The sequence below is a fragment of the Carettochelys insculpta genome, chromosome 1, assembly GCF_033958435.1.
Source record: "Carettochelys insculpta isolate YL-2023 chromosome 1, ASM3395843v1, whole genome shotgun sequence".
Lineage (NCBI taxonomy): Eukaryota > Metazoa > Chordata > Testudines > Carettochelyidae > Carettochelys > Carettochelys insculpta.
Genome location: NC_134137.1, coordinates 56,959,398 through 57,247,755, shown reverse-complemented (window position 1 = coordinate 57,247,755; position 288,358 = coordinate 56,959,398). Strand labels below are relative to the sequence as shown.

The window sequence follows — 288,358 nt, the reverse complement described above, 5'->3', positions numbered from 1 at the left end:
TCCCGCTGTCATTTCAATGGTACATGTTATTTTTCATTTCCTCTCTTAAATTAAAACTCTCTTGTAGTGTTACTTGCAGAGAATGACAGCTGCATTCCATCCAAGTGTTAGGAAAGCTTTAGAGACAAAAAGAGAAGTACATTGGGATCCGTTGGGACAAAAGACATTATATAAAAAAGCAGAGTATTAGTTATTGTTAAAAATGTAATGTGAAGCTTTTATTTTTGTTGCCTGCGGACATCCTGCCCTGCTATTCAAATGGCTCATTATTTCTTGTTCCTGGATAGGGCGTCCTCATTTAAAAGTAATTTAAATAGAAGGCTCTTTATTCTTTTGGACTTGGGTTAAGCCAAAGGCCAGTTCTAACATATGGGTCAGTTCACTTGTATTTTGGACTCAGAAGGGGCTCCTGAGACAAGAAATTAATTTTGGTATAAATATTGTAATCAGGTTCCAGGTACATTTATTTTTATACAGCCATTTCAAAGAAGAGGGCTGTAGTTCCTCCAAAGGAGAGAAATGGAAGTGGGCAAATAGAAAAGATGTTGGCAGAAGTGCAGGAGAATAACAGTGATCTATTTGACTTCCAGTGAACAACTAGTATGTGGGATAGAGACATAATACACAGGTTAACTGCAAGGAGCCAGCAGTCTCTGAGGAACAGCCATGTTAGTCCGTAGCTTCACCGAAAAAAAATCACTCAGGGTCGATCTTCTGGGGTTTCGTTTCATGCGTGAGCTAACGCTGTGCTCCGGGTTCAAAGTCAACCCCAGAACTCACCACGAAAGGCAAGTATTAAGGAAGGTCAATGACAGGACCACTCACATTGCCCTTTCTCTGTGTATACAGATGTCGAAGTTTACTGCAAATAAGTCAATTTTAGTTACGCAATTGTCATAGCTAAAACTGCATATTGGCAGTCGACTTCTATGTCTAGTGTAGATATAGCCAAAGACTAACAAGCTCGTTACCTAATAAATAAAATTAGTCTCAGAGGAGTAGCCATGTTAGTCACACACACACACACACACACACACACAAAAACTCCGCAAACAAGCAATATTGTAACATCTTAAAGAATTTGATCCAGAGTATGATAAAGCTCATGAAAGCTCATTACCTAATAAATAAAATTGTTAGTCTTTGAGGTGCTAGAGAACTGCTTGTTGGTCTTTTGGTTCGTTGCTTTTTGTGAAGCAAGGAGTCATTAAGACATGTCAGGGAATAAAAGCAGTAGTCAACATTCTGGCCCGTCTGAGATAAACAATAATACTCCCAGTGATTTCAATTGAACTAGTATTTCACCACGTATATTATCAAATTTTTGCATGATGCTCTTTTCCAAGGCAGCTGCATCACAACATTCAAAACCCCAATCCTTTATATTTAGGTGTACGGTATTTATGTTGAGTACTTCTGTCTCTACAGCACGTATTAATGAAGCCATTGGGGATGCAAGGAGTAGCAAGTGTTTTGACAGTTCATAAATTTCAGAGACCATTGGATTAGCATAACTAGATGAGCTTGGAGGAGGACCATCACTTGAAGGAAGAAGGAATTCCTGGAATGAGTCTTTCAAAATCTTTTAATCCTAGAATAGTCCCACCTTATGTGGAGCAGTGCGTCTCCTAGAACCCAACAGCATGAGCTGTTACCCAGGATTTTCAGAACCCAAAGCAGCTGTAATTAACTGTTTCTCTCCATGCAGTGAGAGGAATATATCAACGGGGACACAGCTCCTCCACCTGCTAAACAATTAATACAAACAAGAGTGCTTTTACCTAAAACTACTTTATTAGGTCTCAGACTGACACACATATATATGCTGTAGCCAAAAATTCAGAACATCCCAAATGCTTAATATTATCCAAAATCCCAGATGGTTTCAAGTAACCCATAATCAGGCTTCCAGGAGCCCTCCTTCTGTCCAGCTGCAGAGAAGTTTAGGTGTCAGCTCCTGGCCCAAAGAAAAGCTTCGTCAGGCTGCTCCAAAGTGTATTGTTCTGCCTAATCTTTTATAGCTAACTTAAACAAAGCACATAACTCACAGTGACTCTTAGCGGGTCACCGCAGTAATCTCTCCTAGGTCACCCATTCTCCTAATTTCAGAAAACTGCTCATTGTCTTTTATTATCAATGGATTCCTAGTATGTGACAAGGGCCCTTAAAACTAAGATTGACTGTCCAAACATTCCATTCCTTCTCATGGTACATTTACTCTAAGACCCATGATTCCATCCTGACTAGCTGCGAATATGAAACTGTATTGCCTTGCCTCTCAGAATCTAAGATTCTTTCTAGCTGTATGGTATTTGGTTTTCGGCCAGCTGGACACTAACAAATGGCTAACTGTAGTAATGGCAAATTCTGGGTTACACACAGCAATGTCAAGTTCTGGGCTTACACAGCAAGCACCATTGTCCTTTATCCCAGCCTTCTGCCTTCTAAGGTCTCATAATGCTCTCTGTTGCATAAATCTGTCAGGGGTTAATTGAACAGATTTTAGCCTATAGTTGACCCATGGTTTGCCTGTCTGCTTCAGGAGTTTTACATATTCTAGCCTGACCCGGGTCTCATTCATAATAAAGGAAGAGAAGACAGAGGCAGGTCTTCTTATCAAACCCATCCCTGTCCCACTGGGCAGCTAACGAAAAGGGGAACAGCTGGGACTCAGAATGCATCTGAGCCAAAGATACTGTGAAGGAAACGTCACCATTGCAGGTATGGCCAAACTGGGGCTTCTGCAGACCACACAGTGTAGCAAGATCTGAAAAGCAAAAAGGTAAGTTATTGATACACACCTGGAAAATTGTGACAATAACTCTCCTCATCTTCTTCCACATCATGGGCTTTCCACCTACAAGGAGACCAGGGTGCTGTACAGAACTGCCTGTGCTGGTAGCAAGGAGTAAACCTAGGATAAGAATGGGCTGAGCGAGTGTCACCTCAGGGAAAAGGTAGGAACCTAATCCAGAAGCAGGGAACTGATGGAATTCAGCAGATGTACCTAAACTCCTTGTCTCAGGAATCCTGAGATTACATTCCGAGGATCTGTTCTGTAGTCCAGCTCTTTCTTATGCAAGGTCATCTTATCTTACTCAATCTCAGCTTCTTGTGCTATGCAGGACTGCTCCTCCAAAGCTGAAACGCAAGCAGGCAGACCCTGCAAGGCTAGCCTAACTGTGCCCACATTGGACTGCACTCTAGCTTTATCTTTGAATGTAGCTTGAAGCAACAAGTGTGCGATCCCGGTTCTCCTACATCCTGGTCATGCAGTAGAAACTCCAGGGGAATTCAGCATGGGAACCACTACATGAATATCTCTGCTACACACGTAAACCACATTTAGGTTTTAGTGCACAAATATCGTTCTGTTGTTTTACTAAATCCTAGACCCATGGCCAACTTTACATTCAGCCACCATTTCCTCATACTGCCCTATCTAATTGCCTCTTCTACAACATAAAGGAGTCATCTCCATGGATGAAGGAGAACTTCATTTTTCTCATACAGCTCTGGACTATGCTTAGATTGTCAGCAAAGTGAAAACTGGTGAAAGTTTCTGTAATGTTTATAAATCCTTTAAAAGGCAGTGAGGAACATCAAATTTTACACAGGTTACCTGCATTTGGCCTCTGTTAATAATAGCTAGATTCAAATCAACATGACCTTTAGTTAACAAGACCTCAATATCAATTCTCACGGCTATTCTGTCCTCTAATTGATTTGATTAGAGATGCTATTGAATGGGAATGTATTATTTTGAAGAATATTCCTTCTGAACAGTAGTAGCTCAGACAGATCTCTTGATGCATTAGCAATGAGTGAATTTATAAAACAACTTGTTCCCCTCATAACTTGCTGAAGTAAATTACAAATTACAAATGTTTGTAAAAATTACTAAATATCATGGGAAATAGCTAATGAGGTACACACACTAAAATAAACAAACACAAAGCCACATTGATCTATGATATGCTAGTAAACACATCAGTTTACTGTATTATAATAATAATCCTCTGCTGGTGAACAAGACAAGATTTCAAGTAAAATCTCATCTCACTCACAAACAGGAAGAAGTTGGTCCAACAAATAATATTACCTTACCCACCTTGTGTCTGTAATGCATCAATGTAAAACCATAACAGGGATTAAGTTCTAATACAAATGGTTCAGTTCTTCCTTTTGGTAATTTATCAGAACCATTCAGTAACAGGAAATTTCCAAGTTTTCTATCTCTTTGGCCCATGCTGGAGGAGGCCAACTAGAAAGAGGAAATCTGGGCCTTTGCCCTGACAATTCACTAAAGTGATTAAATAATTTACAAGTGGACTAGTGTATTTCTGGGGTTCTTTTTTTAACTCATGTCATTGCTACAGGAAAGAAGTCAGAGGTGTTTGGATGCCTTTGCTGTTTTTTCCATACTGTATATGATTTGACATTTAAATCAAGAGAAGAAAGTGGGGATGGGTAGGCCACACTCTAAGAAAACCATCATCCAACAGAGTCCATCAAGGGCTCAAATGGAACCTGCAAGGAAAATAAAAAGATGATGACCTTGGACAACATGGATAAGATCTACTGAGATTGAAGGAGAACAATGTGAATACTCCTGGAGTCAGCTAGAAGTTTTGTCCTAAGACAGTGGGTGCGTCTACGCTAGGAACTAATTTCGAAGTTAATTTTGAAGTTAGGCACTACATCAAAGTAGCCATCAGAGAGTCTACACACATTTTCCCTTACTTTGAAGTAGGGAGCCCAACTTTGAAGCCCTTACTCAATTCCCAGGAATGGAGTAGTGCCTGACTTTGAGGTTTAACTTTGAAGTAGGATGTATGTAGATGCTCCACTTCAAAGCTGATTACTTCAAAGTTGTATTTCAAAGTAAGCAACTTCAAAGTTATCTTTGTAGAGTAGACACAGCCAAAGGGAAGTGAAGAAGACTTGCAGATGATCTATACTCCCCTTGGAGTACAAGGGTTTAAGTCAAGTAAATCAAGCGGCTATGAGTACTTGGTGTGGCTCATAGCTTGGCTCTCCTGACCTTCCAGCCTGGTTAGCTTGCTGAGGCAATTTGTCTGCAGTGACTTGATCCCTCTGGGTGCGTCTACACTAGCCAGCTACTTTGAAGTAGCCGGCACAAGTCGAAATAGCATGCATCGCGTCTACATGCACAGTGGGCTATTTTGACATTGAAATCAACGTTAGGCAGTGAGACATCGAAATCGCTATTCCCATCCGAAGATGGGAATAACGCCCTACTTCAACGTTCAACGTTGAAGTAGGGTGTGTGTAGACGATCCACGTCCTGCTTCTTCGAAATAGCGGGGTCCTCCATGGCGGCCATCAGCTGAGGGGTTGAGAGACACTCTGTCCAGCCCCTGTGGGGCTCTATGGTCACCACATGAAAGGCTTAGCCCAGGGCTTCTGGCTGCCGCTGCCGCTGCTGCTGCTGCTGCAGCTGGGGGTCCATGCTGCATTCACAGGATCTGCAACCAGCTGTCGACTCTGAGGATCTCATGCTGTGCAGGCTGAGTTTGTCTGGGAGGGGCCTTTTAAGGGACCGACTTGGGGCTTTGCTGGCCCCTTATTTCGATGGGGAGCGCCTGTGTGTGTGGACACTCTGCATTTCCTTCCGGGGCGGCTCCTTTCCACGTTCTCCGTCGCTACTTCAACGTTGAACGTCGACGGCACCAGCCCTGGAGGACGTGTAGACGATACATGCTGAAATAGCCTATTTCGATGTTCTTACATCAAAATAGGCTACTTCGACAAGGTGTGCTAGTGTAGACATAGCCTCTGAGTCAGAAAAGAAAGCCCATCTCATTCAGGATACCAAAATCCAAAGAAGGCTTCTATCCCAGCTTCAGGCTAAGCACCGCCCTCCCTTCCTTTCTCCTTCAAACTCAGAACGTAGTCTCACCAGACACTCTTGGGCTCCTCTCCTGAAATCAGCTCTCAGCCATCCCAGCCTCTGGCCTATCTCTCCTCTCAGACCCTCCTGGGCTCCTTTCATTTCTTCCTGTACTCTCTGCAGCACTGACTCTTCCGACTTTTTACCTGTAGTCACACTTCTCCCACTTTCTAGACTTTAATCTCATCTACACACACACACACTGCTTAACTCTTTGGACCACATAATCCACTAGGGGAGCATTTTCACCATTTAGGGAAGCAAATTCAGTGTGTCACCAGGGAGGGTGCACCTGTCTCCCCTTAACGGTCCAATTACACTGGGACACTCTGATTATTTCTTGCGAGTTTAAATTTATACTCTGAATTGCTTTAATTTGTAATGAGTATTTGTATAATTACCATGTCACTGTACGACAGTATACTTTATTATAATTATCGTCTGTGTTCTCTTTGTATCTTATACTGTACCAGCTGCATTTAGAGTACAAAGATTATGGAATAATACGTTTAAGATCACTAAAGTCCTTGGGTGACCAGATGCCCCAATTTTATTAGAAATTATGTCTTACTTTGGAACCTATTATTCCCTATACCCATCCTGACTGTCCACACTTATTATCTGATCAGCCTAGATTCCAGAACTAGGAACTCTGCTCTGTCCACCTCCTCACACTAAGGGTGAATCATTGCTCATAATGTTGTTCTGATTTGCCTGCCACCATGTATCACACATATTTTCTTGTCTTTCCATAGCAACTTTATATGTTACTGAGAGGAAGCATCTGCTTGTGTTTGCATCTACAAGTATATTTTGTAATCCAAGTAAGAAATTTAATAAAAATAATGTGAAATACTGGAAAATACTTAGAAAGTGCATAGGTGAGGTTTCCTTTCTATGGGCAAATGGTTGCCTGTTACAAAATATTTACGTAAAACCTTTATTTTTTTCTCGTATTATTTTGACGGCTTCTTTTCTTATGGTCTGAATAGCAAGCTGGTGTAGTTTCCAATAACACATTCTTTCACTTAGTCACGGTATCAGTGAGGGACATACCATTCTTTGTACCTCTATAAATGCCAAGTTTCACTTGGAAAAGGGGGGAAAAGTAAGGTGTGCTTCTTAACCATTTTCATTCAGCTTTTTGCAGCTCTAGCCCAGTCACATTAGTTTAGACATAGCAAAGGGTCCATATAATGTCAATGGCATTATATAGAGTCACCTCCTAGGACAACATCAGCAAACACTGTGTCACCACTTCCATTACATATATAGATATATATATGGAGATATAGATATCTCATAGAATTGGAAGGGACCTTAAGAGGTCATTGAGTCCTGCCCCCTGCCCTCTTGGCAGGACCAAGCACCATCCCTGACAGATTTTTTTTTATTTATTTGCCCCAGGCCTCTAAATGGTCTTCCCAGGGATAGAACTCACAACCCTGGGTTTACAAGGCCAATGCGGTTTATATGTCTGCCAAAAAAACTTACTCCAAAGTAACAGTTGGCAAATAAAGCAGGTTGAACCTCTCTAGTCCAGCACTCTCTTCCCACAAACTCTGTAATCCCACATGATTTTAGTTAGCTAGACGACCACTTACCATGGGTGTGGCCAAGTTTCACGTGGTCCCAGGAAGTTTGTTTACAACCACCATTCCTGGCTCTCAGTGTTCTGTGCTGTTATGTAGCTGTAATTTACCCCTTAATGCCTTCAAAAAGCCAAGTAAGCAGTGGAAGTGTTGGTAATGTGCCAGAAAATATTGACCTCCTGTTGTCCAGCAAATTCTCTCATCCAGCACTGGTCAGGTCCCAAGGGTGCTGGACAAGAGAGGTTCAACCTGTCACAGTTTGAGTTTCTTAAAACCAGTAAGTATGAATGAATTAATGCAAATGTCAAATTTTGCCACCCCGTATTGCAGAGGGTAGTACCTTCATATGCAGTCTTACTGATGTCCCTGGAGTAAGTTTCTACTCCTTGGCTGTGTCTACACGTGCCTATGTGCCCACGTGCCTACACGTGTCTACACGTGCCCCAAACTTCATTAGCATGCGGGCGGCAGCCGCGCTTCGAAATTGACGCTCCTTGCCGCCGCGCGGCGCGTCCAGACGGGGCTCCTTTTCGAAAGGACGCCGCCGACTTCGAAGTCCCGGGACTTCGAAGTCGGCGGCGTCCTTTCGAAAAGGAGCCCCGTCTGGACGTGCCGCGCGGCGGCAAGGAGCGTCAATTTCGAAGCGCGGCTGCCGCCCGCATGCTAATGAAGCGCTGAATATGCATTTCAGAGCTTCATTAGTAAACTTCGAAATGGCCATTTGCATGGCCATTTCGAAGTTTGGGGCACGTGTAGACACAGCCCTTGTGAGAAAATATGACTGAGTCTGTCCCTAAATTACTTGAATGTAGTGATGGAGAAGCTGTTATTTGTCAGTGATTGTAGGTCCAGCAAAAGCAATGAAGTTGGGCAAGTGCATAATACTGTGTGGACAAATATCATTTCATGCATAGGATAAAATGTGAGAAGAGCCAAGAAGTTGAGGGTTTCAGGCTGCAAAATGCAAGTAAACTGATTCTCCGAAAATTGCAGAATAATTGTTACCATCACTTATGCTTGTCTGGCTCCTAAAGTTCTGAATGTATCTGTCATGTCATCTCCTAGATATTTATGCATCTTTCTTGAATGCTCATAGTTTGCTTTCTGAAAGGAAAGATACTAACCTATAATTCCGCTTCAATAATATTACAACACAAGTGTTTGCTAGCAAGCTCATAGTTAAGTTTGCTAGCATTCTGCCTACATCCCATGCCATTTTACTCTTTCAGTATAGTCTAAGAGCAGGGGCTAAATTCAGCCTGAATGAATCTTAGTGGAGAGGCCCATGTGTATCATGAGGCTGTCTTTGATGCTACATGAATTTCCTTTTACTTAGCACATTGTGTCACGTCCTCAAGGAAAACTTTATCGATGGGATAAACCCCACCGAGAGCATCACAGGGTTAAGGAACATGACTCTGCAAGTTGTTTCACAGCAGGAAAAAACCACTTATTCAAAAGAATAATCCCCAGAAAAGAAGTTCAATTCCTGGTGTACAGATTGATAAAGGAAGCTGACTGACCAAAGAACAACTTACTTACCAAAACTAGAAAGATATTTTCCTGTGAGAATGGACTGAATGGGACTGGCACTAGAATGGGACTGTAGAGTTTTGTGTTCAATTCCCAGTTCAGCAACAGATTTACTTCATAACCATATGCAAAACATTTACTCTACCACCCATTTCCCAGAGGTCAAATGGGGATGTTATGGGTTTAAATTCCGTTAATACCTGAACATTACACAGTCGCTATAATCATGCTAATCTCATGAGCTTTACTGACACATACAGCTTTGGGCAGGTATGCCTAATAAACCAATACATCAAAAAACAAGCTTACCCTTGTGTCCTGAAACAAATCCCCTGAGTCAGCTACTCATTTACTTCTCACATCTCCAGAGACGACAACTGAGTGGAGGAGTCAACAGGGAAATCTTGTTCTCCTTGAAGTCAATGGCAAAATGTCCACCATTTTCATCAGGGCCAGGATTTCACTCAAGCTGACCATTCATAAGTCTACTTTTCAAACCTATTGCTCCAAATGGGATGCACTATCTGTGGACATCCCACTAAAAGCTCATGAGTTACTTACTGGTAAGTTATGATCACAGACAGGAAGAATTTTGTATAAAAAATGCAATTTAAAAATACCACAAGGCCTTATAAGAACAATTTGATATTGGTAATAAACTTTGTTTTGACACTAATTTACATGGCTACAAAATCTGTCATTAGAGTCAGAAAAACTGGAGTGTTCCATGGACAATGGTGAAAGGGAATCAAAAATTTGAAACTTCAGCCAAAACCCAAAGTATGTTGATTCTGCAATGGTGTGTGCCTCACAGGGATTATAGTTTGGGGGCCTCATACCCCTGTCCTCTCTAAGGGCTGGACTCACTATTCAGACTATCTCATGATGTGTCCTGATAGAAAGGGGAGTCAGTACATCATGGCAGTTGCATAGCCATGGTGCATGATGGGAACTGAAGTCAAACAAACATTTAAGAATCAAAATATTTCTGGTTTTTATTTCAGCTGAAATATTACATTATCAACATTTTCTATTGAAAGCAGATACCTTGTGTGAAAAATTAAGTTGAACTAAAAACAGAATTTTCCATGGAAAAACAGTTAAAGATGGAAATTTTTTACCAGTCTGCCCTGTCAGCCCAAAACACTTCACAAGCTACATAAGGTCAGACAGGAAACTACCTCTGGAGATACAGGCCAGCCCTCAGACCACCAGCGTGAGCTTAGTGGCTGCACGATGCAAATAAACTGATTCTCTGAAAATTGCAGAATACATTGCTTATACTCATCTGGCTCCTAAAGTTCTGAATCTATCTGTCATATCTCCTAGATATTTATGCATCTTTCTTGAACGCTCTTATTTTGCTTTCTGAAAGGAAAGATACTAACCTATAATTCCGTGTCACTAATATTGTGACACAAGTGTTTGCTAGCAAACTCAAAGTTTGGCAAAGAATACTAGAGCAAAACTTTTCCCTTCCATGCTCACAAAGCAGTGAGGACCTAGGGTTTGGTTTTTTTTGTTTGTTTTTTTAAGATGTCTTCAAAAGTCCTGCACTTGTAAACGTGGTTCTCAGTTTATGTACTTTGGAAAGTTGAATTGCTATGGCAATCCTGCCAGCATTTGAACTTCCCATACCAGGGTACTTAAGCATTTCAAGTCTGATGGCTATCTGACAAAAGCAACCTCACCATTTGATAAGGAGAAGTCTAATTTACATGCTTCCTGTATGATTTGCACTTGGCAAATAGCTAGCAGTATGAGTTTTCTCCAAACCACCAGACATTGTAATCACAGACTAGTCATCTTTAAAACAGAGAGTGCCTGCTTCAGTATGAAAAAAGAAGGCTATGTCTACAGAACATGATGAAGTAGATTACAAGGCAGTTAGCTCAGTTTTACAGTGTCACTCTCTTCACGGTAAACACCGTTAGGTTGATTTTTGAGAGCATTAGGTCAATATTGTTACACCCACAAAATGAGTCAATGTAGCACCAAGTTTGAATTTAAACATTTGAATTAAGGCTAGTGTGGAAATGCCATGTCTTTAAATCAACTTTATTGGTCTCCAGAGGTGTCCTGTACATATCCCACAATGCCCCACAGTTATCCACTCTGGCTGCTTCCATCTCCAACAGAAAACCTGCAAATTTGAATTCAGCTCCAGGAAGCTCATGGCGGATAGGCTATGAGGGTCATGCTTATATGAGAGGCTGAGAAACTCCTTTCTTTATTATCAGCTTGGAGAACTACCCATGAAAAAATAGCCCCAACATGGATTAGTGGCTTCTTCCCTGCATAGGATATATCAGAAGAAGCCAAGATATTTTTTTCAGAGCTGGCACCTACCTCTGCCCCACAGCACCACGTGGCAGCTAGGCTAGGGATATTGTGCCTGTATGAGAGGCCAAGAAACTTCTTTTCTGGGGTTGACATTCGTACAGGGGTAATCCCCCCTACCCCCACAGGAGTCATTCAGTAGGGGTCTATCCCTGCCCAACCATATCAGGTGGCTAGCCCCTGACCCAATAAAAGCATGTGCCTGCAGCACTGTGCAGACTATACCATGTCCTGGCTTGTGTATGGTGACGGTTTCAAAGGTGGCAAAGATTTTTCGCAGGCTGCCTGTTGCCAGGGGGAGGTCTTCCCCATGCGGCAAGGAGTCAAGGGCCTGGCTGTCACCAGGGGGAAATTTTCCCCCACAGAAAAGATTTCAGGGCCTGTTGATGGGTAACAGATTACAGCTTATGATATAAGGCACCCCTGTGACGCCCCATATAGAATGTGGGGGCCTGGTCCCCACTGTCACAGGCAATCAGGTCTGCCCCTCTCCCCCTGCCAGAACAACACACTGACGGGATTGTATCAACTGGCCCTTCAAGCAATTCCCCCGCCCACCCCACAACACTCCTTACAGAATGTGGAGGAGCAGTGGGCATCACAAGCTGTGTTCCTGTAATATTTTCAGGAGCAGGGGTGCTTGCAAGGTGGGAAAAGTGGCTGGAGGGCCAGTTGAGATGGCACAGACACCTGGGTGATCCCAGAGCACAGAGTCATTCTGGCATGTGGAAATTCAGTGAGCTCCATGCTGGACACATCTGTGAAGCGAAGTGGGAAGCCAAATATCCTGCACCACTAATTGTCTTCTTTCCCAGCCTGAGGGACTTGGTTTGCACTTTTCTCAATTTTACTACTCTATTCTTTCCTCAAGCAGTAATCTGTTCCTGTAAATTTTCAGGGAAGATGTTTCTGGTTTCAAGGTGCGAGGAAGTGCCTGGAGGGCCGGTTGAGATGGCACAGTCACCTGGGTCATCCCAGGGCAGTATGACAGTCCCCTGCCTGGTGCACTGCACCTTCTGAAGCCAACCTATGTGGTTTTCCTTTTCCTGGGATTCTCTATTCTTCCTTCTTTCATTCTGAAAAAATGGCCATTTGCTTTCCATGGGAGTTGAATGAGGGCAATGCAATGTGGGAAGACGACATCACACGCCCACAACCACTTGCAGGGCCTTTTTTTCCCCATACTGCACCAGCAAAGCTACAGGGGTGTGGGAACTGTGGGATAGGCTCCCACAGTGCACTGCTGCAACAGTGGATGTTTGGTGATTTAGGCTACGTCTACACGTGCACCCTACATCGAAGTAGCTTATTTCGATGTTGCGACATCGAAATAGTCTATTTCGATGAATAACGTCTACACGTCCTCCAGGGCCGGCAACGTCGATGTTCAACTTCGACGTTGCGCAGCCCGACATCGAAATAGGCGCAGCGAGGGAACGTCTACACGTCAAAGTAGCACACATCGAAATAGGGATGCCAGGAACAGCTGCAGACAGGGTCAACGGGCGGACTAGCGCTTCCGGGGCAACAGCTAGCCGCTCCCTTAAAGGGCCCCTCCCACATACACTCAGCCTGCACAGCACGCGGTCTGACGAGCCATATAGGCACACAGACCCCGAGCGCCGCAGTCATGGACCCCCAGCAGCAGCAGCAGCAACAGCAGCAGCAGCAGCAGCTAGAGGTCCACCCAGCCCTCCCGGCAGGAACAGGGCTTGCCCTGGCTCTTGTCATGTTGGGGGCAGCTGAGCACCTTCTTGCCCCAGGGGAGGACATGCCCCCAGGGCAGCAGGGCTCAGCCCCTCCCCCTGCAGCACCCCGCTCCACCCCCCGCCTCACACGCAGGCGGCTGTGGAGCTACCCCATCAGCACCGACTGGTGGGAGCGGCTGGTGCTTGGGGAGTGGGACGACGACCACTGGGTCCGCCACTTCAGGATGACCCGACAGACATTCCTGGAGCTGTGCCAGTGGCTCAGCCCCGCACTCAGGCACCGGGACACTGCCATGCGGCGTGCCCTCCCTGTGGAGAAACGGGTCGGCATCATTGTCTGGAAGCTGGCCACTCCGGACAGCTACCGATCCATGGGGCAGCAGTTTGGCGTCGGAAAGGCCACCATCCCGGCTGTCTTCATGGAGGTAAGAGAACCCACAGGGGGAGGCCAGGGCAGGGCAGGGGGGCCAGAGCAGAGCAGGGGGGCCAGGGCAGGGCAGGGCAGGGTAGGGGAGCCAGGGCAGGGCAGGGCAGGGCAGAGCAGGGCAGGGGGGCCAGGGCAGGGCAGGGCAGGGGAGGGGAGCCAGGGCAGGGCAGGGCAGGGCAGAGCAGGGCAGGGGGGCCAGGGCAGGGCAGGGCAGGGGAGGGGAGCCAGGGCAGGGCAGGGCAGGGCAGAGCAGGGCAGGGGGGCCAGGGCAGGGGAGCCAGGGCAGGGGGGCCAGGGCAGGGCAGGCCAGGGGGGCCAGGGCAGAGCAGGGCAGGGGGGCCAGGGCAGGGCAGGGCAGGGCCATGCACACCCGCTCACCCCTCATTGGGGCTGTCCCATGTGCTTTCTCTGCAGGTCGTGCGTGCCATCAACTCCATGCTCCTGCACAGGCTTGTGAGGCTGGGGGACCCACGTGCCACTGTCGCCGCCTTTGCCACCCTGGGCTTCCCCAACTGCTTCGGGGCTCTGGATGGGACTCACATCCCCATCCGCGCCCCGGACCACAGCGGAGGCCGATACCTCAACCGGAAGGGGTACCATTCAGTCGTCCTGCAGGCCTTGGTGGACAGCCGGGGACGGTTCCAGGACATTTACGTGGGCTGGCCTGGCAGCACCCACGACGCCCGGGTGTTCCGCAACTCGGGCCTGTGCCGCCGGCTGGAGGCGGGGACCTACATCCCCCAGGGGGAGATCCCTCTGGGGGACACCACCATGCCCTTCTGCATCATCGCGGATGTGGCCTACCCCCTCCGGCCGTGGCTCATGCGCCCCTACACGGGCCACCTCTCCGCCAGCCAGGAGCGCTTCAACGAGCGCCTGAACCGTGCGCGCCAGGTGGTGGAGCGCTCATTTGGCCGCCTCAAGGGATGATGGCGATGTCTCCTCACCCGCCTGGATGCCAGCCCCAACAACATCCCCCAGATTGTGGGTGCCTGCTGCGCCCTGCACAACCTCGTGGAGAGCAAGGGGGAGAGATTTCTTCAGGGCTGGGCCGCCGAGGCCGGCAGGGCACACGTGCAGCCACCTGCTGCCCCCAGTCGGCAGGTGGACCCAGAGGGGACCCGGGTCCGGGAGGCCCTGCGGGCCCACTTCGACGACCAGGTGGCGGGGTGAACTCTGCCCAGGCCCCCTACTGCCCGCCCCTTCCTCCCCCACACTCCTGCCCCAACGCCCACACCATGGAGCACCCCACCGTCCCCCCGCACTTGTCCAGGAGAAATGACAGCACGAACTTGTGGGTGAACGTAAATGTTTTTTTTGTCCTCACGAATTTTTTTTTTTTTTAAATAAAAAAATATATATATGTGAAACAGAAACCAAAAAGGAGGGACAAACATTCAACAAAATCAAGATGGGCACAAATAAAACTATGTACAACAATAAAAATGAAAGCACTGTGCGCCATCAAAAGAAAAACAAAAAGCAGGGAGAAGAACGGGGAGAACTATGTACAGGGGGGGACGGGGCAAACAGGGAAAACACCCACACCACCCACCCAGTCCCCAATGTCTGTCCAACAAGGGGGGGGCCACGTCCCGGGCCCCTCGCCCCTACAGCCCAGCAGTGGGCGTGCCCGGCCAGGAGCTCTGCCAGGCCTGCAGTCTGGTGCGCGGCTGGGTGGGAGCGGGCTCCACCGGAAGGTAATGGCGCCGGCGAGTCTCGGGTGGCTCCAGGGGTCCCTCGGCGCGGTGGCCCTCGCGGGGAGGTGGTGGGGCGACGGCGGACGGCCCGGCGATGGCTGGAGCAGCCGGTGGTGGGGCTGCAGGAGCGGGCATGGCGGGCGGTGGCGTGGCTGGCGCGGCATGGGGGGCCAGGGAATCAATCAGCCGATTGATGGTATCCGGAAAGGCCCCCCATGCCTCTCTGTGCCAGGCCAGCGCCTGCTCCTGCAGCCGGAGGTGCTGCTCCGAGACCTCCAGCTGCTGGCGGAGGATGGCCAGCAGCTGGGGGTCTGTGGCCGCCGCCGGTAGCAGGCGCGGGGTCCGCCGTCTGGCCCTCCGCGGGGCCGGTGGTTCCTCGGCCGAGGGGCTGCCCTGGAGCGAGGGTCCCGGAGGGGTCTCCGGGACGACCGATGCCTCGCCGGCGCTCTCTTCCGGTCCTTCGGATGGTGCAGGTGCAGGTGCAGGACACAGGAGAGGAGGGGGGAAAGAAGAATGGAGACAGGCGTTAGTGTGGGCCCCGAGCCGTGGCCTTTGTCCCCCCCGCCCTGTGCTGCAGGTTCCCCATCCCCGTCCCCGGGAGATGCTGCTGTGATGGATGGGGTTCAGGGGTCCCCCTGCCCTGCACCCCGTCCCCTGGTGGGAGCGACTCTCACTTCACCCCACAGGGTCTGAGAGCAGGAGAGCTTTCGTAGGCCACAGATGGCCAGTTTCTGGCAGGAGTGACAGCACCAGCTGTCGGAAGAGACAGTCCTTCCAACCCGTCGTGGGGAGAAGACCCCAAGGGGGGCCCCTCTGGGATGCAGCTTTCCCCCTCCTCTGGCTGGCTGCCTACCAGCTCTCCCTTCCCCTAGCCTCTACCTGTGGCCCCCGCCCTCGCCCCCCAATTCCAAGCCAGCTCGGCTCCTCTCTCCTGTTTGTTCAGGGCAGAGGTGTCACCTGCCAGCTGTAGCGCCAGGATCCTCCTTTGGCCCTGGGAGCTCCTCGGCTCGGGTGGCTCATATGTAGCCTGAGTCTCCCTTTGGCACTCCCCCCACTCCATCGCATGCTGCTGCTGCGGGGTGTCCCACCCCCTCCGCCCGGGGGCCCCTCGAGGTTCCGCTCCCCCCTGGCCCAGGGATGGGGCATGGCACTGTCATGCAGGGTGGTGGGGGGCAGGGGCTGATGGCTGCAGTGCTGTGAGGGCCATGGCCCTGGTGTCCTTGGGGCCATGGCCATGTGAGCGTGTGGGGGGCCCTGGACACATCTCTGTTCCCCCCGCCCCTCAAGCCCTGGGGTGTCCACCAGAGAGGGGTAACTACCTGTGGGTCCGCTCCCACGGTCCGGAGATCCCCGGGGGTCAGAGGCCCTGCTGCTGCTCCGGGATGGCAGGAGGAGTATCTGCAGGCTGGAATCGGTGGAGGAGCCCCCCTCCTCCTCCTCCTCCTCCTCCTGCCGCGATGTCCTGGGGATGGCCTCCGGGGGGGGGCCCCGGGGTGCGGGGCTTACCTCCGGGGCGGAGCCCGGCTGCAGGGCCTGCTGGGGCTCGTCAGCCGAGGTGTCAAGGGTGGCCGGAGGGGAGGAGGTGTGCCGGGAGCCCAGGATGTCCCTGAGCTCCCTGTAAAAGGGGCAAGTGACGGGGGCGGCCCCAGATCGGCTGGCCGCATCCCGGCCCCGGGCGTAACCCTGCTGCAGCTCCTTCACCTTACTCCGGACATGGTCCGGAGTGCGGGCAGGGTGACCCCGGGCAGCCAGGCCATCGGCCAGCCGAGCGAACGCATCCGCGTTCCGCCTCTTGCTCCCCATTACCTGGAGCACCTCCTCCTCGCTCCAGAGCCCCAGCAGGTCCCGCATCTCGGCCTCCGTCCAAGAGGGGCCCCGCTGCCACTTCCCAGACTGCGTGGCCCTCTGGCTGCCCTGGCTGCTGTGGTTCCTCTTGGGGGGGGTCCCCTGGGGGCACTGGGGGGGCTGCTGGGCAGCCATGGCTGCTGTCAGGGGCTGAGGGCTGTGCAGGCTCGCCGCCGCGTGTGCAGGCAGGAGCCTGCACGTTGCCTCAGCCTCCTGCAGTCAGGGCGGGGGAGGGGACCTTTAAGGGGCCGCTCCACGCGGCCACCAGTGAGCTGCGGGGCTGGAGAGAGCGTCTCTCAACCCCCCCAGCTGATGGCCGCCATGGAGGACCCGGCAATTTCGACGTTGCGGGACGCGGATCGTCTACACGGTCCCTACTTCGACGTTGAACGTCGAAGTAGGGCGCTATTCCTATCTCCTCATGAGGTTAGCAACTTCGACGTCTCGCCGCCTAACGTCGAAGTTAACTTCGAAATAGCGCCCGACGCGTGTAGACGTGACGGGCGCTATTTCGAAGTTAGTGCCACTACTTCGAAGTAGCGTGCACGTGTAGACGCAGCTTTAGTGTGGTAACAATAAGTCAACTTTGTAGGGACTTTGTGGGTTGGTGCAGATAGTCAAATTCAAACTTATAAAACCCAGCATTATAAAATGGATTTTAATAAAATTGAATTTACATCATAGTGTAGACATCGCCTGAAGAGATATTCATAAAGGCTACGTCTACACTAGCACACTACGTCAAAGTAGCCTATTTTGACATAAGAACATCAAAATAGGCTACTTCGACGCGTATCATCTACACATCCTCCAGGGCTGGTGCCGTCGACGTTCAATGTCGAAGTAGCGACGGAGGACGTCAAAAGCAGCCACCCTGGAAGTAAATGCGGAACATCCACACACACACGAGCGCTCCCCATTGAAATAAGGGGCCAGCAAATCCCCAAGCCGCTCCCTTAAAGGGCCGCTCCCAGACACACTCGGCCTGCACAGCATGAGATGAACAGAGCCGACAACCGGTTGCAGACCCTGTGAGCACAGCATGGACCCCCAGCTGCAGCAGCAGCAGCCAGAAGCCCTGGGCTAAGGGCTGCTGCGCATGGTGACCATAGAGCCCCACAGGGGCTGGACAGAGAGTCTCTCAACCCCTCAGCTGATGGCTGCCATGGAGGACCCCACTATGTCGAAGTAGCGGGACGCAGATCATCTACACACTCCCTACTTCAACGTTCAACGTTCAACATCGAAGTAGGGCGCTATTCCCATCTTTAGATCGGAATAGCGATTTGGATGTCTAGCCGCCTAACGTTGATTTCAAAGTCAAAATAGCACACGGCGTGTGTAGACGCGAAGCGTGCTATTTTGACGTTGTGCCAGCTATTTCGAAGTAGCTGGCTAGTGTAGACGTACCCATATAGTGTTAAGTAGAGAGTATTTTATTTTCCACTGAAAATGTTGGCGAAAATGAAAACTACTTATTTATATATGTAGAATTTGGAGGATTATTTTCCCTTGACACTGAAACTAAAATTATCTTAAGTCAAAATGCAATTTTTATTGCATTTTATTACAGTTGTACCACTAAGCATGTCTTTCACCAGTGCTGCAATTTTGGCTATTTTCCAGATCTCCAGATCCAATCCACCTTGCATCTCACATCTCACTTTCTACCAGAGACCTATATTGCCCCTTCTTGTTTGCTTTTTTAGCTACCTTCCACTCTTTTTAGATATGTATATCTGGAACAGCTTTGAATTTGGCAGCAGCAGGAGCACAGATGCTGAGGTAATTTTTACTGACAAGCTGTGGTGCCAAGTAAGTTGAGGTGCCAAGAGAGTTCATTGGACGTTTGTGCAATGTGGTGGATCCTGAAACTGAACCTGAGGCACCTAGCTTCTTTTGTGCATTCAGGCCACAGAAAGCCAAACATGGGCATGTCTATAATACAGATTTATTCCAGCGTTATTATTTTTAAATAAGGTGTTCCACAATAATGCACCCACAGTACAGGGAAGTGCTGGAATAAGTAAAACTTATTCCAAAATAGTGCATCCGCACACAATAGAGCCTTTTTCAGATTAGAGCCCCAACTACTTCGGGGGAGCACAAAGGCAGGCACCTCCCATGGCTGCTTGGTCAGGGAAGCTCTCCGAATAACCATCCCACAAGTCACTCCACCATGTCTCCCTACTCCTAGGACATCAAGAGGTCATAGTGGGCAGGTGCAGCCTTGTGCTCTGGTTGCTGTCATGGCTGCCACAGCACTCACAGCATGGAGCCAGAGTGGCTGTAAACCCACTGGCTTTGAAGCTCACAGACTTCGTGCTGCATCTCATGGCCGCCTGCGTGTTGCTTCAGAAGGACGACTACACAGACCAGCGGTACCCCCTCACCCAGGTCCTGGCACTCCTGCTGCTGAACAGTACCCTCAATCCCCTGCATACCATGGAGCACCACTTCATGTCATGGTGTGACACCAGCTCTGACTGGTGGGACCATGTCGTTCTGAAGGGATGGGACAATCAGCATTGGCTGAGGAACCGCTGTATGACAAAGGTACCCTTCCAGGAGCTCTGTGAGTGGCTTGCCCTTGCCTTCAGCTGACAGGACACCTGCATGAGACCCAGCATCCTGGTGCAAAATTGCACCGCCATCACCCTATGGAAGCTCACCATGCCAGACAACTACTACTTGGTCAGAAACCAGTTCAGAGTGAGAAAATCCACTGTCAGGGTGGTGCTTCTGCAGGTCACCCATGCCATCAACCAGGGGCTGCTGCTCAGAGTCATCAGTCTGGGAAACACGGATGCCATCATGAGTGGCTTTGCAACCATGGGCTTCCCCAAATATAGAGGGACCTAAACAGCATGCACCCCTGATCTTGGCTCCTTCCCCCGGGCTACAGACTATGTCAACTGCAAGAACTACTTCTGCATGGTACTACAGGCCCTCATGGACCACAAGGGCCACTTCACAAACATTAGTGTGTGATGGCCAGGAAAAGCTCATGACACATGCAACTTTTAGAACTCTTGCCTCTTCTGGAAGCTATATGCTGACAGCACCTTCCCCAACTGCACCATCAGAGTTGGGGAGGTGGTCATTCCCATCCTCCTTCTGGGCAACATGACTTAGCCCTTGATCCCCTGGCTCATGAAGCCCTATATGAGCAGCCTGAACCACCCAAAAGGAGGACTTCAATTCCAGGCTGAGAAGGTATCACATGTTGGTGGAATGCATGTTCCGCCATCTCAAGGGGAGGTTCTGCTCTCTTCTGCCCTGCCTGGTCCTCTGCAAGTGCAACTTCCCCTTTGTAATGGTGGACTGATGCGTGCTCCCCAACTTGGGTGAAAGCAAAGAGGAAGTTTTCCTGCCAGCTTGTGGGGCTGAGGCAGAACAGGCTCTATAAGCAGCCAAACACCAGTGCCATATGTAGAGCACATCAAGGTGCTGTGTTCATAAGGGAGGCCTTGAAGGACAGTTTTTTTTACAAGGCCCACTTCTGGGACTCTCCCCCATACTTTCCCACATGTGCCTTTCCTCCCCCACCCCTCCCTTCTCATGCCCTCCTTCCCATCATCTCCCCTCATCTGCAGAACAAATAAAAACTTTCTGTAACAAAATGGAGTGTTTATTAGAGCAACATACAACAGGAGAGGGAAGGGGACAGGAACCTGGAATGCAGGAAGGGGAAAGAGGCTCAGGGATGAAACTATGAGTGCTGCCTGCCTCCGTGCACTGGAAAGGCTGTGGCTGCCCTGGGGGTCCTGCTGCCCTATGTTCTGGGGCCCCAGTGGCCTCTGTGGAGACTGGGACAGGAAGTCTTGGTGGGGAGGGCAGGGACATAGCAGGTGGTCCCAGGTGGCCCTGTGTGCTCCAGATCTGCTCAGCGCTCCATCTGCTCCTTCTCCACGAGGTTCCGCACACAAGATATCTGCTCCTGGAGCAGGTCATCCTGGGAGTTCTTCCTCCTGTGGGTGCCATGTAGGCAGGTGGGAGGTGGGGGACACACCTTGCTCGCAGCTGGGCCAGCTGTGAAGAGAAGTGATAAGGGCTGTCATCACAAGAGACTCTGTGTATGATGCCCAGCCCAATTCCTGAGATGACACCAAATATCTTGCTTCAGATGCCTGTGATGTGCTTCAAGAATGGCCATATGTTGCTCAGACAATAGGCACTGTCCAGCAGGGCACAGACATCCCAGGGGAGCATTATGACACCTATGGTCCAGGGACAAGCAGGCATGGGAATGTGTCAGCCAGGCCATGGGCCTCCAGGCAGGAGAGGGGAACAAGCATCTCACCATCTGCCTGAGTCCCATACACCTCAGGTCTGGCACTCACAGTATTTCCCACAGGGAAGACCCCAGACAACTTAGTGGTGGCTTTCTGTGGGCAGGTGTCCTACCATGGAGACCAGAATAAGGCAGGCCTCTGCAGGAACCTTGTGAGAGGGACAGTGAGGCCCCCGTGTGGGAGCATCCTGGAGCTGATTACTCGAGACTGGCAGACTATGTGCAGACAGGTGACTGGGCTGTTCTGTGACCCCTGGCCCCCCAAGCCATGTGGGCCATGAGAGGAGTATGCCCCTCCCCCAGCCACCGCCTGCTGCCTTGGTGATAGGGAAAAGTTTCCAACTCACCCGAAGTGCCCTCACTGGGATCCTGGGAGACACGCTGGGCGTGAGGCACTGGCTCCAGGCATGGATGAGTAGCTGGCCTCCTCCTGCTCCTGCTTTTCTTCCTCCACACTGTCACTCTTGGGCACCTTGAAGAGCGATGTCAGGCATGTCCGGGCCAGACACTTGGAGGCACTCAGCCCTACTCCCCACAACCCCAGGATGGCATCCAGCTGCTCATAGTAGCAGCACTTGTGCGGTGCTGCTCCAGAGCCACTAGACTCCTCCCAGGCCTTGTGGGTAGCCTTGTGGTCGCCCTGATGCAGCTGCTTGATTTTGAGCTGGCACTGCTTCAGGGTCCAGGTGTGCCCCTGCTTTGCCCGATTGGCAGCGATCCACCCACAAGTAGCGGCATTTCTCCACCTGGTGTGGAGATCCTGGAGAGTGCTCTCCCCTCCCCAGAGCCCTATGAGGTTCAGGATCTCTGCACTGATCCAGGACAGTGCTCACCTGCACCCCAGGGTACTAAGTGTCATGGGAGCAGCTCTACTGATGCTAGCAACTGTCAGGGGCCCGCATGGCACTCTGGCCTGGCTCATAGCTCTCCCTGACCACACGGCATTGCACCTCAGGGCTTCCGGGCAGGCCACATGCAGCCAGCCCTTCTGCCTGTGGCCAGCTCCTTTAAGGCTCTGCAGAAGGCGCAAGTAGTAAAGTTGGCCACAGGTAGGGTAGATGATATAGTAGATTGGTGCAGAGCTCGTCTAAGCTACTCTGCACTGCACAGGGAAGGGTAGAAGGAAATAGTAAGGGAGGCATTGGACACCAACAGGCGCTGAGCCCATGGCTGTTGAGCAGGAGTATGTGCCTTGAGTGAACAGGTCTGCAACTGTACCAGGCCTCTGGAGGCCAATTACTTCAATAAAATAGCCCATGCCCATGCACAGTAGTGCTATTTCAAAACAACTATTATTATTTCAATTGTTTTTTGAATACTTATTTTGAAATAGGTGCTTACTCCTCTTAAAACCAGGACTATATTATTTCAAAATAACCCAGATTATTTCAAAATAATCCCACTAGGGCCAACAGAAAAAGGGCACCTAACTTTCTCACAAACAAAGCTGACTTTAGTTTGGTTTGAGTTTGACGGAAAATTCAGGTTGGCTTTTACTTTATTTGAACTGATTCCATCATATCTGCTTCCAACTACACTGATTCCCAACGGTCTGTTAGGTTTTACATTCTGGTTCCTCTGGTTAATCAGAGGAAGTTTGGTAGTATATCACTTTTTCTTTCAGTTAAAGGATCTTGTAAACAGATTAAGTCATCATTTGGCTCTAGACCCAGCAGTTAAAGGGAATTCATGCACAGAAATGACAGAGAATCAGGCAGCAGAGCACAAGCCTTTTCATTGCTAGCTGCCCATCTTCCAACAGTGCCCCATGCTGGAGGAAACTCAGCTGACTCTGCTTCCATCAAGTCACAACATAATGGAAATGAGTGTAACAGGTGAAAGTGACTTAATAAAGTTAAGCCAGTGTGGGCAGAAGACACAGCACGCACCATCTGAGTGAGAGGTTGAGGCAAAGTTTGGTCAGATTCAGGTCTAGAATAAACTTAGTTCATGCTTTGTACTGGTTAATAACTCATGCATCTCCTGGGAATGATGTCATAATATGTATTTTCACAAGGTTTCCCTGAGAGTCATTTGGGAATGGTCCTGCTTTGAGCAGGAGGTTGGACTTGATGACCTCCTGAGGTCTCTTCTAACCCTATGATTCTGTGATTCCCAATGGATCATTAGTCCTTGAGCAGTAGTCTCATCCACCCTCAATGGACTGAACAAGTAGTTCAGTCACCAAATCCGAGACCTGCTGGAAGCCATGCCATCCTCCCAGATGTCCTGTACCTTCCCAGTCTCCTCTAGTTTCAGTTTGCCCTCAACCCTGCCAGCTATTGTGGTGAGCAGGCCTACCAATTTACCCAATTATGAGCTCAACTGAAAAGTGAGTGGAAGTTCATAAAATGTCACAATAATCTGTAATGACAAATTATGATAGGAAAAGGTGCAAAAAACTTAAAAGACTGATTTTGTCCAAAGAAAAAGCCCTATTGATATAATCCAAGGATTGTTAAGAGCTTGTCTCGTGAAGAAGAATCGTAGGAGAACAGAAATTAATCAAAACCAGTATGTCAGAAATTAGACCTATAGTTGAACAAAATAATGGGGATGGACTATTCCATCCATCATTTGTTTTTGGGGGTGCTTAAAATAAGACTTTGAGAGGAAAATTGGCAGCACATAAGCAAAGGTGGAGAAGCAAGCTTCACCCTCATCACTGCAACCTCTGCCATCTCTTGGGACCTTGTTACCAGAAGATTTGTATTCAATTCAATTCAATTCAAAAGATGTTCATCTAAACCTAATGCCTTTGATTTAAAACCTTCTACTTTACGATAATCTAAACCAGTAAACAAGGCTGTGGCCTTCCCTAAAGGAATTGCCAGGGAAGCAAACTAGCATTGCTGAAGCTTGAACAGACACAAATACAGCCTTCCAATCAAGGAGAGACAAGCAAGTAGCAAATCTTTGAAAACAAAAATAATATTTATTTAGACATGAATAGTTACAATAAAAGAATAAAGACAGGAAGAAATAGGAAGAAACACAATAAAGGTTACAGTTGCAAAGAGGAAATGGAGAGTCAAACAAAAGAAAGAGACACTATACCATATAGCAGGTTCTCAGACTGGGAGCTCAGACTCCTCAGGGTCTTGTGAAGTTATTACAGGGGGTTCATGAGCTGCCAGACTATGCCCCTAAATCTTAATTTGCCTCCACCATTGATAACAGTGTTAAATATAAAAAGTGATTTTAATTTAAAAGGCTGGAGGTCACACTCAGGGGCTTGATAAAATGCCTGTTTTCCAGTAGCGAGGCTGCAATTAAAGTGAATTTCAGAAAGAAGCTTCATTTTCCATCTGAAACCCCTTCACCTTCTGGCTGTGGCTCACTCTCTCATGTAGTAGCACTTAGACTACCTACAGAGAGAAAGAATGAGTCTCTTCTATAGCTTTAGCTTAGAGCCATCTGGCTTTTCGCTCAAGAGGTAGAGGCTTGTGCACTTAGCTACAATGCCCCACACCCAGAAGGTGTGTGAGTTACATATCTTTTGCTAATTTACCATTGTGGGCATTTCTTGTTGTGCCTTCTAAGAACTGGAGAGAGCCCTATATAGACAGAAATGTCTTCCCACGGGTTTGAATATCCACAGATAGACATTGGGATCCACAGATATGTAGGGCTCTATTCCCAAGAGCCACTACAGCCAAGAGAGAGAAGCAGGGCTCCTATGGGCCCAGGAGCCAGTGTCCCACACTAACAGTTCCTCCCGGCAGTCCAGCTGCACCACTCTCCCTCCAATCCCCAACATACCATCTGCTCCCTGGAGTCATACAGCTAGTGGTGGGGCTGGCGGTGGTGCAACCACACTGCTAGGAGGAGCTGTCAGTACAGGGCACTGTCTCACAGCCTCTGGTCCCCGCTCTGACACTCCGAGTGCAGAAGGTGAGGGTCCGTAAGAGACCTTAAAAATACTTTGCCTCTATAGGCTTCAGCTTAAAAGCTTCCCAAGGCACAGATTCCCTGGCCCTGGGACGTAGCTGCCGCCACCTAAGTGAGAAAACCTCTCTTTAAAACCTAGGAAAACGCACTTGGGATATCTCCCTGTGGGCTAACCCCAAGATTTTACCCCTCCCTTCGGGGAGAACTTGGAAACAAAGAGGTACAAATTAAGATGTAATCTGATAGCTGACCTTTCAGTCTTAGGCCTGGATATTCACAGACCTTTCTCTAGGGACACACGAATCAAATCATTGCCTTAAAAACAAAACAAAAGATAAAGTATACCAAGAAAGAGATAAAGCTTGCTTGGTATTACAAGGCAAATTTGAAAAAAAAAAAAAAAAAAAAAAAAAAAAAAAGGTAAAGCACACAGAATTTACTTCCCTGGGATTCAATTTAGAAATCAACGTGTACAGGGGGGAACACCACAGCCAGCCCTAGAAGTCCCACACCAAACCCAAAATAAGAAATAACCTGATTGCATCTAACACTTCCTTTTTGTTTACATATCTGTATGCCCAGCAGTCCTTGTGGCCTGGATACTTACTGGATTCATTAAGACTGCTCAGGATTAAACTTTTCTATCTTTCTGCTCTAGCCAGACAAAAAAAAGACCCCCTCAGTAGGTTCAATTAAAACAATCCGTCTCTCTTCCCACTGGCCTACCTGGCTACTTGCCAACAGAAAACCCACCTCCTCTGGGTTTAAACCTTTAAAGGCATTCATTCATGTTGCTTATATAAAAGTCTAACAGGATATTTATGTGTTTGCCACATCACTGCAAAAGCTGAGATCGTAGTATATCAAACTGTGATTAAAACTGTTTAATTTTAACATCATCTGGAAATTGTCCAACATTTTTGTTTTTTAATCCTATATTATCCATCTAAATTAATACAACAACCCCGTCTCAAGAGAGGTTCTTCAATATGGCAGGGTTTCAAAAATCAATCTCCTTGTTAGTCGTCTGCCTCCTTCCTGCCTGGAGGGCCCTAACCCTAGAGAGAGGATTCCTGGAGCTGGGGTTGAGTGAGAGTGACAAAGGTGGCACTTCCACAGGACAGCTGGAATAACTTGTACAGTAGAGAAACTGACAGCCATTGAACCAAACTCTAAATTATGCATATAAAAGGAGCCACTTCAATCTGGGGGCGGGAGTGTTGTGTGACCAGCCTTTGTTGCAGCACCTATGTACGCCCCCCCCGCAGCTGCTAACCAGCAGGCTGGGATCTATCCAGCTTCATGCTACAGAGGGAGATGGGGCAATTAACCCTTGAATAAACAGCATGATATTCTCACAGAAAGCGTTGACAAATACATTCGTGCTATGGCTTTATCTGCTTCAAATTATATTAAACTGATGAAAAGATAAAGCTACAGTCAGCTCCCTAGCCTTCCTTTCAGTCTGTCTGCAAGAGCCAGCTGTCCACCAGAATTTCCATAAGTGATTTCTTTACTGATTCTGCTCACAATGCTATTTCTCTCTGAGGTCTCTATTAACTAGTGGTTCATAGAAGTACTCCTGGCTTGGCCTAGTCTGAATAATTTGACTTTTACCACAAAATATGTTAGCAAAGTGGTGGAAAAATAAAGTCATAAACAGCTTCGATTCTAGCAAATATATATGTCCTAGGAGAACAATAGAAGGAGCTAAGATATTTCACATGTAATTGTTTCCACTGACCTGGCCACAGGAATTCTATAGCTGCCAACAGCAAGCAATCTGCTTTCCTAACTTCATCTTTCAGGGCCCTAGCCTCTCTTCCTCGATCATCTCCTCATCCTTCATGAACATTCTGAATGCTCCTCTGGTTTCTATTTGTGTGGATTTTTTTTCAAAGTGCCATGAAGTATTAAGACACCTATCATTGAGGGAGCCTATTAAATTAGACGTTGGGGGAATCCTATATTAAAGCACCTATGACTAATAAAAAGGAACTGAACATAGAATGAAAAATTAATGGTACTTCAGGTACAAGAGATCCTGATTGGATCACATTGATGTACAGACTAAAGTTTAGACCAGTAAAATTATACACAAACACAAAACCAATGCTTCAAAAGGGCTCATTTCAAAAAGTTAAAGTAATGATGAGCCAAATCAGCTGGGTGAAAGAGTTTAATCAGAAAACTGTGAACGGTAACTAGAAATTGTTTAAGAACACTTCACTAAAAATCCAAAAAGTCACAAATGGGGAAGAAGGACATATTGACTAAACTGACTTGAGGGTGGATACACATATGAAAAAGGGAAAGTTGCAAGGCAACCCCGAGTGGCGGGTGACTTGGGTGACTGTCCAGTGTGTCATAGTTGGGTGGTGCCAAGAGGGTACTACAATAATACCTTCCTCTGCCCCTGACAGGCTCAGCTGTTCAGCCCTGTTCAGCTCACAGCCACTGTCTTCCCCAGACCCTGCGTTACCTGCTCCTCCATTCAACCCACAGCTCTGCAAACAGCACCACCTCCAGGCCTTATCTGTCCCCATTTCCTGCTCCGCCTTCACCTCTGCTCTGCCCTGCTCTATCTCTGGCTGTGTTCCACACCTCATCCCAACCCCATTCCACCCCCAGCCCAACCCAGGCACCATTTTCAAGAAGGCTGGCCAGGCAAAGTTGATAATCGCTATAAATCACCAGGTAGAAGCTGAGGAAAAGCCCTCAGGGGAGCAACAGGGCATAAGGAGAAATTTATAGTCAGCAGCGCTACAAAGCTCCTTAGTGTCCTTAAGTATGTTAGGAACAAAAAGAATCCTAACAATGGTATTGTTCCATTACTAGATAAAAATGATGTATGTATCAGTAATGCAGAAAAAAAAATGTTCAGTAAATATTTCTGTTCTGTATTTGTGAAAAAAAGTAGATGAGATGATCATATTATGCACAGCTCACTTTCTTGTTCTGCTAGCATTTCAGAAGAATGTTCGTCAGAATCTATTAAAGATAGATAACTTTAAGTCTTCAGGTCCAGATAATTTGCATCCCAGAAATTTTAAATTGTTGACTGTGGATCTTGCTAGACCTGTACTGGTGATTTCAGAATATGTCTTAGAAAACCAGGGATGTTTCAGAAGACCAGAAGAAGAAACTGTTGTGCTAAAATAATTAAAGAGTATGATTTGGGTAATTATAGACCTATCCGAATTAATCCAAGGCAGATTAATGGAGCAGCTGACATGGAACTCAATTAAATAGGGAAATCAAAAGAATATACTATGGCCCCTTTCAATCTCGAGAGACAGTGGTTAGCAGCAGTGGTGAGGATCTATGGACAGCATTTGAGTCTGCAGCTTCTGTCATGGCTTATCTGTCCAATATTGGATTTGCGCAGTTGATTGCAATAACCGCATGTCAGTCTATTTCCGAATTCTTGAGTCTAAGAGTTTTTCCTTCAAATACAAAGTTCTTTTGCATGGCTTGCACATAGACTATTGAAGGATGATGTGCCCTGTTGTAGCAATTGCCACCAGGTCTTTCAATCTGATGATGAAGAGTCACAGGATTTTGGATCAATGTTTAAATTAAATGTGGAAATTAAAAGAGGATAATATATTTTATGCTAATTAACATTGGTTTAAGGAAAACAGATCATGTCAAAATAACTTTATATGCTCATGAGATTACAAATTTGTTTGATAAAAGGAATAATGTTGACATATTTAGACACTTGGTAAGGCATTGATGTCATGTCACGTGCCATTTTTAATTAAGAAAACAAGACAATATACAATTAACATGGTGCACATTAAATGAAGTAAAAGCTGGATAACTTGATAGGTCTCAATGCAATTGCAAACAAGGCACCACCAGCAAGTGGGAGTGTTTCTAGCTGAGTCCTGCAGGGAGCAGTTCCTGGCCCTATGCTATTCAAGATTTTTTGTTTTAATCTATGACCTAGAAGAAACATAAAATTATGACTGGAAAAGTTTGAAGTTGGCACAAAAATTAGAGGATTGAAAAATTGTGAAGAAAAGAGGTCACCATTATAGACTGAGCTGGATTGGTCAGTAAGCTGGGCTCAGGTTAACAGTATTTATTTTAATATAATTAAACATTAATATATTCACAAAGGAATAAAAACTACAAACCACACTTACATGATGGGTGCCTGTATCCTGGGAAGCAATGACTCTGAAAAATAAACTTAGGAATCATGGTCTATAACCAGCTGAACATGAGCTTCCCGTTTGTGATGCTGAAGCCAAAAGAGTCACCTTAGCTGTCAATGCATAATTTAGTTGCAAAAATGTTTTCAAAGTCTTCCTGTTCTTGTTTACTGAGTCTTACATACAGCTCAGGAGGCTGGTACTGGATTCATTTTGAATTTCTCAGCATTAAATCTGAAACCCCTAAGTTAGTCATGTAAGGAGTTGGGGAAGTGGACTAATGTTTTCATGTGAAATTTTGGCAACAAGATGCTGTGATGGGATCCCCAGGGTACAACCTGGAACAGGGATACCACAATGTCCTCTTCAGTCTGGACTATGCTTTGCAAATTTCAAGTAGCAAACCCCTTTAAGAGCTGATATCACTCAACACAACAGCATGAGGAGCTCCATACCCAGCTAGATTTCACAAATGGTCACTGAGCCACTCAAGAATCACACAGAGAAAGGCACCAGCCAGTTCCCCCTCTCCCCTGCCCAGTTCCGCAGCCTTGTACCTCAGAGCTGCACTGTCTCGCCCTTGTCCAAAGTTTGAACAGTGTAAATTTATTATCCAGTCTGCCCCTTTCCTCAATATGGAAAGGACACACACTAGTCTTTGTAAAGCAAGCTGAGGTTTCCCAAGTACTTCAACCAAAACACACAGTTTTAAGTAAAATATAAAAAAGAGATTTATTAACTACAGAAAAACAGATCTTAAGTGATTACAAGTGATAGGAATAAAAAGTCAGCGATATTTACCAAATTAAATAAAAGGTGAGCACACAGTTTAACTCTTAAACCTTATTGCACAAGGCTGTATTTAGATCAAGTAGTTTCCTCACCCCTCTGGATGTTATGGTTCTTAATATTCAGTCTTCTCTCTCGAGCTTGGGGCCAGTTTTCTCAGTTGAAGACTTTGTCTTCTCAGATTTCTTTTTGCTTTCAGTGTAGGTGGAGAAGGAAAAAGGCCAAAACATGAAGCCATTACCTCCTACTTTATATTGTTAGTCTATGTCCCTGGAAGACAAGCGCAGGCATGCCTGATGGGCCTTGCTGAATTATGGGTTTGAGCAATCCTACTGGTGTGGTCTTGTGCAACTGAGTTACAGTGTTGAGCATTCCCCCATGTGTGGTTGTTTGAACAACTGCTATTGAATTGTAAACCCCTTGAGTAGATCTTCCCTGCTGTTCAGTGTTTGTTTAAGACCCTCCTGGGAGTCAATCACTTCCTTTGTTGTCACTAACAAACTTATAGCATATTTTGAGAAAGATACAGAAAAATCTCAACTTCATACATGCTAGTGATGTACATATTTGCATTGAACAATAAGTCTCAGCAGAAGTCTTGCATATGACACCTTACATGGCATGCCTTTTGTCAAGCCTCATTCCCACCCTTGGCACATTGACTATAAGTAATAGGGAACAGCTACTCAAATAAAAAACTGCTAGACCCTGTATCTGCAGTTCCTAGAGACAAAGAAGTTTTTCTAATTTCAGCTTTCCCTGAAATCAGTCCGTAGCTGCCACCACCAAGTGTACAAAATCCTCTTTTCAGGAAAGAAATCAATTGGACTCTCTTCCCTGGGGCAACCCCATCCCTAAACCCCAACCTGCTTTTCCCAAGGAGTTGAAAAGAAATAACAAAAGCACACCACAAACACACACACACAAAATAATTAAATAAATAAATAAATAAAGGGAGCTGTGAGCTCTCTGGTAACATGCTTGCAGACAGGCACATAGTTTTAAGGCCCTGTAGGACGCAAAGAATCAACTATTACTTGCTAACAAAGGGAAAAAATACTTTTTTTATTAAAAAAGACTATCTTTGCAAGCATTGTAAATGGCTTAATATTTAAAAAAGCATGAATTAAAGCAAAGCACCAGGGATTTTCCCTGAGTCAGATTCTCAGCTACAAGAGAGCACAAGGCAGAAATAATCAGCTCTGACATAACTTGCAGAGCATCTACACACAGCATGTCAACAAAACTTGACACTTCTACTGACAGCGTTCTTACTCTTTGCCATGAGGAATAATACCTATGTCAACAGTTTCCTTTAACAAAAAAAGCCACGTATGGGCTCCAGGGGTCCCTCTACTGACAGACAGGGCTTCCAGTTCAGCAGGCACCCCCATTTGCTGAGCTTCCAGTTGGCTGTTCTGTTGAGAGAGCAGCAGGGAAGTGTGGTCTCTCTCCGTTAACAGAATGGATTGCTCTTTCAATCCACTTTTGTGTGGGCATCGTCTGTCGACAGTTTTGCCAGAAGATCTCTTCTGACAGTAACTTCTCTTGACAGATCATTGGAGTGTAGAAGTAGCCCACTGAAACAGGAAAATTAATATAAGTCAACAGGAGAGCATCTACTGTTGATGCAGTGTGGTGCACTAAGTTGACCTAAGCTGCACCAACTCCAGTTACGTCATTGAATAGCTGGAGTAGTATAACACAGGTCATCTTACTGCAATAGTGTAGACAAGGTTTTACGTTGAAACTCCAATGGACTCTGAAGTGCCCACGTGAAGCAAAAGCGGCCCATATCCTGGAGAGAGATGTTTGCAGCCTTTTCTCTTCTTTAGACCCATTTAACAGGCTATTATATGATTTCAACATGGGATCCTCAGAGGAGATGAGGCAGCCTGGGCCAGAGGTTTGAACAGTGAACACTGGCCCACTAGAAATATTGCCCATAATACTTGTTAGGGTGGGGGATAATTGTACTCATGTGTGCATTCTCCTTACCAATTCATGAGAATTGGTGGAGAAGGAGGGCAAACTAATCACTCCTGTATGAGAGAGAGGTAAAGGTAATAATCTATCTAGCTCCATTCTTTAAGCAACAACAAAAAAATTAGTCCTTATTCTCATCTCCGAGGGTTATGACAGCAGAAACCAGTGGATGCAGTAATCCCAGTGAAGCTTACAATAATGGTCTCTGTCAATGACCATCAGGCATTCCTTACAATCTATGACTGAGAAATGGTAGCAGCAAAAGAGTCCCCTGAACATTGCACCATATTCTTGACAATTTCCTGCAACATTCTGGGCAGAGATTCCCAACCTATGGGTCAGGACCCAAACCCATTAGGTTTGTTAAGGGTCACCAGGTGGGCAGTTCCAAGCTGCATGTGGCTGTTAAAGAAGCCATTTGCAGTGTTTAAACACTGCTGCCTCAGGCAGATATCTATCCATAGAGATAGCAATTGCCTTATGCCTAGGTGCTGAAAGCTTAACACTATAGTTAATTGGTTTTAATGACTGCTACCTGCTGGAAGCAGAGGGGCTGGAGGAGCCGCCCAGCCTCGCAGCCCCAGTGAAGAGGCTGTGGGAGGAGGGGGAGTGTATAAGACTGGGTCTGTTTAGGGCTGTGGGACCTGGAGGGACCTAAGGCTGGGGGTAGTTTGGGGCTGCTGCGGGGTGTAAGTCTGGGAGCAGTTTGGGGATGATGGGGAGGGTGTAAGCCCAGAGGTGGTTTAGGGCTGTGCGGGGGGGTTGAAGATTGGGGGAAGTCCAGAGCTGCGGGGGGTGGGGGTTTAAGGCTGGGGGTGGTTTAGGGCTGTTGAGGAGTGTAAGCCATAGAGTGATAATGAAACAAAAAAGTATGGGGGTCAGAAGAGGGAACCATTAAATATCTAGATCAGGTATTGCTTAACTGTAACAAATTATACTCCTTATAGTCTCTGAGAAGAAACGAAAAGTGGCCTGTTTTGGCAATCTGTCTTGTTGGGGCACCCACAATGTAGACAGGGAACTATGCACCTGGAGTCTCTAGTCTTATATATGCCTCCATGCAAGAGAGGTGATGTCCTAGGAGCTAGAAGCCTAAGGGACCATGAGACCTTCTGGACCATGAGAGGGGAAATACAGCTGCAGCTGCCCTAAACTGCTAAACAGCTACTACTGCTACTAAATGAGTAGCATTTTATGTTCAAATGGTAGAGACTTTTACTTTGGAAAGAAAGATCCCATATTTAGTCTCCACTTGTGAACATTATTGTTGAGGATATTACTTATCTTTATGAAGAGCTCTATGACCCAAATTTAGGATGGACATAAAAAGTGCCACTCGCTGCAGCCATCTAAAGCTTTCCCATGGGCCTCTGAGAAATGCCCTTCCCTTAAAATAGTGACTCAGATTCCTAGGTATGCTTCCTTTGGTTAGTGATAGAATTGGTCATTGTTCTCTTTGTGGAAAAAATGTTTTGTTATTGAAGAACAAAACATCTATGGTGAGGTCTTTCCCTAAATTAGCTCTTTTCCCCTCAGCTGTGAAAATAAATGAATTCTTAAAAATCCAAGCCAAGCAGCAATCTTTTGAATATCGTCCCACAGAAGTAAAATTTGGCCCAGGTTTTGAGTGCACAGTTTGCTGAATTCTGTGGTTCAAATTCCCACGCCCACCTTCTCATCAAGAAGTAACCTGAGAAACTTCATCATGAGTGACAACTCTTTTTAACTGATCTTCCACTGATGCAGGAGAACCAAGCAGACAAACTGTTACAACCTGCCAAAGTCTGCAAAAGAAAGTGCTGAATACTGTATCCATGCTTTCAAAAGAAGTTTAATTCTCCTCATCAAGTAAATGGAGGACAAGATGGCAACCAGAGAAAGGGAGGAACAGGAAAGAAACATCCCTCAATTTATCTCTGACGTTTTGCAGTCAACATGTACTACAGACATGATGTCTAACACACAGCACACAATTATTCTCTGGTGTATTCTGCCATAATAATCAAGGAGCTGATAGAGGAGATATCTGAGCCTTTATCGATCCTCTTTGGAAAATCATGGGAGACAGGAGAGATTCCAGAAGACTGGAAAAGGACAAATATAGTGTCCATCTATAAAAAGGGGAATAAGAATAACCCAGGAAACTACAGGCCCGTCAGCTTAATTTCTGTGCCAGGAAAGATAATGGAGCAGGTAATTAAAGAAATCATCTGCAAGCACGTGGAAGGTGGTTAGGTGATAGGGAACAGCCAGCATGGATTTGTAAAGGACAAATCATGTCAAACTAATCTGATAACTTTATTTGATAGGATAAAGAGCCTTGTGGATAGGGGAGAAGTGGTAGATGTGGTATACCTTGGACTTCAGTAAAGCATTTGATATGGTCTCACATGATATTCTTGTAAAAAAAACTAGGCAAATACAATTTAGATGAGGCTAGTATAAGGTGAGTACATAACTGGCTGGATAACCGTACTCAGAGAGTACTTCCTAATGGTTCTCAATCCTGCTGGAAAAGGAAAACAAGTGGGGTTCAGCAGGGGTCTGTGTTAGGACAGGTTCCGTGCAATATCTTCATCAACAATTTAGATATTGGCATAGAAAGTACGCTTATTAAGTTTGCAGATGATACCCAGCTGGGAGGGCTTGCAACTGCTTTGGAGGATAGGGTCGTAATTCAAAGAAATCTGGATGAATTGGAGAAATGGTCTGAAGTAAACAGGATGAAGTTTAATATAGACAAATGCAAAGTGCTCCACTTGGGAAGGAACAATCAGTTTCACACATACAGAATGGGGAGAGACTGTCTAGGAATGACTACAGCAGAAAGGGATCTAGGGGTTGTAGTGGACCACAAGCTAAATATGAGTTAACAGTGTGATGCTGTTGCAAACAAAACAGACATGATTCTGGGATGCATTAACAGGTGTGTTGTGAACAAGACACAAGAAGTCATTCTTCTGCTCTACTCTGTGCTGGTTAGACCTCAGTTGGAGTATTGTGACCAGTTCTGGGCACCACAGTTCAAGAAAGATGTGGAGAAATTAGAGATGGTCCAGAAAAAAGTGACAAGAATGATTAAAAGGTCATTCTAGAGAATGTGACCTATGAAGAAAGGCTGAAAGAATTGGGCTTGTTTTGTTTGGAAAAGAGAAGATTGAGGGGAGACATGATAGCGGTTTTCAGGTATCTAAAAGGGTGTCATAAGGAGGAGAGAGAAAACTTATTCTTTGTGGCCTCTGAGGATAGAACAAGAGGCAATGGACTTAAACTGCAGCAAGGGAGGTTTAGGTTGGATATTAGGAGGAAGTTCCTAACTGTCAGGGTGGTCAAACAGTGGAATAAATTGCCAAGGGAGGTTGTGCAATCTCCATTGCTAGAGATATTTAAGAACAGGTTAGACAGATGTCTATCAGGGATGGTTTAGACAGTACTTGGTCTTGCCATTGGGGCAGGGGGCTGGACTCAATGGCCTCTCGAGGTCCCTTCCAGTCCTAGTATTCTATGATGCTATGATAACTCTGAACCTGAGAAAGGGACAATTTCAAAGTCCTGTTGATGCAGGTATTTTAAGAGCACTAGTTTGAGCCCCACTAGTGCAAGTGTTGGTCCAGGCTGGGAGGGCTGCTCCCAGAGGCTTAGAAATGCTTGGTAGACTTACTCTATGTCAATACAATAACCTGACAGAAGAAAGCTCAAGAAAAATTCCCCAGCAGGTAGGGAATTTAAACCAATATATTTGGAGGATTTTGTTCTGGTTTTGCAATTACTTGAAATCTCTTGATAATTGAAGGGAAGCCTTTTCAATGAAAGAGACTGACAGACATTCAGTGAACTAATAACTGGGGAATGTGATGAACAGGGCTTTGGACTTGCCAGGCAAAGGAAGTGTACTCCCCTTGAAATGCCGCACGTTCAGACACAGCCGGGAACAGTGAAAACAGCTTTCCATTTGTTTTAATTAATTGCGCTGAACATAATGATGGTTTTGTTAACAGTATAAATGACATCAAACAAGCTGTAAGAAAGAAATCACTTCCATGCATCACAGAATTCCTAAGGAATAGTACAGAAGAACAGAAAGCCAAATTCTCACTGCTTTCTTCAGTTATATTAACTCTTTCATCATGTAAAAAACAGAACAAAGACTCCGTCATTTTCCCTTATGAATTCCTATGTAACATCCTCTGTGAGCAAGTCTTAATTCTGAACTACCTCTGCACCCAAATCCTAAATACAAATAGCCCTAAACATTGGGTCTGAGTCTACTTAGTGCAAAGACTCCCATTGGCTTTGGCGGGAGTCTATTCAGACCCTTTATGACTGATTCCTGTTCTTCTATGGGGCTCACCCAAACCTCACCATTAAGATTCTTCTCTTCAGCGAGTAAAAAACAATAACAAGTACATAGGAAGGGGAAATGAACAATGAATGTTCCTAGGGCCAGATTTACATCACTGACTGACACTGATTGGTACCTTAACCTTGCCACTGATGTCAGTGGAGTCAGGATTTCATCTATAAAGTTAAAGCATTACTTGCATTTTTTTATTCATTTTTTTCTTTTATTTTGTTTTTTGCCTGTTGCTCTAACACTTTTCCAGAGGTTATTTAACTGGATCGGTCTGGTGCTTTCCTGACACTTTTGTAACTGCTGTAATATGTTATAAGCGATTTCACTGAATCATCACCTTCAATAAAGGTCCCTTTGTACACAGAAAAGTGCACATAGCAAACGGAAAGAATGGCTCAGGGAAGGCTTCTATACATACTTTATGGAAATGGCCTAAGTGATAAAAGCTTTTCTTGGCATTATGCTGCCACAAAACCACCATTTAACTTCATTATACAAAGATGATGTGACTCCAAAATATTACCTCCCCTATTATCTCGTCCAATTTATTATACACTAAATACTCTTGGGTATTTTTCCTTTACAAGAAATTCAACAATAGTTTTCATTTGCATTTATAATTTAGGCTTCAATTCCATTTTCTTGATTTTAGCAGAGTGGACGGAATTAAGCACAATTAGTGTTGCAAGAGGGATCAGTGTTGTTCTCTCCAAGTTGAGTGGTTGGGGAGCACTCCAGGAGAGATCCAGGTGCCAAACCAGCTAATTAGCAGAACACTCACAGCCACCCACAATGGGCAGCATGTGTTTCTATTGGTGGCGCACACAACAAAATGTATTGTCCCCATGGACAGAAAAAATGAGAGAGAACACTGGCAAGGACCAGTGTTTCCTGTAAACTGAGCACTTGGGCGCCCACCCAGGAGAGATTCAGGAGCTGCCCAGCTGGTTGTCAGAGTGCCCACAGCCACCCACAGCTGGCAGCATGTGTTTCTATTGGTGGTGTACATCCACACATGCCTTGGGGCACATAACCACATTGATTCTGTACAGGGAGGGAAAAAAATAGAGAAAATAATGGTAGGGACCCCAAAAATGTGGATGCTACAATGACAAAGAGAAGTCCTGTGCCACCTTACAGAGTAACAGATTTATTGAAGCATAAGCTTTTGTGGGCAAAGACCTGCTTCATCTGATGCGTGGAGACAAGTCGTTCTTTGCCCACAAAAGCTCATGCTCCAATAAATCTGTTAGTCTACAACTTCTTGTTGGTTTTGTGGACACAGACTAACCCGGCCACCCCTCTGAAGCTGCAGCGGTTAATTAATTAGTTTATTAGTTTCTAATTTGAAAGTCAGACTTCTAGAAATACACACACAAATTTGATCTAGTATCCTTACCCTCTACGGACAGATACATTGGTACATTTCAACTGGTGCCACTTTCGTAATGCCGAACGAGGGAAGTGTATCAATAAATCTAGCCCTTTGCATTTATCCGAATTACATCAGTTTGTTTTCCACCCCGTCTCTCAACTCTTAACTTTTCCAGAAACAAATCTGGGCATCTCCAGAATTTAATTAAACACCATTCAAAATTGCAGGTGTTTTTTAACCTTTGGCTACGTCTATACTAGCACACTATGTCGAAGTAGCCTATTTCGAAGTAAGAACATTGAAATAGGCTACTTCAATGTGTATCGTCTACACGTCCTCCAGGGCTGGTGCTGTTGACATTCAACATCAAAGTAGCAACAGGGAACTTTGAAAGGAGCCGCCCCAGAAGGAAATGCGGAGCATCCACACACACAAGCACTCTCCATCAAAATAAGGGGCCAGCAAAGACTGCAGACAGAGTCACAGGCTGGACTAGCCCTTCTGGGGCAAGAGCAAGCCGCTCCCTTAAAGGGCCCCTCCCAGACACACACGGCCTGCACAGCATGAGGTCCACAGAGCCAACAACCAGTTGCAGACCCTGTGCACACAGCATGGACCCCCAGCTGCAGAAGCAGCAGTAGCAGCAGCCAGAAGCCCTGGGCTAAGGGCTGCTGCACGCGACAACCATAGAGCCCTGCAGGGGCTGGCCAGAGAGTCTCTCAACACCTCAGCTGATGGCCGCCATGGAGGACCCCGCTATTTCAATGAAGCGGGACGCCGATTGTCTACACATGCCCTACTTCGAAGTTGAACATCGAAGTAGGGCGCTATTCCCATCTTGGGATAGGAATAGCGATTTCGATGTCTCACTGCCTAATGTCGATTTCAACGTCAAAATAGCGCACAGCACGTGTAGACGCAACAAGTGCTATTTTGACACTGTGCCGGCTACTTCGAAGTAGCTGGCTAGTGTAGACGCACCCTTTATGTGGCATAGTAGTAGTTCAGCCTCCTTTTTCTATCTGCAGTGTCATCATTTTTAGAGTATGTTACATAGTAACGTAAAAAATGTATTTCTGTTGACTTTATTAGTCTAATTCTTAAGATCATATTGTGTAATTGATTTTTTTAAACTTTATTTTTATCATTATGTAAAATGTGACCACACAGTACAACAAAACACAGAGATAAATGCACAAGAGGGAAATAGTATATAAATATTAAAATTCATTGTTTGTTATTTGAAAAACCTAGAGTGGGGAGACCAAAAAAAAGCCCTAAACTCATAAAAGGTTATGCAGAGCATCACTAAATAGACAAGAAAGTGAGAACATAACCTATAACATCAGACCCTAAATATATATACAACCACAAAAGCATACAGGAGTTTCATATGCGACCAGACATCCTGATTTTTTTTCCAAGCATTTTTATTCGACAAAGTAATTTTTTTCCATTAATGCTGTAGTAGAGAGCTCACTAAGCCAGACTGTGCATGAGGGGTGAACTGTAGATTTTTGTTTTCTCAAAATAACTCTTTCGGCCACTAAAATAGCTCTGTGATTCATTTCTTAATGTTAACTGGTAATACCAACTCACCCAGCAACCCTAAAATGCACAAGAGGAATACAGTGATACTGCAGCACTCTTGTCAACTGAAGTCACTGTCGGAAGAGATTTCCCCACGAAACTTCTGCTGACAGAATAAAAATGCAGGAAAGTAGCACTTCAAAGACTAATCATTTTGTTAGTCTTTAAAGTGCTACTTTACTGCTTTTTTGTTTTGATAGTATATACACTAGCACAGCTTTCTCTCTGCTGACAGAGTACAGCCACACACAAAAGCCATTTGGAAGTGTGCTCGGTTCTGTCAAAGTGGCTGGACTACCCAGCTGATCTCTCAACACAGGCACTTGGAAGCACAGCAGACAGGGCTGCCCATTGTTGTGGATGCCCTGTCTGTCAAAAGAAAGCCCCCCAGATCATCCACACAGCTTTGTTGTCAACAGAACCTGTCAACGGCAGAGTTATGCCTCATCACTGAGAGGCAAAATGTTGCCGGCAAAAGTGCTGAGTTTTGTCAAACTGTTGATAAAACGTAGTTTGTTTGTGGACGTTCCACCTGTTTTATGGACAAAACCAGAGTTTTATTGGCAAAACTTGCAAGTGTAACCGTAGCCAAGGAGAAGGCAAGAAACCAACATGTAAAGCTTTTTGGAGCACTTGATATGGTATCATAGAACAATAGAGCTGGAAGAGACCTAAAAAAGCCATAAAGTTCAGCCCCCTGCCCTAGACAGAACCAAATCCATCAGGTGTATTCCAAAAACACATGCATTTTTAACAAGTAGAGAGAGTAGGCAAAAGGGAGATATCTGGCAGCACATTAACAGACTTAAAACCCGTCTATGAGGGCAAATTCAGATCCCCACTATCTTGAAACCCATCCACTCTTTCCCTCCCTGTAGCTCAGATATTACCTTGTAAATTCCACTGGACATTCTAAGACCTGTAGATTTCTACATACAGGAATTTGTATCTGTGTGGGTGTATATGTGTGTGCATATGCATATAAATAGTGCATACAGTCTATATCACATGCTAGTGTGAAATTGATTTGGTAAATCAAACGTAAATAGAAAAAAATCTGAAAAATATTAATATTTAAAAGTCTTGCTTTCATAGAATGTCAAATGCCCCACACAAGCTGAGTCATTAGTATTTTGATTGTATCTGTTATAGTTTGTTTTACATGTTAGGAACATTGACTAACTCAATTGACTTATGGTTATCATAAGACAATCCATCAGAGACTGAGCTAGTGAAGTGATTCTGCCTAGCAGTACAAGTTGTAGTGAACAGTGCAGATAACAGGTCAATAAGTATAAAGTGCTTTATTCCCCAGCATAGAGTTAAACTGTTACTCTGTGTATTGCAGTGGTATATCGTTGTCATTATTGCTCAGTTTCAAAGGGCAGGTCTATACTAGACCTGAAAATTGATTTCATATATGAAATTCTAGCTACAGCAATTGCGTAGCTAGAATCAACATATCAGAAATCAACTTATTTGATTGTCTAGGAATGAGTACAGCAGAAAGGGATCTAGGGGTTATAGTGGACCACAAGCTAAATATGAGTCAACAGTGTGACGTTGTTGCAAAAAAAAGCAGACATGATTCTGGGATGCATTAACAGGTGTGTTGTGAACAAGATACAAGAAGTCATTCTTCTGCTGTACTCTGTGCTGGTTAGGCCTCAGCTGGAGTATTGTATCCAGTTCTGGGCACCACAGTTCAAGAAAGATGTGGAGAAATTAGAGACGGTCCAGAAAAGAGTGACAAGAATGATTAAAAGGTCATTCTAGAGAATGTGACCTATGAAGAAAGGCTGAAAGAATTGGGCTTGTTTTGTTTGGAAAAGAGAAGATTGAGGGGAGACATGATAGCGGTTTTCAAGTATCTAAAAGGGTGTCATAAGGAGGAGAAAGAGAACTTGGTCTTTTTGGCCTCTGAGGATAGAACAAGAGGCAATGGACTTAAACTGCAGCAAGGGAGGTTTAAGTTGGACATTAGGAAAAAGTACCTAACTGTAAGGGTGGTCAAACAGTGGAATAAATTGCCAAGGAAGGTTGTGGAATCTCCATTGCTGGAGATATTTAAGAACAGGTTAGATAGATGTCTATCATGGATTCAGGGATGATTTAGACAGTACTTGGTCCTGCGATTGTGGCAGGGGGCTGGACTCAATGGCCTCTCGAGGTCCCTTCCAGTCCTAGTATTCTATGATTCTATGATTCTTCAATAAAAAAGGTCAATGAAAGCATTTCTCCTGTTGACCTTCCTTTCTCCTCTTGATAGCAAGGAGTACAGGGGTCAACTGCTAACCCAGAGAGATCAATTTCAAATGTCTTTGTCAGACATGTGAAATCAAACTCCAAACTCTGGTGTCTCCCTGCCTGTGTCGATCTTCGTGGAAGTTAAGAAACCCCAAAAAAGAGATTAACAGAAGCAGTAAGCCCAACTGGTTAATTTCTCAGAGCCTGAAGATTATATAAGTAAATTATATTAGTAAATGTTACCCTCTCTACACCGGAAAAGAAAATTATTTTTAAACTTGTGGAGGTTAATTTTTGGTCAGATCTGATCTCAGTCTTTGAAGTGTCTCCCAAGCTTTGGAGGGGATATTGCAAAATCTTGTGAAGTCTGAAAAAATCGGCAATGAAGATGGATAGGTACTTGATGCTATGGCAGCTGAATAGGGTCTTACTTTCTATAGTGTTCTTTGTTGTAGCTGGATTTACTTCTTTACCATAGTATGCTCTGATATGGTTCTCAATGTGGATACGTCTTTGGTGGTCTTAGGAAAAACTTTCCTCGGACACTCACAAGCCTTAAGGGCTACATGTTTATCCCTCTAGGCTGGGTCTCAAGAGTTTTCTTCCCCTCCTACAGTTGATTAAGACTGACTTTAGAAGTCACAGTTATATAAAATCCTTTGAACATAAAGTTCTTTTATTTACTTGGTTATATATAAAACTCAGCTGGATCTAAGCCATATAATTTTATACATTATTAAAGACACCCAATAAGAGATTATTTATATTCTAAACAGACTGGAATTTTTCCTTGATAGGAGTCAATCAATCAGCAGTGATATGGCAAGACATGTTTAGGCACAGCAAGCAGGCAAAGATCTGACTGAATTAATTTTATCAGATCTTGGATTAAGTTGGAGCTAGATAAAATACAAATCAGACTGACATATCACTGACAGAAGTATAATATTTCAGGGAGGCGCTGATTACTAGAACCTTTAGACATGTTTTAGGGCAGAATATTAGTACACAATTTTGAGTGCATATATGGTCCAACTGTGAGATGTTAAATTAATTTAAAGGTCCATAGATAAAAAATAAATGAGAGGAGGGAAATAGTTGGAAGGAGTCAATGTGAACCAGAAGGCCTTTTATATGTTAGCAGACAAGATGCACTAAAAGAGGCAGTAAGGTAGGCTCATCAGTACGTGAGGAAGAAGAATCTAATGACTCAAAATCACTGAGATACTGAAGTCATTTTTAAAGATGTGTTTTTAAGCAAATAAAAAGAGGAAAGGAATCTGGAAAATGGGTAAATAAATTGATTGTCCAAAGGTAGGGGGACGCATGAAAAAGTTGAAGATATACAAAACAGTCACGGTGAGTAGCTTGCATCTCATTGTGTTAAGAGCAACTGGCTAAAGGCAATGTACCAGATATCTGACAACTTGGAAAACAATTAAAACAAGAGAAGTACTGGGATATTGAAGAGCAAATAATCCTTAATACTGATCTTTAAAGAAGAAATGAAGAGTGAGCCTGGTAAACAGGTTGATTTAATTTAAATCCACAGAGTGATAATGAAGCAAAAAGTACAGGGGTCAGGAGATGGAACCGTTAAATATCTGGATTAGGTGTTGCCAATATTTTCACTGTGTGGACCATCCCTTGGTAAAGAGATTGGGTCTTGCAGCACCTGCCCCTCCTCTTGTGATTTCATAAATTCTCTGAGGTAGCTATTGCTTGCTTTGGGAGAAATCAGGTTAATGCTTTTATGCCTAAGTGTTTTAATATGTGTTTTACCCTTTTTTGGAAAAAGCTAATCACAGCTATTTTATATCCCACCTTCTAGTCGCTCTCTCTCTTCCTCTACCTCCCTGCAAAAAAATTCCTTACAGTTTGGTTCCCTCTTACCCCTCCCTTTGCATGTGCTTCTTTCCTCCCTGTGTCTGTTATCAGTTGTATGGTTCCATTCTCCCCTGCATATCCTGCCTAGCCACTTGTTCCTCTTGGCCTTCTTCACATTCTTCTCATGCTGGTGAGTCTTATTTCTCTCCCCCTTCTCGTCCTGCAACACCACCAAATAGATGCACCTCTTTTTCTCTAGCTCTTTAGATCTTAGACACTTCAGATGCAGCTGGAATCAATTCAGAAAGCTAAGACCATGTAGCCTGCCAGATCGCCACAGACTAGTGGTGATTTCAGGCCACAATTTGAGAACTACCAGAATGACAGGTTCATCATAGAATCATAGAATCCGAGGGCTGGGAGGGACCTCAGGAGGTCATCAAGTCCAGCCCCCTGCTTCAAACAGGATCAACCCCAATTAAACCATCCCAGCCAGGACTTTGTCAAGCCTGAACTGAAAAACCTCTAGGGATAGAGATTCCACCATCTCTCTAGGCAATGCATTCCAGTGCTCCGCCACCCTCCTGGTGAAATAGTTTTTCCTAATATCCAACCTACTTCTCTCCTTCTGTAACTTCAGACCATTGCTCCTTGTTCTCCCATCCGTCACTACTGAAAACAGTTTCTGTCCATCCTCTTTAGATCTTCCTTTCAGGAAGTTAAAGATTGCTATTAAATCACCCCTCAGTCTTCTCTTCTGTAAACTAAATAAGACCAAATCCCTCAGCCTTTCCTCAGGTCATGTGTTCCATCCCTGTAATCATTTTTGTTGCCCTCTGCTGAGCTTGCTCCAGCACATCCACATCCTTTCTATACTGGGGTCCCAAAACTGGATGCAATACTCCAGTGCCAAATAGAGGGGAACAACAACTTCTCTAGATCTGCTCAAAATGCAACTACTAATGCACCCCAATATGCTGTTAGCCTTCTTGGCTACAAGGGCACACTGTTTACTCATATCCAGCCTTTCATCCACCATAATCCCTACGTTCCTTTCAGCTCTATTGCCGCTTATGGAGGTCGTCTCCAGCCTATAAAAATGACTTGTACTCTTTTGTCCCAAGTGCAGGATTCTACGCTTCTCCTTGTTGAACCACATCAGATTTCTTTTGGCCCCATCGTCCTATTTATCCTGGATCCTATCTCTACCCATCAACATATCTACCTCTCCCCACAGCTTGGTATCATCTGCAAACTTGCTGAGGGTGCAATCCAGTCCCTTATCCGGGTCATTAATAAAGATGTTGATTAACACCAGCCCCAGAACTGAGCCTTGTGGCACTCCGCTTGAAACCGATCGCCGTCCAGATATTGAGCCATGACCACTAGCCATTGGGCCCAACCATCAAGCCAGCTTTCTATCTATTTGTCCAATCCATACTTTCTTAATATATGGACAAGAATGTTGTGGGAGAGTATCAAAAGCTTTGCTGAAGTCAAGGTATATCACATCCACTGACTTCTCCATGTCCACAGAGCCGGTTACCTCGTCATAAAAGCTAATCAGAATTGCTCAGGAACGACTTCATGACTTGCCCTTGGTAAATCCACGTTGACTACTTGTGATCATTTTCTCCTCTTCCAAGTGCTTGAGGATCCCCTCCACTATTTTCCCAGGGACTGAGTAAGGCTGACCAGTCTATAATTCCCTGGATTGTCCTTCTTTCCTTTTTTAAAGATGGGCACTACTTTTGCCTTTTTCCAGTCATCTGAGATCCTTCCTGATCTGCATGAATCTCCAAAGATAATGGCCAAAAGCTCAGCAATGACACCTGTCAATTCCCTCAGTACCCTTGGGTGCATTAAATCCAGACCCTTGGATTTATGTACATCTAGTTTTTTCTGAGTAGTTCTGAACTCGTTCCTTCCCCACCAAGGGCTGCCCTCCACTTTCCCATACTGCACTGTCTAGCACCATAGTGTGGGAGCTGTCCTTGTCCACAAAGACTGAGGCAAAAAAAGCACTGAGTACTTCAGCTTTTCTTACATCATCTTTCACTAGGTTACCTCTCTCATCCAGTAATCGCCCCATACCTTCCCTGATAATCCTTTTATTGTTAACATGTCTATATTGGAACGCTTCTTGTTACCCTTCACACCCCTTGCCAGTTGCAGTTCCAATTGTGTTTTCACTTTCCTGACTACTCCCCAGCATTCTCCAGCCATATATTTATACTCCTCCTTAGTCAACATTTCCACTTCTTATATGCAACCTTTTTGAGTTTAAGCTGACCCAGGATGTCCCTGTTAAGCCAAGCTAGTTGCCTACCATATTTGCATTTCTTACCATGCCATGGGATGGTTTGTTCCTCTGCCTGCAGTAAGACTTCATTAAAATACTGCCAGTTCTCCTGAGCATTTGGGAAAAGGCAAAGACTGACAGTATGGAGGAAATGGTCGCCCATCAGCAACTCCACTGGATAGGTCGTTTTGGATGGATGCCAGATCACCACCTCCCAAAACAGGCCCTGTCCTGAAAGAAGGGTATAGCAATGCAGGAGTACAATGGAAGCATTATAAGGACTTGCTGAAAGATAACTTAAAGTGCAATATTGACATTGACACTTGATAGGCGCTCACCCAGGATTGCTCAAAAGAAGAGAAGTACCATGTGTTGGTCCCCTGCTTTTTCAACTTGCCTTCCAAAAAGCTAAAGAGGGCAAGAGGCACACAAGGAAGGAGATACTGCCTTCCAGTCATGGTCAACAGACTCCTGGTGTACAGTAGACACCCAAGTTACATGAGGGTTGCATTCCTGGACAACCTCATATACCTCAAATTTCACGCAGGTCAGAAGGAGCCAGGTACCAGGTGGCTGTCAGTTTCCTGGTTCCCACAGTGTTGGGGAGCCAGCAAGAAGCCATGGCGGCACAGCTGTCTGTCCCCTGGGTCCCCCAGGTGGGGAAGCTGGGGAGAAGCAATGCTGCCATAGCTGTATGCCCACCTGGCTTCCCCCAGCTGGGGGAGCCAGGCTGGCAGACAGCCATGGCAGAGCAGCTTCTCCCTGGCTTCCCATAGCTGGAGCAGCTGGTGGCTGGAGCAGGGAGCTGACAGAGGAGCTGCGCTCCCACCAGTCCCCAGCCCCTGGCAACCCCAGGATTTCAACTCACGTTAATGCAAGTCAAGTGCAAGATGAAATCGATTACAGATACAGTAAAGTTTCAAACAACATGTAACTCTGTTCTTTCCATAAGCCCCAAGGAGGTGGATCGGTGGACCCACAGGGCACCTAAAGAGGTATTGAAACTTGTAGCCTGACATACGCCATGGCTAGTCTACAGGGAAATGTGAGGAAAATATGCAAATGGTGCACTGCAATTTGTGTATGTTTTTCCACTTTTCTGTCAGGAGGTGCTTTTTCAAAATTTGGCTCATCTACACAAAAACCAAATTTCAGAAGAACTTCCTCTGTCAGGCCATCCCTTCTTCCTCGTAGAGCAAGGTTTACAGGGATGGTGAACGCATCCGTTTTTCTGGGATTGTTCTCTAACAAGGCAGAGATATTTTCTGAGGTATCTCTGGTATCCTGGAAAAATGGCTGTAATCTAACCCTTAGTAAGGGGCTTGAGCATATGTCTAACTTTGAAGTCACTGAGAAAAGTCACATGCTTACGTACCTTCTTGAATTGGAACTATATTTGTTATGTGCAAAGGTAGCAAATATGGCAAGTCAAATAATTTAATAAAACACACTTCAATTTTTCCCATCGAGACAATGTTGTTAGCGGTGTTTTGGTTGGACATGTTCTATCCCATGCAAAAAACCTTTACGTTTCCAATTTAAATTTGTCAATGTGGCCGTTAAAGGAAAAAATGGATTTGTGCTCTTTGCTGCCTATTTAATATATATGTAGAAGACCTGAAAGATTTTTGTGGAAAATATACTTTTTTAACATTTTGCTCTCCCCCTTCTTCCAATTAGAAAAACCCAATGCCTATTTTAAAAAACATTGTCTCTTAACGGTGGCCTTTATATGTCGCCATTCAGAGATAAATTCTGGCCTGTCCTCTCAGATTACATGAGGGACTAGCAGGTTTTTACCACCAACAGAGCACTAACACAGGATCCTGGTGAAGGATCATGGTTTCTCAATGTTAGGAAAAGTTACCTGATTAATCCAGCAACACACTGGGTAGGTCTTCACTGCAGAGTAAGCCAGGGCAAGTACTTAGGAGTTGCCCCAAACTCCATCCTGTGCACACACACAAAATTCCCACCCAAGTTAAGTGGTTCATTCAACCCATACAACGGATGAGGGTTGCAGGTAAGAACTGGCTTCCAATTTTACAGATCTTTAATGTTGATGAGACAGGTCTCTTTTGGAAGAAAAAGCTCCACTGTAGCTACACACATAAGGAGGCAAAAACTATGCCTGGTTTTAAGGCTTTCAAAGACCATCTAACAGTCTCATTAGGAGGGAATGTTTTTAGGTATACATTGAAACCAATCTTGATTTAACATGCTGAAAACCCTACAGCCTGCACGAACATCAACAAGGCTACTTTACCAGTCCATTATCGCGCTAATTAGAAAGCATGGATGACGCTTGCACTTTTTGAAGATTAGTTCATGAACTGCTTCATCCCTGAAGGTGAGGCATATTTTCTGGAGAAAGGAATTCCTTTCAAAATGTTGCTTATTTGAGAAATGCTCTAGGTCAATCTAAACACCTAAATGACTTACATCCCAATCTTAAAGTGGTGTTCCGACCTCCCAACACCACATCTGTTCTCCAACCCATGAACCAGAGGGCCATGGCTGTTTTCAAAGCACATTATCAATAGCTGCCACAGAATGCAAAAATGCCAAAACATTACGTCTGTGTCTACACTAGAAGCATCTGTTGACAGAAGTTACTGTCACCAGAGAAATATCAAGGAAACCACTGTCAACAGATAGCTGCTACACACAACTGCTCTGTCAACAGAGAACTGCCAGGATGCACTGCCCTCTGGTGACAGAAAGTGGGATGGCAGTTCTGCAAACGGCTGCCTGGAAACCAGGAGCCCTCTCTGCAGGCAGAAAGGTCTACACTGTACTTCAAGAACTATTGTGGCTCCTTATAGACTAACATATTTTGGAGCATAAGCTTTCAGATGAAGCGGGTCTTTGCCCACGAAAGCTTATGCTCCAAAATATCTGTTAGTCTATAAGGTGCCACAAGACTTCTTGTTGTTCTCGAAGCTACAGACTAACTCAACTACCTCTCTGGTACTCTACAGTGTACTTGTTTAGAAAGAACTCTGCTGACAGAAAGTTATACCTCAAATTTATGGACCCTGCCAGTTCCAAATCCCAGCCAACGACCACGAATCAGTCCAATTTAGATGCTGGGTTATTAAAGAAGCTCTCTGAAACTTGGCTGATAATACTACACAATTTGGCTGATAAAAGTGCAAAGCGCTGCACATGATCTCACAAACCAAGTCAACAAACTCGCAAGCGCTGACTGGCATCAGAAATTATCATTATCTTGTCTTGCTTGGCTGAAGAGAAATACATCATAGATCATATTCTTTTGGTTATATCAGCGATCAGTCAGAATTAAGAGTTTCTTGCAGGTATTTTTTTCTCTGCTGGGTGTTTTGTTGTGTTTTCCGCTTCCTTAACCACAAAGGGTCAGATTTCGGCAGGAGCTCAGCTTTCTGTGGTGTGATGAATACTTCTGAAAATCTGTCCCTTATTTATGTGCCCCAGTTCTAGTCTCCTGGCCCTAATTATGGGCAACAAGATGAGCAGGTCAGAAAAATGCCAACAAAGCATTTTGTTGGAATTTGCTGATTTATCAAAATGGAGTCATTCCACAAAGACTGTGCAATTGCAACACAGGTCCAATGGAACCCAGACAGTTTTTGGAACGTGCCAACCCACCTGACCCACTGTTTAGCAGGGCACCTACAGAACTGCCTTGGAATCAGAGACCCCAGAGCTTCCAGGTTCCATGGCATCAAGACAGCCATCCATCCAGGCTTCCTGAGAGTCAAGTACCTGGGAGTCTATTATTTTGGGACCTCTTGTCCCCCTCACCCCACCCCACCCTCTGCCCTGACAGAATGCCCCAGAGCCATGGCTCTACCTTTCAAGGAAAAATTACACATTTTTGTTTTCGTTCTTAATCAGACTGAACCCAATTTTTGAAATACTAAAACACAGAAAAAAGAGAGAGTGCAGAGCTCTCTTTTATATTCAAATTTGACACATTAACACGTGGCTTGCACCAAGACGCCAATTACCTGGGTCATTATAGCCGTGTCTACACGTGCACGCTACTTCGAAGTAGCGGCACTAACTTCGAAATAGCGCCCGTCATGGCTACACGTGTTGGGCGCTATTTCGATGTTAACATCGACGTTAGGCGGCGAGATGTCGAAGCCGCTAACCCCATGAGGGGATGGGAATAGCGCCCTACTTTGAAGTTGAACATCGAAGTAGGGCACATGTAGCCGATCCGCGTCCCGCAACATCGAAATAGCGGGGTCCGCCATGGCAGCCATCAGCTGAGGGGTTGAGAGACGCTCTCTCTCCAGCCCCTGCGGGGCTCTATGGTCACTGTGTGCAGCAGCCCTTAGCCCAGGGCTTCTGGCTGCTGCTGCTGCAGCTGGGGATCCATGCTGCATGCACAGGGTCTGCAACCAGTTGTCGGCTCTGTGGATCTTGTGCTGTTTAGTGCAAGTGTGTCTGGGAGGGGCCCTTTAAGGGAGCGGCTTGCTGTTGGGTCCGCCCTGTAACCCTGTCTGCAGCTGTGCCTGGCACCCTTATTTCGATGTGTGCTACTCTGGCGTGTAGACGTTCCCTCGCAGCGCCTATTTCGATGTGGTGCTGCGCAACGTCGATGTTGAACGTCGACGTTGCCAGCCCTGGAGGATGTATAGACGTTATTCATCGAAATAGCCTATTTTGATGTCGCTACATCAAAATAAGCTACTTCGATGTAGGCTTCACGTGTAGACGTAGCCTATATGAACTATTTTACATACTTTGTTTTGTCTGACTCTTGACTTCCCCCCTCACTGCCCCTCTGCTCTTCTGATTTGTCCACCTTAATTACAATTTTTCTGATTGTCAACCTTGATAACTATTTTTGCTTCTCTGTGCCTTAAATATTGAGTCTGTTCTGGTATGGCTATGGTCTGAAGAAGTGGGTCTGTCCCAGGAAAGCTCACCACCTAATAAATTATTTTATTAGTCTTTAAAGTGCTACTGGACTGCTTTTTTGTTTTGATAGAAAATACTTATGAAACAGAATGACATGCTGTGCCACTCTAGAACTAAGCACTTGGAAACCAGGTGTGGAGCATTTGGGAAAGCTCACCTGCACTGCAGTGGAAATGAAAGGTATTTGAACTTCCAGTTTCAAATGCAGACAGCAGATTTCTGAATGTGCTTGTTCATTTCTGCCATTGCGGAGCTGATGAATATCCAAAGCTGGAAAGAGAGGAAATGTGAATGCCAGGTAGTCTTTTTAAAACTTATCATTCTTTTCCTAGTTGTGTCTTTCTACTGTTTCCGTTAAAACTTCTATTGCAGCTAAAAGGTGTTTCTTTTCTGGGAGTGTTTCTGTACCTTTGTTACTGCAGATTTTATTCCAGTGCTACTGTTTCCAATGGCATTAAACTGATTTTCAGAGTCACCTAAATGGAAAGTCGGCATCCACTTCCCTTAGTCTGAGGTCTGTGTTTGGCCCCAATCACAGCTATCTCTGAACTCCTCACAGCACTTAGAGCATTCATCCTCACAACACCCCCTGAGGTAAGGCAGAGCTATTATCCCCTTCCGACAGGAGGGGAACTGAGGCACAGTGAAACTAAATAGATCTTACCTAAGGTCAGGCAGGAAGTCAATAGCAGACCAGAAAAAGAACCCACATCTCCAGCTAGACCTTAACCACTGCATCAGCCTTCCTCACTTTTCTACAAACTAGTGTTCTAAATCTTCTTTACACTCAGCACAGATTCCTGCAGCCATACTGCTCCAATAATGAGTATGAGGATGGTATTGTAGTACTAAGCTGCTGCTAAGTATTTAATTCCTTCTGGCTTTTTTCTTCCTTTCCTTCATGTTAGCCTCTTTTCTCTTCCCTTCTGTTTTGTCTTTCCATTCCTCAGAACGAGTTCAACTCACTCACCATCAGTTGTGATGCTGTGTGCCTAGCTCTGGTTTTGCACATACAAAGGAACCTAGCTAATGCATTTACTTAACAGTAGAGGTTTAGCATTCTGCTTCTCACTCTAATAGCTTGTACGTGGACGAATCTCCAGCAAACAGTGCTAGATGGTCATCCCATCCAGATTTCCCATTTTAACTTGTTTGCTGCACCTGGCCACAGTTTGAACATCTTTCGGAGGGATACATGTCAGAGATGCCATGTACCATACAACAGAGGTTCCAAATGTGTTCCTTCTGTTTTTCCGTAGTCTCCTCTACTCTTTGTCAGGGCATTTACTTTGCTCAATTTGATTATATCCATTTGTGGCTTGGCAACCATACTATCCTACTTCCATTCTGTTTTCCATTCAATATTATTTTATTGTCCTAACTTTTTGCCAAAGTGTTAAAAAGGACAGCCCCCTCAGATATCTGTCTGAGGTAACCTCCTTGCACTCTGACTGATTCAGATCATTTTCTTTCATCTCACCAGCCTTTGCAGATGTCTGTTCATTGATATATAGTCTTTCCTAGCTGGCGGGCTGCAAAGTTTTTTCAATTGAGCTCTTTTCACTTTTCCATCTGCTGCAATGCTTCAGCTGAGTGCTATAATTTCAAAATGAGCTTCCTTTTTTAAGCAATGATGGCATCTTTTGCCACTTTAGTGTACATACATTTCTTCTCAAGCCACAACTCCCTTGGCAACGTTCTTCCTCTTACTTAGCAGCAACATATCAAGAGGTGTAAGTATCCACTTTTTGTTTTTCTAGCTATGTCTGGCATATAGATCTATATCTGCTGTGATCAATTTAGTTGTTTCAGACCAAACTTCAATTTTTTTAAAAGGAACTGGTCATTCGAATGAACACCAATATCAGCAGCTAAGAAAGTATTCTGCAGTGAAGCATTCTGGTTTCTTTTTTTACTGTATAACAAGAGGTGTTTTCAATACTGATGAAAAGGTGTTTAATTTATGTAGCAATATCAGCAAGTCATGAGGGCTCCTATAACATTGTATGGGCAATGATCAATGCACTTCACCCACAAACTTATCTAGGGCAGTATATAATCCTCACATAGCAATACAGCCACTTTTGGGATAAAGCACAGCAGCCATTTATACAAAACCAGCAAAACTCCAAAACATTTTAGGGACTAATGAGGACGAAGAATCATAGATAGATGAAGCAAGGGTGAAATTCAGCTTCAGCAGGCGGAATGCAATTAACCTGTATTGGAATTTAACTAGAACCTAATCACAAATTTATTATCACAATCACACATAAAGTGCCATGAGATATTTAATGAACATTCGCAATCAGAATCTGTTTTGCATATTTGCCTCTTTTTCTCTGATGGGGGTAGGTTAATTTCCTACTTGGATGGAACTACATCACACAACTTCCCAGAGCATATTCCTTGAAAGTTCTCACATCCAAGACCTGGCCAGACCCAACCCTAAAGTAAGGAGATTACAGCCCAAGATAGACTGAAAGGGATGAACATATGGAAGTTTCATATACATACACTTGAAAAATTCTTTTTTTAAAAGAATAGGTGTAAGGAAATCTTATTTGGCATCACTAAAATGCATTGGAAAGTTAATAAAGAAAGGTTTAATTTAACACTTGATACAAAAGCTCTATTTGAATAAAATATTGAGTATGATTGACACATGGCTGACACATTGCTGCTTCTAAGCAAGCAGAAACTCCCTCCAGAAATCTTTAGGTTGTCCCCCCCGTATACTGTAACTGGATAGAAAGCAGCCTCATTTAAAATAAAGAGGTTAATAAGTCCTGAGATACTCTTGAATAATCTGCTGAGAACAGAATTCTGTTGAACCTGAATAAATCATTCTGAAGCTCTTTTGAAATGACTTTTGTGTTTTATAATTTCAGTCTTCCTTTTTATCCCCTGTCCCTCATCAGTCATCTTAGCTTCGCACACTCTTACTCACAGTGAAACTTGATGACGAGATGGAAATATCATTCCCTGAAGTCAAACCCTGCCAGCTTCACTCCTGACTTCAGCCGGGTGTCTTTAAAGAATATTATGTTGGCGAGTCCAGTCTTTCTCTCATTCATATGGGACCGACCATGCCAGGTCCTCAGGGCACAAGACAACATTCTAAAGAGCATATTAGAACAGTATAAATGCCATAAAAATGCAACCTCTGAGTGCAGTTACTAAAAGCAAACTCATCATCTTTATTGTGTTTGAATGGGCAAAGGGTGACTCTTGGCTTACATTGAACTGCTGTCTCCTTTGCTGCTATAGAGAATGTTTTCCAATATTGTTTCATTTAGTTAATCATGTTTTCCAACCCAGGGTATATTTAAGGCACTCAATCCAGAACCAGTGGATTTCAAGTAATTAGTCAAACCAACCCGGAGGAATTCTCCTTTACAGTACTTCAGATGAAAGGTAGAGTTGGCACACACACTTCCCTGTAAAGTTAATGGCCACTTAAACAGTGACTGAAGTACAAATGTTTTGCAAAATGTTCTCATTCTTTTTTGGTTCTTTCCTTCATTTTCCCTCATTCAGTCCTTTAGGGCTACGTCTACACTAGCACACTACGCTGAAGCAGCCTATTCTGAAGTAAGAACATCGAAATAGGCTACTTCGATGCATATCGTCTACACGTCTTCCAGGGCTAGTGCCGTCGACGTTCAACGTCGAAGCAGCGACAGGGAACGTCGAAAGGAGCCGCCCTGGAAGGAAATGTGGAGCGTCCACACACACATGCACTCTCCGTCGAAATAAGGGGCCAACAAAGACTGCGGACAGGGTCACAGGCTGGACTAGCTCTTCTGGGGCAAGAGCAACCGCTCCCTTAAAGGGCCCCTCCCAGAAACACTCAGCCTGTACAGCACGAGGTCCACAGAGCCAACAACCAGTTGTAGACCCCGTACACACAGCATGGACCCCCAGCTGAAGCAGCAGCCAGAAGCCCTGAGCTAAGGGCTGCTGCACTCAGCAACCATAGAGCCCTGCAGGGGCTGGACAAAGTGTCTCTCAACCCCTCAGCTGATGGCCACCATGGAGGACCCCTCTATTTCGATGTAGTGGAACATGGATCATCTACACACACCCTACTTCGATGTTGAACGTCGAAGTAGGGTGCCATTCCCATCTTCAGATAGGAATAACGATTTCGACATCTCGCTGCCTAACGTTGATTTCAATGTTGAAATAGTGCACGGTGTGTGTAGATGTGATGCATACCATTCCAACCTTGTGCCAGATACTTCGAAGTAGCTGGCTAGTGTAGACGCACCCTAGGAATCTCTGTGGAGCTAGTCCACAGAAACTAAGCCACTCCGCAGTGGACAGGGAAAGATGGACGGAAATAGTGAGAGAGGCATCAGACACCAACAGGCACTGAGCCCATGGTTGTTGATGATGTTGAGGCCCAGTGTTCCAACTAACTTTTTCCATCCATTGGTGGAATAAGTTTTGTTATGTGCACCAAGGCTTGTGTGGATGTGCACTGCCAACAGAAACACATGCTGTCCACTCTGGGTGGGTGTGGGCATTCCGTTAATCAGCTGGGCGACACCTGAATCTCTCCTGGGTGGCTGCTCAAGTGCTCAGCTGACATGGAACACTGCTTGCCACTCTAGAATAAGACAGTGGTTCATCTTGTCCGGGAGCTTTTCTCTGACAGTTACCCATACTGGCTCACAGGAAATATTCCTTTATATCAAAGGTAACGAACAAGCGAAGGAACATTAATGAGATCAGCAACTTGTAAGAAATGTAGTCAGATGAATTAGATCAGATACCTGGTAGTGCTATAAATTAAGGGACTAGAGGGATGAGAATAGAAGCTTGTTAAAGATCCCCAGGACAGAAGAGAATGGAGAATGTTATTCTCTGATGAGAGAGAAAAGGACTACCTGGTTAACAAATCTATCACCAGGAGGATTTTAACTTCTCCGTTCTGAATGCGGGACACATTTGAGATACCTAGTATGCTGGAAACAAAAGGAGAATGTTAAAGTAAATCATTGTTCAGTTATCACTGCTTATCAGAAATACATGTATATACACAACTAGCGCATTTGCCTGATGTTGCCTGAGTTCTTAACTCAATTAAGTTTGAGTACTTCCCTCTTACTCCCTGGCATTGATGAAGAGAAATAGCCAGCAAAGTCCCCATATGAATCTGGGTAGGGGCAGCTTCAACACCCCCTGCCATCCCTAAGGGATGCTTGGGGGTGGGGGAAGCTTGGGGCTGAGTCATTCCTGGACTAGCAGGGAGGGATATGCCCCCAGCCAGCCTTTCACCGGCCTGGTGATTCTGTCTCTTTTCTGTATGGTTTCATGAGAAGCAATCCCACTCCAAGCACATCCCCTTTTCCTGGCACAACCAAACCATGACCTTGCTTTACAGAGGAAGCAGTAAACCAAAATTGGTGATCCTAGCTCAGATACAACAGACAGACAAACTCTCTAAAATATATAAATAGATGTACCAGATGTAGCCAATTCTAAGAGAATTAGGAGAAAGAGTGGAAACGCAAACCCAAATTCGAAAACAACTTGCATGAAAAGAAAAGAGAATTAATGAGATGCTGTAATACTTTGCACTAAAATATACAGTAAAACCTTTCATTTTATGATCTAAAGTACCTTGTGGGCCTTGTTAGTAGGAGATGGGAAGTCTTGGGATAGTCAGAGGTCTAGATTCACCAGAGCTAGTCTTGTTCCATGGACTTTATGAAAGGATTCATTCCAAGAGAAGGCTAACAGTGCCATCTGTTGCTCTCAAATGCATTATTCCTTTATGCATGGCTCAATATCTGGATGGCAGTAGGTTTCAAGCGGTGTGCCACAAGGCTTGGTTCTGGGGCTGGTGTTGTTCAACATCTTTATCAATGACCTGGGTGAGGGACTGGATTGCACGTCAACAAGTTTGCGGATGACACAAAACTAGGGGGAGAGGTAGATACGTTGGAGGGTTGAGAGAGAATCCAGAGTGACCTGGATAAATTGGAGGACTGGGCCAAAATAAATGTGATGCAGTTCAATAAGGAGAAGTGTAGAGTCCTGCAGCTGGGGTGGAAGAATACCAAGCATTGTTACAGGCTGGGAACCAACTGGCTCAGCAGCAGCGCAATGGAAAGGGAATTAGGGGTTATGGTGGATGAAAGGCTGTATATGAGTAAACAGTGTGCCCTTCTAGCCAAGAAGGCTAACAGTATACTAGGGTGCATTTGGAAGAGCATTTCGAGCAGATCTAGAGAAGTAGTTATTCCCCTCTATTTGGCACTGGGGAGGCCACATCTAGAATATTGTGTCCAGTTTTTGGGGCCCCCAGTTTAAAAAGGATGTGGATTTGCTGGAACAGGTTCAGCGGAGGGCAACAAAAATGATTAAGGGGCTGAAGCACAAGACCTATGAGGATAGGCTGAGGGATATGGGCTTGTTTAGTTTACAGAAGAGAAGATTTAAGGGTGATTTAATAGCAGCCTTCAACTTCCTGAAGGGGAGCTCTAAAGAGAAGGGTGAGAAACTGTTCTCACTGGTGTCAGATGGCAGAACAAGGAGTAATGGTCTGAAGTTGAAAAGGGAGAAGTGTAAGTTAGATATTAGGAAAAAACTACTTCACCAGACAGGTGGTGAAGCATTGGTATGCGTTGCCTAGAGAGGTGGTGGATTCTCCATCCCTCAAGGTTTTTAAATCCCAGCTTGACAACATCCTGGCTGGGATGACTTAGTGGAGGTTGATCCTGCCTGAAGCAGGGGCTGGACTAGATGACCTCCTGAGGTCCCTTCCAGCCCTATGATTCTGTGATTCTTAGATTGGGGTGTAAAGTTGGGCAGTTAGCCAATATGCTGGTTCTTATGGATTATTTTCCTCAACTGGAGACATTGATGATGGAATCTGGTATTTCTTTCACACAGTCCTGGTTAATTACAAAGACTGTACAAAGTCCTGTTTCTTTGTACACAGTGGGAAACAAAGAGCAAAAGCTAATTTTTGTTCACAATTCCTAGCCCCTACCAGCTAGCAATTAGCCCAAAGCACTTCCACTCTCTTTCTCTCAAGGTCATGATGCAAATGTCATTAGCTGTCTACATCTACCCTTCTTTGTGTGTAACTGTGGTGTTTCTGCTGCTTCTCTCACATACACACACAGTTCTGTCAAACAATACCCAGTTTATATTATCAAATCATCTGGGACAGGAAGTTCTAAAGTCACTGGAAGTATGAATCTAGTAAAACCACCAAAACCAGTAGAATTATTCCAGATTTGCATTAGTGGAACTAAGATCAGAATCTTGCCCAGATGTTTATAACCTAGCTCAGAGTTGCACAAAGTGGAGGGTGGGCACTCTCAGGGAGGTGTGAAATTTGACATGTGGGGGATAAGCACAATCAGAGGATGGGTCTCAGGATCCTCCATCCCATTAAAATGTTGAAATATGTTACTGTTTTTATGTATGTGTATTCACATTTATAAACCGACTAATAACATTTTTACATTCTACAGACTTATTTCCTTATAGGTAATGAAAGGTTGTTGGTTTTTTTTTTCCATCGGTAACTGAAAGGTCCATTGGTTTGAGTTACATAAACAGTTTGGGGGGGGCTACTAATTTCAGGGATGAAAAGTGGGGCCCAATGTAAAAGTTTGCTCACACCAGCCTAGCTGATTGTGGAGCTTTTGTGTCTCGCCATCGAGAAACCCTAACTCTATTTCTAGCTCTGCAATCTGCATTGACATGGAGCAAAACACAGGAAAATAATAAGGAAAAGATTGTGGAAGACATTTTCTAATGTGGAGTAGTCAAGCAGGGATTGTTAAAAGTTCTGTGCTTACTAAGACCAGAGGAACAGAGCATGACAGAACTAAATAACCCATTAAACTGGATGATAACCCAAAGCCACACACAAACATGGTTCATAGATTGTAAGTGTGTAGGACTAGATGAGACCTCAGCTGATTATGTAATCAAGCCCCCTGCACTCAAGGCAGAACTAAGGAATAATTAGACTGTTCCTAACAAGTGTTAGTCTGACCTGCTCTGAACACTTCCAATGGCAGAGATCACACAACCTTCCTTGGCAGTTTGTTTCAGTGCTTAACAACCTTGACAGTTAGGAAGTTATTAAGCATCCTTTGCTGAAATTTAAGACCAATTTCCCAATTTAATTTAATCTTCTTCTATCCTCAGAAGCTAAGGGAAAAAAATGTTCACCTTCCTCCTTGTAAAACCCTTGTATGTATTTAAAAACAGTTATCATATGCCCCTTCAGTCATCTTTTCTCCTGACCCAAAAAAAACCCACCTTTTTTTCAATCTTCCCTCACATGTCACATCTTCTAGACATTCAATCATTTTTGTTGCTCTTCTCTGGACTTTCTCCAATTTAGCCACATATTTCCTGAAATGTTGAACCCAAAACTGGATACAATAACTCCAGCTGAGACCTTATCAGTGCAAAATAGAGCCAAAAAATTACTACTCATGTCTTGCCTACAACACCCCAGATACATCCAGAATGATCCTCACTTCTTTTTTCCACACTGTTAACTCATATTTAGCTAGTGAGTCACTATAACTCCAGATTCTTTCTGCAGAACTCATTCCTAGGCAGCCACTTTCCATTTTGTATGTGTGTAACTAATTGTTCCTTCCTAGTGGAGTACTTTGCATGTATCTTATTGAATTTCATCCTACTTACTTCAAACTATTTCTGCAGCTTGTCAAGAACATATTACATTTTAATCCAGTCCTCCAAAGAACTTGCAACTCATCCAACATTGGTAGCAGCTGCAAACTTCAGAAGTGCAGTAGGCATCCTTCAGTCTGCATAGACTATGGATCGCGCCCTTTAAAGTTTCAACTGAGGACTTCATTTACAGCGTCTATTGTGACTATGAAGACCCACACAAGAGTGACAGTCCTTGCTGCATCTCTTGCAGATGTAGTGGGTGTCTGGCAAGTCCTTATTGTGCTTTCTGTGCGCTCACTTCTCCTCCGCTAGCTGTCTGATCTTCATCTCACCCTTCTGAAGGACCTTGTGTAACCTCTGCCTCCATCTGCTGCGGTCATCTGCTAGTTCTTCCCAGTTGTCCAACTCAATGTCTACCTCTCTGAGGTCTCTCTTGCAGACATCTTTGTAGCGCAACTGGGGGCATCCAGGAGGTCTTTTGCCAGAGGCTAGCTCACCATACAGGATGTCTTTTGGAATCCTTCCATCATTCATCCTGTGGACGTGGCCAAGCCAGAGGAGTCGACGCTGCCTGAGGAGGGTGTGTATGGTTGGGATTCCAGCTTACTCGAGGACGGCGGTATTGGTCACTCTGTCCTTCCATGATATTCCAAGGATGCGCCTGAGGCAGCGCAAGTGGAAGACGTTCAGCCTCTTTTCCTGGCGGGCATACAGGGTCCAAGTCTCGCTGCCATAAAGGAGGGTGCTGAGGATGCAGGCTCTGTAGACTTGCATTTTGGTGTGAGTGTACAGCTTGTTGTTATTCCACACTCTCTTGCTGAGTCTGGACAGAGTTGTGGCCGCTTTTCCGATCCCCCTATTTAGCTCAGTGTCCAATGACAGGGTGTCAGTGATGGTGGACCCGAGGTAAACGAACTCGTGGACGACCTCTAATGTATAATTGTCAATGCTGATTGATGGGAATTCAGCAACATCCTGACCAAGTACGTTTGTCTTCTTTAGGCTGATGGTAAGCCCAAAGTCCTTGCACGCTTTGGAGAACTGATCCAGAAGTTTTTGAAGCTGGTCTTCTGTGTGAGACACTACAGCAACATCGTCTGCGAACAGCATGTCTCCGATGAGGAATTCTCGCACCTTAGACTTAGCTTTCAGCCTTGCAAGGTTAAACAGTTTCCCATCAGATCTTGTGTGCAGTAAGATGCCCTCTGTTGAAGATCCAAAGGCATGCTTCAGGAGGAGTGCAAAGAAGATCCCAAACAATGTCGGAGCAAGCACGCATCCTTGCTTGACGCCGCTCCTGATTCTGAAAGCATCCGATAATGCGCCGTCATATTGGATGGTTCCTCTCATGTCTTCGTGGAATGACTGGATCATCTTGAGTAACCATGGAGGACAGCCTATCTTGTGGAGCAGTTTGAACAGACCATCCCTGCTGACCAAGTCAAAGGCCTTGGTCAGGTCGATGAAGGCTATGTACAGTGGCTTTCTCTGCTCCCTGCGCTTCTCCTGCAGCTGCCTTAGAGAGAAGACCATGTCAACGGTAGACCTCTCTGCGCGGAATCCGCACTGCAATTCAGGGTACACCCTCTCAGCAATCTTCTGGAGTCTGCCAAGGATGATGCGAGTGAACAGTTTACCAGTGACGCTTAGGAGGGAGATTCCACAGTAGTTGTTGCAGTCGCTTCTGTCTCCTTTGTTCTTATACAACGTTACAATGTTAGCGTTGCGCATATCCTGTGGAACCTCACCCTCTTTCCAGCACAGGCACAGTAGCTCATGTAGGGGTTCCAGAAGTGTGTCCGCGGCACACTTGATTACCTCTGGTGGTATACCATCCTGACCAGGGGCCTTTCCTGCTGCAATGCTGTCGATGGCTCTCTTCAGTTCATCCACAGTCGGTTCTTGATCCAGTTCGTCCATTACTGGTAGGAGCTCGACGGCATCGAGGGCTGCGTCAACCACAACGTTCTTGCGTGAGTACAGCTCGGAGTAGTGCTCAACCCAGCGCTCCATCTGTTTGGCTTTGTCAGCAATGACTTCACCAGATTTGGATTTCAGAGGTGCCATCTTGTTCTGGGTGGGTCCTAATGCCTTCCTCATACCCTCGTACATTCCTCTGAGATTACCAAAGTTGGCACAGGTCTGGATGCTGCTGCATAGCTGGAGCCAGTGGTTGTTGGCACAGCGCCTGGCTGTCTGCTGTACTGTTCTTCTGGCTGCTCTAAGTGCTTGCTGGGTACTCTGGCTCGGTGAGCGTTTGTACTCCAGGAGTGCAGCGTGCTTCTTTTCAATGACTGGAATCACCTCATCGGAGTTAGCTTCAAACCAGTCGTTCGTGTTTCTAGCTCTTCTTCCAAACACCGACAAGGACGTGTTGTAAACTGTATCCCTCATATGTTGCTATTTGGATGTCACATCGGTGCCCCCAGGGCCTCTGCGCAGATTTTCCTGGAGGGTCTCTCTGAACTTTTCAGCTTTCTCCGAGTTTGCCGTCTTTCTGGCGTCAATGCGGGGCCTTCCAGCAGGTTTAGAGCAGTACAGCTTCTTGGGTCTCAGCTTGAGCTTGGAGCAAACTTGCGAGTGATCTAAATTATTGATGAAGATATTGACCAGAACAATTCCAGGACTGACCTTACCAGACCCCACTTGATACGCTCTTTCAGCATGATTGTGAACCACTGTTAACTACTCTCTGAGAATGGTTTCTCCAACCAGTTATGCACCCACTTTATCATAGCTACATGTAGGTCGTATTTCCCTAACTTGCTTATGAGAAGGCCATGGAGGACAGTATCAAACGCCCTACTAAAATAAAGATATACCACATCTGCTGCTGCCCTCCTATCCACAAGATTTGTAACTCTTTCAGAGAAAGCTAAGGAAGTAGTCTGATGTAATCTGATCTTGATAAATCCATGCTGACTCTTACTTATCACCTTATTATCTCCTACTCGTTTGCACATGTATTGCTTGATTACTTGCCCCATTATCTTTCCGAATACTGAAGTTAAGCTGGCAGATCTGTAATTTGCTGGATTGTCCTTATTCCCCTTTCCTTATAGTGTAATACTATATTTACCCTTTTCTAGTCCTTTGAAATCTCTCCTATCTTCCATGAGTGTTTTGAACATAATCACTGGAGGTTTACTCATATCATCAGTCAGCTCCTTGAATATTCTAGGTTATATTTAATCAGTCTCTGATGACTTGAAGACATCTAACTCGTCTAATTTATGTTTAACTTGCTCTTTCCCTACTTTAGCTTCAGGTCCTACCTCATTATTACTGACATTCACAATGTTAGACCTCCAATAGCTACTGAACTTTTTGGTGAAAAGTGAAATAAAAAAAACATTTAGTACTTCAGTCATGTCCACATCTTCTGTTGTCTTTCCCTCTCATTGGGTATTGGGCCTACCCTGTCCTTGGTCTTCCTTGTACTTTTAATGTTTTTGTAGAACGTCTTCTTGTTACCTGTTATATTTCTAGCTAGTTTAATCTACCTTGGCCCTTCTAATTTTGTCTCTACATGCTCTTGTACTTTTATATTCATCCTTCATATTTTGGCCTACTTTCCATTTTCGTAGAACTTTTTTTTTTTTGAGTTTCAGATCACTGAAGATCTCCCAGTTAAGCCGGGGGTTCTCTTACCATACATCCTATTTTTCCTATGCAGTAGGATAGTTACCTTCTAATAATGTCTCTGAAAAACTGCCAAGTTTTGATCTGTTTTTTCTTTTAGACTTGCTTCCCGAAAGAATAAGCTTGCATTTGTGCTATGAATAAGAAATCTTTGTTCCCTCCAGATGTCAGGCTAAAATAATTAAACAGTATTTAGGCAAGATAAATGTCTTCAAGTCAGCACAGACAGATGAAATACATCCTGGAATAGTCAAGGAGCCGACTGAGAAAATGTCTGAGTGCTTAGCGATTGTCTTCAAAACTCATGGAGAACTGGAGACATTCCAGAAGACTGGAAGAGGGCAAATACAGTGCCAAGACTGCCTGTACTATAGGGCATGGTAGTAAGGAATTAGCTCCATTGCCTCTCCATCAGTCACTTCTAAAAGTCTGGGTGGAGGAGAAGTGAGGCCTTGGCCCTCTCTACCCATGTCTCCTTCACGCTGTAGGCTGATTTCTGTGGTGCAGGGGATAGCTCACTCAGGAGCCTAGAGACTATGACAGTACTGGCATCAGGTAGGGTTTCAGGTGGGAAAGACTTCTTGTGCCCTCCCCCAGCTGGCATGCCCACATTTGGGTCAGACACAATCTACCCTTTAAGGGTTCAATGGCATATTTCAGTTAAATGTGAACGCATTCCACAATGACAATTTTATGAGGGCCAAATTGCATCTAGCAAAGCTTGATCATGCAGAGAAGTAGGAGTTGTGCAGATTCCCTGTCTTTTGTGTGACTCACATGGCAGCCCTAGGTGTTTGGAAAAGGATGTGGGCATGCACTGGAAGCCGCTCCCCCTGAGCCCCTTTCCTCCAGTGAGACCAACTGGGCAAACAGAAGAAAGGCAGACATAAACATGACTCCTCCCACTGCACTTGCCAGCCAGCAGAGTTGGCTAGATGCATGGAGAAAAAGTACGACACACTATACGGGAATCTCATACGTTGATCCCCCTACTCCCCACAATGCAATAAGAAATCCCTGGGAAAGACTGGTGTTGCTGTGTTTCAAAGTCTCCAGTGCTCCCCTAGGCTCCTGACTAGCAGCACTATGCATGTGGCATAGCAGTCTGTCCCCTTCATTGTAGTAGAGCCCAGAGATCAAACTACCCTCAGCACTGGGCATGCCCTTTTAAGATTTTGGAGGACAGATGTACACAAGACCCACAGAACTAGAAAGCATTGATAGAGAAGACACAGTCCCAGTTTGGGAGACCATCCTGTTCCTTTTTCTTTAAGAAACAGCGTCCATGAGTGTTGAAGAGTGAATAAGGAAATAGTTCCATCTCTCTCAGCCAATTGGACTGGGCTTGTATGTGCTGTCTCCTTCCTCATACCAGGAAGCCATGGTGAGGAGAAAGTCCGCTCGCTGAGTTCTGCTTGACTGGGGACAATGGAGGAAAAGGCCATCTGAAAAAGAAGCTGGAGAAGGTTCTGAAATTAGAATGTTGGCAGCCCTTTTTCCTGGGTAATGGGCAGCTTGGAGCTGCACTGTATCACGACTCATAGTTCATTCCCTCCTTCTGTCTTGCTCCAGCAGGGAAGTAACCTGTCACTGTCCTTAGCCAGCAACAGAATACACCCCTGTGTACACCAGCTCAATGCTACTTGGCAACACGTTGTAGGAACAGGGTAAAGGCTCTGCCAGTCCCCCACCCAAGCCTATCTATATCATGCCTGCTTGCATGTCTGAGTCCTGGAGTGAGCTGTGGTTGCCAACGGGAGTAGCCCACACAGGAAAGTTGGAAGGGTGTGATGGAGTGTCTAGCTCTCATACTGCAATAGTCTCCAATGGGTTAATGGACAGAGGCACGACTTCCCCATCTGCAATTAATTATTTGATCAGCAACACTTCAGATAAAAATCTGTGGCTTAGGCAAAGACAGGCAGCTGTCATGGACTTTGTGCTGGCCACAAAGGGAGAGGCTGTATTTCCAATAAGATTGCCACACACCCCGCCTCCCCCACACCCACACACCAGTGCAAAGCACTGACATAAGCCACAGTTTGAAAGTAGCGTGGAGACAAATGAGGTAGGAAATATGATCCAGGGAATCAACAATGAATCTGATGGCACAGACCAGAACTGCTTAATACAGGGTCCCTGGGTAGAACCCAGAGGAAAGAGCCTGGGGTCCCCTATGTGACATTACTGGATTTTAAAATAAACATGCAAACATGCATTATTGCAACCATCATTCTAGGTCTGCATCAAATTCTGTGCCAACAGGACTAAGTGAGATGTCCATAGAAAGCTGGTTTTTCACTGAATCTGGTTATACTGATCATATGTTTGTGTCTTTTTTATATGTGGAGTTATAAATATTGGCTCTGTGCTTGTATTTGAAATTTTAGTTTCTGGAAGACCACAATAAGAGGCATGGCAACCAATTGTGAAAGGGCTCCTAGTCAGGTGAGGCCATACTTGACAGTGAAATGGCCTTATCTGATTCCAATCAGCTTCTGAGGAATTTGGCTATGAACATGCAACCCAGGAGACATGCAATGGACAGGTGACCTCTTCACGTGATGGGCCCCATCTCAGATGTGCTTCCAGACAGGGAGAACAATGGAATTCCTTCCACACAGACAATGTTATAAAGAGGACCCTGATATTCCTCCATCTTTGTCTTCAATCAGCTCATCACTTCAGGAGCAACTCTGCTATGAACTGAAGGATAGCTGACCCATCCTAACAAAAGATGTGCTCCAGAGACATTTAAAATAGCCTATTTTACCACTGCTGCAAGCCTGCATCAAGAACTTTGTGACTGATGTATGTAATTTGATTGCTTTAACAATTTTGCTCTCGCTGTATTCTTTCATTCTTTTTATCAATAAAATCTTAGATTTTAGATTCTAAAGGATTGTTACGGTGTGCTATTCTGGGTAAGATCTGAAATATATATTAACCTGAAACAGTAGCAGGTCCTTTGGGAGTGGAAGAATGTGTTTGGATTGGGTGAGATTGGTTTTACTTTACATAACCTCTCCGCTATATAAGGAAGGGTACTGGGTGTGGCACAGGGGAAGCTGGAGTGTCTGAGGGAATTGCTTGTGTGACCTCTTGCTGGCCAGTGTGGGGACAGAAGTGCCTTTGTGACTGGTTTGGTGCTTTATAGTGGGGGACCCCACGTCTCGGGCTGTACGTAGCCCTTTTTCAAGCAATTTGTCCTGATGTGGCTCTCTCAGTTGTTCCCGGAAAAACCTCCAATATTACATGCTGCCTTACCTCCAAGAAAGGGGATGTAAAGCTCTCACGATACAAAGAGGGTGGGCTGAAAACCTGGTATAAGGTTATCAGACCTTTTTTAAGATCGCTTCAAGCCCTGGAAGAGGTGGAGCTACACAACCTGGCTGGAGGAATGGGCTATAAGATGGGGCAAACCACTGCAGGCTTGGATTGGCTTTTGATGGGGGATGCAAGAGCTGGACAGGCTGCTACACCAGGCCTGACCATGAGCAGGCGCACTGGTCAGTGAGTGGCTCCTCTATAGGGATCTACCCTCTTTTTTTCCCTTTGCTGATGCATTGCACAAGTGATACACTTCCCTATCCTTACAAGGGAAAAGGACTAGGACTCTCCTTTAAAGGCCTAGTTCCCACCGTTACAGCAGCAGACTGCTACCACAACCGTAGGGCAGCAACAGAGGGGAAAATACCAGATCAAAGGTTCAGAAACAAACACTTTACTATAGATCCTGAGGTGTCAGAATATCGCCCCAGTGAAATGCTACAAATGTTAGGACTGAAAAAAAAGTTAGATAGTGGAAAGAGGACACACAACCAATTCAGAAAGAATGCATTGTAATATTGACTGAACCAGCATCCTGTAATACACAGATTGCAAAGTAAGAAAATTTTTAAAAGATTTTAAATCTGCTTATAACACCAAGTCCTCAAATTACTCCTTCCCCAGTTTTTGTTTCCACTGTTTATAATGTCTCATTTCTCTTTTCTTGTAAAAATTCTAGTCCTTGATAATTTTGACATACTAAAAAGTTGCTATAAACATTTTAAATAATTATTTATAAAATCTTCCAGCATTCATCGGTAAACAATAACATAAAATGACTGTTAGCTGAAACTGGTGTACAGCATATCTCAACTAAAAACTAATAAATGTTTATCTACATAAAAGACTTTTCATTCAACAGTATTTTCCAAAGATCTCTTTATTTACTCAGATGTGATTCAACAAACTCATACTCAAGTTACTTGTTTATGAAGCATATTCCTGTACGATATCTTATGCCAACAGTTAAAAACTTGCTACATGACTGCAATGAACTCAGAGACAGAACCTTTGCTCCTGCGTCTGGCTGCCCAGTGGTATGATCTACTGGTTCCATGTCATAATGAAGCACTGCCAGCTCAATGCAGCAACTTTTCCCCATGCCACCTCAGGCTGCAGGGCCAGCTGATCCTGTCTGGAATTATGGCTCCATATCACAAAATCAATGTAAATGAAAGCAGCCCTGTGGTTGCTGTAACTTGCACCCACTGGCTGATGTATTCCCTGATTGGCCCAAAAATCGCGGATATGGAAAAGCTGTCTGTCTCCCTTACCAACACCTGATGCATTGAATTGAATCATGTCCATTATTTGGACATTGATCTATTTTTACATAGTCAAGCTACAGAATATAAACTAATATGGCAGAAAGGGCATAAAATAAATGAGTTGAATTGAATAGTTTAGGAAAACTCAGTAACTCTAGTAAGGAATAGACTCTTATACTTCTGTTTAGCTAGGCATTTATGCTGTTCCTAACACAGTGATATTTGTGCACTTCCGTAACATAGGGGCATCTTAGCACTTCCTGCCGAGACATAAACCAAACCTTCACCATCATCATCAACAGCAACAACCATGAGCTCAGTGCTCATTGGTATCCATTGCCTCTCTTGCTATTTCCTTTCATCTTTCCTTGTCCGGGGTGGAGTGGCTTAGTTTCTGTGGACTAGCTCCACACCTATCAACTATATCATCTACCCATTCTCTGTGGGATCTGCCTCTCCTATTTGAACCGTCCATTATGCCAAATACCAGGGTGTTGATTTTTTGTTTGTCATTCATTCTGCAGATATGTCCAAATAGCTGTAACTTCCGCTGTATACCCTGCTGCAGTAGGTTCCCTTTTGGCTGCATCTTCCTATATAATTCCTCATTGGTGACCTTCTGTATCCATCCTATTCTCAGGATCTTTCTATAACAACTCTTCTTGAACACCAATATCCTTCCCTTTGAATCTTTCATTATTACCCATGTCTCACATCCATAAAACCTGCTGCTGAATACACACATTTTCAAGGCACTCAGCTTTGTTCCTAAGCTAATCACTTTGCTTTTCCAGATCTTATCCATCACCTTCAAACTTGCTCTTTTCTCTCTATTCTAGTCGCTAATTCCTTCTTACAGTATAGATCATATGTGATGTTGCTTCCCAGATACGTGAACTTATCTACATTCTCTAGTTCAATCTTGGCTACACTGATCCTCCTTCCTCTTTCCTTATCTCCAAATACCATTGTTTTTGTTTTATCAATGTTCGTAATCAGTCCGTACTGCTTCCCTTCCTCATTTAGCACCTGCACCATTCTCGCTAGCTTCTCTTCATCTTCTTCAATTATAACTATATCATCTGCAAACCTCAAGTTGTTGATGCTCATCCTATGCACAGATATTCCTTCTACCTCTTCTTTGATCTTGTCCATCACTCTCTCCAGGTGCATGATGAAGATACTCAGTAATATTGGATCCCCTTGTCTCATCCTCTACTCATTCTAAACAAACTTCCCATCTCTCCACACGTTCTCACTGCTGCCTCCGCCTTGTCATTGATATCCTTTAACAGCCATATCAGTCTGCTATCCATTCCATATGACTCCGACACCAGCCAAGTCACTTTCTGATCTATACTGTTAAATGCCTTCTGAAAATTGATGAAGCAATTGTAGATATTCTTTTGTCAAGCTTTCTGTGCACTCAATCTTAGTGCCAATATATGGTGTATGGTACTTCTACCTTTCCTGACTTCTGCTTGCTCATCCACTAGGTGTTGATCTATCTGCAATCTCAGCCTCTCCATCAGTATCATCGTTAGCACCTTGCCTAGATGACTTTTTAAAGCAACTGTTCTGCACTCCAATGCACTTCCTTTCTTGTGTATTGTCACTAGCACAGATCTTGTCTATTCCTTAGGTGCCCTGGGTGACACTCATCTGACCAACCTCCTCCTTTATCTAGGCTTGGGACTAGCATGGAACCCCTATAGGCTTCATGGTGGAGTTAACCAAACATCAACCAAATACTGGGGGGGGGAAAATCCCTTAATTTGGGTCCCATCGTTAAACAGGTAGTCTCAGACTCAACTGATCAAGTTGGCAAGAGCAAATGGCACAAATGCCCACTTTTGCCCCTCTGCCCCTCTCCCCCAAAAAGAGACATCTGGGACAGAGTTTCAAAAAGGGACTGTCCTGGCCAAAACAGGGCATATGGTTGTCCTAATCATGAGGTACTATCTGGTGATGATCCAAGCCCCACTGAAGTCAATGGGAGTCTTTCATCCAGGACATCAAGTCTATATTTTTCTGGGCAAATTCTGGTCTAATTTAAAACCTTGCATTCCTGATCAACAAAAGATTTCACTAACCACACAAATAATAATTTTAATAAAAATGTTGCTAAAATCTCATGGAAATGTCAGACTTGAGGATTTTTAAAGATCATTTTCTAACAGCAAGAATATTCATTTTTTTTCTACTAGCTCTGTAAGTGAAAGCATTCAGCAAGAGAACAAGCCTGCATTATCAGGAGATACAAAACAGGAACTTATAGGTCTGTATTCATGTCTAACTTCTATTTAAATACAGTACGGAACCACTAATATAGCAGTGTGGAATACAGTGGCTGTGGCTACACTTGCATTCCTCTTTCGAAACAGGAATGCAAATGAGGGAAATTGAACATGCAAATGAGGCACAAATTTGCATATATGACACCTCATTTGCATATTCTTGTTTCAAAACAGTTTCAAAAGGGCCGTTTCTACACAGGCCACTTCCTTCAAAAGTGGCATGCTAATACAGGGAGCAAAAGATGTTCATGAGGCACAGATGCAAATTCCCCATGCCTCATCAGCATAACACCACGTGATTTGGAGTCTGGAAGACCTTTCTTCTAGACTCCAAAATGCCGCGTAGAAGCGCGACCCCCCTGGGGGCGGCTTCCAGAAGGAAGTCCTTCTTCTGGAGACCCCTTCTTCCCAAAAATTTTTGGGAAGAAGGGGCCCCCAGAAGAAGGACTTCCTTCCAGAAGCTCCTCCAGGGTCACACTTCTACACGTGTAGAACAGTCTTCCAGACTCCAAATCACATGACATTATGCTAATGAGGCACGGAGAACTTGCATCCATGCCTCATTAGCATATTTTGGCCTGTGTATTACCATGCCACTTTCAAAGAAAGTGGCCTGTGTAGAAATGGCCAGCCGGTATGGCAATTTCTGTTCACCCTTAGATACAAGTAATAATTATGCCACAACATGTAACTTAACATTAAAATTTAATTTTGCCCTTAAAGAGAGATGTGTTAATAATTTTTATGAGAGGCAACACCAAGATTTTCATAAGTGGTCAAGGGGCGCACATTTCTATGGAGCATGGGTGGGGTCTAGGATGGAGGGTTGGTGCAGAAGGGAGGCTGGGGCACAGGATAGGGTGTGTGGTTTGAGAGGGAGTTTGGGTGAAGGAGGGGGTTGTGACCTGGGCCAGGGTACAGGTACAGGAGAGGATTCTGGCCTAGGGGCAGGGATGTAGGAGCCAGTGCAGGGTCTGAGAGGGAGTTATAACCCGTGGTGGGTAGCAGGAGGCATTGTATGCTTCCCCCACCACAGAAACTGGCCAATGAGAACTGAGAAATTGTGTTGCACTGGCCCCACATCCAACAAAATCTCGCAGCTCCCATTGGCAAGTTTCCAGCCAGTAGGAGCTAAGATATTTTGCTGGGGGCAGGAGCAGCAGTGAAACCCGCTAGTGGGAGCTGAGAGATTTAGTCTTGGGCCAGATTAAAAGGCTTGGTGGACTGGATCTGGCCTGCTGGCCATATCTTGCCCACCCTTGCCTTAGGAGAATAAAGATTATCCAGAATCAGAAATAATGAGAGAGAAAAACAAAACAATCCAGTGAGGGAATAAAATGGGATTGTTTGGAATTGGTAGCAAGAAGTCCTCTCCAGCTACAGAAGGGGCAACTGTGTTGACTCTGGCCAGCAGGCTGCACTACCCTGACAGTAGATGCTGTGATATTGACTTTCTCCTTAATCTCTGAGTATAGAAGAAGCAATGGTCTTAAACGGCTGAAAAAGCAGTTTACGTTGGACATTAGGAAACACGTCACAAAGGTCAGCGTGGTTAAGCATCGGAGTAAATTTCCTAGGAGGTACTGCAGTGTCTCCATCACTGGAGATTTGTAAGAGCAGGTTAGACTTGTCAGGAATGGTCTAGATAATGCTTAGTCCCGACATGAATGCAGGGGACTGGATTAAATGATCTCTTGAGCTCCCTTCCAGTCCTACAATACTTCAACTCTATAAATAGTATTTACCTGCATCCTAACATTGCTAGGGGATAAAGCCTGTGTTGAAATATGCTGTAGCTCAAGCAGGAATTTTTCTGAGGAAGTTACATGGCCTGCTCTATGAAGGATGTCAGACAGGAATGATCACAGTACTCCCTTCTGGCATCGTATGCTATGAATCTGTTATTACTGTAAGGTGCTCAGATATGTTAGTGTTACAGGTTATGGCCCCGATCCTGCAATGGACTTCACGGAGGCATAGCAACTTGTAGTCAGTTGCAGGGTCAGGGTTTCTTATCAACACAAATACTTCCACACTCACCATTATAACAAGCAGGACAAAGGCTTTGCCAGGATAACATTTCAATAATAGCAGAAGAGCTGGTGTTCACCCCTCAGTTTTCACTGGTTTCCATCACTACATTTGTTTTTGGTTGTGCTACGTGTTTCATTTGTTCTTGCACTAAATGAGTATTCTGTTCCACCTCTGGGGTCCGAGATAACGGCCTAAGAAACATTTGTTACCAATACAAAGAACACACTGAACTGTTCCATTTTTTTGACTGACGTCCATTAAACGATAAGTACAATTTCATTAGCATAATAGAAAACATTGTTCTGGTTTAGACAGAACAATGCCCCTAGATGCCTTGTTCTATCACCATCATTAATAATTTCATGGTCGTCTCAGAAGTGTTTAGCAATGGTCTGTCTTAGACTGTAATTAAAGTCCAAGTCCTTTCCAGCTATGGGTGAGGTAGGCCGTTATTCAGGAAACTGTATAAGGGTCTGTGCTGGGGACATACCAGCCTCACACTGGGATGTCAAGAGTTAACCCTGTTCACTTAGCTGAGAAGGCCACAATCCCTCAGCTCTGTTCAGCATGCTCCGGCTGCAGGCCAGTTATAAAGGTCTGTGGAGCAGTTCAGTCTGGGCTGACTGCTGGTGGGGAAGGAAGTGTGGCAGCAGCTTCTGAGGACGAAGTTCTGGTACACCAGGACTCTGATACCAGCCAGAAAGAGACCAACACTGCTGAGAGCCGAGACATGGAGAACACAGCACTAGAGAGCTGAGTAAGAGAAGTACTTTTAATGTGTTTTATAGAGGAGGTCAGTGTGTTTCAGTGGGACCCCCACTGAGCAGGTAATGGGCAACTCTGCCACTGGGTTGGGACCCGGGGGGAGAGGGCAAGGCTGGGTCTCCCTACCCTACTGCCACTGCTGCCCAAGGTGCTGAACCTGCACCCCAGGTTATTGATTCTGGCTGCTAGGCTGCACTGTCCAGTGCGCAGGGGGAGTTGGCATTGACTCTGGCCACTAGACCTCACTGTCCTGCACAATGGCATGAGTCCAGCTGCCCATACAGGTTTGCCCACGTAGCCAGGATTGGGGGCAAGGACCCTTCAGTGCCTCCTGCCTTCCACTAAACAGGGCCTTACAGCATGTGGCCCATGTCTGTATCATGTGCACCACTCGATGCACCAAGCCCAGGACAGGGACTTATAGCCTGCTATTGTGGCCTCACTGCCGAAGCTGCCTGGCAAATTGACTTCAATTCATGATGCCCCTCCCACTGGCATCTGCCCCATCCATTAAGGGCATTCAACAGTGAGGTGAGACTGTATGCAAAAGTTACTGACTCTTTCAGTATTAACCTTCGAGTTCCAAAGTTGATGTGCGGACAAGGACAGATATTACAGATACATGGAATATATTTGAGATGACTGAATCAAACTTTTCACATCTTTTATGGATCTGCACAGGAGAAGTCTGATAGTTTTGCTCCACGTGGGAGTAACAGGAGTTTCCTTGATCTGCTGACGATGTTCCTACTAATGCAGCCCAATAAAGTCATATTTTTGACTCATATTCTGCTATTCGTCTACTCTAATTCCCTGGTCCTTTTCTGCAAAACTGCCACTTAATCAGTTGCTCCCCATCCTGCAGCAGTGTATGGGAATCTTCTGTCCTAAGAGAAGGACTCTGCATTTGTCCTTGTTGAACCTCATCATATTTCTTTTGGTCCAATCCTCCAATTTGCTGGGGTCACTCGGGACCCTATCGCTCCAGCATAGGGATATCTCTCCCCACAAGTTAGCATCATCTGGAAATTTGTGGAAGATGCAATCCAACCCATCATCCAGATTATTAATGAAGATGTTGAACAAAACTGACCCCAAGACTGACCCCTGGGGCACTCCACTTGATCCTAGCTGCCAACTACATATCAAGCCATAGATTGCTACCCGTTGAGCCTGATGATTTAGCCAACTTCTAGCAACCTTACAGTCCATTCTTCCAAGTTACATTTCTTTAGCTTGTTGGCAAGAATATTGTGGGAGACTGTACCAAAAGCTTTGCTAAAGTTGACGTATATCTTGTGCAACTTTCAATGAGACAATGGTGCTACTAAGAGGGCAGGCTAATGACATACTGTCAGGGTGAGATTCTCAAGTATCCAGTCAAGACGTGCTGCAAACTTGTAACATGTAGGCCTGGATTTTTTTATGATGGTCTCTATTCTTCTGAACTCTATCTGAAACCAATGTAATCCGAAAGTACTCAGCATGTTTGCAATTCAACCTGCATTTTCCCAAGCTAGGCACCCAAATCTGAGGCACACCAAACCAAATTAGAGGACATCTGAAAATTTTGGCCTAACTACGTCTTCCTAGTGTTACTGCCTTTCCAGACCTTCCATTAAGCCTCAGTTCAGACCTTCCCAACCATGTCTGTATGTTTGGTAGAAGGTTGAGGTGGATGGTCATCCTACTCAGGGGTTGGCTGCCCTTTGGGGCTGCCACCCTGCTGGTGGGGTGCTCCCTAGCTGAGGGGGGGAGCTGCAGCTCCCGCTGCCCCATGCCTTGGGGCGACAGAAATGGGACTGCTGCCCTGCAGGGGAATTCCCCAGCCGCCCCATGCCTCTGGGCACTGGGAACAGGACTGCAGCCCCACCAGTAAAGCTCCCAGCTCCTCAAGGCACGGGGAGCCAGGCAGCAGCCACACCAGTCTGGGTCCCGGCTCCCCCGAGCTGCAGGGAGCCAGGTGGCAGCCGCACCACTCCAGCTCCAGGCTCCCCAAAAGCCACAGGCAGATGGGAACCAGGTGGCATATTCATTGGCTCCTGGCTCCCCTAGGATGCGGGGATCCCAGAATCAGGTGGCAGTGGTGCCAGTCCAGGTCCTGGCTCCCCAAAGCCACAGGAAGCCAGGGACCAGATGGCAGCCGACTATGGGACATTCAGCCCCTTTGTTACAATAAATTGGATGCCTTCCTGGTGCCTAAAATATGGGACTGTCCCAACCAAAACAGGATGGATGGTCACCCTATACATGGAAGGCTGGCGACTCTGCATCCTTCTCTCATTTGGGTAGGCAACCTGGTGACACGTGCTGTGTGACAGACTAAAAAGAGTGAGCCAAAGCTCTGCCATGCCAGCTGCAGCAGAAAGGGTCATTGGAGCTGGCTGAGTAAGCCCAAGCCAGAGAGGCAAATGGGCAACAGCTGCAGGACAGAGGGGCTGCGTCTACACGTGCACACTACTTCGAAGTAGCGGCACCAACTTCGAAATAGCGCCCGTCACATCTACACGCGTCGGGCGCTATTTCGAAGTTAACTTCGACGTTAGGCGGCGAGACGTCAAAGTCGCTAACCTCATGAGGGCTGTGTCTACACGTGCACGCTACTTCGAAGTAGCGGCACTAACTTCGAAATAGCACCCGTCGCGGCTACACGCGTCGGGTGCTATTTCGAAGTTAACTTCGACGTTAGGCGGCGAGACGTCGAAGTCGCTAACCTCATGAGGGGATCGGAATAGCGCCCTACTTCGACGTTGAACATCGAAGTAGGGACCGTGTAGACAATCCGCGTCCCGCAACATCGAAATTGTGGGGTCCTCCATGGCAGCCATCAGCTGGGGGGTTGAGAGATGCTGTCTCTCCAGCCCGTGCGGGGCTCTATGGTCACCGTGGGCAGCAGCCTTTAGCCCAGGGCTTCTGGCTGCTGCTGCTGCAGCGGGGGATTCATGCTGCATGCACAGGGTCTGCAACCAGTTGTCAGCTCTGTGTATCTTGTGTTGTTTAGTGCAAGTGTGTCTGGGAGGGGCCCTTTAAGGGAGCGGCTGGCTGTTGAGTCCGCCCTGTGACCCTGTCTGCAGCTGTGCCTGGCACCCTTATTTCGATGTGTGCTACTGTGGCGTGTAGACGTTCCCTCGCAGCGCCTATTTCGATGTGGTGCTGCGCAACGTCGATGTTGAACATCGACGTTGCCAGCCCTGGAGGACGTGTAGACGTTATTCATCGAAATAGCCTATTTCGATGTCGCCACATCGAAATAGGCTACTTCGATGTAGGCTTCACGTGTAGACGTAGCCGAGGAGATAGGAATAGCGCCCTACTTCGACGTTCAACGTCGAAGTAGGGACAGTGTAGACGATCCGCGTCCTGCAACGTCGAAATTGCCGGGTCCTCCATGGCGGCCATCAGCTGGGGGGTTGAGAGACGCTCTCTCCAGCCCCTCAGCTCACTGGTGGCCGCGTGGAGCAGCCCCTTAAAGGTCCCCTCCCCCGCCCTGACTGCAGGAGGCTGAGGCAACGTGCAGGCTCCTGCCTGCACCCGCGGCGAGCCTGCACAGCCCTCAGCCCCTGACACCGGCCATGGCTGCCCAGCAGCCCCCCCAGCGCCCCCAGGGGACCCCCCCCCAAGGGCAGCCAGAGCAGCCAGGGCAGCCAGAGGGCCACGCAGTCTGGGAAGCGGCAGCGGGGCCCCTCTTGGACGGAGGCCGAGATGCGGGACCTGCTGGGGCTCTGGAGCGAGGAGGAGGTGCTCCAGGTAATGGGGAGCAAGAGGCGGAACGCAGATGCGTTCGCTCAGCTGGCCGACGGCCTGGCTGCCCGGGGTCACCCTGCCCGCACTCCTGACCACGTCCGCAGTAAGGTCAAGGAGCTGCGGCAGGGTTACGCCCGGGCCCGGGATGCGGCCAGCCGATCTGGGGCCGCCCCCGTCACTTGCCCCTTTTACAGGGAGCTCAGGGACATCCTGGGCTCTTGGCACACCTCCTCCCCTCCGGCCACCCTTGACACCTCGGCTGACGAGCCCGAGCAGGCCCTGCAGACGGACTCCGCCCCGGAGGCAAGCCCCGCACCCCGGGGGCCCCCCCCCAGAGGCCATCCCCGGGACATCGCGGCAGGAGGAGGAGGAGGGGGGCTCCTCCTCCGCAGAATCCAGCCTGCAGATCCTCCTCCTGCCATCCCGGAGCAGCAGCAGGGCCTCCGACCCCCGGGGATCTCCGGACCGTGGGAGCGGACCCACAGGTAGGTACCCCTCTCTGGTGGACACCCCAGGGCTTGAGGGGCGGGGGGAACAGAGATGTGTCCAGGGCCCCCCACACGCTCACATGGCCATGGCCCCAAGGACACCAGGGCCATGGCCCTCACAGCACTGCAGCCATCAGCCCCTGCCCCCCGCCACCCTGCATGACAGTACCATGCCCCATCCCCGGGCCAGGGGGGAGTGGAACCTCGAGGGGCCCCCGGGCGGAGGGGGTGGGACACCCCGCAGCAGCAGCATGTGATGGAGTGGGGGGAGTGCCAAAGGGAGACTCAGGCTACATATGAGCCACCAGAGCCGAGGAGCTCCCAGGGCCAAAGGAGGATCCTGGCGCTACAGCTGGCAGGTGACACCTCTGCCCTGAGCAAACAGGAGGGAGGAGCCGAGCTGGCTTGGAATTGGGGGGCAAGGGCGGGGGCCACAGGTAGAGGCTAGGGGAAGGGAGAGCTGGTAGGCAGCCAGCCAGAGGAGGGGGAAAGCTGCATCCCAGAGGGGCCCCCCTTGGGGTCTTCTCCCCACGACGGGTTGGAAGGACTGTCTCTTCCGACAGCTGGTGCTGTCACTCCTGCCAGAAACTGGCCATCTGTGGCCTAAGAAAGCTCTCCTGCTCTCAGACCCTGCAGGGTGAAGTGAGAGTCGCTCCCACTAGGGGACGGGGTGCAGGGCAGGGGGACCCCTGAACCCCATCCATCACAGCAGCATCTCCCGGGGACGGGGATGGGGAACCTGCAGCACAGGGCGGGGGGAACAAAGGCCACGGCTCGGGGCCCACACTAACGCCTGTCTCCATTCTTCTTTCCCCCCTCCTCTCCTGTGTCCTGCACCTGCACCTGCACCATCCGAAGGACCGGAAGAGAGCGCCGGCGAGGCCTCGGTTGTCCCGGAGAGCCCTCCGGGACCCTCGCTCCAGGGCAGCCCCTCGGCCGAGGAACGACCGGCCCCGCGGAGGGCCAGACGGCGGACCTCGCGCCTGCTACCGCCGGCGGCCACGGACCCCCAGCTGCTGGCCATCCTCCACCGGCAGCTGGAGGTGTCGGAGCAGCACCTCCGGCTGCAGGAGCAGGCGCTGGCCTGGCGCAGGGAGGCATGGGGGGCCTATATGGAGACCATCAACCGGCTGGTTGACTACCTGGCCCCCCATGCCGCGCCGGCCGAGCCACCGCCCGCCATGCCCGCTCCTGCAGCCCCACCACCAGCTGCTCCAGCCGTCGCCGGGCTGTCCGCCGTCGCCCCACCACCTCCCCGCGAGGGCTACCGCGCTGAGGGACCCCTGGAGCCACCTGAGACTCGCCGGCACCGCTACCTTCCGGTGGAGCCCGCTCCCACCCAGCCGCGGACCAGACTGCAGGCCCGGCGGAGCTCCCGGCCGGGCACGCCCACTGCTGGGCTGTAGGGGCGAGGGGCCCGGGACGTGCCCCCCCCCTTGTTGGACAGACTTTGGGGACTGCTTTATGTTACTGCCCCTGTTTGCCCCGTCCCCCCCTGTAAATAGTTCTCCCCGTTCTCCTCCCTGCTTTTCTTTTTTGTTGATGGCGCACAGTTCTCTGCTTTGTTGTTGTATATTGTTTTATTTGTGCACATCTTGCTTTTGTTGAACGTTTGTCCCTCCTTTTTGGTTTCTGTTTCACATATTTATTTATTTACCAAAAAAAAAAAAATTCGTTAAGACAAAAAAAACATTTACGTTCACCCACAAGTTCGTGCTGTCATTTCTCCTGGACAAGTGGCGGGGGGGGCGGTGGGGTGCTCCATGGTGTGGGCGTTGGGGCAGGAGTGTGGGGGAGGAAGGGGCGGGCAGTAGGGGGCCTGGGCAGAGTTCACCCCGCGGCCTGTTGCTCGAACTGGGCCCGCAGGGCCTCCCGGACCCGGGTCCCCTCTGGGTCCACCTGCTGACTGGGGGCAGCAGGTGGCTGCACGTGTGCCCTGCCGGCCTCGGCGGCCCAGCCCTGAAGAAAGCTCTCCCCCTTGCTCTCCATGAGGTTGTGCAGGGCGCAGCAGGCACCCACAATCTGGGGGATGTTGTTGGGGCTGGCATCCAGGCGGGTCAGGAGACATCGCCAGCGTCCCTTGAGGCGGCCAAATGAGCGCTCCACCACCTGGCGCGCACAGTTCAGGCGCTCGTTGAAGCGCTCCTGGCTGGCGGAGAGGTGGCCCGTGTAGGGGCGCATGAGCCACGGCCGGAGGGGGTAGGCCGCATCCGCGAGGATGCAGAAGGGCATGGTGGTGTCCCCCAGAGGGATCTCCCGCTGGGGGATGTAGGTCCCCGCCTCCAGCCGGCGGCACAGGCCCGAGTTCCGGAAAACCCGGGTGTCGTGGGTGCTGCCAGGCCAGCCCACGTAAATGTCCTGGAACCGTCCCCGGCTGTCCACCAAGGCCTGCAGGACGACTGAATGGTAGCCCTTCCGATTGAGGTATCGGCCTCCACTGTGGTGCGGGGCGCGGATGGGGATGTGAGTCCCATCCAGAGCCCCGAAGCAGTTGGGGAAGCCCAGGGTGGCAAAGGCGGCGACAGTGGCATGTGGGTCCCCCAGCCTCACGAGCCTGTGCAGGAGCATGGTGTTGATGGCACGCACGACCTGCAAAGAAAGCACATGGGACAGCCCCAATGAGGGGTGAGCAGGGTGTGCGTGGCCCTGCCCTGCCCTGCCCTACCCTGGCCTGCCCTGCCCTGGCCTGCCCTGCTCTGCCCTGCCCTGCTCTGGCCCCCCTGCCCTGCCCTGCCCTGCCCTGCCCTGCTCTGCCCTGCCCTGCTCTGGCCCCCCTGCCCTGCCCTGCCCTGGCCCCCCTGCCCTGCCCTGCCCTGCCCTGCCCTAGCCCCCCTGCCCTGCCCTGCCCTGCCCTGCCCTGGCCTCCCCCTGTGGGTTCTCTTACCTCCATGAAGACAGCCCCGACGGTGGCCTTTCCGACACCAAACTGCTGCCCCACGGATCGGTAGCTGTCCGGAGTGGCCAGCTTCCAGACAGCAATGCCGACCCATTTCTCCACAGGGAGGGCACGCCGCATGGCAGTGTCCCGGTGCCTGAGTGCGGGGGTGAGCCACTGGCACAGCTCCAGGAATGTCTGGCGGGTCATCCTGAAGTTCCTGAGCCAGTGGTCGTCGTCCCACTCCCCAAGCACCAGCTGCTCCCACCAGTCGGTGCTGGTGGGGTAGCTCCACAGCCGCCGGCGTGTGAGGCGGGGGGGGGGGGCCGGGGTGCTGCAGGGGTAGGGGCTGAGCCCCGCTGCCCTGAGGGCATCTCCTCCCCTGGAGCAAGAAGGTGCTCAGCTGCCCCCAACATGGCATGAGCCAGGGCAAGCCCTGCTCCTGCCGGGAGGGCTGGGTGGACCTCTAGCTGCTGCTGCTGCTGCTGCTGCTGGGGGTCCATGACTGCGGTGCTCGGGGTCTGTGTGCCTATATGGCTCCTCAGACCGCGTGCTGTGCAGGCTGAGTGTATGTGGGACGGGCCCTTTAAGGGAGCGGCTAGCTGTTGCCCCGGAAGCGCTAGTCCGCCCGTTGACCCTGTCTGCAGCTGTGCCTGGCATCCCTATTTCGATGTGTGCTACTTTGACGTGTAGACGTTCCCTCGCTGCGCCTATTTCGATGTTGGTCTGAGCAACGTCGAAGTTGAACATCGACGTTGCCGGCCCTGGAGGACGTGTAGACGTTATTCATCGAAATAGACTATTTCGATGTTGGCTGCATGTGTAGACGTAGCCAAGGAGAGCAAGAGGAGAGAAGCCAGGGAGTGGTAGTCTGTGTTTCCCCAGCTAGCTTCAGGAGCTAGCAGTCCCTGAGCATCTGTGCTGAACCTCTGTATGTAGAAAGTGGTGGAAAGTGACATGGGCAATAAAGGAGCAAGGGTGCTTGCACCAGAAGAAGGTCTCTGACTGGTTTGCGGGTTCAAAAAGGGCCCAAAGCTGAGGGGCCACTGTGTGAACTTATTACAAGCATGTAAGCCCTCAAGGAGAAAGGATCAGGCCTAGAACTTGCACTGCTTGCTATGATTTATTTCGTATTCTATGAGTTCAGTGTTCAGTGGTGGGAGTTAGAGGGGATATAAAACCTAAGAAAAACAAAAGTAAGTCCATCTTTTATGTTCTCTCAGGGGTGGTGATCTAAATCAGTCCTGTGTTTCGAAAAAGTAGGTTTCTATCTCTCCCAGAGGAAAATCCTGGGGGCACATTCTGAATCTGTATGAAGCAATATTGCTCGCTTTCAACTGACCCATGCTGAGTTACACTGGCTCCTGATCAGCCCACCACATTTATCCAGTGCTGGAGTCCATGCGCTGCACAGGGGACAGCCCAGCCCACAGTGATCATTATAAAAACGTGATGTTCATAGTGCCCAGTTCTGTGTGTGGATCTCTGGCTCAGCTGAAGTGTGTTTTTAGAAATCCTAGCACCGGAGCATTCCCTGTTGCCTATGCAAATGGAGACGCTTGAATGCAGAAGCTGCTCCAGCCAGAGGTCTGCAGTCCCTGGTGCCAGACAGTAGAGCTACATGCCTGCCTGATTTGTTGATTCCACTTGCTGTTGTTTAAACTCGCCCCCTAGGACACTTTATAGTCACATGTGTGTAAGGTACATAGATTTGGAGATGTGCAGCCTTTGGAGGCTGGTGATAAATAAGCATGTTCTCCCCTTGGTAACACCGCACACAGAAACTGTTGCTGATACAAATCAGAGCAATGTGCCCATACGCAGCTATGGAGTTAATAGATGGGGTTATTAGATCGGTAAGATGTGAGGCTGCTATTAGTCCCACTACATATAATTTATTCCAAATTCCTGAGATCCGCAGAATCTGACCTTCTGAACCAAGAGTAAGTGATGCTGATGACTCATCACAGACTTCCATGCGCCAGCAAACAGATCAGAAAAGCTGCTGTTGGCAATCTTGCCAGTTTGGCTGATCCAGATTCCTACACTCATTCATTTTACAAAACAAATAAACCCTGGTGGTGGAAGAGCTCATTACGTGCCTTAAAAAGCCTGAGTTTTGCCACTGACTGGCTCTGAGCCCCACTTGCAGCCAAGCTGCAGTCCCTGGGTGAGGCACATGCTGCCTGGAGGGCTGAAGGTGGGCGAATGGAAACAGTGACTCTGTGTAGTTCCCATTTGTTCTGTGGGATCTAAAGATTAAAGAGTTTCATGAAGCACAACACTGTTTACAGGGGATGGCATTCACAGCACTTTCTACATATTAAAACCAGACCATGAGTAGCATGTTTAAGCACTTTTAGGCTGCCCTGAAAACCATTGCTTGGAGGAGTACGGGTTGAACCTCTTTAATCTGTCACTCTCTTGTCCAGCAAACTCTGTAATCCGGCATGATGTTAGTTAGCAGGATATCCATTTATCATGGGTGTGGCAAAATTTCCTGTGATCCCTTAAAGTTTCTTTCCAGCCACCAGTCCTGGCTCTCAGTGTTCTGTGCTGTTATGTAGCTGTAATTTACCCCTAAATGTCTTCTAAGAGCACAGCAAGCAGTGGAAGTGTTGGTAATGTGCTAGACAATATTGATCTCCTGTGGTCCAGCAAATTCTCTTGTCCAGCACCAGTCAGGTCCTGTGGGTGCCGGACAAGGGAGGTTCAACCTGTGCTTGCAGATGCAGCTAGTCCCAGTGAAGTTGCCAGTGGAAGGACCTGGTGAGTAGGGTCTGCAGATCCAAGTCCTATAAATCTAGTGAGTAATAGCACCAGTAATAGCCTGACTTTTTTCACTGTGCAAACAACCAATGGATTTAAGCCAGTTCCGATTCATTTAAAAATCCAGAGAGTGACTGAATCAGAACATTCTTGGACATGGTTTATGATTCTGTACTAGACAGTTTAGCATAAAAGAAGCTGCAACTGGACGAAACAACTGTGCAAAGCAGTGTTTTCTAGTGGGTAGGGCGTTGGCCTCAGAAGACCTCAGTTCTACTCCAGCCTCAGCCACTCACCTGCTGTGACCTTAGACAAGACCACTCTGGGCTTCTTTTTCCTGTCACTCTGTCTGTGGTGCTGGTTTAGAAAGTAAACTCATCAGAGCGGGAACAGTTTGTCGCTATGTGGTAGTATGATATCCGGCACAGTGGCATAGGCACCCACACCATGGGGTCTCCTGGGCTGGAGCACCCATGGGGAAAAAAACCTGGGGGCACTTAGCACCCTGATAGCCCTGTCAATCAGCTCATCCCCTCCCCTCAGTGCATCCCTCCTGCCTGCCTTCTGGCAGCTCCACCAATCAGCCCCTCTCCTCCCTCCAAGCACCTCTCTCCCACCACAATCCACTGTTCAGCAGTGTGCACTGGGAAAGTAAGCAGGGCATGTTTGGGGGATGGGGCAGGGCAGGGCAAGGCCTGGAGGAAAGGGGTGGATTGGGAGGTTGAGCAACCCAAGGAAACAAAGAATCCGGTGCCTGTGTATAGTGGGATCCCAGTCAATCAGGGCTTCTAGGTGCTGCTTTAGGCTGTGTTCTTCCTAAAATGTAGGGATACAAACATGGGTGTTATGATGGGGAAGAGTTTGAGTATACCTGTGTTTTGCATATTCCCATAGTAGGCAATGCATGCAGCTCTCTTAACAGCTATCAGTTAATCCACACTGCTAATGTGCACAGCTGTTAAAGTTAACGATTGTAAAAAGAAAAAGGTTTGAAATGAAAGGATAAGTGCTATGTATTGATATTTCAATTCTTCCTTATTAGAGATAAGTACCAGTCTTGCCTCCTTGTTTCTTTTTTGGTTGGATGGTTTGAATGTTCAACTATTACATTCCTGTTGCTTGCAACTTGTACAATTAAGGTAACTATTGCGCTACATTCTTTCCCTGAAAGTTATGTATGCAATATTGCCATAGTCATATCAGTCCCAGGATATTAAAGAAACAAGGAACAAACAAATATTTAGCTGGGGGAAAACATTTAGCTGTGGGACTCTTACCCAGACCTAAGGAAGAGCTCTGTGTAGCTTGAAAATGGGATGGATAAATTACCTGATGATTACCTGTTCTGTTTATTTCCTCTTTGAACCACCTGGCATTGGTCACAGTGGGAAAACAGGATACTGGGCTAGATGGACCTTTGTTCTGACCTAGTATTGTCACTGGAAGATCAGAGTTGAATTATATTATGCCAATGATGTTATTTAAAAGGGAATGCTATTAATTAAAAACCTTTACTTTATAATTGTCTGAACCAATAATCAAGGCTGTGGCCCACCCTAAAGGAACTGCCAGAGAAGCAAGCTAGGCTTGTTGACCCTTGAGAGAACACGTCATGAATAAGCAAGCAAAAAGTAATTCTTTGAAAACAAAAATAATTATTTAGGAGTGCATGGTTACAATAATAAGAGACCAGATAGGAAGAATGGCTTTCGAACCTCGATGGGGGGTCCTTTCAGAAGGTCCCGTTGCCACAGGTGGCGCACGATTCAAAAAGCCACACTTTCGAATTGCTGCGGTTGCCATTATGCTAATGAGGTGCTGCATATTCATTGCAGCACTTCATTAGCATATTTTGAACCTGCTCATTAACATGCCCCTTTCGAAAGGAAGGAGCTCGTGTAGACCCAGCCTTAGTGATCCGTCTGTCCTTTCAGTGATAAAGCTGATATGATGATCACTGTGGTCTTGGGGCTAAGGGCTTCTTAATTGCTTGCTGATGCCTGTTACTTCCAGCTGGGTGGCTTGGCTTGGGAAACTGTTGCCATGGCAAACTTAGAATTATAGGGTTAGTGCTGCTTCTTTGAATGCAGCTTCTTGGCAGGGCTCTACTGTGGCTGCCATTGCTTCTTCTCAGGTAGCTTCTGTTACCTAACTCACTACAGACCACCCCAGGGTTATGCTCACATGTATTTTATGAAATGCCACTGTTGGATGAAAGGAAAAGGGGAACAAGCTTTCAAGCACACACCCAAACACACTCATACCCTCCTGCACTCATCCATTTACACAGGGCAACTCACACAGGCAAGGAGTTTTATAGAGACAGCCAAGGAAGCCAAGGCATAGTGGGTCCGGTGGGTCCATCTGCAGTCACAAATTCAGGGTGGTGAGCTGATCATAGGACCCCTTTGTCAGCTTGCCCCCTTGTCAGCTTGTGCTCTCTTGTCAGCACAGTACTCAGGAGCAGTCAGGACCATCCATCCTAGGGAGAGGGGGAAGGGGCCAGGGCCCTAATGCCTTCTCCTGCCTCCCCAGCCAGCCTAGACTAACTCCCGCAAAGCGGTGATGGCAAGAAGAGTCTCCCCTCACCACAGCTTTTCACCCATCCTTTCATATGTATCAGTCTGAGCATTCAGCTTTAGCCTTAAATGCTCGCATTGTCGACATGCAGTTTTTTAATAAATTCTTCAAAACATCACCCTCATCAAAAATACACACTTTAATTATTGTCACAAAAGAACTTGCTTTCCCAGTCTTCCTGCCCTTTCTATCTATCCCTACTATCCTTTTACCCACTTTTTTTCCAGATAGCTTCATAAACATTTTGTTTTGAAAAAATCAAACAGAATAAATTAGTGGTCCCCTTTTTTCTAAAAAGCAATGAACTCAGTGAGGAACACACTGATCTGCTCTGGCTGATTAATTTCAAATAATGTCTTTGTTTCAGTGAGTTTAAATATGTAGTAATCTGGAATGTTGACTTTATGAAGGCTTAAAAGCATATTTAACTTATAAAATCAGCTTAGAAATATTGATGAAGAAAGCATAAAACAGAGAAGAGCTGTATCACGTGTTCCAGCATATTTAATGTTGCATTCATCAGGACATCTGACTTGCCTTTACTACAAGGCTTTTGAAAATAAATCTCTGGTAAACTTCGAAGTATATCAGAAAACCCATAACTGACATTTTTTATTCCCAAAAGTAGTTCTTTAAATTAAGAACCTTCTGCATGTGTTATGTTTATAAGAAGCACACAGGATCTTTTTCAGGGGGAAAAGGAAGTATGACATTTTTATTGCAAATACAGCATACAAATCAACATATGCATTCACACACATACACACACACACGTGCGCACTAGTCCTGTGGCTCGTGTCGAAGTTACCAGTCTTGATGATGTTTGTGTCAGCCTAGTGGCCAGTTAGTCTGGGCACAAGGAAGGCTGTGGTCTGATGCTCCAAAGTTGTCTTCACAGGACTGAACCAAAGCTTTATGGCTGCACATTCCACTTTTATGAAACAAAGCCTATAGAAATATATAAAACAAAGCTAAATCTCTTTGGCTGTATAAAACAAAACAAACCAGCAGTCATACAGACTAACACTGCTACCTCTCTGTTACTATATAAAACAAAGTTACTCATCTTAGTCATCTTTAGTTGACCAAGGAGGAATATAAACATATGTCAAGAGAAGGCCGGACAGTCATCAGGAAAGTGAAAGCACAATTGGAACTACAGATGGCAGGGGATGTGAAGAGTAACAAGAAGGGTTTCTAGAGGCATGTGAACAATAAACAGGTTATCAGAGAAGGTGTGGGGCCTTTACCGGATGAAGGAGTTTACCTAGTGACAGATAATGCAGGAAAAGCTGAAGTACTCGATGCTTTTTTTGCCTCATTCTTCACAAAGTCAACGTCCACATGATGGTCCTAGACGATGCAGTATGGGAAACTGGAGGGCAGCCATCTGTGGGGAAGGAACAAATTCTGAGCTATCTAGAAAAGCTAGATGTACACAAGTCCATGGGTCTGGATTTAATGCACCCCAGGGTACTGAGGGAATTGGCAGAGGTCATTGCTGAACCTTTGGCTATTATCCTTGAGGACTCTTGGAGATCAGGGGAGATACTGGATGACTGGAAGAAGGCAAACGTAGTGCCCATCTTTAAAAAAGGAAAGAAGAACAATCCAGGGAACTATAGACATGTCAGCCTTACCTCAATCCCTGGGAAAATAATGGAGGGAATCCTCAAGAAATCCATTTTGGAGCACTGGGAAGAGGGAAAAGTGATCAAAAGTAGTCAATATGGATTCACCAGGGGCAAGTCCTGCCTGACCATCTGATTAGCTTCTATGATGAGGTAACAAGCTCTGTTGACATGGGGAAGTCAGTGGATTAATATACCTTGACTTCAGCAAAGGTTTTGATACGGTCTCCCACAACATTCTTGTCCATAAGTTAAGGAAATATGGATTGGATCCTTGGACTATAAGATGGATAGAAAGCTGGCTTGATGGTCGGGCCCAATGGGTAGTGGTTAATGGCTCAGTATCTGTATGGCAGTCTGTTTCAAGTGGAGTGCCGCAAGGCTCGGTTCTGGGGCCAGTGTTATTCAACATCTTTAATAATTACCTGGATGAGGGACCAGATTACACCCTCAGCAAGTTTGCCGATGACACATAACTAAGGGAAGAGGTAGATTCGTTAGCAGGTAGAGAGAGAATACAGAGGGACCTGGATAAATTGGAGGACGGGGCCAAAAGAAATCTGATGCAGTTCAATAAGGAGAAGTGTAAAGACCTGTACCTGGGGTGGAAGAATCCCAAGCATTGTTATAGTCTGGGGACTGACTGGCTCAGCAGCAGTACAATGGAAAGGGACCTAGGGCTTACGGTGGATGAAAGGCTCAATATGAGTAAACAGTGTGCCCTTGTAGCCAAGAAGGCGAACGGCATACTAAGGTGCATTAGGAGGAGCATTTCGAGCAGATCTAGAGAAGTAGTTATTCCTCTTTATTCAGCACTGGTGAGGCCACATCTGGAATATTGTGTCCAGGTTTGGGCCCCCCCAGTATAAAAAGGATGTGGATATCCTGGAGCAGGTTCAGTGAAGGGCAACAAAAATGATTAAAGGTCTGGAGCACAAGACCTATGAGGATAGGCTGAGGGATTTGGGCTTGTTTAGTTTACAGAAGAGAAGACTTAGAGGTAATTTAATAGCAGCCTTCAACTTCCTGAAGGGGAGCTCTAAAAAGGAGGGTGAGAAACTGTTCTCAGTGGTGTCAGACGGCAGAACAAGGAGTAATGGTCTGAAGTTGAAGAGGAAGACGTGTAGGTTAGATATAAGGAAAAACTACTTCACCAGGCAGGTGGTGAAGCATTGGTATGGGTTGCCTAGAGAGGTGGTGGATTCTCCATCCCTTGAGGTTTTTAAGTCCCGGCTGGACAAGGTCCTGGCTGGGATGACTTAGTGGGGGTTGATACTGCTTGAAGCAGGGGGCTGGACTAGATGACCTCCTGAGGTCCCTTCCAGCCCTATGATTCTGTGATTCTGTGATCTTAAGTCAGTTGAGTTACCTGGTGATCAAACTAGCATAAGTGATATCGGAATCTGGCCAATGCCATTTTTCCCCTTTTACATTTTTATTTCCTTTCTCCCCTACTCCATGCTGCAGCAAAGATTAGCTGAGAACAGGGGCACTTGCGTGCAAACAGATCACTTTGAAATATGTTGTAATTCATGTATTTATTTTTGTTATTTGCTTGCTTTTGTACCATTGTACTTGTCATGCTATATTTGTCTGGCAAGACACAGGCATTTCCGGCAGCAAGCTAACACGAAGCCAGATGCTTCCAAAGAAGTCAAGTTTTTTTTAAATTAAATCCAGCGAGTAAGATGGCAGACTGGCAGTCACCACTGAGGTCATGGAGGTTGGCAGAGGATGGAGGGAGAGAGGGAGAAAGGAGAGAGATTGGAAGTGGCTTTCCAAACTTTAAAGAAATCTAACACTGTGGAAGTCCTAAATATAAAGGAGGACCATCTTGGAAGTGCTGTTAAAAGACTACAGTAATAGTATATTGAGCTCACTGTGGGCATATGTTGTAAAATGCTGAAACACTGAAAAATTTTAAGCCGCCTCTACTCCCACAGATTCCACTGGAAATTGAGAGCACCTTGCAGAAGGCACTCAGCACCTTGCATTAGTACACCTTACGAGCAACTTATATATCTCTTGTAGTGGCAGTGGCAGCACCACATGTCATGGATCTGTGCATGAAGCCATTTGGATTATTTTATGAGCTTTGCCAGTGATGTGTTAGGCACGCTTGAGCAAATCACAACCCATCCCTGCTTTAGAGCAGCCATCTATAAAATAGTTACAATATTTATCAACAGTACTATACCTCACAGGGTGAAGTGAGTGTTGGAGAACTTTAAGATCCTCAGCTGAAAGTCACAAAGTTAGTTCCAATTATTATTGACACAAACTAGACATTCATTAGAATGATGTCGTTCATTAGAATTGTGAACGTCTACTGCCACCACTAAGATGAACGTCACTTGCATAGGTACTCCACTGAAGATGTTATGATGTGGGGAGATGTGTTTTATATTGACTCAGAACGTGTCAGGAGAAAACCTCAGGAGAGTTTTTTTCTTCAGTCCACTCAACTAATTTCACATTTACTGTGCTGCTCCTGAAAGTTTGGGTACAATTGGTTTGTCTCTGTTTCTTCCCAGTTCTTGGATTTAATGTGTTCTTGTACATTGAGATCCTACAGACATTTGCTCTTGTAAAGGCACGAGATGTTTTATTAGAACTTTACACCTGGCAGAATTTTCACTTCCTTGAATATCATTTCCAGCCTGTATGATTTTTCCAAGAAAACATTTGGCTTTACTGTCTCTCAGTACAATATTTTAATCTACAACATTAAGAACCTTCTAAGGGCCCACCCAAGATGTTCTTTTCCATTTATTTGTTAAGCCATTTCAGAAAGAACTGTGTGTGCTTCCTACTCGGGAAGAAATAGAAACTCCTTCAGGGGAAGGGGGTGCTATTTTTGTCCTTTGTCCACTAATTGATAGGAGGTATTAAACTAATCTGGGGGCCCCTGCAGGAGTGCCAGAATCTGTGTAGATGGGGGACAACCAGTGCTAGAACTGTGGCCCTGCCCCTGCTCCTCCTCTTTCCTTTAGTCCCACCCCATCTGGACAAGACAGAATCTGGAGCCTGGGCATGGTACGAGCCTCCCAGCAAGCCCAGACTACAGTAAGGCGTCCCAGAGACTCTGCCTCCTTGGGAAGGAACGGGGGTGCCTGAGATCATCCCCCAGCCATAGAATCATAGAATCATAGAAAAATAGAGCTGGAAGAGACCTAAAAAAGCCCTCAAGTCCAGCCCCCTGCCCTAGGCAGGACCAAACCCATCAGATCAGATCAGCCCAGCCAGGGATTTGTTGAGGTGAGACTTAAACACCTCCAGGGATGGAGACTCCACTACTTCCCTGGGTAGATCATTCCAATGCTTCACCACCCTCCTAGTGAAAAAGTTTTTCCTAATGTTCATCTAGACCTTCCCAACTGCAACCTGAGACCATTGTTCCATGTTGTGCCATCCGTGACCACTGTGAACAGCCTCTCTCCAGCCTCTTTGCAACCTCCCTTCAGTAAGTTGAAGGCTGTTATCAAGTCCCCCCTCAGTTTTCTCTTCTGCAGACTAAACAGTCCCAATTCCCTCAACCTTTCTTCATAGGTCATACACTCCAGGCCCCTAATCATTGTGGTTGCCCTCCGCTGGACCCTCTCCAGTGTATCCACATCCTTCCTATAATTGGGGGCCCAGAACTGGACACAGTACTCCAGGTGTGGCCTCACCAAAGCCGAATAAAGAGGAACAATCACTTCTCTGGATCTACTGGCAATGTTCCTCTTGATGCAACCTAACATGCCATTAGCCTCCTTGGCTGCAATGGCACACTGTTGACTCATGTCCAGCTTCTCATCCACTACAACTCCCAGGTCCTTTTCTGCAGAACTACTACTGAGCCAGTCAGACCCCAGCCTGTAACAATGCTTGGGATTCTTCCAGCCCAAGTGCAGGACTCTGCACTTGTCCTTATTGAACCTCATCAGATTTCTTGCAGCCCAGTCTTCCAATTTGTCTAAGTCACTCTGCACCCTATCCCTACCCTCCAGCGTATCTACCTCTCCCCCTAGTTTAGTATCATCCACAAACTTGCTGAGGGTGCAATCCAACCCCTCATCCAGGTCACTGATAAATATGTTGAACAGAACAGGACCCAGAACCAAACCTTGGCACACAACACTAGAAACCAACCGCCATCCGGACATTGAACAGTTGATCACTACCTACTGGGCCCGACCTTCTAACCAGCTTTCCATCCATCTTACCATCCATTTATCCAATCCACATTCCTTTAACTTGCTGACAAGAATATTATGGGAGACTATATAAAAAGCTTTGCTAAAGTCAAGATAAATCACATCCATTGATTTTCCCCTATCCACAGAACCAGTTATCTCATCGTAGAAACTAATCAGATTGGTCAGGCATGACATGCCCTTCATGAATCCATGCTGACTACTCCTGACCACTCTCCCCTCCTCCAAGTCCCTCAAAATGACTTCCTTGAGGAGCCCCTCCATGATTTTTCCAGGGACTGATGTAAGACTATAGTTTCCAGGGGCTGATGTAAGACTATATAAAGCCTATAGTTCCCTGGATCATCCTTCTTCCCTTTTTTAAAGATGGGCACTACATTTGCCTTTTTCCAGTCATCTGGGATCTCTCCCGATCTCCACAACTTTTCAAAGATAGTGGCCAAGGGCTCATCAACTACATATGCCAACTCCCTCAGAACCCTCGGATGAATTAGGTCCAGGCCCATGGATTTATGTACACTTAGCTTTTTTAGGTAGCTCCTAACCTGTTCTTTCCCCACCAAAGGCTGTACACCTTCATCCCACAATGCATCATTTATCGCATTAGTCCGGGAGCTGTCTTTGTCAATGAAGACAGAGGCAAAGAAAGCATTAAGTACTTCAGCTTTCCCTACATCATCTGTCACTGGGTTACCTCCCTCATCCAGTAGGGGCCCCACATCCTCTCTGATCACCTTCTTCTTGCTAACATGCATGTGGAAACTTTTCTTGTTATCCTTCACATTCCTCGCGAGTCGCAATTCCAGTTGCGCTTTCACCTTCCTGATAACTGCCCTACATTCTTGAGCTATACCTTTATATCCCTCCCTAGACATCTGTCCAAGTTTCCACATTTTGTAAGCTCCCTTTTTGTGCCTAAGTTTTCCAAGGATTTCCCCAGCAAGCCAGTCTGGTCTCCTACCATATCTACTTCTCTTGCTGCACATTGGGACAGTTTATTTCTGCGCCTTCAATAGGGCTTCCTTAAAATACTGCCAGTTTTCCTGGACTCCTTTTCCCTTCATGGTAGCATCCCAGGGGATTCTGTTCATCAGGCTCCTGAAGGAGTCAAAGTCTGCTTTTCTGATGTCCAAGGTGTGTAATTTACTGCTCTCTTTCCTTCCTTTGGTCAGGATCCTGAAGTCTACCATCTCAGGATCACTGCTTCCCAGGTTGTCCCCCCCTCTACCTTCCTTATTAGTTCCTCCCTGTTTGTAAGCAGCAGGTCGAGCTGCGCACAACCTCTGGTCGTGTCCTTCAGCACTTGTACCAAGAAGTGATCCCCAACATTTTCCAGAAACTTCCTGGACTGCTTGTATACCACCATATTGGTCTCCCAACAGATGTCAGGGTAATTAAAGTCCCCCACGATAACGAGAGCCTGCGATCTGGAAACTTCTCTCAGTTGTCCAAAAAAAGCCTCATCTCCCTCACTATCCTGATTTGGCAGCCTGTAGCAGACACCAACTACCGCATCTCCAGTGCTGCCTACACCACTAAACTTGACCCATAGATTCTTAACAGGCTTTTACTGGAGTTCCAAGCAATCATAGTGCTCTCTTACATACAGTGCAACTCCTCCTCCTTTTCTCCCTTGCCTGTTCTTCCTGAACAGTTATACCCTTTCATGACAGCGCTCCAGCCATGCGAATCATCCCACCAAGTCTCTGTTATCTCAATCAAGTCATAGTTCTTAGACTGGGCCAGGGCTTCTAATTCCTCATGCTTGTTACCCAGGCTTCTGGCATTGGTGTACAAACACCTTAGATAATCAGTCAATTTCCCCGCCCTCACCACTCGAACCAGGGGTCCACTTTTGTTGTACATTCCTCTTTGCATTTCTTCCCAGCCTCCAAGTTCCTTTCTCCCCACAGGGTTTTGGTCACCTTCCCCCAGAGAACCTAGTTTAACGCTCTCTTCACTAAGTTTGCAAGCCTACTTGCGAAAATGCTCCTTCCTGTCTTGGTAGGTGGACCCCATCTCTTCCCACTAATCCTTGTGCCTGGAACAGCATCCCATGATCGAAGAATCCAAAGCCCTCTCTCCGACACCACCTGCATAACCATACATTTACTTCCTCAATTCGACGGTCCCTCCCTCTCCCTTTCCCTTCAACATGAAGGATGGACGAAAACACCACTTGAGCTCCAAATTCTTTGACCCTTCTTCCCAGCACCACATAATCCACAGTAACCCACTAAGGTCATTCTTGGCCGTAACATTAGTTCCCACATGCAGAAGTAGGAAGGGGTAGTATTCTGAAGGTATGAGCAGTTTTGTAAGGCTCTCAGTCACATCCTGAATTCAAGTTCCCAGTAAACAGCACACCTCACGAGATTGCAGGTCCAGTTGGCAGATGGATGGTTCAGTCGCTCTTAAGAGGGAGTCCCCAACCACCGCCACCCATCTTTTCCTTATGGAGGTGGTGGTCATTGAACACCCACCCCTAGGACTACACATCCCATGTCTTGCAGCAGAAGCAGTTCCCTTCTGATTTTTTCCCTGTGAGGCTCCTTCCAAAGCATTCACCACTGCAGAACCGGTGGAGAGAGCCTGAAAGCGATTACTTATCTCTATATCGATGCGGGACTCGTGTACCGGCCTTCTTTTTCTTCTAGAAGTTACATGCTGCCAGTTCTCTGCTTCATCCCTTACCACCCTCCCCCATTCTTCCACCTGCCGTGCTTGCAAGATTAAAGGCTCCCTTCTGTCAAGGAAATCTTCATCATCCCTGATTGAGCATAGGGTCAACACCGGAGCCTCCAGTCCTCTAATTTTTTCTTCTAAAATGGAGACCAGCTTGCACTTACTGCAGATGAAATGTGTTCTCTCCTCGGGGAGGAAGACAAACATGGCACATCCCGAGCATATAACAACAGCAGACCTGTCACTATCCATGCCTGCCATCTTAAGAGTCCTGTATTTGCTTCTCCTTTACCTGGAGAACTCCCTCTCTAAACTCCCTGTTTGCAGTCCCATGTCCACATCTTGTAGGGCATGCCACTGCCAGTGGGGTTCAGGGCTCCAGTTCTGCCTCCTACATTCTCCCTGGGGCCTGCAGACATGCTGTTCAGGCAAAGCAGGCCTTGCCATGGTTATGAGGCAGCAAGGAGTCCCGGAGGTCACATGCAATGAGAAGCTGGGCAGGGAGGGCTCCTGCAGCACAGCTCCCACTGTTATTGGCCTGGCCTCTGCAGCAGCCACACTCTGCCTGGATTCACTCAGTGCCTGAGCTTAGCTTCCAATGCCAGGCTGCCCCTCCAGGGTCCTGGTGCCAGGCTGTCCCTGTTGGCACCTGGGCTTTGTGTCCAAGGGGCACCCACATGCAGCACCACTACTCCTGTTACCTCTGGCCTGGGACATGCAGATTGTGGGGGTAAAACTATGCCCACGCTGCTGCCGCTGCTGCTTGGGAACTTTCTGAGACTACCACACCCATGTTAAAAAATGGGCAGCCGTAGCCTCCCACTTTTAAAAGTAGTGGGCGTGGCCTCTTGCCCCCCCCACCGCCCCCCCCACCGCCCAGTTCTGGCACCCTTGGCCCCCAGGGTGGGGGACAGCCAAATGTCCTTTCTGCCCAGGATCCCAGAGAATCTTAATCTACCTGCAATACCAAGAATTTGACACACTCCACTGCAGGAAGCTGCTATTGTGCCTCACCTCTGCATCCGCTGGGGCGCACTTTGCCTCTGCCTTTGTGCATTCCATGTCTGCTTCTCCATGCCTCATCTCTAGGAAGAATGCCCTGTCCTCCTTAGCGAGCTGACGGCCCAACTGCAAGGCAGCCTCCCATCCTGAGGTCCCTTGTGTGGCAGGGGAAGGGCTGTTCCTCCTGTTCTCTGTCTCCACTGGGCTACTTTGCACTGCCCCCTCAGAGTCAAGGTCCAATGAATCTCTGGACTCAAGCAGCAGCCAGTCAGGAGCCAGGAGGTCAAAAGAAAGGGCTGGCTGTTTCTATGTCAGGGCAGTTCCTGGATAATAAACTAGGAGGCAGTGCAGTTCTCTCTCTAATCTGCTTTGGAGATGTTTGTCAAAACTATTATCCTCGTTTTTGTTTTCGTCTGTACTAGACTAAAGTATGGTTTATTGCCGATACGAAAGAGAATTATTTGTCATCCGAACCACAACATTCACATTTCCCAGCTGATTAGAGTGATCTCAGATTGGATGACAAAATGCTGATTTCTCTTCCAATGAGCAAATTCCAGCCGCCAGCCCTGGTGAGAGCTCAATCTGCCCCAATGGCAGAGGCTGCAGTGCAAGTTGCTTGAAACTCCCCTGCCGTAACGGAATTTGGGAGGCACCTACCACTTCTTGTGAAATGTAATATTACTAGATTTATTGCAGAATTTGATTCTGACTATGCACATGAAAATGGCTCACTCCAGAGAAGACAGATTTAAATGAAGTCTTGGGAGGAGAACAGCTCTTTACATATCACATAACCCTAGAACAAGAGGACTTCCTGAACCCAAAAGGCTATATAGTTAAAAATGGTCCTCTTTCTGTGATATGCATTCAGCCTGTGAAATTTATTGCTACAAGACATCACTTAGGTCAAGTGTTTAGCAGGACTGTAAATAGAATTATGTATTTGTATTTTTAACTACAGCAGCCACAGTTATGTGAGAAAGAATAAAAATGTCTAAAACCGTTTATACCTCAGAGCATAAACTAACTCCTACTGGCCAGGGTGAGGAAGAAACTTCTCCTGTGGGCACGTTTTTCTCTAATTTTTCACTGTTACATTTCTTTCACCTTCCTCTGAAGCATCTGCTACAAGCCGCAATCTGCAATCAGATACTAGGCTGGATGAGCCAGTGGCCTGAGCTCTCCTCCCCCCACCTCTACCCTCCCCTATGTGATCAATGATTTCAATAACGGCATAGAGAGCACACTTCTCAAGTTTGGGATCTAAGACACTGGGTGGGTTAGCAAGTGCTTTAGAGAATAGTGTAATAGTTCAAAATGCTTTACAAAAACTGAAGAAATGATCTGAGGTTAGTAAAATGAAATTCAATAAGGCCAAAGTACTCTGCTTAGGAAGGAGCAAACAGTTGCACACATTCCAAATGGGAAATGATTTCCTAGGAAGGCGTCATAGTGGACCACAAGCTAAATATGAGTCAACAGTGTGATCCTATTGCAAAAATAAGTAAACATCATTTTGGGTTGTATTAACAAGCGTTGTAAGCGATACATAAGAAATAATTCCCCTGCTCTACTCTGTGCTGATTAGGCCTCAATAAAGTTCCTTCCTGTTCTTTTAGTCTGTGAGTCTATGACATCAGCATTCAACCATCTGTCCTTGAAGATCTTGGATATGTGCCAGGAGGACAAAACCTCTTGCCTACAAATTGCTGCCTGACCCTCCAGCTTTCAGCACCACTCCCCACCTTGATAGTGTATTTCCTAAAGAAGTCAGACTTCCTGCAGCTTCATCAGTTTCCCACAACACAAAAAGCCACCACTATAGATTCAGTCTGCAGTAACTAACATTCATTTTCACCATGGTATTGTGAGGAGAGGACCAGGCAGATTTGTTTGTAGTCCTGCCCCTCTTTTCCTCGATACAGAACTGGAACTCAGGATCAACTCAGAAGGGCTTCCACCATGATGAGCAGAGGTATGCTATAGAGGTGGCATTCTGCCCGCATCTACTGGTATGGATTTCTCTCAGGTCAAGAAAATGTAGGAGAGCATAGGGGTATCTCTGTGTAGTGGGGATGTGCCCAAACCAAAACCCCAGATTCAAATATCCCCAAACTGACTAGAAACCCAGTTCCAGGGTCATTTGCAAAATTTGGATTTATCTTTACAGTGAGTTAACCAGTTCCTTGAGCTGAACCCGTCCTAATGTGGAGTATGTTCATAATAGGCCCATGCTACACAACTTGGATCCCCATCTTTAATATTTAGGCAAGTTGCACTGACTGCGTAGTAGCTCAGAGGTCAGTTTTTCCTTATGGAACTCCTTTTCAGATTGTTCAGGAACCTGATGTCATTTTGGAAGCCATCGTTTTATTAAAACTGGGGTTGCTGGCTTCCAAAATGTCTTTTAAAAAATCAGAATAGCCCAGCAATAGGTAAAGCAATGCTAGCAAACAATCCAAATGCCAAGTTGATATATCCCTGAGAAACCCATGCCCGGCTGTCACTACCAGTAACTTAAGCACTTCACATAGTACAATTTTTCAAATAGATCTCTCTTTGTTCACAGCTTCTATCCTCCAGAGAAACTCAGGCAAAAAGTGCCAGAAAGACTTTCCCAGAAACAAGCTGTTCCTAGGAATAGTGCTCACACTAGAGGAGGAGATGAAATCTGGAGGCCAAAGGAAAATGAGGACAATGTTCTATGATTTATAATGTCTGTCAAGAGGGCAGTATTATTACAAGAACATGAACATGGAAAATGATAACCAAAAGCACTCCAAGCACTTACTGAATATACGCAGACTAACACCTCAGACCCTGAATGGAAATCTGTGATTTTAAATGGTGGAAAAGACAGAAGGGAATCCATGACAGGATTGTGAGGAAAAAGAGCAGATAAAATTTTGAGCACAAACTACCAGTAGTCATCTACAAAAAGCTGGTAAGGCATCTGGCTTGACTTGGTTCTCAATATAATTTCAAGTGTGATTTGCACCACCACCATGGAACTGTGGTGTAAAACGTGATTTGTGTTTGTAGTGGAAAAGCTGTCATGCCAACTGCATACATGAAAGAAGCACCAAAAAGTGGATAGGTACATAAAAAAATCCATCATTCTTTCTAGCACACACAGGGGAAGAGGGTTTCCGAGACAGCAAGCCACAATCTCTGGCCAGGTTCTTTGACTATTAACCTGACCCTGAATAGGTATCATGTGGTGTAATATGATATATTCAGGTAATTTGTCTTAATAAAAAGTTTCTAAAAGAAAATACGGTCAGGAAATCAAAGGAAACCAGCTCTGAATATACAGCAAACTGCTTCCTAAATGCACTTAAACCTTTTTAATCTGGCAAATTTGGGAAATAGGCTATCCCAGATTACGGAATTTTCCAGCCCATGGGAGCTCATATATGCTTTTTGATTGAAGGTGAAAATAAAAGTGGTTTACAAAGGACTGATATTTTATTTAACCTGTAACATAGACAACAATAGACTCTGGGTCAGGGAGGGAGGCGGAGGAGGGGTGACTGGTCTGGGAGGGATGAGAGAGTGAGGTCTGGGCATGATGGGGTGAGCAGGGCACTTTCTTTGTACCCCACTCCCAGGGGCACACATGGGTCCGTGCCTCCCACCACGCCCAGGCACTGCCTGCCACCACTATAGGAGCAGTGGGGGGAAAAGCCTCTGGACAGGTGCTTCCCTGTGCTGTGGTTCCCCCAGCTACTCCCACTTCCTTGCCACTACCGGGGTCTGAATCACCAATGCAATAAAGACACCTGGATCACAGAGGTTCAAGTGTACTCCCTCCAGCTTGGAATGAGTTTACTGCACTCTCTGCATTTCAGCTATTTCTTAGTCACTAATACCAAAAATGGGCTGTGTTGAAATAGGCAGCAAGATCAACAAGTCACAGATCAGCAGGTTCTCTTTCTTGATCCTTTCCTGCTGGCTTGAGGGTCATTAGTTTTGCGAGGTTGTGAAGCTGTGTGGTTTTAGAATACATAGTTTTTAAATTTTCTCGGTGTGTGAATTCAGTAATTCTGCTTTGTGCATTACAAGAAAGCTGTGATTTCTCTACAGTAAAAAATAGGCCCCCTCAATAAGAAGTTTGTAGAACTTCCTCAATCCCTCTGTCTGTTAGTTCCATATCATGAGCTAGATTGTTGTCATTAACAATGTGGTAAGCATGGCCCAGGGTCAGTAGCAAAAGAGTTAATCTGTAAAGATAAGAGGGTTTCTTATCAAGATTGAGGTTCAGTGAAGAATGTAGTTTCTCGTTTACATCTTTTGAAATAAACTGTAGTGCAAAAGCCATGATCTGCCATTTTTCCCCGCAGAAAGTGAGTTATTATAATAACTGATGTGATTCAGAGATCTGATGTCACTGATGGAAAATAAATTAATAGGAACTGGTAAAGAAAGTCAGCTTGGATTTCAGACAATTATCTGTAGTATTTTCACAGAATCACAGAATGATAGGGCTGGAAGGGACCTCAGGAGGTCATCTAGTCCAGCCCCGTGCTTCAAGCAGGATCAACCCCTACTAAATCATCCCAGCCAGGACCTTGTCCAGCCAGGACTTAGCCAAATATATTTGAGGGGGAGAGAGAGAGAGAGAGAATACACACCCACACCCACACCCACACCCACACCCACACCCACAGTAAAGCCTGCCCGCGCACACGTACACACACACACACACACACACACACACACACACACAGAGTAAAGCCTGCATACCCCAGGGGAATGGTAATGGCATATAATGCAGAGCCTTTCACCTCTTGACTTCTGGTCCACATCCAGCCCTGATCAGTAAAGAAAGATGTTACAATCTGGTAGGATTTTAGTAGGCAGTTAAACACATACGGATCAGGTAGTCTCAAACCACTCCCCAAAAGACAAATTTTCACATCACATATGGACTTAATGTGCCTCAAAATTTCTCTTGCACCATATTAAGACCACTAGTTTTTATCTGTCCTTCAGTAGACATAGGCTGCGTCTACACGTGCACGCTACTTCGAAGTAGCGGCAGTAACTTCGAAATAGCGCCCGTCACGTCTACACATGTTGGGCGCTATTTCGAAGTTGAAATCGACGTTAGGCGGCGAGACGTCGAAGTCGCTAACCCCATGAGGGGATGGGAATAGCGCCCTACTTCGACGTTCAACATCGAAGTAGGGACGTGTAGACGATCCGCGTCCCGCAACATCGAAATAGCGGGGTCCTCCATGGCGGCCATCAGCTGGGGGGTTGAGAGATACTCTCTCTCCAGCCCTTGCGGGGCTCTGTGGTCACCGTGGGCAGCAGCCCTTAGCCCAGGGCTTCTGGCTGCTGCTGCTGCAGCTGGGGGTCCGTGCTGCATATACAGGGTCTGCAACTAGTTGTTGGCTCTGTGTATCTTGCACTGTTTAATGAAAGTGTGTCTGGGAGGGGCCCTTTAAGGGAGCGGCTTGCTGTTGAGTCCGCCCCGTGACCCTGTCTGCAGCTGTGCCTGGCTCCCTTATTTCGATGTGTGCTACTTTGCCGTGTAGACATTCCCTCGTTGTGCCTATTTCGATGTTGGGCTGAGCAACGTCGAAGTTGAACATCGACGTTGCCAGCCCTGGAGGACGTGTAGACGTTATTCATCGAAATAGCCTATTTCGATGTCGCAACATCGAAATAAGCTATTTCGAAGTTGGGTGCACGTGTAGACGTAGCCATAGAGAACAGTCGATTATCATCCTCTTTATAACAGCCCTTTCACATATTTGAGGACTATTATCAGGTCCCACCTCAGTGTTCCTTTCTCAGGATTAAGCACAGTAAACTCTTTCATATCCCCAACAACCCAGGGTCTGGGATGTTGCCAGATATCGAAATATTCTGGATAATAGAGAGGTATACCTAGCAATGCAGAACACTAGAGAAAAACAAGATTAGATGTTAAGAAATAAACAAAAATGTATGCAGAGTAGTTTATTTACCAATAGCAGTAGTATTGTACACTGTAAACATATACTGTATTTGCTGTATTTATTTGTATTTACTTTCACTATACTGTACTTATGGAAAACGTAACTTAAGTTTACTTATGGTTAAAATGCCGGTTACCTGAGAGCTCCAAATGATAAAATGCTGGATATGAAAGACTTTACTGTATGCCCAGCTATTTAAACCTTTCCTCGTAGGTCAGGCTTTTAAAACATTTTATCATATATGTGTCTGTTCTCTGGACTCCATGTAGCTATGGCTTTTCTGAAGTGCATTGCTTTTAGTACAGGAAGCCACACTAGGGTTCTGGGAGAATTTCTTCTGAGGGGAAGGAGTGAGTATGCAAGGAATTGAGCTAAGATTTTCCCTGCTGTTGCCAAGAGGGAGATGCCATGATAGTTTCCACGGCCCAATTTGTTGCCCTTCTTGAGACTAACAATCAGTGTGTCTCAGAAATCTCACAATGTCCAGATATCAAAGTTAGGCTGACTGGTCTATAATTCCCTTTTTAAAGCCTATATATTATGTTTGCCCTTCAAAAGTCTGCTGGTCCTCACCTGCCCTCTAGGCCTATTCAGAAATGATAACAATTCCAAGATTACTTCAGCTAGTTCCTTAAGTATCCTAATTTCATCAGAACCCGCTGACTTGAATATATCAAATGTATCTAAATAATGTTTGATCTATTCCTTCTCTATTTGGGCATGCATTAACAGCCCACCAAAAGCTAAAGAGAAATAATTCACTGGTTTCTATGACTAAAATTACAACCTAGATTTTTGTCTAATACTATTAATGTTAATGAGTGGTCATTTCAAACAAGAACACGCAAGGCTCTGAAACCAGGAAACCTTTTCCCCATTTTGTGGCAGAAAATCTAATGTGTTCCAAGGAGGCCCTCTGCAGGTGTCTTTTTCAAATGACACCAACTAGCTCAAGCATTACCTCATGAGGATCCTCACTAACAGCCACAGTCTATACCCCAGGAACACCAGCCCTGGAACCTTTCCCTGCAACAAAGCCCGCTGCCAGCTTTGTCCACATATCTTCTCTGGAAATACCATCACTGGACCTAACCAGGTTACTCACAGAATCATGGGCACTTTCTCATGCTCCTCTACTAACATCATATATGCCATCATGTGCCAACAATGCCCAGATGCTTTGTATATTGGACAGACTTCTAACTCCCTTAGACAAAGGGTCAATGGGCACAAAACAGACATCAAAACACTCCAGATCCACAAACCAGTTAGTCAACATTTTAATGGAATGGGGCATTCTGTCAATGACCTAAAGGTATGTGTCTTACTGAAAAGGAATTATCGCACTGTTTTGGAAAGAGAATCATCTGAGCTGGCTTTTATATTCAAATTCGGCACATTAACACATGGTTTAAATCGTAACAACGAGGAAGCCGGGCTAGTCTACACACTATCAAAACAAAAAGCAGTCAAGTAGCACTTTAAAGACTAGCAAAATGGTTTATTAGGTGAGCTTTCGTGGGACAGACCCACTTCTTCAGACCACAGCCAGACCAGAACAGACTCAATATTTAAGGCACAGAGAACCAAAAACAGTAAGCAAGGAGGAGAAATCAGAAAAAGATAATCAAGGTGAGCAAATCAGAGAGTGGAGGGGTGGGGGGGAAGGTCAAGAATTAGATTGAGCCAAGTATGCAGACGAGCCCCTATAGTGGCTCAGAAAGTTCCCATCACGATTTAAACCACGTGTTAATGTGCCAAATTTGAATATAAAAGCCAGCTCAGATGATTCTCTTTCCAAAACGGTGTGAAAATTCCTTTTCAGTAACACACATACATTTAGGTCATTGACAGAATGCCCCATTCCATTAAAATGTTGACTAACTGGTTTGTGGATCTGGAGTGTTTTGATGTGTGTTTTGTGCCCATTGACCTTTTGTCTAAGGGCGTTAGAAGTCTGTCCAATATACAAAGCATCTGGGCATTGTTGGCACATGATGGCATATATGATGTTAGTAGAGGAGCAAGAGAAAATGCCCATGATTCTGTGAGTAACCTGGTTAGGTCCAGTGATGGTATTTCCAGAGAAGATATGTGGACAAAGCTGGCAGCAGGCTTTGTTGCAGGGAAAGGTTCCAGGACTGGTATTCCTGGGGCATAGACTGTGGCTGTTAGAGAGGATCCTCATGAGGTTGGGAGGTTGTCTGTAGGAGAGAACAGGCATATCACCCAGGGCCTTCTGGAGTGTGGCATCCTGATTAAGGATAGGTTGTACGTCTTTAATAATTTGTTGCAGTGGTCTGAGTTGGGGGCTGTAGGTGATGACCAGTGGTGTTCTGTTCTTGGCTTTTTTGGGCCGATCTTGGAGTAGCTGGTCTCTGGGTATTCGTCTGGCCCTGTCAATTTGTTTTTTTACTTCTCCTGGTGGGGAATTCAGGCTTATGAATATTTGGTAAAGTTCTTGTAGTTTTTGGTCTCTGTCAGTTGGATCAGAGCAAATGCGATTGTACCTAAGAGCTTGAATGTAAACAATGGATCTAGTCACATGTGCAGGATGGAAACTAGAAGGGTGTAGATAAGTATAGCGATCAGTTGGTTTTCAGTACAGTGTGGTACTGATCAGGCCATCCTTGATTAGTACTGTAGTGTCCAGGAAATGTATCTCTTGCATGTTGTAATCGAGGCATAAGTTGATGGTGGGGTGTAGATTGTTAAAGTCTCTGTGGAATTCCTCTAGAGCCTCTGTACCATGGGTCCAAATCATAAAGATGTCATCAATGTAGCTTAAGTAGACGAGTGGTAATAAGGGACGAGAGCTGAGGAATCGTTGTTCCAGGTCAGCCATAAATATATTAGCATATTATAGGGTCATGCAGGTGCCCATAGCAGTTCCACTAATCTGGAGGTATAAATTGTCCCCAAAATGGAAATAATTGTGTGTGAGAACAAAGTTACAGAGGTCAGACACCAGATTGGCTGTGGTGGCATCAGGGATGGTATTCCTGATTGCTTGTAATCCGTCTTTATGTGGAATATTAGTGTACAGAGCCTCTACATACATTGTGGCAAGGATGGCGTTATCAGGACCTTTTCTGATGTTTTGTCATTTCCTCAGGAAGTCGGTGGTATCTCGGATATAGCTGGGAGCGTTGGTGGCATAGGGTTTGAGGAGGGAGTCCACGTAACTGGATAGTCCGGTGGTAAGGGTGCCAATACCTGAAATGATAGGGCGTCCAGGGTTTCCAGGTTTGTGGCTTTTGGGAAGTAAATAGAATAATCCAGGCTGCAGCCCAGATGGTGTGTCTGAGTTAATGAGGTCCCAAGTAGCAGCAGGGAGTTCCTTCAGTAGTTGTTGTAATTTCCTTTGGAATTCCAAAGTGGGATCAACGGAGAGAGGTCTGTAAAATGTGGCATTGGAGAGTTGTCTGGCTGCCTCCTGTTTACAGTCTGACCTATTCAGGATGACAACAGCACCCCCTTTGTCAGCTGGTTTGATTATGATGTCTGGCTTATTTTTCAGACTCTGGACAGCATGGCTTTCAGCATAGTTCAGATTATGTCTCATTTGGCATTGTTTGTGTATAATATCAGCCTGAGCATGGTTGTGGAAGCACTGTATGTAGAAGTGCACACTTTCACTACGACCCTCAGGGGCAGTCCACACAGAGTTCTTCTTCTTTTGTTGTTGGTAGGGGGGGTTGAGAGAGTCAGACTGCTGTTCATAGGTGTGCTGGAAAAATTCCTTTAGATGGAGGCAGCGAAAGAAGGCTTCAAGGTCACCACAGAATTGTATTAAGTTCGTGGAGGAGGTAGGGCAGAAGGAAAGACCCCGGGATAAGAGAGATTCGTCTGCTGGGCTGAGTTGGTAGTTTGAAAGGTTAACAATGTTGTTGGTCGAGCTACTGTTATTGTGGTTGAAGTATCCTGAGGAATGAAGTAATGAAGAAAATTTATTCTCTTTTCTTTTTTGTAGAGAGAGGAAATGTGTTTTATAAATATCTTGTCTGACACTGGTAAAGCCTCGTACTGTGGGGTCTTGCGTGGATGCCTGTGCGTTGATGATAATTTCCTGGAACCTTTCCCTGCAACAAAGCCCGCTGCCAGCTTTGTCCACATATCTTCTCTGGAAATACCATCACTGGACCTAACCAGGTTACTCACAGAATCACGGGCACTCTCTCATGCTCTTCTACTAACATCATATATGCCATCATGTGCTAACAATGCCCAGATGCTTTGTATATTGGACAGACTTCTAACTCCCTTAGACAAAGGGTCAATGGGCACAAAACAGACATCAAAACACTCCAGATCCACAAACCAGTTAGTCAACATTTTAATGGAATGGGGCATTCTGTCAATGACCTAAAGGTATGTGTCTTACTGAAAAGGAATTATCGCACCGTTTTGGAAAGAGAATCATCTGAACTGGCTTTTATATTCAAATTCGGCACATTAACACGTGGTTTAAATCATGATGGGAACTTTCTGAGTCACTATAGGGGCTTGTCTGCATACTTGGCTCAATCTAATTCTTGACCTTCCCCCCCACCCCTCCACTCTCTGATTTGCTCACCTTGATTATCTTTTTCTGATTTCTCCTCCTTGCTTACTGTTTTTGGTTCTCTGTGCCTTAAATATTGAGTCTGTTCTGGTCTGGCTGTGGTCTGAAGAAGTGGGTCTGTCCCACAAAAGCTCACCTAATAAACCATTTTGCTAGTCTTTAAAGTGCTACTTGACTGCTTTTTGTTTTCATTACCTTATAGTTATCCCACCCCAGCTAGGATAATTTAAGGGATTTTTTTCATCAAAACAAGCTACAGTTCAATCCATAAACAAATGTCTTAGCCATCTGTAGGTTAACCAAATTATGATTCAGCTCAGGCCATAGAAATGATGTGGCTTTTCCTTGTTATTTAATTTTGTTTATTTTCTCAACGAAGTCCACACCACAGTATGTCTCAGAGAAACCATCATCTTGGAGACTAATAGAGAATTTTTTGTGGGGGGGGATAATTAAGTATTCACTCTGAGAGCAGTTGTAGTTTTCCAATAGAAATGTATAATATATCCAAAGATTAGGACAGCTGAAGACAGAGTGTGACTTTTGATAAGTGCCTGTTTTCTTGGAAAGAAGAAACACTGTGTATCATAAAAAGATTGACATGTGATGTAGATCTTCTCATTCAGGGCAGCATGCAGAGAAAGCACCTTTGAAGAAAACCAGGCATCTTTCAAAATCAATGCACTTTTGCCTTCGATAACCATCTACCAAAGATAATTGAGATTCGTTGACACTAACTGCTACCCACAGATCTTGCATGGCAGTGAAATACCTTCTGGCTCTGAAGATTGACATCCCAGAAGGACAGTGGTGATACAAAGTGACGAGGAAAATGGCTACTCACTTACAGCACTGCAATGATTCCTTGCCTGTATTAAAAGAGACATGCAAAACACATTTAGAATATCCAGTGACACTGTCATTCTATTGGCATAAAGGATTCTTTGAGGGAAAAACAACATATTTGGCTTCACTTTATGCTTAGTAGGCACTTCCCTGAATTTTAGATGGAATTGATACATTGAATCACTGCTAATTAATTTTCCCTTTGGAGCTATGATGACATTAACTTTCTCAATGGCACAGATCCTCAGTTAATGGAAATTGTGACTGCTCTGTGTTCAGTTTACAGAAGCTGAGGACCTGGGCCAATAAATCTCAAGAAGAATGTGGCATATATATATAGCTCTAGGATGACAACAGGCCACTGACTTCAGGGAGGAGGGCATAAAGGGGGCAACTGTCCCAAAGCCCAGTGATGCCAAAGGGCCCAGGGCTCCTGACCACTGCTACTGCAGCTGTTTCTATGGCAATGGCTGGACCCGCGGGCAGCACTGAGGTCTGGCTGCCCCAGCCACGCCCCTTCTGCCTGAGGCACTGCTCCTTCCTGGTGCACAGAGCTAGTCCCACCTCACCTTGCCCAGGGGCCCAGCAAGTTTGTCAGCTCCCTTGGAAGATGAGGTAAATGAGGTAATATCTTTCATTGGACCAACTTCTGTTTATGAGTGACACTCTTGAGTTTATGCTGAGCTCTTTAATGGATTTCAGCCATCACTGACAAGAAAAGAAACGTTTTTTTTAGGATTAAAACTGATTAAATTAAATATTTCATGGGGGATATCAGCCATGTAAATCCTGTAATGCTCTAACTGGAATAAACAGGATGGATCGGAAAAATATGAAAGCTACTTGATCTAGGCTATCTTGAATTCTCTGCTGCAAATCGGCTGAATGAACCACTGCAGCTTGAGGAAATCATTGAATCTCAAACTTCACAGCTCCCTAGATCCAGATGGGTTTGAGTGAAAAAGTATTGCTTTTGTACTTTCATTAGCACCAGGCCTCATAAAAGTATGTAACTAGTTTTCTGAAAAGAGCTTCCTTCCCAGGCCCCCTAATCTACTTTTAACTAACCCTGTACCTAAAGTCAAGAAGTCTTCAAATGGGTGATTTTCACCATTAGGGTTACAGTAAAAAAAGAGGACACCCTGAGAGGGAATGTCGCTGTAGCAGTATGTACCATCTCATTTTATAGTAATGAGTTATAGTTTATATAGTACATTAATACAACATGAGTTGGTAGATACTGCTACAGATACACACTCACTCAGGGGTGTCCTCTTTTTGAATGGTCAAACATGGCAATGCTATTCACCACCTTTTCTCTTTCTTCTTGCTAAGGTCATGGCTCACTGACTCAGCCCATTTTTCCTCCTCTTGTTGAAGCAGTTTTTGTTACTGGGTCTCACTCACACATAACTGTCGGACAATCATTGCATTTCTTCTCCACTTTCTCCAAATGATACTTGTGTGGCAGCTTCCCTGGACTGAGAGGAAGCCAACAGCAAACATCAAATGGAAGGTATTTTACATGTATCCTAGGTGAGACCCTTTGTTTTTCATTTTTGTTTAAAATTCTCTGAGAATTTGAACAAGCTATGGTAATTTTAAAAAATATGTAAAAAGAAAAACAAAGGAGAGTTGGTGCAGGACACAGATGCTCTGTAAGCATGGGGGCGTGGAATGGGGCATCCAATACTCACAAGGTACAGCAGCTGACGTGGAGGGTACTATCATTCCAGCAGGGAGGGAGATAGATCCTGGAAAAGCCAAAATTCAGATGAAAAAATGAGTAAAACCCAAATACTAGTTGTTTCAAAACAACAAAGCAAGTGGGGGTGTGGGGGAGAAAGCCAAAGTCCCCTCGTGTCATGTTTCTCAGCTGCTTGGAACTTTCTTAAGCACATTCCTTTAGATGCTGAAATTATTCCTCAGCCTCAGAAGGGGCGTGGGAGAGGGGCAATTTTGGCAAAATCTGTTCTACTGCTTTTGGGTCCTGCACCTGTATGCTTGTCCCACATGTTCCAATGACAAACATACATAAGGGAGACTGAAGATTGTTCACACTTAGGCAGGAAAAAAGTCAGGTTTTAAGGAAATTGGAACAGGGAAGCTTTTTGTGGTTAGGATGAGTGCACTTTTTCATGGACATGCAATGCAGCTCTCTGGCAGGATTTTGTTGTGGGTGGGATATTTTTCCCCCCAGAATTTCATTAAAATCACAAGCTGACCACTTTTGGAAGGGGACAGAACACCTCACAGTAAAGATAGTTTATAATCCTCACTCAAATACCAAAGTAATTTTTTTTTCTGTTGGGCTTTTTTAATGTAGAACTGTGTGTTGTTTAAAGCTGGGGCGATCATATCTCACTGTCCAAAATATGGGACAGGGAGATATGGGTGGGAGACGTGGCTCCTCCAAGCCCTGGGGAGCTGGGAAGGAGGCAGCAGCTGCTGGTGCTCCCCAGGAGCCCCGGAAAAGCCACAGCTGCCAGCCTCCCTGGGACCTTGGGGAAGCAGCAGCTGTCCACGCTACTCCTGCTTCCCTGAGGCTGGGGGAGGGGCAACTATGAGACAATGAGTCCCTTTTTAAAAAAAAGTTGGGACACCTTTTTGGCATCCCAAATATGGGACTTTCCCGCCCAGTACCAGATGGATGGTCACCCTATTTAAAGCAGGGTGAACAATAAACAACCAGTGGGCTAAATGTTGTTTGCTGGTTACTGGCACTTTATTTACAAATCCACAAGCATGGCCACTTGTAACAACCTTTGGCCAAGGTTCTCTGGTCCCAGCCAATAGGAACTGCGGGAAGTGGTGCAGAGTGGAACACCATTTCCTGCAGCTCCCAGTGGCCAGGAACAGCAATCAATGGCCAAAGGGAGCTGCAAGCAGCTGTATCTGCAGACGCGCGGGTAAATAAAATACCAGCAACCTGCCAGGAGCTAATCCTGGTGAACCACGCTTACACTTATTGCCCATCCCTCATTTAAAGGATCACAGGACTTGTATTTTAGGAGTGCAGTAAAGAGATAGGTGTCTTCTTGGTGTCCTGGGACCCACTGATCCATTAGGCCTGATTCTGTGTTGTTACTACGGGTGTAACTTCATTTATTTCAGTGGTGCTCCTCTTGAGTTACAGCAATGTGTAGCTGAGGCAGGAGCAAGCAGCGGCCTGGACTAGCCATGTCCAAGTCTCTTTTTCAGTGGTCACTCTATAATGAATAGGACATCTTCATGTCACCCTCTTATTTGTGAGACCATTGGTGGCTGATCAGCCCAATTCTGGGTAGGTGTTGGTAGCTTGTGGAGGGGCACGGGGCAGTTTTTTCTGCTCTTCTCTTCTTTTCTGCCTCTCCTCATTGGTACTGCAGTGGGACTTCTCAAATTGTGCCACCCCCTCGTGGATTACTGCTCTCCCCTGGGGACAGTCCTGGGCAAGGTTTTCCCAAGTATCAACACCGATGCTGCGCTTTTTCATGTGTGCCTTCAGCATGTCTTTGTATCACTTCCTCTGGTCCCCAATGTTCATCTGTCCCTCCTTCAACCCGGAAAACAGAGAGGCACTGATCAGACATCCAAACCATGCGCCCAGTCCAACGAAGTTGTTGGTGAATGATAACAGCTTCAATGCTGGTCATGTTCAACTCTTCCAGGACACTGGTGTTCATGCATTTATCCTCCCAAGAGATATTTAGGATGCTGCTGAGGCAGCGTTGATGATATTGTTCAAGTGCCTTCAAATGACGCTTGCATGTTGTCCATGTTTCACATGCATGCAGTAGCATTGGAATAACCACTGCATGGTATACAAGGAGCTTGGTCTTGACACAGAGGTTTCCATTTCCAAAGATACTTTGTCTAACACAGGCAAACACAAGGCTTGCACAGCTCAGGCAATGTTGAATTTCTGCATCAATGTCAACTTTAGCAGAATGATGACTTCCAAGGTATGGGAAATGCTCCACATTTTCTAGCAGTTCTCCATTAACTTTAATAGAAGGTACATGAGATTGTCCCGTCACTGGGGGTTGGTGGAACATATTGGTCTTTTTGATGTTCAGTGTGAGGCTGAGATTCTTATATGCTTTGGTGAAAGGGCTTACGATGGGCTGAAGGGCTCCAGGAGAAAAAACAGCCAAAATGTTGTCATCCACATATTGGAGCTCTGTGACTGAGGTCCTGGAGGTCTTGCTTTTAGCCTTCAGTCTCCTGAGATTGTAAGGCTTGTTATAAGCTATATACAAACTGGCTACGTCTACACTTGCTCCCTTCTTCGAAGGGGGCATGGTAATCAGGCTGATGGGAGATTACTAATGAAGTGCTGTGATGCACATGCAGCACTTCATAAGGCTAATTCTCCCCCAGGTCAACTTCCAAGTGTCAAACTTCAAAGTTGCAGTCGGGGAGAATTAGCCTAATAAAGTGCTGCATATACATCGCAGCACTTCATTAGTAATCTCCCATCAGCCTGATTACCAAGGCTGTGTCTACACTAAGACAAAACTTTGAAACAGCCACGCTAAAGGCCATATCAAAGAATAGTAATGAGGCACTGAACTGAATATTCAGTGCCTCATTAGCATTAGGACGCTTCCGGCCACGGTGCTTTGAAAGCACACGGCTCAGCACAGCTACACAGGGGTCCTTTTCAAAAGGACCCCATACATTTTGAAATCCCCTTATTCCTCACAGCTGAGGGGACTAAGGGGATTTTGAAATGTGCAGGGTCCCCCATGTAGCTGCGCCGAGCCGTGCGCATTCGAAAGCAGCGCTTTCGAAGCACCACAGCCAGAAGTGCCCTAATGCTAATGAGGCGCTGAATTGTCAGTTCAGCACCTCATTAGTATTCTTCGATATGGCCATTAGCTTGGCCATTTCGAAGTTTCGTCTTAGTGGAGACACAGCCGTAGACGTAGACACAAATGTAGACGTAGCCGCAACACATTATCTATACAAAAGGTTCCCCTTCTGATAGCAGAATACTGAAGAATATGGAACTAAACCAGAAATGTTCAAAAGAGACTTAATAGATTCAAGATTCTAAAGTAGGAAGGGGCCATTATTATAATCTGGTCTGCCCTCCTATATAACACAAGCCATAAGATTTCTCTGAATTAACTGCTATGTGAAATACTTATCTTTTAAAAGCTCATCTTTTAAAAAAACATTCAATCTTGATTTAAACAATTCTCGTAATACAGAATCCACCCCCTCCCTTAGGGAGTTTTTTCTAGTAGTAAATCCCCCTCACTACGAAAAAGGTGTGCCTCATTTCTCTTCTGAATTTGTCTAGTTTCAAATTCCAGCCTTTGGATCTTATTATACCTTTGTGCGTGAGGCTGAAGAGTCCATGTTACCAAATTTCTGCTTTCCATCTAAGTACCTAAATTTAATTGAATTTGCAAATCTTGTATTTTATTGGCTTGCAAACTTGAAATCTCTAATGGCTGTTAGAGTTCTGACAGCCACTGCCTGGCCGTTGAATGAGCATTAGTTAAGTTCCAATAGAATAGCTTATGTTAAATCCAGGTTTTTAACTTCTGGCAAGAACTTGCAGCACTGGACCCAAATCAGAACTGGTTAATTTGGTTTAAGAGACTCATAAATAAGCATTTTGTGCCTCACTTGGAGGACGGGAAAGATATTCTGACTTCATTAAAGCAGAAAAGAGAAATATATCAACAGAGCAAACTGCAAATAAAGCAGAAGGAAATAAAAACTTAGCAATGATATATCTGTGTGAAATATTGGAGGGAGTTGAAGAAAGGAGAAATTAAAAATATTAGCAAAACTACCTAGAACCTAGATTGTTTCCATAATGCAACTGTTATTTGTTACGAACGTGAGAAATGCTTCTATGAACTGACAAAACGCAAATGCATTGTCTGATATATTGACTGTTAAAGAACGCTATTAGATTTCTTTAACTGTGCAAAAGAAACCTACTGCCATGCACCAATCACAAGCCATAATTGTCTCTGTTCTTTCAGTGTCCCTGCCAACCTGGGTTCAAACCAATGAGAGACATTTCTATTAAACAGGTGGCCACAGGAATGAAAACAAGCCTTTTATAAAAGCTTTAAATTCACACCATTACACCAGCCTGACATTCAAATATTCTCAGGCTTAAGAGTCAATACTATGTCTGAAACAGAATAGAGTGGGGCTGATTCTGATCTCATTTGAAGTGGTTTCACATCTGTGTCATTTCATTAACATCAGCTCCTGCTGCACACCTTTGTAAGTGAGATCAGTATTGGACCCACTGTTCCTTCTGGTTTACATGTCATAATCAGAAATAAAAATTATGCAGTTACCATACAGCTGAGAATGTTGTTGACACATGAGCCTGCACAGATTCCAGCTCTCTCCCCTAGAGATTGAGCAGATCTTCAGTGAAAAGTAATCAAACCTTTTTATTTTTATCCACAATAAAAGCAAGTATGAGTCAAATTCATTTCTTCCTCTTTCAGATCTCAGCAATGGGTGGTGGTGACCAATGACGTTCTATTGACTTTATTTCAGTTTATACCAGCTGAATACTTGGCCAAATAAAATTGTTCCTGAAAGGAACAGAGCTGGAAGAGAGATTTTTGTTCACTTTTTCATGGAAAGATTTCAGATACCTTGGTGATGAAGAACTGTTTCCATGAGTGCTTGCCTACCTGGGGTGCGAATCTACGGCACTGCAGCACACCAGGTACAAACCGTTCATGTGGATCCAGCTACTGAGTGCTGAAAGGTCCCTGGGCTATAACCGTACCACAGCTTAAGTCAACGTGAGTTATGTCACTCAGGGGTGTGATTTAGCTATTCAGGCTGAGCTGCTGTAGGCTTTCTGTATAGCTGCTCTAAGATGACAGCAGAGAGCTCCCACACTGGCTTAATTACTCCAGGGCCATGTCTACACTACAAAAATAACTTTGAAGTTGCTTACTTTGAAGTACAAGTACAACAAACCTCAAAGTTGAGCGTCTACACGCATCCTACTTGGAAGTTAAACTTCAAAGTAGGGCACTACTCCATTCCCAGGAATGGAGTAAGGACTTCAAAGATGGGCTCCCTTACGTAACTTAAGTTAACTTCGAAATAAGGGAAACCGTGTTTTGACTCTCTGCTGGCTGCTTCAAAGTAGCACCTAACTTAGAAGTTAACTTCGAAGTTAGTTCCTAGTGTAGACGCACCCCAGGAGAAGTTCTCCTAGTTCTCCACACTAGTGCTTAAACTGGTGTAAATTCTGTTGCTCAGGAGAATGACTAATTCACATCTCTGAGCAACATAGCATATGTTGACTAAAGCTATAGCATGACCATAACTCTAGTATGCTTTGACCTACTATTTCAAACTGTAATAATAAAGTTTATGTTAATTCATATGTGCTATAATGGGCATGCAAAACTGCAGCATTTGATAGGTAAACATGCCATCTCTTTACTTCTTCTGTTGTGAACTGAAGAGCAAAAGAGCTAAGAAATTGCAACAGAGCACCACTGGTTCACCATTTGACCACTGCATACGAGAGCCTCAGCTGGCATAAATCACCGTATCCCTGGTGAAATTTGTGAAGCTGACAATTCTCATTTCTGTGGAGGGAAAAACCCTAGGGATTTAAAAGTAAATTGTAAACAGTTTTTAAAGGAATTCACTTATGGGAGGAGTTATGCTGATTGCTGACCCTTTAAACCTGTAGGAATATCAGAATAATCCTGAAGTCAGGAACATTCTTAACTAAACAGATATTGATGGCCCCAAAATCGTTGAAAAATCCACTCTCCTACTAAAAGAATCTTTGCATCTATCCGATAACTCATGTGAAATCCAGATGAAACAGCACAGATGAAAAACAAGCGCTGTCTGTTTTAAGGTCTAAAGCTGCACTCTTGGATCTGTTTATAGCTATGTGACTTATCTTACATGCACTGGAAGAAACATGGGTTCATAGCACTGCAGTGTGTTCAGCTCAAAATATATGCATGTGTCACCTCACTAATTCCTGAAACTCCACAGTCCTTGATAAGTCATGAAAATGTTATTATTATCCACGTATCAGTTGTGCATTTCATTTTATTTTTTGGAAGTGGAGACAGCATAGAGGAAGGAAAAGGAGAAAAGGAATGTTTGCCAAAAGAAGAGAAATTACACAAAAATGTTCTCATTCACGTGAGCTGCAATGTCTAGACAGAAAATATGATAAGTTATTGGCAGCCCAATAACAACATATGGAACCTATGTAGTCAGATGTGGGCAATGATTTTTTCAACTATCATTATAAACCAATAACTGCTGATAGACATCAGGTTTTCACACAAGCCTACGTTTTGTTTAGTCAGTCTGGGTATTTTTTTCTCCCCTTGTCTGCAGTTCAGAATGCCTTGTCTGTAAAACCTGTGTACTTTGACAGCTTGCTATGTGAACTCTTCCATTTAATTCAGACCAGATCCAACTGAAGAAGCTATAAAGCTGCTTCACTAGAAGGTACAGAACTCCTTGAATTCAGAAATGCTAAGAAAATTGCCTTGTAGCCACAAGCCCTAGTCTTCTGGCTACCTTAACACCTTCGAGGAGCAGTGGGAGTTGTCCAGGGCTCTCTGCTCAGTATCCCCCTCCATCTCCCTTATTTAAGCTCTTTGACCCCACACCCATTCCTGTTCTTTCTTTAGTTGTCCTCCGTATTCATTTGGGAACTGTGTTATTTTAATGGATTTCCTTCTTAAGGGGAACCTTTCAGGTGTTATCCCAATAGGAGCTACAAGCCCTAGGGGGTGTTCAATCCCCTGTTTTGCCCCAGGCCTCATTCCCAACCCCACCCAGAGCTATCCCATTCATCGGACAGTTTAGGCTGCCACCCTGGGCCCTGTGCATTGGGAGTTCCAGGGAACACAGGGCAGCTTGGAGAATCACTAGGGGGTCTGGCACCAGCAGCAAGAGCCAGGCCCATCCCTGCACTCACCAGAGGTGGTGGGAGCCACAGGAAGCTGAGCGACCCATCCCAAGCCTACTCCAACCTGCCACCTCCCAGGTGGGTCACTGAGCTTCACCGCGGTGGCAGGAAGTGGAACACCCGACTCAGCTCCCAGAGCGATGCAGCTGAGAACTGGGCTCAGGTGAGTACAGCAGTCTGGAGCTCAGCTGCTCTGCTTCCCTCCCCTCCACTCCCCCATTATCCCTCAAGTGGCATAGGTCAGGGGTGGGGGCTTGGGAAAGGGGTTCAATGGGGGTGGCAGAGGGCAGACCAGGGGCAGGGTTGGGATGGGGCAAGGGCTGGAACAGACTGGGTGGAGTGAGGATGAGGGGTGGTTGCCCTTGGCCACACTCCTCAGGGATGGCACTCCCCCGCCCCGATTCTTTCCTTCCCCCCAACCTCGACCCCTCTTTCCACCCCTACCCCATTCCATTCCTACCCTGCCTCTTCCCATCACCCTTGCACCCTCCCGCCACCAGTGCCCCTGCCCCCATCCAGTGCCTCCTGCCCGCTATGAAACAGCTGACTGCGGTGGGCAAGACGTGCTGGGAGACAGGAGGAACTGACTGCTGTGTGGAAGCTGATTTTTTTTCTGTGGGAGCTGCAGCCCAGGAAAACCTATAGAGCAGGCAGCTATACTGGTAACCCAGTTTCGGCTTTGGAGTATTCCTTATTGAAAACAGACGGCTGGAGAGGACTCATCCTAGTGTAACTTCAGTAGATCTAGAGGAGATACACCAGAGAACACTTTGCCCTGTTTTGTATCAAGGGACCAGAGTACAGAATCATAAAAAAGTAGCAGAGGTGGAAAAGGCCTAATTCTCATGACTGAAGCCTGGCAGTGAGATCTGCTTTCCATTCCAGGCTTCCCACAGACTTCCTATCTGACCTGGGACAAGCAATATGGGCCAAAATTTACATCCTTGGGAACCTTAAAATGGGCACAAGGCTCCATACTTACATATGCAGCTTCACTGACTTCCACTGGAAACCCCTTTGAAAACTAGAATACATACTTTAAGTGCCTAAGATGGAGGCATCCATGTTTGTCCTGAACTTCCCTATAACTCAGTTTTCCAGTCCATAATAGGTTATTAATAATACTCACAATGCCTCATGGAGGGGAAAGTGTGGGAGAGGGTCATGGCTCTAATTCATTCATGTTTAAGATATTGTGACTGGGTGAGGCCAGGGGAGAAAGGAAAAAGGAAAAAGCAGGGCTGTTTCGAGCTGGCAATCAGCTGGGGAGAAGGCTGCCCTAAATCAGACGGGGCCAACTAGTCATATTTCAGATTGCTTTTAAAAATCTTTTCCCCAGTGAGGTGAGGGAGGGCATGAGAGGTGATTGAAGGAGGTGAGTAAAGAGAGGTAGGGAGAGTTTAGCAACAGCAGAGGGGTGAAGAGTTTCAGCAGTGAGGGTCTGCTGTGTTCCCCCTCCCCCGGTCTGGGTAACCCTGAGACTCAGCTGGAGGCTGGGAAGAACTGGTCACCTGGTGGAGTTAATCAAGGAGGTGGCAGGACTTGCTGCTGCTGCCTGGAGGAGGTACCAGGGGTTGGCGGGGGGAATTCTCTGGGGAAGTGGCCTAGGGAGAAGATCTGTGGTACCAAGGGTGAAAGGAGATATTCCTTGCTGGTAGCAGCCACACAGGGTCACTGGGCCAGAGCCTGGAATGAGTGGGTGGGGACTAGGTTCCCCCGAGACTACCCCCGTCCCAGCAAGTGCAGCGGGGCTGTTGCTGTGGGGCCAGAGGACTGAACAGAGGCCTGAAGCCCTGAAATGAAAGTAACCTTACCATGAACCTAAGAAGAAAAAGATAAAAGTTTTATAATTGTATATTGGATGTCTTATCTTTTCCAGTGCTTTATGAAGCAAAGTTTTTAAAACAGTTGTTTACAATATGGTGCATCCCTAGTGTTTCACCAATCCTCCAACTGCTAAGTTATACTAACATCTTGTCTGGACAGAGATGGAAGGGGTTAGCTTGCAGTGAGTTGAAAAGTACTAGTGCATCTCTTGCATTCAGTAGCGGGTGCACATGACAGCTGAGCCCTCTTTCAGTTTGCAACATTCTGTTTGCGTAAGCTGGGTCTGAATGAACTATGACCAGCCCTTGACATAAGTCACTCTGATACAAGTTGTTTTGCACTCGCACCATCAAAACTTTGAGGAACACGACATAAAAATTCCTGGAATTTAAGTGATTACATCCATTAGAAAATGGGAAAATTAAGGTAGCCTCCCCGCATCCTTTGCAACTCTCTTCTGTCTCATACCATACCCAGGATAAAAATGGTTTAAAATGTATATTATTTAAGGATTGTTTCTTTAAATGTTCCTTTAAATGCTTTAAATTTATAGTATGGTAAGTGCACAGTCGTGCATGAGGGTTTAAATTGTCACAGGCAACATTTTATGCCGTTATAGTCCCTATCCCTCTCTATTGAAATTATTTCTTGGGAGGGGGAGAAAATTCCTCCATAATGCATCACTTCACTTTGTCACAACTTTATAGACCCTATCTCCACTGAATGCAGAGAGGGACAGAGTTCAGCAGCAAATTGTTTATGATACACCTCGCTCTGTGGAGATGTCTAGCAGACAGAAGCTCTGTAGCTCCAAGTCATTTGCTTTGGCTCATGGTGGGTTATAAATGACTTCAGTACTGTGTGAAGGGGTGAGTGAAATACTGTTGTTTCATTCTGTGACTAAAAGGGAGAAGAACTGTGTTGTCTGTCCCACTTGAGAGGTCATCCTTAGCTGAAAGGGGCTCACTCCACATCTGGCTTTCAATCCTTTGTGTTAAAAATAAGTGTGGGGGAACAGGTGTCCCAGCCAGGAGGTATGGACTCTCCCAAGGGTCCCCGGTATGGTTTAGCCTGTTCCTCCCCAATGTTCTAAGACCAGGCTAAATAGGCTTAATTAGGAGCTGTTATGTAGGTTAAAATGCTTAAATGAGAGCCAAAATGACTTTGCAGTCCAGGCAGAAACATTGTCCCATCTCAAGAGGTGAAAATCATTAACAGACTGACATGCCTCTTTCCCTAGGTGGGAAGTGAGCTCACACAGATGCACCTCTGAGTCCTGGCTTCTCACTGACCAAGTAAAACCACTGTAAGTGAGGTCAGGGAAGGGAGTAGAGAGGGCCACAGAAAATGGATTTTGGTTGTAGAACTCAAGCACATGAGGCAGAAGGCACTGCCCCAGGCACTCTGGGATGGGTGTCCTGCTCATAGTTATATGACTATGAATCCTATTTGTGGAATTTTACCTAATTCACGTTGAGTGACTTCCTTCCTTTCATTAAAACTTTCTTTTCCATGCTCAGACTCTGTGCTTGTGAGTGGGGAAGCTTAGAGCAGGAGAGTCAGTCAACGGGTTTGCAATGATGGCTCCCATGGGACCTGTTAGGGAAACAGGAGATGTGGACAAAAAAGGATAGCAACCACTGTTTTAAAGGGATACCAATGAATTTATGAAGTAAGCTTGGCAGTTTTTAATATATTTTAATGTAGGATAGTTTAGCGTAGTATATAATGTGTGAAATGGGGTTGGGTTAGTCATGTAAATCTTAAATCAGAAAATGGTTCTTAAATTATGCTTTGTCACAAACTGGTTGTTTGTAACAAAGCACTTTATTTAAAATCATTTACACCATGTACTGTTGTAGTTTTGACTGTTTAACTTGCAATAAGGGATTGTGTAAGGAATTTTGTTCCTGGTTTCAGATTTTTAGATCAGTGTTTCTGAACTTTATAAAAAACATTTTTTTTGAAAAGGGGTACTAAGTATCCCCAGACTTCTCTCACATATCTTTAAAGGTATGCATGCCACCAGTTGAGAAATATGGTCCTCCAGTAATCAGAGGTATTGAAGCAAGTGTCATTCAACTTTTACAAATTACTGTACTCTTTTCAGGAGTCAGATTTGTTTTGCATACCACAAAATTACACCTCACTTACAAAAACATGAAAAAAATATACTAATACTACTACTGAAAACTTGCTGACTTTCTACTGTCTTAATTCCAAATAAATGAATTGGAGTAGAATTATTGTACTAACATTTCAGCATAAGGCATATGAAGCAGTAGAAACAGGTCATGGTCTGAAGTACCTTTTAGATTGTACTGACTTTTCCAGTGTTTCTTTATGTAGCCTGTTGTAAACTAGACAAATATCTAGATGAATTGATGTACCCTCTTGAAGACAGTGGTGTAACCTCAAGGGTACTCATACCACTAGTTGAGAAACACTATTCTAGCTTGTTGTTTTAGAGATCTAGTTATGTTAATAAAATACCTTTTGTTTTCAAAATACTACCTATGTCAATTATTTAATTGGAAAGTTATCTGTGTCTTTTAGACTATGTATGGACTGCAGGGTTTTGTTGACCCCCAAACACAGGGCAAGAATAGCAGGCACTGTGGGGGCTCTGCCGTCCCTCTTAGGGGTAGGCAAGCCCTCAGTAGGGGCAGGGAACAGCTGTCCAGAGCTGTCCTTTCAAGCACCCATCTCTGTAGGGCTCTGACATTGGCTTCTGGAAGGAATAGGTGACCCGCAACCCTGATTGACATGGTTCCAGGTGGCAGTTTGTTGAAAGAGTGGCCGGGCTTTCTGGTGGTTTTGTCGACGGAGATCACTCTTTCAATGCATCTTGCTGTCTGGATGGGCTCACAAACTCATGGCTTCAGTGTTTCCTGAACAACCCCAGAAACTTTTATCTCGGGAACAAAAATCTGAGGTGGAGCCATAGGCAAGTCATTACAGCAGCAGCCTCAAATCAGTTTTTCAGGGTAATAAGTTCACAACAGACATCCACAAAGTAGCAGAAGACTGCAAAAGTTGTGCAAGGCAGCACTGCATGCACATGAACATTAAACTGAACTAAGTCAATTCCCCTTGTACTAACTACATTTTAAAACAGAATTTCAGCCTTCACTGAAAACACAGTGAGTGCACTGTACTTAACACAAGTTAATCCACTGTGGAAAATGCCTGGTGTAGACAAACCCTTAGTCAGACAGGTGATGACTGATTTCTAATTAGTCAGATAATCCTATTTACCAGAATGTGGGATTTCATGTTCATAAGAACTGGCATCTGGGTTAAACTTGGCATTTAACTAACAGCCCATTATGTAAATATCAGTTCACTCACACTTTCCTCCTCCTCCTGTCTTCTCCATTTCCTGAGAAAACCCTGCTGTGCTGCCTGACCTGTTGCTCATTGTCCCCTCTGACCAAGATTTTGCAGCTGTAAAATAAAGCAATTGGAAATGCCTGAGATGCTTGTTTCTTTTCCCTTCCTTAGGAAGATCTGTTACGCAGGCACATAAACACAATAAGAATGCAGACATATGCTTTCACGGGATGGAATTATTTTCAAGGCCAGGAGATGCAAAAGCAACCATAGGAGGAAACCATAACACAAAACCAGGATGATTCAAACCACTTTGAAAAGGCCTGGACAATAATCAAACCCCAATATTTTCCCTTGGTGAATATTTTCTTGTTCATTCCACCTGTCATAATTAAGTCAAACTATCACACCTCTGGACCTTGTTTAGCTTTTACTCACAGCCCACACATCTTGGAATTTGTCAGCCTTTTAGAACAGCCACTAGCTGCAACTGTCATCAATAGTAAGTCTCAATTAACTTGGTATTGTCCTCTTTCTTTCACGTGAAGAGAGAGTGTACATCCTTCTACCACATATAACTAGGTGGAACTCTAAGGAAAGCAAGTCCCAACATGTATATGGAATTCGCTTTATGGACACACAATGGAAAAAGAGGCTCATTAATAGAACCCTATAAATTCGTGGCTATTTGTTTTATATCCATTGATATCTGCAGCTGTCAACATGGCTGTCCATGACTTATTTTTGCAGATGCGGATGTGGAAACAAATATTGTATTTCCAAAAGGCTCTATACCTAATTTAAAACTTCTGCCTGTATCACTCCTCATCCGCTAAATATAAATTCTGCCTCATGATGTCACTATACACAGCTATATCACTTTTGCGTTGATCCACATATTTCATATAAATATACACTAGATTGACCATAGATCATATTACAGCAACAATAAAAGGTTATAATCATGCAGAGATGAACAGGCTTGGGTGGTCTGGGTTTCAAAACCTCAAGAACATCTAATATCTCAAGAACTATGCTTTTTTTCTAGCAGATTTCTCCCTAACTATTCTAATTCTGTCTTTAAAGTTGCTTCTCCCTCTTCCCCTCTACTTCACTTTGCACCCCAAGATTTTTTTTTTTAGTCAGCATCATATGGAATCACAGAAGCATAACGCTAGAAGGGACCTTAGCTGGCCATCTAGGCCAGTCCTCTGCACTCCAGGCTGGACTACATAATGACTAGCTTGTTTCCCCCACACAACACAATTGGCACTGAAAGTATGGCGCTAAGCAGCTGTTAGCATTAACGTCTACAAGAACAGATGTGCTCCACACAATTTGTGTCTGAACTGTTGAAGAGATCTATTCCCTCAATCATGTCCAAAGCACTGGGAGAGCAGTATTTGGAAGACATCCTGTTCTAGTTTGAATTTAAATGATGAAAACATTCAGACTTGAGTCAGCTCCACAGAGAAAGGACCACTCCCAAACTGCTGTTCAGAACATACCAAACTAATGGAGTCTATTAGTTGTGATTAACATACATAGCACTGTACAAAAGCTAAGTTATTTGTACAGTGGTAGTACTCAAAGGCCAACCAAGATCAGTGTCTCATCATTCTCGGTAACATACAAACACAAAGGGTGCATCTACAGTAGGAACTAACTTTGGAGTGTAGAAACAGCCTATGTATTGGAACTACCTAATTAGGCTTGGCAGAATTCGATTTCATATAATTTTGACATGTTTCTTAAAGCACTTTTTTAATGTTATCAATTATATTTTCACAGCTGTGGAAAATTAGGGCTTTTAAGCACTTCTGTTTTTATTTATTTACATTTTCACTGTTGCAGGAAATTGTGGGGTGGTGTTGGCAGGTTCACCTTCCAGCCTCTCTGGTGATTAAACTGCACAAACATGCCACCAGGGTATCTTCACCAAGTGCTTTTATTTTTATTTCTTGCCTTATGCTCCAGGTACAACATGACATGGGAGGAGATAAGAAGGGGCTTCCTTCTTGATTGATGGTTTAGCCTTTTATACTGCTTATTTTCTTCTCTGAGCCATATAGCTGGTGATCTAATTATGTCCGTAGCTCATCAAACTCCCATAAGCACAAGTGATTTCTCACTAACCTTCTAAACCCAGACAAACTTCTTCCTTTCTCCCTACTCTAACTCCATTACCCAGTGTGTTTGACAGCCAGCACCCCAGTCACTTGGAAAAGGACTCCCTTTATTGTTATCAGGATGTGGTAGGGCACTGTTAGCAACTGCTGCTTGAACCACTCTGCTCTGGCATTGTTGGGGCAGGGGCACTTTGTGCGCCAGGGTTGGAACACTCACGAGGAAAAACTGGTATAGCGGGACCATGGATATTGCTGAACCAGAGAGGTGGGTTGGTGGGCTTTGAGCAGAGTCTGATAGAGCCCAGCAGTCTGGAGCAGAGCCAGATAGGGACAGTAGCAGGAGGTCTGATGTCTGCGGCTACATCTACACTACAAGATGAATTTGAATGTATTTAAATCAATTTTATAATATCGGTTTTTTAAATTTGATTTTGAGTATCCTCACTTCCCACAGGCTCCCAACAAATTCGACATATCGCTTCCACACTGAAATCACCAAACATCGACTGCTGCAGCAGTGCATTGTGGGAACCTATCCCACAGTTCCTTCAGCTCCACATTCTGAGCCAGAAGCCAGATGCAGTAGCACAGTCAGTTTCCTGCATGCCTTCCAAAATCTGGGGGACAAAGTGTGGCACATGCTTTCAGAAGTCTTCAAAGAGCAACACTCTCATGCAGAAACTATGCAACCTAAACCACCAGAAAATCCCTCAACCTTCTGCTGGTGGCACTGGATTCAGATGATAATGAACATGCATTGGTCAACGCTGCTTTGGATCATTATCAAGCAGAACCTCTTGGCAGCATGGACGCACATCCTCTAGAATGCTAGTTGAAATGCAAAGAGACATATGAAACTTTAGCATATTTGGCACATGAATATTTTGCTGTGCTAGCTACAAAAATGCCATGCAAACACCATTATAAACAAGAAGGATGTGGCTACACTTGCATTCCTCTTTCGAAAGAGGTATGAAAATTAGGTACTTTTTGGAATAGTTTTATTTCAGTTACAACATAGAATACAAGGTGTACAGTGCTCTTTTATATCTGTTTTTGATTACAAATATTTGCATTGTAAAAAACATATTTTAAGTTTCCCCCATTACAAATTCTGTAGTACAATCTCTTCATTATGAAAGTTGAACTTACAAATGTAGAATTGTGTAAAAAACCCAGCCCTGTATTCAAAATAAAACAATGTAAAACTTCAGAACCTACAAATCAACTCAGTCAAACAAGTTTGTTTACATTTGCAGGAAATAATGCCGCCCACTTCGGGTGCGTCTCCACTTGCATTCCTCTTTTGAAAGAGGTATGCAAATGAGGGAACTCAAAAATGCAAACAAGGTGCATATTTGGCACCTCATTCGCATATTCTTATTTCGAAAGAGCTTCTTTTGAAAGAAGAAAACCAGTGTAGACTCTGCTCTTTCGAAAGTAACCCACATCTTCGAAAGAATCCTTCTTCCCTTTATATAATGGGCAGAAGGAGTCTTTCCAAGATGTAGTTTACTTTCGAAAGATCAGAGTCTACATTGGTTTTCTTCATTCGAAAGAAGCTCTTTCAAAATAGGAATATGCAAACGAGGTGCCAAATATGCAAATATGCACCTCATTTGTGTTTTTGACTTCCCTCATTTGCATACCTCTTTCAAAACAGGAATGCAAGTGGAGATGCACCTGAAGTGGGCGGCATTATTTCCTGCAAATGTAAACAAACTTGTTTGACTGAGTGGGCTTGTAGGTTCTGAAGTTTTACATTGTTTTATTTTGAATACAGGGCTGGGTTTTTTACACAATTTTACATTTGTAAGTTCAACTTTCATAATGAAGAGATTGTACTACAGAATTTTTAATGGGGAAACTTAAAATATGTTTTTTTACAATGTAAATATTTGTAATCAAAAACAGATATAAAAGAGCACTGTACATCTTGTATTCTGTGTTGTAATTGAAATAAAACTATTCCAAAAAGTAGAAAACATCCAAAATTAATAAATTATATTCTATTATTGTTTAAAAGTGTGATTAATTCTTAATCACAATTAACTTTAATTGTGAGGTTAATTGTATTACAGTTCCAAATATAATTCTTAATAACATTCTAGCTGTCAGGAGTCATGTTACAGTGCCAAAAACGTTCATTCACTCACAGGATGAGAATGTAATTCCCAGAAATACTATGTTCCTAAAAAGGGCAGATCCCAATCTTTCTTTAACACAATTTTATTAAAAATCCAAAAATATAACTAAAAATATCAGTTATCCTCAAACTGTTTAATAAGACCATAAAGAACATCTACTTGTCATTAATTTGCATATTCAGCTTGGTTTTGAATAACAGACAGGCAGATTTCCAATTGGTTTGTTTTATACAATACTCTAAATGTTTCCACATGTGAATTATCTCATTCTAGTAAACCTGTAAAATGGCAAGGGATGCCAATGCAGATTTTTAAACTTCTTCCATAACAAATATTTATGCAAAGCAAATAATTAAACCATACAAAAGAAAAATCAGATCAGTAAAAGGGAACAGCTGAATGGTTCTACAGTTCAGATCTATGTACAGCTAATTTCTGCAGCTGGTCTAGCTTAAGTAGAACTAAGGAGAAGCAACCTTCTCACAAATGATTAAAAACTAGTAAACGGGATCCACAGGTTTTTCAAACTTTCTGTCCAGAATCCACTTTTTTAAAAAGCATATAAAAAGTTTTGAATAACCCTGCCACAAGTCTCACCATTGCTGTGCCAGAAACATAAAATTCTCCAGGTCTGGGAGCCAACAGAGCTGCTGTAGTAGTTATATGATAATATGCAGAGTAACAAGATCCCTGATTCATAACCTCATTTGGCCACATTCTCAGCCAATTTAAACCAGTGTCATTCCACTGACTTCAAGAGGAATATGTACATTTACACCAACTGGCTTTACATATTGAATTTTGATAATATTTATATCAGAGACAGAGAGGCATGATTAAACTGAAAAGGGAAGGAGCTTCAGAGAAACTTAGAGAGGACTGTGCCCCCAAATGAGTTGGAACTGGGGATGGGTTGTTTTGTTTTGCGTGTGAGCTTTACACCAAGAGACGAGGGTAAGAGAAACAGACTAGTATGAAAATGACACCCTCTAAAACCCCCATATTAGAGATAAGTAGGTAGTATATTATCCAGCACACACTTTTGTTTGTTTTACCAATACCCAAACAAGTGTCTGAAGGCAAGTAAATCTAATCTCACATCCAGAAGTGCCATCATGGGAAGCAACATGTCCTGCAATGATGTCGTACATCAGGATTCATCCACATCACTGCCGTCAGCAGTGGCAGTAACTTAATGGCATGCCTATGCTACTGGCTAGATCAACAGGCAGTGATCAATCCACTGGGTGTCGATTTATTTATAGATGCAACAAATCGACTCTTGGTGTTGACTCCAGTACTTCACCTCAACAAGAAGCACAAGGGGAGTTGAAAGGAGAGCGTCTCCTATTGGTACACCACAGCGAAGTCACCATCTAAGTCAGCTATGGGCAACCTAGGCTATGTCTACACTACATGATAAAATTGATTTCAAGGCAGTTAGCTCAATTTTACAGTGTCACTGTCTCCACTGTAAATACCATTAGGTCAATTTTAAGATGCGCTGAGGTTGGTATTATTACACCCACAGAGCGAGTTGACGTAGCAACAAGTTCAAATTTAAAAGTTCAAATTAAGGTTAGCGTGGAAACACTCTATCTTTAAATTGACTTTATTAGCCTCCAGAGGCATTCCATATGTATCCCACAATGCTCCATGGTTAACAGCTCTGGACGCTTCCATCTCTGCTGCTCGCCAGGTAGGCAGGAATTAAGTAACAGAGAGCCCATGAATTTGAATTTGTCGCCAGGAAGCCCATGGTGGCTAGGCTGTGGAAGTCAAGCTCATATGAGAAGCCGAGAAACTTCTTTATTATCAGCATGGCGATCACATCTACCCAAGAAAAAATAGCCCCAATGTAAAGTGGTGGCTTCTTCCCTGCATAAGATATAGCAGAAGAAGCCAAGATATTTTTTCAGCGCTGGTGCCAGCCCCTGCCCCACTGCCCCACATGGTGGCTAGGCTGTGGGGGTCATGCTTATATGAGATTACGAGAAACTTCTTTTTCTGTAGTTCACATTTGTACAGGGGCAGCCCCTCCATCCCCCATGGATGCCATGCAGTTGGGATCTATCCTGTGACCAACCACATCTCGTGGCTTGCCCCCAAACCAATAAAAGCACATGCTTGTGGTACAGTGCAGACCAAGCTGCCAGACAGCATCATGTCCTGGCTTGTGCACAGTGAAGGCGACAAAGGCAGGAAAGATTTTTGCAGGCTTGCTGTCACCGAGGGAAATCTTCCCCCTGCAGCAAAGATTTTTGGGGGCTTGCTATCACTGGGGGAAAGTCTCCCCACACGGCAAAGATTTTCAGGGGCTGGCAGTTGCCGGGGGGAGATTTCAGGGGCTGGCTGTCACTGGGATGGAGTCTCCGCCATGGCAAAGATTTCAGGGGCTGGGTGTTGACAGGTAATGGATTACAGCTTATGATATCTTGCACCCCCATAGGATGTGGGGGGCCAGCCCCCACAGTCACTGGCTGTTGGAGCTGCTCCCCCACAGCAGAGCAACACACTGAAGGGCCCATGTAAACTAGGCCTTCAACCAATTCCCCCACCCACCCATCCCATGACACCTCTTATAGAATGTGGTGGGGGGTAGATATCACAAGACGTAATCTATTCCTGTAATATTTTCAGGAGCAGGGGTGCTTTCAAGGAGGAGAAAGGTGGCTACAGTGCCTGTTGAAATGACACAGTCACCTGAGTGATCCCCCAGGGCTGTATGGCAACCCCATTCCTGGAGTGCTAGTTGGCTTATCAGTTAGAAGCCATACCTTTCTGTCCAGGAAGAGGTGCTTTCAAGGTGGGGAAATGTGGCTGGAGGGCCAGTTGAGATGGCACAGAGTCATTCATGCATGTGGAAATTCAGTGAGCTCCATTCCCCATGTTGGACACATCTGTTTAGTGAAGTTGGAAGCCAAAAATCCTGCACCATAAATTGTCTTCTTTCCGCTGCCTGAGGAAATTGGCTTTAGGTGTTATGGTTTGCACTTTCCTTAATTTTATTATCCTACTCTTTCCTCAAATAGTAATCTGTTCCTGTATATCTCCAGGTAGGATGTTTCTGATTTCAAGGGGTGGGGAAAGTGGCTGGAGGGCCAGCTGAGATGGCACAGTGACCTGGGTGATCCCAGGGCAGTATGACAGTCCCCTGCCTGGCACACTACACCTTCTGAAGACATCCTGTTTGGTTTTCCTTTGCCTGGAATTCCCTACTTTTCCTTCTTTCATTCTGAAAAATGGCCATTTGCTTTCCGCAGGAGTTGAATGAGGGCAGTGCAATGTGGGAAGATGACATCACATACCCACAACCACTTGTGGGGCCTTTTTTTCCCATACTGCACCAGTGAAAAAAACCAGAATTCCACAGGGCTGTGGGAACTGTGGGATAAGTTCCCACAGTGCACTGCTGCAACAGTTGATGTTTGGCAATTTTGTGTAGCAGTAGCAGCAATAAGGTGATTTTGTGGAGACTTTGGCTACGTTTACACGTGAAGCCAACATCGAAATAGGCTATTTCGATGAATAACGTCTACACGTCCTCCAGGGCTGGCAACGTCGATGTTCAACTTCGACGTTGCGCGGCACCACATCGAAATAGGCGCTGCGAGGGAACGTCTACACGCCAAAGTAGCACACATCAAAATAAGGGTGCCGGGCACAGCTGCAGACAAGGTCACAGGGCGGACTCAACAGCAAGCCGCTCCCTTAAAGGGCCCCTCCCAGACACGGTTGCACTAAACAACACAAGATCCACAGAGCCGACAACTGGTTGCAGACCCTGTGCCTGCAGCATGGATCCCCAGCTGCCGCAGCAGCAGCCAGAAGCCCTGGGCTAAGGGCTGCTGCCCACGGTGACCATAGAGCCCCGCAGGGGCTGGAGAGAGAGCATCTCTCAACCCCCCAGCTGATGGCTGCCATGGAGGACCCGGCAATTTCGACATTGCGGGACGCGGATCATCTACACGGTCCCTACTTCGACGTTGAACATCGAAGTAGGGCGCTATTCCGATCCCCTCATGAGGTTAGCGACTTCGACGTCTCACCGCCTAACGTCGAAGTTAACTTCGAAATAGCGCCCAACGCGTGTAGCCGCGACGGGCGCTATTTCGAAGTTAGTGCCGCTACTTCGAAGTAGCGTGCACGTGTAGACACAGCTTTTGTGGGGAGGAGAGGATAGTCAAATTCAGATTGATAAAACCCAGTGTTACAAAATCGATTTTAATAAAATCAAATTTACATTGTAGTATAGATGTAGCCTTAAATGGATCTCCCCATATAGTGGAGACCAGTCCTTAGAAAGTTTGTATTCAAAGCTGGATCAATTAACTCATCATTCAGCCTGCACTTTCCTGGAGAGGCTTAAGGGCTTTTCTTCAGAAGGTCAAAAAAACTGAGAACAATAAAGGGAGAAAAATAAATGTCTGATTTGTAAAAGAGAGAGAACATTAATTGTTTGTATATTTTGTTCTTTAGGGTTCATTTTGTTTTATTATATTGCACACATATACATACACAGTACCATAGAGAAAAATTTAGTGGTGATTACAGTGTAAACTTACTGTATGCAAAGGGAAAAAGCAGACCTGGTGTAAGCAGATGCAGCTCCACTATCATGCAGACAAGACCTAAGAAGAGTCAATGGAGCATTACTCCTCTAGACCCACTCATTCATTTCAGTCAGGGCCCAGAAATACATAATCCAGGGTTAGTCTACTGCAGAAGGTCCCTCACATGGCCAGTTCCACAAGGTCCAATGCTTTCACCCTTCCTCTTCAACCTATGTATCTGAAGAAGCTGAGGGAGCTTGAAAGACCCTGTGGACTCCACTGTCCTTAAGATGTGCGTCACACTCATAACTATATGTCTCCTTGGCTACGTCTACACGTGAAGCCTACATCGAAGTAGCCTATTTTGATGTGGCGACATCGAAATAGGCTATTTCAATGAATAACGTCTACATGTCCTCCAGGGCTGGCAACGTCGATGTTCAACATCGACGTTGCGCAGCACCACATCGAAATAGGCGTTGCGAGGGAACGTCTACACGCCAAAGTAGCACACATCAAAATAAGGGTGCCAGGCACAGCTGCAGACAAGGTCACAGGGCGGACTCAACAGCAAGCTGCTCCCTTAAAGGGCCCCTCCCAGACACAGTTGCACTAAACAACACAAGATCCACAGAGCCGACAACTGGTTGCAGACCCTGGGCATGCAGCATGGATCCCCAGCTGCAGCAGCAGCCAGAAGCCCTGGGCTAAGGGCTGCTGCACACGGTGACCATAGAGCCCCGCAGGGGCTGGAGAGAGAGCGTCTCTCAACCCCTCAGCTGATGGCCACCATGGCGGACCCCACTATTTCGATGTTGCGGGACGCAGATCGTCTAACACATGCCCTACTTCGACGTTGAACGTCGAAGTAGGGCGCTATTCCCATCCCCTCATGGGGTTAGCGGCTTCGACATCTCGCCGCCTAACGTCGATGTTAACATCAAAATAGCGCCCAACACGTGTAGCCGTGACGGGCGCTATTTCGAAGTTAGTGCCGCTACTTCGAAGTAGCGTGCACATGTAGACACGGCTCTTCTCAGCTATTGCCCAAGTTTCTCACTGCCTAGAAGAACAAGAGCTGGATGAAAAACAAATGTGATGGCGGTAAGAAGAGAGAGTTGGGTGATACACTAATTTCACCATCAGTCAAAAACCTCTGACCTCCTATCATCAAGGTAGTTGAATGTCCAGGGATAAACGGATGCCTCACTGCAGCAAGACATAAACAGTGCACCAGAGACAAGCAATGTCTTCTGTCTTGTACTGGTAAGGAGAATCCAGTTCTTCGTTCCTGATGAGGTCTTTGCTGCAGGGTGATCCTTACTGTCACCATCTCTGGATTATGCTATTACAACTCACTCAGCCTGGGGCTGACTCATTTGTCCCTCTTCCTTTCAACAAGTCATGATCCACTAAAACAGGTGTCACCCCATAGAAATGCTGTGTTGAGAGAAATATTAGTAATTAAGGCACTACAATCAAACGGTTCTTAATAGGAGGACCCCAGTATGTGAAAGAGCCAAAATCTAAACATATTTAGATGAAAATGCAGGACCAACATTTTTGCTAGTGCCTCCTCCAGTAAGCAAATGGCAGAGTATAAGAGGCAGCAAGAGGAGGAGAAACTGGAGGAGAGAGTGGTGTATGAAATTCAAAATGAAAAGCTGGGAACTGGAGAAAGGCAAAGAGACAAATTTTTCTGGTGTGAACCAGCAAAATTCCCTTGAACTTAGGGGATCTGGAATTTGGAAGAAATAGGTAATTTCCCTCTTAATCTTTGTTAATTATGGTTGCATTTATTATTCCGGCAATGCCCCCAGCATACTAGGAGCTTTTCATACTAACAGGAAGATAGTACCTGCCCTGAAGTGCTTATACCCATTGGTTCACATTTGCATTCATACCCTGACTTTAGTCAAGTTATGCCAGCAGAACATGGTGGCCCTGAACAGATGAGCCACATACAAACTGTGCGTAACAGAGATTCCATCAACTTATACACATTTTTATACATCAGAGACCTTTTACATACAATTGATTTGTTTCAGATCATCTATACTTGACCCCCCTCAACCTACAAGGCTGTCTTGTGGAGAAATGTGCAGGAAGAGAGGATAGTAAGTTTATGGGTTAGTGCCAATTATCTAAATGGACAGGATCAGTGTTAGGGCCCAAATCCTCACAGGTAATTATGTGCCTAACTCTAACTGATGTCAATGGTAGTTATGCACCTAAATACCTTTGAGCATCTGGCCCATGGGGTTTAATCCTGTGATTGACAGCCCACATACGTAGTGCTATGCCTGTGCATTGTCAGTTCCATGTCCAAGGCTATAGACCCTACCACAATAGGAGTTTTATCACTGTGCACTCTTGAACATCACTAGTCTGTTTGGCACTGTACAAGACATGAAATGAGGACAGTTTATAATCTGAAAGATGAAATCAGAGAAGACGGGGCATGCTGGGAAATCTAGAGGAATGACTTAATGTACAATTTATTTCCCACTAAGGTGTGGTTTGTTTCATTCATGACCAGAAGCTTAAGTTACACCCATTGCTGCTGTTCCCAATGCATTCCATCTCCTCTCTTTCCCCACCTCTGATTAGGCCAGAAGCACAGTATGAATTGAACACTACACTGCAGCCTCTATCCAATTTAGTTCCAGCCAAAACAGTCTCCCACTCAGAGATGGCGGCAACTAGAAAACTGGATAGTGACTCAGTGAAAGGAGAGGAGAGAGATGTGCATCAAAAGCCAAGTCTGGCATACAGATAGATCTTGAGGGAAAACTTTCTGCCTGTCTCTCTGGTAACAAAGGCAAAGGACTGTTGTGTGAAGTTGTGGGTTGCAAAATAGGCTGTACTTCATGCAGCTAATAAACTGTTGAAGTGACTGTGTTTCAGCCATGAGGCTGCCTTCAGCCAAGATATGAAGAGGGAAATGTAAAGCTAGTACAGGGAACTGGGAAGTTAGTTAAAGCAAATGGTATCACACAATTTTCTTCCCGTAAAGGTGGGCGCGCACTCAGACACATGCACAGAAATGAAGGTTGGGGAATTCTGCAAATGTATTTGAAGTGTATTACAGAGAAACTGGGAAAACAAAGAGCTGGCAGAGAATGGCATCATTACAGAGTCCGGCAGCCCATATGCTTCACCCATTGTTGTGGTCCATTAAAAGAATGGAAAAATCCAGATGTGTATTGATTACTGCACCCTAAACAGCCGTACGGTGACTGACCAGTACACTATGCCTCGGCTCCAAGATGCCTTAGACTGCCTGCTAGGAAGCCAGTGGTTCTCAGTTTTAGACCTTCGAAGTGAATACTATCAGATCCATCTGGGGGCAGAAGATAAAGAGAAGATAGCCTTCATCTGCCGATTAGGGTTCTACCAGTTCGAACTCATGCCGCAAGGGATTTCCGGGGCACCAGCCACATTCCGGCATCTTATGGAGAAAGTTGTGGGAGACATGAACCTACTGAAAGTCTTGGTTTACTTGGATGACCTGATCACATTCGGAAGAACATTGGAGGAGCATGAAGAAAGACTTCTTAGGTCCTCGACTGGTTGGAGGCCTATGGGTTGAAACTTTCTATTGACAAATGCCAGTTTTGTAGAACATCGGTGAAGTATGTGGGTCACATTGTGTCCCAGGAAGGTGTGAGTACTGATCCAGACAAAATAGAGGCACTTGTCACATGGCCACGTCCCTACCATTACCGAGAGCTTAAAATCTTTCTCGGATTTAGTGGATACTACCATAGATTTGTGGAACATTATGCATCCATTATCAAGCCTTTGAAAGATCTCACTCGCTCAACAAGAGCAAGGCTAAGACCAAGGGTAAGCGGGGGCCCTCAAGACTTCCAGGGCAGAAGTGCCATGGTCCTCTACAGCCTTTTGGATCACAGTGGGATGAGAGGTGTGAGAAAGCTTTCCGAGAGATCATTAACTGCCTAACTCATGCTCCAGTCCTAGTGTTTCCCGACCCAAACAAACCCTTTATCTTGCATACGGATGCCAGTTTGGAAGGGTTAGGGGCGGTGTTATACCAAGACGTGGATGGCAAACATAGACCTGTGGCCTTTGCTAGCCGAGGATTGTCTGACAGTGAGACCCATTACCCCATCCACAAGCTGGAGTTCTTGGCCTTGAAGTGGGCCATCACTGAGAAGTTTCATGCCTACCTATATGGTGCTAAGTTCCAAGTATGGGCAGACAACAATCCATTGACATATGTATTGACAAGTGCTAAGCTGGACGCTACTGGGCAGAGATGGGTGGCTGCCTTGGCCAGCTAGGAGTTCAGCCTACAGTACCGATCGGGGAGAAGCAACATTGACGCCGATGCATTGTCATGATGCCCACAGCCACAGGAGATTGCTGAGATTCCTCTAGAGGGAGTAAGAGCCATTTGCAATGGAAGTTATCACAAGTCCCAGGCTCCTGAGAGTTGCATTGCTGAAACTCTGGGTTTACCACCCGAGAATGCGCCATCGGCCTCTGTGAACTATATTGCGTTGGATCAATCGCCATTGCCTAGGCTCAATGCGGCAGACTGGCAAAAAGCCCAGTTGCAAGATGCTGACATCCGTGACACCCTACTCGCAAAAAGAGAGAGGCTAGACCCTTGGACCATTGTTCCCTCCACTCCAGGAAGTAAAATACTACTAAGGGAGTGGAACAAACTGAGACTAATACAAGGCGTGCTGCACCGGGTCACCGTAGATCCATTGCAAAATCGACGAACACAACTGGTACTGCCAACAGAGTACAGGGTTCTGGCCATGAGGGCTCTGCACGATGATTTCGGACATTTGGGTATGGAAAGAACACTTGAGCTTCTCCATAATAGGTTCTATTGGCCCTGGATGGCCGAGGATGTATGCAGGAAATGTGAGATGTGCTCGATGTGTTCAACACAAAACTCTGCCCACTAGAGCAGCCTATCTGCAGAGCATCATGACCAGCAAACCCTTGGAACTGGTATGCATTGACTTCTTGTCTCTGGAACTGGACAGAAAGAATATTGGAAACATCTTAGTGGTCACCGATCACTATACCCGATATGCTCAGGCCTACCCCACATGGGACCAGAGAGCCGTCACTGTGGCACGGATATTGTGGGAAAAGTACTTCTCAGTGTTTGGACTCCCAACTCAGATACACTCTGACCAGGGGCGAGACTAAAGGAGGTGCTGAGAGTGGCAGGAATAAAGAAGTCCAGGACAACTCCTTACCACCTGCAAGGTGACCCTCAGCCAGAACGGTTTAACCGAACCTTATTGGATATGCTGGGGACATTGTGCCCGGAGCAGAAAGCAGCCTGGAGTCAACATGTTGCCTTTTTGGTGCATGCCTACAATGCCACAAAGAATGACGCTACGGGAGCCACCCCGTATTTGTTAATGTTTGGAAGAGAGCCCAGACTACCAATAGACTTATGTTTCGGGGTGTCAGGGGATGGGGAAGGCTATGAGACACATCTGCAGAATGTTTCCTGACTAAAGGAAAAGCTGTGGGATGCCTACCGTTTGGCTACGGCAGCTGCCCGCAAGAACACAGATCGTAACAAACATCGGTATGATGCAAGAGTGAGCCCTCAGGAGCTCCAACCTGGGGACCGAGTTCTCCTGCGGAATCTAGGGGTTTCTGGTAAACACAAGATTGCCGATAGATGGAAGGCAACACACTACCTCGTGGTGGAAAGACTTAAGGACCTACCTGTTTACAAGATTAAACCTGAGAGCGGATCAGGGCCAATGAAGACTGTACATAGGAATCTCCTACTGCTCGTGGGAGAGTTGGTTGGTGCACCTTCAGAGATGGACTATGACATATGGCCAGAGTGCAAAGAAAGTGCAAGGTCACATCCATTACCCAACACAGGCAGTGGGTGCGGTGGAGATGATCTACCCTTATCCAGCACCTTTGAGAGTGATTCTGAAGAGGATGAGGTTCCCATGGAACACCCTAGAATGGGAACCAGATCCCAGAGTCTATCGCAGGAACCTGGGGAAAGGGCAACACCTTTGGCACTTAATCCCAGAGCAGAAGTGTTTAGGCCCAGGCCTGGGGACCCCCACTTCCACAACAAGACTAGTCTGGGATGATGTAATACATCTGGCACACAGACTTGTGGAAGCCATAGTGAGCTTTCTCAGGCCATTAGAGGGGAATTCATGTGGATGTTATAATCAAAAGAGTGTTTTGCCGGGATGTTAAATTCTCAGCTGGCGGGAGGATGGAGGGAATGTGGCAGAAGGAATGCAGTGCTGCTGAAGGCTGGGAGGAATGCGTCTCCCAGAGATCATTTGCATGAGAATGCAAAGGTGTGCATGTGTGATACCTTTTCAGGCAAAGCCTAATGGGTAGCAAGTAAGCCATGAGATTTGGTCTATTGTAAACATGTAGTTGTAAAATCACAATTTAAGCTGACACTTAGTGCAGGAGTTGTGAGATCTCACCAATGCTCTGGGTTGTTGTGGGGGACAGGGCAGTCGCCACAGCTGTCTAAGACATTGATTACACAGGGCTCCCTGGTTTAAAGCATTGTAAAGGAGGAGGGACTGGTGGAGTTAGCTTGTTGAGTGCCTTGGCCTTCCCTATGCCTTGACCATACAGCCATAGTAAGCCTGTCTTGACTAACTCTCTCCACCTGTTGAAAGATAGAGCTAGATACTAAGGTGTTTGTGACACCCCACACTAGAGATATCAAGGGCTGAAATCACAGAGTGGCAGCTGAAGCCATGCAGAGCTGAAATCACAGGGTTCTGCCTCAGGGCAATCCCAAGCAGTGGGGTTGGGAGCAATGACTGCGACTGGCAGGCGGTTGGTAGGAGGAGTAGCAGACGATGGCAACTGGCGGGCGGCTGGTAGGAGCAGTGGTGGATGACGGCGACCGGTGGGTGGCTGGTAGGAGTGGCAGCGGACTACGGCGGGCGGCCAGTAGGAGCGGTGGCAGACAGTGGCGACCGGCGGGCTGCAGACAAGTGGACAGCTAGTACTGCCCTAGTGATGTATCTGTGGGCTTTGGGTTTGGGACTGCACCACAGAAGGTACACCCTGTAACTGTGTGTGGGGTAAAGGGCCAAGAGTCCCAGCAAGAGACTTGGTTCTACTGCATGTGGGGATGGTATCTTGGTAAAGGGGTTTGTCTCTTCTTTGCTTAGATATACTGCATCTGTCACTGTAACCTTGGGGTAGGTTATGGTCATTAAACAAGCCATTTCTATCTCAGACTCTGTGCTTGTGAAGCGGGGACAACCTTACAGGCACCCAGCACGGGGGTGAAATTGTCCCAGGCCACTGGGTGGGGGCTCAAGCCAGTTGGTTGTATCCTTGACAGGAAAACCCCACAGGAGTTGAACCCGGCCCTTCTGGCAAGCATCTGGCATTAATAGAAGGGTTACAATTATTTTTACCGTTAAAAGTGACAGGGTACAACATTGGTGTGGGACATGGGGAAATCTGGAAATAAAACAGGCAGTGTCCATCAAATTGTAAGCTATTTAGACATTTGATCCCAGGCCTCTATGGAATGCTGCATCTTAGGCATACTTCTACAAAGCAACTGAGTATCTGTAACAGAATGGGCTGGGCCTGTAGGGCATTCTGCACTGCAGTCAGGATAACACATGCAGGCATAGTCAAGCTAGGGAAAATCAAGTTCAGTCACTAAAATTAGCAATGTAGCTGCAACAGCGCAGGTGGCATCATGGGCTCGCCTAGAGCCCTCTCAGCCACAGGATTTGGGGGAGCTGCCTCAGGCCCCATGCTTTGTGGAGCCCTCTGGGGACCAGGACCACCTGGAGGGCCTGAGGCCAACAGCTGGGGCTGGGTTTGCTCCCCCTCATACTCACTAGCAGTGGCAGGAGCTGCAGGAAATGAAGCAACCCAGCCCCAGACAGCTCCACCATCTCCCAGCTGAGTTGGTCCACTTCACTGGGGTGGTGGGGAGCAAAGCAACACAGCTGGGAGCCAGGCTTGTGGGAGAGCAGCAGGCTGGGCCCAGGTACATCCACTTCCCAGCACTGGGGTGAGTGCAGAGGGGGCTTGGCCCCTCCTGCCAGCTCCAGGGCTCTCCTGTAATCTCCTGAGTCACATCGCTTGTGGGCGGGAACTTGGAGGAACGGGTGTAAGGGGGGCAAGAGTGGATGGAGCAAGGGTGGGAAGAAGCAGGGGCAGAGCAGGGGTGGGATTTGGGGAAAGGGCAGGGTGGAGCAGTGGCAGGAAGAGGCAGGGCAAGGACGGGGTGGGGCCTGGGGAAGTGGAGAGTATCCCAGGCCCCACATTGCTCTAGGGACAGTGCTGGGCTTGCCATTCCAGTATGTACTTAGGCAGAATTGTACTTGACTGGCTAGCTTGTCATGCTGCCACTATACTACTCTTTTTACCAAACTAGCTCAAATACCTACCTGTGCTGCAATCACAATTTCCAGCTGCAGCGTGAATGTACCGTTAGTTTTACAAGGGGAACCCTCCTCAGCCACTATTTCTCCATTCCAGGAGCAATTCTTTTTGGATAGAGAATGTAGTCACTGAGGGAGTTAAAGTGACCTAATGTGTGGATGTTGCTATTATTACCTGTATTGCAGTAGCACCTACTGGCCCTAGCCAAGATTGGGTCCCAGCAGTGCTAAATATCGTGCACACTTAGAAGACAGTTTGTGCCCAAAGAACTTAAAATCCAAACAGGCTGAAAAGGGGTAGAGAAATGGAGCATTATTATTCCTGTTTTATACATAGGGAACTGAAGCCCTGAAAGACTTAAGCTAGATACTGAACCCACATTTACTGAGTCCCAGTCTAGCATGTTAACCATAAGACCATCCCATCTCTGCACTTTCAATTCATTCTTGGACTGGGGTATTATCTGCTGCCATAACCTAAGCAGCATTGGACCAGGCAGTATTTGGCTGGCCAATCTCAAAGAAAAAAAAAGAAAGAAAAAGCCAAGTGCAATTCAGGAAGTGGAGGTGATCATTCAATATTGAAGCAATCTGCTGGGATTTCTCGTTCTGGGAGTACTGCCTTTTGATTCAGACAAGATATATAAAAATATAGGTCCAGACTACTTGGCACCTTGATTACACTTTATAGAAATCTGGGTGTATTAACCCTAGGGTCCTGACCAAATTCCAAATGAACTGATAACATTCCACATATGTTAATTCCCCTCTATTTCAAATGGATCCTATATCCTCCAGCACTCACTGGCTTAAACTATTGGTAATGCTGCCAGGTGCTTTTAAATAAAAGTTGCATTTCAACACAGAGACAACTCCCATTTGGTGCTGTTTGACACTACATAAAACTAATATATTATAGGAGGGATAAATTTCAGATAGGAATGCTAAAGGGCTGTGCCTGACTCCTCCAGCATACAGCTGGACTAACTTCAAGAGTTAAATTTTCTGTCCAGTGATTCCGAGCAATGTTTGCTGGGGAGTGCAGAGAGGTTGTATAATTAAGTCTCCTAGAAAAAGCTGAATTTTTGCTGGAGTGTTGGAGAGGGTGAGGTCATCTATTAAGAGAAGGGCCATCAAAATTGATGAGTTCTATGGCACAAAAATAATCTAGTCTTTGCTAAGTCTTTATTTGTATAAAAAAAAACAATGACACATTTGGCTTGGATCTTTCATTTAAAATGACCCCAAAGCTCATTACAAAATTAAGATTAATTTATACTTCATACACAACTGAAATGGAGCCTAGGGTGAAATATATCATAATATCATTAATTATTTTATTATTACTATTTTATAGCTCCTAAAGATATGCTTTGGCACTTTATGGTAGAAAACAAAATGATACCACTCATGCTGCAAAGGGCTTACAAACTAAAGCCTTGATAATATGTCCACTGGCTATGTCTACTCAAGAGGCTTTTCCCAGCAAAACAGGGTTTTTGTCAGAAAAAACAATGGAGCATCTACATGCAAAATATGCTTTGTTGGGAGCATCTACATGCAAAATATGCTTTGTTGACAGTTTGTCAACAAAGCCCATCTCATCCGTCATCAGCGTTATATCTCTTCCCATTCAGGTATAATGCCTCTCTCAATGGTGTTCTGTCAACAAAAGAACCATGTTGACAGACAGGGCTTCTGGTTCACCGGGAAGCTGTTTGCAGAGCTTCTGGTCAGATGTTCTGCTGAGATAGGGCTGGGCAGTCTGGTTGCTCTCTGTCAACAGAGCGGATTGCTCTTCCAATCTGCTTTTATGTGTAGACACAAAGAATTGACAAAAGTTTTGCCAGGAAAACTATTCTGACAGTGACTTCTATCAACAGAGGCTTCTCGTGTAGATGCAGCCAATATGTAAAGTTAGCCATGTACGTAAACCTTTGGAGGAACAAGCACAAAGTGTTGGGCATGATACAAAAGCTGAAGGATACAAATAGTGAGGTAGGTATTGGCACAAGGGAGAATGAAGGTCATGGCAACATGATCACACGGTTGCTTAAGACAGGAACTATATATGCTACTGAACATAGAAGGAGATTTTAAATGTGCAGCTATCAAAGTGCACTACTGTACTAGGCTCAGAGGGGTAGCCATGTTAGTCTGTATCTTCACCAAACAAAGCAAGTCATCCTGTAGCACCTTAAAAACTAACCATTTTATTGATTAGGTAATGAGCTTTTGTGGGTAAGACCCACTTCAGTCTAATTAAGTGGGTCTTACTCACAAAAGCTCATTACCTAGTAAAAAAAAATTGTTAGTCTTTAAGGTGCTGCAGGACTGCTTATGACTGTACTATGCAAAAGGATTTAGTAAGACAGAATGCAATTTCCCAAGGTGAAATCTGACATCGGGATTAACATACCTATTATTTTTATTGGTATGCGCCAAAAATGTGCTTGCTTTTGTACAATACACAAAAGAGGTTCAGGCCCTGAAATAAGCCTTTAGGTGTTAAAGTGGAGAGACGTACCACACATATCTGAGAACCAAAGGCAGGGACAGCTTTATCAACTGACGTATATTTTTATTTACACACTAATAAATTATTAACTCACTTCTTTGTAAGCATAATGTAAGAAAATTAACTACAGTAAACTCTTTCATATCTGGCAGCCAGGTACCAGGAGGCTGCCGGATATTCAATTACTCTGGATAATAGAGAGGTATACCTAGCGATATAGAACACTAAAGAAAAACAAGATTAGGTATTAAAAAACAAACAAAAATGTGTGCAGAGTACATTATTTACCAAGAACAGTAGTACTGTACACTGTAAACTTATACTGTATTTGCTGCATTTATCTGTATTTACTTTCACAATACTGTACTTATGGAAAACATAATGAAAGTTTACTTATAGTTAAATACCAGTTATTTGAGAGCTCCAAATGATAGAATGCCAGCTATGAAAGAGTTTACTATATCACTCTTTCACAAAAGTGCATGGATCTTCGATGCCTGTTTGGGGTCAAGACCTAGACTTTGTGTTCCACTGAAAGAACGTACTTCATATCACTAATAGAGGGGAAAGAGAAGGTCAAAATGCAGCTAAGAGGAAGGTACTTTCCATAGGCAGCACTTGGATTCTGAGTGGAAAGTACCCCATGGTGACTGGCTTTGATTCAGTGCAGCTCTTTAAGTTTCACGAGGCTCAGAAAAGCTGAAAAGGGGAGCTGCCAACACTTGGGAATGAATCAAATAAGTCTGAAACAGAATTACAACCTGCTATATTATATGACAGGTTACAGTATGAAGATACTTGGATTTCTTTCCTTCTGACATGTTAGTCCCACATTCCCTTCAGATTTTTCCAGGCTATGTCTGTGTAGCAACATATTGGCTAACTTCAGTTCAGATTACTATACTTTGTTCATAATAATACAATATTGTTAATAGTAAATGTAGTTTTATATCAGCATGGCCCAGAAGCACATCCATTTTTTTAAAACTTTGTGACATACAAAGAAGAGGGCAGGAGAATGGAGCTCATGATGGATTTGAGAATAAGAACAAAGGCTTATATCTTTTAACTCCCGTTTAGATCAATTGGGCAGGTTCCATACCACTGAGGATCTGTGCCAGCTATTATTGGACCCTAACATACCCAGATCCATCAATCTGAACTCAGGTGTAATTTAATTTTCAATGGGATGCTAAATTTTTCTTCTCTCAAATTAAGAATAACAGAGCTTGATCTTGCAGTTCCAAGACTAAGGTTAGTGCAGCAATGGGCAAGCTAGGCTAGTAAGTGTGCCACATGAAGGGCCCTCCTTCACCTCAGGGGGCTGCAAGATTGTAGTAACCAAGCTGGTCTCCCAGGATAAGATAGTTTTGCTGCCTGTGCTTGTGTGCCTAGAATTTGCAGGACATGCCAATTGCTTTGACTGGAAGCAGAGGGAGCACACAGATCGTACAGCCAATGTTGTGTGCAATCAGCACACACTTCACTTCACGTGCCCTTGCTTTATATGCATGTCACTTTAGTAATATCATCAGGAAAAAACTACACTGACGGAAACCATCCAAATCTGGCAGCAACAGTGAACAAAATTTCTCACAGGCCACACCCTGTTTCTCAGCAGTTTATTCTGAATTTGGAATCTTCAGTTCTCACCCTCTGTGGCACAGTGACAACATGTGATTGCCAATCAACTCTGAGGACACCTGGCTGGAGTGTCAGCTTGTTCTTTGTTTGTGAGAAACATGCTCACCCTATTCCCCAGGCTTTTCTGGTAAACACATTAGTCACACATTTCCTTCAGATTTCTATCATCCTTTGGTCATTTATTGTACAAACACCACACAAGAATGTTTATGATCAGCATGTTATTAGTTTTACAAGGCTATTTTCCAAGATATAAATCAGATATAATTTATTATGGTAATGAATTTGGGTACACTGAACTAGCTAGGCCAGGTGAAACACTCTACCAGGTAACAGAGAGCCCCTAGCCTTCTGGCACTAGGATACTCTTAGGGTACACCTCTCCTCTTACAAAGCGGAAGGAGAGTTGGCAACTGGCTGAACTAGAGGCAGAAGGTCTGAATCATCTCTCCTGAACAGTGCATCTGCTACCATATTTTTCTTTCACCTTCACTTTCATAAGTACCATTTCCACGTCATATTCCTGGAGCATCATGCTCAATCATGGTAGTTTCTAATGAGAGCTCTTAGTTTTATGTGGTCAACCCAATGGAAAGTTATCTGCTTTAGGTTACAATTACCTCAGTTACACACGTTACACATGCATTCTGTCCTCCAATCGTCCACCTAACTCGACTGAACACAAGGTCATCCAGAAGCCGGATCATTTTCCAGTGGAGACCACCACTTTTGCCCCACACAAATACACTTATGTTACAGCGGTTACAGTGCAGGACTTGTAGCAGTTGATCAGATACTTTCTGTTATGATAATCTGTACCATTTTGCCCTGCACCACCTAACAACTCTGTGGGTAATTTAATTGTCTCCACATAATTGCTCTTAAATTTTATCCCCTAGGAACAGGAGCATGGACATAATGATTTCTTATGCTAGGGTATGCCACTAAATGAAGACATGTTAAATATCATTTCAGTCCCCAAAACCTTATCATTAAACTGCCTAGCAGCATAACTACATCTTGCAGCATTAATTTAATTATCCTCTATCCCTCATGACACTTTTACAAGAATAGTTATAGCACGTCTTGAAATTAAGCAGATTAGTCTGGGTAGGTACGAATTAGGGGGTTTAAGTTTTAAAATATTAATTTTTAAACATCTGGAAGCAGAGAAATCTTAGCATGTCCAGCATTTCAAATACTTTTAGACATTTAATCATAGGGATGAAACCATTATATTTCAATAAGATTTAAATAGGACTTATGGGGACACTTCAAACTTCAAAAAATTCATTAAAGACTGAACCTTTCTCCACTTTTAAGATTGTTCTTCAGCATTTCATGGCAAGTATATAATTCTCTGCTAAGTACTATGTGATAGTTAAAAAGGAAAGGTTATATTTTTCTATTAAATTCTATAAGACAGCTTCATAAAGCAAAGTTATTTCTTAGATATGAATGCAATTCACATTGTTAACGGAAAAAAGTCTATTTTGCCAGTCATGAAATTGTTGGGACTATTCAATACTAACTGAATGAAGCCGAACATTTTTACTTGTCTCTAAAATTTATAAACTCTGATAAAATTATCACCTGCTGTGACAGCTTCTTAAAAGAATTAATGCAAATGGTTGGTCAACTGTACTTTTGTAGTACCACCCTGACCTCTAGTGGCTTGAATGAGTTAGCTGTAACAGCAAAAGTAAATAGAAACAGAAAGGTAGCCTGGTTAATCTGCATTCTAACAAAACAGCAGTCACGTAGAACTTTAAAGACGAACAAAATGATTTATTCAGTAACAAGCCTTCATGGGACAGACCACTTCTTCAGATCTATAGAATTTCCAATAGAGACTCAGTTGTATAGCACAGAGGTCCAAACAAGAAAAAATTGCAATAAAAACTGACAGATCTATGTATTTGATTTGTCAGTTTTTATTACAATCTTTGGACCTCTGTGCTATGTAACTGAGTCTGGGCTGGAAATTCTATAGATCTGAAGAAGTGGGTCTGTCCCACAAAAGCTCATCACTTAATAAATTATTGTTAGTCTTCAAAGTGCTATGTGACTGCTGTTTTGTTTAGCAAAGTAAATGTAAGCATCTTCAATATTTTCCTTTAACACTGGAAAATGCAGAAGTCACAATTCAGGCAAACAAGAAGCCAAAAATTTGTGAGCTAAATTATATGAAATGAAATTAATAACAGGCCAATGGCTTTATTGCCCATGCCTTACGGTGACAGCCAACTGATTGATGAGGCCTTTATGAGAAAAAACACTTGAATGATAATTCTCATTCTGAAGTCTCTCTACTAGATAAATTAGCTATCTCATCATTCTGTGCTATCTCCGGTTTGAATTTGCTGAGTTTTGACTCAGAGAAAGCCATTGTTTGATATAGGGGAATTAAGGTATGGTAAGGAGTAGGATGCATTATAGATTTTTATAACCTAAACCTGTAGGAGGAGCAAAATACACAATTTTTATTAACTTGCAGGAGAACTCATAACACTTTGCTTCTTCCAGGACACACAGAACATAAGGAGGCATGGACTACAGCACAGGTCTGCAGGGGCACTTCAAGGGAGCAATGTGGAGAATAGGTGCTGCAGGAAGTACCACCCTCCAGAGTGACAGTACCTTCATGGTTGCCCAGACAACCTCCTTGGGCAATCTTGAGGATCAACAGAGGCATTTGGTCTATCAGAGGACTGGCCATAAAGTCCTTGGCCTCCTACAGTGTCAGACTTCACGTTATCTACTGATCTTTGGTTTCTGATTCCAGCCTGACTGTGACCCTCATTCCTGCTTTTTGATTGGTACTGCCTCTGATCTCTCATCCCTGTTGGGCACACCTTAGCCCAGCTATGACTGCTAGGCAAGACCCACGCCCCATGCACTGATCCCCGGCATAAGCTAAGAATATGATTCTTTATTGTTGGGACTACATTGTCAAAACGGTGGTACAGCCCCAACCAACATACTGTAAGTAAGGTCAGTAAGTAAAGCAAGTTGCAGCCCAAAATACTCTAAGTGAGTCAGTTAGCCCCTTAATAGCCACTTTACTACATCCTCTCTCTGTAATTTACAGCATGGATGACGTCCCTTAAATAAGTGGCTCTTTTTTCTTTCCTTAGATAGCCAGCTCACCTGCCAACAAAGCACTGCTCATAGGGGGTGGAAATTGTTTGTGGTTCACAGTGTTTAAACTGCCCGACTCTTAGTAATGACAGCCATGTCTCTAAAAGATTTGTAGTACAGACAGAGCCTCAGTCTTGATTTCTCAGACAGCAGGACATGTAATGCTGAGCCAGTAAAGGTTAAACAATCCACAAGCTAGGTGACCTGTAAGCAAAACACAAGTATATAGCCAAAGGGCATTGCAATGGTAACTGGGGTCATTCTTTGCCACCTTAAATAAACCAGACTCTTTAAGGTTTGCTTGTACTGAAAAAGAATCAAAGGGTAGGTGCTAAATGCATGTGTCTGTATTTACCTATATCTTATTAGAAGTTTAACAATGTAACCAGATTAGTTGGTAGATTCAATTCCTTTTCATGTTTTAATTGTCTTATGTTATGCAGATAGTTCAGCTAACCTGAAGATCAAAGATGTAAGACACTGCAAGCGTAAACAAACAGTATTTACATAGTTTAGATTCAGACAAGTTATACTATAATGAAATAATGCCTAATTGTCTGATGTGAATGAATGCAATTACTTTCTCTGTGTACACATAAAAAATATCAGTTTCAAAACAATGGTCCATAGACCGTATACTCTGTTATTCTTCCTCAGGGGGAGGGTCCTATTGTGCCAACAGGCTTATCAGCTCGCTTAAGAGTGATAAAGAAAAGCACCAGACCTCAGGTTGGCTTAAACTTTAACGGGGAAGGTCTAAACTGTAAGACTGAGCTTTCTAGATTTACCCTGGATTAACCCTGAAACTCTCATGGAAGAACTCTCTCCTTGGTGAGCTTAAACTCAAAAAGGATGCTCATAAGAAGTGGAAGCTTGAACAGATAAGTGAGGAGGAGTATAAATATATTGCTCAAGAATGCAAGGGCGTAACCAGGAAGGCAAAAATACAACTGGAATTGCAGCTAGCAAGGAATGTGAAGGGTAACAAGAAAGTTTGCTACAGTCATGTTAACAATAAGAGAGTGGTCAGGGAGGATGTTGGGCCATTACTGTATGAGGGAAGGACAGATGATGTGGGGAAAGCTGAAGGACTCTGCTTTTTTTTGCCTCTGTCTTTACAGACAAGGTCAGCTCCAAGATGACTACACTGGGCAATGCAGTATGGGAAGGAGGTGGATAGCCCTTGCTGGGGGGTGGGGGGAAGGGAGCAGGTTAAAAGCTATTTAGAAAAGCTAAATATACACAAATCCACAGGTCTGAATTTAATGCACCCAAAGGTACTGAGAGAACTGGTAAATGTCATTTCAGAGCCTTTGGCCATTATCTTTGAAAACTCATGGAGATCAGGAGAGTTCCCAGATGACTGGAAAAAGGCAAATATAATGCCCATCTTTAAAAAAAGGAAAGAAGGACAATCCAGGGAACTATAGACCGGTCAGTATTACCTCAGTCCCCAGAAAAATCATGGAGGGGATCCTCAAGGAATCCATGTTGAAGCACTTGGAAGAGGGGAAAGTGATCAGGACTAGATACCATGGATTCACCTACGGCAAGGCACGCCTGATCAATCTGATTAGCTTCTATGATGAGGTAACTGGCTCCGTGGACATGAAGAAGTCAATGGATGTGATATACCTTGACTTTAGCAAAGCTTTTGATAGTCTCCCACAATATTCTTGCCCACAAATTAAGGAAGTATGGATTGGATAAATGGACTGTAGGGCGGGTAGAAATCTGTCTAGACGGTTGGGCCCCATGGGTAGTGATCAATGGCTCAATGTCTCATCGGTGGTCAGTTTCAAGTGGAGTGCCCCAAGTATCACTTCCAGGGACAGTATTGTTCAACATCTTTATTAAAGACCTGGATGAGGGGATGGATTGCACACTCAGCAAATTTGCAGATGACACTAAATTAAGGGGAGAGGTAGATATGTTGGAGGGTAGAGATAGGGTCCACAGTGATCTAGACAAATTGGAGTATCGAGCCAAAAGAAATCCAGTGAGGTTCAACAAGGATAAGTACAGAGTCCTGTACTTGGGATGGAAGAATCCCAAGCATTGTTACAGGCTGGGGACCAACTGGCAGCGCAGAAGAAAAGGACCTGGGGATTACAGAGGCTGGATATGAGTCATCAGTGTGCTCTTGTAGGCAAGAATGCTAATGGTATATTGGGGTGCATTAGGAGGAGAACTTTTAGCATATCTAGAGAAATTATTATTCCCCTTATTTCGGTACTGGTGAGGCCACATCTGGAGTATTGCATCCAGTTCTGTGCCTCACAATATAGAAAGGATGTGGAAACATTGGACAGGGTCCAGTGAAGGACAACAAAAATGATTAGGGGGCTGGAGCACATGACTTATGAGGATTTGGGCTTATTTAGTTTGCAGAAGGAAAGAATGAGAGATGATTTGATAGCAGCCTTCAGCTTCCTGAAAGAGGGTTCTAAAGAGGATGGAGAGAGGCTGTTCTCATTGGTGATGGATGGCAGAACAAAAAGCAATGGTCTCATATTAAGGTGGAGGAAGTCTAGGTTGGATATTAGGAAAAACTATTTCACTAAGAAGGCAGTGAAGCACTGTAATGCATTACCGAGAGAGGTGGTGGAATCTCCATCCCTAGAGGTTTTTAAGTCCCAGCTTGACAAAGTCCTGGCTTGTATGATTTAGTTAGGGTTGATCCTGCTTTGTGCAGGGGGCTGGACTCTACTCCCTCTCAGAGTGAGCGGGAGGCATAACAAGAGACAGAACTGTGAATTCTTGAGCCACTGTTCATTCCAAGGACTCCCCCTGGAGTAATGCAGCTATTCTCTGATCTTCACACTAAGTTCTGAGCAAACAATCAGTCACCCTAAGTCTCAGTAATTACAGTAGAGAGTGGAAAGGGAGTCTCATAGCTGAAATGCTTTGTGGAAGAGGTAAGTGCTTTAAGATTAAATGGGAAGGATCTTGGCCTACATTCAATAGAAGGTTATCACAGGCACACTGGGAAGCACATGGGAAACGCTGCAGGTTACCATGAGCCCACCTGCAGTTGTGGAAAGAGAGAATCCAAAAGTAAAAGTTACAGAAAAAGTTTCAGTCTTTAGAAATGAAATTCAAAGGAAGTGTCAGGAAACACTATCCATGACCACCATCTGACGTGCTTTGTTAAATTAAATAAAAAATTTCATCCAATGATACTCTGTATTATAAGTATACCTCCCTAAAAATGAAATACAGTCTAGGATTATACTAGAAAGTACAGTATGTGCTTGAAGGTCATTCTGGAAAGCTACAAATTGTTAAAGCAAATGCTGAAAATGTTACAACCATCTGATCCACTGAAATGGTTCGTAAGATGGGTTTTTCATGGTTGCAGCTTGTACTCTGTAATCCAAACACAGACATGAAGTTTAAACTGAAGACAAATACTAAGCACAGGTTTAAAGAAGTAGCTTGTCTTGCACGAGATCAGAAACGGGGTCAGAAAACCCAAGGTTACCTTCTCGACTCTGCCAGTGATTTGCTATGAGATTTCTAGTTAATCATATAGATCAAGATTGGTGCAAATCGCAGTTTGGATGCTGTAGCATGACACCTGTCCCCAGGCGCAAGTGGGAGTTGAACATCCAGGGAGTTTTCAGTGTGGAGCTTGTTCATGCCCACATTATCTGAGCCCAGTGGTTTCAGTGCTGTGGGTGGTTAGCTTCAGGGGCACAGGTTGGAGTATTAATTCTTTAGTAACATGCTCAGGAGCACTTGAGAGTTGCTCCAGGTGCACAAAGTTAACCATTACTTGGCATGTATATGTTTTGTGCCAGGTCCTTTCCCTTGCCAGCCTCTGCTCTTTTCGCTTTGGTGAGATAGGTCTCAGGAAAAGCACCCTCCATCTCCACATCTAGGTAATCGGCCTTCCCCTTAGCAGAGATTTAGGTTTGTCACCTTCTCCTGTGGTAGGTTGCCCAGCCTCTGCTTCGGGAGAGGCTCACTCCCATGCTGTCTCTAGCTTAGTAGCTGCTTGGAGGGATGTGTGTGGATGTGTTCCATTCCTTTGCCCGTCCTGAGCCAACATGAAATGGAATCAGTTTATCCTAGTTGGGCTAAGGTAGTCCTGTCTCAGCTGATCCCAATCAGCCTGAGAAAACCCCTTTTTAGCCAACCCTGATAGACCTGCAGTAGCCCACTTTTAGGGGAATGGAACTTTTACCCTTACAGGGCTGCTTTTTCCCACTCTATTGCAGCCACCTGTCCTGACTTTGTCACCATTTTAAAATGATATCCCCTTCATATAGGGTGTGTCTACACGTGCAGTCCTCTTTTGAAAGAGGTATGCAAATGAGGTATAAATTTGTGTATTCAGCATCTCATTTGCATATTCTAATTTGAAAGACCTTTCAAAAGAAGAAAGCCAATGTAGACGCTGCTCTTTTGAAAGTAAACCCCATCTTCGAAAGAATCCTTCTTCCCTTTATTTAGTGGGAAGGATTCTTCCAAAGATGGGGTTTACTTTTGAAAGAGCAGCATCTACACTGGCTTTCTTCTTTCGAAAGAAGCTCTTTCAAAATTAGAATATGCAAATGATGTGCTGAATATGCAAATTTACACTTCATTTACATCTTCTATTTACCTCATTTGCGTACCTCTTTTGAAAGAGGAATGTGAGTGTACACACCCTTAAAGTATCTTATACTGAGCATGAGTGCCAGAAGTGTGTGAAACGTACATTAAGTTTTGTTTCCCTCAGTTGCTAAACTTCTCTGCCCAAAAGTCTGGATTTAAGCTCTGAAACTTGCTTATTTGAAACCACTTATGGTGACACTTTACAACAGCTCTGGCTTCAGTGAACTCAGACTATTTTATTGAGCGTCATATACCTGATCACTTAGGTTGGCTCCAGTGACAAATCATCCCCAGTGAAAAGACTAATTTCCAACACTGCACATTCAATTAACGTACACTAAGCCAAACTGAGAAAAAGCAGAATGGCTACAAAAGATTGATTTTCCACATAGACATTGGCAAGCATTCAAAACAGCTTAAAAGGAATATCCTTTATGGTTATAGTCACTATATAAAAAGATGGCCATGCGCGTTGCTCATTTTTAATAGTGAGGGTAATTAACCATTGGAACAACTCTTCAAGAGTTGTGGTGGTGCCTCCAAGACCGGCAATTTTTAATTAAGAGTGGATGGGTTTTTTTTTTCTAAAAGATATATTCTAGTTTTACACAGAAATGAATTTCTATTGTTTGTATTGTATAGGAGGTCAGACGAGATGATCACAGAAGACCCTTCTCTCCTTATAACCTATGAATCTACATACAGGTTCGACCTCTTAAACCCTGTACTCTCTCGTCTAGCAACATCTGCAGTCCAGCATGACCACAGATGTTGCAGGACCAGAGAGTCCAAGGGCTGGGGCTGGACCTGCATCAGGGAGGCAGAGGTTATTGCCAGAGCAGTGGCTGGCAGGCTGGCCCTATTGCAGTGCAGAGGGGTGAGAGGGTGGCAGAGCAGACTGTGGGGCTGAAGCCAGAGCCCCTGCTGGACCCCTTAGAAGAGAAGAAAGAGAGAAGCTGAGGAGGAGAAGCCAGAGGGCCCCAGTGGCTAGAGAGCCAGCAGTGAGAAACAAAAACCCAGTGGCTGGGGAGCTGGCTGAGGAGAAGCAGGGGTGGGGACCAAGCTGGTGGGAAGTCGTGGGACTGGGAAGCTGGCCAGGAACCATGGGGCCAGGGATTCAGTGTGGGAGCTGCAGGGCTGAAAAGCTGTGGGGCCTGGAAGCTGGTGGGAAGCTGTCCAGGGAACCGTGAGCCAGGGAGCCAGCCAGGGAGCTGTAGTGGCCAGGTAGCCAGTGTGAAGCTGGTTTGGATGAGCAGGCCAGGTAACAGGTACTATGGAGCTGGCCAGAAAGACAGCTAGGGAGCAGTCGGGTCATGGCTGCCCAGAGAAGGAAGCTGCAGCTGGTGCTGGGAAGCTGGCACCCACAACTGGGCTGGAACCTGGAACCCAGCATCCCAGACTGGGGAGCTGCAGGTGGTGTTGGGGAAGTGGCCAGGGCTAGTGGACAGGAGGGGAATCCTGAGCACACTGACCTTCCCTGGTCCAGCAAAATTCCTCATCCAGGACTGCTCCGGTCCCAAAGGTGCTGGACCAGGGAGGTGTAACCTGTTCATCATTTGACCAAGCTATGTGTGACAAAGATTACATACTATTAAAATGTCTTTCCTGTAGGCCAAAAGAGTGTAACATACAGAGAGTATGTTTGAAAAATATGTAAAAACATCTGTGATTCCAAAATTCCTGTTGCCTTCTTTAGGGAGCCAGCACTAAGAAATACTTTTAACACAAAACTTCGATTCAAATATTAAGAACAAGGATTCTCCACTGTGTTACTCTGTCTTTATGCTGCCATAACTCTAGCACAAGAGTGGGCAATAAAAAAGTGGCAGCCTACCAGGGTTAGCCCGGGTGGGTTGCTGCCACCGTATTTAGCTGCACCTCAACAGATGTCAGGAGACTGCAGCTCTCATTGGCCGCTGATTGCCATTCATGATAGCTGCGATTGCCCAATACCTGCACAGGTGCAGGTAAATATAGAGGTGGGCCTAATCCTGGTTGACCGAATCTGGCCCACGGGCCAATATTTGCCCACCCTGGTCTAGTGATTTAAGCTTTGAACTTTCTCTGGGGCTATTCATGGCATTGCTATGGTTCTCAGCCTCAGAACAAACTCAGAGGCTCCCCTCTGAACCCTGGGAAGCACAGAATAGCTGTAGCAGAGGATGTGCTAGCTGCTCCCCTTAATCCCCTCTTCCCTCCCATTTCCCTATACTGACCCACTCCATTGGACTGAGGCTGGGGTGAGGACTAAGGTAGGGCTGATCTCTACAGCTCTGTGCTGGTGCAAGGGAGCCTCCCTCCATGTGGGGAGGAGGGCATGGAGGTATTCTCAGCAATAATTTCCTCTTGGGACAAAAAGAGTCCTTAACACGATAAAGATCACCCTCTCTGTCCCCCACAAATAAAATGGGCATAATAATACTTGCCCACCTTATAAGCATTTCATGGTAATCATTTATCCCTTTGTAAAGTTCTGTTTATGTGCTCAGTACAACCACATTACTTTATTGTTTGCATATTATGAAAGAATGGTAACCCTCACCAACCTATTTTTGATTTGTTTAGAAAACAAAATCTCAGGCTTTGGCCACACTTGGCCAAAACCTTGAAATGGCCATGCTAATGGCCAAATAGAAGAATACTAATGAGGTGCTGAATTGAAGTGAGTTGAGCTGAATGAGTTGAGAGGAATAAGGGATTTCAAAATGTGCGGAGTCCTTTCGGACCCCCGTGTAGCTGCGCAAAGCCAAGCACGTTCGAAAGCAACTCTTAAGAAGTGCCATGGCCAGCAGCATGCTAATGCTAATGAGGCACTGAATATTCAATTCAGCGCCTCTTTAGTATTCTTCAATTTGGCCATTAGCATGGCCATTTCAAAATTTTGGCTAAGTGTGGCCACAGCCTCAGCGAGTGAGTTTTGATTCTGCATAGCTTGTGGACAAAGTTAGGAAAGACAACTACTCCCAACTAGCAATTATAAAGCAAATTTTTACATATTTTCAACTTGTATATATTTCTGATGCATCTACTGATAATCTGAAAGACCTGTTAAATATAGTCTTCAATCTCTTCTTACTTCAGCAGGCATTGGGGAATATCAGCATTTTTCAGGAGGAACTTGGGACCTAATAAGATATGACCTTCAGCTGCTGCTTTTGGAAAAAATATAAAAAGATATTGGCTGCTTGACAGAACCTGCACTATTAGACAATGGAAAAAACACATATAGACAATGAATGAGATGGAAAGATGAACATAGTCAGCGAATAACTCCGGTAATAGGTATTGTAGCATATGGCCTCCTTGGCAAGATGCTTACAAAATTTCTACCATTGGTCAAGGCTGCAATCTTATTAAGATAATTTAAAACATTTTTGACATTGCTGAACTTTAAGGGGTCTAATTCCTAACCCCACATCTGTATTGCTTGATTAATAAGTTGATATAGAGGAAAAAAAGGAATTGTTTTCATTCTTTTACTCTTTGTTATTTTATCATTGAATCCTGGCAGATATTTACTTATTTCTAAATATATAATTTTATATTTGTGTCTTGATCTTGATGCTCCTATCCTATTTGTTCCATAATTCATAGTAAGTCTGAATGTACACAAGAACTCTACTCTGTACCTTGTTCACTGTCATCTTTGTTGTACTTTTAACATAAAAAAGTGTTCAAGTAAAGCAAACAGACAAAGCACTTTCCAACTCTACCATCAGTAGATTTGTAATGGAATCTGAGACCAGCACATTGCCTCTGAATCTTGCAGGCATGGAGTCAAGGAGCACAGAGAAACTCATTGTTTAGAGCACAGCTGCCAAGTAGTATCTGCCACCCTTACCAATGCGTACACTGCATCAGGTAGTGATTCAGAATGAGTATTAGTCTGAATGATGAATCATGATAGGACCCACCCTTAACTGCCACCTCCGTTGGCTGCACTTGTTGGTAGAGAGATGGCTATTTGTAGAGTCAAGCTAAGCCACGGGTATCTGGTTCATATCAGCAAATATCCATATCTGCAGATGCAGATAATTGCAGACCATTTTTGAAAATCATGGATGGATGTGGATCCAAATTTTATATCTAATGCCCTGCAAATAGTGGATCAGATGCAGATACAGATTTTGTACCCATGCAGGACTCTGGATTGTTGCAGGTTTTGTACTGGACAATTTATGTGTTAGAAGGGTCTGAATGAATTCTTCCCTGATAACTAGCTAGGAGAAAGAATTGGGGTGTGTTTATGTAAATACAGTTTGCTTCTGGGATGCTTAGATACACAACTGGTAGGACAGTGATTTGCTCAAAGTAATCAACTTTGGCTAGTGCTGGGTCATAAATCACTGTAATACTGAATGCAAGGGTAGTGACAGTTATTGTAGAAATACAGGGAAGCAGGACTGTGCTTTATCTGTCCCTGTTCAACTCCCGAAGGGGGGCTCTAACGAAGATTGAGAGAGGCTGTTCTCAGTAGTGATGGATTGTAGAACAAGCAGCAATGGTCTAAAGTTACAGAGGGAGAAGTGTAGGTTGGATATTGGGAAAAACTATTTCACCAGGAGAGTGAAATAGAGATGTGGAATCTCCATCCCTAAAGGTTTTTAAGTACAGGCTTGACAAAGTCCTGGCTGGGATGATTTAGTTAGGGTTGATCCTGCCTTAGGCAGGGGGCTGGACTAGATGACCTCTTAAGGTCCCTTCCAGGCGTAGAATTCTATTATTTAAATGGCGGAGAAGGGCTTACCCTCGGAGAAAAGGACCTCATTAAACCAGAAGCTCAAATGCTAGTGTCTGTGAAAATAAAAGGCGTGGGAATCCCAGCCAGGAAGTTGTGAGCCCTTCCCAAAGATTCCCCCTAGTCTGGTTTGACCTGTTTCTCTCCCCTCCATCACCACCACTATGCAAAGAAAGAGCCAAACAGCTGTCAGTTGTTGAAGGACTGTGTTTCTGCCCTGCCTGGTTGGGGTTAAAAATCACTGAAAGCTGAAATCAGTGTTTCTGTCTGGTTTGTAAAGTGCTGAGAATTAAATATAACGTGCAGCGATCACAGCAGAGGTGGGTAGCAGCAGAGTCTGTCTGACTGTCAGTGGCTGACAAGTGGCTGTGGAAGCACAGCGCGGCTGGCATGGTGGCTAATGGAGAGATTGACAGAGGGCCATCAAGGTTCATGGTGATGAGGTGCAGCAAAGAAGTCAGCCAGAGGCCGCAGCAAGCAGGCAGCGAGCAAGTGGCTAGCAGAGCTGGGCAGTGAGTGAATGCCTCAGCAGCAGTAAGTAAAGTGCCTTTTTAAACCTCAGCCACTGACAAGAGGAGGTGAACTCTGCAGCTGCACCTCTGAACACTGTGTCTGCACTGGCCAAGGACAGTGAGTGGGGTGCAGAGAAGGACCAGCACAGGACTTCTGGATTGCTGGACTTAAGAACTTGAGGGGAAAAGGACACTGCCCAAACTTCTTGGGGGTGAGGGGGCTGGCTTTTATTCATGGTTTTATGTTTATGAACCTTGTTTGCAGCGTTTCCCCAAATAAACACAGAGTTACTTCCCTCCTTTTATTCAAAATTTCTTCCCTACATTCAGACTCTGTGCTTGTGTGGGGGAAAGTACTGCCTCCCAAAAATGCCTTGGGGTAGTGTGTAACTTTCCCAGCCTACTGGGTGAGGACTCAAGCTGGTTCTGTGGTGTACTGATGGAAAGGCACCTCTAGATATTGAACCTCATCCTGATTGCTGCTGGCTCCAGCTAGAAGGGTTACATATAGAACACTGGAAAAAGCCATCAGCTTTTAGAGAAGACCAGCCTCGCACCAATTTAGTAATTCTAACAATAAAACAAGATTCACCCCACCCCATACATAGAACCAATGGCACACCCCCACCAGAGTCACCATTGTACCCTTCTCATTTCATAGGTTCCAAGGCCAAAGCACTTTGTGATCATCTCATCAGCTGAGCTCCTATCTAATAGAGGCCAGAGACCTTCTCCAAGAGTTCCTAGCCTAGAGCACATCTTTTAGAACATCATCTAGTCTTCATTTAAAAACGGTCAGTATTTGGAACAGAGCAGGACAACAACCAAGTGACATTGAAATCAAGCGAAGAAAGTGGGGATGGCTCAGACACGCTCTCAGAAAACCATTGTCCAGCATAGTCTGCCAAGCTGTCACGTGGAACTCACAAGGAAAACGCAAAAGAGGAAGACTTCAGACAAAGTGGGGAAAGTCTACTGCAATTGAAGGACAACAACTGGGGTACGCCCGGAGTCAGCTATGAGTTTTGTCCTGAGACAAGAGTGAAGGGGAGGAGACTTGTAGATGACCTATGCTCCATGCGGAGTACCAGGGCGAAGTAGCAGTAGTAGTATTGGGGACACAAACAGCACTCTTAGTAATTTATTCCCAATGAATGGATCCTACACCAAACAACAATGGATTTACCCACTAGCACAGAAATACCTACGCCCTCAGAAATAGCCACCAGCAGGGGCCTCATGCCTGTACAACTTTAGGCACTAAAGTGGTTCCCAATGTATAACAGTTGTCCCCACAACATCCACGGGAGGTGGGGAAGTGCTGAGCTCCCCACTGAAAGGTACCAGAGAATGGGGAAACTGAGGCCCAGATCGGGAGGAAGGCCCAGACCTTGCAAGGTGTCTGGGCTGCAAAGATGTGGGCGTAGGCGAAGTGCCCAAGGCACGAGGCAGGCTAGAGTCAGACCCACCGGCTCATGGCGGGGAAGGGGTGCAGGACTGGGGCTAGAGGCGCGGGTAGCGAAATGGGGCCGGCCCCAGACCGCACCCCGCTCGCGGCTTTCCGCTCCGCCCGCTGGAGATGCTCCCCGAGCGGCCGGGGGAGCCGGCTGGGGCGGGATCCATACAGAGCTAGCTCACCATGGTAACAGAGCCGACCGGGGGGGTCCCCGCCCTCCGCCGTCTCTAGGGTAACTCTTCCCGCCCCTTCCGGTTCGCAGTCGGAAGTGGTGGAACGGAAGCAACCGCGCGGGGTCGCGGCCTGGGGGCGGATGAAAGGGCTGCGGGGGCAGCCGGGCGGGGGCGGGGACCCAGGACCCGGCATGAGGCCGGCAGGTAAGGGGGGCGTGGGCGGGGTTGGAGTGAGCTCCGTGTCCCCGCTCGGCCTGGCGGCTGCCCCGTAGCATCTGAGCGGCTCTGCGGCTGCCTCCGACACCTGCCAGCGGCGGCGCTGGCACCGGGGGCCTCGCCCCGCGGGGCCAGGCAAGGCCTGGACTATACTCGCCCACGGAGCACCCCTCGCCTGGCAGGGGGCCCGGCCCGGGTTCCCTCGTCCGGCTCTCTCGGGGCCTTCCGCGTCCCAGTCAGACCGCCTGGAATCCGGCGGACACAGCGCCAACCTCCTCACCCGTGCCCTGGGGGGTGTCTGGGCCAGGGATGATGTCTTCTCTTGGCTTGCAAAGCGCCTGGCCTAGCCTGGCAAGTGATTGAAAGTCGGACCTGTGGCTTCGTTGGTGGAAGGGCAGCATCAGTTACCGGCATTATAGTTACGTAGCACTTTAAAGACTAACAAAATAATGTATTAAGTGATGAGGTTTCGTGGGACAGAGCTACTCCTTCATTTCTAGGTCTGCCCCACGAAAGCTCATCACCTAATAAATTATTTTGTTAGACTTCGAAGTGCTGCGTGACTGTTGATTTGTTTGGTTACAATATAGACTAACATGGCTATCTCTCTGTTACAGTATTATAGTACAGTACTATAGTGTGTCTGTGGAACTGGGACCAAAAACAAATGCCAAAAGGCTGAACAGGTTTCTGAGAGTCTGGCTTGCACATAGCTAGTAACAGACAGATATACTTGTTAATTTAAATATGATCCCTCATTTAAAATGTATTTTAAAAAGCTGCATGGAACCTAAAACCGGCATGTTTTCCATGTTTCAAAATAAATTCCATGGAGATGACAGTGATTTGAAATGCAGCATTAAGAACCAAAAGCAAAATTGAGCTCCATTCATGTTCTAGTCTCATTGAAAGAGAGAGGCAGGGGGCAGAAAGGAAATGGAGCATGATTGGTTACAAGTAAACAGGATTTAAAAATTTATAGTTCTGTAATTTTATTAAAGAAACTGAAAACCATTATCTAGTTGAATTTAAAAGTGAAATAATGCTGGATTTGGTTAGTAGCTGAATGAAGTGTCTAAGGAGCCTATGTGCAGAGAAAAATTAATGCCTCAATGGTTGGTGGAGCTGTTGTCCCTTGAATAATACGTAAAATCGTAGCTGGTTCTCTAATACATATAAAAATTGCTTACCATTTGCAGTCATTAATATCCCACCTTCTTATACTTATCAGAGACTGATATGGTATTCTCCCAAGACACCACAGGTGTAGATAATTGCATTTGGCCCTGTAATTTCTTTTGACTGAGTTTGTCTTTCCCCCCCGAGTAGTGGTGTTGATACAGGGTTGATAACGCTTTGCTTGTAGGACAACAGTAGTCAACAGTGACTTCTGTATTAGTGAATGAAAGGGGCTAAATAATAAAATCTATGTAATTTGCCATCAAAGCATCCAGTTTAAATAATTTATAGTGCTTGTTTAATTTAGTTGGTGATTTGTATTTCTCCTTCTTCCCAAATTTTACAGCATCTCCTGTGACCCTAAAAATATGACCATTTGCCTACTGCACCAAAACTCCTAAATCTTTCATCTGACCTTTGGACCCTGGCTTCAACTACAATGGTAAGAGATGTCATCATGTTTTGCATAATTCTTTTGGCTTCAGGGTGGTGAGTATTTGACATGTGAAGGTGAAGAAGGAAAAGTCCTTTTTGTGTCTGAAATCCAGTTGATGTGGAGCTATTGAATGCTGCATCTAAATCATTTAGTCACTGCTATTAAGACATAGGAATTGTCTTCTAAATTTATTCTGGTGTCTTGTCTCCTACAATGGCTAGTATTAGATGATTCAGAGGAATGTGTAAGCCTTACTCACACATCTCTGGTAGATAATTTAGCAGTTACGTGCTTATAGGGCATTTTCTTAATATCAAGGTGTCAGTGGATGTGCTATATCTAAAGTCCTATGGACTGTTATCCCACATGCACCAAGAAAGTTTAATTCTCTCTCTTTCATATAAATATTTAAAGTTTAAATATCTTGAATTCTCTTCCTTTGTGTCTCGATGCTTTGTAGTAGCGGGCTTCGCAAATGAAAGGCACAGCATCAGCTTGAAAGTGAGGCATCTATCTGAAAACTTCATACCTACTATTGTTACAAGTAATTTCCAAGGTTACGGTTGCTGAAAGATTATGCACAGGGTGTGGGAAAGGGAAGCATTTTGGCTTTTACAGCAGTGTTTCTGTAGCTGCTTTCTGTGCACTAACATGATGTAGTAATATGTTTGTGAATATAAGTTCCCTCCAGAGCTAAGCACTCTTCCCTCGGACTTGACACAGTATTTTTTGTATCTGCAGCCAATCCTCAGACGTAGTCCTCGGATGTAAAATCGACATTCGCATATTTGCAGGGCTCTAGGCATGTCAGTTTTGCTGCTGCTAATAGTAAATTGAAGCGACGACTGGAATGTGTGTACACAGAGACAGGCCAGCCAAAGTTTTTTGCTACTGTGAGCAGGGAAGTGTAAAAACCCAGTAAAACCAAGGTGGGCAATAATTTTTGCCGAGGGGCCACTCCCTGAATTTTGGAAAGGTGTCAGGAAGTGTTTCTGTCTGATAATAAAATTACTTCCCATATATTGTAGTATGGGTAAAATATGGCCCACGGGCTGCATCCCACTCATAGGCTGCATCTGGCTTGCATACGACAGTAGACCCCTGAGATACGCACACTTGAGTTGCGCACATCTCAGGTTGATGTAACTCTGAGTGGTGGGGAGCTTGTGCCAGGCTCCTGTGCTGGTCAGTTTCCTGGCTCATGTCAGTGGTGGCAGCCAAGCCAAGAGGTTTCCCAGGTCCTGTCAGGAGCAGTGAGAGTCAGGCTGCTGCTGCTGACAGGACTGGGAAACTGACCAATGTTGCTGTGCTGGTCAGTTTTCTGGCTCCACCAAGAGGTGGGGAGCCAGGAACCAGGTGGCATCCTGGCTTGTACCCTGGTCAATCTCCTGGCTCTGCAAGTGGCGGGGAGCAGGGAGCCAGGTTGCTGCCTGGTTACTGGCTGCCCTCCACTCACTGGAGTCAAGAAACTGACCTCTTATTCCTCTTTTTTCAGGAGTAAGGGGCTGTTTACCTGGCTTGTTTTGTGACGACAGAAGCCTCTGACAGAACAACGATCTCATGCACTGTGCAAATGAGCTGTGTGAATATGCAAATGAGCTGTCATTTGCATTGTCAAATGCCCTCATTTGCACATCCCTGCCAGAAGCAGCACCCTGTGTAGACATAACCGTAGAGGATAAGGAGGGCATAGAATGGTCAACATGAATTTATCTAGAACAAATCATGCCAAACCAACTTCATTTTTATCTTTGATAGGCTTACTAACCTATTGGGTAGGCAAAAGCAGTAGAGATGATACTTTGATATTTAGTAAGACTTTTGACAGAGTGCCACGTGCCCTTCTCACAAACTGGGGAAATGTAGTCTAGATGAAATCACTATAATGTGAATACATATCTGGCTGAAAAAATTGACTTGGAGTAGTTCTCCATGGTTCGCTGTCGGATGGGAGGGTATATTTAATGGGGTCCCATAAGGGTCAGTCCTGGGTCTGGTACTTGTTGATATTTCCATTGATGATGTAGATAATGAAGTAGAGAGTATACGTATAAAATTTGCTGATGATTCCAAGCTGGGAAGGATTGCATGGACTTTGGAAGTCATGTTTAAAATTCAAAATGACCATGATTGGTCTGAATTCAAAAAGATTAACTTGAATACAGAAGAGTACAAAGTACTTCTTTGTTTTTTTCTTCCTAATGTACAGTTACAAAATGGTGAAGAACTGCACAGGTTATAGCAATGCTGAAAAAGCTCTGCAGAGTCAAGTGCATCTCATTGAGTCATCAATGTGCTGCAGCTGCAAAAAGGCTAATTTGATTCTGAGGTGCATTGACAGGAATGTTGTGTGCAAAATGCAAGAGAGAGTTCGTTGTCCACTGTACTTGGCACTGGTGAGGCTCCAGCTGGAGTAGCAGCAACGAAGAGTCCTGTGGCACCTTACAGACTAACAGAAAAGTTCTAAGCATGAGCTTTTGTGAGCAAAGACTCACTTCATCAGGTGCTGGCCATGTCTTTGCTCATGAAGGCTCATGCTTAGAACTTTTCTGTTAGTCTGTAAGGTGCCACGGGACCCTTCGTTGCTGTTACATATCCAGACTAACACGGCTACCCCTCTGATACCTGACAGGTGGAGTAGTATGTCCAGTTCTGGGTACCACAGCTTGAGAAGGATGTGGACGATTTAGAGTCCAGAGGAGAGCAACAAAAATTATAAAAGGTTTACAAAAATCTGATTTACATGTTGGAAAAAGTTCAGAATATTTAGTCTTTGGAAAAGAAGAATGAGGGATGAACTAACAAGTCTTCCATTATGTTAAGGGCTGTTAAAAAGATTACAACGATCAATTGTTCTTACTGTCCACTGAAGGTAGAACAAGAAGTAAGGAGCTTAATCATCAGCAAAGGTGATTTAGGTTAGATATTAGGAAAAGCATTTGTAACTGTAAGGGAAGTTAAACTCTGGAATAGGCTGCCAAGAACATAAGAACAGCCACACTGGGTCAGACCAAAGGTCCATCTAGCTCAGTATCCTGTCTGCTGACAGTGGCCAATTGCAGGTGTCCCAGAGGGAGTGAACTGAACAGGTAATGATCTCTCTCCTGCCATCCATCTCCAGCTTCTGACAGACAGATGCTTGGAACACCGTTCCTTACCCATCCTGGCTAATAGCCATTAATGGACCTAACCTCCGTGAATTTATCATGCTCTTGTTTTTTTAAATACCCTCTTATAGTCCTAGCCTTCTTAGCTTCCTCTGGCAAGGAGTTCTGTGTTTTGGCATGTGCATTCTATGAAGAAGAATTTCCTTTTATTTGTTTTAAACCTGCTGCCCATTAGGTTTAGTTGGTGTCCCTTATTTCTTCTCGTATGGGAACAAGTAAATAATTTTTCCTTCTTTACTTTCTCCACACAACTCATAATTTTATATATCTCTATCCTATCCCCACTGTGTCTCTTCTTTTCTAAGCTGAAAAGTCCTAGTCTTTTTAAGCTTTCTTTATATGGGGCCTGTTCCAAACCCCTGTTCATTTTAGTTGCCCTTTTCTGAACCTTTTCTAATGTCAATATATCTTTTTTGAGATGAGGTGACCACAACTTCTGTCTCCTCCATGGGAAGCCTTTACAAAACAAGTTGGCTAAACACTTGTCAGGGATGTTCTAGGTTTACAATGACTTTTTGAGGTACCATCTAGCCCTACTTTTTATGTTTCTGTAAGTCAGCTACAGTAAGTATTGTCTAATGAATTCTGCTGTTGGATGTTATGAATGGTTCGCAGGACTTAGTTCAGTCTGCAATGATGAGATCTGACATACTTATCCATCCATCCTAAAGGGAATCTTTAAGGAGGTACAAAAATCTTAGGTTTTGACTGAATGTCTGCTTGTATGTCACCTCTCCCTGGTAGATCCATGCTTACAGGAGAAGTGTAATGTACAGAGTCAGAGTAATGGCATCTTGCAGGATGTTGACCTTTAATGCACACTTTTTGGTATCGGGGGGCTATGGGTTTTAATTTGTTTCTTCAAGGCTACTCTGCTTTACACTTAACTGTTACTAGGTCTTTCTCACTCTTTCATGTGCATGCACACATCCTTTATCTCAAAGTGCTACTCTTTCTGATACAATAGTTGCAAGCAGGTGGTTGTGCTAAACATGTTTTGAGTGTTGGCAGCCAAGGTGAAGGCAAAGAGCAGCCTTGTCTACTCCTTTTCTCTTGCATTTTTTTTTAATTGTTTTGATTGCAACTTGGTATTGCCTGCCTTATAGTTCAGCATCATCGAGTCTACACAGTTACTGTAATGGAGTTAATTCCTGTTAATGTGGCTAAACACAGAATTTATTGGTAGAATTCTGTGAATGCCAAAGAATCCTACTTTTAATCAGCTAGTGCTGTAAAAATAACAAATTAATACTACTCTGAGTCCTAGTCAGAGTTTGGGGTGGTTGTTGTGGTGCAAGGTTTTCATCGGTTAACACGTTTTCTAAGAAAACTGTTTATAATTTTTTTCAGCAACAAGCTTTAGAACTGGCATTGGATCGAGCAGAGGTAAGGAGTAGCTAAGCTTGCTATTGACATGTAAATAATAGTCTTAAATTTAAACGACTGCTTATATTACATGCATTTTTATTACATGAATGTGTTTTTATATAAACTGTGTGTAGTACATCAGGTTTGCAAAGTTGTTGATCAGCCCACCCATAGAATCTGCTTGCTTTGGCCTTTCCAATAATGAAAACATTCAAGAAATTTAGTTTCCTATTTTTAAAACAATTTTGTACTCTGATCAAGTAGAATCCTACAGGGCTGCTGTTTTTCTGGACTGCGTAAATTTAGTGTGAGCATTTTGAGTCTTCCTACAATCAACAAAGAATGCATGAGTTGCTTTTTCTTATGCATGTTCTCCTACACTATAAAATATTGGATAGAAAATTTTGGGGGAGAAAGGGAGAACCTGTTGCTATTAAAATAAACCAAATGATTAATCAGCAGTTTATCAAGAATGGAAATGTTTCCTCCAGACTTTGGATTTTTGTGAAATCTCCTCTTTGTAAAAGCTAAATGAAGGGCTAAATTTGATCTGAGAATCTTAACTAACATTTATGAAAATATTGTAAACGTTTTGCTTTTGTTTAGGATTACCCCCACCTTCTAAAAGTATTAAAGAAACACCAGAACAAAGTATGATTTCTAAAATACAGTTGGCTGTATTCAAAGGTAGTGAGTTGTACTAGGGCAGCAGAACTATATCTGAATATCACAATTGTCATGGTTAAAATACAGTGAAATTTCAGGTTTTATTCAAAGATTTAGTGCTGTAAATATAAAATGTTGGCATAAAATGGCATAGACTTAAGGTCTGCTTTTTAACAGTAATAGTGATAATCGTGAAACTTACCACTTTGGTTTAATTTTAACTATGAAAAAACTCTTTTGTTAGCTAGTTGTTGGAATCAAGCGCTCTTATGTAACTACCTCCCCTGTAACCCATGCAAGAACTGAGAGTATTACTCCATTTAACAGACTACAGTACAATAGTCTATTGGCTCTGTAACATAGAATACCATAAATAATGTACTCTAAATTTCACTGATAGAACTGAGTTTCATGTACCTTTCTTTTCTAGTATGTCATTGAAAGTGCCCGTCAGAGACCTCCCAAACGAAAACATTTATCCAGTGGAAGGTAGCAAATATTTCAATATTTAACTTTTTATTGTATTGATTTAACATAATTTTTATGTTAACACTTTTCTTAATTTCAGAAAATCTGTATTTCAAAAACTATATGACTTGTATATAGAGGAATGTGAAAAAGAGCCTGAGATAAAGGTAAGTGGAATTATTTGTTAAGCAGCCATTCAGTATAATCTCTAAATAAGTGTGTTTAGCAAGCTCTTTTAATAGTAGAGACACAGTAACAAATGGCACAAGGCATTTGCAGAGGTCTTCTGACTCTAGCACTTACTTCTGAGCTAGTGAATAGCTTAGAAATCACAATTTGTTTGTACAGTCAAGGTTTATAAGACAAGTGTCTTTGCAGTTCAGCATGAATAGGAAAGAATAATGAAAGAAATTCAGTACAGTGGTGCCTACTTGCTCTTGCCCACTATATGTGGGAAAAAGTGTGAGAGGTTCAGCCTGAGTGGGGACAATGGGGTTGGCTGGAGCCACGGAGGTGAATTCTTACTTGTGGATGGGAGAAAATCAGATAGGTTGTAATAGCTGGAAGTGAGGTAGGGAGGAGCTTTTGAGGAGAATGGTTCAGTCTGTTGACCATTCTGAGGGCTCAAGTTGAGGGAATTGGTGGAGGGGGTTGGACATGGACAGGAGTCAGGGTGCTGAAGCAGTGTCTTATGGCCCCAGGAGCCCAGAGGCCTGTGTTTGGAGGTCAGAAGCCTGTGCAAAACCTGTACCCATAGTTCCTGTGCCTGTGGTCATATACAGAATTTTTGCCCACATCTATAGATCATTGGTCTCGTGTTTTCTCCAAAACTTAAGTTTTCATTTGAAAATGTGGATTTATGGCCTTCGTGAATGAAAAATAATCTTCAAAATGTGAACAATGAAAGGATGTTTGGAAGCAGGTGTACTAAAGACTTGGAAAGTAACTAAAAGCACCAAGATTAATGCTCAGTGGTGTGCTAGTGATTGGTAATTGCAACAGTTGAAACATTTATTTTACTTCTGATAAGATTAGGTGGTGATTCTGCTCAGCCTGTGTGCTTATCCAGAGATCTTGGATATACTATCCAAGAAATAAGTTTGGAGGCGTAAATTATGCAAAAATTTGATTTTTCTATGACTTTGGGGAGGGGAGAGGAGACTTCAGGGGAGTCATATGAATAGGCCACTTCTCCACAGAATTACTAATGCATTTTTACTGGAAGAGCCTAATTTTGAGGGGAGTGGTGTTGTAATCTCCAAACAGGCTGCACTGAAACCCAGTTGCAACATGTGTGGCTGGCTGGCTAATATCTTTATCTCACTACAGTCATGATACTGTCTTCAGGGGCTTGCACAGTTCCATGCACAAATGATTGGCCTTAATTCATTAGACTACTATGAAATTCTTAGGTTACTATGAGTGGCAGAGGTGTTGTGTGATCTAGTATGGTCCATTTGGCTCAAAGGACAGGTGGTGCATCGGGGAAAGGACAAGAGATGTTTGGAAACCAATTGGCATTAGTACTTCCCCTGCCATATTGCATTGCCAGTCCAGGTTTAATATGCTGTCTGCCATCACCTCTAGATTTTTCTGTATGGACTGACTTATGTGTTTTGGTGACCATTGAATATTTTCGCCAGATGTGCTGGCTTGCATCTTTCTAAGTTATTTTCTGCCTGACTTTCCAACTTCTGTTGGTCCTGTGTGGTTCTTGATTCTCAGCAAGGTTTGCAACTCTACAGGTTTAGTATTTGCATACTTCATTGATAGTGTTTTCACTCCTTCTTCTACATTTAATAAAGATATTGCTGCTGTAAGAAGGGATAATTATTAATTTCATAGTCCAGGATGAAAGTTTCCCCTAATGTTATGTGTATCACTAAGAATGTATGGTTCCTCTTGTATTATTTTGAGTTCCTGCAGCTTGTCTCCCTCAATTAGCAGACTTTTTGATTCATGTTGGCCTTCTGTTACATGTCTCTAGGATGTGCAGAATGTGGCCCCAATCAGGAGTTAGGGACCCCTAGAACTATGACATTATTTGAGGTGTATTACCCTACCCCTATGCAAATGCTTTCTTAATTTTTGTGGTACTCCCAGCACCACTGTCATCTTTTCTCTGCCTGCTCACAAGGGCTAGTATGGTTTCCTCAGTGAGGTGCTACTTCAGAGGTGGCCGATAAAGAGCAGGATGAGCTGATGCAATACCCAGAGCGGTTGCTCCCTCTAGATTTTGGCCAGTAGCACACTTGTGTCAGAACACTAGAAGAATTCTATGACTAAGTATTAATCAATCTTCCAAACTGGGCCTCAGATCATAATCCTCACTAATGCTGAACTGTGTGTGGGCTGGAAGGTCAGGCCTACAACCAGTAAAAATCCTAAAATCACCACATCCCTGACGTGACTATCCTTGTAATGCAGGTAAGGCTTGTAGGCACACGGACTATGTATTTAGGCAAGCCTTTTGGCAACTATAGTGCTTGTATGCAATTGGGAAAGCATTCCACACCATAGGTGGGGCACAGGGTTAGTTGTTGAAAATCATCTGAATAAACCTTTGAACCTCATGTTAGAAACCATGCAATACTAGATACAAGCATGGTAAACAAAATATGAACCTGCTTCTGTGCTGTAGTACTACTTTTTAGGTGTTAATGGACTATGAGGGAGGTGTTATAATAGTAACAAGGGGTTGAAGGAACTCTTCTGCTGGATGCAATTACCTATTCTACCAAAAAACAGGCTGATAAATGAAGACAGACTAAACTGCTGCAGGAACAAATAATACTGAGCAACATGTATTTTAATGTTTGCCCTGGGTAAGTGTTAACCTTACACATATTTAAATCAGCAGATCCATATATAAGTTGCATGCAAGCATTTTTTGAGAGCTGAGCTTGCTGGACTGTTAATGTTGACTTTCCAATAAGAGTTGGAGCACTACAGAGATTCCAGAAGACTGGAAAAACATTAATCTTATGCCAAAGGTCAAATGACACATCTATAAGCCTGATATCAACCAATCAGAGAAAGTTTTAACACGATCCAGTGGCTGGAACATGCAACTAGACAAAATCACACTGAAAATAGTGTGTGTGTTTGAATATAATATAACTGGAACAGTAACGGAGAGGTAGCCATCTTAGTCTTTACTCCAACAAAACAAAGCAGCAGAAATGTAGCACTTTAAAGACTAACAATGATTTATTTGGTGATGAGCTTTTGTGGCTCAGACCCACTTCTTCAGATCAATTTCATTTCCAATACAGACTGACACTCTGTACTTGTAAATGTCAGTCTGTATTGGAAATGAAATTGATCTGAAGAAGTGGGTCTGAGCCACAAAAGCTCGTCACCGAATAAATCATTTTGTTAGTCTTTAAAGTACTACGTATCTAAAACAGTTTACCAAGGATTGTGGGGAATTCTCCATAAATGTCTAAATCAAAATGGATCTTTCCTAAAGGATATGCTCTAGGAATTCATCTGAGTGAGACTGTATGGTTTCTGTTTATACGGAAGGTCTGACTCCATGATCACAATGGTCCTTTCTGGCCTCTGAATCTAAGAAATTACATGCTTGCTTTGTGTAGGCAGGTGTAGCTGCAATGAATGTCACACAGAACTCTGGCTATGTCTACACTGCAGCATAAAGTTGATTTTAAGACACTTAGCTTGATTTTACAGTGCAGCTGTCTTCACTGCAAAACCATTAGGTCAGTTTTAAGAGAGACTAAGGTTGACTTTCTCACCCCAACCCTCTGATGTAATGCATCACCAAGTTTAAATTTAAAAGGTCGAGTTAATGCTCGTGTGGAAACAACATTACTTTAAATTGATTTTTATCGGCTTCCAGAGGTATCCCATAATGCCCCAAATGTGTCTGTTCTGGCCGCTTTCCCCTCTGCTGCTTTCCAGGTATGTAGGAAACAGGAGGCCCAGCAATTTGAATTTCTTTCTGGGCAGCGCAGCGATCACATCTACCCATGAAAAAGAGCCCCAGCGTGAAGCCATGGCGGGCTTGGCTGTGCGGACCAGATAGCACCATGTCCTGCCCTGTGTGGAGTGAAGTTTTTCTTCCTTGCACAGGATGTAGCAGGAGGGCCGAAAAACTTCTTTTCTACACTTCACATTTGTACAGGGCAGCCTCTTCCCCCCCAGCCACCACACAGCTGGCGGGCTAGCCCCCACCACACTACATGGGCTGGGGCTGTGGGGACTAAGTTTGCAAGACTCTGTGACTAGACACCTCCCCTACACACCACTACTTCCTGTGATTGAGTGGAAGTACGCTCTCCTGGCTATAGAATTATGTGCTATTGTTTAGCATGAGGCAGAAGTTGAATGAAAAAGTAGTTTGTTACTAGGGATGTTAACAACTAACCAATAGGGGCTGGAGAGACCCCCTACCTGGCATGGAGAGGGGGTTGCTCAATCCATGCAGGGCTGCCACAGGTGGGGAGCACTCCAGCACAGCTGGAGCAGTCCCCTGTCTGCAGTGGCCTGGAGGGCTGAGGGGTGGGGCGCTGCTGGGGATGCCGCTCCAGCCCAGCCAAGCTGTTGTGAGATTATAATCTAATTTTACTGCATAACAAAGGCCACAGAATATTACTCACTGACTCCTGTATTCAGCCCAATAATCTGTGGATGAATTAGAGCATGTCTCTGGAGTGGACGCAGTCTCTTCAAGATTGGAAAAACAATTAAAATGCACTCAAGGAAGAGTTCCAGACTTCTCAGTTTAGCTACTTTGAGACATTTTTTTTCCACTTGAACTGTAAATTTAATACAGAGCATTTTTGGGAAGGAAGAGGCTGCGTGAAGACGTCATATCTTCATTACTTCTGTCACCACCTGAAGAAATAAAATAAATGTGTCAAATAATTAATAGAAACAGTTTCTAACCACATATCCAGAGTGAAGTCATTTTTGGTTATACAGTGCATAAAAGCAATCCAAGATTATGACCACTTAAGGAAGAGGACCTGGCCTGTAATTTGCCCTCTGTCTAAATTATGTGAATAAATTGCTTTCTGTCAGTTATTATGGGATATAGGGCAGAGTATAGCCCTTGTGAGAAATCAAAATTTAAACAAAAATGTTTTTGTTGTTTTCTTTGTGTTCTCTCACCCCTTGCCTCTTTTTGTTAATACTTGCATATTTTTTGAATCACTTCATTGGTTGTGTTGATGTGAATTTATTTGCATAGTCTTAGACCACTAGAACTAGAAGGAACCTCGAGAGGTCACCGGGTCCTGTCCTCTGCACTCACAGCTGGACCAAGGCACCAGTATATCTTCTGCAATGGCCCCCCAAAAAAATGAGTATTGAAACAAAGATTATCCAGCAGTTTTTAGTGTGTGAGACTGTAGGCATATAATTTGCCTGCTTTCTTTCCTCTTTCTGTAGAAGAGATATAAAAGCTCACCAGCATTGTGTGAGGCATGGTTGATGTTTTGGAATGCTATCGAAGTGTTGAATATTATGACTGCTTGAATAACATGTATTAATAAAGTTTTCAAAATCTTGTATACAGTAAATCATTCAAGGAAATGTTTGGAGAGGGACTAGTGTGATTGCACTTTATATAGGAAAATAACGTGGGGTTGACAGGGCATTTTGTGTTCTGAAGATGGAAAATGATAAACCAGCCTCTGATTATTTTCAACAATCTGTTTTGTAGTTATGCTAATGCAGCCATCATTTATTATACTGGAGCAACTAGGTCAGGACTTCAGCTTTGCAGCAGGTTTTTGTTATTGAAAAAGGTTAGTTTTCCAGGTTAAGAAAGTGACAGAATTAAAATTGTGGTGTTTCCACAGGATGACATAACTACATATCTAGTTAGGGCAGAGACTATGCTATTAATTTCTGTTGCCTGTGGAATCAGGTATGAATTTGCTGGGCTTCGGGTAAAGATTTTTCTAAACATGGTAAACAGAGAGGACTTTTTTGGCACATTACTGAAACTTAAATGTTTGTGATGAAGTTTGCCTGTGTTGGGTGCGAAGTCATAGGCTGGCCTTTCAGAAATAGCCTCTTGTTGTTATAGTAATAGACACAGCTTTATTGAGACCAGTACAATCAGCTTGGGGAAAAAAGGAAACATTTCCTCAGAGTGATAGTAGCAGCATTTTTCCTTATTTGCGTACTAACATATAACGTGATACCCAATAACCAACAAGAATAGCTTTTCAGAAATTCTCACTTTAACCTTGTTGAGAGATGACCAATAACAAAAGTAAACTTGGACAGTGTAAATTTCAGTGATTTTTTTTTTTTTTTTTAAGTTCGTGTCTGACAGAGGGATACTAATGGTTAACCAGTAAGCCTTGCCCTAAAGGGCTGAGATTCACCAGTTATGGTTAACTGATGGGAGCTGCTGCAGCCCCATGTAGCCTGCGAAGGGGTGCTTCAGCCCAGTTGGAGTACCCAGCTGCAGCAGCCCCAGGGAAGCTTTCCAGCCCAGCTGGGGGTGGGGTGCTGTTTAATTGGTTAACTAGTTAGCTAATTAAATAGGGTTTTACATCCCTAGTGTGGGAAAATGACAGTAATACATACTCTTGCGATTAATCATCTTTGTCTCCAGTTGATGTTTGGTGGGCTAAAAAAATCTTGATTGAACGCCTTACTGTACAGCAGAGGTAGGAAAAATAGACATGTACCGAAATATGAAGGCAGGAAAAATAAACATCACTTCTCCTAGATCTTGTTTGAGACAGAGAAAGAATAGCTGTTCTTTATAGTATGCACTTGTTATTGGGTCCCAGCAAAATACAGTGGAGGGAAAAGAGGCAATTCTTTACCTCTTGGTTATTGCTGTAACTGGCCTCTCAAGTTTGGACCAGACATAATGAAGCTCTCACGCTCTACTTTTGCTGAATGCCAGGGGGAGGTAGACAGGGGAAAATGGTCGGCGCCCTATTGCCCCCTTATCTGGCATTTATATCCTAGCAGCAGCCCGCAGGCCAACTAGGACCAGTCCTGAGCCAGTACTCCTAACAGCCAGCTCAATGAAGAAATCGGTGTTTTTACCGGAACTGATTTTGAACTCTCGTGCTTTCAAGTGACTGTTCATATGGCAAACTATTTATTTCTGTGCTTCTAAAGTTGTTTTAAATAGTTCAGTTCAGAATGAATAATTTGAACTTGATGCTAAAAATATATCAGTTTAGCCTCAGAGGGCTGAAAAAGATAAGAAGATATAGCTGAACAGCTACTTAACTGGCCATATATTTGGAAAAAATAAAATTACTTTGTCATTCACATAGTTGTATGTGGTTAGCTGAATTAAGCTAGATTTACAACGGAATTATGTAATTTATTAGGGGACAATTCTCACACTTATAAATATAGATCCCTCTTTTCCACTGTTAGTGGGATACTTTGATACACTTCTGAAATATACCCTATATCTAATTCTGCCTTCATTTAGTACAGTAAACCCTTGAGATATACACAACCAAGTTGCATGTGTCTCAGGTTAATGTGACTGCTGCCCCGACAGGAGCAGTTTCCCTGACTCTTGGCTGCCACCCCTGCCAGGAGTGGCTTCCTACTCCTGTCAGGGGTGGCAGCAAGAATCAGGCTGCTGCCTCTGACAGGAGAAGGGAAATTACTCCTGACAGGGGCAGCAGTCTGAGTCTTGTCTGCTGCCCCGACAGGAGTTGTTTCCCAGTCTCTGGAGGGCCCGGGAGCTGGTAACCAGGTGGCAGCCTGGCTCCTGGCTCCCCTCCACTTGCAGAGCTGGGAAATTGACCAGGGCAGCAGTCCTAGTCAGTTTCCTGGCTCCAAGGAGTGGAGCAGTGGCAGGAGCCAGGCTGCCCCTTGTTCCTGTCTCCCTTCCACTGGCTGGAGCCAGGAAACACCAAGGCTGCTGCCCTGGTCAGTTTCCTAGCTCTGCAAGGGGAGAGGAGCCAGGAGCCAGGCTGCTTCCTCCACCTCCCCTCCGCTCACAGGACCCAGGAAACTGACCAGTTCATGCCTGGTCAGTTTCCCAGGTCCCGCAAGTGGCGGGAAGATGAGAACCAGGCTGCCCCTTGGTTCACAGCTTCCCGCCACTCTGGGAGCCAGGAAAGTGCCCAGCCCTGTGAGGCTGGTCAGTTTCCCAGCACCTGCAAGCCCAGGGGAGCTGGAAACCCATTTCCCATCGACTTCCAGAAAAATTTGAGTTAGGCAAGGCCTGCAAGAATGCAACCACTAAGTAACTCAAGGTTTTACTGTAGTTCTGTCAAAAGTGGTCAGCTGAAGAAATTAAAATAGTGCTTTTGAGAAGACGAACTGACTCACACCTGCACAATGTTTACATCCCAGAACAGAAGTAAAACTGTCATAATTTTGTTCCCTTCACACAGGTGGAGATCTTGCTTACCTTTGAGTGTTTTTAGTTCACTGTGAAAATATATAATATGCTATCTAGTAAGTGAGTACCGTAAAAGCTCGGTTATCCAGCACTCAGGTAACTAGCACATTGTGATAACCACCCTGCCACAGGCTGTGGTCTGGTTACTTAGGGCCAGCTGACAGGCCACCACAGGGCCAGTTACCTGGGCTGGGGCTGGATAATGATCTTTTACTGTATTCTAAGAGCCAGTTATCTGACATTGCCTTGTCTATCTGACATTCATTTCCTGTGAGCAAAGACTTTGTTCCAGAGCTTAGTCCTAAAGAATTTAAGTACTTTCAAGTTAGAATGCCTTGTCATGTGCTTTGGAGATCTTGAGCTACAGTATTACAGAAATGGAAGGAATGTAATTTTACAGTACCAAAACCAAACCTTTTATTGAAAACAAGATCAACATTTGATAAGAGTTAATTCCAAAAGGGAAGCAATCCTAGACTGATTCACTTTCAGAGACATAATACTAGCTAGATGGACCATTGGCTTTCCTACTTGTGGGGAGATTTTGTTTGTTTTTGGTAATAGAGTCCTATTAGTAGTAGGCATCCTTCGATCCCGAGGGATCATGGGTTTGTGCCCCAGTTGGACTGATTCGAGCAGTGTCTTCTGTGGCTGTGCAATCCAGTCCAGGAGTGGCAGTCCTTTTCACACTGGCTACATCTGCACTAGCCCCAAACTTCAAAATGGTCACGCAAATGGCCATTTCGAAGTTTACTAATGAAGCGCTGAAATGCATATTCAACGCTTCATTAGCATGCGGGCGGCCGCGGCACTTTGAAATTGACGCGCCTCACCGCTGTGCGGCTCGTCCCGACAGGGTGCCTTTTCGAAAGGACCCTGGCTACTTCGAAGTCCCCTTATTCCCATCAGCTCATGGGAATAAGAGGACTTCGAAGTAGGTGGGTCCTTTCGAAAAGGAGCCCCGTCGGGACGAGCCGCACAGCGGCGAGGCGCATCAATTTCGAAGTGCCGCGGCCGCCCACATGCTAATGAAGCACTGAATATGCATTTCAGCACTTCATTAGTAAACTTCGAAATGGCCATTTGCATGGCCATTTCGAAGTTTGGGGCTAGTGTAGACACGGCCACTGTGAGCAGCGGTAGGCAGATGTCGCTCTGGTATCACGGGCTTGGATCTTCCTGAGGGCTCTCCTGTCTTCCGCTTCCTTCACCAAGGTAGTTTCGTACACAACAAGAGCTTACTTCACTCCCTGTTTCCAGGCATGCCTGTCTGAGGCGAGCGAATGCCAGGTGTTCACACTGATAGAGAGAGCACCGAGGTCACGCTTGCACGTGTCCTTGTAGCATAATTTAGGTCGCCCTTTCGGCCTCTTTCCAGATGCCAGTTCCCCGAAGAGGAGGTCCTTCGGTATTCGGCCATCCGTCATGCGTGAGACATGGCCCAGCCAGCGCATACGCCTCTGTTTGAGAAGGGTGAAGATGGAGGCAGTGCCTGCCCTCTCAAGCACTGCGCTACTGGGGACCTTGTCCTGCCATGAGATACTGAGTATGCGCCTACGGCAGCGCATGTGGAATGTGTTGAGCTGCTGCTCTTGTTTTGAGCGCAAAGTCCATGTTTCACTGCCGTACAGCAGTGTGCTCAAAACATAGGCTGTGTAGACCTGCACCTTGGTGTGTACAGTGAGCTTATTGTTAGCCCATACTCTCTTCATCAGCCTGGAGAAAGTTGTGGCGGCTTTTCCAATGCACTTGTTGATCTTGCTATCAAGTGACAAGTTGTCCGAGATCGTCGAGCCTAAGTACACGAACTCATGGATGACTTCGAGTTCGTAGTCTAACACGTTGATAGATGGTTCGTTAGCCATGTTTTGGCCTATCACCTGGGTCTTCTTTAAGCTGATTGTGAGGCCAAATTCCATACATGCATCCGCAAAGTGAGTTATGAGTGACTGCAGTTCCTGCTGAGTGTGAACAGCAATGGCTGCATCGTCAGCAAAAAGGAACTCCCTTAGATGCTTCGTAAGCACCCTGGTCCTTGCTCTAAGCCTTGACAGTTTGAAGAGGTTGCCGTCCATTCTCGTGCGGAGAGAGAGGCCCTCTGTAGCAGTTCCGAAGGCATATTTGAGCAAAACTGCAAAGAAGATGCCGAACAGTGTTGGAGCCAGCACCCACCCCTGCTTCACTCTGCTGAGAATCTCAAAGGGTTCAGATGTGGATCCGTTGTATATGACGGTCCCCTTCGTTGAAGGCCCTAATAATGCTGAGCAGAGTTGGGGGGACAGCCGATCTTAGCCAGAATCACAAACAGACCTTTTCTGCTGACGAGGTCAAATGCCTTGGTCAGGTCCATGAAGGCAATGTACAGAGGTTTGTTCTGCTCCCTGCACTTTTCTTGTAGTTGCCTAACAGAGAAAACCATGTCTATGGTGGACTGTTCAGCTCTGAACCCACACTGAGACTCAGGGTAGACTCTCTCTGCAAGAACATTGAGCCTCTTCAGAACAACACGTGAAAATAGCTCCCCCCCGGTACTGAGAAGGGAGATGCTGTGATAGTTGTTACAATTGCTTTTGTCACCCTCGTTCTTGTAGACAGTAACGATGTTAGCATCCCTCATATCTTGCGGTATGCTGCCTTCTCTCCAGCATTGGGAAAGTATTCCATGCAGCTCTGATCCTAGGGTACCACTGGTGCATTTGAGGATTTCTGAGGGCATACCATCTTTCCCTGGGGAAACGTACAGAGGAGTACATGTAAGGAAAATGCTGCATGACTAGGTGAATTGGTGGGGTTGAGATTTGGGATCTGTTACATCTTCCTCTCAAGCACCCAAACTGTCAGGGGCAGCAGCATGAGTCAGTAGGACAAACTCCCACAGTCTAATGATACTAGTTTGTTGTTTTTCATCATTTAGCTCCAAATATCTATCAACAATTACGTCTGTAACAGTACAGACAACAAAAAATATTCGGAAAATGTTTGATACCTTGTTAGGCAAGTTAATAAAGAACTCTGAATAAAAACTCATTTAAACTTCAGTACAGAACCATGTTTCCCACACCCATCTGAAGCAGTGCAAAGAGTAGGGAGAACAATTGTTGGGAAGGAGCCTGGCGGTAAACTTGAAGGGTTGTTGAGTATAGGTGGGAAAGGTGGTGGAGGAGGGACTGTGAGGGAGCTTCCTCCATGCAGAGTCTGGGTGACCCTAGCCTCTCCCATTCAGTCAGGCACATCTGCTCATGTCACCATATGTCTCTGTTCCCCCTGCAGGCACATCCCTGACCCTATGTGTCCCTGCATTCCCTCTGCCATCCCCTATAACAGGTGTGGGAAACCTTTTTTGGGTCTGGAGTCACTACTGACCCTTAGATAAGTGAAAAAAGAAAGAAAAAGGGAAAAAAATGCCTCCCTGATGTGGTCCCCTACTGCATGAGGACCAGGGCTCTGGGGGTCTAGGCAGGAGGGAGTGGAAGTGGGTGGGTGGTCTGGGAGGGAGAGTGCAAGCAGAGTGTGGGGTCTGGATGGGAGGAGGGCACAGGAGCTGTCTGTGTATGTGGGGTCTGGGCAAGGAGGATGCACTTACGTTTGAACACCCTCAGATGTACATCGTTCTGCCCCTCCTACCCCATGATCCCAGGCACAGCCCTCCACTGCTCTGATTGGTTAGAATTCTGGCCAATCAGAGCAGTGATGGGAAGACTGATTAGGCTGCTGCTGCTGCTCCTCGTGGCTCCTATCTCACCTCCCCTCTCCATCAGCCACACACTGTATCTGCCCATAGTTCCTGCCTCCTGACCTGGCCCCACAAGCACCGTGAAGAGGGTTCTGCAGGCTTTTTCTCTACCTGGCAATCAACTGCTGTGTTCAAGTGCCACAGCAACGTCTGGTGGGTAAATGGTGGAACTGCTACAATATTCCAGCAGAAGCTTTGTTTTGCACAAAAAAAAAAATGGGGGCCTTGTTAATTATTTGTAGAAGCACAAAATTCTCCCAGGAGTATCTTGTGCTACACTACATACTTTATTTAGCTTGGCTGCAGGTACAACAAGCAATTTCATCCCCAGTTGTGTAAGCACAGGCCTTCCATGGAAGCAGTATATGTGCAATTTACCATTCTTGCTTGGAGCTGGAGTGTCACATGAGTGTGGTAGGTAGAAAGGTTTGCATTGCTGGCAGGTTGTGCATAAGGGAAGAGTCTTATCTCTCGAACACCTTAGATTTGCGCTGTGCCCAGAGGCTGGTTTCTTCCCTGTCTTTCCCATACAACAGAAGCACAATGCTGTTGCATTTGTTCCTCTGTCATTGCCTGCGTGTCTCTCTCAAGTGTGTTAGATAGAACAGTTGTTGCTACCATTTCTGAGTTTGTAGGTTTACCGTAGTTGACCTTTCATAAAAGAAGATACCCCTCAGAGGGAGTGTATCTTTAGCAGTATCTGCCAACTCACGTATTAATGTATTATATACTATAACACTGCGGTGTCAAATACATTTGCCGCTTGCCACGTGGTGAACAGGACACCGCAGTATGGTGATTCCGGCTCTGGAGCTGCATGCTGCTCTTTGAGCCTTTAAATGCAGCTCTTCCTAGACTTGCACATAGGGAGTGCTGTCCACATGTTCTATGCATGTGCCCCATCCCTTGGTGAGAGGAATGTGTTGCGCCCCAGCAGCAGGTCCAGCCCTGGTGCCAGCATTGATTTAGAATGGGGAGGCTGGGGGTGCTAGCTCTGGGGAAGGGGGAGGATATTTATTTGGGATGGGGTGGGGCTGGAAGTGCCTGCCTCTGGGGGAGTGGGAGGAGGAGGGCATTTATTTGGGGGTGGGGACTGGGAGTCCCTGGCTCTGTGGGAGGCAGAGCACATTTATTTAGAGCTGGTGGAAGAGACTGTGGTGAATATGGAAGAACGACAACCACAAATGTGGTCATTGAATTCCTATTGAACACCATTGCTATAACACATTAATACAACGTGTTGGTTGATACTGATTCAGATACACTCCCTCTCAGGGGTGTCCTCTTTTTTATTTGGTAACACTAGAGGCAAAGGCTCCTGGCAGTCAGCCCAGAATTAGGCAGGATGAGAGCCACAGTATTTTTTTACCATTCTTCCTGCTGCCTTGTTAAAATGGCCTCCTGGTTTGGCTTAGCAACATTCGTTCCTCATTCTGTTTTCCCTTCCATTCAAAAATACTTCCCCTAGCAAAACTGGCACATGTTGATGGAGGGGTTTTCATCCTACCACATCTGGGCTATGTCTACACGTGAACGCTACATCGAAATAGGCTATTTCGATGAATAACGTCTACATGTCCTCCAGGGCTGGCAACGTCGTTGCGCAGCACCACATCGAAATAGGCGCTGCGAGGGAACGTCTACATGCCACAGTAGCACACATCGAAATAAGGGTGCCAGGCACAGCTGCAGACAAGGTCACAGGGCAGACTCAACAGCAAGCCGCTCCCTTAAAGGGCCCCTCCCAGACACAGTTGCACTAAACAACACAAGATCCACAGAGCCGATAACTGGTTGCAGACCCTGTGCATGCAGCATGGATCCCCAGCTGCGGCAGCAGCAGTCAGAAGCCCTGGGCTAAGGGCTGCTGCACACGGTGACCATAGAGCCCCGCAGGGGCTGGAGAGAGAGCGTCTCTCAACCCCTCAGCTGATGGCCGCCATGGAGGACCCCGCAATTTCGATGTTGCGGGACGCACAACGACTACACGGTCCCTACTTCGACGTTGAACGTCGAAGTAGGGCGCTATTCCCATCCCCTCATGGGGTTAGCGGCTTCGACGTCTCGCCGCTTAACGTCGATGTTAACATCGAAATAGCGCCCAACACGCGTAGCCGTGACGGGTGCTATTTCGAAGTTAGTGCCGCTACTTCGAAGTAGCGTGCACGTGTAGACACGGCTCTGATGTGTTTGGTCCTTGGAGGAAAAGACAACAGTGAAATATTTATTTACTACCTCTGTGTGTCTCATGATTCATTTGATGTAACTAGCACCTCCGCCCAATGGTAGCCTTCGACCATTGAAGGAGAGAGAAGAAATCTAAGGCTTTAAAATTAATACTCTCTTATGCCAAGGACTTTTTGAATAGTTGGTGGGCTTAGGACAGGAAAGAAGAGAAATACGTCATTTGGATTTACAACTTGTTAGTGAACAGGAACCTCCTTAAAATGGTTGTGAAAAGTGATTGTGGTACTTGGACCATATTCAGCAAATATAGACAAGGCAATGCAAGTAGGAAAGCTTTCAGATTTTACAGTCCTATTAGACATCTGGCAGAAGACATCTGCTGTGAAGAATTTCTAAAGGTCTGTTGGGTCTTTGGTCAAAAAGTGCGATTTTGTTAAATGTACAGTTTATAACTTGGACAGAGTAGGTTTTAATGGGATCATAACGTAGGATGTATTCTTAGATTATAACTGTATTAACTGAAGACCTGGGAATGAAAATGATTAAAAAGGCCCAACTGAGTGGTTTTTTTCTCAGATCTTTTTTTAAAGTTGTGTAGTTTGTGTTACTTTACTTCATGACTGTACCCTATTGTGTATTTATATTAAATGCTAGGCTTCTTTAAATCTAAACTCTGACACTGAGTAGACTATATTTAGCATTTTCGTAATTTCACTTTCTGATTTATTTGTTTTGGTTAACAATATAATATTAATTACTTAATTTTATTGGTTATTTTCATGAGCACACTTTACTTTTAAAGCAGAAGCTGAGGCGAAATGTGAACTTACTTGAGAAGCTGGTAATGCAGGAGACGTTGTCATGTCTGGTAGTGAATCTCTATCCAGGGAATGAAGGTTATTCACTGATGCTCAGGGGAAAAAATGGATCAGGTAATATTGCTGCTGCTTACCTCCTTTAATTTTCAAAATGCTTTATAAACACTAACTCGTCAGTATGAGCCATGCTGGCTGCTTGGATTTGGTGCTTGTTTCTGCTCTAAAGCAAGCTTCTGTACAGTTGCTTTTGTGAACTGTAGATGATGATCATATAAGAATAGGAATAAATGCTAAATTACCAAGCTTTAGCTCTCTTCATAGTCCTTATTTTTGTTTATAATTAGTACTTATCTGGAGACAGTCATCTTTTTACAGGAAAGTGTGGCCTGTACCATTTACATCTAGCCCGTCCCAGCCCTTCATCTCCAGCCAGTCTTCTTGTCCCAGTATTTCTAAGTCTCTTTGCCTAGCCAGCCCCAGGCTTCCTATTCAAGTCCCAGTCTTCTCTAAGGTCCCTTGTCCAATTCCAGTCTCTGCCACCCCCAACTCCTCATCCAGTCTCAGGCACTTCCATCTCTGTTTTTGTCATCGTAATTGTCCCCCTTCCCTGGGCTGCTTGTTCCAATCTGTTCCCTCCACTTTCTTCCTTGCTCAGGTCCAACTCATCCCTTCTTGATTAAAGTTAAGTGGCTTCCTACCTGGTGCCAGAATGCCAGCCAGGCCAGCACTGAGGGCACTAGAAAAACAGTTGTCCTGCTTTCTGTTTTGTGCTGCATGCTATGATGGCCAACAGCAATTGGGCGCAGTAATGCCAGGGGAAAATCTCAGCCCAAGTAGCCCTAGGCTGGAACATACATCAGAACATTTAGCTGCCAAACTCTACCGAGTCACTGCTTAGTACATGTGAACTTATATTTTTTCCCAAACATTTAGAACTTGGTCAAATTTGGGAACTTTTCCAGGGGAACAGCTAAAAGCAATGCCCCTGCCGAATTTCAAGTCCCATCTTGAAAACACACAAGCAGTAGAGATTCTCAATGAAATAATTGTAAGAGTTTCTTTTAACTCATGCAAAACAGATTTTCTCTAATCATCACTAATATTTCCTTTGGAAACAAATGAGCCCTTTTTAAAAGTTTTCTGGGAAAAAAATCAGCCTTAGTCAGACACAAAACATTGGAAATTTCAGCCCATATGATTGAATTTGGTAAAATTATAAGCAACCAAAAAGGATCTTAAATGGGAAATGTCAGGCAAACTTAATTGTAAGGTGTTACTACCTGTGGTGCTTATAACTAAGGAAGAACATTTTCGGAAGTGATTAGTGATTGTATGTGCCCAATTTGAGACACCTAAAACGTCGTGTTTTTTAAATGGCTGGTTCTCAGCATTTCGTGACAATCAAGCCCTTTTTATCAAGTTGAGCACTCAGAAACCGTGGTGCCCAAAATCACGAGTCACTTCTGAAAACGTAGGCCTTACTAAAGCTGTTTTGTACCTTTTAACGAGGAACAGGAACTCTGGGATACTAATCATATTGTAGGGCATCCTTGGAGAAAACAAAGAGATTTACATGTAAATTTCTGTGATAAAATACAATAAAATAATAGACAATTTCTAGGTGACTTCTTTAAAAAATTAGTAATTTCTTTAATACATTGTGTTGTTTGTTTCAGTTCAAGGCAAATACGGATTTTTGAAAGCAGCATTCTGTACTTGTACAGCAAACAGGAAATTTAGTTTGTCCATATAGAGGCTGCTTCATTGTTGAAATATGTAACCCTCATTCCTGCTTAGGCACATCCTTAACTTTCAATATGCGAGTAGTCTCATTGAAACCAATATTATTACTTATGTGCCTAAAGTTGAGCTATACAGAGAACCCATTCTGGGAGTAAATTTTGCCCTTATAGAGAGAAATAAGAGTTTTACCTTTACTGCAATAAGATCTGGATGAAGCCAATATTAAATGGCTTGGAAATACAATCAAAAACAAGAAAATGGATATTATGCAAAGAAAATTGGGATTTGGGGTATTTTTTACCACCCCACTTTTTCTTGTTGATGTGCTCATTTCTCATGAATCTATATTGGGAAGCAGTAGATAAGGCTTTGTGGGTTTTGTTTGAATTCAGATTCTGAGACCATTCGACTGCCTTATGAGGAGGGTGAACTCCTAGAATATTTGGATGCAGAGGAGCTGCCACCCATTTTGGTTGATCTTTTAGAAAAATCTCAGGTATGAAACTCTTTATGATGACAAGTTGTCCTTTAGTCTCCCTCCAGGCAGTTCTGTGCAGCTGCAGTGAGCTGTTCGAAGCATCAGGATCATAATTCTTTAGTGCCCAAAACTGAAGTATTTTATTAGCATCCAGAACAAATAAATATATGCACTTTTTGGTTTTGGTTTTGGTTTTTTTGCCATGGTTTCATCTAACATGACAAGCCCCTAAAAGTGCACTTTCATGACACATTTGAAATAGGAATTTCAGAAATGTAAGTAACGCAGAACACTTGACTAATGTTACTAATCGGTTTTGGAGCTTGGGTATTGGACCTATCTGGGTGTGTACTAAAGATCACTGTGTGACAGTGCTTAGTACAGGGATTCTCAAGCTTCACTGCACAGTGGCTCCCTTCTGACAACGAAAATTACTACACAACCCCAGTAGGGGCACCAAAGCTTGAGCCTGCCTGAGCTTTGTGGCCCAGGGTCAGGGGGGCCAAAGACCAAGCCCCACTACACCAAGGGGTGAAAACTGATGCCTAAGGGTTTCAACTTAAGGCAGAGGGCCTGGAGCCTGAGCTCCTCCACCCAGGGCCGAAGCCCTTGGACTCTGGCCTTAGGCAGTGAGGCTCAAGCTTCAGCTTTGACCATGGGCCCAACAAGTTTAAGCCAGCCCCAGCAACCCCATTAAAATGGGATTGTTACCCACTTTGTGGTCCTGGTTCACAGTTTCAGAACCTTGAGGTTGAGAGCTCTTTGCTGTCTTTTCCACAGTAATAAGCACAGCATCAAGGACCATATCATGTAAGCAGAAACAACTGCACAGCTTCCACTCACCTCAATGGGAATGACACCACCCTGTGCTGGGGATGAATTTGGTTTTATTCCTGGATGCGATATGTATATTTACAGAGTAAAAACAAAGCAGGAAGTCACAGTTAGCTGTAAGATCGTTGCACGAGTGGCCAAGTGACTTTCAGTGTTACATGCACACAGAATTACAATAGTGGGACCTGAGAATTCTGGAACACACATTTACAGAGATATTTGTGTTTTTTTCAAACAGGTTAATATTTTTCATTGTGGGTGTGTCATAGCAGAAATACGTGACTACAGGCAGTCTGGTAATATGAAATCTCCAACATACCAAAGCAAGCATGTTCTTCTGCGTCCAACGATGCAGGTAAGAGGTACATCACATTAAATGGTTTAAATAGGATTCCCTTTTTCTCACTCTTTAAAATTAATGGCATTGTAGAAATTAGCCGCTGCCTTTAAATATCTTTTCTCAGTGTAGAGAGACGCTGGCTTGTGGTCCGGATCTGGTCAGAGGCTTGTCTAATCTGAGCCCCGAGTTTCAGGGCGCCATGGCATCCAGTATGTGGCGGGGTGGAGGGTTTGGAGCCCTGAGCCTCATGGCCCAGATCAGACAAGCCACAGTCTGGATCCGAACTGAAAACTCTGCTAGGGACTGGGGCAGGGGAGAGCAGGAAGGAACTCTGAGCTCTGGGGTTTGCTGCCAGTCACAGGGGAAGGCGGGGGGAGCAGCAGCATTCTTGGCAGCCTGCACGAGTCTTCCTACTGCTGTTTTGATTGTCTGGAATTCTGACCAATCAGAGCAATGGCGGGTGCTGCCCGGGAGCAGTAGAGAAAGGGGTGCAGAGCCATGTGCTTCTAAGGGTGCTGCAAAGGCAAGTGCATCCCCATCACCCAGACCCCACACTCCAGACAGCTCCTGCACACCCTCCCATTCAGACCCCCACTCCTACCCTCTCTCTGCCCCCTCCCTTCCACCCTGACTCCCTGCCCCACCTGACCCCTTCTTCCCAGACTCCTCATCCCAAACCCTCCACCCCGCTCCTGTCCAGACCCCTGCCCCACTCCTACAACCCCTTACACCCAGATCCTCCACTCCTGCACCCTACTCCAGCCCAGATCACTCACCCCCAGCCCACTTCTGCAGCCTCCCTCCCACCCAGGGCCAAAACTTCTCCCTTCTCTGGCCTCCAGCTGATTTGTCTACCCAAAAAAGGTTCCCTACCCAGTTTTATATAACTTATATGCAAATATATTAGTTATATTATAGTGTTTATTTGAAAAGTAACCAAAATTTGCCTGTTTTTTAGACTTTAATTTGTGATGTGCATTCTATAACAAGTGACAACCACAAATGGACACAGGTGAGTTTCCATGCAAATTTAAACATTACTATCATATAAAAGACGCAACAAAGCAGTTTTGCAAGATATCTGAATCTGACATTGTACACACTTTGGATTAACTTTGAGTGTTTGAGGAACTGATTAATGATCCAGAGATGTGTCAAACTAGCTCACTAGGGCTAAGTCTACACTATAGCAGTCTTTTAAAAGAAGTTATTCTGGAAGATCTCTTCCAAAAAAAGCTTCTTTCAGAAGATCACATCCGCACACAAAAAAGCAGATTGAAAGTTTGATCTGCTCTTTCGATAGAGTGTGTCCACACATCCCTTTTGAAAGAGTGAATTTGGGATTGAAAAATCTGGCACAAAGAGGACTGCCTTTTCAAAAAAAAAAGAAAAAAAGGACCTGCAGGCCATCTACACACGCTTTTTTTTTTGAAAGAGCGTTTTGAAAGAACACGGTCTTCCTGAAGATCTGGGAGCAGAAGAGGGCTTCCAGAAGAAGATCCGTGTTCTTTAGATTCTGGATTAAAAGAATGCATTTTTTCCGTAGATGCTCTGCGTTCGAAAAAGGGCTGGATTTTCCAAAGGAACTTGTTAGTGTAGATTCAGCCTAGCAGTTTGATCCTGTATGGAGACACACCTATATCATAGAACTGGAAGGAACCTTTCAGAGGTCATTGAGTCCAGCCCCCCTGCCCTCACAACTGGACCTATCACCATCCTTGACAGATTTTTTTGTAACCTATTTGCCCCAGATCCCTAAATGATCCCTTCAAGGATTGAACTCACAACCTTGGGTTTAGGAGGCCAGTGTTCAAATCACTGAGCTCTTGCAAAATGCTGAGTGCCCTCAACTTCCATAGAAGACAGTGGATATTGAAGTGTTGAAGGTGCTCAGCACTTAATCTTTTATTACGTAGAATGAAAAAAAATTAGAGATAATCTAACCAGTTGACCCTTCTCACTCTCCACCTCCACCACCACCACCATCATCATCATCATCACGGAGGCCCAGGTTGGCATCCAAGAAGAACTCTCTAACGCCATACAACTCCCCTGGTTGAAAAGCATTTTCCCACTGGTACTGACAGCAGAGTGAAACTGATTAGGATTGTGCAATTTTATTTGGTTTAATACAACAGAAGTTACTGATGGCAAAATACATCTGCTGAGAAGCACAGACATATTCAGGTTCCTTGCCTCAACCAGTGTCTGGTGTCTCATATAAATTATTTGTAATCAAATAGAAACTGTGCCATCAATCAGGATGTGTCATTGAGAGACAGATGATTTGTTTATTTCTGGGAGAGAGAGAGCGAAAAAAATACTAAGTGGGTTGGTTTTTGCTATAAACAAAGCTAGCAGGCTCTTTAGCCTACAAAGGGTGTGAGTGCTAAACAACAGATATGTTAACAATTCAGAAAAAAGTTATCAAATAGTGTGTGCCTGTTCATGCATATATATATGCACACATTCAGATACCATGAGGAGTAGCATGAAATAAAAGCCTGTATAGATATACAAAACTTCCAGGTTTTTTTTACATAATTAAAATTTGCATATATTATAGGAAGACAAACTTCTACTTGAGAGCCAACTTATCTTGGCTACAGCAGAGCCTTTGTGTTTGGATCCTTCAATAGCTGTAACCTGCACAGCAAACAGACTCCTCTATAATAAGCAGAAGATGAACACTCGCCCAATGAAACGGTAATGATTAGTCTGTGATGTGTCAGGACATAGAAACCTGTTTAGAATTTGACAGATTACTTTCAAGGAAAAAAATTTACACTAACGTTATATGTTCATAACCAGTTCTTAATTAAACAAGCTTTGAAAGTCTTTGAACATTTTTATTTTATTTTTGAATCAATAAAGTTTTAAAAACTGGGGGGGGGGAAACTATGACTTTAAGGAAAATCAAAAGTTTTTTTTTATAACAGTTTGTTGTTATTTGTACTCTGAATTTTATTATTTGTTCTGTGTAATGCCTTTGCAATCTCTTCTAAATAGGAAAAGATCAAGGCCTCTTAAGTCAGGGTTGATATTAAAGTGCAGCTCATAACATATTCATGTATAGTGTATACGTAATATGTGTATATGTACATATATTATTTTCTTAAAATGCCATACTGAGTGAATACCAAATGGTATTGCTCTTCTGTGGTCATATTTATGTTTTTGTTGTGGCTTATAATCAAAGTGTGAGCTGAGGCAGTCGGCAACTGTAAACAATATTAACTGAATAAACGGCATTAAAAATGTTTCATCTTAAACCTTCCTTGTTCCTCTTTGCCAAAAAATGAATTAAAGGCTATAGTTCAGCAGTATGCTATTTTGCAGCTTTTATTTTATGAATATAGGATCTTACTTAGGCCTGGCTTTAATTAAAACGTTACAAAAAATATTCAACTATGTAATAGGATAAAATCCAGCAAAAATTAATGTGGTTTTCTATTGCTTGAATGGTTTAACAAACTTAGAATACAGGTGTTTTGCAGAAGGTCTTAATCTGGAAGCATTTATACAGAAATTTAATTTTTAAACAGCCAGTGGAACTGTTTATCTGCATAAAGTTAAACATGGGTATAATTGTTTGGAGGACAATCTTAATGATGTGTGATTATTGTGTTTAGTTCTATTTTACAGTAGACTTTTTACTGAGAAATACGTGTTTGCTCAGTAATATGTAAAATATATAAGCAATCTGCTAGAATTAAGAAAATAGGTGTAAATATACATATTAGATGCTCAGGTATACAGAGTTTAGCTAAGTGTGTATGTGTATACATATATAGATGCTAGCTTCAGTGTAGTTGTAATTAGTACTCTTCATGACTCTGACTGCACTGTATAATGCTAACAGAGCTAAGGATCCTGCCAGGCCTGGAGAGAGTGGCAAATTATCATATTTTTAAATATTATGTTGACATTTTGTTGGTATCAGTGGCAAAAAATTTTACAAGATGAAATAAATCTGAAAAATATTCTGATTTTTAAAAAGTTTTTGTAATATTTTAACCACTGTCAAAATTCACAAAATTCTTCCATTGTAATTTTTATTTCAAGAGTGTTTGCTACAGTTTTTTGACCTTGAGGCTCATAAGAATAACATGTTTAGAAGTAAATAGATCACAGTTGTTTGTTATTCAACACCATAAAAGGTGATAATTGAAAAACCTTATTCAACAGCACATCTTTTATTATAATGGGAATCCCTTTTTCCTATGTGTATGAGTGCACATGTGGTAGCATGTTTCAGTTTGTTGGTTTTACAAGTACTTTTCTCAATATACCATAGGTGTTTCAAGAGATATTCTAGGTCATCTCTGAATCGGCAGCAGGATGTAGGTCATTATCCAACTCCGCCTCAGCTCCGATTACTTGACTACTTACAGAAAAGAAAGGAAAGGAAAGGAACACAGCAGTATGACCTCAAAATTTCTAAAGCTGGGAATGTAAGTACATTGCAGGTTATATGGGCAAACAGTGATTGCTAGATTGATCATTACTATACAGATGCTCACATTGTTTTGTGTTTTTTCCCCATCTTTCAGTGTGTAGATATGTGGAAACAGAACCCTTGCTACTTGACTGCACCTTCTGAAGTTGATGTAAGTTCACATGTGGTTAAAAACAATTGAGTCAGTAAAAATTCCACTTACTAAATATTTTGGCCGTGTCCACACTACCCCAAATCTTCAAAATGGCTATGCAAATGGCCATTTTGAAGATTACTAATGAGGCACTGAAATGCATATTCAGCGCCTCAGTAGCATGCCGCCAGCTGCAGCTTTTCGAATTGCTGCTTTTCGCTGCTGCACAGCTCGTCAGATGGGGCTCCTTTTCAAAAAGGACCCGGCAACTTCGAAATCCCCTTATTCCCATCAGCAGCTAGGAATAAGGGGATTTTGAAGTTGGTGGGTTCCTTTTAAAAAGGACCCGTCTGGATGAGCCATGCAGCAGCGAAAAGCAGCAATTTTGAAGAGCTGTGGCAGATGGCATGCTAATGAAGCACTGAATATGCATTTCAGTGCCTCATTAATAATCTTCGAAATGACCATTTGCATGGCCATTTCGAAGATTTGGGCTAGTGTAGACGTAGCCTTTGTTAATCAGTGAGTAATGGTGGGACATTGTGCTGCCTTGGGCACAATGCCTTTGGGAACAGTTGCTTCACTCTCGATGTGATGGGATCCACATTCATCCCACAATGTGAGCTGCATACAGTCGTTCCCAATAGATTTTTCATTGCTAAATAAAGCTCTGCTAAATTTATTTAAAGATTCTGAGAGTTCCTTAGTAAAACAAAATACCAAACGTATAAAATCATTAAATAATCTCTACATTCTCTTTCAGCTGCTTTATATTCTGATACCTATTTTTTCTTTTAAGGTGGAAAAATATGCCAAAGTGGAAAAGTCTATTAAACCTGATGACTCTCAACCTACTGTCTGGCCAGCACATGTGAGTAATTTAGACTTTTGATCAACCTTTTTTCTCCCTCTAGTTAAGATGCTGCCTCTTTCAACAAAATGTAAATGAGATCATAAAGAACAATTTTTTTTCTATAGTCTTTTAAAAAATGTGAAAGGGGAGGTTTAATTTCACACATTCATGCACTGGTGTGATTATCAAGCTAAAAGGATATACAGGATTTATTATTCATTGTCACACAAAAAGTAAAAGTAATTTACTCTTAAATTCTAGTCCTTAACCTAAGTTTGGCGTGTGAGCATGACACAATGCAACTTTGCTTTTGTCCACAGTGCCTACCCATGTTGCAATAATTAGCTAGCCAATGTATTGTAAATGCCCTGCACAATATCAAGGTACTTGGAAGATGATTGAAATTTTTCAAGAAATCAGTCCTGCCACTACTGTACCTTATTTTCGTCCGTTTGGCATGCTATTCATCCGTAGGTCTGTGTTATGTCTGTAACTACTTTTAGATGTTTGCAGTATTGTAGCTGTGTTCAACCCAAATATCAGACACCAGGAGAGTGAGAGGATGCCATTGACAGTTGGTTAGATGAAAGATATTCCCTCACCCACCTTGTGTATTTACTTTTAGGTGTGTTTTTTCTATCTGTACATCCAATATCTGTCAGAAATATTTAACTGTTTGTGAATAGTATTCCTTGATTTTTTTAAAGCAACTTATTTATCTCCTCCATCCTATTAGTTTAAGAATTTCTTCTGGAAATCATTTTCCATGCCTACTAAGCAGTGACATTTAGGAACTACTAGATAGTGGTACTTGCAATTTGTATTTTCTAGATTTCTGACCTATTCTGATCAACATTTTCTGTTGACTTGATTTTGAAAAGATTCAGTATATATTGTCATTCTGTCTTTCAGGAGATAAGAGATGATTATGTGTTTGAATGTGAAGTTGGTAATCAACTTCAAAAAACAAAATTGACCATTTTTCAGTCCCTTGGTAATCCGCTCTACTATGGTAAAATACAGACGTTCAAAGGCAGTGAGGAAAATGACAGCCTGATAACTCCATCACAGTAAGTAGTTTGTATACTTAAGAGGCTCTGTTATATGACGCTAGAGAGAAAAACAGGTGTATTTTCCTGCATCGAACAAGTTAATGAATGGACCTAGTTATGCTAGAAAAAATGGAAAACTTGAGGTTTTCATTTCAGAAATTTAGAAATATCTAACCATTGTCGTCTTAAAAACAAAAGCAGTAAGTAGCATTATGCATAAATTCATATACAATCACAAGAATCTCATATCTTCCCATACTAAAATTATTTTAGAACAAAATATCAATTTGGAGGGACATAAGAACATAAGAACGGCCATACTGGGTCAGACCAAAGGTCCATCCAGCCCAGTATCCTGTCTGCCGACAGTGGCCAGTGCCAGGTGCCCCAGAGGAGGTGAACCGAAGACAATGATCAAGCGATTTGTCTCCTGCCATCTGTCTCCAGCCTTTGACTAAAGGCTAGGGGCACCATACTTTACCCTTGGCTAATAGCCATTTATGGACCTAATCTCCAAAAATTTATCAAGCTCTATTTTAAATTCTGTTAGAGTGCTGGCCTTCACAGCCTCCTCCAGCAAGGAGTTCCACAGGTTGACTGTGTGCTGTGTGAAGAAAAATTTTCTTTTATTACTTTTGAACCTACTACCCATTCATTTCATTTGGTGTCCTCTAGTTCTTATATTATGGGAACAAGTAAATAACTTTTCTGTATTCACTTTCTCCACACCATTCATGATTTTATATACCTCTATCATATCGCCCCTCAATCTTCTCTTTTCTAGACTGAAAAGCCCCAGTCTCTCTAGCCTCTCCTCATATGGGACCCTTTCCAAACCCTTAATCATTTTAGTTGCCCTTTTCTGAACTTTTTCTAATGCCAGTATATCTTTTTTGAGGTGAGGAAACCACATCTGCACGCAGTACACAAGATGTGGGCGTACCATAGTTTTATATAGGGGAAGTATGATATTCTTAGTCTTATTTTCTATCCCTTTTTTAATAATTCCTAACATCCTATCTGCTTTACTGACTGCCGCTGCACACTGCGTGGATGTTTTCAGAGAACTATCCACTATAATTCCAAGATCCCTTTCCTGATCTGTTGTAGCTAAATTTGCCCCCATCATATTGTATGTATAATTGGGGTTATTTTTCCCGATGTGCATTACCTTACACTTACCCACATTAAATTTCATTTGCCATTTTGCTGCCCAGTTGCTCAGTTTGCTGAGATCTTTTTGAAGTTCTTCACAATCTACTTTGGTTTTGACTATCCTGAACAGCTTGGTATCATCTGCAAACTTTGCCACCTCACTGCTTACCCCTTTTCTAGATCATTGATGAACAAGTTGAACAGGATTGGTACCAGGACTGACCCTTGGTTACCCCCCTCCACTGTGAAAATTTACCATTTATTCCAACCCTTTGTTTCCTGTCTTTTAACCAGTTTCCAATCCATGAAAGGATCTTTCCTCCTATCCCATGACCACCTAATTTACATAAGAGCCTTTGGTGAGGAACCTTGTCAAAGGCTTTCTGGAAATCTATTATGTCCACTGGGTCCCCCCGTCTGCGTGTTTGTTAACCCCTTCAAAGAACTCTAATAGATTAGTAAGACACGACTTCCCTCTACAGAAACCATGCTGACTTTTGCCCAACAAATCATGTTCTTCTACGTGTCTGACAATTTTATTCTTTACTATTGTTTCTACTAATTTGCCCGGTACTGACATTAGACTTACCAGTCTGTAATTGCCAGGGTCTCCTCTAGAGCCCTTTTTAAATATTGGCGTTATATTAGCTGTCTTCCAGTCATTGGGTACCGGAGCGGATTTAAAGGATAGGTTACAAACCACCATTAATAGCTCTGCAATTTCACATTTGAGTTCTTTCAGAACCCTTGGGTGAATGCCATCTGGTCCTGGAGACCTGAATGCATTTCTGTGATACTTTTCCAGTGGTGTTCCTATTTTAAGTAATTACATTATGGGAGTGCAGAAAATCACTGTAAATACATATAGGAAGGTATGCACTTCTTAATCTTAAGAGTTCAGAGTCTAAAAAAGCAAAAAACATGAAGGCTGTGGCTAGACTAGCTCCGAACTTTGAAGGGGACATGGTAGTTAGGGTGTCAGGAGATTACTAACCAAGTGTTGTGGTGCATGTGCAGCATTTTATTAGGCTAAATCTCCCATGTGGCAACTTCAGAGTGCTGGCTTGCATGTAGCTGCGGGTCAGCTGCGGGTACTTGGAAGTCACTCTACTCCTCAAAGCCAGCACTTTGAAGTTTCACACTTCAAAGTTGCTGCAGAGCAGATTTTGCCTAATAAGTTATTTATTTATTAATAATCTCCTGACATCCTAATTACCATGTCCCCTTTGAAGTTCGGGGCTAGTCTAGACACAGCCAAAGAGTGGGGGATAACACAAACAAGGATGACAACTGGTACATATGTTCTTAATTCTATTTTATAAATATGGAGAGACTGTATATAGCTTCCCACAGCTGTTGTTATACCTGTGCGTTGCTAGTTCTTATTTTAGGCCCCCATCTTGCAAGGTGCTCTGGATACTTGACCCCTGCACCTGCACAGACTTCTGTTGATTTCCGTGGGATACAAGGGTCTGCCTGCTTGCACAAACCAGCTAGCATGATCACGTTTTCTCAACTGTTGCTAATTTCTGTCACTACCTAGTGTTTAATCCTTCTCTATTACTTCTGAATTTTAACCAATTTATACTGCAAAGTTTTAGTTATTTTTAACCATTGTCTCCATATTTGCCTGTTTGTTTTCTAGAACTGTAAATTAATCCTAGGAAGTCATTTGGGTTTGTACATTGGAACTGGGATTTTCCAAGGTACATAAGGAAAATTTTGATTGAAATTGGCTTCTTTGAAAATACCAGAGCTGGTGTACAATATTAAGAACTTACTGATGCTTGGTTCCCTAAGTCTCTTTAGCTTTATTTGAAAATTGCATCCTCAAAAGTCAGAGATCCAGAAAATCTTGTATTTTACTGAAAAGTAGTTTGCCTTTTGAATCCATGGAAACAACATGACTAATTCTGAGGTTACCCTAGCAATTCTCATTGCAAATTTAAAATCTGAATGGAATGAAATAAAATTGCATGTAATGAATAACAAACAAAATATTTATTTAGCATTGCATCTTGTGAGAAAGTTATGATTGGAAAAGTTAAATAATGAGTGAAAACAGGAAGATTTCTTTTAATATTTTAGTGCTTTGGAGTTTCTGACATACACCCAAATCACATTTCATTTGCATCTGAAATCCCCTTCACACCATGAGTCTGCATGAACCAAAAAAAATAAAATAAAAAGATTGGTCATTTTTCTCAGGAGAACTGTACAGATTAGTAGTAGATTTACTGGGAAAAGCCTGCGAGATCCGTAATCCTTGACTTATACCAGTTAGAATTACTGTGCTAATATCCTAAATTGGTGTGAGTAGGAGCAAAAAACCTGTAGGGGAATGGGCATTACATTAAAATGCTACTGAAACAGATTTCGTTTTCTATTTATGAAATATATTTCAAACTGAATCCTCCTTTCTTAGTAAAATGAATACCTGGAGCTCTTATGTTTTTTTTTGGTTGGGTTGTTTGTTTTTTTGTTATATGAGCAAATTACTGTATTTACTTACTAAACAGTAAGCCAGGGTGGGTAACCTGCAGCCCAAAGGCCACATGTGGCCCATTTGGGGCTGTGTGTGTGGCCTGCAAGACATTTTGTTTACTGTTGCCCATGTGCAGGATTGCCAGATTCCACTGGTTTCGGTTCACTGTTTTTTCCTACAAGTATTAGTGAAGTGACATGCAGTTAAAGCAAGGGCACGTGAAGTCAGGGGCATGCTGATTCACACAGCATTGACTGAGAGCCATGCACGCTCTCTGAATCCAATCAGAGCACTGCATCCACAAAAATGATCCCCAGTTATCCGCCTCCACATCGCTGCACTTGCATACCTAGATTTGCAGGGTGCTAGCTATAGTTCAGTTAGCACATCCTGCAGATCTAGGTACACAGGTGCAATTAGCAAAACTAGTTCGATAACTTCTGGTCTGGGACTCTCTCATCTGGCAGCATTTGTGGTTTGGCAGTGTCCCAGTGGCGGTAAATCTGGAATCTGGGATTAGGACCAGGGTGCTGGTGGCCAGGAGAGGAGTCAGGGTGCCAGCAGTTGGGTCTGGCAGTGGAGCTGGACCATGGGTAGGGAACCCAGTACCTGGGTCTGGGGCCAGTAAGGGAGCCCTGCTGAGGGTGTAGAACCTAGCAGCTGTGCAGCCTGTTGGCCTGGGCAAAGATTGGCAGTGGGGGCTAGACCAAGGTGGCCCAGTGGCAGGGAGCCCAGCAGATGGGGCCAACCAGCCAGGGCCAGAAGCAGAAGCTGGCTGGTGGCCAAGCCATGCAGTGAAGTGGGCCAGGGCCATGAAGCTGAGAGGGGGACCCACCTGGTGTGCAATTGGACCCCAGAAAAGCTCAGAGTCCATCAGCAGAGGGGCTGGAGTTGACCTCCCCTGGTCCGGCATACTCTCTCATTTAGATCCTGAGAATGCTGAACCAAGAAGGTCCAACCTGTATCTTATCCCGGGAAACCATCTTGGTTCCAACAGCCTTGCAGCCCACTGAGATGGAGGAGGGCAATTTATACCACCCACTCATAAGCCTAGGTTGCCCATTGCTGTAGTAAAACAAATGTATAATGCCATGGTGTTTAATACAAAGAATAGGCAATGCCACTTTTAACAGCATACTGCCACTTCCTGTTTTTAGGTGTGTAAAACTGGTGTTATTTTGCATTTTACATTGGTGTAGTTTCACTGTTAAAAAGATATGCATCTGATGAAGTGGGTCTTTGCCCACAAGAGCTTATGCTCCAATAAGTCTATTAGTCTGTAATGTACCACAGGAGTTCTCCTTTTTGTGGATAAAGACTAACATAGCTACCCCTCTGATTCATAAGGGGACAGTATCGTAATAACCCCTCCCATATCCTAGTTAACCATAACTGTGTCCTTCTAAATATATTGTATTATTGATTATGAAGCAGTTAGGAAGTCATGCTTTCAGCAGTCTCCAGTCCACTATGTAAGACTAAATTGCTAACTGTTCTTGTCGATTAGCTGGCAGCCATGAGTCCCGTTCCGAAAGAGAGTGGGTTTTTTTGTTGTTTTTTCAGAGTTGTGACCTTTGAAGAGCGCTCTTGAATTCCAAAAATAATAACTATTTAGCTTTGTGTTTTACACTTTTTAGGTTCCTTATTGGCTCCAAGACTGATGCTGAAAGGTAAGTAGTTTGTATCTTTTTTTCTCCTTTTTTCTTTTACAGCTTGAGTTTGTCCCTTTCCTCCCTAATGTACCTTACTTCCATTACTATGGCAGTATTTGCCTGGACAGATGTCACATGGATATTGAATAGAAAGAGTGAAGGTGTGCAACAAGAGTAGGGATGTCGTGTCTTTTGCACTTTACATTTGTGAGAAGAGTGGGAGAAAGAAAGTAACTGCACGTAACTTGTCCCATCTTCTGCTAATTTCTGAAGACCCTACTATGCCTTTTGATGCACAGTGATAGCCTGGTGAGAACATTCAAGAGAGGAATTTGGCCCTGGGACTTTGTGCACGTAAATTTGCTATTGGGTATGCCTCTAAAGACGGTTGTTCTTTTGAACTTAAACTGTAGTGTAAAACTTTTAGAAATCAATTGAATATTTTTATTCAGACAGTGTTGATTTAGAATTGTGAGAAGGATTGTGTCACTTCTAGAGCAAGAGGAAAATAGTCCCACGCCCCCTCTTCTCCTCCCCTGCCCCCACCCCACCCCAGCTCCTGGTATATTTTAGATTTACCGTTATTTGCTGTGGTTCATTATACAACTTGAAGTAGACTTCTCACATCCTCAGTGGATTTCTGTAGCCTGTTTTTCAGCCTTTTGAGATTGGGAACCCTGAACTCAAAATCAAAATATTTCACAACCCCCATTATTTATTAGAAAACGAGAAGTGCAAAATGTAAAAGCCTATATAATTGATTTGTGTTTCAAGTGGCTGACAGAATGCTTGACCTTAAGGGGTAAGAATGTCAAGGGAGAGCTGGAGAGAAATTTTCTGTGCTTTAGATTGTCATGGGATTTTCAGTGCCTTGCAATAGCCCTGATTGCCTTTGGTGACCTCACTAGGGATCACAGCCCACCAGTTGGGAAGCACTAGTAAACACAAGTGAATATTTATTCTTCAAACTCGTAGAAAAAAAATAAAATATTGTGGCATCAGCCATCTCTGTAAGGGAATTTATATTTCTACATAATGTTGTGTTGCAGATCAATTCACTGAAGTTTAAAGTAAAAATGAATCATAATTCAAATCAGTTTAAGTATTTGTGATGTGCATTTCAGAAAAGTGAAACAGTATTAAGTAGGCAATGGAAATTTAGACTATAATAAAGTTAATGTACATCTGGAATAAACAGTGCAGTCCTAAACAAAACTGTTAATGATTTTTGCAATCCTGTGTTAAAGTCTTTAGTGGTGTATTTCAGGGTAGTGAACCAGTACCAGGAACTAGTTCAAAGTGAAGCAAAATGTCCTGTGAAGATGTCTCATAATTCAGGTGGATCAATCAACCTAAGTCATCTTTCACCAGGGAAGGAAATGGAAGTGAGTTTCCTCAATGTTTCTTTCTTAACATTTACAACTGGTTATTTAGTAATTACAGATGTCTTCAAGGAGTAAAAGGACAAACCGCTTTTTGAACTTTTTAAACCTAATATTGTTACAAGTAACAGAGAGGAAGCCGTGCTAGTCTATACACTATCAAAACAAAAAGCAGTCAAGTAGCACTTTAAAGACTAGCAAAATAGTTTATTAGGTGAGCTTTTGTGGGACAGACCCACTTCTTCAGACCACTATTTGAATTGGGAGATATTAGAAAAAATAGTTTGCTCAAACTTTTCATTGTTTTAAAAAATACGTCTTTGACAATGCAGTTATAGTCCATTTCAGAGATTTGCTGTAGTCCATCTTAACAGTTTACCTAGGTTTTCCATACAGCAGCAGAACAGCAAAGAAAAGCATTTTTAAAGACAGGAAAATACAGTTCTAAAACCAATATAAAAATTGACAAAGGAACGTGGAGGCATAGTGCATGAACAGTGAACTCTTCTTAAAAATGGTTTGGATTTTTTAACTAGATTTCAAAATTACAACATTCCTTTAACAGATGCATGCTATTGGGGTGTTGTTGTCTGTACATGTCTGGCAGGACTTCCCCTAGCTGAAAGCTTTTGGTGCTGATGGACCCATCAGGCTATGTGTTTGTTGTTTCTGCTGAACATTTTAGCTCTAGCTCTTTATTAACCTCAGCTACATTTCCTGTTTTGTTGCTCCTTTCCTCCTGGCTGTCTACAGTCTGTCCTATGGTATCCTTTCTTTTTAATTAAGTAGATAAATAAAGCTGTCCATTTTGTAAATCGTGATCTAAGTTCTGCCAGAGTCAGCAAAGTCATAGCAAGGAAGCAGAAGATCTTCTTTTTGACTGTTTAATCCTCTTTGGTAAAGCAGTTATCAATTTGAATAATGAAAACAGTACTCAGAAAAGTAAAAATAAAAACTAAGTCTTTATGATTATCATCGGCAGGAACTTAAAGGATTTTTAAAGGGAAAAATAGGGTTGTTTTTATTTTTTCCAGAGCCTTTAAAGGTCGCAGAATTGCACATTCTGTAAAAATACAAAGAGCTAAGTTTCAGCTTTTAGCATGTGTATCCAGCTTGAAAAGAACTTTAAAGGAACCATAATTCAACTGAGAAAACTTTTGAAATTAATCTTTTTTTTTTAACTGATGTGGGTTGATTTTATTGTTAAAGTTACTCAAGTGTTAAGTGAAGAAGTCTGCCTTAATTTCCTCTGTTAAAGTCTTTTGATTCCTTTGACAGGAAAGGAAAGTATCAATCACTAATTTCATTAAGAAAAATAAAAATAAATATGCAGATAATAAACTGAGTTTATCAAGTTATTTATCTGATATTGTCTTCTGTCATGTTCCTGAACCTGAAAGAACAGACAGTATTTTTATAACAATACTTGTTTTCTGAATTTATACTGCATTGCATACAGGTTAATATTTATATTCCTGTTCCCGTGCTCTGGTTCTGTACCATAAATCCCCAGTCGGTCGGAATTGATAGACGAAAAATATAATTTATCTGTAAGACCCATTTTTCTCTCTTTTAAGAGTGTCTGTTATTCTCCTTCTCCTAGGATGTCATTAGCAATAAATTCAAGATACAAAATGAAACAGTTTAATTTCAATTAGTTTTTTTTATATTCATTTTGCCACCAGTTTGGAGATCTCTCTTGGCAAAAAGCCTCACGTGAAAAAGGTTGCAAATTGTGTTTCTAATGTTTCCCACAAAGGGAAACCGCTTCCTAAAAAGATGCCTTCCTTTAGAATTCCAATAGAAATGTTTAATTTGATAGTTATTTATTTCTAGCATGCGTAATGTTATCTCAGACTGGGCTAATATCTCTTCAATTTCTGTTTATTTTTAGCAGCCAGAGAGCCTGTCAGGGTCTGTCCAGTCTTCAGTATTAGGGAAGGGTGTAAAACACCGACCTCCTCCCATCAAACTACCTTCAAGTTCAGGAAGTAGTTCTTCAGGTAAATACATTTTAGCTTTTTTTATCCTCTCCATCCTCCTGTCTGTTTTCCTTGGTTTGAAGTGAGGTTTCATTACTTAATGTAATAACTTTAAATATAATGTAAAACCTCCTCTGTAGGTCAAGGAGAATGTATTTCAAAGCTGATCTTACTGCTTTCTGATTAAACAGTATTGTTCAAGGATGTATGTAATTGAAAATATTCCTACTCGTACCCCTCCACAGAACCATAATGTGTGTTAATTGTGCTTTTTCAGGTAATATTTTTAGTTCACAGCAGTCAAGTGGCCACCTAAAATCCCCGACTCCTCCTCCTCCTCCTTCTAAGCCTCCCAGTCTCTCTCGGAAACAATCTATGGATCTCAGTCAAGTTAGCATGCTTTCTCCAGCTGCCCTGTCGCCTGCGAGCTCTTCACAAAGTGAGTCACGAACTAAATTCTCCATTAAATCTTAGGCTTTTGCATAACGCTTCTTGAGATAAACTTAACCACTGGAATGGTGAAACATCTATGTACAGTGTACTCTACATTGTGTAAGTTGTGCAAAGCTTCAGGCAGGTCTCTTGTTAACTGTATGTATTTCATGTTTATTGTAATTGTGTTTGTTTTTCTGTATATACCTATATTTATATGTATGCACCCTTTGTGTATACGTTTTAATACATTTTATGCAACCAGTATGATTCTTTTTTTTTTTTTTTTTAAAGAATAGCCTGATTGATAGCTAATGTGACAATATATAAGATTCCAAAGTGTGGTTCTTTCCTCCAGTGTAAAAGTAAGAGTATATAAGACCAATTTGCATTTACATAATTTAAGCAATTGATTCTTTTTAAATGTCATAGGAACTGGTACAGTTGTATCTCTGTATATGTATTTAACCTGATCAATCCCGAGGTGGTGATACAATAAACTATGAGATGATTCTTTAAAACCCTCCAACACTGTTTTACAAATCATTGCTGATTACTTAAAGTGTAATAATGATGATTATACACCGTAATATAAGGTGTTAAAATGTAATTTCCTAAAATGAGTGACATCTAAGTTTGATTTATTTTTAATTAACCGTGACAGGATACGGTAATTATAGATCATAACTAATTTTAAAAATATGCCTCTTGAGACATTGAATGAACAGATTTGTAGACAGAGAGAACACAGCCATAGTTTTTCATTTTTTGTGAGTAATTGCACACTGAACATTTCAGTATCCTGCACAGTGATATAGTGTGGGGTTTTTTTTGTTTGTTTGAAATCTTCCGGATAGCTCAAAAGGTGTAATTTTTCTGCCTTCTTGTTTTGCACAAAGAAAAACATAAGAAAGATTTTGTTAATTTTCTAACAGTTCTTTTCACACCTTTTTATGTTGCTCGTATGGATCATGTAAATCTCCTGCACACAGTTGTTACTGTAAGTAAAGCTTTGGCCACAGCTTTTGGACATTCACATTTCTTTCCTTTCTTTCTGCAGGACATGAAAGCTAAAAAAGAGAACACCTCAAGAGCTTTTGGGTTTTTTTTTACTTTTTCTGGTTTTTGGTTCTTCTATTGATAAACTGTACATACTGCATTCACAACAAATTTATCAGTACATTCTACATTTAAGCAGAAGGAATTACACAGTAACTTTTAAAGATGCAGTATTATCTCTCACAAAAACTTGGACTTTATTTTCTCTTGTAATTTGACTGGAATTTGGCAAATATAGTTAACAAGATCTATTTGATAGAACTTAGGTGGTTACCATTGACTGCATTTAATCACTGAAACTATTTTTTGTTTGTTGTTGAAGCTGCTATTTTCTCTATGTTTTAGCATGGGGCTGTTATACAGCCAGTATATACAAACTTATATGTTTGACATTTTTGAACCAAAAATACTAATTTTTCAACAGTCATGACTATAAATTTGAAAAGGGCTTAATGGAAGATATAAATTTGTGTTTTGGTTAAAGTGGCAATGAAGTTGCTGTGTGATATACTGCATCCTTAATCATGAGCAAGTGCAGCAACACTCGCGTGTCATGTGTCGAGATTAACACTTGCAGTTTACTGCTTTAAAATACTGGATCAAATTGTCAGTACTGAGTAAGATTCCATTAACCTTATTTTACAAAAGGACTGGCCTTTTATAACAAACTAGCACTTTTTATTTTTCTCAATGAGCAGGGTCTGGAACTCCTAAACCATCTACTCCTACTCCAACCAACACCCCTTCATCGACCCCACACCCTCCTGACGCTCAGAGCTCAACTCCTATTACCCCTTCTGCCACCCATACTCCCCAAGATTCAGGCTTCACCCCTCAGCCCACTTTGTTAACCCCATTTGCTCAGCAGCAAATGTCTCTGAGCCAGGCATTGCCTGTAATGACCATTCCTCTTTCCACCATGGTAACCTCCATTACTACAGGAACCACCTCTACCCAGGTCATGGCAAACCCAGCAGGACTTAACTTCATCAATGTAGTGGGCTCTGTGTGGTAAGTACACTCTGTTTTAGTGGTTTCTTAACCTTCCATGCGTTGATTTACAGAGATGTTCAGTATTCATTAAGTCAGAACTTATTCAGCACATGCAATGGCAATGTGTCGTTTCACCCTTTAATGGTGTAATTCAGAATTAGTGCACTTTTCTGAGGTGCTTAAGAAAAAGAAACCCAGTATCTGAATGCTGATGAAGTTGATTGAGAACCACTGAACTGCATAGTTTGGGATTTTAAGATGTATAGGGTTTAATTATGCTGCTGCATGCGTAACAAGAAAATCTATGATAGCTTTTGAGATTTTGTTCTTACAGTTTTACCACTTGTTCTTTTTTGTTAATCGTTATGAGTACATCTACACGAGAAGTCTCTCAACAGAAGTGACTGTCAGAAGAGGTTTGTTGGGAAAACGTCTGTCAACAGATTGCGTCTACGTATAAAAGCAGATTGAAAGAACAGTATGCTCTGTCGACAGAGAGCAGCTAGATTGCCCTCCTTCTCTCGACAGAATGGCTGACTGGAAGCTCTGGAAATAGAGCTGCGTAGTGAACCAGAAGCCCTCTCTGTTGACAGAAGGGCCCTGGAGCATCTACGTGGCTGTTCTGTCGACAGAAAACTGTTGAGAGCAGTGTCATACCTGAATGTGGAGAAGTATAATGCTGCCGGAGGATGTGCCGGGTTTTGTTGATGAACTGTTGCCAAAACGCGTTTTTTGTGTAGACACTCTGGGGTTTTTCCCAACAAAAGTCCAGTTTTGCCAGGAAAAGCCTCTCGTGTAGATGTAGCCTAAGAGAAAGGAGATGGAATATGCAAACCATCCCAAATTAAAAGTAATGAGACAAAATTTTGTCTAAAAGCCCCTGTGAGTGAAAGAATCTGTATAAAATGTATGTAAGAAGGCCATAAGAATGCCATACTGGATCAGACCTAAGGTCCATGTAGCTCAGTGTCTTGAGCCAGGTACCCCAAGGAAATGAACAGAACAGGTAATCATCAAGGCCGCGTCTACATGGGTAGCTTCTGTCCACAAAACAGGCCTTTTGTGGACGAAACTCACTGAGTGTCTACATGGCTAAAGCACTGAGAATTTGTCCACAAAACTCAGCTGTTCAACTGCCAGCATTATCCCTGTTCCCGATCAGGAATAGTGCCACTGTCAGCAGAGTGCCTGTGTAGACAGTTCTATCAACAGAGAGGGCTTCTGGTTCCCCAGGCAGCCCTGTCTGCAGAGCTTCTGGTCAGCCATTCTGTGGAGAGAGGGGAGGGCAGTCTGGCTGCTCTCTGTCAACACAGCAGATTGCTCTTTTGATCTGCTTTTATGTGTAGAAACAGTCAGTTGAGAGAGGTATTGCTAAGGTTTCTCTGACAAAAGTGACTTCTCTCGACAGAGGCTGCCCGTGTAGATGTAGCTGAAGTGATCCATCCCCTTTTGCCAATTTGTGGCTTCTGGCCGGCAGGCTGGGGATGCCATCCCTGTCCATACTGACTGATAGCTATTGTTGGACTTACCCTCTAAATATGTATCTAGTTCTTTTTTGAGCCCTGTTTATAGCCTTGAGCTTCACAACATCCTCTGACAAAGAATCTGACAGCTTGCCCATGTGTTGTGCAAAGGAACCTTTCCTTTTGTTTGTTTTAAATGTTACTTACTAAGCGAACATCACTGAATCTGATTTATGATTTATTAATTTTATTAAGTATTTTACACTTATTCTAAGACTTAAAAATTATTCTGTAATTTTTAAAAGCACTTTTGCCAATAGTGAAATGTATTCTGTTATTACCAAGGTAGATTTCTATTAAGCAGATTTCACTCTCAGCTCTGTAAAGCAGAGTGCACCATAACCATGTCAGAGGTGTGAATTGTTCATCTGAACTCTCAGCAGCAACTCGTCATTCAAAATCCATTAAGTAGATTTCTTCAAGTTGCTGAAGGAAAACATGAGCCTGTCATCCAACTTTTTCTTATAGCCTGTCAGTATCTGCTGTGATAAGGTTGTGATGGTCTTTGTGTTTAGAAACATTGCAGGCTTAGAATAAAAGATTCTGTACCCTTTTCATCTCCCTGTGATCATTGATTATCAGAGTGAGTTGTGTGCGTAGAGCAAGGGCAGAATATGGACCTGTTTATTCCACCTCCTAGGTATTTTATGATACTCCTTTTTGTGTTTTCTAAGACACCTTGATGTCTGGGTTGTGGAGATTACGTGGTGTGTTTCTTGATTAACATTCATTTAATGTTAGTTTGGGATGAATTAATGAAAAGGATGATATAATGTTGTTTTGATGAGTTACCTTAAAGAGCACTTATTTGGAATGCACTGCTAATTGTGTTGTCAAAGACAGGATGGCAAAAAATCTTGCTCTTTAGGCACATGTGTGCCACTTGAATGTAATATGTTTTCTTTCCTATTCTGCAGTGGGGCACAGACATTGATGAGTGGCTCAAACCCAATGCTGGGGTGTAATACTGGTGCCATAACCCCTGCAGGCATAAATCTGAGTGGCATTTTACCATCAGGAGGTCTGGTACCAAGTGGGCTGCCAGCTGCAATGCAGTCTGCCTCAGCAGCAGGTTAGTATGAACCAGTTAAAAAGCCTATCATGGGAAACTTTCACATCAGCCAGATGTGCAGTGAAAGTAGAATATGAAGCAGCTGGACGTGTGCCAGTGAATGGATAGCATGTGTGTTCAGGTTTGGCTCCACGAGGGCTTAAGCATTGCAACATTCATGGGCTTAGAAAGTCACAAGGACAACGCCAGCATCCAGAAAGCCTGAGCTGGGCACCTAGGCTCCCTGTGCAATGAACGGGGAGAAATAAGAGCCTATGAATGAGATCCACAAAAGCCAGCACACTAGATGGGGAGCTGCCTACATAGCTAATGGGAGAGGCTGATGAGAAAAATATGTCTTATATCCTTCCCTTGAAGGGTGGGGGGGCAGTAGTGGAGCCTCCCTTGTAAGTGTTAGCTCAGTAGAGACAGCACTCATTCAGAATGTGGGAAACCCAGAGTCAATTGCCACCCCAGCTAATGGAGAGAGAGGATTTGAAGATGCGTCTCCCTTGTACGTAACTTGCTAGACTTTGGGGCCTTCTGCCATGGGTCTGGGTTAGTCTCTCCTGTCAACGCTGTTTTACTGGAGATAAATAATTAAAGTCATTGGAGCATAGGGGTTAGCCAGCATCCAGGTGTGCATGCTACCTGACAGGTTGTAGGGTATTTCTCTTTCTCTGGCCCATTGAGTATTTATCCAAACAGAAACAGCTTCAGCTGGAGAGACTGAGAGTGAACCCACATAAGAATAACACACAGCTCAGTGGCTAGAGTTTAGATGGGAAACCCCTGTCCAAATCCTTTCTCCCCTTCTGTCAGAATGAACGTAGATCTCCCACATCCCCATGACTGCTCTAATGACTGTGCTGGAAGCAGGGTGGCATCACTGTGCTGCTGTTGTATTTGGAATGAAGCATGATCTGGCAGGTGTGTTCTGAGCCTGGTTGGATCAGGCCCAGAGGCAAGATAGGCATTTGCCAGCTTCTCTCCTGGTTTAAGGACTGTGCTAGGTTATGGGTGTCCAGAAAGCAAGAGTGAGGTGCATGCAATGAGAAGCAGAAACTTAGATGCCTAGGCAACTTTTGCACCAGAAATTGAGAAACCAAGTAAGTTTAGATGGCAGCTGAGGAGTCAGGGTGTTGTAGATTACCATAGCACCTAAACCCCTTTTCGGGTGTAGGCCCCAGTGACCTGAATTTGGGGATGATCCCTCCATACTTCGTCCTCAGATCTGCTAAGGTTGAGTTTGTCTGAAGTAGTTACCTTGAGGGGTTAGGTTAGAGAAATGTAGGTCAGGTAGATACATTGGAGTGTAGGGATAGGGTCTAGAGTGACCTAGACAAATTGGAGGATTGGGCCAAAAGAAATCTGATGAGGTTCAACAAGGAGAAGTGAAGAGTCCTACACTTGGGACAGAAAAATCCCAAGCACTGTTACAGGCTGGGGATCAACTGGCTAAAAGCAGTGCAGCAGAAAAGGACCTGGGGATTACAGTAGATGAGAGGCTGGATATGAGTCAACAGTGTGTTCCTGTAGCCAAGAAGGCTAACGGCATATTGGGGTGCAGTAGGAGAAGCATTTCCAGCAGATCCAGAGAGATTATTATTCCCCTCTACTTAGTACTGGTGAGACCACATCTGGAGTATTGCATCCAGTTCTGGGCCCCCCGTATAGAAATTATGTGGACACATTGGAGAGGGTTCAGCGGAGGACAATGGAAATGAGGAAGGGGCTGGAGCACATGACCTATGAGGAGAAGCTGAGAGATTTGGTCTTATTTAACTTGCAGAAGAGAAGACTGAGGGGTGATTTGATAGCAGCCGTCAACTTCCTGAAAGGGGGCTCTAAACAGGATGGAGAGAGACTGTTCTCAGTGGTGTCAGATGGCAGAACAAGGATCAATAGTGTGAAGTTACAGAGAGGGAGGGGGAGGTTAGATACTAGGAAAAACTATTTCACCAGGATGATGGTGAAGCACTGGAATGGGTTACTGAGAGAGGTGGTGGGATCTCCTTTCCTAGAGGTTTTTAAGCCCTGGTTTGATGAGGTCCTGGCTGGGATGATTTAGTTGGGGTTGATCCTGGTTTGGGCAGGAGGCTGGACTAGGTGACCTGAGGTCCCTTCCAGCCCTAGAATTCTATGATTCTGTGTTTTATGTATCTGGTTATACGTTTTGATCACATAGCAGGGTTTCTGAGGTAGGTTACGCTGCAGGTTCAAAAGTAACTGTTGCAATCGCAAATGCCAGAAGAAAAGAATTCAGGAAGAGAACACACACTTCAGTGCTTCAGGCCCTTATTCTTTCACTAGACTGTGTGTTAAAGTATGTGTTTAGCACTTTAAAGGCCATAAAATTTTACTGTTCAAATCAATATGAATATGCTTCAGTATTCCTTAATGAGAAGTGTTCAAGTTCTTAGTCTTCAAACTTTTTGAAAGCAGGACACAAAATACATAATGTTTGTTAGCTGTTTATCCTGCGGAAATGCTTTTGTATTTGGAGATCAGTAAAAAGCCATTATACTTTGTAGCATTTCAATATTTTCCTCTAATGCAGTGGTCAGCAATTGCTGTTTCATTGGGATTCCAGGCATGTCCATGTGTGGGATGCAAATTGTAATATATTTTAAAAATAGAGGAAGAACTACAGAACATCTGCTAGGATGCTCTCTGCATACTTTATCCAGTCTGAACATAGTACTAGTATTAGCAATATATTGTGTTTAATACTAATTAATAGAAGTTTCTTTGTAATCATTAAAAAAAAAAAAGGCAGGCCTATAGCACCTTAAAACTAACAGATTTATTTATTAGGTAATGAACTTTTGTGGATAAGTCTTACCCATGAAAGCTCATTATCTAATAAATAAGTTTGTTGGTCTTTAAGGTGCTACAGGACTACTTGGTTTTTGTGAAATTACAAAATAAAATGGCACCCCTCTGAGTCCTTCAGATTAGTTTGGTTCTTCTGAGCGGAGTATGGATAATAATGCAATTTACAGTTGTATAACAACACTATTCTGTTTAAGTATAAAAATTAAGCATGCCATGCTGTAAGCTTAGATTATTTAAAAACAATCTCGTTGGTGTGGTGTGGTGTGATGTATTTGATTTGATAATGTGCCTCTAAGTAAGTAATGGTTGCCTACTTTTAATTTAACAGGCAGCCCTTTTGGTTTAAAAAATGCTTCAGGTCTTCGGCCCTTAAATCTACTGCAGGTAATTCACATACTTGGACACATTAATAGTTCTTTGCATTACTCCGTGTAGATACGTTGATTAGTGCTTTTGCTCGCATAAACCTACAGCTCCTTGGCACCAGGTGTTCAGAGACATGCCCGTTACGATAAATGTTTAATTTTATTATTTTGATTTAAATGTATAAGAGAAGAAAACGTCTGTACTGTTAGATGCCTCAAAAGATCATTAAAATCAGCTTATAAAACAAGAAACGTGCAGCCACCTTTCCCCACTAACAAACCAACCAGCCTTGAATGACATAAAATAAGCTGTAGAAATAGTGGATTTTGAAAATTTGCATTCAAGTGGCTAATTGCATAATAAAGGTTTCCATTTTCAGCATTTGATTATTCTTTCACTGGAAATTAATTATTTTTATTTTTAGTTATGTTTGACGACTGCCAAATTCACTGTGAAATAGAAATCCACTGTAAAGTTATCAGTATAGGTCTTAAGAAAGATGAATTATGCATGTACAGCGAAGTCAACTAGTTAATACAAGGAACTTGCAGTCTCTCTATCAGAAAGCTGTGCAAAACAAATCATTCCAGACAAACTCTGAGTAACATTAATTTAAGCACAAAATAAAACTCAGTGGGGAAAATTCTTGATTGCATTAGTGCTCTAATCAACTGCAGGGTGGAGGAGGGTAGCTATCAGGTCTAGTATAAGTTAGAGCTGCAAAGGAGGTCTAATTATATCTCAGTGAGGCAACATCCTTCTGGGACCTTACGTTAGAGTAGAATTGATCCCCCATGCTGCTTTCCTGTACTCTTGCCTGCCAAGTCATAGGATGTGGCTGGTCTGTGCCACTTATACAGAACATAGTAGACTTAGCAAGCCAGAGGATCAGGCCCTAGGAAATTAAATGTAAGTTAACCAGTTGCATACTTAACTTCAGTGCAGTTCATAAACACACAAGTCAAATTGTTATATGTACATGGATTCTTCCAGTTCTGGTTAAATGTGCAGCTTGCTAGCACGGTCTTTGTTTTAAAATATATATATTACAAATCATGGAGGACTTAGTATGTTAATTTAACTTTGTCCTTGGAATCTGTACTTTTACATTTACTGTCTTCCATGAGAGTTTAATTGTGCAGCTATCATATGGCAGTAACAGTTCCATCTGAGAGAGGGATTATGAAGATAAAAGTGAAATGCTTGTATTTACATTACACTCAAGGCTTTCATTTCAGGCTGTGCTCTTGAATATCCTCTCTCTTACATTATTATAAATCAAGAATAATTCAGTTGAAATCAGTGCAATTGGTAAAATTAGTGTAAGTAAAGGGAAAGAGCCTTCAGAAAATGAAAATAATATACTTTACTCTCTAGGACTCAAGGGCTACAACTTATGCAGAGGCTATTTCTGGAATAACAAGGCTTTTTCAAAACCAGCAGCATTTGTAAATTGAAATTCATTATGATAGCTTTTTATAATATCAACAGGAAGAGTGTAATTTAATATTTAGATGTTTTTGTGCTCCTCCCTGGACAAGGGCAGGCATGTGAATTTGATTGAATTATGTCTTTTGTTTTTAATCTGTGACAGCTTCCAGGTGGTTCACTTATTTTCAACCCACTTCAGCAGCAGCAGCAGCAGCTCTCCCAGTTCTCTCCACAGCAGCAGTCTGCAACCTCTAGTCCTCAACAGCAGGGAGAACAGGTGTGCGAGTTAGCCTCAGTAAGAGTGCATAAATTCATTGGAAAACTGTTGAGCTGCCGACCTTACTTCCAAATAATTGTACCTTTCTGGTGGTGGTGAGTGGTTGGTTGGAGGAGTTCTTTAAAGGACCAGGAAATGAACAATACTAGTTTATTTAATATCAAGGATATATTTTTGGATGCAAAAGTCATTCATAATTTCTCCTTTTACAAGAGTTAGGAATGTCAAAAGGAGTTGTGTTGTCCAGTTAAGTTCACTGTCCTTTCATCCCTGTTGTCATGACAATACTGAAAAGACTATTATAGTTTGCTTCTAACAGTTCCTATATTGCTCAGCTGTATTTTGGTCATCAAAGAACTGACAAAGATAGTGTAGTCCACTGATGAGTCATATTATGGTTTGCTCATGTACTATAGGATGTCTGATGCATAGGTTTATAGGAATTCCCTAGTCTTAAATTGAAATAAGCCTTCATATAGTATTATGAAAGTTGAAAGACCCATTGCATTCTAAACACCACCTTCACTCTCTTTATTAGTGTTGTGAAAAACATCTCCTCTTTGGCCTAAAAATTGGTCATTGCAGAGCAGAAAATTTTGTTTTTAACACTCAGATGCATATGGGGTAAGCAGGCTTTCAGTTACAAAATAGTGGAAACTTACCATACTTTGGTGTTTAAGTAAACATAACTTTTTTCTATCTCTGACTTACCTTAAAATCACCTTTTTAAGTCAGATTTGTCATGCATTTAAATCCTGCAGGAAGATAAGAGCTAATAAAATCGTATTTAACCTGCTCAGTATGAGGGGAACTGTACAAAATTATGTTTACTAAACATTTCATTGACAAATTGATATGTTAATTGCTTGTAACAGGATCTCTGTAGAGATCTACATATGTCTGAGTGTTCTTCAGAGGTTCCAGGATCAGTTGGAAGATTGTAGTTTTCTGCAACTGTTACAGTTCACGCGTTAAATGGTGTCTCTCCTTTTCCCAGCCTAGAACAAATAGTAATGGGCCTTTTCACAAAAAATCTGGATCAAATTAAGGAGAAAGGAAGCATGGTGGAGAAAGCAGCCCCTTCGTTCCCACTGGTATAGAATCATAGAATCATAGAACACTAGGACCGGAAGGGGCCTCGAGAGGCCATCGAGTCCAGTCCCCTGCCCCGACGGCAGGACCGACCACTATCTACACTATCCCTGATAGACATCTATCTAATCTGTTCTTAAATATCTCCAGTGAGGGAGATTCCACAACCTCCCTTGGCAACTTATTCCAGTACTTGACCACCCTGACAGTTAGGAACTTTTTCCTAATGTCCAACCTAAACTTCCCTTGCTGCAGTTTAAGTCCATTGCCTCTTGTTCTCTCCTCAGAGGCCAAGAAGAACAAGTTTTCTCCCTCCTCCTTATGACACCCTTTAAGATATCTGAAAACCGCTATCATGTCCCCCCTCAATCTTCTCTTTTCCAAGCTAAACAAGCCCAATTCTTTCAGCCTTTCTTCATAAGTCATGTTCTCCAGACCTTTTATCATTTTAGTTGCTCTTCTCTGGACCTTCTCTAATTTCTCCACATCTTTCTTGAATTGGGGTGCCCAGAACTGGACACAATATTCCAGCTGAGGTCTAACCAGCGCAGAGTAGAGCGGTAGAATGATTTCTCGTGTCTTGTTCACAACACACCTGCTAATGCATCCCAGAATCATGTTTGCTTTTTTTGCAACAGCATCACACTGTTGACTCATATTTAACTTGTGATCTACTAGAACCCCTAGATCCCTTTCTGCTGTACTCCTTCCTAGACAGTCTTTTCCCATTCTGTATGTGTGAAACAGATTATTCCTTCCTAAGTGCAGCACCTTACATTTATCTTTATTAAACTTCATCCTGTTTACTTCAGACCATTTCTCTAATTTATCTAGATCATTCTGAATTATGACCCTATCCTCCAAGGTAGTTGCAACCCCTCCCAGCTTGGTATCATCTGCAAACTTAATAAGCGTACTTTCTATGCCAATATCCAAATCATTAATGAAGATATTGAACAGAACTGGTCCCAAAACAGACCCCTGTGGAACCCCACTTGTTATGCTTTTCCAGCTGGATTGAGCACCATTAACAACTACTCTCTGGGTGCGATTAGCCAGCCAGTTATGCACCCACCTTATTGCAGCCCCATTTAAGTTGGACTTGCCTAGTTTGTCGATAAGAATATTATGCGAGACCGTATCAAATGCTTTACTAAAGTCTAGGTATACCACATCTACTGCTTCTCCCTTATCTACGAGTCTCGTTATCGTGTCAAAAAAAGCTATCAGGTTGGTTTGACATGATTTGTTTTTTACAAAACCATGCTGGCTGTTCCCTATCACTTTACTACCTTCCAAGTGCTTGCAGATGACTTCCTTAACTACCTGCTCCATTATCTTTCCTGGCACAGAAGTTAAGCTTACTGGCCTATAATTTCCTGGGTTGTTCTTATTCCCCTTTTTGTAGATGGGCACTATATTTGCCGTCTTCCAGTCTTCTGGAATCTCTCCTGTCTCCCATGACTTTCCAAAAATGAGAGCTAACGGCTTAGTTACCTCTTCTATCAGCTCCTTGAGGATTCTAGGATGCATTTCATCAGGCCCTGGTGACTTGCAGACATCTAATTTTTCCAAATGGTTTTTAACTTGTTCTTTTTTTATTTCAAAAACTAACTCTACCCCTTTTCCACCAGCATTCACTATGTCAGCATTCCTTCAGTCTTCTCTGTGAAGACCGAAACAAAGAAGTCATTAAGCATCTCTGCCATTTCCAAGTTCCCCATTACTGTTTCTCCCTCCTCACTGAGCAATGGCCCTACCCTGTCCTTGGTCTTCCTCTTGTTTCTAATATATTTGTAAAAGGCCTTCTTGTTACCCTTTATGCCTGTAGCTAGTTGGAACTCATTTTGTGCCTTAGCCCTTCTAATTTTACTCCTGCATTCCTGTGTTATTTGCCTGTGTTCATTCTTTGTAATTTGTCCCAGTTTCCATTTTTTATAGGATTCCTTTTTTAGTTTGAGATCATGCAGGATCTCCTTGTTAAGACAAGGCGGTCTTTGCCCATATTTACTATCTTTCCTACATAGGGGAGTAGCTTGTTTTTGGTTCCCTGTATGCATAAGCTGCGTCTAGACAGCCCCACTTTCAGAAGGGGCATGCAAATGAGGCACTGATTTAAATATCTAGTGCCTTGTTTGTATATTGCCACGTGATCTGGCTTCTGGAAGAGCCATTTTCAGAAGCCAAAGCAGCCATGTGGACGGGCTTCCTTTGAAAGGAAACCCCCCTTTCAAAAGCACCCTTCTTTCTAATTTTTTTCAGAAGGAAGGATGCTTTCAAAAGGGGGCTTCCTTTCAAAGGAACCCCATCCACGTGGCTGCTTTGGCTTCTGGAAATGGTTCTTCGTGAAGCCAGATCACATGTGAATATGCAAAAGAGGCACGAGATGTTTAAATCTCTGCCTCATTTGCATTTCCAATGGGCTGCATTTGCATGCCCCTTCCAAAAGGGATGGCCTGTGTAGATGCTGTTGTAGGCTGGAACCCAGCCTCCTCTGCCCCTTGTAGAAAAGGGAAGGGTAGGACTGGTGATGTTTTGATATTGCAGATGAGCTGGCCTTGCACTAATGTGGGCAGAAGCCATTCAGTGTGTGAGGGAAATCTGTTCTTGCCCCTGCAAACAGAGAACCATAACACACGAACTGCCACAGTGCATCAGAATAGTGCTCCATTTAGCCCATTATTCCAGTTCTCATCATGACCTGTGCCAGATGCTTTAGAGCATGAAACCCACTACTGTAGAATAACCAAAGCTTCTTCCTAGACCTGTCCTAGAAGTTCCAGTTGAGTTGGGATTTCTGTGCTAGTGAAAGTGTAAGGCTGTATTTGGCTCTTAAATTACAGTGTATTCTTGCATTACTGTACTTGCTGCCTCAGTTTATCAGTTTACAATCACTATGGAAGACTTTAGATGTTTCTATAAAAAAAAAAATCTAAAAAGTCTTGCAGACTAACCTCACTCCATTCTCATCTGCCAGATCCTCTTCCCTAGTGTATTGAGACTTTACCCTAAATCATCTGATAAGGGGTTTGGTTCTCATTGAGTCCACAATGTGGCAAATTTGGGAAAGGAAAAGTACACTCTGCTCTACTTTTGTATCCTGTTTATCTGTGTAGTTATCAGCTCTTTTCTAGTTTTCCTGGAGAGGCCAGGGGCCTTTTGTACATGCTAGTTAGTTCAGCTTGTTTTAATATAATTTTATTTCAAAAAGTACAGAAGAATCATCAATAAGATAATTATTGTAAATATTACAGAGTGTAGATTGACATTATACTCACTTATGAGGTAACAGGCTCTTCTGCCTTGAATGGTCCTTCTAGGATGTGCTAACTACTTATAATAAATAATCTGTTCTTTCTTGCATTTTGCTGTGAGTCTGAAAATACCTTACCAGGAAAAGAACTTGGTGAACTCAAAAGCTTCTCTCTCTCCCACCTCCTCCCCCACACACAGAAAAGGTCCAATAAAAGAAATTATCTAACACAAATTTTCTCTCTGAGATAGTCAGTTTCCTAGAATTCCACATGGCAGAAAAGAAAGTTCTCCTACAATGTCATTTCTTTCCGAAAAGGTTTTTAAGCTGTTACATGGTAGCATGTGTGGCAGTATAACAGGACACTGTGACTGTTTTCTTAAGGCAGTTGGAATCCATCAGCTGAATCTCTGTTGTTTGTAATTACTTTGATTTTGTTTTTGATCCGTTAGCCAATACTCTTAGGATTTCTACATACACATTGAACTACAAACTTAATTTCTTCCAGCATATAAATTAAACTGAGCTGAAATCTAAGTGGCTAGTGAAGAAATACTCAAAATAACACATTTTATTCCATTAGCACAATGTATAAAGTTATCACAAATTTGTGTAGATTTTTGGTGAGACGTTGGCACCACAATTTACAACCTCAAGGTGGTCTTTGTTTTTTATGGTATCTTCAGTATGCCCTAACATTATAATACCATTTCTTTAGTACAGTGAATTTAACTGATTTTTTTCTTGGTTTTCTTTTTCATGTGACTATTTAATGTGGTTATCTTCATGAAATCTTGAAGAACTCATGAGTTTGCCAGCTGAGTGGCAAATTCTGCTTTCTTAACAATTAAAGTTAATACTGGGTGTGCATTTGTGAAGTGGGTAACGGGTCTGGTGTGTTACAAGTCTATTTGAGTTATGTAAGATGGTCTCATACAATATTCCATGAATGTATTTAAAGAATCATGCATAATGTAAGTACTCTAGTATAGGGCATGATCCAGTACCCATTGCCTTCAAAGGACATTTGATCAATCCCCCCATGATCCAATATGTGTAAGAGATGAAAGGGGTGGTGGGGCAGAGTAATTTTGTCTTGAGTGAAGTTGTTGCTTTCAGAATATAACTGGGGTTTTGTTGGGTCTCTTATTAACTTAAGGTGGGATGGCAAAATCTAAGGATGTAAATATACAAGTTGAACCTCGCTAGTGTGGCACCCTCAGAACCTGACTGGTGCCAAACAAGAGAATTTGCTGAACCATAGGAGGTCACACAGTCTATAGCAGCATTACCAACACTTCTACTGCTGAGCTCTTAAAAGACATTTAGGGGTAAATTATAGCACAGAACACAGAGCCAGGACTTGGTGGTTGTAAACAAACTTTATGGGACCACGAGAAACTTGGCCACACCCCAGCTAACTAAAATCATGCCAGATTAGAGATGTTGCCAGACAAGGGAGTGCCGGACTAGCGAGGTTCAACCTTTACTTCACTTTTTTCCCGTTGTTTTGGGTTTATATATGGTATTCTTGCCCGTGGACTGCATGGGGACCACCATTTCAAGTGCTACACAGATTTCCAGGGGATTAGGAGGGATGAACTACTACCTGATTGGATCTAAACTATATTTACTACTCCTTGTTGCCTGTGCTGCAGCCAAAGATGAAATGAGACTTCTGTTAAAGAACAGAGATAATCTTGATGTCCTGGAAAACATCCCCCATCTATGCAAAACAGGTTATAGAATCGTGATAGAAAGTATGACTGCTGCTCTACATATGCAAATAGTCACTCTGTTAACCAGTATTTAACACTATAAAAATAGAACCCAATTTTTTGAAAGGTGGAAAAAAATACTCAGTACTCTTCATGCTGATCTTCTGAATTTAGTTACTCAGTGACACCAAAGTTCACAATAAGCATCAAGCTTCTCATTTTTGCCAGAGTGCTGAGCAATGTCCAGCCAATCAAGACCAAGCTTTATCTGCCCAGCAAGCTGCTGTTATTAACCTGACTGGAGTAGGGAGCTTTATGCAACCTCAAGCTGCAGGTATGGGTTTGCAAAGTTTGTTGAGTCTTTTTTTTTTTTTAAAATAACTTTCATACTGGAATGAAGTTTGGTGTTTAATATAAGCCTTCCCCATACTTGTAAAAAAATCCACGTATCAATTTATTGCAAGAGCGTGGATTACATAAAAAATGCTGCACTTAAATTTGATTTGCAAGTTAAAAGCTTACATTTGTTCTGATTACCTTTTGTGTGATAGTTCCATGAATTGAATAGTCCTTAAATCACACGGAACTGTTCCTACCCAAATTGTATAATGCTTCCGTACCAAACTTCATTAAGGAGTATTTCTTTAAATGAGGTGCTTTAAAGTTCACTATGGTAAATTTGTCTCATGTCCATGAGCACTTCATAATCTAATTGCATGTTCCAACTAACAGTGTCTATGCACTGTATACTTTATTCTGTGGTTTCTGATTTTACTCCAAGACTAATTCTGCTGATCCCCTTTCTGTTACACACTATTCCTATGTCTTCCTTTCCTAACCCTGATGACCTCCACCCATCCTCTTTGACCTGCCTGCTTTCCCCTTCTCCTTTTCGTAGTGTTGTCTCAGCTGGGCTCTGCCGTGAACAGACGTGGGCAAAGCCTTCCTCAGCAGACACTCCAGCTCTCCTCTGCCTTACAGCAGCAGCAACAACAAGCCTTGCAGCAGCAGCAGCAACAGATACAAGTAATCCAGCAACTTCGCTCTGATTGCATAAAAAAATACAATTCTCAGCTCCAAAAACAAAACTGCTGCCCGTTAGACTTTTACTAATACCCCATGGAATTTTTAAAATGCTGCAGCGTGGCAAACTAAATACTGCGAGATTGGATACCTGTTGTTCTATCAACTTGGAGCACTGAATTTATTTTTATACATTAAAGCCATCCACTTTCCTGATCTGACCACATTCAAGGAGTGCTTGTGGCACGTTACTCAATAAGCTCAGTCAGGTGCCATTAGAATTGTGAAGCAGCAGCATGTTGAGTGCCTACGTAAAAATTCAAACACATTGCACAGCTATAGTTATTACATTAATAAGGACACTCTGGCAAAGCATTTTTTTTCTACAAATTTCTGTAGGGAGTACATTTTTGCAATAGATTAGGACAAAGATATTGCGTGGATAAGGAAGAGAAATAGAAAAATAATATTGATATAAGTATTATGCTGAATCCATCATCTGAAGTAAAATGGTCACTGAAGTTGCTGAGTTACTGCAGTTACTGCGACAGACACAAAGGGCAAAAAGATAACTATGAAATGTTAGATAACGCCCTCAGCAGGCTTCTGTGCCACTGGTGCTGCTTGACTGTACTCCTTGTCCCACTATGTGGTATTCCTTTCTGATGCCATTCCAGTGCTCTCTCAGTTTAATTATCCCATTTTGTTTTTCCTATCATTCTTCCTGACCAAAAGGTAGCTTTAAATTTAATATAACAAGTTTTTTTTCCTTTTCCCTTCCTCCTCATGGCAGCAGTTGCGATTCTTGCAGCATCAAATGGCTATGGCAGCGGCAGCAGCACAAGCAGCTCAACTACGACACCAGCAACATTCAGACAGCCAGTCAAAAAGTAAAAGGAAAAGAGGCACACCAACCCCTCCAAAGTCCTGAGTCTTGCCATTTTTCTATTTAAAAAAAAAGATGATTTTTAAAACTTTTTTAAGCTCAAAAAAAATCAGTGTTTTAAATTGCTAATGGAAAAATTAATTTTTGAAGTTACAGTGATATATATAAACGATCATGACACCAACCCTACAAAAATTGGCTTTTCGCGCCCCCCCCCCCCCCCCAAAAAAAAAACCCCTGCGGTTTGGTTTTGCAAGTCTTTTTGTATTTTTAAGAAGATATTTTACCTTTTTATTTTTTACGATTCAGCAGCAGTGTACATAGTGTAAGAGTGTTAAGACATTTTAGAACAAATGAACTTTGTAAATGTAGTATCAATATCTGTTTATTTAGTATAAAAGGCTTGTGAACACTGTAACAAATACAATTTTTACAAATCCATTTTGAAGAAACGTTGCTGTATGTTTATTTTGGTTGTATACTTTTTATCACTTTATCTATCAGCTTTTTCAGTTCCTTGTGTCTTGTAACTGCCCGGGTGATACAGTCTTGAAGTTTTGCTGCTGTTAGGCCACTTCCACCTAAAACAGAGGGTAAAAACCCACAAAATTGAAAGTAGCGGCTTGATAGACATTTTAAAAACAAAATGGAAAAGTGGAAACATTAAAGCCTTTCAGTCATAGGTGTTAACTTCCCTGTTCACAGTACAGGGTGGTTTACTTTGCGATTCTCCTCAAGAAAACTGCTTTTACTTTAGATTAAATATCTAATCTTCTTACCACAATGCAAGAATGAGGTTCAAGAATCAAAGTCTACAACAAATATAATTAAGATTTATGCAAGAAAAAGCATAGGTCTTGCCACTGCCACACCATCTCTTGCAAAATACAATACTGTAGATTATTTTTAAGAAGACTGCAATAGAAACATTCATTTAAGAAATAGTTCTGTTAAGACTGAAGAAAAATGTTAATTTGTTTTGAGAACACTGTCTAAGACAGGTGTATATTAAGATGGCACTACATGCTGAAGGCCCATAATATTACTATGCCACATGCACTTTAGAAGTAACAGCCATCTGTACAGGCAAAATTTGATTCCACCTGGATACATTTTAAAACTTCCTCCCTAATTAACTTGTGGTAATTTTGCAAAGTTACCTGGCTTATGAACAGAACAGAGTTTGCCTTCTTCATCCATTACAATGGTTACAGTTCCAGTTGCCAGGTCCTCCTCTTCTGCAGTAGGATCAACAATGAGTACTGTGCTTTTAAAATAAAAGAATCCAGATGTGGGATACTTGTATACAAGTTGCTGGATCTTCACATACAAAGCAATGAGCTAGGGAAAGGTTCATCTAAGATGAGTTTGCCTAGACTTATTTAGGCTAACTTCTCAAAAAGATTTTCTAATATAATATATATTAGAGCTGAATTTAGTACTACTGGAAGCATTCCTTAACATTACTGTTCTATCATCAGGATGCACCTGTGGAGAAGGCAAACCCTTACTGAACTTTAGCATTGAACTGAATTGCGTTCGATGGTTTATAAATAGAAATAAAATTTAAGCTTAGAGCTTTTAAAAATTTGTGCCCCCATCAGGATAGGCAGCACAATGGAAATTATAATTTGCAGCACTAAAATAGCTACAATAACAACACTCAGCGAATAGAACAATTCAGAATTGCCGTAAAACAAATCTTTTAATATGGAGATGGCATGCTGTAAGTTGGAAAAGAAAAGTGAAAACACCACTTTAGAAAATAAGTGAACACACCATTATTTCTAAATGCTAGTTTGCTGCAAATACACTTCCCCCCCACCCCCGAAGTGCTTGCTCCTGTGCATTCCAGCATGTATATGCACGCATCACATGCATGGTCGTCAGAAAACTTTTTCTATCTGCCATTCTGTTGCCCAGTCACCTAGTTTTGTGAGATCCTCTTGAGGCTCTTCACAGTCTGCTTTGGACTTAATTGATCAGTTTTGTATCATTTGCAAATTTTACCATCTCACACTTTACCCCTTCTTCAGACCATGTATGAATTTGTTAAATAGGATAGGTCCCAGTACAGACTCCTCGGGGATACCACTACTAATTTCTCTCCATTGTGAAAACTGATCATTTATTCCTACCCTTTGTTTCCTTTCCTTTAACCAGTTATCAATCCATGAGAGGACCTTCCTTTCTATCCTAGCTTATTTTGCTTAAAGAGCCTTTGGTGATGAATCTTTCAAAGCCGTTCTGGAAATAAAAGTACACTATATCCACTGGATTTCCCTTGTCCACATGGGTTGTTGACCCTCTCAAAGAAATCAGTTAGAGTGGTGAGGCGTGATTTCCCTTTCCAGAAACCATGTTGACTTTTCTCCCAACAAATTTTCATGTATGTGTCTCAAAATTATGTTCTTTACTATAGTTTCAACCAATTTGCTCAGTACTGAGGTTAGACTTACTGGCCCTGCAATCGCCAGGATCACCTCTTGAGTCCTTAAAATTGGCATCACATTAGCTGTTCTCCAGTCATTTGGAACAGAAGATAATTTAAAGGACAGGTTACAAACCATGGTTATTAGTTCTGCAATTGCACATCTGAATTCTTTCAGAACTCTTTCAGAATACCATCTGGTCCTGGTGACTTACTAATTTAGTTTATTGATTTGTTCCAAAATCTCCTTTAATGACACCTCAATTTAGGATAGTTCAACTTGTCACCTAAAAAGAATGGCTCACGTTTGGGAATCTCCCTCACATCCACAGCCGTAAACACCAATGCAAAGAATATATTTAGTTTCTCCGCAATGACCTTATTGTCCTTGAGTGCTTCTTTAGCATTTCAGCCATCCAGTGGCCCCACTGGTGGTTTGGGAGTCTTCCTGCTTCTGATGTACTTAAAAAAATTTGCTACTGCTTTTTGAGTTTTTGGCCAGCTGTTCTTCAAATTCTTTTTTGGCCTTCCTTCTTATATTTTTACACTTCATTGGACAGAGTTTAGGCTCCTTTCTATTTTCCTCAGTAAGATTGAATTTTCACTTTTTTTAATGATATCTTTTCATCTCTCACTCCTTCTTTTACTTGGTTCTCAAGCTACAGTGGCACTTTGGTTCTCTTACTAAGTTTTGTTTTTTGTTTTAATTTAGGGTACACATTTAAACTGAGCCTCTAGAACGATGTTTTTGAAAAGTTCCCACATAGTTTGCAGGGATCTGCTTAACTAACCTCCTCATTTTTGTGTAGATCCCCTTTCTGAAATTAAATGCCATAGTGTTGGGCTGCTGTGGTGTTTTTCCCACCACAGCGATGTTACATTTAATTATATTATGGTCACTATTTCCCAGTGTTGTAGATGTATTCCCCTCTTGGAGCAGATCCCAGGCTCCACGTAGGATTAAATCAAAAATTGCATCTCCTCTTGTGGGTTCCCAAACCAGCTGCTCCAATAAGCAGTCATTTAAGGTGTCAAGCAACTATCTCCGCATTCTGTCCTGAGGTGACGTGTACCCAGTCAATGTGGGGATAGTTGAAACCCTCCAGTATTACTGAGTTTATTTGTATAGCCTCTTTAGTCTCCCTGATCACTTCACAGTCACTCTCCTGGTCATATTAGAGAATGGAATTGCTATCCACAGAGATTCTGTGGAGCAGTTTGGTTCATTTAAGATATTTACTTCATTTGATGTGAGTTTTTTCTGCTACTCTCCCACCAGCATGACCTGTTCTATCCTTCTGATATACGTTGTACTCTGGTATTAGTGTCCTACTGATTATTCTCATTTCACCAAGTTTTTTTGATGACTACTATATTAATATCCTTCTTCAATACAAGGTACTCTAGTTCACCCATCTTATTAGACTTCTAGCATTTAGTATACAACCACTAGATTTTGTCACTACTTAGCTGTTTGCCATTGCAAGGTGTGACTGAATGGGGCTGTTCTAAATTTGACTGTTTCTCATCAGTTCTTAGGCATATTCTATCATCTCATTCTCTCCTCTTTACTAGAACACAGGGAATCTCTTACAGGCAGACCCTCCTCTAAGGGACGTCTCTGTCCAATCCATGTGCTTTGCTGCATCTGTCAGCTTTTCCCCAGCCCTTAGTTTAAAAATCGCTTCATGTCCTTTGTAATTTTAAGTGCCAGCAATCTGGTTCCATTTTGGCTTAGGCAAAGCTCATCCTTCCTGCACAAGTTTCCCCAGTTTCTAATAAATCCAAACCTCCCTTCCCTACAACATTGTCTCATCCCTGCATTGAGACCCTACAGTTCTGCCTGTCTATTACCCCAACAGTAGCATTTGTTTCAGCAGTGTATGTAATGATTTATGTATGTCAGTTTTTGCTAGTAAAGCTCTCTGGAATGAAAGGTATATAATGCCATGAAGTTACACATCTCAAGAACATTTCAATATTAAAACATTCTCCGGTCTGACTAAGCAGTAATGCCCGGAAGTCAAATCTGCCTTCAGTTGCAGGTAAATTTTGGTACTATTCATTTTGTTCTGGTGGTTCATGCAAAACTATAATGGTTCGTCACAGTCAGACCTCAGTTAGAGTGGCTGGGGTCTGGTTGTCCTTGAGGTGCATTGACATAAATGCATGAAGAAATTCCCACACAAGTTTCTTGTCAAGAGTGTTTCACCAACCTGTGCATCACTAAAGAATTCTTTTAAAGTGGTAAACATTTTATCAGTTACCAACTTACTCGTCAAATACAGCAAATGATGTAGCAACTGGATGCTTTCTGATATTCAGAGGATTTGTCTGTTTTAAATTAACTTCTGCCAAACCAGTTTCTTCATTTATAGTAACTGTTGGCAACTGTACTGAAAGAGAAGAGGCCAATTAATTGTCTGATGTTAAACTAGCTGAAAATAAACTGGACTCAAGTTCATAAAGAATTCCTGTAGAAATATTCTATGTTAACGTTCACCACTCTCTGTGAGGCTGAGCAACTTGACTACAGTACCCAATCAGACGGTGTGGGTAACCTTTTTTCCTATAGAAATAACAGATGTTGCTCTGATCCTTCTGGAGTCCATTACTTGCTCTGAGTCAGTCAAATATAAATGTTCACTTGTTTAAAAAAAAAACAAAAAAACCACAAACACACACATCATAATGGCACATTCTACACTTTAGGGCTGTGTCTACACTAGCCAAAAACTTGGAAATGACCATTTTGAAGTTTACTAATGAAGCGCTGAAATACATATTCAGCGCCTCGTTAGCATGTGGGCGGCCACGGCACTTCAGAATTGACGCGGCTCGCCACCGTGCGGCTTGTCCGATGGGGCTCCTTTTCGAAAGGACCCCGCCTACTTCGAAGTCCCCTTATTCCTATGAGCAGATAGAAATAAGGAGACCTCAAAGTTGCCGGGGTCCTTTTGAAAAGGAGCCCGGTCTGGATGAGCCGTGCAGTGGCGAGCCGCGTCAATTTCGAAGTGCCACGGCCACCCGCGTGCTAATGAGGTGCTGAATATGTATTTCAGCACTTCATTAGTAAACTTCAAAATGGCCATTTACATGGCCATTTTGAAGTTTTTGGCTAATGTAGACATACCCTAAATGTCTAGATGCTCCCTGTGTTATGTTGACAGAAGGCCCCTTCTGTCAACAAAACTTTCTGGTGTAGACCCAGCCTAAGTATATTAGCAGTACCACACTGCAAACAATCACAATAGCATGCCTTTTTCCTCTCATTGCATCACTCTTCTCTACTCTTCTTATGATCCTGCTTTGTGATCTCATTAGTTATAAATGAGAACATGGCAATAATTTCTAAATATTTTTCCTGCTTATACCATGCAAAATGTAAGTAATTAAATAAAAAGTTTCCCTACACTAAGTAACACAACCAGGTAACAATTTAGAAGTAGGTGGACTGAATATTATGATTCTGCCTATGATTAATAGTGGAGTGTCAAAACTTCTGGTACACTCAAGGCAAACAGCATTGTTCTGAAAAACTAAGCCAAATGGTAGAATGGCTGTCACTTCTGTAATAGATGAATACAGCAAGCAAGAAGCACATGCAAGCAAAATAGCCCACAGCCTTATCAATAACATTTGTATACATCTATGCCATCAATTTAGTGACATATTTCTTCTTTGTATTATAGCTTTGATAGTCCAGTAAAAAGATGAGGGAGGTTAACTTCAGAAATATTCTGTCTTGGGGAGATTAAAATCAACAATAGTGAGTTCACCATGATTCAGATTTCTACTGACACATTTATCCCATGAATGTAATTAACTTAACAATGGTACATTATAGGACACTTACCATTTTTTAAAGCTGCTAACAATGCAAATGTACAGGCATCCAAAATGTTTCCATCATAGTCCAAGCATATGAGATCACAGTATAGAACCCAAGCAAGCTAAGAAACAAAGTATTCATGTGTGAGCTCTGACATCATCTTTGAACTACTGATACCACACTAATTCAGGTTACAGGGCACATGAAGCTAGAGAACCATCCTCTGATTCTTTAATAATAAATACGATGAATACATGGCCCTATCTCCATACTCTAAGTAGCAGTCTGTAGTCAGCCACCATATGTCACATGACTGCTACCTCCACTAGAAATCTATGGGTGAGAAATTCAATTAATACTTGGTACGTCAGAAAGAAGTATACACAGAGGCTACGTCTACACTAGCAGTATCTGTTGACAGAAGTTACTGTCAACAGGGAAATCTCGACGGAACCTCTGTCAACAGATTGCATCTACACACAACTTGCTCTGTCGACAGAGAACTGCCAGACTGCACTGACCTCTGGTGACAGAAGGGCTGGATCTACACTCGAGAGAGTTCTGTCAACATAACTCAGGAGCATAACAATCTCTGGACAGAATACTATCGACAAAAGTGCAGTGTAGACACTTCTGTCGATGGGGCTACCGGTTGCCAGGCCGCCCTCTCTGCAGAGCTGCCATTTCACTTTCTGGCACCAGAGTGTTGTGTAGTCCGGCATTTCCCTGGCGACAGAGTAAGTTGTGTGTACGTGCAATCTGTCCAGAGGTTCTGTCGAGATTTCACTGTCGAAAGGAACTTCTGTCAACAGATGCTTCTCGTGTAGACATAGCCTTTGTGGAACGACAGCTCTGCAAAGGGCTGCCTGGCAACCGAATGCTCTCTCTGTCGACAGAAGTGTCTTGCACTGCACTTCTGGTGACAATACCCTGTCAACTGTAGTACTCCTCAATTTTGGAGGGATAACGTTGAAGCAAATGCAGAGTTCTACTGCGACTCCATCGACAGACTGCTTTAAGTGTGTAGATGCTCCCTGAGTTATGTTGCCAGAAGACCTTCTGTCAACAGAACTCTCTAGTGTAGACGTAGCCAAACTGTTTATACGTGAGTTATCAAACATAACAGGTCACAAGACAAATCAAGTCTGTGAGGCCTCCATGACCACTGGAGCTGCAGGCTGAAATCAAGCTTACTGTCTGCTAGCGTGAGCAGCAATTAAACATAGCAAGAGGCATTTACAATATAATTTTAAAAGTAGAACAACAGAGATGACGTTAGTACAAAAATCTGAAATGAAGATGGATGGATCAAAGCTACAACATGGACCTCTTCTGCTGTCCCTTCCCCAAGAAAGCCTCCTTACTGTCAAAGGAACAACGCAACACACACCTTGTAATACAGAGAGGGTTTCTCTAGAGATGTTAAAGGTTAACCAATACAGGCTAAAGCAGCCCCATGCTGCCATGCACCTGAGGCCACTGCAGACAGGGTCTACTTTGGCCATGGTAGAGCACCCTTCACCCATGGTGACACTGCAAGCAAGGCCTTTCCAGCCAGGCTAGAGTAGCCCCAGCCTCTGGCACACCACCTCCCCAGCTACCCGCACCCCAACCCATTTAATCCATTAGCGTTTAACTAGTTAACCAGTTGAACAGGATTTTACATTCCTAGTTTTGTCATCCCTTTAGGTAAAGTAAGTAATGCACAGATTTCAAATTGGCTAGAAAATGTTTAACAAAGGTCCCCCCCGGCAAAAAAAAATGTCATGGAAATTTTTTAATGAAAACCAGAAAGCTGGGTTCAACTTGACAAGCTTAGCATGTTTTAAATATCTGCACTATGCTGTCCACATGGGGAGTTTTACTTAACCTTAGCTAATACCTTCTGACAACATACCTTTAAATCCTAGTCAAAGCAAATACCAAAAGGTGACTATAGCCTTCCCTGCAGTGAGTGTGGCAGGCACGCCCATTCTTCACGCCTCACTGCAACTTTGCCAAATTTGGCCACGTGACAGGGTTAGGGCCCTAAATTCATGGTCCATTTTGATCAGTTTCAGAGTAAGAGGATTTTAAAATGCTAACGTTCATTCCTTCCCCTTTTTAAATCTCAAATGTCACAAAGTCATTGCAGGGGGGGTTGACCGACAGCCTCAATTCTGTGCTGCTCCTGGCAGCAACTGCCTTCAGAGCTGGGCATCTGGAAAGCCTTGTGGGAGCTCAGGTCTGAAGGAAGTGTCACAGCCAGCAACACAGATGTAAGGATGACATACTATGGTGTTGTTACCCTTCTGTGCTTCTGCCTGTTGAGCTGTGCCCTCAGTCATCAGCAGCCCTCTGCAGCTGCCCAGCTCTGAAATCAGCACAGAAGTAATGGTGGCAATACCAAGACAACCTAAAATAACTTTCAACCCCCCCATCCCTTCCACAACTCCCGTCTGGGTCAGGATCCTGAGTTTGAAAAATACTGTTCGTCCCCATGAAGTCTGTGCAGCATAGGCTAAAAGCACACAGAAGACCAGACTTCACACGGGGAGCCCACGTTGATCTCTGACACATTTTTCATGGCTATGAATCTGATGGGGAACTACATAGATGTATCAACACCGCACGGGGCCAACGGGGCTAACCAGTCACTGTGGGCCAGGAGATCACGGTTCCTCAACCCTGATGTGCCTACTCCAGAAGGAAGGGACAGATATAAAGAGGCAACCCAGTTCAAGCGGGGCTGACTGAGGAAAAGGAAGACGGTGGGCTAGAGCAAGACCTTTGACTCTTCAGGCTGTCAGGACCATGGAACCAGACAGCACTACTGTGGAGACTGACCAGAATGCCGAGCCACTGCCAGTCGTGGAAATATCCAAGGTGGGCCTTGTGGTAGGAAATGACAGAGGCAATGTGTCAGAAGCCAAAGCTTGAACCCTCAGTAGGGCATCTACAGCTTTGTACATTGGAACCACATGGAGTAGGGTGGGCTTGGGTTCCCCCCTCCTCTCCCATGCACACTTGCCATTAAACTGATGGTTTAGTGTGCCTTAGCCAGAGCACTACTCCTGTTTGCTCCAACCAAGCAGCTCAGGGAATACAGGCTGAGCATTTGCTCTGCCCTGGCAGAAAGTCCAAGCCCTCCTCTTCAGGCATCAGTTTGCTCTGCCCCATGCCAGAGGCTATCACCTCCTTCACTGTAAGGCCCAGCCAGAGTGTGAGTCCCCCAACCACAATTGTTTGACTCAACAAGGAATCCTGATAACCTTCTGATGGGGTGTACCAACCCTGTGCTGAGGCAACAGGGGCAGTGCCTCTCAACACTGGCATACCCTCTTGACAGGCCTAATGGATTTTACTTAATGTATGATCCAGTGCTTTAAGAAGACAGCCAATTCCTGGTAGAAAAGCAAGGGAAGACCAACTAGTTTTATACGAACTCTAATGACAAAAACAAGATTGTCACACTGCAGCAGACCGGTGGTCCATCAGCTCCTATAGCCTGTCTCCAAGGGGGCTCAGCAGCAGATGATTCGAAGAAGAAACCCAAATCTCACAGTGGAATAATCCCCTTGTGTCAATGTCATCCTAATCCCTACTATCAAGGGACTGTTTTAAACCCTTCCAAAACTTGTTTCTGCCTTACCTATTTTATCTCTGGACATTTGAGTTACTCATATCAACAGCCATTCCTCCTCATTTACTAAAGCTATTGGGTTTAATGACATGCTGTTGCAAATGAGTTCTAGAATCAAATACTTACAAACCAAGATTGTACTTCGCATTCTAGGAGCTGCACAAACAGCATAATGTTTTCAAACGTACAGTCAACAAACACACCCATGGATTCTGATTTCAGTTGTCAGGTCGGCTAACAACCTTTTGCTTTGTATGTAACCCAAAAGAATGTGCAGGTATCAGAATTAACAAAAAATCAAGGCTATTAGCCTACAAGACCAAGGGTTTTCGTTTAACTTGCTGATGAGGTACTGCCATAACAACAAACCTTTTCTTACCTTGCCATTTGCAATGCACAGATCTTCTTTCATTATTATTTCTGAACTAAAACAAAAGGACACAGGTACTTAATACAATTCTTTCCCTAACTCTGTCCATAATTTAAGTGCATTATAGTGGTTCTCACTTTTCAATCACATCTGCAATGAACTGGCTCGCTGCTTGAGCCTCTTCCCCGGGGGGTCCTGGGCGAAATCTTGATGAACAAAGGGGTGATAGATCCACATTGGGAACTAAAAATCAAACACATTTCGCAATGAACTACACAAAGAAAAAACAGTCTTTTATAATAACAAAACTGCATACAGCAATTTCTGTTCTTAATTAGTACCTCTTTATGCATTTCAAATGAAAGCCAAGACCCACTCAGGGTAAATGTTCCGGGATCTTGTTTCATGCCTGTGGGAAACAGCACTTTCTGGGGTCAAAGTCGACCCTGGAACTCCTTGCAAGCAGCTGGTGTAGCTAAAACTGTGTATCAGCGGTCAACTGCCATGCCTAGTATAGACACAGCCTATTTCTTTGTAACTCTAAGCTTTTCATCTCAGGAGTTTGACTTTCCAGGTATGATACATTCCTTTTGTTGACTGTCTGAAAATTCAGACCACAATCTAGCATATTCTCTGAAGATATCACATCTTGGAGAGATACTCAACTCCCTTTTTATAATGTAAGTCCTCATATGAAAATAAGAGTCTGACTGCAAAGCTCCTTTCCAGGATCTGGATCTATATGAGTACCATTTCTAGTGAGTTAGCTGCAATTTCAGCAAGTGTCTCATTTTTACACTCTCCTCTCACACCACTGTTGAATTTTTTTTGTTTTTTGTTTTTTTTTTTTTGTGAACATTATCAAGACTCTTAAGGAACACACCATTTACTGCAGCCCTTCCTGAACCATCAAACCCCTCCTACTGCCACTGCCATAACCATCTTGCCTCCATCAAGAGTTCTGTGGCATCTTCCTGTCTAATGCTGGCCCTACTCTCAACATCAGCCCACCTGCCTCCTCAGATCTCCCATTGTTTTCCTGGTAGTCCAGACTGGAACTAGCAGTGAAAAGGCAATTTACATGAGGAACTCAGACCAAGACAGCGGGAAGATTTCTAGCATGGGGGTGGTGGAGTAAATCCCACTTGTGCCTCTGCCTTGTGGTGCTGCTAAACACCTTGGCTGGGTCTACACTACAGAGTTTTGTCAACAGAAGGAGCCTTCTGTTGACATAACCCAGGGGGCGTCCACACACTTAAAGCATTCTCTCGACAGAACTCAACATTTTCCTCAACAGTATTATCCCTAAAAAATTGAGGCATACCAATCTCTGGACAGCATACTGTTGACAAAACTACAGTGTACACACCTCTGTTGACAGACAGGGCTACCCGTTGACGGGCAGCCCTCTCTGCAGAGCTGCCATTCTGCTTTCTGGCACCAGAGGGCAGCGCAGTCTCGGATTCTCTGTCCACAGAGCAAGTTGTCTGTAGATGCAATCCATCGACAGAATACTGTTGAGATTTCCCTGTCGACAGATGCTGCTAGTGTAGACATAGCCCTTCAATCTCATAACTAGTAGTTCTCAGCTAAACTGTCCCCTACCTCTAAAAAGGACAGTTCACATGTGTCATCTATCTAAACTGCTTCTGTGCATTCTACTGTAATTTTTAATGTGATTTATTTTGTTTTAAATTTCTACTGCACCTGATTCTTCCCAATGATTAAAATTATTTAACTCATAAACGCATGTTTCTAAAAGGCAGAAAACTGACAAATTTCTAATACTTACCAATATATCCCTTATTAGTGGAGTCTGCTGGGGGTTCTGCAAACTCCTGTAAAAGCAAAAACAATAACAAAACTCAGGGGAACAAAACTTGTATCTATAAACTGGTCAGAAAAAACATTTTTAGAAGATGTTAAATATAATTTACAAATCCTGTTTCCAGAAGGGCTCCAAGATTTGTCCAGCCAAAATGCTTTTACAAACCATGCTAGATTTTCCAGCCTTTCTACTTATGAGCACCTCTTCAATGATTTTCTTGTTTCTTAATGGCTATTATACTTGATTTACCACAGCTATATGTATTAGCATCTCCCTTGAAAGACGAGCTTTTGGGGTTTTTTAATCAATGCTCATTAATCATTGCAAAAACTAAATTAGTACACAAAAACAAAGTCTGTTGTCTTTAAGAAGAGCCAAACAGCTCTTTACACAAGTAACAATGCACACACACACACTCTCTTATTTTACCCTCCTTTCTTGTTCAATTCTACCTATAATCTTCAATCCTGAAAATAACCCCTGTGAAAAAATGTACTCACATTTGACAGGCACATCTATTTCAACTTAATAAGTAGGGGCTTTATCAACTGAGCTATATACGTGAACCTTTGTAATCCAGGTGCCCCTTGGCCAGGAAGCCCTGTGGTTCAAACCCTGGCAGAGGGGAGGAGGAACTGGCTCTGCACATTGGCACTCTCCATCCCTGCCAGGTGAGGGAATCGGAGCACAGCAAAGCACTTATCCGGAGGTTCTTCCCTGGCCAATCCCATAGCAGCTGGGAGCAGCAGGGACCATGGAGATATGTGTGTCCCGAGAGTGGGATGCCAGGCAAGTGTCCCACCCCTGTCCCTTTCGCACACCCTTCCTGCTTCCCAGACCCCATATACCTTCACCCCCACCATGGACACCCATGGTCAAAAACACTCCATAATCCATAACAGCTTCTTTCCCAATTGCCAGATTAAAGCAGTTCAAACGCAGGTCGAACCTCCCTCATCTGGCACTCTCGGGACCTCAGTGGTCCTAGACAAAAGATTTTGCTGGTCAAGGGTAAGAGAACGCCCCCCAGGTCCCTGATAGCCCCAGCTGGCTGCAGGCTCCCCAGGCTTGGCTCTCTGCTGGGGGCTGCTGGCTCCCCAACCAGGGATCCGAGTGGGGTTGCCAGGGGATGCCTCCAGACCTGGATCCACTGCCCCTTGCACGGTTGCCAGAAAACCAGCTTGGGTACCCTCCTGCCCCTCTGGTCCAGGAGCATCCCTCATCTTGCCAGACGAGGGATGTTGCTGGACAAAAGAGTGCCAGTTTTTGGAGGTGCAACCTATATATATTAATTACTATTTCTCAATCTCAAAAAAGTACACATACTGCTTTAATGCCACAAATTACAGTAGTATTTCCCAGCTTCACCAGGGCAGAGCCATCTGCAGTAGTAATTGAACCTGAAAAGAGAAAGTGTTTAATAAAATCTCAGTCTACTACCTCGTAAAACACAATCTCCCTCTTCACACTGACAGTTACTAGCTATAATTTCCATACCATTCATTCAGACTGAGCAACATAGTACTTACTGAAGCGGGTCTTTGCCCACGAAAGCCTACACTCCAAAATATCTGTTAGTCTATAAGGTGCCACAAGACTTCTTATTGTTCTCGAAGCCAAAGACTAACACGGCTACCTCTCTGATCGTACATAGTGGGTTTCAAATGCTTGGGAATGTTAAGGGTGAGTGGAACATGGCCCTTCCTGAGATTCAAAGTACTGGATTACTTAGAACTTTTCAAATCTAATATGAAGACATTTTTAATGCTGCTTTTCTACTTGATTTTGTGAGGAGAAATAATATCCTCACTGACCGCTGAATTTATATTATAATTTAAAATGCACATACCACCATCATCCCCATCCTGCCTGTTTTACAGACAAGGTTACATTGTATTTACAGTCTGCTTCAGTTCCCTACCTCCAAAATTCTCTTCCAGTTTTGTGGGGCAAAATGAAGACCTCCCTGCTATCTGCTAGTGAAGTTATCAGGGCTACTCTTATGAGGAAGGAGATTTGTCTAAGTAAGATCTGTCAGTTTAGCACTCTTGTTTTGTTTTCCATTCCTTGCCTTGTCATATAAACTACTGTAGCCTGGATGCATTGAAAAGATCCAGCACAGTATAAATTTTAAAAAAGCACCTTCCATTTCTGCAGATATTAGGACTCCCAGGAAAGTCATGACCACAGCACACTCAGCAGTGTAGGAGTTGTATGTATAGCAGAATGATGAGAGGAGGAATGGAAGGACAATGACAACGAAGAACTGGGTGTATGAGCAAATTTATGAAAGGAGGTGCAGAGGAGAAAGGAGCACCCCTCAAAGGAAATGTAATGGATCAAGTAGAAATTGTCAAAGTCACGAGAAAAACAGAACAAAACAGAGTAATGGACAGAATGAGTCAGAGGCGACAAGGTGGGTGCATAGGGGAGGGGTGTCACACACACCTCCATCTGCACTCACCATCAACACAGCGGTGCATCTGGTGAGTGCGGGGGCAGTCCTGCCATTCCCTCAGTTGGTTGGTTTATTTTTCGGCTAAACTTAACTTTGAATTGTTACATATACAGAAATGTTATTTAATTGTGTTTTTAATTCACTAACGGTTTTATATGTCTATTTTAATTATCAAGTTCTGAAGGATTCTTTTTTTATTCTAGAAGAGGAAAAGACAAAACTTTATTAGATGAAATACCATATTTATACCAGGTAAGATGGCCACAGCAGCACACCAGGGCTCTAAATGCCCTTGATCTGGTTAAGAATTCCCCCAGTGTAGGAACTATAAAAGCCATAATGCACCTTCTGACATGCCCTTGTAAGTCTTGATATGCCCTAAAAGCCATGCTGGAAGCAGGAGACACACATTTGGAATACAACCACAGTGATTCAGAGCAACGTTGTAGCTCAGAGGCAAACAGAGAAGTTACTTAGACATAACTTAGACAACCACCCATAACTATTTAAATTATATATTGGGGATAGAAGTGTTTTTATTCAACAGCCTAAGAGTGAGAGGATGCAACAATGGCTTAAACCTGCCCCTCTTTGAGATGCAACACAATCACACCCCAAGTTATTCTGAAATCAAGCTCTGTGGAAACAGAACAGCCATTCATTAACAACTCCAACTATAAAACTCCATTTAATTCAATTACTATCACTTCCCAACATTAAACACTTACCGATGTTGACAGTAGTTGTTCTGAATTCACCTAGTTCCCTTCCATCAGGTCGGCAGTTCTCTTTCTAAACATAAACATTAGCAATTCAAATGAAATGTCATTTTTATAGTATTACATAATTAAGAATATATAATGATAAAGTTTTGCTTATCTTTAAATAGGAGTTTGCATGACATCACCACTAGGCTAAACTCAAAGATTTGTGTGCTGGTAAGCTTTTTTTTTGGTCTAATGAAGTCTGATCTGGATGTTGGACCCAAAACGCAGTTACTTTAAAAAAGTTATACCACCTCAAGGCTGAGTACTATATGCCTTACCTATATCTACTTAGGGCATTCAACAAAAGCAATACTTCATATCAGTTGTACAGTGACAAAGCAAATCAATAAATTCCTATTCAATGTAGTGCCAATCTGTGAATTTTTTGGCACTAAAAGAAACTGAGTCATGAATGTGACATCAACAAAAAGGCCAGCTAATTTTCCAGTACCCAGACCCACCCTGAGGAATATTCATAGATAAACTTGAAAGAACTTTTTCAAATGTTTGCTAACTTTTGTAACTAACTTTTTTCCATTGCTAATCTTTTTAAGATGGGCCCTATTTAGTATTTCCACATTCACAAACATCAATAAGCATAGTTATTCAGATATTTCACAACATAAAGAGAACACAAAAATTTGGTCAAGAAAGGTGCTGGTTCACCACCTATGTAAGACTGTCCCTTGTCATTGCATCCGATAAAGCAGATATTTGCCCATGAAAGCTTATGCTCCAAAATATCTGTTAGTCTATAAGGTTCCACAGGACTTCTCATTTTTGCGCATACGTACTAACATGGCTACCCCTCTGATACAGATGTTCTGGGTCATCACCACAAACAAGCTGTTTCTATGAGCAGCTGCATGGGATTCTAAGGCGGGACCCAACCACTGTCCCCAAATAGTCCATGGATACCTCCCAGGAGATTTGTCAGGCAGCCTCTGGCAAGCAGGGAAGTCAGAGGATGAGCAGGAGGACAACAGGGGTCAGGAGATGAATGGAGCAGCTGATTACACCAACAGCCAGCACCCTTTTTTATTTTTTTTTTAAACTTTGGATCTCATCCACTCCTCAAAGGACATTTCACAGCTGGACCCTGCTGGCAGGGAGGGCATCTGTATTGTGTTCTCATTTTTAATCATGCTACAAGTGGATTAAGGCTAGTCGTTGATCTGTGGCAGGTTCTGATACCTACACAGCTGAGGGTCCATGAGACAACTTGTTAACACGTCTGGAGACAGAGGACCAATCCTCCCTGCACATCACCATAAAGCTCTCAGACAAGTACTCTTTAATCCTTCTCCTGAGCTTTTCGAGAGGCCAGCCTTAATCTGACCTCCACACCAGGACACCTTTCTATTCCACACCAGCAGTACATAATCTGGCATCATTGCACCACAGAGCAGTGTAGCATACCAACCAGCTTTCTGCCCCTGTTCAAGGGAAGGGAAACTCTCAATGCCCAAGCAAAGCAGGGTGAGAAAACACCTGGTAACTGCCTATACCACAGCCCCAAAAGCCACTATGCCCCCGTGTACGCTTCCCAGCTTGCACTGTGCACAGCTGCAGAAACAGCTTTTGGAATCACAGGCTTGAAAGCATGCCCCAATTTGTGCCCTACCATAACTGGAAGCAAATGGAGTCAAGCAAATCCTTTAAAATCTTTGTAGTACATGCTGCACAGTGGATGCTTAAATGCCAAAATTTGTCCTTGTACATAACACACCTCTATTGTTTGCCACGGAGGCTCTTTCATGAAATTCCTTTGTGTTGCAAAACCTCATCTACAGTAAATGTATCTGCCTAATGTCTGGCCTTCAGTTATGTTTTGTTGCAGTGTGCTCCGCTGCTCCATGCCCCCTCCAGCTGTTTCACTGGCACAGATCTGAAGCAGCAGCGAACACAGCAAGATATATGCTGGAGCACATACAAGCCACCCGCATGGACAGGAAACAGTTAAATGCATGGAGGAGGGCCATGCTGGAGGACAGGAGGGTGTATTGGGAGGACAGGAGTGCGCTCAGAGACCATGAAGTCCAGACCCAGGCGGAGATGTTGCAGCTCCCAAGGTGCCTGGTCTGGAGCACTGTAGCCCATGAAGAAGCACATGCTTTCCTCACCATGTTTTGTACCCTCCTTCCAACAGCACCCCAGAATGCAGGTGGTGAGGGGGTGGTGTTACAGAATTTACAGACCACACCTCATACAGGGGGCACCTTCTTAAGAGAAACACATGACTGTCATGTCACAGTCTGGTCATTCATAAAGCTGTGTTTCAAAGTTCCCTGATTAGCAGTGCCCTCCTTATTGCTCTGGGGTCTGGCTGCTCATAATTAGTGTATAGGTGATCTGCCTCGGCCCTCCAGCCTCACCAGAAATTTTCCTCCTCCCTCTCACAAACGTTATGGAGACTGCAACCATGAAAGGAATGTTGCTTTAGTTGAAGTCTAACTAAGTCAGGCGGCTCCTGAAGCTGGCTTTTAAATGGCCAAATGCACATTCTACTACCATTCTGCACTTGCTCAGCCAATAGCTGAACTGCTTATTGCAGTCTAGGTTGCTCGTGTGTGGCTCCATGACCCATGGGAGCAAAGAGTGAGCTGGGTCTCCCAGAATCACTATTGGCATCTCCATGTCTCCAGTGGTTATTTTCTAGTCTGGGAAGCAAGTTCCATTCTGCACCTCTCTCAACCATCCCATGCTGACGTTGGTAAAAACAAAAAGCAGTCAAGTAGCACTTTGAAGACTAGCAAAATAGTTTATTAGGTGAGCTTTCGTGGGACAGACCCACTTCTTCAGACCATAGCCAGACCAGAACAGACTGAATATTTAAGGCACAGAGAACCAAAAACAGTAAGCAAGGAGGACAAATCAGAAAATCCTTGCTTACTGTTTTTGGTTGTCTGTGCCTTAAATATTGAGTTTGTTCTGGTCTGGCTGTGGTCTGAAGAAGTGGGTCTGTCCCACAAAAGCTCACCTAATAAACTATTTTGCGAGTCTTTAAAGTGCTACTTGACTGCTTTTTGTTTTGATAGTGTATAGACTAGCACGGCTTCCTCTCTGTTACTGATGTTGGTAAAATGACCCTTGTGATCCACCAGCATCTGAAATACCATCAAGAAGTATCCCTTTAGATTTCTGTGGCAAGGTACCAGGATAGGGATCTATCACCTTGCTGCAGTTAGAAAACCCCATCACAGCAAAACCATCCACTGCATCCTGCACATTTCCCAGAGTCTGTCTTTTATAGTAGAAAGGTATTGATTGCCTGGGCTACCTGGATCACAGCAGCCCCATTGTAGATTTGCCCAATCTAAATCCACTGCCCACTGACTGGTAGCTGTCTGGTATTGCAAGCTTCCACAGAGCTACTGCCACTCATTTCTGAACTGTCAGAGCAGGTCTCATTTTAGTATTGCTGAGCTTCAGTGGGAGAAAGCAATGTGCAAAGTCTAAAGGAAGTGGCCCTGCACGTGTGGAAGTTTTGTAACCACTGCAGATCATCCTATACCTACAGAACAATGTGGCCCTATCAGTCTGAGCTTGTTTCATGGCACCAGAATCAGCTTGTTTCACAACACCAGAATCAGCACTCCACTGTGTACAAAGTACTGAGTGCAGCCAGCATCTCTCAGTTCCTCTTCTCCAATCTTTCACATTCCTGTATGTCTCTGTCCTCCTCAGAGTCTTCACCTCTGACCACTGCTTAGGCTCTGCACATACCACAGCACAATGTGTGAGGTGCTCGTAAGACTTGCCACAACAGTTTGAAGCTGGATGGGTTCCATGCTAGTCTTCCTTGCAATGGCATTTGCATGGATATGAAAAAAGGGCACAAAAACACTTTTTTGCCATTGCTTTCTAAAGAGAGGGGGAAGAGACAAGGCACTATGGGAGGCTGACGACACACACCCAGAACTACTCGCAGCACTTTTTTGTCCCATCGGACATAGGGAGCTTAATCCACACTGTTAAGGGTCAGCAGGAAATGTAAGATACGTACCTACAATGCATTGCTGACAAAATCAAAGCTACTTACTCCATCGACTTCATGTGCCAGTGTGGACATGCACCCTCGACTTTACAAAAATCAAGTGCTACAAAATCTACCTTAACAAATTCGACCTAATTTCCACTTGTAGATGTACCCTACTGTTAATGTCACAGTCACTGAGGCTCCCATTATTTCTCACACACAGCGATGGGATGGTATTTAGCAAGAGAGGGTTTTACCACATAAAACTGGAGGTTTTACTATCCTAGGAACAACTAGTTAGTCACAGTTTAAGGTACTTTTTATTTTAAAAATGGTTTCATTAATGTACACTACATTACACTCAGCTTAAGTTACATATTCAAATTCTGGTCACATTAAACAGGAAATTCTAAGATTAATTAGGGTTGTATAAATAAAAAGCAATACTGCAGTGGGCATAATACTAATATATATAATTATAACACTATTACTGGAATGTCTGCATGCATTTTAGGACAGTATTTTCTCAAGTTATACATGTCATGATTCAAATTAAAGTTTTCTCTATCATATAATTAAAAGTCAAAAACATTTGATTATATGAAAATGAATGCACAAGTGCAGGTTTGAAATATTAAGCTATCAGAAGCATGCAGAGTAGCAGTCCAACAGTTCAGATCCACTTGGCTACACTGCATTTTCTAACAGGCAACCATATTTGATGTAGCAAGGACAGTCACTCTCGTGTGGGCCTCCACAGTCACAATCAATGCTGCAAATGATGACCTTAAATGGAGTTATGAAGGGCGCGATCCATGGTCTACGCAGACTGAAGGATGCCTACCTACCATATTTGATATAAGGAACAGAACAAATCTATTCCTTGATTTTGAATGGCTGTAACCAAAGTTGGAAAGATCTGTTCTGTGCTTTTTGGACTTGCTAGATGCTGATACTTTCGCTCCACAGTTCTGTGAAGTCCAGTGTAACATCTATATTCTTCTGGGTTTTTTCCACCATGTTGAAGTGGAGGTGCTTTCCTTGATATGGGATGAAAACATTAATTTTGGGTATGGACCGTCTTCTATTTTAAATGCAAGTAAACATGGCAGAAAGTTGAGATTTTTGATGAACCACCACTAACTTGTAATTTCTTCTTGTTCATTTCACAATTTCTTTCATACGTATTTTAGATGAAAGAGGTTGGTCAACATGTGTACAGGAGTAAATCACCTCACGACATTTCTATTGTTTTGTGTGTATAGTGCAGGAGTTTTATATCAGCAGATCCAACCACACTTCGCATACAAAAGCAATTGCTGATGTGTCCCTTTAGAGTGTGTTAAGTGACCCAGCAACTGGTTTCAACTGAATGATCAAGTTCTTTGCTTCTCTGTAAATCCCTTGATTATGAATTATACTGACCATTCTATCTGCAAGTTCTGTCTTATGATCACTCACAATCCTGAGATAATGGAGCCAGTTTTTACTAAACATTTGCAGACATATTATTTGACTGTTCCATCAGGTGTCACCAGAGATTTGGACTTTCATAGATCCTTGTGATTTTTTCAACCAGACTCCAAGCTGATGGTGATAACAAAAATATCTTTTGTAAATATACATGTTTCATGAAAGCACTTGGTGTAAGGGCTTGTCCAATTACATTTCGTTAATGTGATGCACATTGTTATGTAACTCAAGCGTTATAATAGTGTTCCAAATCACTCCTCATTCTTTGCAACTTTTTTCTTGTGTCAGCCCTTGACACAAACATACAATTGATTTGCTAGTGTCTTAGGCTATGTCTACATTAGGCAAATTAAGTTGACTGCAGATATGCAATTCTAGCTACAGCAACTTTGTAGCTAGAACTGACGTACCTGCATTTGGCTTACTTGGCTGTCCCTACTGAAGAAGGTCGATCCCATTCACCTCCCTTATTCCTCGCACCGCATGGAACCTGCAACCCCTGAAGAGGCTGATTTTGCACGTCCCTGCCAGATATGCGAAACAACCCTGGAAGATCCAAGCTATGCAGGTTGATCTTACTCTTCTGAGCTAGTGTAAACTTAGTCTTACTCTTGGCTTCTCTTGCCAGTGTAGCAGAGTACTTTCCAGTCTTCTTCTTGCTCCCAGTCATACAGTACAGTTTTCCCTAGCTGCACAGCTAGCTATTACTGGGTCATTGTGCACATTACTGGTGGCCTGTCTCTCATGAATTGTTGGAATTATTATTATTATTATTGTAGTGTATTACCACAACACTAATTTAACTATAAGTTACTTTATTAAATACAAAGGCCAAATGTTATTTATACAATTGCTCTAAACAAGTCTAACAGGCTAAAAATAAACAGTCACTACCACCTGATACAGTAACAAGTATTCATAAGTATGTGATCACTTAAATTTATTTTTATAAATAGGCCAAACCTAGGGATGATCATCTCATTCTAGTGTCCCTCAGCATGGTCAGACAGAGTCTGAAAGAGGATCTTCAAATTCATGGCTCTTTTTACATACTTCTCCTAACTGCTGGCTTTAGGAAAAACCCAATTTGAAGCAATTTGTCCTTGTTACTTCTTCCTTTCTTACTTTTTTCCCCACGACCGACTTTGTTTACCAGAAGAACAGTAAAAAGATTTCTGGTTGGTTCTTTTAAGTTTTTCCTTTGTTTTGTGTTTGCAGCTTTTCACTCTGCCAGTTATTTTTTAAACCTTACAACTTTCGCATACGGTAGCAATACATACATCCTGGGACCAACATGGTTACAATACTAAATATTTTTTCAGTAATTTTATTAGTATACTACAATAATTTTATAAATAAGCAGTCTTGTGACACCTTAGAGATGAACAAATTTAATAGGTCACGAGCTTTCATGGGTAAAACCCACTTCCTTAGATGAAAAGGAAAAACAGAATCCAGGGTTTATATAGCAGACACGAAGGGAAAGTTACCTTTCACTGGTAGGACCAGCAAATTAAGTTGGATTTGTTTCAATTCTGCAAATCTCAAAGGTGGGGAAACTGCCCTTGTAATGCATAAGATAGTTAAGATCTCCGTTCTGACCAACGTTAAAAGGTGTCAAATTTGTAAATGAATACCAATTCAGATGTCTCCCTCTACCGTCTGAGACAATAATTCTGTTTCCCAATTTCCTAGCTTAACCTGGTATTTACCTGTGTCCTGTCCTACTTTTTCCGAGGAAATTGCTACCCCTACTTCCAAATGTTTATGTGCAGTGGGATGTCATATGAATCCTTCAGAGAGATCTCAAGGAACCTTTCCTGGAGGTAGTCAACAATCCTGTGCTGAAGGTTTCTGGGGAGGTCTGCATTATTTCTTCAGCTGCTGAAGGGTGCTTTCCCATACCATGCCATTGTGCAAGGCCAAAATCCTGTACACACTTAAGCTCCTGTCTAACTTGATGCCTAACACTTCTTTCAAGACCAATTAAACTAATCATGTGCACAAAAAGCAAGCATATATATATATATATAAGCACTCACAGGATCACAGTCGTAGAATTAAAAAGTCCCTGTCCTGAAGAGTCTGAAAGATTTTCTTCTATGAAAGGCCTTAAGGCAAATCAAAACCCCATTAGAATTTATGTGCAATTTACAGGGAGTAGCAACAGAGGTACAGTACCTGTACAAGTAAAATATAGAGTAAGTGTATGTAACTTGTATATACTTGATGCTTTACTCACCAAGAATCGCCTGTAATATTCCAAAGGTTCCACAGTTCTAAAACAGACACAAAAATTAAAATTCATGTGCATAACCTGTATTACAGGGTTAACTGAAGTCTGCTAGAAAAAGCAAGTATTATTCAGTGGGCACCTGAGTTTCAGAGACAAACTGCTTTTGTTACTTGGCTGACAAGGCTGTGAGCCTTGTCACATTAGCCAAGTGAGCTCCAATGTCAGAAAGGTTAGAGCCCTCTACAGTGTTCTTTTGGATCATTCTGACACCAGAACTCTCGGGTTCCAGGGCAATGGTTGATATAAAGCATGGGCTTTGAAAAAGGGATAGAAACAATCAAGTTTAGAAAATGGGAGAGAAAAAACAGATACTTTATCATTCCACAATAAAACCCACCCTTTACTGCAGCTTATGTAACTGCATACATAGAAACCCTAGCTTCAAAATCGAGAGCCTCTAAAAGCTAATACAGTAAAAGCTCTGTTATCTAACCCTCAATTAACCAGCATTTCTGGTATCTTCCAATGCAAATTTTCAATCTAGTAACCAGGACTCATATACTGCCCAGCAGGCAGTGTTCCCTCTAATTTTTATGACCATGTGTAGAATGACTTACATCACCTTGTTATTAGTGCACAGGATGAGTCACATAACAAAAGTCATTCTACACACCGAGTGTAGCAGGGGTGGGACAACTAGTTGGGGCTCCACTCCATATGGTGGCTCTGGGATGAGGCAGGTAGTTGGCATGCAGCCTAACCTTCTACATCTTCTAATTTCTATGTTTCCTAAAGCGTAGTACACATACCACTGGTGGTACGTGAAAGGATTTCAAGGGATATGTAGCAGAGAATAAATTACTAAAAACCAGGAGATAAGCACTGGGATGACACTGGGAGAAGGGTTACACCGATAAAGCTGAAGTCCAAAAAGGGGGTACATGAATGTTTTAAGTTTGGGAAACACTGATCTACAATGATCGTTGATATTGATAATGCTGACCCAGAGGTACTGAAATTTCCTGAAGTGCTTTTGGAATCATCAAAAAAGATTACATGATGTTCAGTACAGTTTTAGCATTAAGTGTATTTCCAGTCATCTGGGCAAATACCAGGAGCTGCCCATAGTGATATGTAGTGTAAAAAAATAAACTATGGTTTATTTACGATTACACTACAGCACTCTGTCAACACAAGTCACCTTTGGAAGAGATTCCCTTACAAGACTTCTGTTGATGCTGTGGCCATACACAAAAGCTAATCGGAAGAGCACTCAGCTGTGTTGATAGAGCAGCTGTACTGCCCGGCTGCTCTCTCAACACAACAGGCACCCAGACACACAAATAGGGCTGCCCATTGTTCCGGATTCCCTGTCTGTCGAAAGAAGGCCCCAAAGAGCATCCACACAGCCTTTTTGTCTACAGAATCTATCAAAAGCAGCATTATGCCTGATGGCAAAAGTGCTGAGTTTTGCTGACACACTGTCAACAAAATGCATTTAGTGTGTGGATGTTCCACCAGTTTTGTTGGCAAAACTCACTAGCATAACTGTAGCATACCTGTACACGCTTAAGTGCTTTAAAAAAAAACAAAAAAAACCCACCAATCAGTCTGCAATGCACTACTAGATTGGTGATTATATGTATATACTATTTTATGCTTTTTTCACTGTACTGTAATTCTTTGAACATTGGTACTCCAATGTTAAATTATAACTCAATTAACCAAATTTTTCAATTAAATGGCAGCAAGCTTTCCCTCAATATGCCAAATAGCAGATCATTTACTGTATTATAATGGATTTGGTAGAAATATCTCAAGTGTCTTTGAGACATATGATTGAGATAGCAGTATTTCAATATTTGAAAGAAATGTTGCAAATTGTAATTGAGATAGTATTTGATTTTTTCATGTTAGTTTGATGATTAATGAGTTTATGCATGCAGAGTACAACTGCTTCAAAAGTCACCACTTTTTAATGTTTTCAGTGGGGTCCCAGCCTGTATTATTTTATACTGAAGAACTTATAAAGTTCTAGCACATTCTTGTAAAATGAACAAAATGTATTAAAATAAGGTTTTCAGCTCACTCATTACTTAAATTATTTAATCTGGGAAATCAAAAACCAATTTAACCATAAATTCTTTTATTAAATCCAAAAGTCAAATGGTACTTTATATAGCTGCACTAAACATGCCTAAAAATTAAGCAATTTACTACAGCCAAACAGTAACAAAACATTTATAAAAAGTATGAACAATACACTTACAAATGAACTACACCCAGTGGAACTTATACACATACTGGTCAGTTAAATGTGGTCAGGCAGATGTTAGTAATGAACCTTTTAAATGGTAACTTTAAAAAAAAAGGTTTCATTGCCAGTTACTGGTTTTCAGCTGAAGTCAATGTGAGACAGTTCAAAACAAAAAAGCAGTCCAGAGGCACTTTAAAAACTACCAAAATAGTTTATTAGGTGTGAGCTTTCATGGGATAGACCCACTTCTTCAGACCATAGCTTGACCAGAACAGACCTGTTCTGGTATGGCTATGGTCTGAAAAGTGGGTCTATCCCATGAAAGCTCATCATTTAATAAATTATTTTATTAGGCTTTAAAGTGCTTCCGGACTGCTTTTTTGTTTTTATAGTATACAGACTAACACGGCTCCCTCTCTGTTACTAGGAGACAGTTCACTCTTATTTCCCATCTTCATTCAAGTAAGATTCAGAAGCTCCCATCTTCGGAAGAAAGGCCTTCTTCCCCTTCTTCTTGCTGTCCACCCGTTTTCCCACAGTACCTGGGTTGACACCCCTTGTAACGCTGGTGTGCGGGTGGGCTCATTTTAAGACAGATTATCTTTGATTTAAAACCATCTACCGCCCCCCCCTTTGGTCAAAGATTTTCTTATTAGAAACTTCCCCCGCATAACCAGCCAGACTCCCTATTTTATTCCTTCTCGTCTTATCGCTTTCGAAAGTCTTCCTTCTACTTGTTCGTCAGACCCTCAAACCGCGGGCGGACACACTCTGCTCGTGTCGTCCTCCACTCCCAAGGCAGCAGTTGAGAGCAGGAGCTGTGGACACCCAGGAAGCTGCCCCTGAGACTGGCCTGTGGGCAGGACCCACACTCGGGGCCCGAGGCAGTTGCCCACAGCCCGAGTCGTTCTAGGTGAAGCCTAACCCCTCACACCGCCTGCCTCCGGCCGGACCCGCTCTAACCACCAGGTCGGACGCCTCTGCAGCGGCCTATGCCAGAGCCCCGGGCCGCGGCTTCCGCCCGCGAACAGACCCGCCAAGGTGACTGACGCCGCCAAACCCAGCGGGTGCATCGATTCTCCCCCCCGCCGACTCCCGGGGAGGGCCAATAGAGAACACCAGGCCGGGACACGCGGCTGCTTCGCTTGCTTACTTGAATCCAGCCGCCATTGTCTCACTTCCGCCCCTGTGCGCTCTGCTTCCGGGGCTTGGAGTGCACTTCCGCTCCCCTTAGCCAATCCGCTGGGAGGATTCCGCCAGCTGGCCGGGAGGGAGCGGGGTCTCCCGGCAGGGGGCGCGGCGGGACCTTGTCGCTCGCTGCCGCGGCTCCTCTCTCCTTAGTGGTTCCCCGTCAGGGCTGCGTCCGGGGGCCGCTTCCGCCTCGCTGGAGCTTCCTCATAGGGCGCGCTCGGCATGGACCATGGAACCAGCCTTGGCTGACGCGGCCACGGCGCTCGCTGCCTTGGCGGCCGCAGCCCTCAGCCTGGTGAGTGCGGAGCCCCCGCGCTCCCGGTCCTGTCGGGCCATCGCTCCGCCGGGAGAGCGGAGACCCTGGAGCCCCTCGCGGCGGGAGCAGCCCAGCGCCCCAGCAGGGAGAGGGACTGGCGCCCACCCGCGGCGCGAACGGAGCCGGGGGAGGCTGTTCCCTCCCGCCCCGCTCAGCTCAGATACTTGGAGCGCAAGGGGGAGAGACCCGCGGTTGTCCCGCCAGCGCTGCTGGGGGGCGTGGGTCTGCTCCCTGGAGCAGTTAAGGATACGTGTGATTGTAAGAAGCTGCTGCCGGCTGCAGCGCGGGCCGACAGGGAGCGGTTACACGCCCGGTAGCAGTGCGGAGCTGCGCCCTGTAGCATTTACTAACACATGTGATTGACACTGGGTTGTGGCACAGTCCTGCAGGGGCCAGTTACTTTCGCTGCACTGTGTGTGAAGTGGGTGTGTGTGGTAGTGTGCTGCCAGTGGCACTTAGTGTTACCCTTCTCTCCCCATTGCTACAAGAACATATGATTGTTGTTTGTTGCTGGCTTGTTCTAACTGGCTATAAACTGGGGCTGTCAAGAGATTTTAAAAAAAATCGCCATTGATCACGTGATAAAAAAAGTAATCACGATTAATCACTCTCTTAAAGAATAAACAATTATTTTTAAATAATTAGCCTTTGTGGGTGTAGAGAAAAAGAATTGAATATGGGACTCCTAAGGGATCAGAACTCAGAAAGCAAACAGAAGCCAAGTTTTATTTTTCTGCAAATGTGATTTGCCAATGAAATCCCCTGGTTTTTGAATGCTTGGACTTAGCATTATGGCAGGGGGTACAGCATGAAATTTTGCCATCAAATCTCATGGTTTTTGAATGCTTGGACTTAGCAATATGGCCAGGGGTACAGCATGAAATTTTGCCAATGTGCACAGAACTTCTAGTAAGTGCTAATCCTACAATGAGATCTACTAATATAGACCCATGCAGCATCCTAGGACAAGAAAAAGGCACCCACAAGAGCCATGCTCATGGCAAACAAAGATTTCATTTGTTGTGCCTCCCTAAGAAGCCAGTTCTTGACACACAAAGCGAACCAGCAAGCATAAACCTGGCTCGTGTGGGGACAGGAGTTAGGGAAATTTCTACCTGAGACCTGGGAGCTGTCAGCCTGTGAACTGAAGCATAACATTCCATTAACCCTCATTACAAAGGGTATTGGTATGGTCCAGGACTTTTGAAAAATTTAATCACAACCTTTAAGTTTATTGGGTGCTCCCTACCCAATATATTGCAGTTTCACTGAAATATTCACATGGCTTCCATTCGGCAACCCAGCATTTTTCAAGAGTTAATTCTGGCACCTCCACCTTTTTCCCCCTCTGCCCTTTCCCCAACACCTAGTAAATTACTTTCCAATCAACACACAAACTTTTTGTTACGGGCGGTAAAGCGCCTACAGCATCTATAGGCAAGAACACAAAGGACTTGCTATAGTTACTTTTATTTATGATTATTGGAAAAACCGAAGCACTCTGAAAGAGGCAGGAAAAAAAATATAATAAATTCAGGCTGCAAGTCAGAGCTTGCAAAATAGCATTTAAATAGTCTAAGGGAATCAAAAGCAATCATTGCTGCAGTAGTGGAATCTCTGCTTTGGATTACAACAGCCTCAGGCACTGCGAAAGTAAAAAGCAGGGCTGTCAGTTAATGCTTGCAATTAATGTGCATTAATTTTTAACACATTAATTCTGTCCTTTATTAATTGCAGGCATTAACACATGTTAATTAACAGCCCTAGTTAGCAATAAATACAGTGGCTGCAGCTACAAGATTTAGACCTGGTGGGAACCATGAACTAGAACAGGGGTCAGCAACCTTTCTGAGGTGGTGATGAAATTTGACCTTTTGACCTCTACCTATGGTCTGAGTGCCAGTGATAGTCTTAAAAGTAACTAAAGCTGCGTCTACATGTGCACGCTACTTCGAAGTAGCGGCGCCAACTTCAAAATAACGCCCGTCACGGCTACACGTGTTGGGTGCTATTTCGAAGTTAACTTCGACGTTAGGCAGCGAGACATCGAAGTCGCTAACCCCATGAGGGGATGGGAATAGCGCCCTACTTCGACGTTCAACTTCGAAGTAGGGAACGTGTAGACGATCCACGTCCCGCAACATCAAAATAGTGGGGTCCTCCATGGCGGCCATCAGCTGAGGGGTTGAGAGACGCTCTCTCTCCAGCCCCTACGGGGCTCCATGGTCACCGTGTGCAGCAGCCCTTAGCCCAGGGCTTCTGGCTGCTGCTGCTGCTGCAGCTGGGGATCCATGCTGCATGCACAGGGTCTGCAACTAGTTGTCGGCTCTGTGTGTCTTGTGCTGTTTAGTGCAAGTGTGTCTGGGAGGGGCCCTTTAAGGGAGCAGCTTGCTGTTGAGTCCGCCCTGTGACCCTGTCTGCAGCTGTTCCTGGCACCCTTATTTCGATGTGTGCTACTTTGGTGTGTAGACGTTCCCTCGCAGCGCCTATTTCGATGTGGTGCTGCCCAACATCGACGTTGCCAGCCCTGGAGGACGTGTAGACGCTATTCATTGAAATAGCTTATTTCGATGTAGCGTGCACATGTAGACGTAGCCTAATAGTCCTAGTTACATCAGCTTCATTAATAAATAAATAAAGTCGCAGAGCTTTACCATTTAGGGAGTGGTTGGTAGCATGAGCTGGTCTTTTGTTAATCCACAGGCAGCAATCTCCTGGCTGCATGGGGGAGAAGGAACAGGGCTGAGCTCGCACCTAACATGCTGATGAAAATGGGCAAGTGTGTGTGGGGTTGCTCACCCCTGGGCTAGAAAATATTCACTGTGAGAAGTTCATGACAGCTTGAGTCAGTGCCTTATCCTAGAGACACTCATACCTTTTTCAGTTGAAAATTTAATTGGCAATTTAGTGGGAACCTGAAGCCATGTCTTGTCTCAATAAAGTAAAACTGCTTTGCCATATGATAGGTAAAGTTCCTTTTTCATCTGGGTGGCGCACAAAAGAGAATTCCACCAGGGTTGTAATAGGAATGGCTTTCAAATACTGGGTTGCACTGGTGAACTACATTTGTTCAGCAGTTTAATTTGAATAGTTTAACTCTGAAACAGAATATGGCTATGCAAATTATGAACATACAATTTTGCTAATGAAACATAGTCACAAGTGACATATCTCTTTTTTAACACAGATAACTATTGTTGCTCATTTAACTGCCACAAAGATGCCAAACTTTCATCGCTATGAGGAAGAGAAGTACTTTGTAAATGATGAAGGGAAGAAGGAATCTATGCCAAGCATACGTGACCTGCCTACAAAGGAGCTCTCAGTTGTTGTGCCTTCGTACAATGAGGAAGACAGGTGTAAGAAAATTTCTTTGGTTTCTTTTTAAAGATGCAAACTTAGCTTTGTATTATAGCTCAATGTCAGCAACAGAAAATTGCAGGGCAGATTCTTAGTCATTTTGCATACCTAGTTCCCAGACTACAGTCAAGTAAATGGGAGTTGTGCCGATAGAACTATGATATAATCTAGCCACATGCTCTCTTCAGTAACAGGAATTAAGCTATTTGCTATAAGAGCCCAGTTTCACTAAAATCTTGTGAAATAAGGCTAAATGTTTATTAACTAAGTTGCTGAAAAATAATAAAAAAGCCACTTTTGCCTGGTTGTTAATGGCTTTTAATGTGGAGGTTACAAGAAAAAATCCATCTTTTATGGATTTTTATGGTACAATTGTTTTCAGAATTTTGAATTCTGGAACCTGTATCAGTGGCTTTATTCTGGCAGAAGGAAGGAAAAGTGGTCCTGTTTAGGAGATATGGTTTCTAGTCCTGACTTTACTGTACACTTAATAGAATCACAGAACACTAGAACTGGAAGGGACCTCAAGAGGTCATCAAGTCCCACTCCCTAACATCTTGGCAGAACCAAACACCTGATCATCCCCAATAGGTGTCTGTCTAACCTGCTGTTAAATATCTCCAGCAATGGAGATTCCACAACCTCCCTAGGTAACTTGTTCCAGTGTTTAACCACCCTGACAGTTAGGAAGTTTTTTCTAGTTTCTAATCTAAACCTCCCTTGCTGCAGTCTAAGCCCATTGCTCCTTGTCCTATCCTCAGAGGCCAAGGAGAACAATTTTTCTCCCTCCTCCTTGTAAGCCTCTTTGAGGTACTTGAAAACTGCTATCATGTCCCCTCTGAATCTTCTCTTTTCTAAACTAAACAAGCCCAGTTCTTTCAGTCTTCCCTCATAGCTCATGTTCTCTAGACCTTTGATCATTCTTTGTGCTCTTCTCTGGACCTTTTCCAGTTTTTCCACATCTTTCTTGAAATGTGGTGCTCAGAACTGGATACAATACTCAGTTGAGGCCTAATGAGCACTGAGTAGAGCGGAAGAACAACTTCCCGTATCTTGCTCACAGTTCTCCTGTTAATACATCCCAGAATCATGTTTGCGTTTTTGGCAACAGCATCAGACTGTTGACGCATATTTAGCTTGTTGTCCACTGTGACTCCTTACGTTCCTTTCTGCCATACTCCTTCCTAGACAGTCCCTTCCCATTCTGTATGTATGAAGCTGGTTGTTTCTCAGTGCATAAGGGTCCATTTGATGTGAAGGAACTATAAGCTTGGAGGCTATAGTTGCTGTTGACCTGTTAAACCATGATGTTGTCTTTTTCCTCTCTCTCTCTGCAGCGAGAGCCACCAGGAGGAGTATGTATTTATTGTCCTTGTCTGTGAATGGTTCAGCCATAAGAGCTATAAATGGTGCCTCAGGGTATGTGTAAACGGCAATGAAAAGCCAACCAATTTGAGCTCGCAGGACTGGGGCTGCAGGGCTGTTTCATTGAAGCATAGACTTCCCAGATTGAGCTGGAGCCTGAGTTCTCGAAAACTCTCACCCTGTAAGGTCCTAGAACCTTGGTTTCAGTCCCAGCCTAGAAACCTGTGCTACAATGAAACAGCCCTGCAGCTCGAGATCTGTGAGCCTGAGATGGCTGGCATGGGCCAACCATGGAGTCCAGTTTTTTTTTCCTTCATGTTTTAGGCCTTTGTGACAAATCTAGATCTTTATTGATCTGAAATAAATGCTATAAACATAAGACTCAAAAACACACTCCAACTTTCAGTTTCAGAAGAAGTGCGGTTCAATGCCCATATCACATGTAACAGTAAACTTCCTTTAAAAAAAATCACTGTTTACTGGGTAGACATAACCTCCATCACATATCTTAGCCTGAACCCTTAATAAGAGTGATTGAGAGTACCAGCAGCTGATAGGTAGTGTTAGCGATCTATTCTGCTGTCTTCTCTTAGCTCACTTAGAAAAGAGGTTGAACAGTATATATATGTTTGCAAAGTCTCTAGAGTGGTGGTTCCCTTAGTATTACCTGGATTGTTGCTTTTTTCAGGGTGGCAAGTAGGTTTCCCTCTTCAAAGGAAGTTTTATTACCCCCTGCTACTGGTGGAGGGAGGAGGGTTCTCAGATGTTCTGTGCTCTTTGTCTGTCGAGGAAGGGGAGGGTTTGAAGTCACAGATGGTCATCCTGTTTGCAGAAATTAATATTTTTTGCCCAGGAAGCTTGCTCTACTTATCTGCCCAATTGCTGGTAGCTGGCCCTAGCTGGTAATATCTAGTGCTCACCCTATTGCTTTGGCTAATATGCTTTTACTAATCATATTTAATTTCATACGTGTTTTGTGCTTGCTATTTAATGTAGCCATTTTAGTAATAATTAAAATTATCTCTAGTGTCAAGTACAAACCAGAATTTAAATCCTATAATACTTGTGATTTTTCACCTGCAGGTGGCAAGTCATCTTATTATTAACAGTGGCATCTAGAGGTTCCTGTTAGGCCCCAGAATGGTTGGCTCTGTGAAAACTCAGGAAGAAATAAATTATCTTTCCTCCCAAGAGACTTGCAGTGCAAAGATCCAGTTTGTGTGAAGAGTTAACTTAAGTTTAACTTTACACACTGTGAATAGCCCCAGTAATGCCAAAGTGCACAAGTCTTTGCAGCATGAAAGCTTGTGAAAACAGGAAAAGCTGTGCAGTCTGGCACCTTGCCAAATGGAAAGCTCTCTAAACCAGAATTTCTGCTTTTCGGTGAAGTCCGGTTGGCACGGGGCTGGCAGACTCCCTACTTGACTCTGTGTGGCTCCCTGGAAGCAGCAATGTGTCTCTGCTGCTCCTAGATGGAAGAAAAGGCATATGGGCTCCATGTGCAGCCCTGCCCTGACTGCTGACTCTGGAGCTGTCATTGGCCAGGAACTATGGCTAATGAAAGCTGCGGGGGTGACATCTTCAGGTGGGAGCAGGCTGGAGAGCTGCCCGGTTGTGCCTCCATCTAAAAGGAGCAGGCACACGTTGCTGTTTGCAGGGAGCCACCTGGATCCACCACCCCGAAACCCTCCCATGTCCCAACCCTGAGCCTCCCTTCCACCTGCACTCTCCCCTCCCCTTCTGAGGTAACCAATATTTATGACTTACCAGCATATATATATATATGTATATCTCTCTAATTCCCCATTTCCCCAACACGCCAGAAAGCAGAGCTGTTACTCTGTTACTGTGATTTAGTATCTTGGAAGAGGGAAATGGGCACACAGATTCCATAGTGCTAGAGACCACGTAATGATTTGGTGGCAGAGCTGGGAGTAATGAACCTAACTGTTAGTCCAGCTGGTATTAAATTCATAACAGCAGTTTTGTGAGGTTTGCTCTTGTCTTTTCAAGTCAGGGTTTTTTTTTTTTCTTTTTTTTTTATTTGTAGACCTGATTTCTTTGGGCTTTAGAAGTACACGGTTAAGATCAAGTGCATTTGTTAACCATGCTCAGTGCTTGTTACTTCTGTAACCCACCTCTGCACCACAGATGACTTGTGTGTTTTTATTTGTTACCCTATGCAATTTGGCTATTAATTGGTTATAAACATTCCCTCAGTAAAACTCGTTAATCTGTTTTTATTGATGCTTTCCTTAAAGCAGCTCTTGTGATTTTTTTTTCTTTCCAGTACCTCTTATGATGGATGAAGCTTTGGACTATCTTGAAAAAAGACAGGTGTGAAACTTTCATTTTTGCATTTAAAATATAGTCTCCATTTAAGCAGAGCAATTCTGTCCATAGGATAGTTCAAGGTGGTTGCCCCAGGCCTCACCCTGCAGCAGCCACCTCAACCATTCTGTGGATGGGGCCCAAGGCAGCCTGAAAAGGTGGCAGTAGGAATTGCGCCTCACCAATCAGTCCCTGCTCTGCCCACCTCTCCCAATCCGCTGTGCTCCCTTGCACTGTGGCAACAGGAAGCAGAGCACCCCAGCTCCAGCCTACACCATCTCCCACTGCCGTGGTGAAGCGGAACACAGTGGGTGAAGCAGAGTAGGCTGCTGGGTTGCTCCAGAATGTGGCAGGCAGGACCCTGTTGCCTCCCCGTGTCAGGCTCCCACCAGTAATACCCTGGCTTGCACTGGGGGCCTCGTATTTGAGGGCAGAGCAGGGATGAGCAGGGGTCGGGTCTTGGCAGTAGAAGGAGCAGGGTGGAATATAGACAGGGTAGAGGTGTGGCCTACATGGGGGCACTGGCTGGAGGTGTTGCCCCCGGCCCTACCCCGCTCCTACGAATGGCCCTGCCTGTACATTCATGAAAGCTAATTACCTGTTTAGATTTCTGTGATCTGCCTAGAAGCAATATAAAATTATCCAGTTAACAGGTAAGCACTCTGTCCTGGCAACATCTCTTCATGAGTGCTTTCCAGATTGTATGCTGGAAGACAATTTGTAGTGAACTAACAGAAGATAGCTGTACTCACATGGTACATCTTCAGTATAAACATAGAGGGAAGTAAAAATTAGCTGAAGATACAGACCATCTATCAACACAAGATTTTTAAAATTCCGCTTTTCTAACACTGTTAGGGCTGGTCACCTGGTTAGAAGGCAGCAGATTTCAGAAAATATTGCCTCGTTTGATCTTTTTGATTTTTAACATATGGGCAACTCAGAGCCTCCAAGTTCATTTTATAGCAATATTGATTTTCAACATTCTATAGTAGCTTGAAAATAAATAACACCACCTCTGATGGTACAGTCATATAATCTGGCAGCATTAGAATAGCAAACTGGTAACAGACCGATACTGCTTTAAGGATGCGTGTCATCATAGCAAGTTTATAATATGATATTTGTGCACCTGTACAAATGTATATTATGACAGGAATATGGGAAAAGGCTGCATGCCCAAAAAAAAAGTATTCTGCTTGTTGAAATGTTCCCCATTTTAGTAATGGGGTGAAAGGAGGGGTTTGTATGTGTAAGAGAAAAACTGGACCAAATGTATAATTTCCATTTTTACTTTTAAGAAACAAGATCCTGCATTCACTTATGAAGTAATAGTTGTTGATGATGGCAGTAAAGATCAGACCACAAAGGTAAGAAGAGAATATTAAAATTTCTCACCTGACAGGCTAAGGAGCGGATGTGTATCTCACTGCTTTAGCATTTATAGAAACATCCCAGAGCCTTACCTTTTTGTTCTACTCATCTGCTGCTGATCGTTTTTAGTTATTTATCATCAGATTCCTTTTGTCATTAATGTCCATCCATTCATTGGGTGGCATTCTATAACATACACTTTATCCTTTGAACAGATATAAGTTGACTGAATTTCCCTCAACGCTTCCCTCTGTTTATCCAGTATATGTCTCCTTTCACCATCTCACCTCAAGGTCATTCTCATGTGTAATTCCTGTTATCTTAAACAGCATCATTGTGTATCTGCTTCTTCAAATCTTCCTTTCTTTCTTTTGTTCCTGTCTAAACCTCTTAATCTCCCAGTGTTAAACATCTCTTTATTATTTTGTGAAGTGTTTTGACGTAGTTTGCATAGAAATTATGTAACATAAAGTTTTTTGTTAGTTTAGAACAGCATTTCCTGGAATAATTTGGCCCTGGGACACTTTTGGGCTTGCAATATTTTGACAGAACACATACGTGCTGGTACTGGGGGATGGGGTCATACTGAAAAATTGCAGCACATAATACACATAAGTTGATTTAAAAGAATTAGTTTCCTCAGATGTCTTTTATTTTACAAAGAACAAAAATTACAATAGAAAATCATCTGAATGAACAGCTAATGTCCTTCTGATAGGAAGATGGTTAGCAACATTAGAAGTATAAAAATTAAAAATTAAGTACAAACCCAATACAAAACATCAGTATAATAGCCGAAAGAAGAACAGTTAATGTTGTTGGTTTCTTTGTACAAAAATGGAAAGGACAATATTGTTCGAAAAAAGACTTTCTTAAAGCTTAAAAAATATGAAAAAGGAAGGCAAAACAAATTAGGTATGGAAAAGTATTTTTAAATTTTGTTTTGTTTATAAATTTATTTTTTTTACAGAAAATTACTGAAAAAAATAACCATTGACAGTTCTTTTTAATGGGAAGAGTGTTTTTGTATCTCTATTTCGCCACAAGTCACATAAAAACAGCTGTACTATTATGAATGCGTTATAAATATTAATATACCTACTATTCAAACATCTTAGTATTTTTGATATATTTGTGATTTCTTATTCACATTGTAGAAGGAAAAATATTGCTAGCATCAAGTTTTTGTCATGGAACACCTCTTCACATCGTGTAGAACATCAGTGTTCCATGGAACACAGTTTGTGAAATGCTGGTTTAGAAACAATAATACTGAGGCATTAAGGGCAGGATTTGTTCTACTCTCCTTTACTGCTCTTTTTGAAGTTACTAACTCTTATAATTGACATCAGTGTGATCAGTCAGGCCAGCTCTGAGTATCTTCTGAAAATACCATCCTAAACTTATGTCTTGGTTAAGCATAGCATACCTACCCCATCTCAATTTTTCCTTCCAAGCTTGCTTGGTTATGTGACTTTTTCATACATGCATATTTGGCAGCTTACTAACCTGTTTACTGCTATCAGTGTCAATGATTAATCATCATATGAATTCTTCTGCAGTATTGTATGAAGATTGAAAAGCTCTCAAAATAGAACCATTGTCTGTTGTACACAGTGAACACATCCTGGCCGTCTAAGATGTCAGTGCTGTGCATTTTCATGCCCAACTGCTTGAACACTGAAATTGTGTTAAGCTGATGCTCAACTTTATTAAATATTTGTAACACAGTAGTCTCTTAGTATCTCATTGTGCTAGGTGTTGAAGAAACATATGATAAAAAAGCATTGTATAAGAGCTAGTTATTATTAAAATGCAATTTCATCTCTCAAACAACTCAGTCTGTTTGAAAGTAGACATAGTAATGGAACAAATGGGAGACAGATAACTAGTGAAAACATGTTTTTCATAGACTAGCTGTGTGCACTGGTATAAATGCTGTACGGTTTTCTAGTTCTAACGTTAGCAGGTGGGCTGAAGGAGACTTAGGACAGCCACAGCTGTTATCTCTGACCACTGTCTGATTTTATTCTTCTTGCTTCTTTAGTTTTCTGGCTGTTAACCTTCTTACACTTTTTATTTTCCTAAACAGAATTTAACTCTGCACTGGACAATATATTTGCATTTTATACAGACTGAAATGGGTAACAATGCTATTGAAGAAAAAGGAACAGAAGAATAATCATCAGCTTTTACTTGAGGTTCCAGTTTTATTTTATTCTAACTTAATTTGTGCCTTACAGATTGCAATGAAATACTGCAGGAAATATGGAAGTGACAAAGTACGAGTCCTAACACTGGTAAAAAATCGTGGAAAAGGTGGAGCTGTCAGAATGGTAATAAATGCTTTCAATTCTTTCTTTTTTTGACCTGTTCTAGTTCATTCCAAAACAAGCAGATTTTGTGTCAATGTAATTTAATGATTTTAGATTAATAAAATTGTTTTTAAAAATATTTAACATATCCATAAATCTTCAAGGCAAAATAAACTCATTGCAGGGACTTGAGAACATAGTGAGTGAGTAACACTGAACAGTTTTTGTCAATGAGAATTGAACATTTTAATAAGAATTAAAGCCAAACTACATCTTTTAGTTAATTTAGAACTAGCTCTTCAACACAAAAAACAAAATTAAAAACCCCTTATAAGATGAGTCAGGCTCTGGTAATAAGTAAATACAAACACTCCCTTCCAGATTATAGTTCCTTATTCAATTTCTAAAGATTGAAATTAAGACCCAGGTCCAGCAAAGTTTGCTGAAATATGAGTAGTCCCACATAAGTCAGCTGAGCTTGATTCTGATCTGGCATAATTTCTGTATTTCATATATAAACTTACAAATAGATATTCCCCATCACAGGAGAAATGGATTGGCATGTGATTATGTAATTGTTTAGAGTGTGTTTTGTTGTTTTGTTTTTTAATTGTTTTTTGGTTTTGGATTTTTTATTTAAAAAGATTGTATCAGTCTTAGGTTGTGAGCCACGAACTTGGATAATAGATGATTTTAAAGAGTAAAAACAAAACTTTTTACTCATATTGTCAATACGCTTCATTTATGATTTCTAAAGTCTTTCTTCATGCATTAATTTTTTTCAAAGATTATCATGGTAGAGGTTTATCTGTTACTTGTCTGTCTGTCCTAAGGTTTTTATATGGTCAATATAAGAAAAGCCATAGTGGGTCAGACCAACGGTTCATTCAGCCCAGTATTTTGTCTTGCGACAGTGGCCAGTGCCAAGTGTTTCAGAGAAATGAAGAAAACAGGCAGTCGTCAGGGGATCCTGCTACTGGCAGTTACAGGATAGGGACACCCAGAGGATGCAGTTGCACCTATGACCATACTGGTTAATAGCCATTGATGGAGTTTTCCTCCATGGACTTACCTTGTTTTTTTTAAATCCTATTATAGTTTGGCCCTTCATAATATCCTCTGCCAGCAAGTTCCACAGGTTGACTGTACGTTGTGTGCAGAAGTACCTCCTTTTGTTTGTTTAAAACCTGCTGCTTTATTAATTTCATTGGGTGACCCCTGCATCTTGTGTTATGTGATGGAGTCAATGACTTTTCCTTATTTTCTTTCTCCACATCAGTGGCTCTCAACCAGGGGAAAATGTACACATGCATATGTACACATGCCCCTGGTGCTAGGCAAAGATCTTCCTAGAGTCATCAACTCATCTAGATTTGTGTTTGGGGGCTGCGGGGAGGGAGGCTGTGTGGGTAAGAATGTTGCAGGATGTGTTTAGGGAGGCTGCAGATAGAGAGCAGGCATTATGAGGTGGCAAGCAGAGCAGTTATCCATGGTGTCACGCCCCAGGAGTCCCACTAACCTGAGTTGCACGCTTCAACCCTGGGCGGTAGGTCCACTGAAAGGGTAATGATAGTCTGGGAAGGTTAATAACCATTGCTCCACACTGGTCAAGATTTTACAGACCTCTGTTGTATCCCTCCTCTATTTTCCACACTGAAAAGTGTTTCTCTCTCCTCATATGGAAGTTGTTCCATACCCCTAATAATTTTGTTGCCTTTTCCAATTCTCGTGTGTGTGAGAGAGAGAGAGAGGGGGAGAGAGAGAGAGAGAGAGAGAAACACTTCTTTTTGTGTGTTACTTGAAATTGGAGGTTCAGCATGCAGCTTCTTGGTAGAGTGTACTCTGGGTGCATCTTCAAGAGCTTGTAAGCACACTTTGCACAGAATTAAGCATGTATGGTGGCAACAAGTACAGATTTCCTTATGTGGCTGCACATGGCATGTAGCATCTTCTAGAATACGATGTAGCCAAGCTCCAGGGCTGCTATAGTTGTTGCCTCAAGCTCACTGCAGTTATACTGTACTTCATCTTTCTTAGATAAATTTTAGAGGTTTGCCTCTTGAGTCTATATTAGAAGGTTGCCTCCCTTACTCTATCCCAGTGCTGACGCATATTGCCCCATTCTTTCCTTCTGCTCACCCACCCACTCATCTTCTGTTGTAGCACTTGTCACTCATATTACATACATAGATTTTAAGGTGTGTGAGTGAAGAACGATCATTTTATTGTTTGTACAATGTCTAATACAGTGGGGCCCCAATCTGTGATTGTGGCACCTCAGTGCTGCAGTCCGTGGCTCCTTTTTGTCTTGAGAGACAGTGGTTAGCAGCGGCGGTGAGAATCTATGGGCAGTGCTTGAGTTTGCAGCTTCTCTCGTGGCTTATCCGTTCAATATTGGATTTGCACCGTTGACTGCAGTAACCACGTCAGTCTATTTCTGAATTCTTGAGTCTGAGAGCTTTTCCTTCTAAGATGAAATGCTTTTCCGTGGCTTGCACGTATACTATCAAAGGATGATGTGCCCTGTCGTAGCAGTTGTCACCAGGTATTTCAGTCTGATGACGTAGATTCCCAGGATTTTGGATCCATGTTGAATTTTTTTCATGACGCTTTTGCATGTATCCTGGAATCTTTGCTTTGGTCTTCCTCTTGTTTTCAACCCACAGTTTACTGAAGAGGATTTCTTTGGGAAGATGTTTGTCACCCATTCTTCTCACATGACCAAGCCAACATTGTCCTCTGGTGTTGAGGATCGCTATGAAGCTGGGTATGCCAGATCTTGACAGGACATCTGCATTTGAAACTTTATCTTGCCAGTTGATAGTCATAATTCTGCGGATGCAGCGAAGATGGAAGCTGTTCAGTTTTTTCTCCTGGTTCGAGTAGGTTGTCCATGCCTGAGAACCGTATAGCAGGATACTCAGTACACATGCCTAGTAGATTAGTAACAGAGAGGAAGCCGTGCTAGTCTATACACTATCAAAACAAAAAGCAGTCAAGTAGCACTTTAAAGACTATCAAAATAGTCTAATATCTTTGTTTTCACTGTCAGCTTGGGATTGTTCCATGCACTTTTTATAAGTCTGTCAAAAATAGTAGCTGCCTTCCCGATTCTGATGTTCAGTTCTTCATCCATGGATAGGTTTGTGGCGACAGTAGATCCAAGGTAACAGAGTTGTTGAACCAGATCTAATTGGCTGCTATCCAGAATGACATTGGGTCCCTGAAGTATACCTTGAGTGAATACAACAGTTTTCTTCATGCTTATGTCAAGGGAAAACAACTTGCTGGCTCCGGATGGAGAATCCATCAGTGACTGTAGCATATCTTCATTATGAACGATGAGAGCTGCATCATCTGCGAGGAGGAGTTCCCTGAAGAGGACTTTCTTGGTCTTAGTTTTGGCTTTGAGTCTTGCCAGGTTGTAGAGAGAGCCATCTAATCTTGTGTGGAGAAATACATCGCTGCATGAGTTTTGAAAGGCACGATTTAGTAAAATTGAGAAGAATGTGCCAAAGTGGGTAGGGTCAAGAACACAACCTTGTTTGACCGTGCTGTTCATTGCAAACGTTTCTGGTGTAGATCCATCATATTGCACTGTTTCTTTCATGTTTTCAAGAAAGGATGTTATGAACTTGAGTAGGGTCGGGGGCAGCCAATCTTGGTAAATACTCTGTATAGTCCTGATCTACTAACTGTGTGAAACACTTTTGTTAAGTCCACAAATGCTATGAATAATGGCTTTCCTTGTTCTCTGCATTTTTCCTGTAGCTGTCAAAGAGAGAAAATCATGTCCATTGTTGACCTGCCAGCCCTGAAGCCACATTGTGTTTCTGGGTAGACTCAATCTGCGAGTTTTTGCAGGTGTTTGAGAATGACACGGGCAAATGCTTTGCCTATGATGCTCAGTAAAGAGATGCTCCTGTAGTTGTTGCAATCACACTTGTCACCCTTGCTTTTATAGAAAGTGATGATGTTTGAATCCTTCATGTCGTGTGGGACATCTCCGGCTCTCCAACATTTTAGGAGTAAATCATAGAGGAAGGGAAGAGCACAGCCTTTTTTGCCTTCAGGACTTCAGCTTGGATTCTGTCATTTCCTGGCGCTTTTCCATGGGAGAGAGCATCAAGAGCTTGAGACAGTTCCTCCTCCGTACTCTCTGCATCTAGTTCGGACATTTCTGGAAGGGTTGGGATGAGGTAGTCAAGTTCAGGTGTATTGTACGCTCATAGGAATAAAGACTTGAGTAGTGTTCCACCCATCTGGACATCTGCAGCTTTTTGTCTTTGTTCACTTGTCCATTTAAATGCTTCAGTGGGGCAACTTTGGTAATGTTTGGTCCGAATGCTTTCTTCAATCCATCATACATAGTTTTCAGGTCACCCAAATCAGATGCCTTTTGAGTACTAGAGCATAAATCAGCCCAATACTTGTTTGCAGACCGCCTGGATTCTCTCTGAAGAACAGATCTTTCATGTCAAATTTGATCTCTTGTGCTTCGAAATGGGTTCTTTATGTTGTTCAGATGGGCTTTGTGTTTTTCTTCAAGAAGACACCTAAGAAAGTCGGCATTGTCATCTGTCAGTCTGTGCTGGAGAATTTACATGTTCCAAAGGCAGATTTGGTACAGTTGTATATTGCATCTCTAGGCATGGACCATGTTTCACCGATGGTTTGTTGGTCCGGTTTTTGTTCCATTTTTGCACGTCAGATCATCTGTGAAGACAGAGCATTTCAAGGCATCTCTAGTATTGAGGGTATTGATCTTTGACTTGCTGCATTCCTTTGTTATATAAAGTTTCTTTGGGACAGTTTTCACTCTGCTGATGATCAAAGAGTGATCAGGGTTGCAATCTGCACTGTGGCACGTGCATGTAAGTTTGATGGTGTTGGGATGTTTCCTGCATACCAGTACAAGGTGAGATTGATGCCAGTGACTGCATTTGGGGTGGTGCCATGAAATCTTGTGATACTCTTTCAAGTTAAAGAAAATATTAGTGATGCAGAGCTGATTCTGAGAGCTGAATTCGAGAAGGACCATTTCTGTGCATTTTTCCAATACCGTGATGAGTGAAGCAGATGGGCCAGGACTGATGGTCGCATCCAACTCTTGCATTGAAGTCGCCAAAGATGTCTAGTTGTTCACCAGTTGGAAAGAAGTCGATAACTTTCTGAAGATTATAATAAAAGCAGTCCTTGTCTTCAGTGCATGACACCAACATGGGTGCACTGATGATTTTGACACATCTGCCAGCCTGATTTCCTTGAGAGCAGCGATGTTGACATTCAGTTTGTGTAGCTGTTGAGCTATGGCTGCTGTTTTGCATCTTGAGTCTGTGTTTGTAAGGTCATGGGCAGATTCAAGTCCCGGGCACATAGTCTGCACATTCCAGCTAGTGAGCCGGAGGCAAGTTGATATATTATTTTGTTTTATGGTTGGTACATCATTTACATCTACTTTTCAATTTTTGGTCTATCTCCATGCGCCCAATAAGGAAGGCAGATGTGGCGGATCAGCACCTTATTGACTGGGAGCTGCCTGGCTTGAGGTGGGCGGTAGCTGACCAGTGGAGCACAATGATTCCTCCCCCCGCCCCCCGACAAAAGTGACCCGTGGTGTCCTCCTCTTTGCCTGTTGAGGAGGGCTTCTAACCTGTAACTGCCACTTCCCGTGTTGTTTCCATGCTGTCAGCAATGATGAAGTGTCCTGTTTCAACACCCATTCGGGCCGGTCCCCTCCCTGCCCCAAGTACCACTGGTGCAGCCTGGAGGAGCCACCACCTTTTCCACTGGAGCCACCACTTGTATGGAGCAGCTCCAACCACATGGCGGGGCCTTTAGTGCTGCAGTAATACAAATTAATAACCACAGAGACTTTTTTTATCATTAAAATGTCAAGATTGGAAATTGCAGATTCACCTGTTTAGTTAAATTCCTTTCTAGAGTTCCATTTGGGTTCGCGTTCTAGAGATTTGATTTCTTATCTTAGACATCTGAGGCCTTGCAGCTAACTTACTATGATGAAAATTGATTTGTATTGGTACAAGTTTTAACTACTTTCTCATCTGTAGGGTGTCTTCAGCTCACGCGGAAAAAAAATCCTGATGGCTGATGCAGATGGAGCCACAAAGTTTGCAGATATTGAAAAAGTAGAAGAGGGTCTCAGAAATCTCCAGCCTTGGCCTGTAAGTTTACACTCCTGTCATTTTAGCTTAATCAGTTATCTGTGGACTCAGTTGTATTTCTCTTTATTAACAAGTTTCTTACATACATACTGAGTATATGAATTCAAAGTCCTAATCTTACAAATACACAAGATGTGTGTAACTTGAGTTTGACATCCAGGGGACTGTTTACAGTGCATCAGGGAAAGCACGTTGGAGAATTTACATGTTCCAAAGGCAGATTTGGCACAATTGTGTATTGCATCTCTCAGCATGGTCCATGTTTCATACATATGTATTTGCAGGACCAGGAGCCTTAATTTTCACATTTGACACTCATGATATCCTTTTCATTGAGTTTTTGAACTTTTGTGGCATCCATGCATTTTGTGTTGCTGAGACATCTTTCTTTCTAGTATAACATTTCACTGTTCTGTACTTATTTCAAAATTGGCTTTCCCTCCCTTTATTACTTGATATGTTGTTTAACCTAATTTGCTCCTACATTGTTTTGAGAACAACTTCATTTTATTCTAATTGGTCTGTTTCCTGTTAGCAGATAGCTAACTTTTAATTTACAGATGCCAGTTATTTCAGATTCAGTCCTCTAAGAAGACTGAATAACAGTACACCCACCCCTCATTTAATGAGTACTTTACTTATGAGTACTCACTAAAACGAGGAACATATATACCTACCTTTATTCACTATATGAGTGAACTTCCTCCACTTATATGAGCGGGGTCCCTGGGGGGGGGGTGGGAAGACCTGCAGCTGGCTCAGCTCCAGCTGTGGGGTCCCTGGCAGGGGGCTGGGAGACCTGCAGCTGGAGGCTTCTCCCTCCCTTCCCTAAGACATGCAGCTGCCTGACAGCCCTTCGGCTGGAGGAGGAGAGGGAGAAGGCTCTTAGCCTGGTTCCCTCTCCTCAATGGATCAGTTTCCTGGCCCCACAAGCCATGGGGACACTGGAACCAGCCTGCCTCTGGTTCCCAGCTCGTGCCACTGTGGGAGCCAGGAAACTGACCAGCGCTGGTGGTTCCTGGCTCCATTTCTCTTGCAGGAAAATTCGAGTTATGCAGGGGTTGCAGGAACAATCCCTGCGTAACTCCAGGGTTTGCTGTATTAGACACCCCCACCCTCCGTCTGCCCCGCAGACCTCACCCTCGGCCAGGTTTTAACTGTCCCCCACGGTCCCAGACTGCCTCCAGCCTTAAACCCTCACAGCAGCCCCAAACCTCCTCCAGCCTTAGATCCCCCCCACTTCCCAGCAGCCACAAACCACCCTCAGCCTTAGAGCCCCCCAGCAGCCCCAGGCTGCCCTGAGGCTTACACCCCCCGCAGCAGCCCCAAACCGCCCCCAGCATTAGACTCTCCCTGCAGCCCCAAACTTCCCCCAGCCTTAGACCCCCCCGACACATCCCTCTACAGCCCCAGCCTTAGACACTCCTCGTCCTCCCGCAGCCTCTTCACCAGGGCTGCTAGGCTGCGTGACTCCCCCGGCCTTCCTGCTCCCAGCAGTTAACTCATCAGCCAAGGTTTTAGCACCTAGGCATAAGGTAATTGCTATCTCTAGTGATAGCAATAGCTGCCATCTCCAGCAGTTATCACTATTGATAGACATCAGCCTGAGGCAGCAGCATTAAGAAACTGCAAATGGCTTCTTTAACAGCCACATGCAGCTGAAAACTGCCTGGCTGGTGACCTTTAACAAATCTAATAGGACCTGTGTTTGGGTCCCGACTCATAGGCTGGAAATCCCTGCTCTACATACATACACTACATCCTATTTCTGGTGCCAAACTATTCAAATACAGCAGAAAAGTACCTAAACTTAACTGGTTTATGTCAAGTTATAAGCCCTTGGGACGCACTGGAGACATGTATTTACATCAATGAAGGGTCCTGTGGCACCTTATAGACTAACAGAAAAGTTTTGAGCATGAGCTTTCGTGAGCACAGACTCACTTCATCAGATGCTGGTCTTGGAAATCTGCAGGGCCAGGTATAAATAAGCCAGAGCAAGGGTGGGGATAACAAGGTTAGCTCAGTCAGCAAGGGTGAGGCTTACTACCAGCAGTTGATCTGGAGGTGTGAACACCAAGGGAGGGGAAGCTGCTTCTGTATTTAACCAGCCATTCGCAGCCATTAGCATGGCTGGCTAAATACAGAAGCAGCTTCCCCTCCCTTGGTGTTCACACCTCCAGATCAACTGCTGGTAGTAAGCCTCACCCTTGCTGACTGAGCTAACCTTGTTATCCCCACCCTTGCTCTGGCTTTTTTTTCCCTGGCCCTGCAGATTTCCAAGACCAGCATCTGATGAAGTGAGTCTGTGCTCACGAAAGCTCATGCTCAAAACTTTTCTGTTAGTCTATAAGGTGCCACAGGACCCTTCGTTGCTGTTACAGATCCAGACTAACATGGCTACCCCTCCGATATGTATTTACATGTATTTTAATGGGAATTTAGTGCCTCTCTTATGAGTTTTTGCCTATGAGCAGAAATTTGGGAACCAATTGTGCTTGTATAGTGAGGGATAAGTGTACTAATATGAAAAAAATATTATTTTGGAGGTCACGTTGGATCACATTGTGCACCCCGAGAGGGTAACTATGGCATTTAGAGCTGCTTGACTTGAAGAAATTCACTTTCAGGTTGCATGTTGCTTAAAGACAGGTTGATGTGATACTTGTAACTCACCCCAAAATGGAGGGAGCAATATTTAGCTTCTATACTTATTTTTTTCCTCACACATTTATTCCCCATTGGTGTTGCTACAGAGCAGTGCACTGAACATAGCCAAGTTCTCAAACAGATGACGTTCTGATCCCAGTAGATGGAGCTAAATGATTAATATGACTTTTAAATCCTTGCTATTGAAAAGGCAGCAGACCTTAGTTCTTCAGAATTTTTTCTGAAGCCCAGAAATGATGTCTACTTTTGACAGAAATTGTGTGAATCATTTTAAATCAGGTCATTGGAAGTATCTCTTACAGTTGAATTCATGCTGAGAGACATGCCATTTCTACACAAATAGAACATTGCAGAATCAGGTTTTCTATTGCCCATTCCCTTTTGGAAGTCTTAAGCCAATCGTGCCCATGTGTATTAAGTATACCTAGACAATTTGTTGTCTAAACCATGGAATACATTCTACGTCTGAAAAGTGCAAAGAGGCTGTTGTGCCATTTGTGTGCTTCACATTGGCAGGAAGGTGTGATCAGTCTAAGTTGTGCAACTTCATCTACGTGAATAGCATAGCTGAAGTCCACATACACGTATCTATTTGGTGTCTTCACGGCACCGTGTTGACAGGAGAGCTTCTCAGGGAGGTGGAGTACACAAATTGATGGGACTGTGCTCCCTACTGAATCAAAACAAAAAGCAGTCAAGTAGCACTTTAAAGACTACTGAATCAGTGTGTCTTCACCAGGCCGTAGTTCAGCAGTCATTGCATTGATTGCAGCAGTGTCAGTCTGCTGGCAGGTATAGACATACCCTTACTCCCTAATAACACTTGAATAAAGTAGATCAATTGGAATTTGTCATATACCAAATGTAATAAGATTTAGACAATCCATAAAATGTAGAAAGGCTTTATTATAGCTACATATTCAAGCAACAAAATTCGTGTAACTCACCAAAAGCAGAAATTTCTATAGCTTTGGCAAATTCAGTGGCAAGATGAGGCTATCGTGATGCTTTAAGGTATCACATGAAAACCTGACTAGAAGAAGCTAGTGATTTAGAAAACGCTCATGGCGTTATAGTTAACTTCTATATCTTATGTACGTGTTCCTATGCAGGACCAGATGGCTATTGCCTGTGGCTCTCGGGCTCATTTGGAGCGAGACTCAATAGCACAGGTAAGTTTCTCTTTCCTCTTGTGAACTAGTCTCCTAGCATTGTTATATATGTTGCTGCTTCTTTTTTGATCTGATGATAATTTTTTGAAGAAAATTTTCATAGGTGTTCAGCATAAAAAATATTGTTTAGTGTTCTGGGGGCCTCAGAAAGTTTAAAAAATACTGCTCCAGACAGACCAACTTTGTATGTGACTATTATGCAAAAAACCCACATCAGCATACAGTCTAATATTACATCCATTTTTACTGATGTTTTGGCAGACACAGCATTTACTTTGCAACAAATACATTGATGAACTAATTTCTCTCACATCATTAGGTGACCTCATAATGCTGGGTTTTCTAGAACAAGCTGTGTTTTCAATGGTGTGCGATACTTAAAACCTTTCTAAAATATACACAAAATACTACAGTAACTGCAAAAGTCCAGTAGAATATAAAATGGAGTTCAAATCCTGATATGTCTTCTGCTTTTACCCCGTGCTTAATTTGTAATGAAAGAGTTTGGGGGTGCAGGCAATTAGATGTTAGGACGTAAGCAATTTTCTTTTACATCGATAAGTCATGCAGCAAACCCAGAGATGTCAGGGCTATGAATTGCCAAGACAAGTGGTGCAGAACCTTGGCACAAATTCAGCACGGCTTTTCCCTCTGGATTATCTGATAGCATTAGAGATCTGTTCTTCTGTCAGTGCAGTATCAAAGTTCCTATAAACATTAGTGAGTAGAAAATTTGCATAGTAGCTGAGACGTAATTCCAAACATAAATCCTGGACTCTATGTTCACAACACTAAAGGGTATAGAAGACCCTTACTATCTTCCTATGCTGTTTTTTTACCAGGTCAGCTAATCCCAAGGATCATTTGGCCTGATGCATGTAAAGCAGTGAGCCTCAAATGGTTGAGGGTGTGGAAGAATGTTTGCAGGGGTTGCATAGCATGGCCTGGGCCAGCCTCCACGGGGGACATGGGGGGAGCAGGGCGCAGAGGGGGAATGCCACTCTACCCTCAGCTGCAGTCCTAGTTCCTGGCTGTGGTGCTGCACCTGATCATTGCCTCAGTCACTGGATCCCACCGTGACCCACCAAAGCTCTACTCCCAGCCCCGCCCCCAGCCTAGGTCCCTGACAGCAGCACCAGTCCCAGCCTTAATCTTATCTGTGCTTCACCCCTCGGGAGTCACAGCCCTACTTCTGGCCTGGGGTAAGGTGCTCCAGATGGGCTAAGTGGGGGGGTGTGATGCGCAAAGGATGGGACTGGTGATACAGGGTTTGGAGGGACTATCTGATTCTACAATCATGTGACAAGATGCTGAAGGACCGTGTCCAGATGAAGTCCTTTGAAGTGCTCCATCTTTCACTCAGGAGGTTTCTGCTGGGAGATAACGAAGAAGCACTGGAATGGGCCTTTCTAAGGGCAAATTTGCTTTCCCCTATATCTCTGTGGTGAGAGAATCTTCAGCTGGTTTGGTACTCCTTGCCCAGTCATCTGTCAGCTCTTTGAATCATGCAGCCTATTCCCTGTCCTTATGTATCACTTAGGGAGAAGGAACTGCCTTTTCCACAGTAGCATTGGGAAGACACTGCCAATAAATATCCCTGCTTGCATAAATGCCAGGTGGGCATGGGCTCACAGGAGAGATGGGGTGAACAGCCTCTCAGGAATCCTCTCTGAATTCAGAGACAACAGGGCTGTGGAGCCAGATTTCACCCTGCAGCTGAGAGGGTCTGGTGTGAGGACCATGATAAGAGCTGAGAGCTTAAGAATTACTGATAAACAAAAGTTCTAACTAAAGCAAAATATGACAAAATCTACTAAAAACGTTAGAGATATTTGTGTAAACTAAATTACAATATCAGTCAATACTCACAATTGTCGTCTTCTTCTGCGTTATGTTTATATGTTATATCATTCATGACTGACCATACAGGAGAACTGTTGCTTTGTCTGCCGTATACACAATGTATACAGGCATACATCCTCCTCCTGTAAGTTGCATGATTTTGTGTCCTTAAAGCAGTATTTGCTTAAGCTGAACTGACCTTGAATGAAAGCAGTGAATGTATAAAAGGGTACTGTTTAAGTGGAATATGTTTGTTGTTCTTTTAAGGTCTGACATATATCTTTAATTTACATATTAAAATAATGGTTGAGATCTTTTTTACACTGTGGGTAAACTTCCTTAAATTTTAAAATCTAAGCTTCCAAAGCTAATGTTAAAAGTATTTTGTGTGTTTCAAACAAAATCATACTGTGAATGCAACATTATATTCTAACATGTCTGTCATTCTACTTATATGATCTGTACGAAGCTCTGTATATGTATTGATTTGTTTTAATTTGAGCCATGGAAACAAAGCTTTAAAATACAGAGTTGCAATAAGAAGTTCATTCTGTACAGGAATGTACCTCATTATTATAAAGTTACATACACGCCCTAAACTAATTGAAATGTAGAATATGCTATTTTGTAAAAATTGAACTATTGTGTAGAGACCTCAGTTACCTCAAAGCTTTTGTTTTGGGGTGTCAGAGATCGGAAACTGTGTAAGTGGGCGTTCAGGGTATTGGCCTGGGATTTGGGACAACCACATTCAAGTGCGTGCTCTGCTTGATTTGCTCTGGAATGATGAAAACCTGTGCAGAGCAAGGATTTCCAGCTGGGTCTCCCACATCCCGTGGAATATCCAAGGTGTGACTATCTGAAACACCTTTCCCCCCACCACCATTCTCTTTTCGTTCCAGTGCAGAACAAATAGAAATATCTAACCTCAGAATGGTCATGAAATAGAATTCTTGTCCTCTGTTGAGATCAATTCAGGTGTTCCTTTTGTAATGTAAATGAAAACATGTAATTTCTTGGCTTTTGTTCTCAGCGTTCTTACTTCCGAACTCTTCTTATGTATGGATTTCACTTCCTAGTATGGTTCCTCTGTGTCCAAGAAATCAGGGACACCCAATGTGGGTTTAAACTGTTAACCAGAGAAGCTGCCTCACGGACTTTTTCTGCTCTTCATATAGAACGCTGGTAGGTCCTTTCATTTGTGTTAAATTTTTCTGGTTTTAATTTTTGTAATAATTGATCGAGGTTGTGAAGATGTAACTCCCATAGCAGAACTGCGATAAACCATTTGCATGTGTATGGAAACAGCTGCTCAATCAATTTTAATCGGTTCTAGCACTTGTCTTTTGTATTGCTCTTCACATCTGTTATTGTCTTAAACTATTAACATGGTTGCAAAGCATTGAATGTTATATTAAGAACTACACTAGAGGACAGAGTTGGATGTTTGGATGTATTTCTATTAACTCCGTTACCCTTCATAGAAATTTAGGACTGGAAGGGACCTCAAAACATCATAGGGTTCTTCTCCCGTGCTGAGGCAGAACCAAGCAGATTTGGACCACCCATGACAGGTGTTCCTGTAACCAATTCTTAAAATCCTCCAATAAGGGTGATTCCGTAACCTTTCTTGGAAGCTTATTCCACAGCTTCACTACTCCTATCATTAGGTATTTTTCCAAATATCTAGCCCCACTCTCCCACTTGGGCTGCATCTACGCTACAAGATGAAATCGATCTTAAGTCAGTTAGCCAGATTTTTCCAAATGCCTGTAAATTCCATTAGCTCAGTTTATGGACCACTAAAATCAACATAATATCAAAATCCTAAAATCGTAGTAACCTGATGGGTGTAGCGTTCAGTTCAGATTTAAAATTCCAAATGAAGGTAATGAGGATGAGCCATGTCTTAAGTCGAATTCATTAGCCTCCACAGATGTCCCGTGTGTGCCCCACAGTTCTCTGCTCTGGCCTCTTACGTCTCCAGTGCTCTCAGGTGCAGAGGAATTAGGCAACAGGAAGACTGGTACAATTCAGCACCTGCAAGGCCGTGGCTGTAGGATCATGAGAGGATGAAAAATCTTTCTTCTTTTTCTTTGCTGGTAGCGCAGCTGTGGGGTCTATGCTTCTGTGTATACCCCTGCTAGCTGCCTTTTTTTCTGCGCTGCCCCCTGCCCCCGTACCAATGTGTCAGCTAGGCTGTGGGTGGGAGTTGTGCTTGAGTAGTATGAGAAACTTCTTTTCAGCCATTTACGTGTTGTCCTGACCCCCACATCCCCTCCCCTCCCCTCCCCCCGGATGTGCCACACGATCTGGAACATTCCTGCGCCCAGCCACATCACATGGCTTGACCGCAAACCAATAAAAGGACGTGCTGCGCAAGGTGCCAGGCAGATTGCACGCAGTAAGGGTCACAATTTTCAGGGGTTGGCTGTAGATGGGGGTCTTTTAGCCACTCTGAGCCATATATGTTTCAATGAAGGCAATGTATTAGCTGTACAATTACCACAGTTGTCCTTAGGGTCGTCTTTTCCAGGTCCAAACCTGACTGTAGGCTGGTGTCTTTTAGCGTGGTGAATCATTAGAGTTTCTGTGTAGGAACCGTGTCTACTTAAGCATAAGGGTCTTCTTTTGGAGGGGCCTAAATCCAGATTCAAGTTGCTGAAAGGGCCTCTGTGGGTGGTCACGATTTTTGTGGCTGTCAAAAGTGTACTGTCTTTTAGCCATACCCAGCCATTATTGATGATTCATTCAAGTTTCAGTGTAGCAACTTTGTCTACTTAGAGTCCTCTTTCCCAGAATGCCTAAATCAATATCTAAGCTCAAAAGAGAGCCTAGGCACACTGTTTCAGTGTAGCACCCATCTCTGCTTAATCATACTTAACATGGCAGAGGAAAGAGGGAATAAAATGTGGGAAGATGTTGTCATATACCCACGTCTATTTGTGGGACCAGAATACAATGGGACTCAGGGAACTGTGGGATAGGTTCCCACAATACACCGCAGCAGCACGTGATTTAAGCTACTTGTGTGTGGCAGCAGTAAGTCAATTTTGTGGGGAGCTTGTGGGAAGGTGAAGATGCTCAAAATCGAATGGATAAAACCCAGCATTAAGAAATGGATTTTAGTAAAATCAATTTTCTCTCATAGTGTAGTTGCAGCCTTACTTTGGATTAAGCTTATTACTAGAGGCAGCTGCAAAAATGATCGGCAGATAGCCTCATCTGTGGATGTAGATACCTGCTCATATAAAGCAGATTTGAAGGCTTCTGTCTATTACTACTTGTCCTGCCTTCAGGGGACTAGGAGACCAACTATCCACAGTCCGTTTTATGTATAGTCACATATTTGAGGACTGTTATCAGGTCCCCCCTGAGTCTACCTACCTGAAAATTAAACATGCCCAGTTTTTTCCCTTGTAGGTCAGGTTTTCTAAACCTTTGCTCAGTTTTATTGTGGTCTGAACGCTCACTGATTTGTCCACATCTTTCCCAAAGTTTGACATGCATAGTTGGACACGCTACTACAGCTCAGTTTTCACTAGCAGGGTAGCGTGAGACAATTCCCTCCTACGTCTTAGATGTGTTTTTTCTTCCCAACTGAAGCACATTGGCTCATATTCAGTCTGTGATCTATAATAACTCCCATATCCTTTATATACACTCTCCTGTGTATTCCTCATTTTGTGGTTTGGCTTTTATATTTTTTCTTCCTAAATCAAGTACTTTGCACTTGTCTTTATTGAATTTATCCTGTGGATTTCAAGCCAGTTCTCCATTTTGTCAAGCTCATTTGACTTCTAATTCTGTATTTGTAAATGCTTACAATCCATCTCAGCTTGGTATTTGAATATTTTATAATCATACTCTCCACTCCATTAGCAAAGTCATTAATAAAAGTATTAAATATTTGCCCCAGGTCTGACCTCTGTGGATCTCCAGTAGATACACATTTGCAGTTTAACAGCAAACCATTAATAACTACTCTGAGTATAGTCTTTCAACCAGTTGTGTGCCCACCTTGTAGTAATTTCATTTAGGCCACATTTCCCTTGTTTGCTTATGAGGATGTCATGGAGTACGATGTCCAAACTCTTACTACAATCAACATGCGTCAAATGCACTGCTTCCTCCCATTCCTCAGGCTATTAATCCTGACAAAGAAGAAACTTAGGTTCTTTGGGCACGATTTTTTGACAAATGTATGCTGACTATTCCTTATAATTTTACTAGCAAATGTACCCAACATTGCTTGGGTCCTTAACTGAAGTTATTTTTAAAAAATATAATCTCAGTCTCTACCTGGCTAGTTTTCTTACTGTGACTGCCCCCAGATGTCACTCTGCAGAATCTCTGCTCCCTGCACTCACTGCCCCCCAGTGGTGAGTCAGAAGTATGTCATCCCACTTCTCAGTGCCCCTGTCTTTCCATGTTCTGTGTAATCCTGGGATTTCAGGCATTTCCCACTTTCCAGGCACAACTGAACCCTGACTTTGATTTAAGTTGGGGTAAAAGGATGCTGCATACCGAATTTCACAGTCATAGTTCTTACAGTTTGAGAGGTTCTGGCACATACTTAGCACTGAGAGGCAGGCAGGCAGCCACACTCTGAAATATATAGATTATCGTGTAGATGTTTACAAATTGTCTTGTGTCTGGAAAGCATGTAGAAGAAAAACTTTTATTTAATTTAGGACTTTTCCTGTAAATTATATTCCAAACTCAGCTATATGATGCAGTTACGCAGAATTTCTCTTCCTCAGTACTTCAGAGGCATACGATATGCAAGGGTGGAGAGATGTGTTAGCCAGGTTTTCATATGGGGTTAAAATACAAGAAGGCATTTGCGCTACACTGATGGGCCTCAGTGGATGGTGATGTCTAAGCCTTCCTCTGATATGTGATATAAGAGCTATCTGAAAGTTTGAAATTTCACCAGCCTGTGTTGCTTTCTAGCACAACTTCCCAACTTATTACTTGTTAACTGACCCTCCCTCAAATCATTACCTTATAAGTATGTTAAAAGTAAACCAAAAAATATCATTACAGGAAGCCTAACATGTAAAGGAAATTTCTGATGTGCACTGTCCATGCTGTTCTATTACAAAGAAGTGGGCATTAAGACGATACTCCTTAAAATGGAAGAAGAGCAGTAAAAACCATGACTACAATTGCATGGTTTTAGTGCTGTCATTCATTGTAACTTAGCACTGGAGAGGGGGATGGAATGTCCATTATTAGAGCAGCATGGTGATGACAGCTATAGTGGGTATGTCTACACGGCAATAAAACATCTACACTGGCCCATGTAAGCTCATTCAGGTTTGCAAAACTCAGGTTATGGGGCTGTAAAATTGCAGTAGCCCAAGCAATGAGGTCAAGTAATGGGGGAGGATCCCAGAGCCCAGGCTTCAGCCTGAGCCCAAACATCTACATTGCAGTTTTATAGCCCTGCAGGCCTGAATCAGCTGACGTGGACCTGCTGCAAGTATTTTATTGCAGTGTGGACATGCCCAGGAGACTGAAATGCCATTTCCGCATGAAGTGTCATAGTTCCTGTAGACTTTATACACCATCTTTCTTGCCAAACAAACATCATCATGGGCTAGGTCCAGACTTAGTTGAGTATAATCTAGTCTTTCAAAATGTCTTCATCTAGGAAAATCTCTTGTAGAAAGATATTTTTGTGTCTCATTACCCTGACTGCTTACTAGAAGAGAGTTCGACATTCAGGCACGTGCTGAGAACTTTTATCCAATCATGCTAACCTCATCAAATCCAGTAAATGTGGTTTTAGGTTAAGGTTTAGGTCAGTAGTTGTGGCCAAGCCATGTTGCTTCAAAAATGAAGATGCAAAATGGCTGCAGGGGAATGGGAGGGTGGTGGGGCTGCTTCAGTTTATAAATTTCTAACTCAGTGTCAGGGCAAACACATGCTGCAAGAATTTTTAAAGCCTATTGCAAATGAGGTGGTCTCATGTCTTACAGAGGAGGATTTGAAAGTGCCTGTACAGAATTTAAGGACTCAGTTTTCAGCGCTGGAGCACCACCATTCCTATTGATTTATCCTGGAATTGTGGTGCTAAGTACCTCAGAAAGTCAGTTTCTAGGTGAGTGTTTTGTCCAAGGTTACAATGAAGAATTTAGTAGAGCCAAGAATAGAATTTATAACCTTCAAGCATCTCATCTGCTTCGAAGGAAAAAAAAATTAAATTTTATAGATCTATTTCTAGTCATTCATTTGCATTAATGTTATGGACGTTTCCATGATAAGCCCAGCTCTTAAGTGTTGTCCTTCAAAATATATTATTTTCTGACGGTCTCTTTAATTTTAGGGTGTATCTGTTACTTCAGGAGGCTGATACAAAAGCTGTGAGAAACCAGCGAGTGCAGTTGCTATTTGGCCTTCTCAAAGAAAAGAAAAGGGTCCCTGAAAGGAAAATTGTTTTCTTTTGTTTGACATTCATCATTTTCAAATAACTCCAGTTGCTGATACCCTCTAAATAACATGTAGTAAATAGTATGCATTCCTTTTAAAATATATGAGGGTTTTGTGGCTCCTCTGTCTCTGTTTAAGGGACTCTGCAGCGAGAGAGAGAGAGAAATCAGACACAGTGAAATAACTACACCACATGCAGTTAAAGATACAAAATACATTGGGGGTTGGGAGGATAGAGAACTATAACTTCAGTTTATTAGGAATTTAGGTTGTGTATAACTGTAGTAGGTACCAAATATTAAGGAACAGGTGACTTTTCAATTTGGCACCCTAACCTGCTTTACTCAGAGGTACTGTGGTGAAAATAGCCTTACGCTTTACCTTGCTTTGTAGTAACTTACAGAGTAATACTGCTGAGGGCTTCTGATGTACATAAAACTTGGAGTCCTGTATCAAGAATGCTTGCTGTCTTAGTGCAAAAAAGTGACTCATATTTTTCCATTAGTCTGTGCAACTCTTCCAAAGTAGCAAATTTATCTAAAACAAGAATAGTTTTTCCCTTTGATATGTAATATACCTTTCAATAAATTTCTAGTTTCGCTGTGTATATTTGCATCCAGTCATTACATGTTTTATTAATAGATTTGCCCTATTTAACTATTTAGCAGCATAATTCACTCTTTAAAAACTGCATTAATTATTGAATAAAACATTTTCTGCACAAAACTGAGGCTCTGGCAATCCAATAACTGAAACTCCCTGTGGATAAATCTGGGCCCTGATGCGTTTGTGATGTGTAACTTGGCTGAAGCTGAGCAGCTGATCTGGCAGTGTACTATGGAGGCTGCATATATCTCCTGAGATTGAGCGAAGGTAAAGGGGGGGCCCACCTTCTTCCTGCTGCTGCCCAACAAAGTCAGTGATTCCATCCCAGCAGGCCTCTAGTCAATATTAGAGAGACAGTCTGAATTTATTGTGTCTCCACAAGGTCCCTGAAGTGGGGGTGGGGTGTGTACACTCTGCCTTGGAGCAGCGGGGAATCCTTAATGGACTCATATACCACTGCTAGCCGATGATCTCATTTTGTGTTTGTCCACTGGGGACTGTAGAGAAGCTGCTGTTGGAGAGCAAGGATAATCTTGATGCTGCATAGGGACTCTGGGATCTGGATTATATTACCATCTCCTTTGTAGTTTGTAGTTTTCCTGTGAGATGCGGACAGGTTACTTAGTTTCTGTGTGCTTTATTTCCCTATCTGTAAAATGGGGAAGGTACTTCCCTCATATTAATGAATTTGTTCTCATACACCCTTTTGAGTTAGGGAAGGGCTCAAAAGCTAGCAATCATGTGGAGTTGAGTTACATAGCAGGGAATGGATTAATGTGTCCTTTCCTCCGCTGTAACTGGAATACAGGATTTGGCCCTTAGCCAGGTATGTTAGAACAATTTTATAGTGGGGGTGCTGAGAGCTACTGAACCAGACTGTAAAATCTGTGTTTAATGGAAACCATCTCAGGCCTGGGTGTGCAGCAGTCCCCTCTCCCATGCACTTCTAGTCCCAGCTGTTGCACCCTATAGCTCTTGCCTTGAGGGAATAAAACTAAAGATAGCATCAGTCTCCCCTTCAAACTTTCTTTCTCTTGTTAGGTCACAACTTTAACATTAACTGCAGCTTTGTGTATGGATTTTAAAAACAAAAAAAAACCCCGTCTGCTCTTCTTTTGCAGAATGTTCTAGCCTTTCTGATGCACATATAAGTAGGCTAAAGTTAGGAAATGATGTATTTATTCCGTGTCTTTTGGGTAAGCTATATATTATAGCTCTTTTATTATCTAAGACTTGAACTAGCAATGGTGGTGTAATTTGTCCAGAAAACATATACATGATGGCTGCATCTGCAACAGATGCGTGTCTACAGAAGTTACTGTCGAAAGAGATGTTCTAACAAAACTGTCAACACATCGCGTCAGCACACAAAAGTGGATCATCTGTGGACAAAAGGGCCCCCCAAAGTGCCTAAATGGCTTGTTTGTTGACCGTGTCCATTGACAAAACACATATTGTGTGTAGATACTCTGCAAGTTTTGCCGGTAAAAACCTCAGTTTTGTCTGCAGAACACTTTAGTGTAGATGTAGCTGATGGCTATGCAAAACCGTAAATCTTTTTACCCTTTTCAAGTTTTTCTTCATTTTTTAACAATATTCTGAAAGCACGAAGTGGCTAATCCTACAAGGTCATAGTGAAAGTCATTAGCTGGGTCTACACTACAAAGTTCTGTCTACAGAAGCCACAGTTAACAGTTTTGCCAACAGAACCTCTGTCTACAGAACACATCCACACCTAATAGGGACTCCCCCAGTCGATGCCCTCTGTTGACAGAGAGCAGCCAGCTTGTCCAGGCTTCTGTCAACAGAACAGCCAACTGGAAGTTCTGCAAACAGGGCTTCTAGGTGAAGTGAGCACATGCACACGCACACACACCCCGGAGCATCTACACTACTTGTCTTTCAACAGAATCTGTCTACAGAGGCGCTGTGCCTCAAACTTTCAGGACATAGCTCTGCTGGGAAACAGCTTGTGTTCTGTCAGCAGATTCTAGACAGAACGCATTCGTAGCCTGGGCGCTCCCTAGTTTTGTCAAAAGAAGGCCTCTTCTGTAGACAAAACTCTGTAGTGTAGACACAGCTGTAGAGATTAAGGCCAAAAGAAACCACAAGATCGTCTACTTCAGCCTCCTATACATCACAGGCCAGCACCCACACACTAACCCAATTCCCAGTGACATCAGGAGAAAAGTGGATGTGTACATCATCTAGCAGGGCTATGCCTTGACCTTGCACAGTCACTTTTGTGCACCTCAAATGCCCTTCGCTTTACTCCTCAGTTTACCTACATGACACACAAATATGACCTCTCCTCACTTATAACTGGAAATTGTTTTACATCTGAAATAATCACAACTAAAGTTTTAGAAAGTGAATGAATGAATCCAATCTCATTCTAGGTTTCTCTCATGACTCGTTTTTTCTCCTGTATTTTTGGAGCTTTGTTGCATATTTGAGCTTTAGTAAATCAAGAGATATTTCATGCCAAAGCTAACTTCTTGAAACAGAACAATCTTCACTCCCAGAAGGTACTGTTTAACATTTTACACTATACAAAATTAATAGCTGCTTTTTAAATGGAAGTCTTCACTTCATTATTATCGACCTGCATTCTAAGTTTGTGCCTACTGTGAGCTATCACAGCTGCATCCTTTATAAATCCTTAGATGCTTGAGCTTTCTCATGCAATTAGTGCCAGCCCAATTGTAACCGTGCAAAGTGTCCTCTAAATGTAACTTGAATTTCTGCCACATCAAACACAAAAAGATGAACTGTTGAGAAAGTTCTGAGAGAAGCGGGGGTGTAGGGGAGAAACTACTGAACCACATCCAGTCTTGTGGTGAAAAGTGACTCCAAGCTGAGCTTCACACATACGTGGAGGAGTTCAGCTGCTCCGGCAGGCAAGACCCCAGGAATTCCTCCCTTCAGATAAAGGGAGAAGCAGACTTTGGTGCTCGGTACAGAGAACAAATGCTGAAGTAGCACACCAGAAAGAGAGAGTGTCGTGTCTTATTTTGGGGCACTGGACCCTGTCAGTGCAGCTTTTGAAATGAGAGGAGCAGCTATCCAAGAGAGAGCTACATTTTATTTGGGTCTCTCTCAGCAGCCTGTTAGCATAGCTCACTGAAGGAGTGAGTGTTGAGAGGGCATTCACACTCAGTTGTGAGCCAAATATCTTTTGCTAACAAATTTGGTAGTATAAACAGTGCAGATGTCTTGCTGCTAGACTGAACAGAATGAAAGGTTTTAAAACTTCAGTTTTTATGTAGTTAACAAACTACCAGAAAAGAATGAAAACAGTATTTTCAGTTTCTTCACAACTGGGGCCTCCTGTTTCTGTTTTTGCCTCCCATGCCATGGGAGGAAAAGACATGTCAAAAAATCTTCCTTCATAAAATCTGATGCCCATCGTCGCAAGTTTCAGCCATTATCTTACTCGTGAAAATCAGCTCCAAATGTTACTTGAGTTGGATCTCTGTGGCTAAAGCTACACTACAGTTTCTATTTCAGGGTACGTTTATGTCCTGAAATAGAAACTGTGTGGCCAAACACTGTGCTCAAAATAGCAGGGCTATTTCAAATGCAATATTCCATTACCCGTAACTGTGGTTATATGAGGGTTGCCGGGAAGTTCGAAATAGCCCCTTATTTCGAACCCCAGGGCAGTTTAGGCTGTACCACATTCAAAATACGGTAGCTTGAAATAACTTACACAGTTGCACGCCACAAATTGTGTAACTATGAGTTATTTCAAGCTAGAGCTACAGTGTATCCCTATCTTCTGTATTTGTACCATTCCACCTTTCTGTGTATGTTCCACAAACGGTGACCAGTGTGTCGTTCGCCTTAATGTTAACTCTTGCAGCAGTTCGAGAGTACACTCTTAACTTGCTGCATCTGACAGGATAACATGGGTAGAATTGGAATATTTTCAGTGCCGAGATACTGTCTTATTGAGGGCCATAGAAGTGTCTAGATAAACTAGCATAAGCGTGCTCTTAAACACAATTAATGTTTGTGAAATGCTTTGAAATCCATAAAGAGAAGGTATTATAGCTGTGCAAAGCCATGCGAAGGACTACTTTATTGGTCTTATAACATTATAAATTACTTTGCCTGCATCATGTTTACAAATAAAGGGTAGAAATTTTCTTGGGATTATTTTTAGAACTGCCTTTTGTATAATCATCTGCAAACATACCACTACACACACAATGTTTTCCGAATTTATTTCCAATATAGCGAAGTTTTGACATTGATCTAAAATGAGAGCAGTTTCCAAACAAAGAACATATGCTTTATGTTTTAGGCTTTGAATCTGATTAAACCACTAATCTATTTCTGAGAAATAGATGGAGCACATATTTTAAATTAAAATATAAAAGAAAGGTAAAACGCTTATATTAAAAGCATAATGGACCCAGGAATTACATGTTTCCAGATTTAAAGTGCTCTTTTTATTTATGCAAACGCAATCTTAACCTGAAGGATGATTTATGTTTTTGTTTTTCTTTTTTTAAACCCTAAAGCACTGAAAAAAGTTTAACCTACCAGATGGCTACACTGGTAGACTGTGGTAAAATTGGAGTCAGAAATATTTGCCTTTTCAGATCCAAATGGATCTAGTAAACGTTCTTTGCATCTTGGATTCCTTTTCCTGCAAGAAGGAATCACAAATGCCAATTGTTAATTGGTAGATCTTCCTCATGCTGGATGCTAGTCACATGAAGAAAATTCCAAGAGTATTTTTATTCTTCTCAGTCATTGACAGGTGCTTTAGGTATCTGTGACTGGTCAAACTTTTATTTGCAAGACAACTCGCAGTTGATTGATTGGATAAAATGTTTTGTTTGTATAATTTTGCCTGAAAAGGTACATCATGTTGTGTGTCAACAGCCTTTTTGAAATTATGCTGAGCTAGTGAATATTTTAAAAATTGTCATTTGTTTCTCTAGCATAAGCACTAAGTGTGCTCTTTTAGCAAAAATATTACTGGTAAAATGGCACCTTCTTATTTCACAGATCTGAGTCTTACTGTATCCATTGACCTTAGTGACAGGTTTTCATAGAATCATAGAGTAGGACTGGAAGGGACCTCGAGAGGCCATCGAGTCCAGCCCCCTGCCCTCATGGCAGGACCAAGCACTTTCTAGACCATCCCTGAAAGCCATCTATCTAACCTCTTCTTAAATATCTCCAGTGATGGAGATTCTACCACCTCCCTTGGCAATTCGTTCCAGTGTTTGATCACCCTGACAGTTAGGAACTTTTTCCTAATGTCCAACCTCAACCTCCCCTGCTGCAATTTAAGTCCATTGCCTCTTGCTCTATCCTCAGAGGCAAGGAAGAACAAGTTCCCTCCCTCTGCCTTATGACACCCTTTTAGATACCTGAAAACTGCTATCATGTCCCCCCTCAATGTTCTCTTTTCCAAACTAAACAAGCCCAATTCTTTCAGCCATTCTTCATAGGTCATGTTTTCTAGATCTTTGATCATTCTCGTTGCTCTCCTCTGGTTTTGTCCCTCCTCTTAGTCTTGCAGACTCAATGCAAGTGAGGGAATTAGTTGGATTTGATGATTCTTTGTACCTTGCCAACAGAATTATTTGTCAACTAAGCCCTGACCTAAACTGTTGGTTAATAATAGTTATAATTATTATTGTTGTTTTAAATTCAACAAGCCACGTCTCTAACCAACATAGCTATACTGAGTGAAAAAACCCTTGTTTAGATGCAGACATAAAAGCAAAAAAGCCAATAGATCTTTTCATTTGGGAAACTCTTGCTAGATTAACCTTTCTCCTTTAGTTGGGTTTGTCCCTATAACAATACTGGCAGTACTTTTCCAGTCTAGATAAGGTCTACATTCCAGTTAGCAATGTATGTATAACAAAGGGCCTAACTTTGTCCTGGAGAACACTTCTTGCTCGTGATGATGCACAAGCAGGAAGAAAGCCCATCTGGAATTTCAGAACCCAAGATGAGTGTGCGGGGCCAGCAGGATAAACATATCAGCAGTTGAGTACAGCTGATGTGGAGACTGACACAGACTGCTTGTGAATGCTGTTACAAATTATGTCCCGAGGTTAACTAAAACAGTCTTAAATTGTGGCTCAGGCAAATTACTAGGGTTAAATACAACCAGGAACAAATATTTGTTCCTTTGTCCATGCTAAAATTTAAGATCGTGCATGTAAAACTGTGTCAGAGGACAACTGGAAATAAGCATACTACTGGATCTTATGAAAGCAGTCCTGGATCTTGCAAAATTCCTAGATTCTGAACCTGAGTCCCAAATGGCAGATGCACTCCCTTAATCTGGGGGCAGATATCACACTTGCAGATTAATGTGTTCGTGACCTCTGAATCCACCGTCACATTGTTTTTGCCCGGATTAAGCATCAGATAGTTCACTTGTTCTTGCTGAGATTACAAAAAGACAGTAGGTTCCATTGCACCATCTGGTTCTGATGAGATGGAGAACTGGTTATCATCAGTTTATGGAATACACTGCAGCCTCTTTCGTCGCTAACTCAAGTATTGGATGTGCATGCATGTTGAAATGTAGTCCAGCAGTATCCCGCCACGAGTCCTTTTCTTTTAGACATAGGAGGAGGGAATGGTTCAAAGTTAGGACATGTTCACATCTTCACATGTTCCCATTGTAGGAGGGGGAAGCCCTCTGCCTGGTTCTTGCCTGGGCCATTAGTCCTTTACTTTCCTGATCACTAAAATTTACTGACAGGTGTTTTTTGTTTGAATATTATTCCAGTGGGTAGTAATGTCTTGGCATTGCATCAATCAATTTCTATAGGGTGGTAAAACTTACAATAATGCCTAGCTATTGATTGGACTCTTCATTAGTTCACTAGGCTGAGCAGCATTTTTAGACCGGTTTGTGCAGCATAATTCTTTGGACAATTAAATGATATGTCTCTGTTAATATTTCTCGTCAGTTAGTACGTGTAATGGGTATTATGGAGTTATAGGTATTAGAGCAAAAAGTTTGTTTGCAACTACTCAGAAGTAAAAGTAACTAATGGAGATATCTGTGTTTACAAATATAAAAGTCGATCAAAAAAGACAAGTAATACAAATCTAAAATTTCAGTAACAGGAACAAGTAATTATGTAGTAAATTGCCTGTGGATTATTTTTTAGAAAACAGTTTTTAAATAGCAACATCACTTGGAACAGATTCAGCACATTTAGACAAATTCATTTACTGCAGTAACTGGTTTTTGTGGCACCTAATAAGCCCTAGTCCCACTCTGGAGTCCTCCTGATTAGAGATTATTGCAAACCTCTGGTTCCCTAGTTAACTCTGTTGTCTTCTGTGCCTACTGTCTCTTTCTAAAAATAAAAAAATTTTCCTGCCGGGCAACAGAATGATGTCATCACGTCAGTCTGCAGCCCAGAGAGTGGAGGCAAGGGAGAGGTGCTGGGGAGAGGCACCAAGGCAGGAAGGAGAGGTCCTGGAAAGGCCAGGGCTGGCCACACAACCACCCCACTCCCAACTTGCCCCTCTGCCCCAGCCTCTCTTCAAGCTTCCGCCCTCCCCTTTCCCTGCCTCTGCTCCTGCTCTGGCCCCTCTCCCTACCTCTGCCCCCGGTCCCATCCCCTTTTGAGCACATCCTTGCAGCCTCTTGATTCTGGGCTGTTATTGAGGCTAGAGAGGCCGGAGGCATAATTTAGACAACCTCTTTAAATTACTGTAACCTCCCCAGGCCGTACTTTGGTTGACTTGTAAGGCTTCCTGGCATTCTACAGTACTGTCTGATGCAGCTCCTTCCACTTCCAGTGTGCCACCTGTCCAGGGACGCATAAGGAGGACAGCCTTATGGCTGCGTTCCTCTGTTCTTGCACTGAAGAATCCTTTCCCATGAGAAGTATTGGGTTGATGGCCCCTTTACTTTTATGCACTTAAAAAGGGTATAGAGCAGAGACAAGGATGCTTCCCTATGGGGGAGGGGCATAAGTCAAAAGCAAGGGGTGTATTTAAAAGCAAGAGTTTTTTTTAAGTCTTACACCCTTTAATTTCTCCCAATCAAATTCTGTTTTGTAAGAGGCTGTACTCCACCACTGTGGGCCTTGGGGCAAGGTAGGAGGGGGTGGGACCAAGGACAGAAGGGGCGGGCCTGAAGGCAATCTTCCCTCTGGCCCCGAGCCACGCACAGAGTGGCAGCACAGCACTCTACAGTCTTTGATGGGGGCTTGGAGCTCCAGCCACCACCACTGCCAGAGTTTTGGGCCCCTTTGAAACACTGGGCCCAGGAACAACTGTCCCCTTCGCCTCCTGCTCCGGCTGCAGGCCTGGCTATAATAGAAAGATAGTCAGTGGCACTGGGGCGGTGTTTTACATGATTGATTTGCATTGTTAACTTTTTAAAATCTTAAGGCTTTGTAAGACTCATTTCAAAATGGGTGCTGTGGCAAACTCACATCAGCATTTACAAGAAATGAAGTTGTAAATGTTTATGTTTACTTTCTCTGTATGCCAGCACTGTAGGGGTTTTAAAATTATTTACATTCTACAGAACTGCAGTAGGCAAAATGTAAACTATAGATTTAAGGCTCTGAAACTTGGTGCATATAACAAAATGTATTCTGCCCATGGATGGAAAAAGATAGAGGGAACACAGCTCATAGCAGCCTTCTGATGGGGCAAGAGGAGGGCAGCATTTCTTCAAGCATTGTCTCTGCCTCCAGCACCACCCTCAGAGCTTCTTGGCCACAGCCTGAACCTGACATGCCTTCTCACACCAGTCCTCTACCCCAGGTCACAACCCTCCTCCTGCAGCCAAACCCCCACCAGACCCTGCACACCTTCCAGCACTCTTGCCCCAGGTTAGACAACCTTCCCCCACTCACCTCCCTGCAGCCAAACTCCATTCCAGACCTCACACCCCCTTCCGTTAATATAGTAGAAAAATACAGTCTGCAACCACTTACCGAATTCATGGAGTCCACTTCTGCGAAAATTATTGCCCACTCTGTGCCACGTGAATGATTAGGTTGTCTTCAGTGGGACTACTCATTCTTAAAGTTAAGCATGTACATAAGTGTATGCATCATCACACATAAAATGTATTTTTATTACACACACTTCCTAGAGACACAAAACTTTTGACTCATCAAAGAAAATGACTTCAGGATTAGCAATGAAAGTTATTTAGACTTTAAATACTTCTACAGTTATTGACAGAATTGGCAGGGTTAGATTTTTATTGGTAAATGTTGATAAACATTTCCACAGTACATAAACAAGACTATCTAAAACAATCCCCATGAGTAATCTAAATTTACAAATCAGCAAAATAAGCAAAAAGGCTGCTTGAAAAATTAGATTTAAGAATATTTACTTTGTATATTTTGATGTGATGTTGACAATTTGTGTTTTAACAGTGACAGAGATTTTAACTTTTTGAACTGCTCCATCTCTGTAATTAATTATCAGATTCCTCCCCATGACTGTGCAAATTTAAATAGATAAAATTGAAAAAGGCTTAAAATAAACATTTACTATTTTCTATTGAAATTATCAAAAAGAAAAAAAATTCTGCCAAATCTCATTGTTATGAACATTTTATGCACAGAGACCAAAATTGTTAAGATGTATGTGGGGACCTAACGGTTGTATTCTTAAAAGCACCTGAGTGACTTGGGAACACAAATCCCATTGACTTCAAACTGAAAACCATGGTGGAGGATTACAGCCTGGGTGTGTCTAGTATTTCAGCTTTCTTGACTTGCGGAAGTTTTGTCTACACAGGCAAGTGGTGCTGTTTGCAAATATAGCTGTGGCTACTTGCTCATCAGTCTTGTGTTTGTGTATGTGGTGTTCTTCCAGTAAATATGTTCTTGAGAGCCTGGACTTTCCTTCTTCAGCACAGATGAGCATTTTAAGAGTGATTTTTTTTTTAAAGCGGGTGGAAAATCTGCAGAAAATCTATGTAAAATCTGGAATCTGAACAACAGTTAGGAAATTAATTAAGGAAACAGGTACAGAACACCCACTTCAGCAATTTCACATTGTAAAATAGGAAGAAAGTATGAGTTAATAACATGAAAATATTTTTTTAATTATGGGTTTTTTAAATCCATCTTGGTCAGTAGCAGCTAACTCCTCTCATTAGTTTCACATATTGGATGTTATCAGAGCCTAGGTCTATACTCACCAGGGAAGATCAAATGTTTACATTCAATCTTCCGGGGTGCCGTTTTGCGCATGTGTGAAATGACGCGTTTTAGGGTCAATGTCGACCCTGAAACTTCTTTTTAGCAGTATGGAATTAAGGAAGGTCAACGGGAGTAGCGCTCCCGTCAGTCTTCTGCCGTGAAGAGAGGCACGGAAGTCAACAGCTGCAAAGTCAATTTTTGGTATGCAATTAGGGTACCAAAAATTGCATAGCAGCTGTCAACCTTCCAGGTAAGCGTAGACGCAGCCTGAGGTTGAAAAAGATATGCACCCTTTAGCTGAGCTGCCTATGTCTTCTGTGCTCCCAAAGTTTTTGACGGGTGCCTTGTTGTCCTGGCTCCCCAAGAAAACCATTTTAACTTCAAAATTGTCTTTACTTCAACCTTTAACAATAGTTCTCTGCCACCTTATAGAAATATAATATTATGGATGCTCCCCCTTAAAGCAACAATGTACTCTGGATAGGACTATAATGGATATCCTGGTTGAACAATTGAAGGCAGAAATGTTTTATGTAACTATATATTTTTGTTAGCTAGACAATACAGTTGCTGAAAAGGAAGTGCTAATGTTTTATATCACTCTAAAAATCAATAGCAGTTGACTTAAATCGTAAGTGTTTGCATTCATTAACACATTTCTGGCGTTTAAAATAAGTCATTGCCTAGAAAGCGTCAAGGAAGGTGGACTTTGTGAGTGACCTTATATGAAAGCCTAAAATAAAATTATCTTAATTCAGATAAGACACTTAATATTCCTGTACTGCTTCAAAAAAGGCCTCTGTAACTCTTGACTGACTTTCTAAGAACAGATGTTTGGTGTAAAGAGAAACCTAATGACACGTGAACAAGAAGACAGAATATTTTGTGTTCAATACGTAGTCTATACAACTAAGTATAGAGAAATACTGGCTTACTAGAGATTTAAATTAAAGTCACATTTGCACTACATTGTAGGTAGTTATTTGCTAAAAATCATGTCCTTTATATCTAATAGTGATCATCCATGACCTCAGTAAGAGCTGTGGATGCTCAGCTGTTATGAAAAGCAGACCTAAAGACTGCTGAGCTGATGAGGAATTTGAGTTGGGCAAGTGGGGTGAAGCAATGAGTGTATCTCGGAACTTAAAGTGTAGATCTTACGATGTTCATTAGTTCTAGACATACTGCAATGAGAAGCTGTGTGAACTTGGACTGTGTACCTATTCCTGCCTTCTGTTGTTCCAACTACAGTATTCTAGTAGCGGATCTCTTCTAAGCAGAGCCTGTCAGCGTAAATGATCATTTCAGGTGCAGTTGAAACCCTCCGAGAAAGCACTTGGGAAACAAACTGGTGCTGTACGGAAGCTCTACTGCTGCAGTCTTTGCAAAGGTCTAATTCTCAACTGTGATCAAATGGAAAGTCAGTGCTAATAGGTGCCACTTCACCTTTCTCTTAATGGATGTGTTTTTTGAAAGATGATATAATCTGTACCCTGGCTAGCTTTTGCCATTCAGCTGCATAAGGGATTGGTCTTTCATATGAACCTGACCTTCAGAGTATCAGAATAAACTGCGTAACAGCACATTAAGTGCCTTAAATTGCACTAGAACAGAGATTTAATTAACACTGCAGTGCTCATTTTTCTGAAAATAATATCCATGAATTTACTATTTCCTGTTCTATTTAAGGGCATTCGATGTTGAACTTCTTTACATAGCTCAGCGCTTGAAAATACCAATAGCAGAGGTTGCGGTCAACTGGACTGAAATTGAAGGTGAGTAAATTGCTTTCCCACCTGCTACCCTCTTGAGTGTCAGTCCAGAAAGCAATACCTTTATGTCATCCTAGTGGTCAAACATTGTTTTCCAAACTTGAGGACCTGTTGCATTGAGCGTTCTCCTCAGACAGCCATAAAGTTGAAAAGATCTGTATGCAGTAAGGCTGGCCAGCTTCTCCCAATGACCCCACTTCCAATTCTTCCTCTCTGTAACCTCCTCTTGTTATGGCTCCAAAACTCACCACTCCCATGGACAAGCTCCCCTGGTCATCTATTTCTCTTTGAGTCTTACAGTGTCTGTTACTTTTCAGCTTGTAGGGAACTGGTTAGAACACTGAGATACCATATTCTACTTAGCACGATATCTAGCCCTATTGAATAAGGGTTAGTTACATTGTTTAGATACCTTAACTTGCTTGCAGATTAGTTGGCTTGTGCTACTGCTCTTAATATTGTGTGCTGGGTGATTTCGGACAGTATAAAACAAGCATACAGTTTTTTCCAGTTCCCTCAGCCCAGTTGCCTGAACAAAGTTTGATTTATTGTCCAGGAGTAGGTTTGCATACATAACTCCACCACAGTATATGTTGAGCTACTATCTCTGCCAGAGGTTGTCCCACTCTCATGTCATTTTAAATATAATTTAAATTATAAAGCATTAAATTTTCAAGTGGAAACTTTTTAATCATGGGCTAAATCATGGTGCTGAATAAGCTAATAATACAGGTGGTCTGCGGTTAAATCTGTGTTATTGATGATAATTTTATTTAAGGTGAACCCTTGTGTAAACATTGTCCCTCTGTTTTTTTTGTTTTTGTTTTGTTTGTTTGTGGGGTTTTTTTTTTGTTTGTTTTTTTGTTTTTGTTTTTGTTTGGTATCTTTCATTAATCACAGGTTCGAAGCTGGTTCCCTTTTGGAGCTGGCTGCAGATGGGCAGGGATCTTCTTTTTATACGATTGCGATATTTGACTGGTGCCTGGCGTCTTGAAACAAGCAAGTCTAATTAGGTTATTTACATTCTCCAAATGCATTATTACACATAATGGAGCTTGTGAAATATTTCAGTGAAGTAAATTTTTGAAGAAAGCCAAGGTAACTCTGCTGTGTACTTAATTTTTGCAATATATGTATATTTTCTAAAATGATCAATAGTCAAATGTTTCTGTAATCTCAAAGAAAAAGCATCTTGAAAAGGCATACATTTTGCTCCCAGCAACAGTTTTTTCTTTTCTCCTGTAGCAGCTTTAAAACATCTTGCATAAATTCATCCAGATTAAATAAACAAATCTGCTGTTGTCTCACTGTGCACTTGGAGTTCCCATTAATGCACATTAATAGGAGAGCTCATCCCACGAAGCACAGTATTTGAACGACCAAAGTCCTTATTGTTTTTGTAATGTTTGAACGCACAAATATGGTGTGATTTGGAACTGATAACAGTGGTATTAAATTACTAATATGTATTCAGGTTGTTACAGTGAAAGCTTTGTTATCCGGCACTTTGCTAACTGGAAAACTTTGTTAATCACCATTGCCCCCTCCCACAATGCTGCTGCGTCTTCAGTTGCACACACCTGACTTCCGCCTGTCCAGCTGCCCATATCATGGCTTCTGCCAGCTGGCTCTGCCATCTGGCATCATCAGCAGGCGCCTTCTTCCCCCTCGGTCTGCCTGAAGCTGCCAAGAGCTGGATCTGCCAGTAGGCAATGGGGGCAGAGCAGTAAGCACTAGTTAAAAAAGCTTTCATTGCATTTTAAACCTTTAAATGGTATGGGTGGTATTAAGGTTTTATAACCCATTAAAATCCCTATGTGTTTTCCTGATACCTCTTTCAGTAATCTCATGACATTCCAATTGTTACCTGTCTTGACCTGCAGCCTATCCAACACACATCTCAGATCTTACTTCATATTCAATCTTCACGGACCATAAAAGTTCCAAAAGAAAGTCCGTTTCATTTTAAAATGCTGTCTTTCACAGTTAGATACAGTCGGTCCATTCAGGTAAACACTGTGATTATGTTTCGACTATAGTTGCTATTTCAGGATACAAATGTATCCTAAAACGGCAACTCTGCAGCTACTGCAGCGCGGCTATTTCAAGCACAGTATTCTGTTTCCGTTACCCCCTCACCGTGAGAGAGGTAGCGGAAGCCTTGAAGTAGGCGCTTATTTCAAACTTTGGTGCCATTTGGACAGCAACAGATTTGAAATAAATTAACTCAAAACAATTTACTCAGTTTGTGTTGTGCAAAGTGTGTAAATTATTTCAAGTTAGGGAGACGGTGTAGCCATAGCCTATATGTACTCAACTAAAAGTCTTGAGAAATGTAGTAGGAGAGGCAAAAGGGAGAGTACTTTGAAGATGTGGCAGGGGAGAGATTGTGTGAGTTTGGTTATTAGCTGTGAAGCTCATGTGCTTTCATCTGTATCTCAGGCTATCCTGGATCATAACTTTAAAATGGTGCTGTCAAAAATATTCATTTGGGCTTGCCAGGCAAGTAAACCAATTTCTTGAAGCTGCCATAAAGGTAATACATTTATCCTCTTGGGGAATAAGTTGTTCCCATGAGGTTTTTTTTAAAGCAGAGGGACCAGTTGTACCATCAAATATGTTAAGTTGAACTGTTTTTGCTCCTTTTACATGTTATGTACTTTCAGAGTTTGGTTCCTCTTAGAGTTGCCTCAGCTTTCTGTAGGGTGGACACCTACTGAAATAAACTCTTAATAAACATGCTCAGCTTTTGTTTCTTAGTCTTTGCTTCCTTTGGTATTCTGGTGCACAGAGAACTGTCACTTCTGTTGTGTGTGCTCAGTGACCCTTCTTACTGACACCCAGGCAAAGTAGAAGAGGAACTTGTCTGATGTAAATGCAGAGGCAAAAAATCTGCAGCGCCAGAGGGAAGGAAGTTGATTGAACCAAGGGCTCAGGTTGAAGCTTGCGGGGGTAAGAGGGAGAGAAAGTGGGACAACATGGGAAAGGAGTTGGAAATGGGGAGCTAAGAAAGCAAGCCATGAGCCGGTTGGCTGGGCTGGGGACACTAACATCAGAGGAAATACTGGTAGGAATCAGGGCAATGGGTAAGAGACTAGAAGAAGAATCTGGACTAAGGGGAAGGAAGACTGAAACTGGATGAGGAGCCTCAGAAAGGAGACTAGGATTAAGAGCCAGGGGAGGGAGCAAAGAGAGAGATCAAAGGAGAAGCCGGCACAGTGGAGTGTGACAGAGACTGACTGGTCAAAGATTTGAGAATGAGGACTGACTGGACAAGGAGAGCAAGATGTGATGTGGGAGTTGGGGCAGGATTGGGACTTTGGAAGACAAGCCCAGTGATGGAAACTTAGACTGGTTGGGCAAGGAGACTAGGGCCAGGACAGGAAGCCTAAGGAGTGGAGAGTGGGACTGTAGGCAAGGAAACAATGACTGGGATTGGGTGCTTGAGAGTCTGGACATGGACTGGTTTGAACAGAGAAGGCAGAAGAGATCAAACATATGGGAAGGGAAAAGGAGCTGCAGAGCCTGTGCCCACTAGAGCGCATTTCCCTTCAGAGCTGGGAATGGAACCCAAGATTCCTGAATCTACCACTCAGGTGTCAGCAAAGTTTCACAGCTATTTCTGGCAAAATGTGTCTTCTCCTTGTGAACCCGCAAGAGCATGAGAACCTATCATCAGTTACTCTGTTAGCTCAAGTGGCAGAGGTCTGCCCTTCGTCATAAGGTACTAAGCTTTCTGATGAACCATGTGTAGGTATTGATTTCATGAGGAAATTTGGTGGGTGTGGGGTGAGGGGGAATTCAATTGTTCTGTTTTTGTTCTTTTTTTTTTTTTTTTAAACCAAGGAAGGTAAGACAAAAAATACCTGTTTTAAAAGAACATTAATAAGCAACTCTTCCAAATTATCATGGGATATGTCAGTAGAAACCATTATATGAAGTTATGGAAATTATGCATTTGAACAACAAAATCTAAATAAGCAATATATCGTAAGCCAAATTTTTCTCTAGTAGGACTCCTGAACTTAGCTTTATATTCTCCGTCCCTGACCTTACATGTATGCCTTAGACATATTCACCAACTAAAGTGGTAGAATAGAATGCCAAGTGAAACCTTGTGGACCAGAACAAACCAGAAGCCAATGGAGGTCCAGATCAAGAAGAGAAAATGGCGATGGGCAGGCCACATTCTGGGTAAGGACTGTGAGGAATGTATCAGAGTGGACTCCAAAGGGACGTTCCAAACAAACGTAGTGATGAAATTTCCTGGACGAAGTAAAAGCAGCTGGCTTAATGTGGAATCAAATCAAGACTACAGCCAAGGATCACAGGAAATGGAGAATGACTGTGGAGAGGCTGTGCTCCAGTAGGAGCCCAAAGGATTCATCATCATCATCATCATCTCAGTCCCTGGGCTCAGTGGCACTGTAGCACTTCGCTGCACAAGTCATAAAGCAATTTGGAATGCACAGAGTGAACAAAATAATTAAGTATCATCAATGAAAGGCAGGAGATGGCTCCAGTTCGCTCTACAGAGCTATTCAGTATACCAGTTACAGAATTCAAAACGAGTATCTGAAGACATTCCTATATCCGCTGGA

The 288,358-nt window shown here is 43.6% G+C and overlaps 3 protein-coding genes across 19 annotated transcripts; 2 read left to right on the top strand and 1 right to left on the bottom strand.

Annotated features, from left to right (window-relative positions):
- The first annotated feature begins 156,397 nt into the window (after positions 1-156,397).
- SUPT20H (SPT20 homolog, SAGA complex component) lies at positions 156,398-215,830 on the top strand. 16 transcript variants are annotated; one of them, XM_074986829.1, is made up of 25 exons: positions 156,398-156,497; positions 158,035-158,130; positions 162,642-162,677; positions 163,756-163,814; positions 163,894-163,960; positions 178,887-179,013; positions 181,035-181,138; positions 182,193-182,309; positions 183,253-183,306; positions 184,861-185,000; positions 186,592-186,748; positions 186,848-186,904; positions 187,686-187,757; positions 188,652-188,809; positions 194,069-194,101; positions 195,351-195,468; positions 197,360-197,468; positions 197,725-197,886; positions 199,880-199,949; positions 202,372-202,526; positions 205,672-205,727; positions 207,304-207,417; positions 213,709-213,814; positions 214,379-214,506; positions 215,297-215,830. In XM_074986829.1, the coding sequence occupies exons 2-25, from the start codon at positions 158,128-158,130 to the stop codon at positions 215,432-215,434; spliced, it is 2,340 nt and encodes a 779-aa protein (XP_074842930.1). In that variant the 5' UTR covers positions 156,398-156,497; positions 158,035-158,127; the 3' UTR covers positions 215,435-215,830. The 16 variants fall into 16 exon arrangements, 15 of the variants coding, with proteins under 15 accessions (XP_074842930.1, XP_074842826.1, XP_074842884.1 ...); XM_074986725.1 differs by having other exon boundaries at positions 199,637-199,949; positions 207,304-207,435; XM_074986783.1 differs by having other exon boundaries at positions 178,884-179,013; positions 207,304-207,435.
- Positions 215,831-215,832: 2 nt separating this feature from the next.
- EXOSC8 (exosome component 8) lies at positions 215,833-241,825 on the bottom strand. The gene is made up of 11 exons (XM_074986858.1): positions 241,796-241,825; positions 238,392-238,428; positions 230,659-230,722; positions 228,799-228,872; positions 227,437-227,482; positions 225,782-225,887; positions 225,654-225,699; positions 221,677-221,773; positions 220,096-220,216; positions 216,550-216,656; positions 215,833-215,970 (listed from the first exon to the last, which is right to left on the bottom strand). Exons 1-11 carry the CDS (start codon positions 241,810-241,812, stop codon positions 215,855-215,857), a joined length of 831 nt encoding a protein of 276 aa, XP_074842959.1. The 5' UTR covers positions 241,813-241,825; the 3' UTR covers positions 215,833-215,854.
- A 136-nt stretch (positions 241,826-241,961) lies between these two features.
- Positions 241,962-286,495, top strand: ALG5 (ALG5 dolichyl-phosphate beta-glucosyltransferase). 2 transcript variants are annotated; one of them, XM_074982485.1, is made up of 10 exons: positions 241,962-242,128; positions 245,337-245,508; positions 249,165-249,211; positions 250,507-250,575; positions 252,823-252,915; positions 258,966-259,079; positions 262,862-262,921; positions 265,797-265,948; positions 283,675-283,760; positions 284,658-286,495. In XM_074982485.1, exons 1-10 carry the CDS (start codon positions 242,063-242,065, stop codon positions 284,768-284,770), a joined length of 972 nt encoding a protein of 323 aa, XP_074838586.1. In that variant the 5' UTR covers positions 241,962-242,062; the 3' UTR covers positions 284,771-286,495. The 2 variants fall into 2 exon arrangements, with proteins under 2 accessions (XP_074838586.1, XP_074838593.1); XM_074982492.1 differs by lacking the exon at positions 241,962-242,128 and having other exon boundaries at positions 245,372-245,506.
- The last annotated feature ends 1,863 nt before the right edge of the window (positions 286,496-288,358 follow it).

Bases quoted from the DNA above. Each gene is read 5' to 3' on its own strand.
- SUPT20H (XM_074986718.1), top strand. The intron at 162,678-163,755 runs GTAAGGAGTAGC...TTTCTTTTCTAG, and splicing joins TGGCATTGGATCGAGCAGAG to TATGTCATTGAAAGTGCCCG. The intron at 163,961-178,883 runs GTAAGTGGAATT...TTACTTTTAAAG, and splicing joins AAAAAGAGCCTGAGATAAAG to CAGAAGCTGAGGCGAAATGT.
- EXOSC8 (XM_074986858.1), bottom strand. The intron at 228,873-230,658 runs GTAAGTGTTTAA...TTCTCTTTTCAG, and splicing joins AACAACTACTGTCAACATCG to GTTCAATTACTACTGCAGAT. The intron at 221,774-225,653 runs GTAAGAAAAGGT...TTTGTTTCTTAG, and splicing joins TGTGCATTGCAAATGGCAAG to CTTGCTTGGGTTCTATACTG.
- ALG5 (XM_074982485.1), top strand. From the start codon at position 242,063: ATGGAACCAGCCTTGGCTGACGCGGCCACGGCGCTCGCTGCCTTGGCG. The intron at 245,509-249,164 runs GTAAGAAAATTT...TTTTCTTTCCAG, and splicing joins GTACAATGAGGAAGACAGGT to TACCTCTTATGATGGATGAA. The intron at 259,080-262,861 runs GTAAGTTTACAC...GTTCCTATGCAG, and splicing joins GAAATCTCCAGCCTTGGCCT to GACCAGATGGCTATTGCCTG.